Source organism: Protomyctophum parallelum, assembly GCF_964188405.1.
Source record: "Protomyctophum parallelum genome assembly, chromosome: 12".
Taxonomy (NCBI): Eukaryota; Metazoa; Chordata; class Actinopteri; order Myctophiformes; family Myctophidae; genus Protomyctophum; species Protomyctophum parallelum.
The window spans coordinates 16,725,767-17,014,124 of NC_139712.1; the positions used below are offsets into that span (position 1 = coordinate 16,725,767).

The 288,358-nt window shown below is 43.4% G+C and overlaps 3 protein-coding genes across 16 annotated transcripts in view; all 3 read left to right on the forward strand.

Annotated features, from left to right (window-relative positions):
- kcnh2b (potassium voltage-gated channel, subfamily H (eag-related), member 2b) overlaps positions 1 to 11,301 on the forward strand; it is a gene marked incomplete at both ends in the record, with an annotated part of 282,521 nt that extends 271,220 nt beyond the window's left edge. Inside the window, 9 exons of the mRNA XM_083777655.1 lie at positions 2,286 to 2,538; positions 4,031 to 4,224; positions 5,029 to 5,134; positions 5,836 to 5,984; positions 7,514 to 7,658; positions 7,976 to 8,180; positions 9,134 to 9,239; positions 10,227 to 10,319; positions 10,885 to 11,301. Of these exons, the coding sequence (XP_083633781.1) occupies positions 2,286 to 2,538; positions 4,031 to 4,224; positions 5,029 to 5,134; positions 5,836 to 5,984; positions 7,514 to 7,658; positions 7,976 to 8,180; positions 9,134 to 9,239; positions 10,227 to 10,319; positions 10,885 to 11,301 (1,668 nt within the window). The remainder of the gene's footprint in view (positions 1 to 2,285; positions 2,539 to 4,030; positions 4,225 to 5,028; positions 5,135 to 5,835; positions 5,985 to 7,513; positions 7,659 to 7,975; positions 8,181 to 9,133; positions 9,240 to 10,226; positions 10,320 to 10,884) is intronic.
- Positions 11,302 to 36,038: 24,737 nt separating this feature from the next.
- slc12a7b (solute carrier family 12 member 7b) lies at positions 36,039 to 137,078 on the forward strand. Of its 4 annotated transcripts, XM_083778555.1 has the most exons (27): positions 36,039 to 36,380; positions 36,411 to 36,512; positions 94,690 to 94,784; positions 95,895 to 96,026; positions 101,388 to 101,534; positions 109,420 to 109,474; positions 109,816 to 109,946; positions 110,348 to 110,589; positions 110,730 to 110,941; positions 113,175 to 113,342; positions 113,693 to 113,791; positions 114,533 to 114,590; positions 115,494 to 115,668; positions 116,697 to 116,815; positions 118,989 to 119,087; positions 120,692 to 120,811; positions 121,740 to 121,844; positions 122,379 to 122,547; positions 124,236 to 124,431; positions 125,564 to 125,733; positions 126,800 to 126,931; positions 127,516 to 127,623; positions 128,464 to 128,613; positions 131,046 to 131,227; positions 132,880 to 132,894; positions 134,147 to 134,280; positions 135,418 to 137,078. In XM_083778555.1, exons 1-27 carry the CDS (start codon positions 36,260 to 36,262, stop codon positions 135,507 to 135,509), a joined length of 3,528 nt encoding a protein of 1,175 aa, XP_083634681.1. In that variant the 5' UTR covers positions 36,039 to 36,259; the 3' UTR covers positions 135,510 to 137,078. The 4 variants fall into 4 exon arrangements, with proteins under 4 accessions (XP_083634681.1, XP_083634683.1, XP_083634682.1 ...); XM_083778557.1 differs by lacking the exon at positions 128,464 to 128,613 and having other exon boundaries at positions 135,418 to 137,077; XM_083778556.1 differs by lacking the exons at positions 36,039 to 36,380; positions 36,411 to 36,512 and adding an exon at positions 60,259 to 60,579 and having other exon boundaries at positions 135,418 to 137,077.
- A 16,789-nt stretch (positions 137,079 to 153,867) lies between these two features.
- Positions 153,868 to 263,248, forward strand: svila (supervillin a). 11 transcript variants are annotated; one of them, XM_083778291.1, is made up of 43 exons: positions 153,868 to 153,991; positions 158,391 to 158,456; positions 193,267 to 193,330; positions 194,825 to 194,913; positions 195,935 to 195,998; positions 201,969 to 202,114; positions 203,131 to 203,875; positions 207,696 to 208,619; positions 209,157 to 209,318; positions 210,255 to 210,289; positions 212,946 to 213,010; positions 213,402 to 213,538; positions 215,352 to 215,441; positions 216,196 to 216,517; positions 217,386 to 217,460; positions 220,252 to 221,017; positions 222,162 to 222,309; positions 227,296 to 227,425; positions 229,894 to 229,947; positions 230,800 to 230,874; positions 231,480 to 231,536; positions 232,084 to 232,255; positions 233,476 to 233,562; positions 237,955 to 238,041; positions 238,757 to 238,934; positions 239,495 to 239,667; positions 243,082 to 243,237; positions 245,082 to 245,218; positions 246,291 to 246,438; positions 247,068 to 247,213; positions 247,381 to 247,556; positions 248,398 to 248,551; positions 248,964 to 249,243; positions 250,687 to 250,841; positions 251,651 to 251,756; positions 254,803 to 255,010; positions 256,531 to 256,664; positions 257,577 to 257,732; positions 258,263 to 258,406; positions 259,344 to 259,465; positions 260,499 to 260,654; positions 261,434 to 261,457; positions 262,420 to 263,248. In XM_083778291.1, the coding sequence occupies exons 5-43, from the start codon at positions 195,991 to 195,993 to the stop codon at positions 262,504 to 262,506; spliced, it is 7,125 nt and encodes a 2,374-aa protein (XP_083634417.1). In that variant the 5' UTR covers positions 153,868 to 153,991; positions 158,391 to 158,456; positions 193,267 to 193,330; positions 194,825 to 194,913; positions 195,935 to 195,990; the 3' UTR covers positions 262,507 to 263,248. The 11 variants fall into 11 exon arrangements, with proteins under 11 accessions (XP_083634417.1, XP_083634408.1, XP_083634418.1 ...); XM_083778282.1 differs by lacking the exons at positions 153,868 to 153,991; positions 158,391 to 158,456 and adding an exon at positions 163,761 to 163,895; XM_083778292.1 differs by lacking the exons at positions 153,868 to 153,991; positions 158,391 to 158,456 and adding an exon at positions 170,470 to 170,595.
- The last annotated feature ends 25,110 nt before the right edge of the window (positions 263,249 to 288,358 follow it).

The following is a 288,358-nucleotide window of genomic DNA, read 5'->3' on the forward strand; positions in this document are numbered from 1 at the left end:
TCAAAGAAACAAGAGAAACGGTTGGATGGCACTTACACCCGCCTTCTAATGAGAGCGCAAAATCTATCTTAGAAGAGCCACCCATCGGCTAATATACGGCAACCTTCCCCATGTTTCTTCACTAGTCCAATTCAGAAGAACACAGTTTGCCGGCCACTGCTGCAGAGCTGACAATGAGGTTATATCTTCCCATGTTCTCTGGAGTCCTGCCTCAAAGCAGACCAGAGGTAGAAAACTGTCGTTCCCTGATGTCATCGCTAGGGACACATGCATCAGTAAGCAGGAACTGGGGATGGCAATGAAGGACCGGGAGGTCTGGCGTGGCATTGTGAAATCCATGATCTCGACCGCGGTCGAAAAATGATGATGATGATGTAGATCCTAATGCATAGATATATTAATTTTGGTAACCACAACACAAACAATTTAGGCAAAAAGAGTAGCTGATGACGTCGACTCATCCCTCTCAGCATAATCCAGTACATCGCGATACTACCACAGTTTATTTAAAATAGCAACACGTTTATTCAAATGATGATACCTGGTCACTTCAGGAGAGACTAACCACATAAAATAAAACTGGAGCACTCGACTGGACACTCCCCAGACTCGACTGGTCTGGGGAATGTCGCCCCCCTTAATTCCCCTTATTCATAGTCTGGATTTTCGGTGGTGAGGTGACCACCGCTCCGATGGTGAGCTGACCACCGGAGCTGAAATAATGTTGAGCGGTGGTGAGTAAAAACAGACAGAACGGCTCAGTGACGTCATGTTGTAGTTCGGTGGTCACCTCACCACCGAAAGTCCAGACTATGTATGAGCCTTTACAATTTCCCCCTGCCCCCTCCAGTGGAGCTGTTTAAACCCGGGCCTGGAGTCTGGGAGATAGCTGGGTTATTGAGTCTAATGATCATTATACCAATGTGAAAGAAAATATAAAAAAATAAGGGAACATGTTATCTTCGTGGACAATCAAAATATGTTGGAATTTGATCGATGTGGTGTCATTAAAATGTATGTTGACATACACACTGACATGTCTAGAAAATAGAAACATGACACTTCTTTGAAAAAGGTTGCAGATCCCTGATCTAAGTATAGTCAGAGAGAGAGAGAGAATTACGCAGGCGGGTGGAGCTTCTAGCAGCTATACATAGCTGAGGTGACCTGTGAGTGTTTTAGGTCACGTCTCTGGGCCAATGAGCTGTAGAACAATAGAAGAGCCCATTTTCACAGATCTCATTAAAATTGCAAACATCCATTAATTAGGAGCTGCGATCCTGCCGGCTCTGTTTCACTCAACACCTAGGTGACCCGTCGGATTTTGACTCACTTTGCAGTGACGTATCTAAACATCTCAGATGACCATTTAAACAAACAGAGGGACTTTTTGGTTTGCACATTTCATGTTAATATCTACTACGTGTCCCCCAATGTTTAGAAAGATGAGAAATCTCATATTTGAAATAAACTATAAACGATAGCCAGAATCTTAAAGTTAATTAACTGTGTTTTCTAACAATGTGCAATAAAACGCACCTATTACCATGATATATAACTGTTTATGTGATGTGTTTTCTAACAATGCACAATAAAATGCAACTATTACCATGATATATAACTGTTTATGTGATGTGTTTTCTAACAATGCGCGATAAAATGCACCTATTACCATGATATATAACTGCTTATCTAATGTGTTTTCTCCCTCCTTTTGTTAACTTCCGTCCACTATTTATCCTCTCTCTGTTCCCCTCCCTCCTTTCCTTTCTAATCCCCATCTCCCTCTTTCCTCTGTGCCATCATACTTTTCTTTCAACTCAAATATTTGCTTCTGGGGGGGTCCCCGGAACAACATCTTTTCAGATGTGGGTCGGCGGCCAATTACAATGTCTGAGAACCACTGACACAGAAACAGAGGTTTTTTCAGAAAACGGTCAGGATTTAGAAGGCATTTGTAGAATGGATCTCAGGTCTAAATGGGGCTTAACCCATTTTGGTGTTAGCATTATGTTATGATTTAGCTATTGAAAAATAGCAGATTTAGCTATGATTTAGCTATGATTTAGCTATTGAAAAATAGCAGATCTACAAGCTCATAGAGCGCCACCGAGTGGCGCGCTACGAGCTTGTAGGCCTGCTATTTTTGACAAATCGAAGAACGGCTGACATAGAAACATAGCTTTTTCAGAAAACTGTCAGGATTTAGAAGGCATTTATAGAAACGATCTCAGGTCTAAATGGGGCTTAAGTATGTCCTCTCTGCTTCTCCTCTCCTCTCCAAGGTGCTGAAAGGCTTCCCCGAGTGCCTCCAGGCTGACATCTGTCTCCATCTGAACCGCACGTTGCTGCAGAACTGCAAGGCTTTTAAAGGCTCCACCAAGGGCTGCCTCCGGGCTCTGGCCATGAAGTTCAAGACCACCCATGCACCCCCGGGGGATACGCTGGTCCATGCCGGAGACGTCCTCACCGCCATCTACTTCATCTCCAGAGGGTCCATAGAGATCCTGAGAGGGGATGTGGTGGTAGCCATCTTAGGTAAAAAAAAAAAGTTTTTCAGATGGTGGCTTGTTTTGGTGTTTATTTTTTTTAATGAGGAATGGAGTTGTTGGGGTTAACACATTTTGAATGGCACTGCAACCCAATTATTGTAGCCTGGCTAATAAGCCAGACTAAAATCACGCAGGCAATTTTTGTTTTGCCAACGGCTGATTCGGTATGGCTTATTAGCCAGGCTACAATTATTGAGCATCTTGGTGATCATTTCTGTTTAAAAGCTCACACGTCTGATATCGTATTGCTTGCAGGCAGCACAAGAAAAAACAAAAGGAATATTCCCGTAATATTTGTGAGGCAGGTTGTCTTCCATTAGAGACCCCATTACATCACATGTTAAACCAAAGACGTACAGTATCTCTTTTACAGAGGTCCTATGACGTATCTTTTGTGTAAGATCAACACATTTTTTTATCTAAGTTTGTGGTTTGTTTTGGTAGAGAATTCCTTTGACAGTAGAGTACTTCTCTAAGAGATTAAACCAACAGAAAAGCACCGTCTGAGACTGCAGGAAGAACTAATGGAGGACAAATGGTCCAAATGGACAACATTTAAGACTGAACAGAAAGAATAAGGGAATGAGGAACAACACTAAATGCCTAGGAATATGTGATGTAACATGCAACTTTTGACACGGAATGTCGACTTTGTTTTATTTTATTTTAATTTTTTCATGTTTGTTTGTACTGTATGTGTGTTGCTATTGTTTTGTTTTTTGTTAATTTTTTTTTTATAAATCTTTTGACCAAAAAAAACAACATCAGAAAAGCAGTTGGTTGAATGTTTTAATACTCTTAGTACTCAATAAGGACTGCATAAAAATGTGTAGATTGGTTGATAGAGCCCCCTACTGGTAAACATAGAGTCTTACTACTACTGCCTTGAATCGGCAACATGTTGCATTGTGTATTGAAAGAAACTAAACTAGCCTGACTTTGTCCAGACACATAGTGTGGATTCACTGACACATCCTTCCCGTTATGAGTCTGGACCTCGGCCAATGGGCAGAGTGTATAGTCTGGACCTCGGCCAATGGGCAGAGTGTATAGTCTGGACCTTGGCCAATGGGCAGAGTGTATGCGGAAGCTGGATAAATCCGAAAATGATCGGGCCAATAAATTGCTGTCCGTACAGTGAAAAGCACCCTCTTGATTGGTCCATGTGTACATGGTGACGTAACATACATGCTGCAGTACTTTAAACACAACAATGGCTGCCCTCGACGCAACAAGTTTAAGTTTCCACAGAAAAGATCAAAACAGCTCTACGTGCATAGACTCCGTTTTTCAAGCACTTGACTAGCACTATGGTGACGTCAGCTTTTTGTTGCGCTGATTGGCTAGACGAGTCTGTCTGTCAAGGCAACTACTTACACCCACTTGTCACTCTGGCTAAAACCAGGCTAGAAAGTAACATGCACTAAACCCTAACCTCGCTTTTGAGTCAAGCTGTTTTAACCTTCTCTAATTCACAGGGAAAAATGACATCTTCGGGGAGCCCATCAACCTGTACGCCCGACCGGGCAAGTCCAACGCTGATGTGAGAGCTCTGACCTACTGTGACCTCCATAAGATCCACAGAGAAGACGTTCTGGAAGTCCTGGACATGTACCCCGAGTTCTGTGAGAACTTCTGGGCCAACCTGGAAATCACATTCAACCTCCGTGACGTGAGTTTAAACTGTACTGTCGTTTTTCTTTCTTTTTTTGGAATAATTTAGACCTGGAGCACCAGCTGGATGTATTGAAATTAAAGATGGAGTGCCATGATTTTTGTACTTTTTCAGTTTTTTATGTGTCTTTGGACATTACTCTAAAGTCTAAACTAATAGACACCCAGGTGTGGTTATAATATTCAAATATGTCTTACCAGTGTATTTTTGGTTTCTTCCTGAAAGCTGAAAGCTTTTGAGTCAAAAGTCTCAATCGAAATACAACTCTTTAGTGACATCATAACCCTAACCCCTCCCCCATTATCATACAACAACAGCGATGGGCGAGGCTTAAGTTCAGGTGGGTGGTGCTAAGGTGTAAACTAGGTATGGGTGGGTAACTGGTGTGGCCAAACACTTTCTGTACACTTTTTTGGAATAAAATGTTTCAGGGGGGGGGGGGGGAATCACAGCACTCCATCTTTAACCGTTTTTGGGCGGGAACCCCTTTTGGTATTAGCATTATGTTATGCTTTAGCTATTGGAAAATAGCAGATCTACAAGCTCATAGCACGCCACTCGGTGGCGCGCTATGAGCTTGTAGGTCTGCTATTTTTGAAAAATCGAAGAACCACTGACATAGAAACATAGCTTTTTCAGAAAACTGTCAGGATGTAGAAGACATTTTTAGAATCTGATCTCAGGTCAAAATGGGTTAACTAACTAATGGGGTTTGTTGACACATATATAACCCTATATATATATATACGATTAATCTTGCTTATAAAAGACAGTTTAACATCTCACGTTTGATCCACTCAGACCAACATGATTCCAGGCTCTCCGGGCGACGACGACGACGACGACGGCGTGGGGTTCAACAAACTGCGGAGACGCAAGTTGTCGTTCAGGCGGCGTACAGAGAAAGGTGAGCCCTCAGCGGATCATTCGTTACGACGACAAACGCTCTGGAGTGTCTGGGTTTGTTGTAATTGAGTTTCACTGACCATGTAATGTATTGGTTTGATAATTAAACACGTCGATGCGAGTGATCCTAATTGTTAAGTATCGGCCATCTTTGACATATTTGCCATGTTCCATCGGGTGTAGGGTCAGTGGTGGAAAGTGGAAACTAATCACATTTACATAAGTACTGTACAATTTTGAGGTACTTTTACTTTACCGGAGCATTTCAAAATGTCAGTACTACTCCACTACATTTTAGATGCAAATGTTGTACTTTTACTCCACTACAATTATTTGGAAACATTAGTTTTGGGGAAAAAAACACTCCTTGGGCTAAAAACGACCATAGCCACTTGCCCAAATGTGCTGACATCACATTTGTGATGAAGGCTATGGCCGTTTTTAGCCAAAGGAGTGTTTTTCTGTGCAAAACTAATGCTTGGAATGGATTCAGCATCATGAAAACCCCCTAGTTTAGTTTGACACGTCACATGCTACATTTTCTTTTGCCTTCTATAGGTTGTTAATGGTATGGTCACATATTATGCCAATTATGAAAATTGCTCAACATAATGCAAGTTAGCATCCATCAGTTTCTACATGCTGGGGACCCATACTCAACATTTCTAACGTCAGTATAACGTTTCTCCCCCCCCCGTCCAGATAGTGCAGACGCAGGGGAGATTAAAAAGAACCAGAAGCACGTGCGGCGGAGACGGAGGGAGTCGGCCGCCAATCACAAACAGGCTCTGCTGAAGCCAGAGTGGGAGGAGCGTCGCAGCTCAGTCTCCTCCCACTCCAGTGGTGATGAGGTAGAGTTCTGCACACACACACACACACACACACACACACACACACTAACGCACTAATGCAATGTTTCCTAATGTGTCACCGACACTTTTTAACGAGTTTCCTTTGTTTTTGTATCATTTATTACTTTCCTACAGTTTTGTCCTACACTTTTTTCCCCCCGATATTTTCCAGAATCTTTTTAAAATCTTCAAAAAGACAACTGATCTACAACAGATCGCTATTAGGCAGATTGCTACCTCAGAAGATCACTTTCTCTCCCGTTTCTAAAAGAGCCTAGAAGGCTTTAGATGTGGCCGTGTTTGTTCTCAGCCTCCATCTGCAAAGGAATTCATCCCCAGGAGATGGAGACGCTAGCTGTGATGTTGTTACTAATTGGTGACAGAGTTTGATCTTCATGTTTTCATTTAATATTTATGTCCCTCAAACGCGTTTCCAAAGTTTTGATTTTAAATCAACACTCCGATATTTCCAGTAATTTCTCTCTGCCTTAACCCTCTAACACCCGCATTCATTTCTACTTGCAAAAAATAGATTTCAACCTTACTACTACTTTGTACTACTAGGACTGAGACTAAAAAATATGTTAAAAAAAATAAAGAAATTAAGTTTGATGAAAAATTTATAATAATTATATAATAATATAATAAATTAATATTTTACATTTGGGGGATATCTTTCACAATAATGAATAAAACATGTTCTAGACATTCTAATGATCACAAAAAAACATATATTACAATTATTTTACCTACTTTTATTAGGGTAAAGGTCAAAAGTCTTAGGTTAAAAAAGAGAGGCTGGACAGCAGACGGCTGGACTTTGAATTTCTCTAACTATAAACTTTCATGACAGCAGACAGCCTAAGTACAAATAAAATTTATGAAAAGCTACTACATTGAAGTCTGTTCACAGAAGTTGTTGTAGGCTATGTGGGGATTATCTGACGAGGTACCATTTGAGTGTGCAAAACCTTACATATACTAAATAATACTAAATTGTTTATAGGGTCAATATAAGTAAAATAATATAGCCTTTCTACAGGAGTATCTTTTTATATTTTTCCAAAAAGAATACAAACTGCCAATAGCATATTACAAAGTTATCCCCCTCACTGGTGACAATTCCGGGAGGAAAAACGGGCAAGCACCGGGGCGAGTCATCCGGTATTCATCCCAGCTATCCCCGCCCACATCTTAGACTCATTATAATAAGGTGAACTGAAGAGTGGGAGTAATTATACAGAGAATGGAGATGCTTGTGACATCATGAGTAGCAGCACATTTGTTGGCCTGTTCTCAGACCAATGTATAGGTACATAAAAACCCAGATATGATGAGAAAGCCTGATTGTTCAAAATTGGGTATTTGTGGGGATAGAAGACACGTAGGGGAGCCCAAAATACATAACAAAATAGGAAAAGTTGAAATTCATGGTGTTGTAGGTCCTTTACATTTTTGGTAAGTGATGTGAATGGTGCTTAATAGCTTATTTACTGTAATAATAAATAAAGACTACTGTCTTGGACAAGGGGAAGGAGTCTGTGGTGCTGTGCCCCATCCCTCCGTCTGCCACGGCCGAGACCGTTACAGATCAAACGTCGCCCCTGAACTTCAACGAGAACCCAGAGGGAGAGCCCCAGTCCCGGACAGGAAACACCTGCAACGCCCTCACAGGTATAAGACAATAGAATCTAACGCAATACTCGTAGACATTCATCGTTATCCAACAGGAAATATGTTTTTCACAGTAAAATAAACAATGGCCGTCCCACTGTGCACTTTCTCTCCCTCTCTCTCTCCCTCTCTCTCTCTCTCGCTCTCATTCTCTCTCTCTCCCTCTCTCCCTCTCTCTCTCTCCCTCTCTCTCTCTCTCTCGCTCTCGCTCTCTCTCTCTCTCTCTCTCTCTCTCTCTCTCTCTCTCTCTCTCTCTCTCTCTCTCTCTCTCTCTCCCTCTCTCTCTCTCTCTCTCTCTCTCTCTCTCTCTCTCTCAGGTGCGTTATCAGGCGTGTCCAATATCTTCAACTTCTGGGGTGAGAGGTCGAGCGGCGGTCGTCAGTACCAGGAGCTGCCTCGCTGCAGCCTCCCCCTCCCCTCCTCACCTCCCCCTCTCACACACACACCTCTCCACAACCTCAGCAGACAGCAGCGCAACCTGCTGGAGCACCGCCTGGACCTGCTGCAGAAGCAACTCAACAGGCAGGACACGCACACACACACACATGCAAACGCACACACGCATGCACACAAATGCACGCACGTACGCTCACACACACCTTTGTACACGGCACGCTCATCCTTTGGAATATACAGCTAAGCTAAGTATTAGTGATGCATGCGCAGGCCTACCCGTATCCCGCTGGTCCCAAGGGTTGGCCCGCGGGTCGGGCGGACAGTCAAGATTTCAGAGCAATTATGCCTCTCTCTCTCTGTATGAAAATTTGCCTATATAGATGTATTAGTTTATTTGAATGTTTTGAGGTCTCCTCCATCTGCTGTTAGTTGCCTAGTCCTGGCTATAGAAAGATGATGACACCAGACAGCTTAATGGTTGATAAGAGTGGATGACGTGGACCCTTTCTCTTATGACTGCAGCCTCTTTGTTCATGTAACGCTGAATTTTTTATTATTTTTTAGACTATTATTTGTAGACTAAACAAAGACACACACAGGTAGTACTGTGGGGGCGGGCGGGTTATGAAAAAAGCCTGACCCGCACATCACTGCCAAGTATTATGTGAAACCTAGCCTGACCCAAACAGAGACATTTCTCGTCTAGAGGGGCGGGTCGCGCCTCAGAAATGCGCGCACCCTGATTGGATCTCATCGATCTGTCCGTCACCCCCGGCCCCTCCTCTCCCCCCTAGTGCAGCGCTACGTCACATCATTTAGAGCGACGCCCACCCGGAAGGGTTGACTCCCACTTTTAGACTGGTTCAGCCCACGGCTTTTTCCAGGCTTTCATCTTTCGCGCAGACGAAATGAAAGCCTGGGTATCGAGGCTATGTGAAACCCAACATGCCGGAGTAGCAACATCCTTGCTGGTGTAACCTACCTTTATTTGCTATATCTATGGCACAAAATTCTTGATTCTTATAATTGACAGTCTGTAATTGATCTATCTAATTGAACTGCTGTTGTCTCTAAACTAGATTGGAGAGTCGTATGACGACAGACATCGGAGCCATCTTGCAGCTTCTACAGAGACAGATGTCTCTGGTCCCTCCTGCGTACAGCGCCGTGTCCTCTCCACCTCAGGTAGAAAGACACCCACACACGTACGCACGCACACACGCACACATACCTACGTACTTGCGCGCACGCAAGAGCGTCTCAAACCTTGCCTGTGTTTAAGCCATTTTGGGGGCGGGAACCTCTTTTGGTGTTTTAAGCATTATGTCATGCTTTAGCTATTGAAAAATAGCAGATCTACAAGCTCGAGCTTGTAGGTCTGCTATTTTTGAAAAATCGTGAAAATGTGGTGCAAATCTTTTAATATATATTCTTTCAGAGCGTGTAGAATCGTCCTCAGGTCTAATTGGGTTAACTCATTTACCGGCAACAACCCCATCTGCTGTCTGAATATAGCCAGTCATTTTTATATTGGAGACACCTTTGGCTTGAAAGACGTTTCACTCGGAAACCGAGAGTCAGGAAGTGATTTGTCGCTATGTAACGGGTCCCGCGAATGTTATTTAACTCACCCAAAACATACATTTTGTAACCCGGGGATCTGAAGAATCTGAGATATTATGATTCTAAAAACTGTGTTCCCATAGACAGAGATATTATGATTCTAAAAACTGTGTTCCCATAGACAGAGATATTATGATTCTAAAAACTGTGTTCCCATAGACAGAGATATTATGATTCTAAAAACTGTGTTCCCATAGACAGAGATATTATGATTCTAAAAACTGTGTTCCCATAGAGAGCATAAGATATTATGATTCTAAAAACGGTGTTCCCGTGCGTAGAGAACACAGTTGCGATCTCAGCGGGGAGGCGTTTGGACCAGGAGGTGTCAAAAGGCATCTCAACGCTAAAAAAAGATACTGTGTGTGTGTGTGTGTGTGTGTGTGTGTGTGTGTGTGTGTGTGTGTGTGTGTGTGTGTGTGTGTGTGTGTGTGTGTGTGTGTGTGTGTGTGTGTGTGTGTGTGTGTGCGCGCGAGAATTGGGAGATTACAGTTATAGATTCAATTTTAGCTTCAGTTCAATTGAAACTGAAGCTGTCTCTGTGTGCAGGCTTCGTCATCATTCCCAGGCCCAGGCCCTGGAGATAGAATGGTTCAGCCTATGACACCTCTAGAGACAGACAGCCTGGCCTCACTGTCACAGGTACTGTACTTACTGTATGTATAGTAGGAGGAGATAGAGGCTGTGAAGACAGACTCATCCCCATACCCACTAGGCTGGGTGCCTGGATCAAAACTTCAACATAATGAAAATGTATCAAATCTGCACATCAGTGTACTCAGTTTGCAAAATCCTCTTCAATGACAACTGGATTTTTAAAACCCATTTTTATCTATTTCCCAGATTTAGTTTTTGATCAAAGCGAACATGTTACCGGCTCATAACCGCTGGTTTGGGTTATTTTCAGGTGAATAAAAAAAGGCCATGCCTAATAGCCATTGCTAACGTCCGGTTCTCAGCCCAGGAGTTAATGGTCTTCAAAATAAGATATCCGGCAGTCAATGATTAAACGATTCTAGCTGATTGAATTAAAGGCCTTTTTATATTTTTCAAACCAACCTCGCCAACCTCAAGTGCATGGACTTGATTATTTATGCCAATTGCCAAATAGTTTTTGGTCACAACTATTCCTCCCAAAAGTGACTTTGAGCTATTTGCGTAGAGATTCAGAGATAACTGGGATCTCCCCTCTGGTCTTCACCCGCAGATCTTGGACCCCCAGGACTTTGAAGAGTTCTCTACCAAGTCCCTAGACTCTCTGGTGCCCCAGGACACATCGCTGATCAACCCCAGCCTGGGCCACCAAGCCCAGTTTGGAGTGGACCGTTTGGGGCAGCATCTGGAGCTGGAGCTGGGTTTGGGGTCTGGAGCTGGAGGTGGAGGTGGGGCTGGACTGCCTGGGGTTTCAGGGGCAGGGCAGGAATTAGGGGCCGGAGCCGTGATGGGGACCCAGACTGGGATTGGTTCAAGTATGGGGGCAGGGATAGACATTGGGTCGGAGATAAGTATGAGGGCATCGTCCCTTGAGGCTGACGCCCAGCGGCGGCTGTCCCTCCAGGAATCACAGACGCCTCTGGACTCACGGACGCCACAGAGACACAGCTCCCACCCTGGGGGGAGCTAAGGAGGAGGCGGAGGGAGGAGAGGGGGTGGATGGAGGGACGGGTACAGGGAGAGAAAAAGAGGGCTTACTTATTTTCTGACTAAAGTTGTCCCTCCCTCCCTCCCTCCTATTTGAGCACTTTGGAGATTGATGCAGGCCGAAAAGGAGGCTTTTCCTTCTCACCTCTCAACCCTTTCAGACCCTGTCCAGGGTCCAAAAGGAGGCTTTTCCTTCTCACCTCTCAACCCTTTCAGACCCTGTCCAGCTATCTTCACCTCTACGGTTCACCTCCGAGCCCTCAGAGTAGGACACACTGGTTGAGTGGTTGTTGGGCTTCAGGACCAAGTGTGGAGGCCTCGCCCTCCTCCTGCTGTCCCAGCAGGCCTCTGGAGCTTTGGGAACTCCACAACGGCACAACACACACACACACACACACACACACACACACACAGTAGAGAGGACCTCTGGTTCTTATGGAAAAGAATACAGTTTGACCTGGTCTGGACCAGTTAGTGGTCCTCTATGCATGACCACACACACACACACATGTGCATGCACACACATGCACACGAACGCACGCACACAGTAACTGCTCTCATGTAAACAAATCCCTTTACTGCTGTATCCAGTGTTCGATGACCGACAAAGATGATACAGCGATGACAAACAGCGTGACGACAAGTAGCCATTTACGTCTTGCACTGAAATCTTTACTACTACTACTACTACTACTACTATACTACTACTATTATTATTATTATTATTATTATTATATTCATCATGTTTGTGGCGCTTCTGATAAAACAAAGTGGTTGGTGAACTCTAGTGTTAGCTGGCCTAACGAGAAACCTGCTGTCCTGTCACGTCATTGGTTCACTTCTTTCCTCCTGATGTCCTGCCCCAATAGGCAGAGCCAAGGCCCCCAATAGCACACTGGATTGGCTGGTTTGCACCTCAGGGGTGGGGACTGGATGGTCTAAAAAGCCATGAATTACTTGATGAACATATCAGATGTCCTGTCGTAACCCTTGTACAGATTTGCTAGTTAGTGGAGAACGGAGTACAGTTGTCTTCAGAGTTTAGGCAGTTGTCTTAAACCGGTGAACTGGTGACCTTTCATGTTAACACTGGAACGTTGCAAAAAACTAAAGAAAACAGCCATCCACGTAATTGCTACTAGCCATGACATCCAGATATATCATGGATGCAGAATTGAATAGTCTATGACACGTATGAACCCTAGTGTCCCTGTGTGGTACTGGGTATGTCATTATAGGCTATTTTCACCGAAGAGATTTGGTGTAGAAGGACTAAAAAGGAGGGGACCGAGTATGGACCCCTGGGGGACCCCGGTCACTGAATTATATAGTGGTTAACGCGTAGGAGCATGAAACAACATCAGACGTTAGCAGGGATGACATATTGGCCTACTTTGCCTACATTTCCAATATGTGACTAAACCATGTGTACTACCAACAAAGAAACATTAAATTATTACAGTTGATTGAATTTTCTACCTCAGAAACTGGCCGGTACTTTGTAGAGCCCCAGAACGTTTTCTCACCTTGTATAATACAGTTATCCTTTATTGAATCGACCAGTTTGCCAGTTTACAATGAATGCGCCATTATTCTATGTGTACAGTACAATATGCAAACACTGGCAAGACGAGATCAGTGATTGAGTTTTAATCTTATATGTGTGATACAATTTCAAGTCCAAAGCTTTTTAATGTGTGTGTGTTTTGTCTTGTTTTTATTTTGGTCTTTTAGTCTGCAGAGCATGGCTTGATTTCCTTATGTCTGTGTACACTGTAGAGGATCTCTGGATTTACTTTTGAAGGAAATGTCTACGTATATTGCTTTGCCCCATCTGTCACAAATCTGTTATATTTTAATGATGGTCCTATATAAATAGTTTATATTATATTTGTATATATTATGCTGACCTTCGGACTATTACAGCAATAGTGAAACCCAGGAGTGAGAAATATGGGATAATGTAGCACCATTGTTTTTGGGAGTGTTTTGATTTAAAGTTTGTTTCATCCCATTTTGCGATATAATTTATTGTCCACTATACCTACACGAGGAAGACAATACATACTACAGTTAGATGGTCAACATGTCTCGGAGTAGGGGGACCACGTCCAACCACTGCAGATGTACTGCACTAGTTACATTTTGCATTAACAATAGGACTCTGCCTTACAGATTGGTTAAAATATCATATAAGTCTCAGATTCTTTATGGTACGATATTATTTATTTTCCCTTTCATGTTGTTTCGCCCCTTTTTTTCCTCCCAAATATGTTATGTCAATTCCCCATTTCCCTACAACTTCAGTCATGGGAGGTTGTAGACGAGTCTCCTTCGATACTCATGAGTCATGAAGTCGATTCCCTTTCACCACAGTGAGGGCATCAGTGGTGTGCACAGATAGAGACTAGAGGGTGCTAGAGCACCACCTGCCCCTCTAAATGTCTGTGCACGCCACTGGAGGGCATAGCGCGTATGGAGGAATAGTGAGTTATACTTGGTTGTGCACTAACAATAGCAGATCTACAAGCTCACAACGCGTCAAGCTGTGAATCGTTGTAAGCTCGTTAGAGCTGCTACTATTTTTGGTGCAACACTGGCGCACAAATACATCAGGCATAGACATCTGGACTGGCTGTAATACTGAGCAGGCTGGGCACATGCCTCAAGGGGAATGCTGCTGTAAATGTATTTTTATATGTTCTTATTCTAAACAAAGGTGGACATTTTCTTGAAAAAACAGGAGTGTTTGTGAGTCATGAGTCATTTTGTGACATTGATCAATTGCCAGAGGTGGCCTAAAAATAGTTTTGGGGGCTGGCATTGATTGAAAACTTTTATTTCAGACACAATGGCATATTACTGGCTTTGCCTGCATTGCAAAACTAGATTTTGACCTGAGCAATTTCAAGAAACTTTCTACTTTTGCAGAATAAAAGCCTATTATGATTTTAGTTAAATTTCCTTCAATGCAGAATAGTGAAGATTGTATTTTACTGCTTGCTGGTCTAAGCATTATTATTTATTCGGTTTCAGGAATTGTTTACCAATCACCAATCATATACCTAATATGGTGAAAGGCAAGCAAACAGCTCGTTTGGTAGAGTGACTGAGTGAAGGCATTATGTAAATGTTGATCTCCCCATGTTTTGTATTTATTTTCATTCATGTTAAGTTGTTGCAACCACTGTACATGTTTAACAAGGTTATTATATCTGCTTGGCGAGTGTAGCACTTTATTATTATTTATTAACATCCACAAACCCACTCTTGTTGTCTTTGCCTGTACAATAATTTTAACCTGTGGCTCTATGTACTTTGCAGAGCTAGTGTAATGTTTGCAAAGGTGCACTTTAGTATTGAACTAAACCAACGGAATACTGTAACGAAGAAACAAAAAGAAATGTAATTGTAGTTCAGGAACCAAACCACCAAAATGATGATATACCGGTACGCCTACACTGCAGTACATTGGGTATAACATAATGTGACATTGATTTTGAGCGATGACTAACCGCTCCAATGAGTGTGTGTGTGTGTGTGTGTGTGTGTGTGTGTGTGTGTGTGTGTGTGTGTGTGTGTGTGTGTGTGTGTGTGTGTGTGTGTGTGTGTGTGTGTGTGTACTTTTTTGGGTAACAGAGTAACCTAACGAGTTTTCAATTAGAGTAATCAGTTACCTACTGTAGTTACCTTTTCCAAAAACAATGGCATTACTAGTAACATTTAAGACTTATATTTCCCTGTTTTTTTCTGTTGCCACAAAGGAAAAATAATCCATTGGACACATCTGCGCTGTTTCCTGAATCTTGAATGAATGAGGTAATGAAGGTAATCTTGTAACTTAACGGGACAATGTTTAATGGCAGTCATCAAGTAACCTATGGAAGGTACTGCAAAGTAACATTGGTCTCCATGTATGTTTGAGTACGGACAGCTGCAATACCGCTGGGCACTGTTGAGCAGCATGGCCGTGTGTGTCTCTACAGTATGTATGTCCCTACTGTATGGACAGTATGTCTGTTTAGCCAACACACACACACATACTCTCTCTCTCTCTCTCTGCACCCCTCAGTTCATATGGTGTGAGTTTATTTTTAAACATCTTTAAGATGTCCCCGTCATGAAATGGATTGTCAAAAGTTTTACTTTCACTTCAAAAGTCCTGAACTTTATGCCATGCATAGTCCACCACGGCCACCGTTGAGAGGTGTGACAGTCCTAGCAGCAAGACCGTCCTTCTGTAGGCAATAAAAATACCTTCTTATAGTCTTACAAAAATGCTACTGTATTTACTATTTACTTCTCTTTGTCACAAAGTGCTGTGCAGAATAAACAGCAGAACAGAAAAGTTCACAGCATACAGTCATAGTAGACAGTCTCAGTCAGTAGTAAAATGTTAATAAAAAAAAATAAAAAAAAAGGATTCAACCATCAGGGGTATTTTGAAAGCTTGTGAACAGAAAGGAGTCTTGAGCCTGGATTTAACCATCCATGACAGGAACCTCTTTTGGTGTTTTAAGCATTAGGCTATGTTATACTTTAGCTTGTACAAGCTTGTAGATCTGCTATTTTTGAAGAATCTTGAAAATGTGGCACAGATCTTTGAATATATATTCTTTCACAGCGAACGTTTTTAACTCATAACTTTGCTTCTGGGGGGGTCCCTGAAACAACATATGTTCAGATGGTGGTCGGCGGCCAATTACATATTATTTTTGGGGTTCTTGACATGAAATAGTTTGAGCAGTGAGCACCACTGATTATAGAAACATAGGTTTTTCAGAAAACTGTCGTGATTTAGAAGAGTTTTGTAGAATCTGGTCTCAGTCCTAAATAGGTTAAAAGACTCAGTGGAGGGGGTAGATCTGACAGAGAAGGGAATGCCTGAGGGGCTACAGTCAGTGGAGAGAGGCATGGCTATATGGTCTCTCTTCATTGTACCAGTCAAGAGCTTGGAGGCAGGACAGAGAAGACTAATCCCAGTGTGAAGGGAGTTGCAATAGTAGTCTAAACACGATGATATGTTGTTTTTTCTCCACTTTGTGGAAACCTTTTCATTGATTTTGCAGTAAATGTAATATTGTGACAATCCATTTCATGAAGGGGACATGAAAACCAATGTCACGTTTTGTTCTATCCGGGTAGGGCAGGACTATCTCAAAAACCTTTGTGGGTCCGTTCTTGCACTATTGTGGTGGTTTTAAAATCAAACAGTTTTGCTCCATTGGGTAGTTTAAGTTGAACAAACAAAAAAAAGAATGTTGACTGAAATTTGTATTTAGACATTAGTTAAAATATCTGCTGGGATATCTGGGATTGAAGCCAGCGTCATTTTTCCTAGTGATTTGGACAACTTGTTACGTATTCCACTGTGTTCTATAGTGTGTTCTCCTATTCAGCTATCAACATCTAAGCTAAATGGTCACACTCAGGAAAGTCCATTTGCTTAGTTTAATGATTCATATGCCATACCACAAAAGGATTCCAGCCATCTGTCCACCATTGAAGGCTGAACATATTTTGGTGGTATGGCATTAAACTAAGCAAATAGAATCGGCTGAGTGCTATCCTTTATTTAAATTATTATGAATTAGTGACACCTGCACCCAGAGAACGCTACAGTATATAAGATACTGTTGTACAAAAGGCCATTTTAGCAAGGAAGAAATGCAGACTCGAAGATCTTTTTACTTTATTTAAGGTCCCTTTACCACATATAGGTACTGAATATATTATATATGATATCTGACTGAAACTATTATAATTTATTTGCCTCTGGTTAGGTCAGCATCACTTCTTTAAGTGTGACTAGTATTGTAGTTGGATCATGGTCATGGATATCTCAAGCTGATGCAATAGATGACTTAAATTGGTTTATTCTTTGCTTTGTATGTTGTTCACGTATTAGTTTTACTTGGTTTAAAAGCACACGTGTGAGCTTTCCATTTAAACTATGTCAGCATTTTGCTGACTGTGGTCATCAAACATCTTGCCCTGCCACACACTCACACGCTCACTTATGGCCTTGAAAGGATTCTTTATGGAACCTAAATACAGTTCTACAGCTGTATGTTAGCACGTCGCTAATCCTGTACAGTTCTGTACAAACTGTGCACATGGTCCTTTTAAATGGAACTAAATGGTTCTACTAAATATGTGATCTTTTAGGGGCCACGTGTGAAACGACTCAACGAGATATAGAGCCTAATTTAGCTCCATATTGGGACCTTTTGTTTTTGGTACTGTAGGTGTCATGATATTCAGCAGTCCATATATCTCTCACTTCAGTAACCGCTAACTGTCTAGAATAGAACATGTTTCAGGAGCTCGCCTATAGAACCATCCATAATTCTTAGCCACCTAACCAAACCCCTATCAGTCCCTTTCTGAGGCAAACAATTGGTGAAAATAGCCTAAACTGAGATGCGCTGTCGGTCCAAAGTGTCCAAAATCTTATTCAAGAAGACATATTGAGATTTCCAGTGTTGTACCAATGAAAAACCTTTTATTTATTTGTATTTATTTGTTTTTTTCCCTCGATGTACTGCTTTACCCTGAGTCAGTGATTGTCAGCTTTGGGTTCTCACCATCTCATGTTCAGTAGCACGTACTGTTCAATAGTCACCTAGTGGCCTGCACTGTATTGCCTGATTTCGTTGACGTGTGCCAGTGTTGCACACTGAAAATAGCAGATATAAAAGCTCACAACGTGTAGAATTACTAATAGCTATTTTAGCTATTGTCGACGTGCAAAAAATTCATCAAACCTAACTTTACATTCATAAACAAGCTCAACTCTAGAATGTGAACTGATCTTATTTGACCTAGAAAAGGATGGAAAAGAATTTAGGGATTATATCCAATTGCAAACTATATACAGTGATGTAATGCATAGGCCTACTGAATATAATAACTATATACAGTGATGTAATGCATAGGCCTACTGAATATAATAAATATATACAGTGATGTAATGCATAGGCCTACTGAATATAAGGTTTACTTTGAGACATAGTGATACGTCTGTTGAGGGGAAGCATTGCCTTGTGGTTGGTGGCTTGTTTTGTATTTCCCTTTCTTTGACATGCGTATGCACTATGCACGCACACAAATGCATGCGCACACACACGCGCGCACACACACACACACACACACACACACACACACACACACACACACACACACACACACACACACACATTTAGGCCTGACGTCGAAATTAAAAATTTAAAAAGTCTTCTGAAAGAATATATATTCAAAGATCTTTGTCACATTTTCACGATTTTCCAAAAATAGCAGACCTACAAGCTCGTAGCTTGTAGATCTGCTATTTTTCAATAGCTAAATTATAACAATGTTTAAAACACCAAAAGGGGTTCCCACCCAAAATGGGTTAACATCTTTATTTGCGTTCACGTTTAACAAGAAATTCTTGAACACAAACAAAACAATAGTAGATGCACAATTCCAAGTGCACAAACAATTGTTAAACTGTGCTTCAGGATACAGATCATGGCCCACAGGTATACAGGAAGCATCGCCTCCTCCATATGGTGACTGCCAATAATCACAGAACACACACACAAACACACCTTCACACCTTCAACCTGGCGTCCCTAATTTGGGCGTGCCATTTTCCAAAGTTGTCTAAATGAAAATCACGTCTCACTGTGACGCATTGTGAGCTTGTAGTTCGGCTATTTATTGTATGACGAAGGCTATATGGGGTTAAGTGGTTCAAGTGTCATTTTTGTGATGCTTTATGAACGTGTACAGTATCAACTATTTGTGCTACTGTATATCATATGATGATGAAGTGTATACGAGTTAAGTGGTTAACCACTGTTTTGTTACATTTTGTGACTCGTTGAGAGCTTGTAGATGTACAATCTTTTTGGGCTACAATGACGTGCCCAAAATATTGGTTAATGGCTGTTCCATTCTGCTGAGCTCTTTTCAGCTCTGATCAACTTTCTATGAAGCACGACAGACACGGTTGATGGTTCCCAAATATTTGCCGGTATTTGCAGCACTTGGGGGTCATTTTGGTACAGTATACACAACACTGGATCTGCCCTGTCACTCCTTGCCTGTACAGTACATACCAACTTCTACTTATAAAAGAATCAAAACCCTTGGCACTCATATAGCCAGCACTATGCAGGAACTGAAACCTTTCTTTGGCATGCTTTGAAATGCAGAATACTGTAGAGGAAAATAAACTAAATAAAATAAGTCTGCTTTACTTTCTTAAACTAATGGTGTTAATATATATTTTTTAATATAGGCCTATTGTTATTGCTATATAATAATATTGTTAATATAACAATAGACATGACGATGAGGATGATGATGAATACACCGTCATGCACATTTTTATTTGCATGCTGCACTGAAGACCAATCAGAAAGATTAAGGGTTTGGTGAAATATACTTTATTTTTATTTATGGATGTGAGCACCACAGTGATGATGTCATACAGAAACACACACACAGCACAAAAACATCAAGACAAATAAAACAAAAGCATAGACATAACAAAATTAAATACAAAAAAGAGAAAACATCACGCACGCATACACGCCCTCACGCACGCACACGCAGAAGAGAAGAACGTTGAAAGCACTAACAGCGATGGGTTAATGTGTGTGTTATAGTCCTGGACAGTCAGAACTGCTGTTAAAAAAAGGTTTTCTTTATAATGGGGAGCATTCAATTGAGCTTGCTTTGGAAGGTTGTTTTTGAGGCTGTAAGTGCCTGGGAGGGAGCACACCTAATTCTTGTGGTTCTTTCCCAGAGGGCCTATAGGTTCAACGTAGCTGTATAAGTGGAGTTTAGGACCACACATACTATGCCTATTTTAACATGTGTTGTGTTGAAAGGTGCAGTGTGCAGTGAGATGAGGTTTTCCTGAACTGTAAAAAAAATAACAACACGTTCATATTAAAGTGAGTATATTCTGTGACTGATGATTGATGAAGGGTAATGGAATCTGGAACTGTGCTATAGGGTCTAGCCAGGGGAGTTCTTACATATAGGTCTGATATTTTATTATCTAAATAATGCTAGAAGTGGGGTGATGCTAACGCTCCACGTCCTGATTGTGTGTTAACATTATAAATGCTTTGGACTTTATACAATTTAAATTTTCAGTTTTATCTAAATAAAACTCATTCAAATCAACAATTTTGTTTGACTTTACTCAGTGATGGAAAGTACAAGTAATTTACCCAAAAATTGTACTTGAGTACAATTTTGAGGAACCTTTAGTTTAGAAAATGTCCTTCTACTCCACTTCATCTCAGAGGTCAGGCAACCATTGTAGGCCTACTTTTCACTCCACTATAATTATTTGACAGCTTTAGTTACTGTGCAGATTTAGCTGAATCCAAAACATACATTAACTTAATAACTATGGTTTATTATTATGTTAAGCCCCCCAGCAGCACAAACAATGTAAACTCAGCCCACCGTTTACAGTTGCAACATAAAGTGGGGAATGGCGTTCAGCCACTTATACTTTAGCCTAACTTACAGGACTAAAACACTTCTTTATTGAAAACTATGGACTAATACATTGCACAAGAATTCCACATATTTGGGGAAAGAGCGTAAAGTTTATTCAGGATTTCCGGGCATAGCCTACATTATTAAAATAATGATGGTATTGTTATGTCTTAATATGCTCAAGTTCAGACTTAAACTCAATCAATCTGGAACAGCGTGGAACTGTAAGGTGTTTACCAGTCAGTGTAAGGAAAAAGGACCCCATAGGTTTTAAGTAGATTTTCTCATTGCACATCTCAAGGCCACCGCCAATAATTGAAGTTTGCCATTTTGGCCACTAGATGGGGATGGTAGTGATAGTGAAATAAACACATAATTTTCTAGTCTTAAGGTTTTTGAGGGCGCTAGCCTCTCCTATGCTCAGTTTTGTGTGTCTGTGATGATTTGATTGGCTGTGCAGGCAATGGTGTATGATGATAAGAGCGCCCCTCACTTCACACAAGTGTGATTTGTATTAAAATTATAAGATCCCAGGCTGTTTTGTACCACAGGCTGTTATTTAAGTTGGCCAATGTGTTCAATTAGTTTTAATTTCCTTTTAGATTTGATTGATTGATTGAACATGCACAGTCCAAGGAAGGTACAGGTCAATACAAAATCTGCTAAGAAGATAAAACCAGAAAAAGCACATAAGACTTATGTTTACATTCAGGGTCCTCCTAGCCCTGATACATGACTGCCATGATGATTATCATGACAGTCATGACGTAACTGCACCCTGTTTTTTGCACTCGCTACATTTACAAAGAATCCGTATATATAAACATTCGGATTACAAATATAAAGTACTCACTTTTTATCCCACGGGTGTTAGTTAGTTGCTGCTCCAGCGATTAGAATTGCTGCATCCCGCGTTGTTTAATAAAAAGCATTTTTATCCGAGCTCCCCGGCTACTTTATTCAAACGGGGTTCGTTTGGGAAATCCACAGTTGCACACCGGGAGCGCACTCGCCTATTAGTCTGTATTGGCAGGGCGGTCAGCGTAACTATATCGAACACACCGAGTGCCACCCTCCTCCCGACCGATAGGGGCGCGTAGTTGCAAGCCAATGGCAAAATAAATAAGATAAAAATGCTTTTTATTAAACAACGCGGGATGCAGAAATTCTAATCGCTGGAGCAGCAACTAACTAACACCTGTGGGACAAATTGTGAGTACTTTATATTTGTAATCCGAATGTTTATATATACGGATTCTTTGTAAATGTAGCGAGCGCAAAAAACAGGGTGCAGTTACGCCTTGACTCTCGTATGAATACGAGAGTCAAGAACCAGGGCTAGGGTCCTCCAAGCTATTTGTGGTGCATGAAAACAACATAACAGTTTCTTGTAGTTTTTCCACATAGTCTATCGTGATCACTCACTCGACTCACCCCATGGCCTATAGACAAATTCACAGAGGCTTGCCTGGGTGCGGCCATTACTGAGGTGAGGTGCACCATTAAGCGCAGCAGCACTGATTAGCTACACCTGGCCTACGGAGCACCTGCTCCATGGATTACACCTCAGTAATGGCCGCGCCCAGGGCACCCCTCTGTGAATTTGTCTATAGACCGATTCCGTACCGGTTTCATGGTCGCAGCCTACGTATTTCCTGTAGACGGACTCGACGTAGCTGCGGGGGTAAAACCCTCACCAGGCGCACATCTTCCACTACAGTGAACGGCAGAGTGACTGATGTTAGTTTGCCTCAAACTTTACTCCTTTACCTGCTTTTTTACTAACACTAACATTACAAAGATGCCCAGAACATCGAGATGAACCTGCGTAGTTTATGGCTGCTCCAACAGTAGTGGCAACATAACAAATAAAATAAAACGGAATGTCTAATATCCAGCGCGATGGCTGAGACCAGAGCCATTGAGTAATGGTTGAGACAAAGCAGTGAAGAATCCTGCAAGATACATAATTTCAGTCTTACCCAATACCCAATCTTTCTGTTTTATGAACACAAGGCTGCTGTATTTTATACCTCATACTAAGCATTTAAAGTATAGGTATAAAGTACAGCAGCCTTGTGTTAATAAAACAGAAATATTTGGTATTGGGTAAGACTGGCGTTATGTATCTTTCACTGCTTTGTCTCAACCATTGCTCAATGGCTCTGGTCTCAGCCATCGCGGTGGATATTAGACATTCCGTTTTATTTTATTTGTTATGTTGCCACTACTGTTGGAGCAGCCATAAACTACACAGGTTCATCTCGATGTTCTGGGCATCTTTGTAATGTTAGTGTTAGTAAAAAAGCAGGTAAAGGAGTAAAGTTTGAGGCAAACTAACATCAGTCACTCTGCCGTTCACTGTAGTGGAAGATGTGCGCCTGGTGAGGGTTTTACCCCCGCAGCTACGTCGAGTCCGCCTACAGGAAATACGTAGGCTGCGACCATGAAACCGGTACGGAATCGGTCTATACTATAGACCGATTCACAGAGGGGTGCCCTGGGCGCGGCCATTACTGAGGTGTAATCCATGGAGCAGGTGCTCCGTAGGCCAGGTGTAGCTAATCAGTGCTGCTGCACTCAATGGTACACCTCAGTAATGGCCGCACCCAGGAAACCCTCTGTGAATCGGTCTATAGGTGGATGCTTGGGCAGTCAGGGATCTCCACCTCTCTGTCTTCTGCTGTGCCAGTGCGAGGTAGGGTGTGGTTTGGAAACTGCAGCCAGTCCATTCCTTGTGTTGTCCATCCAGGTCTTTCTCTACCTACCTCTTCTCTGCTTTCTCTTCTGCTCTACTGCCCCCTGTAGGATGGTCTTTGACAGGGAGGTATCTCTGCATTTTTGTGGCATAGCAGGAGAACGAATTTAACCCCTTGTTTGAGCCAAATCTGGGTTGAACGTGATTAGTGGAGCTCCCTCTGGTGCTAATAATGGACCTCATTGACGTTAGTGAAGTAGTTTAACAGGTGGGTGTCTTAACCCTTTCTTGCACCAAACCCACCAGATTTATTTAAATAGAGCATAGCTATTGAAGTAAAGAACATTTTCCCATACAATTTTGAAAAAGAGCATAGCTTTTGAAGTAAAGAACATTTTCCCATACAATTTAGAATTTTGATCCAATGAGTTCATTAAAATGGGTATTATAAACCTTAGATATTATTATGTATAACCCTATATTTGGTGTAGTTATGTGCTATGACGTTCTTTAATCTGAGATCCGAGGTCTCAGAGGTCAATGATAATATATATATATACATATATATATATATATATATATATATATATATATATAATCTTTATTTCAGACAGTAGTCAATGTCACATCAACGTACAAAAAACAATCAGCAGGCTGCTGAGTCAGTGCTTTACACCTGTTGCACAGGTGCAAAGTTCCCACGTCTTCCCAGCATTGGACATGATTTTTCCACCAAGTTCCAGGAACTGTGTATGCGATAACCACTAGGCTACATACCGTATAAAAGAAACCTCACCAAGTGGACCATCCACAGTCTTTCTGTCCTCCTCACCATGATGGTAAGAGAAATTGCACTGACCTAAGGGAGAGGGATATGTATGATTGACTAGACATTTGATTTTTTTTTCTTTTTTTTTCTTTATGCAGACTTTTATTAACTTACTTATATACTTTTTATATATTGTTTTTATTGGGGACGAATTTCATATCCACGGTACATACAAACTTGGAGGCCTACTCTAGGCCTATAAAGTATGCATGTTAATTAACCCCTTGAAGTCTAGCGTTCCTATTCTGGGTTGAAGATTCAGCAAAAATAGCCGATCTACAACTTTGTTGCCATGCGTTGTGTGCATGTAGAATTATTTTTCAGCAAAGACAGTAGAGCACATGACTTAGGTCAACTTAGTATAGGGTTTAAGCGATTAGTTTATTTCAATGTTAAGAACTATTTTAGTCTATGCAACTGGTCCTGTTAGCTTTATTGTATGTATGTATGTATGTATGCCTCTTGCATTGTTATGGCATAATTGTTAGAAATAAGTTCTAAAATATTGTCAGTAGACCAGCAAAAAATACATTATGTTTTTCGTTTCTTTTTTAATCCTAGCCATTATATCAAGTGGCGTTGGTCCTGTGTCTCCTGGCTCCGGTGGTTGTGAGTTTCCGGGCTAAAGACTGTCAGGAAATCCAGACAGTATCTAATGCAGGCAGTGGTGTCTACACTATCTATCCCGTTGATGTCTATACTGCTGTAGACGTATACTGTGACATGGACACTGACGGCGGGGGATGGACGGTAAGAATATTTCAATGTCCTGCAGGATGGTTGTACAGTATATTTCACTCTCATGCCATCTTACGTTGTGCAGAAAATGTTTACTGAATGCATTGAAAGTGTGTGAAATGTCATATCCATGGGTGGCACCAATACAACTACGTTTTTAAGTATAGCATAACATATATAGATTATAGAATAAATAAATAAATACAAATATAGACTCAATATTAATATTAAGTCTATGTTATTGGATAAGCAGAGCTGCATATTACTTCATACTATCATATCTATATTCTCTTTTGCTTTGTCACACTCTCTGTTTTACTGCTAAGGTTTTCCAAAGACGGATGGATGGCACAGTGTCATTTTACAGAACCTGGGACGATTACAAGAAAGGTTTTGGCAATGCTGATGGAGAATACTGGCTAGGTGAGAAGCTACACTATGTTGAATAATCATCTTCTATCCATACCTATATAACAGGTGCAGAGATGTAATATAAATGGTTGATAGACACACAACCCTCTAACAAGGAATTTGTGACAGCAATTCTTGTAACATTGCAACACATGTCCTTGTAATGTCTTACTACTGTAGGGCTGGAGAACCTCTACCACCTGACTTCCATTAGAACCGAGTTGAGAGTGGACATGGAGGACTTTAGTGCGATTCATGGGAACGAAGCATTTGCCCACTATGCCTCGTTTGAAGTCGACTCGGAGGCCTATGGATACATGCTGCACGTTGATCGTTTCCAAAATGGAGGAGCAGGTATGTTTGACAAGTAAGATAAGTGAGATCATCATTGTAAGTGTAACTGCATTCATCACACAGTTCAATGAAGTGTTCATTTGACAATATTACAAGTACAACCTGACTGTTAAATTAACAGTCAGAATTTCAATGTGGAGGATCACCCAGTAGTAGCTCAAATCTGTTGTATGAGCAGTATATTAAAATAGTTGCTATTGCATTTTTGGTGACAATGGGCTATGATGAGTGTGTGGTGGTGGTGATGATGATGATGTAGTTATTGTTATGCTGCCCTTATACCCTGCCCTTATAACTCTTTCCACAGGTGACTCACTAACCTATCACAATGGACAGCAATTCTCCACCCCAGACCGAGACCAGGATAGCACGTATGGCCATAATTGTGCTGAAGATCTTCTGGGAGGTTTCTGGTACAACGATTGTCATCATTCAAATCCTAATGGGATTTATCTGTTGGCTGATGACAGGCGTGGGTTTGGTATTGGATGGAGTGCATGGAGACAGTCAAGTCTGAGGTCTATTGCTATGAAGATCAGACCACAACGACGCAGGGAAGACGAGGAGGAAAATGCATAGATGTCTAGTTTCATTCAGGGGTGGAAAAATAAGTACTCAATTATTTTGCTTAAGTTAAAAGTATCAATACTGCAATGTAGAAAATACTCTGTAACAAGTAAAAGTACGGAATTAAAATTAGTAAAAGTACAAAAGTCTCCTTTCTTCTCTTTTCTCTTTCTCTCTCTTTTTATCAAAAGTACAAAAGTGTTGGCATAAACTAAAGTACCAAAAATAAAAGTACTCATTATGCATAACGTCCCATTTTCAGGTTTTCAAATGTATACAAATAGATCAGTCCTACTACTTCTAGCAATTATTAAATGATGACAATTATTACACAATGACTCCTGCACCATGTCTAAACTCCTGCCTCCTCCTACAGTTCTGACTCTGTCTGTTTTTAGCTTAAGCTTACATTTATTTTATATTTGCAACAAATATGTTGGCAATCCAGGTTATAGATTTTTTAATTGTAAAATATAATTATATCATGAGTCAAACAAGATTATATGATGCCCTTCTCTACAATGATCTTAAATAAAGGAACATTAATTTGATCAGACTAAAACTTTTCTGTGTATAAGTACCACGCATTGATCTTTCGAGTTACAAAGTTCAGGATCAAATGGAGCAACTTGACATGTCAAAAACGTAAGGTCGTAGGCTATAGATGCACGTCATTGGTTGTCAGATTACATTTTCATTGGTTCTAACTTTTGCTGGTAGGCCTAGCGTGTGATCGCTTTCTTACTTCTTGCTAAGAGGATCTTGATTAAATATTTATCATGTATATTAGAAACTCTTCAGGGATATTTCCCAGCAATAAAAAGGAACAAGTCTGCGGTATCTTAAAACACAGAATGGTCTCCAAGGTGGAGTGGATATCCTGACAGTAATGTAAATACGTTTTAAATAAGAGCAGTGACCTCTAATCCTCACATCAGTGCAGTTCTGTTACAGGAACAAATTTTCTTTATTAATTAGGCTACTTTATGTGCTGCTGCAGTAGCTATAACCTATAATTATACAATGGGGTTTAATTTAATGTAACACTAGACAGCATTCAGCCACTAGGTGTCACACTATACTTGACTATTCGACGTTCTTAATGACAAATATTCTGTAGGCTATTTCAAAAGGATAGAACACAAAGCTATAATAGGGCTTGCGCACTCGAGCTATAGTATAGCTGCCATACAGTAATATTTTTCAAACCCACGCCCACAGTCAAGACACGTCCCTTTCACGTTGACTGATCGATTGAATTATTTCATTGATAGATTTTTGCCTTGAATTAATGAACCATTTTCAGTTTTCAAACATAGGCTACTTTATTTGCGGACAGGTGAATTCCAAGGATAAATGGAAATTACTGTGTAAAGCCAGAAGCCAGAAATCAAACAATGTGATTTTTGTAACACAGAATCTTTTTTTTTACAGGTTATCAAAGTTCTCTTCATCAGTGCTGACCATGAACAGCTGTTGGACAATTGCGGCACGCCTTAAAAACTCGAAGGCCAGCCAATCACTTCCTCATCACCTATAACTTGTAGGCAGAGCTTAGGCTACGATGGCAGCAATCCTTTTGCACTGACTCTTTGGTTTGCCCAAGGTAAGTTTGCGGTTTGTTTCCAGCCGCCAACGAGTGCATTATGAAAGTGTGTCAAAATATTCCCTTCCTTCCCATTCATTGAAGGCTACTGTGAACCTGTATTAAAATGTGACTAATTTATGGAAGTGTCACATATGTTTTAACAATCTGATAAGTCTATACCATATCCTGTGGAGACCAATCGCAATTATCATGTCCATGGGATGATGAATCAAGAAAAATGTGTGGGTGGGACGGGGGGGTTATATTCATTCCATCATCTCAAGTACATTTAGTTAAATACTATAAGTACAGTTTTGAGGTATTTGTACTTTACTTCTTTCCAATATACAATACCTTTACTTCTACTCCACTACAAATATTGTACTTTTACTCTACTACATATATTTGACAGCTTTAGTTACTATAGTTAAATTGTAGATTTGGATTTTTATTACAAAACATACATTAGCTACCCACTTCAGCCCTATACATTTTGACCATCTGAACATTGCCGATCTACAAGCTCACAATGTGACGCAAGTACATTTTGATACCAATACTTTTGTACTTTATGTATGTAAGTAAATGAATTCCGGACTTTTACTTGCAACAGTATTTCTATATTGCATTTGCAGTATTGTATTATTTTACTTAAGTAAAAATTGTGAGTACTTTTTCCACTGCTCAAATGGGTAGTCTAGAGTAGATGGTCTCATCAGTATAGGCCTACAGGCTCGTTCCTGCAGCATCGCAGGTGTGCTACACTGCTACATTAATGACGTTAAACATCACCATATATGGAGCTGGCCTGTTCTGACATCACAATGATGTTCTGATATCTGCATAGACTCCATATTTGGGCATGCCTGACAAAGAACTCCATATATGGGCATAAAAGGGACACAGACATTTCCAACTTGCATCATTTCAAGTAGGCCATGCAGTGCCCAACAGGCACAATTCTAGTTGCGACCGCAGGTATAGGTAGAATAGACTTTTAATCTATAATGACATTATGAGCAAAATGAGTTGAACGTGGTTAATGAAATAAGTAAAATTTAAAATTCACACACACACACACACACACACACACACACACACACACACACACACACACACACACACACACACACACACACACACACACACACACACACACACACACACACACACACACACACACACACACATTTTGATGTGAGAGGATTCAAGCTGAAATGTTGGTGTTGTTGACAAATAATGGCCAGTGGCCAGGAAGGTAATTTTTATTCCCCTCACTTATCGGGACCCCGCATATAGCCCACCACCCAAACGCCTGCATGTGGACATGGAATGGGTCAGCTGCAGCCTATTACAACATAGAGGAGCCGTGGGGACCCAACCAGTAACTGTGTGTGCGTGCGTGCGTGCGCGGTTGCTGGCATGTCAACCATCCCATTCCTCTTTGTCCACTTCTCAAAATAACCCACAACGCCCCCCCCCCCCCCCCCCCAACAGCAGCTGAGACAAAGCTAGTGGGAGCCAGTGGAGTGGGATCATAAATGTTAGAAACTAGGAGGAGGGATGTAGAGACATTGAAAGTGAAAGTCATTATGAGTTTTTAATGCTTCATGCGTTTTCATACATAAAAAGAACTTCAGATATTTTTTTCATTTAATTGCATCACTTCATGACAGATTTTGAACTTTGTGAGAATTGTCAAATCTACAATTTTCACTTTTTTTTTGTAATGTGGGCTTACCTAAGTAATTGATTAACAATGTTTGTGTCCCGGTGTCGGGGAGGCACAAGATTTGACTCTTAAGGCCTCTACATAGTCCGTTTTGTTCCTTGCGTGGGGGAGTCAAACGGACACAAAAAACGCAAGGTTATTTTAGACCTTGAGCTGAAAGGTTTGTGACCTCTGGTGTGTGTATAGGCTACTGTAGGTTTATTTGAGTTAATCAGTGATAATGCATCTAAAGAAAATGAACACACCAGTCAGTGTCAATGCAGTTTTACAGTCAGTAAAATACTCCCCATTTTTAGTCTCTCCCCATTGGTGATCACTATTATTCACTAATCCATAAAGGGGGCCACTCACTGAAATTACAGGAGCCAGTGATGCGTATGTGGGTTGTATTTGGGTCAGCGCTATTGCATGAAAAGCTGTTTTTATCCCACCAGAGGTCCCCCACTGTTGTGTCATTGCCCTTGTCCTTGTTACAGAACCCTTCTAGGTCTATTGCTTCACAATGGGCTGCAGAGTACAGTATAGTAGAGCTGTACATCTATAGGTAAAGAGCACCAAACAGCAAGAATAGATGGTATGCGCGTGACATCATCACCAAACCCGGAAGTTATGCAGGAATGCCTACTGTGTGGAAAAAAACTACTTTCTGGCCTTGACAGCCCATACATCCAAACAGAAAAGTATATCTGATTGCATTAAACGACGTTAAACAATGTTAAACTCACTTTGCATGTTGCTTTGTCACTCTATTTGCTACTCGATGTGCCATTCACTTTATGCATGCGTAGATTTCACATGACACTCTTATGGACAATGCACAACAAGCACAATAACATATAAATATGTTTTATTTTATTATTCTAAATCTAACTCAAGTCCACACCACAACTATAATGATAACAGAATGTAGAATGGAGGCTCACATAATTATCAGTATAGTCATTGTGCTTGTTGTGGGCGGCCCAAATATATTTGAGTGACCAGAAATGTATTATAAAACTAGAAAAAGTGCCCTTCTGGGCACAGGTCTCCACCAGGTTATCCACAGATCCGTGCAGTTAGAGGTAAAAACACTTTTCGGGCAGTTATAGCGCCACCTTGAGGCTGAGTTGAAATTGTTCATGTGGCATTTTGTCCTCGGCCTAGTGGGAATGTGGGTGCACAATTTCACGGAAATCACGCGATGTGTTCATGATTTGCAGCATTTTGTTTGAAACTGAGCACTCCTGTGAACTTTGGAAGCCAATCTTAACCAATCAGGATGGAGTCTGATAAATGTGAAAGACCCGTTTCGTTGAATGGCTCTAGAGAGACTGTGTACCAATTTGCGTGATGTTTGGACAAAATCTGTAGGTGTACTGTGCAAAAACTTGTTTTGCACAAAGCGGCCTCCTGGTGGCGCTATAACAGGCCGTTCTGGAAAGTTTGGGGCAGAGGTTCATCGTTGGCATCCAGGGAGTGTGTGTGCAAAATATGGCATCGACCGGGTTAACGGTGGCCGTTTTGCACAAAGCGGCCTCCTGGTGGCGCTATAACAGGCCGTTCTGGAAAGTTTGGGGCAGAGGTTCATCGTTGGCATCCAGGGAGTGTGTGTGCAAAATATGGCATCGACCGGGTTAACGGTGGCCGAGATTAGCTGTTCACGGACACACGGACGGACACACAAACGGACACACAAACGGACGGACGGAGTGCAAAACATACTCTCCCCACATGCCTTCGGCCTGGTGGAGACAAAAACAATGACCAGTGTTCTTTCAATGGCCAAGCTCCCAAACAATTGTATCTATGGCGCCATGAATACAATTGTTTGGGAGCTTTAAACCAGTGTGCGGAATCTGCGGATGTATCTTATGTACTGTATAACTTAAGGCATCTTTCGTGTGATGTTCTATGCCTGCCACTCCACTGTTAATCCAACAAAGTCTGGAATTATTTGGAAAATCGTACCGCACTAATAATAATGTGTGCGTGCGTGCGTGCATGCGTGCGTGCGAGCGAGCGAACGAGTGAGTGAGCACTGCGCATGTACTGTATGTTGGAGGAATTCTACTTTTCACTAACTGTGTCCAAAGTTTCCAGATGGTCACAAATTGTGCACAGCTTCGGAGACCACAGGCACTTTGTTTTCATAGATTGTGCATGATCAAACACATGGAGATATTTTGGGGGACAGTAGCTCAGGTGAGGTGAACAGCTGGGATGGAATGGAACTATCACAGAAGGTGAAGAGAGGCGATCAGACTGACTTGTTTTTGTCTGCTGTTCAGGGCAAATGGGATGCTGTCCCTGTCCGTACTCTGTAATGAGATCCTCTGGGCGTCAGTATTCATAGGGGGCTTGTGTGTGTGTGTGTGTGTGTGTGTGTGTGTGTGTGTGTGTGTGTGTGTGTGTGTGTGTGTGTGTGTGTGTGTGTGTGTGTGTGTGTGTCTTGTGGGGGGGGGGGGGGGGGGGGGTCAGGTGCATCACAGCCGGTTGAGGGTTTGAACCTCATTTCTCTGTCTTGGTCTAACTTGCCACAGGAAGTTATGTAATGTCAGTGTGGAAGGTCACTAGTGAAGGGTGGCTGTAGATGAGTGGGTAAAGAGGCTGTCTGGGAATCAGAATGTTGCCAGTTGGACACTCAGCTTACACCCAGTCATGTGTCAAAGTGTCCCTAAGCAAGACACTTAACCACTGACAGCTCCCGGCTTGCGCTCATCTGAGACATCTGAGCAGCCATCTGCTGAGTGAAGCTGTAAAAGTTAGTAATTTCCCATCACCTGGGGGACAAGAAAATACTCTTAATTGTGACCGTATAGGTCTCATCAAACCCTGGATTGCCATAAATGGAGAAGACTGGATCATCACAGGCCGCGCTTAGTACCTTTATGCCATTTGAAGCCCATTATATATGGTCTATTTCGAGAACTTACTGTGCTAATTTATTTTGAATAATGTTGCTATTCACATCTTTTATAAAGGTATAGTGATGCCTTAAAAATCCCTCTGGGGTTATTTTTTTGAGAGAGGGATACAGAGAGATGAAAGACAGATCTAACAAGCCATTTGCTGAGCTGTAATGGGGGGGTAGGTTAGTTCAGAGTTATACAAACAGCATTCAAACCTTCTCCACGTTTCCAAATGCACCCCACCCCTGCCCTCCCATTGCCCTCTTGTCTTTGGAACCCCGCCCTTTCGCCCCCACAATGCCACCAGTAGGGAATAAACCAAACATGCCGTGGCCCGTGACTGCTTTTGGCTACTCACTGGGTGGGCTAAAGTGTGACATGACAGATGACAGACCCACCAGCCCAATTTGCAGTCATTGCACCGGCAAATAAGGCATACATGTCTACACCGCCTAATCACTAATATTCTAATCTAGATGGTACTGAACCCCAGTTAGCAGAAGTATATGTGAAAGTGGGGCCTCTCGGTGCTAATATCCTTTTAACAGCTATTTTTCTCTACCTGACAGTGAAAATAAAGAGCCAATGTGGGCTATGAAAGCTTAATGCATCAAAGCTTCTGATAAACCCCTCTGGGAAATGAAGAGGGAAGGTAGGCTGTTTGCTAAATTCTCTCCCAAAGGAAAATCTCCATGACAACAATACACTGAGCATTGAGAGCACGAGGACAGTTGATATCCTTTCCTAACCTATCCTTGCATTTCTTCTTTTTTCTTTTCTTTTTTTACAATATTTACACAATACATATGTTATCCTTTGGTAGATTAAACGACAACAACACATATTCAACCAACCAACTTTGGTACAGGACTAATACAGAGTACAACACAGTTTCCTATATTATTGTAACTAATAAGATATCATGAATACAGAAACATGGAAAATATATTTACATTTTAGCATATTCCTGCACATTATGTTTTGAAATCTATCCTCTACACATTATCAGGGATAATTTTATTCACTCATTTGATTAAAATGAATGACCGGTACAAAACGCATGCAGATTAACAAGAGTTTTACTGATTAAACAAATGGACAAAATGAGAGAGAGAGGAGGGGAAAAAAACATTTTGACATCTGTCTCTTCTCTGAAGCGACGTGTGAGCAGTAGGCTACTGTATTCTCTTCTCACGCAGGCAGCTGACAGTAAAGCACACATCTGTTCTCACTCAGCTCCTAGTGTGAATATAGTCAGCAGAAGATGAGTAACAAACATGCAAATGATGGATTACAAGTCACTAACTGTCTGTTATTTCAGACCAACACCCTGCCTGAGCGGCTTGTCCATCCACCCCATTTGTGTAATCGGTCTTAATCCATTTTGGGCGGAAACCCCTTTTGGTGTTTTAAGCATTCTGTTCTATACTTTAGCTATTGAAAAATAGCAGATATACAAGCTCATAGCGCGCCACCGAGTGGCACACTACGAGCTTGTATAGGTCTAAAATATTAGCTTCTGGGGGGGTCCCTGAACCACATATTGTGAAATGGGGGTCCGTGGCCCAATAGAGATCATTCTGGAGGTCCTTGACTTGAAAAAGGTTGAGCACCACTGCCATTGAAACATGGGTTTTTCAGAAATAAATTAGGATTTAGAAGACTTTTTTTAACGACCTCAGTCCAAAATGGGTTGATAAACCACTTTCAACCTGGCATCCATATTTTGTGCACACACACACACACACACACACACACACACACACACACACACACACACACACACACACACACACACACACACATACGTACATGCACGTCCATTTTTGTGTGTGTTCCATTTTAGTTGGCTAAATGTGTACATGTATACCCTACACACAAGTACATTACATGAAAAAGCTATAACAAATAATAACCAAGACGCCTGGGGGCGAGAGCGTGCATGCATCCGCCTGGCGCTTTGGAATGGGGGATCAGATCAACATATTCGCCTGGGTGACAGCAGACTGCTGGGCGAGCTCTGGCGCTTTGGCATGGGGGTCAGATCAACATATGGAATGAATTCTGTACTGGCCATATATGGAGCGTGTCTTGAGTGTACAGGGTTTGATGAGGTCAGATCAAAATATGTCAGCTCCATATATGGAGATCTAAGAGCGTCAGCGGGGGCAGTGTCTTGAGTGTACAGGGTTTGATGAGGGCCCAGGTAGGGCCGGGCCTTAATTTTCGGGCCTGATGAGAACTTCGCCGGCTGCCGGGCGCAGCTGCACTAATAACTTTCGGGCAGGCCCGTCTAGAGTTTAAATGGACAAGTAGCCTTGCCGAGCCATGAGGCCCTCTAACCACAAGGCCACTGAGCTGGTTATAAATAGGTATCAGTCAAAAGGGAGACATCGAAGAGGAAGGATGGATGGGGAAGGATTAACAAACACACTGACGGGAAATGCAAGATTTATAGTAAATGCGACATGCCGTCGCCAACAAGACAGTTATGGCAAATGCTTGGTAAATGTCCAAGTGTCTTCACCAAAATTTGCAGAACTAAAAGCTCACAGTGAGCTGTAACACGTTGTGAGCTTGTATATCATCAATTTTGTTGATGTTCCCCCAGAATAGAAAGTGGGTTGAAGTGGTTAAACGCCAAGTATAAAAGTTACTTTCACTAAATGGAAACAGATATTCTCTCCAGTTTTCCTTGTGACATACTGTATCTTTGGGGGAATGATTTACATTATGTGCATACCGTTAATATGCCAAAAGTATTATGAAGTATTCCTGTAAACATGATAAACTGAATTACCCATTCTGAGCTGTTTACAAGACATCTATTTTCAGTAGGAGCTCACAGAGAGTCAGAGGCTGTAATGGAAAATTAACGATTAAATGAAATTATGTTGATAGGATGTAAAAAGTGGGTATTAACTGGGTGTTATTTGTCCCAGCAAACCTAATGGGAGTGGTGAGTGTGTGTGTGTGTGTGGTGTGCGCGCGTGCGTGTGTGTGTGTGTGTGTGTGTGTGTGTGTGTGTGTGTGTGTGTGTGTGTGTGTGTGTGTGTGTGTGTGTGTGTGTGTGTGTGTGAGTGACCGTGTCTGTCTGTCTGTCTGTCTCTCTATCTATCTAAACTAGAGGGATAGTATTAGGCTTTCAATTCGACTTTACTCATGATGCAATGTTGACTCATTTGCACACCACATATAAAGTTTAAACAAATAATAGAACTCGCTCATTTCATATTTGGGTTTTCATGGCCCTGATTTATTTGTTTTTGACACTGATTGACACCGCTCCTCGACCCTCTCGTCCAATTAGCGGAGACCATGAGACGGGCACGCCTTCAGTGTAATCAATCCTCGGATCAACGTGTGTGTGTGTCTCACACAGTGTGTAGGTAGTGGTGCAGTTAGTGTAGTCACTGTAGTGTGTGCATGACGCATGTGGTGTGTCAGTGAGTGTATGTGCGTCCACATACGTTGTCAAGCGTGCGCCCCCCCTCCTCTAGCAACCACTCTACTACACTACAGGCGGTTTGAATCACAGCGCTAAACGGAAAGTTTTTCACCCTAGAAAAGAGTCGCACTGAGCGGCATTAGAGACACGGGGAGACACGGCGGGGGAGGAGGAGAACATGAGCGAAAGATTCGTGGTCGTGCCGGTCGGGGAAGGGGAGGAGAAGGCACTGGGAGCTGGGCAGCAGGGGCAACACGTCGAGGCGGTTATCCACGATGACCCCGCACCGGACACCGTCAGTGGGGGAGAGCCAGAAGCGGGGACCGGAGAAGGGGGAGAGCCAGAAGCGGGGACCGGAGAAGGGGTCGCAGGAGCCGCCGCCGACGGCGTGGTTCCAATCCTGAAATACGAGAGAGAACCCAACAAATACGGTAGGAGGATGCACGCCTCGCAATTGCCTCCAGTCAATGTCTGTTATGAGCATGAATGAACCACGGATTATGATTGATGCAATTCAACGGCTGTCATGTAATGTTATGTAATGAGGAGACAGTCAGGAGAGGAGTTTTCTTTGTGGCACTTTGTGTTCAAGTTTGGCGCCGCAGCTGAGCTCTTTACTTTTCACTTGTTGAAAGCATCTCGACGTAAAGCTGTCAAGGGAATTAAGGCACTGTCAACTTTCCACCTCGGCTGTAAGTGTTGTTTAAATAGATGGACGTGGACGGTGGACCATGTGACGTTTAAAACTATTCAGTATGTTGTTAAATACACCCATTCAGTGCAAAATTGCATTAGCATCACTTGCGTCTTACTTGGCTGGCTGGCACTACCACGTGGGTGGGTGTAGTCTATGTATGTTTCTTATCATGATTCGTTAGATCAGTCGTTAAAACAAAATCCAGGCGCTTCGGCTACTATAGCAACAGGTTGAAGGGCAGCTTGTGCTGGTTAGTGCATGGGACATTGAGCAGGCACGCAGGCACGCCAAATTACAGTTTACTAATGACCTTATGTATAAGCAATCTGTTCCAACAGCTGTCTAATTGTTTTTGCCAGATCACGAGAGACTGATAGAGGGACTCGGGAGAACAGAACTGCAGAATAGGGTGTTTTGGGGGTCGGTTTCTGCTGTGCTGGGTCACTCCCTATGTACTCCCCTGAACATGGGCTGTTTGTTGTGTTGTTATTTTGCCTCTAGAGACAGATCACATGCCTGGTGGATTGGTCATGTTATGAATTGATTCACACTGCAGAATGTGACTCTGTATGTCAGCTTATTTCAGCCACATCCACATTTTGTCCCATCAATCGATTAACTAATTTCCTTCTGTATTTGTAATACTTTTTCTGTATTTGGTATAGAAAAAGTAACCAACCCTAACCGACTAAAACTTTCCTGTGACAGAAGAAACAAAAGAAAAAAAGTGTGGTTTGAAGGTAACAAGACAACTCACCCTTTTTGCACCTCCAAGTGAGTTGTCCGGACATCTCACCCCGAAAGTCCGGACAACTCACCAGACATCTCACCCCGGTGAGATGTCTTCACTTTCGGGGGTGAGCTGTCTTCACTTTCGGGCACTTTCGGGGTGAGTTGTCTGACTGAATATGTATACCCTTTGAGCTCTTTACTTTACTGAATATCCCATGTATCCTTAATATAATCTAGATTCATTCTTCATTCAACCTTATCTTCCTGAATTACGGCATAGATCCACTGTTCTTGATTTCTGGGTTGTCAATAGCTTTGCTATTCAGATGTTTTCAGTCAATAAGTAGGCATATTAGAACTGTGTTCGTTGGGAGTGCAGTCTAATTAGCAACTTTGTACAGCTGTGAGACTCTGCCTTTGAAACGCAAACATTATCCCCAAACGATCCCCCCACGTCCCCCTCAATGCTGCATAGAGAGAGTGAGAGAGACGCTCAACTCCTTACTTACAACAGTGTTTCACTGGATTTTACTGTTAAATAAATAAATAATTTGCGCCTGACTGCGCACGTCTGTAGGAACCGATAGTTGGATCCGAAATTGAATTACTGTAATGGGTGCCACGGAAAGTACAGACAACTCACCCGCAATGTCAGAAAGTGAAGACAACTCACCGGGGTGAGTTGTCTGGACTTTCGGGGTGAGCTGTCCGTCCTTTCCCTTTACCAACTCGCCCAACTTGCCCGGTGGAAAGTACAGACAACTCACCCGCCATGTCAGAAAGTGAAGACAACTGGGGTGAGTTGTCCAGTATTCGTTTTGAACACTGTTACAGTCCTTGGAAAACCAACCCCTATATTGATTGGTGATGCTGATATCAGCCAGAAGTGTTGCTGCTATTGTGTTTTGTAGGGGTCATGGTACAACACAACACTAAGGATGGAAAAAGTCTTGGGTTACATTTCCAGCTTTGCTAGTATTGGAAAACCTTGTGGAAGCGATAAACTTTTCTTCACCAACTTGTAGCTACACAGTACACAGATGGTAAGGATGGTAGTATACTGCATGTTGTAGATGTATCATCTGTATGCTTATTTCAGGACAAGCTCTAGTTATATTCTGCTATCTTTATTCTTCACAAGATCTATTTGTGTGGAGAAGGCAGAACATAATGTTCTATTAGCAGAGGTTATTTGCTATCCTTTCATCCTGGAGGATAACGGTCCTGCTTCGGCTAGGGAGGGGTAGCTATTGTTTTTGTGTTGCATGTCTCTTTATTAACAATGTCATGGGAAAATTACTGTATGGTGGAATTTAGGAAAGGTGGGCAAAGGTAGCTCTGGTCCATAGCCCTAATGCCCTTTGCTGCCCATCACAGGTTTACACAGGTGTAAAGAAGTGGTTGATATGTTTTTTTCTTGTTGCAAGCTCCAGCATTCATAGTTTTTTAGGAAGGGGGGTAATGAGGGCCCAGGCAGGGGGGGGGGGTTCCTCTCCCTAAACAGGGAGAGGAAGAGCTAGAGGGTCTATTGATGAACACACTGTCATCCATAACTAACTTCTGAACTATTCATCACAGGATGATGAAGACTGATTGCATTTGAAGTTGAACGCCATTGAGGTCTACTGAGGATGTGGTACAACTATGTACAGTACACCTATAAGCTGCCCTTTAGACTAGTGGCATACAGTATGTTGGCTAATATCAATGACTTCACAATTTGAATAGGATAAACCTGCATTAATTTACTCCTGTATGTCCATCTGAAAATCACTCTGTGTAAAGTTTAGGTTATTTGGACAGGCAGAGAGACCGACGTGCGTGCGTGCTTGCGTACCTGCTGCAGGTGTCATCAATATTCAATATGTCCGTATTGTACACAGACAAATGTGTCTGTGGCAAGACTAATGATGACCATTATCTGAATGTCAGTCTACAGGTTTTCCTCTGAATAATATGTATGACACTCATTCACTACGACACTGTAGGACAGTGTTTCTCTAACTTTTTACTTTCAAGGACCCCCATAACTCTTGAGTGTGTACAACGGGTCCATTTGGTTCCATTTGTACACACTGTACTGTGCACACTTGCACACACTCAGACTTAAGGTACAGGAAAAACGCGCCCGATGTGTAGGGACCTTTACAATACGTTTTAACACCCGGCGAGCATCGGCCAACACATCGCCCAAAAAGATGAATTATTTGTATCTTTTCGGGAGACGTTGCCCCGCCCCACTTTTCGACCATCGTCCGTTTGCCTGCTATCACCAGTAGTCGGTCCCATAGACAAATAATGCACTTCTGGAAAATTCGCCTAGCTGTAGCCCGCTGTTAAAACGTACTGTTAGAGACCTATTTAGGTAATTTAAGGCTACAGCTCTGTCTGTGTTTCTGTAACACAGACAGATATAATATTATTGTCCGCTCATTTGTATGTCCATGTCAATAATAGAAAATTTACAAAAATGACCACCACAAACTTGCCAGCATCGCGATGACCCCTGCGTCTGCTGCTTACATGCTGAGCCGTAACTCATGACAATGGATAGCACTTGCGTGCTGCGTTAAAGGGACACTTCACCCTTTTTGCAAAAAAATATATGTTAATGACTTTAAGAAGATTTCTAAAAGTCATTAACTTGAGCACTTTCCTGGAGGTCTTTATGTGTGTAATATGTGGTTTTTAGATATTTTTGATTTTAGCAGTGAGCCCAGTGTCTCTGATGTCATGGACACTGGGCTCTCTTACTTCCTGGACTACATGTTGTCTCAGTAAGACAGCCCTCCCCCTATCCACAAGGAGGAGCAGTGCACCAAAGCATTATGGGAATTGTAGTCCAGGAAGGAATATCTTAAACCACTATTACACACAAAGACCCCCAGGAAAGTGTTTTAAATCTTCTAAACGTCATTAACATATATATCTTTTGCAGTGAAGTGTCCCTTTAAGTGCACTTGTTTCAGCATGATATGGGATATAGTGTGTGAACCATTTAATCCCCTGACTAGGCCTAGGTTATTTGTTACAGAATTCCACAGAGGGTGTTTTTCCTTGCCATGGTTACAGACAATTAGGCCAGGTGAAGGCTATGCCTACTATGGCGGCAGAGGATACATCTTCACTGTCGGGCAGACAACTCATACACAATCCATCATCAATAATTATGTTTCCAAGATAAAAGCCACTCACACCTACTGTATGTCGCAGATGGGTATTGTTTTGAACTTGATGACATAAAAAAATATATGGCTTACATGCAAATGATTACTGTGCAATTAAGTGAGCCAATCACAGCTACATGATTTGGCATAGAATTTCGCTTTATCTCTGACTGTCTAAACTCTAAACAGCTGAACCTTGTATCGCATAAGTGCATTACTTGTACAATGGTCACCACTGGAGCTCAATGCTTGCTCCACAACTACACGTTATCATCACGCATCGATAAATGTCACCTGCTACCTAAAATACTAGGCTGCATGAATTTTGTCTGTGTTGTTTAGTCTGCTGTGTCCTTTTTCCACTAATGCAAGTCCTGTATTTCACTGTAGTTTGTCAGTGTTCTGCTGAGTTAAATGTTGTTTGTGTGGCTGCAGAACATGCCAAAGGCAAATTCCTTGAACGTATCCCATACTTGGTAATAAAATCTCATTCTAGTGACTATTAAAGTCATGAGTCACAAAACGGCTTCTTGCACCCAGTGGAAAACAAGTAACATTGGCCATATCTTGAAGAAATAGCATACTGCTACAGTATGTTTCAGGGGTAACCAACCAGGGGTTCGCGAGCTACCAGTAGCTCGCATGAGCCATTCAAGACAAGTAGATCTCGGAGTGAGCGGGTGTCAGACTGACAGGCTGACAGCTCGCAGTGATGGCCCCAGACATGTGTTGGGCCATCAACTGCAGAGTTCGTTTGTTTGACTATTATGCACAACTTGTGCATATAATAGTTATGCATATCAGAACAGAACAGTATAAAAACAGCCTCTCACTCACTACTATACCTACACACAGGCAAGCATGCAGTGACTACTCTACTCTGACTATGGAAGATCTGGCGGAAAGAAATAATAATCCTCAATAATCATTTCCACCAGGAATTGGGAGCATGCATCCTTTCCGACTTAGCCATGTTTTGGCTCAGCGCAAAGGAACCATTTACGGACAGGGAGGGACATGGACTGTAATTTAAAGCATTGGAATTTAAAGCATTGATACAAACGTATTCAAAGATTTGTCAAAATGTGTCATACTTTTCACTTCAGTTTGACGAGTCCACTGACATGTCACGGACACCGCCCAGCTAATTGTGTTTTTCCCAGATTTTTCACACCAAAGAGGACTTTCTCGCCCTTATTCTGTTGGAAAAAAAGGACCCAGGGTGAGGATGTGTACACTGCATTCAAGGATTGCGTGCATTGAGGCCAAGATTCCTCTTCATCAAATCCTATCAATGACAACAGACAACAGTGATGCTTGGCATTCAATCTGGATTTGTGTTTGCATTAATTAACTTCGGATGAAATGGAGATTTCTGAACTAGTAATATAACTGACTAACCACTGGAGGACAGAGCTAGAAAGCAGGACTTTTTTTGTTCACTTGTGAGCAGAGAGAAGTATCCCCTGATTGTGTCTTGTGCACTCAAATGCCGACTTTGGCTCCAGTTTACTTATGTGAAATGGCCTTTTTACAAATGAAAATAATAAAATCGTAGTTTAGAACTCGTATGACTGAGTGACTCACTTCTTAATGACAGCCTCAGACTGGCAATCACTAACTATGAACCAGATTTCAAAACACTTGCAGATAATGTGCAGCCACAGCAGTCTCATTAAAGGTGGGCTGACACTGAGAGTATTGTATCAGTCACCATAACTGTTCAAATATATGGTCATGTACTGTATTTATTTGTCATCTGTAAATGTGAATATTCATCGAACTGAGAAACTAAATATTGTGCTATATAAGCAATTAATTTCATGTCCTTTACGTTTTGTTTTATTAAAAAAACCTCAACAAATAAGATAATAATAATAATATGTATATTTCGGCATTAATTATATAACCATCAGTTATTTATTCTTAAACTATAGGCTCTGGATGTGTGCACATGCATTGAGCCTGTCAGAAATCGCAAAAAACAAGTTTATTTTATTTTAACACACTTTAGTGCTAGATCATGGCTTACAATTGGTAATAAAATGGGCTCTTGGGCTTGAAAAGGTTGGTTACCACTGCTTGAACCTTTATCTAAGTAAAGCTTTTTTTTAGGGAGACCTACTGAATATACAGTAGTAGTGGGCCTAGTGGCACCATAAACACAATGGATGTTTTAGAGTGCCTTTGTTGTCCAAACTAAGCTATTTATCGTGGATCCTAATTGCTTAAGTTCCTTCCTCTTTGGCAAACATAATATTCCAATCAACGCATGAGTGATGGCAAGAATCATATTTAATCAATTTAGTGACGGCAGCTATTGGATGTGACAGTAAGATTAAACCCTAGGAGCGTTATGTTGACCTAGGCAGATTATGTTAACATTAGCAGACGATGATTCAGTTCAGTTCATCATCTTAATTTGATAATCATTTAATGCAGACAGAGGTGGATTTCCATTGCAGAGGTACAATCTATTTTCTTGTACAACCAGCAAGCATCTCATAACCAGATGAGATGCTCAGTTTTTCCTCCATGCATACAATTAATTATGCCTGTTTGATCTGATTAGTCAAATAATAGATGGAATAAATAAATGACAAAATAGTAGCGTGAGGAGAAACTTGTGTCCAGTTAATGACATTGCATTCAAAAAATGTAATAAATCAGACCTGTCTGAACTGAGTGGTGGAACAGCAATGTGGGTCCCTATCTATGTATCTCTCCATGTCCGCTGGAGTACGGATATACTACACAGTGACCTAAGGTGTCACTGTTGAGTCGCCTAACACACAGTCACGCGTAGGAAATACTCGGCTTCCCATCATGCACCTGTGCACAGTGTGAAGCTCAACAGCGCATCATGCACCTGTGCACAGTGTGAAGCTCAACAGCGCCACTTTGTCACCTGTTGGTACCCCAAACAGACAGAGGGAGGGACAGACAGTACACAGGGGACACACATTGCTGTTCTGTGGAGTGGTTGGCTGCACCACTCAAAAACACTTGGCAGCTATCTGTTCTCCTTTTTTCCACTAGACTGGTAGATTTCTGTCTGTGAGCCACTAGCCTCGGAAACCCAGACGTTTTTATTTCCAGGGAGGAAAAAAAAGTCTGGGTCCGAGTCCACTTCAATTTGGCATAGAGTAGCGCAAACGTCGAACACTCTCTGCTGATTTCTGATCGTCTGCACCTTTGTTAAATTGACACACACGCACACCCGTACACACACGCACTCCTCTCTCTCTCTGTCGTTCTAATTAATTAGTATCATGTCCAGCAGCTGCGCATGCCATAGAAAGCATAGGTGAGTTCCAGGCTAGTGAGCCACCTGCTTTGTGCTTACAGTGGAGGCTAATGTATGGCTCATTAGCCATTTTTCCACTGTCAACAAGTGAAGCATAGTAGTACTAGGCCCAAGAGCAATGCAGCGTTATGAGACGCATAAAGGCTGTTGGTTTATTTCAAAGTAAACTACACAGACGGTTAACGTTTCTTGGTATTTCTGAAGAGTCACAGAAATGTTTTATTGAAAGTGAGTAACGTTGCGCGCAATACGCGGGAAGCAGTGGTCGGCTCTTGGGGATTCTGTAGAAGTGTACCAGGGTATTGATTGAACCAATTTGGTTTTCTAATAATAATGGTCTGCTCACATTCAAGCAGGGCTGGATAGGGACAAAGAAAATCGACCTTGCCATTTTGCGTTTACACAATTCTTGTGTTCCCCCTTAAATATGCATACTTACTTATTGTATTTCTCCAAACCACAAAATGGAGTAATTAGTGTTATGGGAGAGTGCTCTTGACTGACTTCTGATTGCACAAGCTCTATACTCAATTGTGACTGAAAAAGCTCTGCAATAACTTAAGCCAGGGCAAAGCCAGGAAAGGAAAGAAGCGCAACACCTACTGTACTGTACTGTACGTAGAAGCACTATGGCGCGACATATATGATCTTAGCTAACAACACAGTAGAGCTCAAGACACTGATGGCAGATCAGCGATTCAGGAGTCTCGAGTTGATGTTGACTAGATTGCACTCTCGCATCACATCGCAAGTCAAAGTATAATTTCCAATTATTTAATGCAATTTAGTACAATATAAGTTAATGGCGACACCAAAGGCATTCTTAAATTAAAAGTGATTGTGTTAAATGATCACATGCAAGAATGTTTTTTTTCTTCTATTTTGCTATTCTCCTTATTACTTTGTCTCATGAAACCAGATTAAAATAACCTTAATGATATATGCCCTTACACAAGAAACCTTGAAATAATATCTTTAATTTTGAAAAGTAAACAGTGTTACATGGTTTGTGTAGTCATTAATAGTCAGATATTTGCCTGTGATTTCCATATCGATGGACAACAACTATCTCCTCCACAAACAAGCCAGAAGGCAACCAGTAAAAGAGGAGAATGATAATTGATTGAGTTAAATCATCACAGTACCGGCATCTTTTATTCAGGAACAAAGTAGGGATAGTTATTTGCATCATGTATTAGTATACTTACTATGCCCTCAAAGAGAGAGGGAGATGGAGACGGAGCCACAGTATTTCAAAATACAGCTCAGCTTATCTGTCATGATCGGTCTGGTCTCTACTGTACATATCAAGTTTAGGTTTTGAGTGGTTTGTTTGGTTGCAGACTGCCAGCATCGCATGCCAGTATGAGTTGTAGGACCAGAGCCAAAGGGCTCTATTTTCGTCATACCCTTATCCCTAAACGTCTTGTGAATATGCTAATAAAGTATCAAAAAGCAAAGTACATTTTCTTAACAGATTTACGGTAATCTGAACCAATAGGGCACTGAGGAAATTATGAGCATACAACTCCTGTCCTGTCCTGTCCTGTTCTGTCGTCCATAAGCTGAGATCATGATTCAGGTTCATACAGTATAATCTGTTTTCCAGTGTGACTTCAATCAGTCCCTGGAGTCCATGCCTGTCCGTCCTCAGGTCTATTCAGGGTTAACCTTGTTTCTGGACATGTTTCTGGCGTGTGTGGCTGTTTTGTTATCTCATCTGTTTATTATTGTCTTATTATAAGCCTCCAAATGTCCCCATGGATACAGTCATCCTAAGTGGTCAGTTCAGTTCCTGACCAGTACAGACTGGTCAGGTGTTCTATTTCCGTGTCTGCTGCTGTACATCGTCAGAAGAATATGTATTTTTAGAACAAGGCTTGAACTTGGTGTTACAGTTAAAAGTAGTCATTAGGTTAAGGTTAGGCATGTACTGGTCAGGGAAAGAATGTCTGTCTATAAAATAAAATCCTCACAACTGGAAGAACTTAACCATTTGCCGATACACACTATAATATTCATGGTAAAGTCCTAACAGTTAGTTGACTGGGGTTGACTTGACACTGTAATTGGTGCGAACGCCCCCTGACACAAAAACACATTGCGGGCGGCAGTGGCTCCGGGGTAGAGTGGCCGGCAGAGTGGCAACTGCGAGGTTTCCAGTTCGATCCTGCGCTTTCCCAGAGTTAGTGTCGAAGAGTCCTTGAGCAAGACTCTGAACCCCTAATTGCTCCCAATGTGCAGGTTGGTGCCTTGCATGGTTTCCTCCGCCATCGGTGTATGAATGTGTGTGTGACTGCAATGCACAAACTATGTAAAGAGCTTTGGATCATGAAAGTGCTATATAAATGCACCATTTATCCCAAAATGTCTTTGTTGAAAATAACTTGTTTACTGTACATGCAAGCTTGTAGATCTGCTATTTTCGTTCCCAGCTTGCTAGGTTTCACGTGGTTAAGGGTGTGTTTGTGTGTGTGTGTGTGTGTGTGCATGCATCATCAATGTCCTCTGGCATCAGATATTGCCCTCAGTATTATTTTGGAGTACAGCAGTCCGTCCAGTCCCGCTGGGGTTGAGTTGAGCCTGAGGGCTTTTCCACCTTTTTGGGGTAATGCACACTGGCATTTCTGGGCGGGAACCCCTTTAGCATTACGTTATGCTTTAGCTATTGAAAAATAGCAGATCTACAAGATCTACGAGCTTGTAGGTCTGCTATTTTTGAAAAATCAAAGAACGACTGACATAGAAAGTTAGAAACATAGCTTTTTCAGAAAACTGTCAGGATGTAGAAGACATTTTTAGAATCTGATCAAAATGGGTTAAAAATGGGTTAAAAATGTACTTACTGTATTGTATATCAGAATGTTTCTCTCAGTATTTTCTAAGTACAGTAACGGGAGTATAATTTTGGTGCTAGGACCCAGTTCCATTTTTATTCTCTGCTGGTCAGTTGCACTTAATATAAAAAGAAACAAAATAATAATAATAATAAATATATAATTTCTATTCCTAGATTATGATACTTATGTGAGAAATGAGGCTGTGTCAAGGTCTTAAACATTTCTGCTATATATTGGGATGGCATTGGATATGGTGGGGTGAGGTGGTGGTGGGGCGTTGGCTAGTGTTTCTGTTAAATATCTTTGAAGGGGAAACAATGGATTTTCCCTAAAGACTCCTAAACATTAGATTTAATATAGGACTTGGTGACTGCAGGGCTCCTGGGGGCATGATGGGAGCATGGGGGTTTCCAGTGCTTGGTCAGCAACACGTGTAGGATAACTAAAGCACTTTAGTGTGAGTCATGTTTGCCTTATTTCCTCTGTTATTGCCATGAAACTACTGTAGTCCTCTCACAGACCGATTTAAGCCAGACAATGAGCCTGGTGCCATTTCCCCATTTTGATATTTCATCAATCATCAGCCACATTTATAGCCCTGGGTCAATAAGTATGCACACTGTACAATACCATATAGTCAGAATGCTAGGACAGCCTCCACTGTCTCTTAGACTGTATGATCATTTGTAACCGGCATGCTAAGGCCCATATTACCCCTAAATTAGCAGCTACTGTATAAAGACGACCTACGCAACATGGGATAGCTTTTATGTGAGGGAAACACACAAGTAGTTAAAGAGTTCTCCTCCAGTGCTTTCGGTGGGTGTCCAGTGTCAAAAATGTGCAGGGGGACGTAACGAAGAGTGAGGATCATGTTCTGTCTGTCTCTGAGAACCAGGAGCCTATGGATGACCTTCCTAACCCGCACCCATGCCACATGGTGGTCGTTTACACTGAGAGAATCTCTCACAACTTGTCATCAGCTGTCAGCCCAAATTAGGAACAACTGTTGGCCTAACACGTGGTGATGTGTGCGACGTACCGTTTAAGTCATTACATACTGTACCTTTGAAGTTTGAACAGCCACTGCACCAACCGCTGAGTTGCTTGTCATGAAATTTTAAAACGGTGTAATCGTTTCTTGTAGTGTAACATAGTATTCATAACAACAGCCCGCTCAGCGCACGGCTTGTTCCTCTGGAAAATTCGCCATTGTGAACAATGGGACTCAATTTCCCAGAACCCTTTGCACGCCGGCGCGACGGACCTTTTTGCGATGACGTCATCAAAACGCGTCTCATACCGTATCCCATTCTGTCCGGTGGATAGCCCGTATGACTTAAAACTGATTAAAAACGTGGATTAAACAATGAAAACATATGTGTAACTCAGACAACTCGCGAATCACAGGGAAAGTGTTCTACAATGAATTAACTCGGGCAACTCGTTAATAGCTGTCAAAGTGTTTTAATAAAGCTGGAGAGACATGGAGACTCCTGTTACTGAACACTAACCCTAACCCTATAGCAATGAGTTCTATCACAATATAGAGCTTTTTAACCAAAGAAAATCACTTACCCTAGTAACTAGGCCACCTCCAGGAAATGATAGTTAACTTGCGTGTCCCGCCACCTCCAGGAAATGATAGTTAACTTGTGTCCCCCGCCACCTCCAGGAAATTATAGTTAACTTGTGTCCCCCGCCACCTCCAGGAAATGATAGTTAACTTGCGTGTCAAGCACATGAATAAACCCTAATGTCTGTATTCGTGAGGGACCAATCAGGTACAGTAGCTGAACTATAAGCTTGTAGATGGGCTGTCTTCAGTGAAGATATTTGGTGTAGAGTGAAAACAGGAGATGAATAACTATAGACCCGTATGGAACTCCAGTCAGCTACCGTACTTGTAAGTATATTCAGGGTTTTAACTGGAGGAGGATAAAATGCTGTGGTGAATACCAGGCAGAATTGGTAGGTTAAGTTTTCATCTAGCTAGTATACAAGTACATTCTAGCTTTAGCTTATACATCTCCTTTGCTGAAAAGTGGATTTGACCCAACTGTTAAAGTATCATAATGTTTCTTCCTTCGAAATTGTAATATAAGCTTCTGTGGTTAAAAAGCAACCGGATTGGGTGTACTGTACAGCCAGCTTTGGAGCTTGAAACTGAATAGTTTGCCAGTCGACTCCAAACAGAGATGCCGAAAAAAGAAACGCCGACCAAAGTCACAGAAGTTCCCTCTGGGAAAACGGGATCTGCTCAAAAAGAGATGAAAGTGTCACCTGAAACTGTTGTGTCAAACGCAGTGTTTAGCACTTGGCTGGCAGCCAAGTCTCCAGTCACCTGAGAAGGTCGGGATGAGAGTATCCATGTGTGCAGTGCAGTCATCATCACTGGCTGCACATCATGGCATGGAAGTTGACTGGCCTGGAAGTGACATTTCCAAAAACAAGCGAACAAGCACGCACATCCACTCTATAAAAGTGCCACATTGGATCATGCTCCAGCAAATCATGGCTAATAACGTAGAAGCTTGTTGTTGCAGCATATTATGACACTTGCATTGCTGCACTTGCAAGGATTATGGATTAATTTTAATTTCTCTGACAATCCTCACTTGTATCATGCACTACTACTTTCGAAACCACTGAGTTTATTTTCAGCAGTGCGATGGGTTTTTTTATCACCTTTTTAACACCTTGTTTATATGGGCCAATAAACTGAATTAAAGAAATGTCATGGAAATGTTTGGCAGACGAAGCGCGGTGTTGAGTTACCGTGTCATAGGTGGACGGCAGGAAACTCTGACAGGATGGGGATTTAATATGGAGTTGTTTTTCCCAATTTAATTTGAGTCTGTCTGCCAATGAAAAATGCCCTTTTTGCCTGGCACTTTAGTCATTCTTTTTCCTTGTGTCTACTGTCTATTATCATTACTGTTTAAAAAAAAATCTATTCAGTTGGTGTTGTTTTGGGCGGGAAACACTTTTGTTGTTAGCATTATGTTATGCTTTAGCTATTGAAAAATAGCAGATCTACAAGCTCATAGCGCGCCACCGAGTGGCGCGCTACGAGCTTGTAGGTCTGCTATTTTTTTTAAATCAAAGAACGACTGACATAGAAACATAGCTTCTTCAGAAAACTGTCAGGATGTAGAAGACATTTTTAGAATCTGGGTCAAAATGGGTTAAGTATTGACATTTATATTTATATTATATGAATACACTTAATATAATCTATAGAAGAAACTATAAAGGCTTAATGCCCATACAAGTGCATACATATACAGTAACATCCAAGGTGTATGATTAACTAGTGAATTTACTATGTTTTACCAGAGGAGGGCAGCAGAGTGCCTTGACTTCATTATCTTTGAGTATAGTGAAACTGACTAAAGCTGTAGCTACTACAGGGTGTCTATGAGCATGACGTCATCAGGCCAAAGAAGGATAAGCTGTGTGAATCTGATCACTGTCGCTTTTTCCCTTTCCAAAAATGCATGCCTACGTTTTGCGTAGAGCTTCCTTCCTTGCTATTAACCCATTTTGACCTGAGATCAGATTCTAAAAATGTCTTCTACATCCTGACAGTTTTCTGAAAAAGATATGTTTCTATGTCAGTCGTTCTTCGATTTTTCAAAAATAGCAGACTTACAAGCTCGCAGATCTACAAGCTATGAGCTTGTAGATCTGCTATTTTTCAATAGCTAAAGCATAACATAATGCTAACACCAAAAGGGGTTCCTGCCAAAATGAGTTAATAACCACTTTACCTCTATGACATGGTTTCATATTCATTCCAGACAGTGAAGCTCAAATCCCCTTCTTCCCCAGTGTCAAATTTGTACATTTCAACTTTCTGTTTTATTAGATTGTGCAGTTAAGTGTGAAAGAAATGAATTATTATGAGTACATCTATATACCGGTACTTAAAATGATGTACTACTCACTTCTCAGTATTCTGCGCCTCATGACCCCCTCCTTGATCAGGGAACAGACACATGCCCTGTTTATTACTTCTGTTGTTGTTACCACCATGCTTCATGGACATTCACTTCACACAACATTGCTATATGGATTTCTCTTATGTAGGCCTACCGGAACATTGTATAGGCCACCAGGATTCCCCTCGATTGGTTTGGTTGTGTTTTGATTCTATTGATTAGTTTGGAGACAGTGCTGCTACACATTGCTCATTACCAGGCATGCACAGAAGCATGGTCCAGACAGACAGACAGAGGTTGTGCTATATATATATATATATATATATATAAACTTTATTACAGGCTCATGGCCCACAGGGTAAAAACATACAATACATAGAAAAAGGTAAAATAATAAAATAAAATAAAAATAAGTTATCCAGCCCCTCAGGGAACAAATCAAAAGAGGCACTCGTGCCAGCGTCCTCTGATGGTGGATGTGAACCTGACAGAGCTACAGAGAGGGTCTGTCATCAGCCGTATTAATCCATTCAAGGAGCGGTCCAGTCTACACATGAATTTGTAGGTAAGGTTCCTCAAGAGGGCCATGAAGGTGGTGAGTCCTAGTGTACAGAATAGTGCACTAGCTCTAGTGCTCCTGGGTTTCTTGAGTAGAATGCGCAGACAGTCATTGTAGGCTACTTGCAGCTTGCGCAAGCTCTCCTTTTTAAAGTTCACCCACAATGGGGCAGTATAGAGGGGGGTGCAGTACGCTCTAAACAGGTTAACCTTAACATCAGTTGTACAGTGGTGAAATTTGCGAACCAGCATGTTTGCTTGCACATAAAGCATTCTCCTCTGTCTATACATATCTTCATCATCATCTAGTGTATCTGTGATGATGTGACCAAGATATTTAGCACTTTTAGCTACATTTACAGTCAGACCAGACAGGTAAAAATGTGGGAACCTGAGCTCCGAGTCATCCTTCGTTCTACATATCAGGACCATGCTCTTCTTAGCATTATACTTAATATTAAAGTCCAGCCCTATAGATGTGCTATACAGACAACATCTGGTTTCAAAATATGTGCGACCATTTTCAATGCATGGATGACAAGCAAGAAGCTCCATGAATGTAGACCAACAGCAGTTGGAGGGAGAATTATATTTTGGATTTGAACAGCAAGGAGTAAATGTAAAAGTTGTAGCCCAACGGCTTCATCTTGCACAAGTGCATTAATTAACTATACGTCATGCATTTTGTGTGCATGGATGGGCGTGTAATGATTTCTCCACAAGATCAGAGCATCAGTTTACAGTAATATAACACATTTTCTCCACAATAACGAGCAATCAAAGGTACTGCGCACAAAGATACACTTTGGAATGATCCATAAGACTGATTGGCCCAGCTGGTGGGCAATAAATCAAAATATAGGCAGCTCAGTGCTCACGGGTCATATAATGTAACCGTGACAATCAATAACTCATTGGATTATTGTTCATGTTTGTTTACTTTTTTCATGAAGTGGTGACTGAGTGCCGTACATGTGTCTGTGGTTGGAGTGAGGTCTGGGCCACTACCTCCTCTTTGAGCTCTTCAGTTCAAGTGATAATTTCTTTGGCCTATAACTCTTGAACCAAATGTCGTACAATCAAAAAACGTTCACCGTCCTGAATTACTTGCATGTATGTAACTCCTTATGTGTGCCAGACTAGATCTTCTGCCATTTTTGTGTTTATTTCAAAACACCTTTTGCTACTACTCAGATTTGTCATAATGACAAATCTGAGTAGTAGCAAAAGGTGTTTTGAAATAAACACAAAATTATAATTGAATGGAATATTATTCCATTCAATTTCAATTGGGTATGACTGACTTCCGAAATGTGTGCTCCATCGAGAAACGCCCGTTTCTAGTTGCTGATTTGTGGTACGACAGGACAACTTGACCTTGTTTTCATTAGGTTTCAGTAACAACAGTACAGTATAACATGCAACTCGTCTCATATGGTGTGCGTGCGCGCGATAGCAGAGACAAACAGCACTTGCATTGATTGATTTGCATTGATAATAGTAATCAATTGCAGTGTTTGTTTGTTTTACTGTCCAGGATGTCCGGAGAGATTTATATTATCTGGCTTTTGTGACGTAAAACATACATACAAATAACGGCAATTACACTCCGGTCCAGGGTGCTAATAAAAATGCATTTCAGGAAGTATTTGTAAGACGGAACCGGGCCTGATTCCATGCTCTCAGCATTCTGAACTCACTGTCCCCGCCCTGCCCTGTCCTTGGTGTATCTGTATATTATATTCTTCTGGATATCTGATCTCCTCGCCTCTCTGTGCTGTAGGATGAGATCGATCAAATGCTCCCTATTCTGGGATCGTTCTGAGATGTGATTCAATACATAGTGGCAGTGCCGGGAAATCTGAGCGCATGGAAACTGTGTAGGCGGAAGTCTTGTACGTTTCGTTTCTGGAAATGGAAGAAAGGATTTGTAACACAATCTAGTTATTATTATTATTATTATTATTATTTGTTTATTGGTTTTTTCACAGAAGCATTAAATACTGGATTTGAAAAACAAAAAGTGGTGGCATTAAAAGCTTCTCTTAACACAATCGGCGCCGGGATTTCTTTCTAAATAGAAGCTCGGGGTGCCGGGAAGATATGGCCGCTTTTACTCTGTAGGCCCCCCCCTTCCGTTCCGGACAAAAACCGGGAGACATATCTTTGCTTGCTTACCTCGCTATCATTAGGATAAAGTCACTGAATAATCCCTCGCTTCATATTTTGAACGAGAGGCATGTTGAAGTCAGAAATGAAGAGCTTAGTATATCCATCTGGTCAAAACCAGAGTGCTCCTTAGATTGGGAGATACGAGCCTTTCTTTGTGAGCGGAAAACAAGGAAGTGAACGACAACGCACATGTGTGAAGAGCAAGGAATATGGTGCAGAAGGAGAGGCCAACAAAAAAAAATCTGAATATTTTTCTCGTAAATGCTCTGGTGTAATGTAGAAGAACAAGTTTAATGTAGATGAATAAATACATTGCATTTTCACACCAAAGAAAACAAAACAAACAAACCTTAAATACTGGATCAATAAGAGTTGAAAAATAAAAGGCAGACAAAAACATACACAAAACAACAGTACAAGACAGTACAACTATTACCAGTACATGATACATCCATAATCCACGTTACATCACAGCAGTCCAACCACAGTAGACTTTCCAAACAAAAGCCCAGCAGATCTCACATATCCTCAAGCAGAGACGGATTCAATTTCTGAATGTATTGAAAGAAATCCTCCCAAACATATCAGAAGAACTATTTAACCCATTTAGGCCTGAGATCAGATTCTAAAAATGTCTTCTACAGCCTGACAGTTTTCTGAAAAAGCTGTTTCTATGTCAGTCGTTCTTCGATTTTTCAAAAATAGCAGACCTACAAGCTCGGTGGCGCGCTATGAGCTTGTAGATCTGCTATTTTTCAATAGCTAAAGCATATCATAATGCTAACACCAAAAGGGGTTCCCGCCCAAAATGGGTTTTAATGAGAGTCTAACTCTTCTCCAGTTTTACACAGTACAAGGTGTCCCGACTCCCTAATCCAGTGAGTGTGAGAAGGAAGTGGGTGATTTCCAGTTGATCAAGCTAACATCCTAGCTAACAGAGTGACAAAAGCCAAAACATCCCTCTCTGGTTTAGAGAGTGACGGTACAGAGGGGAAAACACCAAACGTGGCTCCGTTTGGTGTGGGCTCCACTCTTTGCCCGACTATCGCTGATAAGGATTTAAAGATGTCTGTCCAATATTTGTGTAGAGAAGGGCAGAGCCAGAACGTGTGGATGAGGTCTGCAGGAGCTTGCCGACATCTATCACACTCAGGAGACGCATCATTATACATTTTGGACAACCTGGCTGTAGTTATTATTTTTTATAACAAATAACGATTATTTAAATCTTTCAAAAAATATTCAAAGATAGTGGAAAAATTGCTGATCTACAAGCTCTCATCTTATCACATTGCAATGCGTTGCGAGGTTGTAGATCAGCTCTTTTCCCAGGCCTCTACTCACTCAACTACAGCCGCCCGACCGCCTACAACGGCAATACACATGTGGAAGGGGGTTTATTTTAGTCCAGCAGGTAGTAATTGTCCTGACTTGATTTAAAAAAAAAAATGATTTACTGCACCGTGCAACAAACGCCCACTTCTGAGGATGAACTGTAGGGCCCTTTAAGGCCTAATAATGTCTAGTGAAACATTTTGGGTACTTTGACGACATGACAGACATTTTAATTTTAAGAGTCTTTGTCCTCGAATCAAACAAAGCCATGGTTGTATATGTACCTTTTTTTTGTTTTTTTTACTGAAAAAATAAATAATAGTAATTGTCTCAAAAGAGGCCCAGTCAGTGAATACCCAATAATATGACAGGATTCCCCAGTGAGCTGGATTTGTCTGTCTGGGCCTTGCTGGTAATATCTTGGCTACTGGCCAGACAGTCTGGACTCAGAGGAGACTTTTGTGTGTAGGCTGATTGATGTCTGGAACATTCACATTGCTTTCCTGTATGCCTCCAACTGATCATACAGCGAGAGAGACCAGCTGTATGCCGCTGTGCCTGAATACTGGGCCGCCTAATGCAATTACCAGTTACATGACTCCCTCCCTGAACAGGGAACAGATAAGTGCCCTTGCACTGTTTGTCTCCACCAGGCCGAAGGCATGGGGAGAGAGTATGTTTTGCACTCCGTCCGTGTGTGTGTCCGTCCGTCCGTCTGTGTACAGCTAATCTCCGACACTGTTAACTCGGTCAATGCCAAATTTTGCACACACACTCCCTGGATGCCAACGATGAACCTCTGCCTCAAATTTTCCAGAACGGCCTGTTATAGCGGCACCGACTTTTGAAAAACACATTTTTAGATATTACTACTCCAGATTCTGTCCAAAAATCACGCAAATCATTACACACTATCTATAGTCATGTGTTCAAGACGGATCTGTCCGATATTTCAGATTCCATCCTAATTGGCTAACATTGGCTTTCAAAATTTGCAGGATTGGCCCGTTTTGAACAAAAAGCCTCAACTCATGAACGCAGTGTGCAATTTACGTGAAATCTTTCCCAGACTTTGCTACTAGGCTGAGGAATATATCCCACCGTTTTCACATTGGCCTGTTATAGCGCCACCAGCAGGTGGATTTTTGCAAAACACATTTCTGTAACAAAATGCCTCAAATCATCCAATTGCCATCCAAGGCATAAGAAGAAATGGCACCCTTTTCACATTGGCCTATTATAGCGCCACCAGGAGGCCACAACCTGACAGGTTGAGACCTGTGACCCGAGGGGCACTTTTTAGTGTGGTTGCCCTAACAGGCCAACCAGACTATTGTTATTGTAAATGAGCGATACTTTGCCGCACTACTCCTCCCACAGTTTTTGCCGCACACACTCGAGCCATATGTCAAATGACCGGCTTCATCGGGAATCGTGTGCTTGTATTTTGCTAAGAGATCCGTTGTATAGTTTAATTGATATTAATTAATTAGTTCTCCATAGACTTACAAGTAAGACGCGCAAACGCGTGAAGCGAACGCAGCTCGTGTGTGTGTGGTTGTGTGTGTGTGTGTGTGTGTGTGTGTGTGTGCTACAGCTGCGCCCTGTGTGTGTGTGTGTGTGTGTGTGCTACAGCTGCGCCCTCTGGTGGCGGGCGGGTGGTGTAACAGCGTGACACACACACACACACAGACATTCAGCCCTTGCTGTCATAGTAAGTGGCTCACTGCGTTCGCAATAATGGGGAGATCGAAGACTAAATGTAAGTATTTTATTTCCATTGGAGACCATAAGCGCCATATTTACAAGACTTGGGAGGGAGGTTAATAATAATTATGAAAATGAATTGAAAAGGAATTACATCAGTCGGCCTCATGGTGGCGCTATAACAGCCCACTTTACGTTTTTCCCTATAACTCTTGAACCGTAAGTCGTAAAATCAAATTTTCTTTTTCCATGGATTCCTTGGGTCATGATGCATTTCCACATATAGGCCACGCCCATTTTCGTCAGGAAAGAAATTCCTGCTAATTTGAATTTTCTCCAAAACACACTTTTGGCTCCTCCTCCTACAGATTTTGTCCAAATCTCACAACAAATTTATTGGAAATTGGAATACAGTCAAGTAAAGTACAAATAACTCTAAAATGTTTTACTTAAGTACAGTATTTGAGTAAATGTACTTAGTTACTTTCCACCACTGGGCTAACGGCAGGAGGATGAGTTAACAAAACGTCAACAAAGAGAGAAGTATATGACCAAGCTGTCCGTCTGATGACAAAAAAGATTACAAAAGAAAGGAGAGAGAAGTATGACTAAGACACAGAAGTGGTCAATGTGTTGTCCAGATCATATCTCACAGCAGGGCTGCAGGGCTGAATCATTCAGGCCGAGTGTCTAAACTCTAAAGAATGCCTAAAATAGGATAAATGGGATGCATGCACGATACCAACCTTTTAGCCAATATCCGATAAATGATCAGCGTGAGATATCTGAATTAATATCAGTTCTATACCGGTGGTAACAGTAACACATACAGTATTTGTAAGTCGTTATCGTCCGATACCGATGCTGCACGATTCTTGCTCAATTGTGAATCTTTAATTTCCTCCACGAGAATTGAGATCATGATTCTCACACGATTCAAACATTTTCCATGAAAATATTAATTAAAAAAACAAACAAAAATAGAAGAGTAACTCAAATGAATTGGACAGTTCTAGCGCTGCACCATTCTTCACGATTCTTCACAAAATGAGATTGAATAGGTGTCCCGGATCTAGATCTGACCTTTTTTTTATTCATTGTGCAGCACTATACCGATATGCCGAACTGTCGTACATCCATACAATCTCATCACTACACTCGTAACAGTGATTTGTCAGAGAAAGTCAAAGACCCTGTGTGTTCCTTGTCTGTGCTGTTTGTTTGAGTTGTCGCAGTAGTGCCGTCCTGTTGCAGCATCACATGTTATAGTAAAGTCATATTTTTAAACTTTCAAAGCACATTCCTGGAACTACTAGCATTGTGTGCCAGACAGACTGGCTTATTGGCAGACGAGCTTGCTCTTCTCAGGAAATTAACTTGTGCGTAGAGTAAGTTAGAGTGCTCAAGACTCAAGACAGAGAATACTACTGTAAGTCTGTGAACCTCTCTCTCTCTTCCCCCCTCTGTATGTATTACCTTATGTTCTGCTAAATGCCTAAATTGTAAATTGTGCTCATCTTTCTCACCCCTTCTCTTTATCTTTTGTTTTCATACATTGTCTCACACTCATCATCCAAATTGGCCTTCGCCAGGGCTGCGCATTGTCACCTATCCTGTTAGTGATTTTCATGGACAGGATCTCGAGGCGAGGTCGTGGCGGAGAGGGTATTCGGCTCGCTGAGCTAAGGGTTGCATCACTGCTTTTTCCAGATGATGTGGTCCTGATGGCACCATCGGTCCAAGACCTTCAGCTCTCACTGGATTGGTTCGCAGCCGAGTGTACGGGGGCTGGGATGAGGATCGGCGTCTCCAAATCTGAGGCCATGGTTCTCAGCAGGAAACCGGTGAATTGTGCAGTCCGGGTAGGGAATGAGGCACTACCCCAGGTGAAGGAGTTCAAGTATCTCTTGTTCACGAGTGAGGGGAGGATGGAGAAGGAGATCAGCCGGAGAATCGGAGCGGCAGGGGCGGTATTGCAGTCGCTGTATCGCACTGTTGTGAGGCAAAGCTCTCTGTCTACCGAGCAATCTTCGCTCCTACGCTCACCTATGGTCATGAAGTGTGGGTCATGACCGAAAGAATAAGGTTGTGAATACAAGCGGCCGAAATGAGTTTTCTTCGACGGGTGGCTGGCATCTCCCTTAGAGATAGGGTGAGAAGTTCAGACACACGAGAGAGACTCGGAGTAGAACCGCTGCTCCTTCACCTGGAAAGGAGCCAGAAATTTGGTATAGTCTTTTTTTTTTTTTGGCCTAAAATATTGTCTATATACATTCATGAATCCACTTGCGACTTGCTGGCCATACCTTTAACATCTAATATAAGGCAAAAATGTCAATTTCCTTGTGATTTAAATAGCAACATGTCAAACTAGGGTTTTTTCGTGATTCATTCCAAGCATTAGTTTTGCGCAAAAAATGTGATGAGATCAGCACAAATGTGATGAGGTCAGCACAAATGTGATGAGGTCAGCACATTTTGGGAACATTTGGGCAAGTGGCTCATTTCGTTGGCTCGTCAGAGGTAAATAAACATGTGAAAAAGAACATTCAGTGCTGGCATTCCTTCTTTTAATTGAGTATCTTTGAGCCTTGCACCTTTCACCCTTCTAAATTAGAGTGTTCTCTGCTTCGGTAGCCTTTGTTTCTCTAGGGTCACAAGAAACCCCTATAAAACAAAATCTCAATACTGACAGCCGGTCAGCAAGTGGATTCATGAATGTATACATATAGACAATATTTTAGGCCAATAAAAAAGACTATACCAAATTTCCCATTTTAATGTATGTAGATTATGTCATATAAATGGGGAACTACAGGGGAGAGTAAGAGTTATAGGAACTTGTTCTGGGTGGAGCAAGCCCCAGATGTTATGAGGTCACATGTGACTCAGGCTCCTTATGTGTTCTGCTTATCTCCTTCCTTCCTGTGTGTGTGTGTGTGTGTGTGTGTGTGTGTGTGCCTGTGTGTGTGTGTGTGGGTGTGTGTGTGTGTGTGTGTGTGTGCGTCTGTTTCCACTGGAATCTGCCTCGGGTGGTCACTGGTGGCTATTTGGACCCAGACATGTTCCTAGTGGGGCGTACCCCCCCTCCCCCCACAGTAAGCCTACCTCATCCTGCAGCCAGCCCAGTATCCACATTGTCATTATGGTCATGCGTTATTTATGAGCATATTATGAGCAAACCCTGAGCCTTCTCATAAAGCTGTCTGTCTGTCTGTCTGTCTGTCTGTCTGTCTGTCTGTCTGTCTGTCTGTCCGTCTGTCCTGCTAAACACAGGTCTCTCTGCTGCTGAGGATCAAGGCTCTTTGCTGCCCAGCTTGGAGATATGTTTGCGTGCGTGTTTTCAATGTGTGTTGTTCAGACTACACTACGTTGAAGGAAGTGTGGGTGTGTGTGTGTGTGTGTGTGTGAGAAACCCCACGTCCACAGTGGCGCTGATGTGCAGACTTCCTCCTCTTGTTCAACAGACACTGATGGCTCTTTGTTCGATAGAGAGAGAGAGAGAGAGAGAGAGAGAGAGAGAGAGAGTGTCTATTTGAAATGTCCATAGAGGATGTTAATATGTATCTAATGTGTGTACTGTGTAGGTCCTGCCCTCTTTGGGCGGGGCGGTCCCGTGCTTCCTTATTTGGAAGAGGGATCACATGGCTCTGTTCTGTGGTAACCCAGCGATACAGGAGAAAACGGAGAGCTGGAACCCAACAGCAGCTCTACACGGGACAGCAAAAGTACAACACAGAGAGAGAAAGCAAGGGGGGGGAGAGAGAGAGAGCTGCAGAAGAGAGAGACTTTGACTGACACTGTGTGTGTGTGTGAGAGAGAGAGAGGGGGAGCGCGCGCGCAGAAAGATAAGTGTGAGTGGGGCGAGTAACGGGACTGCTGAAGTGAGGATAGGCGTGTGCGGTTGAGAAAATGCCCACCAACTTTACAGTAGTCCCGGTGAACGATGGCAGAAAAGGGGCGATCACGGAGGAGGAGGAGGAGGATGATGACAACAACGCACTGAGAGAGGAAGATGAGGACGCGGCGCCCCGCAAGCGTGAGTCCGTTTTCTTCCTTTGTAATCCCCTCGGGGGGTTCAAGAGTTCTCCTCTTCCACCGTGACCGACCACTAAGGAGATGAGTCAGCCTGATCCCTGTCGGCTCCCTGGCCGGTTGAAAGTTTTCACAACTTGCGCGCGTGTATTATGTACTGAAAAAGAAAGTAGAGTAGTTAATCATGGGAGTGTAAACAAGAAGCAACACTTGACCGATTTACGGGCTGTGTCGCTCCTCACGCGTTGATGAGTCACCTCTCTTGGTGACTTGATGTCTCGTCTGTCATGAATGAGAGACTGACCTGACGATCAGCAGTCGTAGAACATTCTAAAGTTTTTCTAACGCGGCAGCTGATGTTTTTTTTTTTCACAATGCAGCGATTCCAATTCGTGCCTGTGTTTGGCAGAGTTTGGATCTTCTTGTTTAGTGTGCGGGGTCACCGGGGTGTGCGCGTGGGAGGCAATTTGCGTGCAAGACACGGTTGGTTTTGAGTGAGTCTGCGAGAGAAGACAGGTTTCCCCTTACGTTTGGCTCCAGGCAGTTTTAAACTCTGTTCCAGTGTAACCTCTTTTCTCTAAATCTCTTTCCTCTATCTGCTGTATTTCCCTTTATTCTATTGCTGAACCGCCACAACTGTCTCAGCTCCTCCTTCCTTCCTGTCGTATTTGAGTCTCATCTTTTATTTTTTTTGCCTTGTTATGATCTTCTATTCTCTAATGTCTGACCCATTTGGGTCCATTTATGGGCAGTTAACTGTCAGGAGTTTAGTGTGTGTGTGTGTGTGTGTGTTGTAACTTCATTGGGCAGCCCAGTCTGTCCCATTCCTTCATTGGCATCTCTGCAGTGATCATCACTGGCTTTGCAGCTCAAGGTAATGGGGTCAATGGGGCCCAGCAATGAACTTGACAACACGTCCTCGACAAGTAGCAATGCCCTGTACTGGTTGTTATAGTGACCGTCCCTTAGTTTACCACTGCTTGATTTCCATAACAGACAAAATGTTCTGTCAATTTGCCCCCCATCACACGCTCCACACACCGACACCTGCAGTGCTCAGTTCTGACTTTGTGTATGTCTCTTTTGGATGAGAGGTTCCAGGTAGAGGACCGCACGGGTCCATAAAATTGGACCCGGTCCGAAATGGGACCGGTGATATCTGAACCGCTACGAATCCGAAAAACCAATTCTAGAGAGAGAGCGCTCTCGCTCATGTCGAGGTGCATGACGAGACCCAGCCCTCGTTGACTCTGTTCAACAGACAATATGGACTTTAGAATGTAATAATTACAACGCGCACATGTCTATTTTTGAAAGCTATTTTTAAGTTGAAGGGTTTAATATATAAAGTTTCGGGTAACTGCATTTCAGACGATCCGACCGAGATCCGCGGCAATTTGGAATGGATCCGACCCTGCCCGAGGGACACGTCAATATTTTTGGCCCGAACCGGCTCGGCTCTCGGTTCGGCTCTCGAGTTTTCGGTTCCTAATGGACCCGTGCTGCCCTCTAGTTCCAGGAAGCTAAATACCTCATATCGACCTGTGAAACGCTTCTGTATACAGCATGAGACAATAGTGACTTTACTGAACTGATCCACTGCAACCACTTGTCCACTTGTCTTGTCATACAAAATACAATACAGTAGGCTATTTCAAGGCTCAAATGTTTTCACTAAGCAATACATTGTCGTATGATGAATGAATAGCAAAAATAAACGATGTACAAGCACACCAAATGTTTGGTTTTGTTAAGATGCCCTGAGAGTGTACTTTTAACAAACTTCTCTCTCTAACACTCCCACGTCGGTCTTGCCAGAGTATCGTTGGTGTTCGCCAGGCTGTGAGCGAATCGCCTCCGTCCCCGCTGCTTAATTTCTGCTGCGGAGCTGCAATTATGGCCACATGCTGCGTAGAGTTTTACAGACTGCCGTGGAGAGAATGGCTTCCTGTTATGATGCTTATGTGAGAGGTCCTACTGTGTGTGTGTGTGTGTGTGTGTGTGTGTGTGTGTGTGTGTGTGTGTGTGTGTGTGTGTGTGTGTGTGTGTGCGCATGTAGAGGCAAGGGTTTCTTTTGTTTGCCCCATTTCAGTTTCAACTAGTATGCACTGGCGAGAGCTAGAGACTGGACTAAGGGGAGGCCCTCACTCCCTCACTCTGTATGACCAAAAAACAAAGGGTGAGTGTGTGCTGATGTGTTCTTACTTCTTAGCATGTCGAAACACCCAACACATTCCCTTATTAATAATTCCATGCGTACTACCTGTACAAGTCTGTTAGTTTGTATGACATTATTAGAGAGCTGGCGTGTCCTGGGCAGCGTTGACGTGTATTGTTGAGCAGAGAAGAGGAGGAGGAGGAGGGAGTCGGATATCAGCCGATGTTATTGATTGGCATGCTGGCCGGCTTCCCGTTGGCCAAGTGGAGGGAGGTGAGGGCGAGACCCCGCCTCCTGGCAGTCTGTCTGTCAGTCGTCATTCTGTCTGAAAGTGCTCTGGCAGGACTCAACAGTTAGAATCACACTGGCCTGTCCCAAATCAATCTCTCTCTCTCTCTCAAACAGAGAGAGAGACTGATTTACAGACATACAGAATGTTAGTTTCCTAATACCCTCTGGTGAGTTACATCACTAAGTGTGTGTGTAGAGCAGATGTAAGACCAGTTGGACCACCTAATGTCCTCCCTCAGGACCAGCTCTCTGATTCAGATCTCCGTCTCTGGCATTCTTTAAGTTTTTCTTACTTACTGTGTTGCTCCGCTCAGTCACACGCGCGCCATTGTGTCAGAGCTCTCCTTGTGTCTCTGTATAGTTTGTTCTGAAATGAAGATTCAAGCTTAGCCTTCACTGATTGGGGGAAAAATCATCTGCTTTAGAAAAAACGAATTAAAATATCGCCAAATGTAACCAATTCAGTCTGTCTGGCTAGTATAGTATAGTATAGTATAGTATAGTATAGTATAGTAGTATAGTGTTATGCCTGGTGTGGTCTGCCCTAGACTTGCCCTTGCCTTCCAAGTTCTAAACACAGTGATTTTCAGAGGTCTGTATATAGAATGGATGTTGACGGAACAGTAAAACTGTTTGTGGCGGGCTTGGACCCTTTTTCGTGCTTTTTGGAACTGCCCAGAAGTTAATTAAAAAGGGGTTATTCTGAGCATAGCTAGGTAGAGAATAATTTAGTTTCCACATCATTTGGAATAAACATTGGCCGTCTGTTCAGTAATCAAGCCCTAACCTTGTATAAGCCTATACTTTAGTCTTTGGGAGGGTGGGGAGATTTATTTAGATTGGAAGGTCAGTGTAGGTGTGTAGATATAGGCAGAATCAAACCAAGGATGCACTGGTGCACCGGCCCACAGTTTTTCACCTTTTCATTAGTTATGACTAATCAATAGCAATCAGTTATCAATTTGCTGCGATTCAATTTTTTGTGATATTTTCCAGCTTATCAGCAATCATAGGAATAGAGGGTATGCGTGTGACATCATCATCAAACCCGGAAGTTATGCAGGAACGCATACTGAGTGCCAAAAAAACAGAAAAGTCCTATCTGATCGCATTAAACAACATTAAACAATGTTAAACTCACTTTGCCTGTCTCTTTGCCACTCGATTTGCCACTCGATGTACCATTCACTTTAAGCATGCGCATACCCTCTATACCATGACTGACTCAGGCCATGGTAGTAGCCTGAGGACCATACCTTTCAAATAGCCGATCTACAAGCTCACAACGTGTTGATGCACAGTAGATCGGCTATTTTGAGCATTTTTACAATGTTTTTCAAAATGGTAAAAAAGGCAAAGACGTTTAAATGGTAAATGGTGCATTTATTAATATATAGCGCCTTTATCCAAGGCGCTTTACATAGATTGTGCATTACATTCAACCATTCATACACCGATTGCGGCGGAAGCCATGCAAGGTACCAACCAGCATATCGGGAGCAATTTGGGGTTCAGTGTCTTGCCCAAGGACACTTTGACATGTAGACAGGAGGAGCTGGGATTCGAACCGCCGACTCATGGATCATTGGACGACCTGCTCTACCTCCTGAGCCACAGCCGCCCCGTTTAGGAATAGGGGGTAAGGCACTGGCGAAGACAGGGCCCTAAATGCCTAAGAGCAGGTCAGGTGGTGGCGGGGCAGAGGGCCTCTTTGTGTCTGTCTTTCTGCCCTGGCATGTGGCATGTGTTTCCTGTTTTCTTCCCCAGACAGGTCTGCTTTTGTTTAAAAAATGTTTTTCTTTTTCTTTTTTTTTCTTCTTCTTTTTTGGCCTTTGTGTCGTTCCTTTTCTCTGTCCATTCCCCTCTCTTCTGTTTTTCTTCTTCTCCCTCCTGTCTATTCATCTACTGTATGTTGTTAGTTTGTGTTGCGTTTCCTCACTTTTTATCGTCACGTTCTGCTTCAGGTTTATCATACGGCCCATTGCCCAGAACAGGATTGTACCGTAGATTTCACAACTGCATCATCGCAACGTGTTTTAGACGCTAGGCTCTTTGCTAGGCCTTAAACCATTTGGGGCGAATACAGGAGGCCCTGAGAAGTGAAGCTGGGAGGCTTTTGTTTAAGGTTATTTAGATTAGATAGCCTCAGCATGAGTCTGCATCACGATCCAGCTGTGTTGCTCAACACTCCGTGTCTGTGTTTGTCTTGTACTGAGGGCAGCCAGCTCGCCCTGTCAAACAGTATGTCCATGTTGTTGTTCCATATCTGGAGTGAGGCCCATTGGTGTTAGTAGATCGAGGGAGACAACATAACTGTGGACAATGTAGGCCGATCACAATTATTTTAGCTAGTTGCAAATGTTTTGCATAGTCGTTTCCATTCATCAATCATCCATGTTGTTGGTTTTTAACCAATTTCATCCTGGTGCCCCCTTGTCAGGCATTTAAGACAAAGGAAAAAAATGTTTTCGTATAGATTGACAACTCACACGTAGTAGTATGAAATCATTAACTATGTGGCCTGTTTTGGCCATTTTACATCTTTTATTTTGACTAGACCTGTACATGCCCGTCGCAGTCGGCCACCAGCCTACTTGGGAACGATGCAACTTGGGAACCTAATGATATACGTTGTCATAGCACCCGTTTTAACTGTCAGCCGGTGTCCCACATGGAGAAGACTGTGTGTGAAGACTGCAAACTGACTGTGAAAAGTGTACTTGGCAATCAATTCGGCCCACTGGCAGAGCCTGATTGGTTGAGCCTCAATTGGCTGAGGCAGAGGCTGGAAAATGCACAGGTGAAAGGAGTTGGCCTCATTAGGCCCACTGGCAGAGCCTGGCCCAGGTGAAAGGAGTTGGCCTCGTTAGGCCCACTGGCAGAGCCTGACCAGAGCCTTTTGTGGTGGTTCTGGAGAACCGTGGGTCCGACCGACTCGATACTGGGCACCGCACTCCCTGTGGAGGTGTGGAACGCGTGTGTCGAATGTGAGGTCGGTGGGTCAAACGGTTCTCGAGTTACGTGCATTACAACCGCGCACACAGACAGAGATGTGGTGCATTTATAGTAGGATTGTTGTATTGTATTGTATTGACAATTGATAGGACACTGACATCCAATAGTTAGCTGGCTGCATGCTCTAAACGTGTGTGTGTGTGTGTGTGTGTGTGTGTGTGTGTGTGTGTGTGTGTGTGTGTGTGTGTGTGTGTGTGTGTGTGTGTGTGTGTGTGTGTGTGTGTGTGTGTGTGTGTCCTGACCTGCAGTACGTGTATTGGATTGGGATTCAGCTGTAAGCGCTACCCGAACAATTACGTACACAATGGCCTAGCATGCATCCTCTGTCCACTCTATCACACAAACTACTGACACACGTGCTGTACGTGGCCGTGCACGTGGCCGTGCACACTATTGCACAGATGCATTTGACAAATTCCATTGCAGGGTCAGTCTGAGTGCAACGCTATATTCGCGTCACTAGCTGCCCCTTGACTGAGAGTAGTGGGCTGTTTACAGGTTGGGGCTTGAATTGGCGGGGGGGTGCAAGAGGAAGGCTACAAGAGACTTTGTTATGATTAAGGGAGTTGAGAGAGGAAGAGGTTATGATTTATTTCCCCTAAGGACATACACCGGTGCGCGTGCCAAGCTGATAAAACCGGCAGCCGGACAAATGACACATCCCTCATGCAAAGGGCAGCGGGAACATGTGGCGGCCGGATGGACGTTCAAAGGAATTTCACACAAGAGTCTGAACCATGTTTTTTTTTAACTGGGGACCCCCCACCCTGACAAGCACTTGGAATTGTAGGAGTTGAGGCATTACATTTAGTTTGACTGGGTTCCACAGATAAATATTGTGAAAATAGCAGATCTACTATTTGACAATTTGAGTTTCATAGTATAGTCTGTTCCCGACCCACAGGTTGAGAACCACTGCAGTATTATGAAGAGACAGTCGATCATGTTGCTTTTACAACAAACATCTGGACAGCATTGATGACAACAGAACGTTACATAACAATCCGTGTGTCATTACATCACTCAAGACTGGCAGCTTCAATCTGTGATGTTGATGACACACAGTCTATCAGTTAGTTAGGCCATCAATCAGGCTGTCACAATCATCAGCTGAACAAGTTATTTTGCATCTCTATAGAAGTGCTTTAACTCCTAATTTAGTAGTACAAATCTCCTCCCCTGCAGCTGTGATTCTGGTCTATTTTCGTAACTTACTCTGTCTTTATTACCACTGCAGTTTGGATGCGAGTGAGGCTCTGAGGGGTCACATGTGTTTCCTGAATCCTCTAGGTTAGATACACACGCAGAAGGGCACCAATAGTCTTGTGGTTAAACCATTTTGACCTGAGATCAGATTCTAAAAATGTCTTCTACATCCTGACAGTTTTCTGAAAAAGCTATGTTTCTGTGTCAGTCGTCCTTCGATTTTTCAAAAATAGCAGACCTACAAGCTCGTAGCTATGAGCTTGTAGATCTGCTATTTTTCAATAGCTAAAGCATAACTTAATGCTAACACCAAAAGGGGTTCCCGCCCAAAATGGGTTTTAAGTCATGTATGCCACATAGCTTTATACCGTATATTTCCAAATAGTAGCCCTTACTCAAATAGCCGCCCTACTACCTAATAACAGCCCGGGTTCTGACACCATAAATGCCCCCTGGGCCGTTATTTGCAAACTTAAGACAGCCTCATTTATATTTTGTTGAATGACGGTGTGCCGAAAAGCTACACTCCCAAGTGTCGCGTCTCCAGCACGTTGTGAGCTTGCAGCGTGCCACTCACCGTGAATCCAAGCAGAGGTCCTCACAAGCATAGAATATTGCTAGATTTGCTAAACCAAAGTCCTCTGCGCATCCCAAAAATAAGTTGTGATTTAACTCACGCCATACTCAGCCAATTCACAACTTATTGTTGTAATTCAAAGTGGTGTATATTCCGTGAAGTGTCTAGTGTCTATCAAGTGTCTTTCATTAGGTGTATAAATCATATCATGTATGCCTTTATTGAAAGATATGGAGAGAGGGGCAGACGTATAATGTCCAAGCGCCCCCCGGTGCGTGGAACAGGAAGAGTTAATGTGCTATCCAGAGAGAGAGGATATAGGCCATTAGATGCAGCTGTTATTTTATCAATCAGCCTAATTGATAACATTTTCTTCATCCTTTGACCATTTTTACAAGCCAAGCAAGTTGGACCTTCCATGAGATATAAAGCTGTCATTTTGCTTCTTAAGCTCATTCTGACAAAAGTGTGTGTTTTTGGGAAACTACCGTAACTATTGTCGCATGCACACACACACACACACACACACACACACACACACACACACACACACACACACACACACACACACACACACACACACACACACACACACACACACACAGCTGCTTAATTGTGGTACAGCTTGTTTGCACACACCCCTTTTATCCACAAGGTATTCATCTGTGGCTTAGTAGTGGATAAAAGACATTTAGCATGTGTGGTTAGGAAAACATGAAGTCATGTTTGTTATTTCCTCGCTAATTGTTTAGCCGCTCCATCGTTTGATTGGCTTGTGGTGTGGGAAATTAACTTTCCCTCCCTTATTCTCTGTCTATCCACTGAGAGGTTGTTGCATCAACTACTGCGGCTTGTGTACAGTACTCCCTGTGTACGCTGGGAATGTACTCTGTTTGGAAGTCAAGTCTTTGTGTGTGTGTGTGTGTGTGTGTGTGTGTGTGTGTGTGTGTGTTGTGTTGTCTTGTGTTGTGTTGTGTCTCACAGTTTAAACTGCTTGGCTATAAATACTACATCTATGGGTGTAATAATGGATTTACCTCTCTAGTCATGGATTTCTGTGATTAATACAACGGTCATTGCAAATGTTAGGCTTTAGATATTATTGCGTTTGATTACAAGGGTATTCGCCAAAATGGTTCGTTTAGAGTTATTTGTGACTGATGTGGGTTATTGAGAAACCACAAGTGATTATTTGTTGCAATAAACATACTAGTCCATACTCTCATTTCCACCCACCGTCCATCCAGGCTATGGCACTGTGAATACAGATCCCATAGTAACAGCATTGCCATCAGTCCGGGCTATGGGCCCACAACTGCAAATACAAATCCCACAGTGAAAACGTCAGTAAACAGCCTACATTTTTTGGAGGAAATTAAAAAAATATATATATAAAAAAAAATGGTAAATGGTGCATTTATATAGCGCCTTTATCCAAGGCGCTTTACATAGATTGTGCATTACATTCACCCATTCGCACACACATTCATACACCGATTGCGGCGGAAATCCATGCTAGGTACCAACCAGCACATCAGGAGCAATTTGGGGTTCAGTGTCTTGCCCAAGGACACTTCGACATAGACATAGTAGACCGGAGGAGCCGGGGGTTCGAACCACCGACCCATGGATCAGCGCCCCACTAACTATCTCACTTCCTGCTATATTAGTAGCTTTAAGATAGCCCTGTGTATATAGCACCAGAAGAATATGAGCCAAAGAACCATGTTTAGTGCTAGCAACTTTTGTTGTTGTTGTGGCCAACTCTATCCACCTGGCACTTAAGACACTTAAAAGGAGGCCTTTTTATGACACCCAGCCTTCAAATGTGATTAGTTAGGTGATCTTTTCTTTAGTGTTCTTTTTGTCAAACACAATTATAGGATGCATTACCCTGAATTAGTCAGACAAAAGTAACTTGCTGCACCATCGTCTTCATTAAACCTAATTGATGACATTAGGCTGTGCCTGTTTTTGGAACCATATTAAAGGAATAGGTCTGATTTAAAGTTGGTTGCGTGCCATCGTCGTTCACCAAAAATACGCAATCTATATAATACAAATATAAGTTGTGTCGCAGTGCAGCGCACGCACACATCATGGGGTGCAACCAAGTGGCATTGGGTTTGCACTGTGTACCCTGAGTTGAGTGATGTGTGTGTCTGGTTTGAGGTTTTCATACAGATACACAAAACAAATGTGGGTATGATGTATTTCTATCTATCTGTGTGTGTGTGTGTGTGTGTGTGTGTGTGTGTGTGTGTGTGTGTGTGTGTGTGTGTGTGTGTGTGTGTGTGTGTGTGTGTGTGTGTGTGTGTGTGTGTGTGTGTGTGTGTGGGGGGGGGGGGGGGGGGGTGAAGTCTCCTATGAGTCAAAATGTACCTTGTGGGGACATTCTTCTGGTCCCCATCTCATTTTTAAATTACGTGGCAAGGATTGCACTTGGCGAGATCTGTTAGGTGTGCATGCGTGGAAGTCATTAATTATTTACTGTGATACGTGGGTGGGAGGACAGTTTATTTGTTTATTTGGAATGAGTAGCAGCTACTCTTCCTGGGGTCCACACATAAAATACAATACAATTACATCATATGAAATACATTTTCCAAGACTGTAAGAAAAACAGTTAAAAAAATTAAATACAACTAAATATAAAACAAGTGATTAATAAATATAACATCGCAACCATGAATACAATTTCAGTTTGAGTAGCCTATACCGTTTTTTTTTTTTAAGATTTTAAACGGTGTTCAATGACCATCATCAAAAGCAAGTGACATATAGATATTTCTTTAACTTATTTAAAAAATCTGATTTACTTGTTGCCTGTCTGATTTGTGATGGAAGACTATGCAGCTCTTTCATTGCTCTATATATTACTGTGTGTTGCATTGCATTCGTTTTTGAGATGGGAAACGTAAAAAGACTGATGTCTGATATTGTAGGTGTGTTCATCAGAGCTGAACTTCAGCCTGCAATATAGGACAGCCGGAACTTTAGATGCAATAATACCTCTGACAAAAGACAGCAGGGAAATATGAAGTCTGTCCTCCATCAGTGGCCATCCCAAAGTGGCATGCATTCTGTTGGTGTTTGTTCTTTTTGTACAGCACAGAGCAATACGTGCAGCTCTATTTTTGACCAATTGTAATTTCACTAAATCCTTTTTTGCAGCACTAGACCATACCATTGGACAATAATCCAAATGAGTGAGGGCCAGTGAGGGCCAGGGCACAATTTGGGGAATGCATTGTTGTGGTATATATTTGGAACATCTCTTTTTTTTATATATATATATTTTTTTTATCCCACGATTTTGTAACCCATTTTTGTGTCAATCATCTAATGTGATCCTGGGCTCTACACACCCTCCACCAACCTAGTCCCCATATATGGGGACAAGGGGAGAGCAACGGACTTGAACTCATGCTTCCTTCATGCCTGAGTGTCCAAGTTGCTGGAACATCTCTTAATAACAGACAGACTTCTTCCCATTGCTGCAACATTCTTATCAACCTGCTTTGACCATGTTCATTTACTATCTAAAATGATGCCTAGCAATTTGGTCTCCCCTACCTGTTGGATTGGCATCCCTTTGACTAATAGATTCAACAGAGGTTTATTTTTCATCGCAAACTTTGAAATACAATATTTTTTGTACACCATCTGGATATGGTTGGACTTGTGTGTGTGTCCTGAGCCCTGAGTTCACCATCAACTCACAGCCCATACGTATGTATGACCTACATGAGTCATACCACTGACTAGGGCATACTGTAGATTTAATATCGCAGGGGATAATAATGAGCAAGACACTGAACCCTTAATTGCTCCCGATGTGCAGGTTGATGCCTTGCATGGTTTCCTCCGCCATTGATGTGTGAATGTGTAATGCACATTGGATAAATATGCTCTATAAATGCATTTAGCATGCGTGTGTCACAGAAGATGATGTGATGCCTTTGTCTGTGTGGAAATTAGAAGAGTTGCTTACAACTGAGCAACAATCGCCTAGCAACATAATGGCTTTATTTTGATGTTTTCCCACGACTTAACAATGGAATCTTCTATTATTTAATGTGTTATTCTAACTCTTGTATGACTGCGAAATTATTACTTTAAGTACTGAATGGCATTACTACATTTGTTTTCCCAATTCTGGCTCACGTAATGAGAACAAGGAGTTGATAAACCCCCGAGTTCACCCACGCATGTCTGTTGAATTCAATACGGGGCCACTTTGTGACATGCCAGGGACCGCCAAGGCCCGGGGCCCTGAAGTTAAACCATAGTCCACACGATGATATATACCACTACAGCTCTGTGTGTCCTTTATTAATATCTCTGAGGATTTGCTCTAGTTGTAAACTATGTAATTTAGATTCTGCCTCCCCCATCTCTCTCTCTCTCTTTCTCTCTCTCCCTACTGTAACGCTCTCCCCTTCACTCAGTCAGTCAGTCACTTGGACTTGTACTGTCTCTCTTTCTCTCTCATGCTCTTGTCACACTCCCAACACACTGTTGACACACACACACGCACCCGCACACACACGTACATAGTCTACACACACTTCCTCCGGTTCCTCACACATTTCCATAGACACCACGCTACACTAACCGCCCAACCACCCTTTACTGTGTGTTGCATAACGGACAACAGTGTTTACCTGAAGGGTTTAAAGGCTTTAGGACGTCACACACACACACACACACACACACACACACACACACACAATGCACTATTAAACATCAAACATGGATCCTTCTTATAATGACATGACCCAATCCATACCCTCTCATAACAAGTAAGACGCGCAAACGCGGGAAGCGAACGCAGCTCGTGTGTGTGTGGTTGTGTGTGTGTGTGTGTGTGTGGTTGTGTGTGTGTGTGTGTGTGTGTGTGTGTGTGTGTGCTACAGCTGCGCCCTGTGTGTGTGTGTGTGTGTGTGTGTGTGTGTGCTACAGCTGCGCCCTCTGGTGGCGGGCGGGTGGTGTCACAGCGGGACAGACACACACACACACACACACACACACATACACAGACATGAGCAGCAGGGTCTCATAGTAAGTGGCTCACTGCGTTCGCAATAACCTTCTCTCATAACTTAAAAAAAATAATATATATATATATATATATATATATATATATATATATATATATAATCCTTCAGGATTTTGCCAAACATTGATAGTGGTACAGCAGCCAATATAAGTCAAATATGTAATAAAATAGGTAATTAACAAACAGAAACCTAAAACTATCCAGATACACATCTCAGTCGTTGTGATTTGTTAATGAGTTATATGTTGTAAAATATGTGTTTATTAATACAATATATATATCCTGCCAGCTTCTCCTCCTAGAACTGCATAGACATTTTGGTTCCCAAGCATTCATAACGGTCAAGGATCCCAAACAATGGCTCGTATTGTGCTGCTTGTCGAACGTTTCACTATCAAGCATGGATATGATAACAGGTGCATCATCCGCCCCTGAATGACAGAGCACTATTGTGTGAATGACGTCGAAGCACGTACGTAGCACCTGCACAGACATTCCCCCAGCTACGTTGTGAGGCCTTTAGCCTTCCACTGGGTTTTATAAAAAGGCCAGGATTAGCCTAATCTGGTTAAGTGATTACCTCCCATTTCACATGCTCTTTAGACGCTCCGATTAATGGGCGGCCGGCCATGACAGAGGATGTTACAAGCGCTGCTGGATGGATGGCGAGCTATTACACTGGCTCAAGCCTTCCCTGGGGGGGCTAATGGCTGTCCTCCATGGGCATGTGTATAGTCTGCACTCTGCACCTTTGCAGCTGGACTTCACCTTCATACTAAGCATTAAAGTATGAGGTATAAAGTACAGCAGCCCTTGTGTTCCTAAAACAGAAAGATTGGGTAAGACTGACGTTATGTATCTTTCAGGACTTTTCACTGCTTTGTCTCAACCATTACTCAATGGCTCTGGTCTCAGCCCCAGCGGTAGATATTTTGACATTCCGTTTTTTTTTTCTTTTTATGTTGCCACTACTGTTGGAGCAGCCATAAACTACACAGGTTCATCCCGATGTTCTGGGCATCTTTGTAATGTTAGTGTTAGTAAAAAGCAGGTAAAAGAGTAACGTTTGAGGCAGACTAACATCAGTCACTTTTCCATTCACTGTAGTAGAAGCTTGGTGCGGGGAAACCGCAGATGTGTCGTCTCCGCCTACAGGAAATACGTAGGCTGCGACCATGAGACCCGTTACGGAATCGGTCCATAGTTGTTACGAGGTAGATTTCCACTCACTTCAAGTATGGCAACTTTGGCGTTGGTATTGATGAACTGGGATGAAATATTCATAACCTGGTACTAGCGTACCATTTAAGGGCTGCACAGTTACAGTTTGACTGCCCAGCGTCGGTTGGAACCAGTAAATTGCTGTGACCAGCTATTTGTGGCTTCAGAGCCCCTTTCAAGGTTGTGATGATCATGATCAGTATCTATTATCTTTAACCACAAGGTGTCAGTGTCTGTGTCAGTAGTGAAATCCATATAAGGGCACACAGACACAGGAAGTCAGATCAGATAGAGTTCATGTCAAGAACAAACATTTGTATACCTGTTTGATTGAATAAAGAAGCCTTGGAGTCAAAGTACTTGGTCATCATTGAATCAACAAACAGAACAAAGGTGACACAGTGATTTTGTTGTGCAGATAGCATAGCATCTAACCGAAACATTTGCGGGAGGATCGCTATAGCGGCGGGGCTGCGATGGGGCGTTTTTTAGAATTGAAATCGGTGATTTAGATTCAGAGATATCGGCTTAAGATTTTGGCTCCCATCCGCTATAATGGAGGGGGGAACACCTTTGCTTACGGACCAACCACTTACGGTTTCGAAAGTGGTGCAATAGACACTCAGAGACTGTAGTGTATCGCTCACCAAAGGTTAAAAGATGGAACCTCCGTTCTGGGAAGATTTCCGTCTGGGCAGTAAAAGTGTAGGTCGATTAAAATAAAAGTCTTCTAAATCCTAATAGTTTTCTGAAAAACCCATGTTTCTATGTCAGTTTTGTTCAACCTTTTTCATGTCAAGGACCCCAAGAATGATCTCTATTGGCCCACGGACCCCCATCTGAAAATATGTAGTTCCAGGGACCCCCCAGAAGCCAATATTTTAGTAAAAAATGTTCGCTCTGAAATATATATTCAAAGATTTGCGGCACATTTTCACGACTTTTCAAAAATATCAGACCTACAAGCTCGTATCTTGTAGATCTGCTATTTTTCAATAGCTAAAGTATAACATAATGCTTAGAACACCCAAAATGGGTTCATTGAGTGAACGCTATTCCAATAACAAAGGCTGCAATAAAAACAATCTGTAACCTTCAGTAGATCCAGCATCATCTTCCTCCTGGACAGGTGGCAAGGAAGCTCCGCTGGATATGATGCAGTGCTTATCAGCACTGCAGTTCTCATTAATGGCGTAGAAGCTGTTGCTATTTCCCCCCCCTGGCCTGCTGGCTGCAGAAGAATTACCACGCATTGATTACAATGATTACAATTTAGATTTTGTGAGGTTAGGGTCAGGGTTAAGGTTAGATTTAGGCAGTCTTTTTCTTGCGGAAGCCTCACAAGGCACCACAACTGCCAGTCAATGTGACTGCTCTCACTGATTGGGCGGGCAAGACAACCATAGAGTTATATTTAATCTAGAGAGCGGACAGACCCCACTGTTCATTTCAATGGAAGTTGCTCAGTGGCGTTTGAAGGACCTGGAAAGAACGCTCTACTTCCAAAATGCGGAAGTGCTAACAAGCGCTCCGTGTTAAACACTCAGCTGCACAGGGTTTACTAGTGCTACATGCACGGGCAAAAAGAAAAAGAAAAAAACGCCTGCCCGCAGTTCCAGCTTTGACAAGTAGGGCTCGGCGGCTTCAACGTTGGCCAGCCGCCCTGGCTGCTTTGGGAGAACCAGTGCAATTAGATGCACAACTCCAACGTTGTGCATCCATACCGTGGCTCTGTGATCGATGTACCGTTCAGTCCACATATGGGACCCTGGAGGTGAAAGATCACTCACTGATACAGCATTCCCGAAGGCCCCCCTGAAAATAATGAGCAATTTGTCGACCCTAAAATACTGACGTGTATGCCCTGCGAAGGCCTGGCTGCATACAGTTGTGCAGCTAGAATGGAACACACGTGAGGGAACGTACAGAGTGAATGAACTAGCGTTTGTTTGCTTCTTTTTTTCTCTTTATCTTTTTATTTATTTTTCTCTTCCTTTTGCCTACTGTTCCTGTTATTTCCATGCCTTACGCATGTACAGTAACAGTACAATATGTAGGTATCTCTATCTACAACATACAGTACTGTATCTCTCCCAATCTTCTCTCCCCTTACAGCTGTGTCCCTCCACTTTATAACTGCTTTCTTTGCTCCTCCCCTTTCTGTGTGTGTGTGTGTGTGTGTGTGTGTGTGTGTGTGTGCGTGCGTGTGCGTGCACGTGTACGCTGTATGAGTGTGTTTACACCCAGTACTCATCCGGGATCAGAAGCTCAGAAAGTGCAGTGTGGGAGGGGTTACAGTGTGTCTGTGTGTGTGTGTGTGTGTGTGCACGCCACGGGAGGGCTGAGGGTGCTTTGTGATGCGTGGCTGATGATGCTGCTGACACTGTCCTCACTGTGACACACACGCACGTACATGTACACACCCACACACACACCACGCACCGTCACAGAAATAGCTGATCCTCAAACACACACACACACTCAGTGTGGACAGCATCCCTGCTGACTTGCATCCCTGCTGACTAGCAGTGGCGCTTCCATTTGGAGACCCTTCCTTCTTGTATTGTACTGGCAGCCACCCCCTCCCTGCCGACAGCTGAGGTCTCACAGGACTACTACTGCCCAGCGTCCCCCACCCCTTGGAACCCCCCCTCTCTGCCCTGCTCCCAGGCATGGAGGGCGCTCAGGGCGGCGTGGTGGAGCAACTGGGGGAAACCTCGACTGGACCAAGGGGTAAGTTTGGGCTACTCGTTAGGGCTGAAGTCAACGGTACGACCCCGTCACTTCGCCGTAAAATAAGGGATTGTCAACTGGAAAAACTGTTCACTCTCTACAGTTCACTCCCAATCAGAGCTGGAAACCTTGCAGATTTTTCTTTCTTTTTTTTTTTGCTGAGTGATGCCGTTGTATGACGACATACACATGATGAGGCTTTAGTGAAACTGTAGGAGAACTGCTGGAAGCAGGGATTTGACATAGTCCAATATTTCTCTTTCTGACCTCAAACTATCAGAGGGATTTTTGGTATTCTACTGTAGGTGACCTGAATGGGTTAGCCATCTGTTTAATTTGGCTTTCACTGTGGAGGTGAAATTGTACTCGCGTAAAGTGAACCCTGTCTACTGTCTAGTGTTCTGTAAGCCTGTGTGTCAGTGTTTATTGTGTATTTATCAAATCAAGTTTAATAGCTGCTCAACCAACCAGAACAGTTCAAATCAATTAGTTTGAATCCATTTTTGAATCAATTTGATGAATGGACTGATGAAAATACATCTTCTACTGCAACATAAATATCTATAGCTCCTAAATTGTTTTATTTTCTTCTTACTGTATGTTCTGTTGGCCTAGAGATTCTACGGTTTGATGGGAGTGATTTTTGATTGATTGACTCTACACCCCTCTCTCTCTCTCTCTCTCCCACTCTCTCTCTCTCTCTTTCTCTCTCTCTCTCTCGTATGGTGAACCGTAGGTTAACTTTCTAAGCACAAGCCAGCTTACAGAGTTGTCAGAGTGTAGAGATTAGTGGTTATAAATAGGACGGCCTGGCCATTTATTTTCCTTAGTGAGGAGATGCTTGTCCTAGACATTAGCACACCCACACTGGACCAGGTGATTAATTAGTACCAGGTAGAGCAGGGTCAGTCACTCCGATTTCATAATTGAGTCTCAGACAGACAATAGGAAATCTGAGTAAGAGGATGTGCACTAATATTGATGTGAGACTGGACATTGAATGGGATTTTGTTAGTTGCAATATTGCAATATTGTGGTGCTTCAAAGCCTCGTTCGATGGCACGAAATCGAACATGAATTAATTTTTCAGTTTTTTTTTAATTTTTTTATCAAAATAACCGATCTACAACTACGAACCCCCCCCCCCCCTCTGCCCTGCATGGTGGAGCAACTGGGGCAAACCTCTCGACCAAGGGGTAAGTTTGGGCTACTTGTTACTCGTCACAACAATGCAGTGTTGTGAGCTTGTAGATTGGATGTTTTCAAAGTTTTTTGGAAAATGTATGATGAAACATAATACAAAAATATGATATCATCACAATATATCAACATTGAGGCATTCGGTCAAAAATATGATATTTATTTTGTCCATATTGCTCAGTCCTACCTTGTGGTGGAGACATACAGTAAGAGGAAATGTCTGGTGAGATTAATATCAGTTAAATGGGGGCCTGTTGGGCATTGGACTAATTTACGGAACGAGTTCTTCAGTTCGGAATAAATTCCCCACCTGTTTTACCCTTTGTTAGTCCGAATCGCCCCATTACTAACCCATTCAATTTACAATTTACAATTTAGGCATTTAGCAGACGCTCTTAATCCAGAGCGACTTACATTTAGGCAAGAACAAAAGCATGGGAATACATCACATAAAAGCATTTATCATGAAACATGCGTAAGATAAGAAGGTAACAGTGGAATATCTATATGATGAAACTATACATACACTATACATAATAAACTATACATATTCACTACTATGCTATACATATGTACTATGGCGTGCTATGACTATATACAATACAATTATAGTGCTGTCTACATAACATGCTATAAGTCTGTGTCAAATGCTATCTAAGCCAACAGAAATGCTATGTAAGGGGTTAGGGTAAGTGCTATGGGCCATGATGGAGTCTGAAAAGGTGGGTTTTCAGGCTACGGCGGAAGACATTAACCGCACGCAAAGCCATGTAGTTAGAATTATGGGCAGTCCTCGGAGTTCCCGCTGTGTTCCTTTTGTGCCCATATATATATTTGTGTCCATATCGGTTGGATCAGTCAGTGGTTCCGGACAACCGGGTCACCGCACTCTCTTGGGTCGGGTCCTCTGCGATGCGCCCATCGAGTTTGAAGTTGATCCACTTGATCGGTCGGATGGTTCTCGAGATACGTCTTCATATTGATCGTATCAAACAATGTGTGGCTTCCCTTAGTGGCTTAGTGGAAGGTCTTGCTCATGGTCAGTTGATCAAATCCATACAAGCATTTGGCGACTATGTTGATCTGCTTCATATCTGGTCGCTTAACACAATCTGTACATCCGACGTCTGGAAACGTCATAGGGACTCGAACTGAGCAGTACATCCGATGTGTGAGGACGTCCTAGCGCATCCTCAATGATACCGGGCGAGATAAGAATATTCAGATTTTTTTTGATTTTTTTTGTCAGTTCGCCTTTCGGCTACCGTATGCTACGCTCTGGGCTCATATTAGCTTACCGTTGACTTTGCTGTTAGCGCGGCGGAAAGAATGACTCGTCTCTCCTAATCCAGGGCGCTCTCCGTGGTTATGAACAGCGCTCAGACAACTCTGGCACCCCAGAGCTCCTATTTTGAAGAACTTCCGGCACCGATTGTGTTGACAAAGTAACCTTTTTAGCGGCCAGCCGGTCACCTAGTGTGCTATAGAACAGAGAGTCCCCCACCTGCAGAAGTTTAAAACGCACGCTCGCAGTTTTCAACATCATCACATACATCTGCATTCATACATCAGCAATTTCACATCTTATCCCACTCTCTCCTTCCCTCCCATTAGTTGCCACTAATTTGATCAACAAATATACTAGCATGGTAACTAACTTGGGTATTTAAATGTTTTATTAATATTGTCAGACTAGAAGCACAAAAAAAAGGAGAAAAATAATGATGTTACCATGGGTGGAAGGTGCCCATCGCTATTTGATGACATTGCGTAGAGTGGCCCTAATGGGAAAAAGAGGTGGCTAAAATGGGCCTGAATAATGCGTTTTATATTAACTGTATACAATAAGTGAAGACATTGAGGGCGGGATAATAGATCATAGACAGAGAATTGATGAAGAGTCTGTGGCCAAGTTGGAGGCAGGTGGAGTGCTGCTCAGCCCGTAATGAGCTGACGCACACAGTGACGTTGCCTCTTTGATTCTGGTCATGAGATTCTATTTGTTTTTAATTTGCTGCCCCTCATAAAACAATCATCATATTACATAAAACTTGTTTTTATCGGGTTAGTTTCAGACGTGGCATGCAGAATATCTCCTTGGTTACTGTATTGGGTTTTTTTTGTACGATATTTTTTGGTGCTTTTTCTGCCTTTTATTGATGGGTTGAAAGTAAATCTGACAGGAAATGGGGGAGAAAACACGCGGCAAAGGCCGTTGGGATCAGGAGTCGAACGCGCGGCGTGCCGCCAGGCTGGCTCAACAGCCTACGAGCCCAGACGGTTGAGCTAACCGTCCAGGCCTTGGTTACTGTGTTGTAAACAGTGAACCAGCCACTTTGTTCAGAAGCTTCGATGCACCATACTGCCTCCCTTCACTTAGTTTGTAGAGTTATCTACTTGAACCCTAGCATCCCTATTCTGGGGGGAACATCAACATCGGCCGAAAATAGCTCATCTTCAAGCTCACGTTCTGACACGCTGTGAGCTTGTTGTAGATCAGATATTTTCAGCAAAGAGATTTGGTGTAGAGGGTAAAAACAAAGTCCCAAGTAAAGAGCCAACTCGGGTCAAGTTTACTAAGTACATATGTTTTGATGGGTGGATTTCACAGTACATTAGGTGAAGGCAGTGATTGATCTAACAAGCTGCTTTCAGCTGACTGATGGTGATGGCAACATTGCCTGAGGAAATTTGCTGCCAGGAAACATTTGCCTTTGTACACTGTGTTCACATGCATGTTGCATGGCCGGCCACTTGTCTACTGAATGATGTAGGTTGAACCAATGCCCCCAAATCGAATGCACTTTGACTGCTATAAAACAGTGACTTAGCAGTGATATAAATAGGTTTTCGGGATGCAGGGATGGTCTTTTAGATGAGTCCCAGGGACAGTTTATGAGTCCCACTTCAACGACGTTAGGAGTCATATTTTGCCCTTTTCTTTTTCTTTTCTTTTTTTTTTCTTTTTACAAATTGCAGCATTGAACTCATTTAATTTTATATGGTTATAATGTGGTTACATTCATGTAGAGAACAGAAGAAGAAATGATTATTATAACTAAAGTTAGCAAAATATACTAGAATAAAAAACAGTACAGTAGTGCAGAGGTCGTTGTTTTATTGCGTTTTGGGATGCAAAATGCACCCTATTTTAATCTCTGATTTAAGGCCGATTCATACTCCTATTTTAGAGCCGAATAAAAGTCGGTTTGGCGCTGTAGAGCCTACAATGTGACGTCATTTGAGGTTCGGGGGGCGGGTACCGTCCTAAATTCGGCTCTTCGGTGCTACAGAAATTTTCTGACGAGCCGAAATCATTTCGGCACTACAGCGCCAAAACAGCTGTAAAAGTATGAATCGGCCCTTAGACAGAATTTCTGAACCTGTCATTAACGTGTTGATCAAATACTGTTGCTATTTTCTAATTGGCAAAAAACTAAATGTATACTTTGTCGATTGACCAATTTTGTTGTACGACAAAAACAACATAATTTTGTTGACTTACTTGTTACTTGGCTATGTACAGAGTACCGGTATAGTTAATCTTTTTCTCTTTGTCAGCGTAGAGGTACTTTAGGTTTGATTATTGTGAGATATTGAAATATCATAATATAATGTGTTTTGGTTGGACGTTTTTTTGGTTTTCTAGTTGAATTTGGAACTGTTCCTCCGGGTTCAGTCTCTCCAGACTTTAGTAGTTTGGTGACTCGGTGTCTTAAGTAGGGATGTCCTGATACACTTTTTTTTTTTGTTATCAAATGTTTTTTATTTCAAGACAAAAATCACAATAATACACGTTAACAACATGAATGACTTAAAGAAAACAAAACACATATAAAACAACACATAACAGCAAAAGCAAGGAACACAAAAACAAACAATCCCACCCACCCCTCCCCCCCGAGACCAAAGATGCCACAAAATGTCATTACTCCTACTACTGTGCAATGGAGACAAAAAATAAATAAATAATGATAATAATAATAATAATAATGTTTAAACCATGCCCTTAACCAAATCTGCAATACCAGACCAAATCTCAATGTTTTCCTCTTTTGCACCATGCAATCTTGCTGTAGACATTTCTAGATAAATGATGTCTAGAAAGGTCAAAGCCCATTGGCGAAATGACAATGTATGAGGCGGTTTCCAGTGCGAAGCAACCATCTTCTTTGCGGCCGTTACGCCAGCAAAGAAGACACAAATACGGGTGTTATTTAATGGCAACTGGGATACATCATTTAACTAGAAAAAGTGACCTTCTGGGCACAGGTCTCCACCAGGATAGGAATGTAGGACATTGCAGCTTGCCTTCATCTGGTGGTTGGATAAAAGGGCAACAAAAGTAAATCAGGATGGAGTCTGAGAAATCTGAAAGACCGGTTTCGTTTAATGGCTCTAGAGAGACTGTGTACCAATTTGCGTGATGTTTGGACAAAATCTGTAGGTGTACTGTGCAAAAACTTGTTTTGCACAAAGCGGCCTCCTGGTGGCGCTATAACAGGCCGTTCTGGAAAGTTTGGGGCAGAGGTTCATCGTTGGCATCCAGGGAGTGTGTGTGCAAAATTTGGCATCGACCGGGTTAACGGTGGCCGAGATTAGCTGCTCACGGACACACACACACACACACGGACGGACGGACGGATGGAGTGCAAAACATACTCTCCCCCCATGCCTTCGGCCTGGTGGAGACAATAAGAATAGAGATGGGGAGGGTGTGATGTTAACTTGTAGAATAGTCGAAAGGTTAGTAGCAACCAAATTCCAAAATGTGAGGACACTCGGACACTCCCACACCATATGAAAGAATGTACCTATGGCGTTTGACGTGCAGAAAGTGCAGTTGTGATTATTTAAAATCCGCATAGCACACAATCTACGGGGGGTTAAGTATGTCCTATGAACAAAATTTAGATGAATTTGTTGATGATCAGGATTCCTAGAAGACAGGACAACAGTCACAACATTAGACCACACTGTATCCCAGCTCCAATCTGGATCTAGATTTGGTATGTCATTCCTCCATACAGTATCGACAAGCAAGGTCCCATAACTAGATTCTATTTCTAATAAATAATCATACAATACGGAAACAAAACCTCTTGACCTAACATCACAGATAAGTCTATGCAAAGGGTGCATTGCAAGGGGGGTCTGCCATGGCGTCCTGATACACTTTTATAGTTTCCGATCTGATCCCAATTTCTGTGTTTGCCGATACCGGTACCAGAGAATAATATTTAAAATAATACAAAAAGAAAAGATATCTTATTTTGAAGTCCACCGACCGGGAATAGTGTTTATAGCTATCTAACTATATCTTGTGTTGTGTTTATAGCAGACTCCTCACTCAAATGTGCACTTGCAGTTTGGGCAACTCCAAAGCAAACTCCACATGCCCCAACATTTTATTTACCTGCTATAGTGTCAACCCCTTACCCCTGTGTCGGATCGCTGGTTAAACTGGCATATTTGCCGCTACCAATATGACCAAATAGGGGCCGAAGTCTAAAATCAGACGTTCAGGTGAGTGTAGTGTACATGGGACAACTGTTACATTGTGCATTGTTTTAACTTTTCAAGTACCTGTAGTAGGGAGTGAGTGCTCTTCCCTTGTAAAACCAATGAGGCTAAGCTCTAGTAATAGCTCCGTGTGTGGGTTGACATGTACAGTATTATCTGTTGCGACATTAGCCAACTTCAGACGTTCTGAGATGGGGCAGTTTACAGCCTCACCCCAGGAAAAACCCCCTGCATTTACACTGGCAGCCAAATCCATCCTGAATCAGATTTCTGTATAATAATGGATGAAAGCAGTGCCCCTCCCCTGTAGCACGCCACTGGCTTTATTCCACCATGTTTAACCCATTTTGACCTGAGATCAGATTCTAAAAATGCCTGTTTGAAAATGACAGTTTTCTGAAAAAGCTGTTTCTATGTCAGTCGTTCTTCGATTTTTCAAAAATAGCAGACCTACAAGCTCGTAGCGCGCCACTCGGTGGCGCGCTATGAGCTTGTAGATCTGCTATTTTTCAATAGCTAAAGCATAACATAATGCTAACACCAAAAGGGGTTCCCGCCCAAAATAGGTTAAGTCTCACAATGTTTCCAACAGAAGACATCTGCACCACGTCAGACGTCTTCTCTTTGTGTACACCTACTGTGTGCATTTTTATGAACCTTCCACAGCAGTCGAGCAGTTGCTATAGTTGCATTTAAGTGGAGCCTGAGGTTTGCGCTGAAGCAGTGAGGCGAGTCGTATTCCTGCTGACGTAACGTAAGAGTCTTAGCCTTTTGTGGGGACGGTTATCACTTCTCCCTATTTGTTCTACTCAGACTCCCATCTGGGACCAGGTGTGAATGTTGACATCATGTGGTCCTCGTGACTGTGCATTTGCTTCCTCAGCATTTCTCAACTGACGAGAACATCTGCTGTGCATTTGCACTGAGGAATGGTTGAAGAAGACACCAATTGAGGGAGTTCAAGTTGGCTTTTTAATAAGAAAAATGTTTAACAAAAGGTGACCGGATAGTTTGAGCTCAAAGGCCTGCCGTGCCCCCATGGATCTTGGATGTAATATATGGCCAGCCTGTAACGCCAGAGATGAGATGAGATTCAATTTATTGTCAATGTACAGTACAAGTACAGTACAGTACAGCACAGCGAAAAGGATTTTCGCATCTCACCAAAGTGCAAACATGTCAGTAAGGATACATTAATAAGTACAGTAGTAAATGCAGATATGATCAGTCACCCATGACATCTAATCTATGACATCTCTATGATCATGTGTGACTAATTAGGGCAATTAGGGGTGGTGGGGGGGGGTTGTGCTTAGAGGTATACTTTTGTATCATGCTGGCAGTGTAAACAAGACATTTAATGAAAGTGCTGATCAGTCAAGAGTTTTGTGATATTGGCTCCAGACAAACGGACGGTAACAAAATCAGACGCACACAGATGGACAGACCCTATTTGGCTATTGTTAAAGGACAACTTTAGTTTTTTTCAACCAAGGTTCATGTTTTAGGTTGTTATTAGAGAAAGTAAAAGATGAGTGTTCATTTTTCTTCATTTGCTGCTTTCTTTCGTTTTAGGGATTTTAGCGGTTTTTGACAGGGGGGCGGGGGCATTCGAGCATGGGGCTAAATATGTATTTCTTTACAAAATATTATGGTGATTTTTTTTTTTATTATTTACTATAGTCTTACTAGACCCCAGGAAATTACATCTGGCCACAGAAATTCACAGGATCTACTGAATGTGAAGGTAGCCTATTGGGGGGAAGCAACACTGTGTTATAGGCTCAATATGTCAGTTTGACACATTCAGTAGATCTCGTGATCTTTGGTGGCCAGATGTAACAATAAATCGCTATAAAATCTTGTACAAAAATACATATTTAGCCCCATGCTCGAATGCCCCCGCCCCCCTGTCAAAAACAGCTAAAATCCCTAAAACGAAAGAAAGCAGCAAATGAAGAAAAGTTTACACACATCTTTTAGTTTCTCTAATAACAACCTGAAACATGAACCTTGGTTGAAAAAAACTAAAGTTGTCCTTTAAATGTGACGTGTGGATCATAGTACCAGCCAGGCAGGCACCATGAAGAGTTCATCCATTCCTGCCAGTGTGCCTTGGCATACCGTTTGGAAACCACTGTTCTAGTGGATGCTATCGTTGCGTCCTCAGTTACACTTTATGAACCTTGAAAAAAGGTCAGGCGTTATTTATGCCTCTAGGAGTAATGTGCACGTTTACTGTAGGCTAACATCTGTCTTATCCCTGAATGGGGACTGTGTCTCCCGGGACTGTTCCATATTGTGTTGTGTCAAACATTATAAACACACATGCACAACTGCTTTTGAAGTGTAATACTTCACGGGTGTGATTTATTTGTATATAGACACTCGACGAAGCTGGATGCACCACGGTGGATTCGAATTGTACATGTTTTTACAGCTTCACCCAGCTGCTGGCTGCTCAGGTGGCTATTTATGAGCACACAGGGGGAGGGAGCTGTCAGGGCTTACCCGTACGTGTGGTACGGTTGCATGCATGGCAATTCACATGTCGAGTTGCATTATGTAAAATAGGATATGTCAATAATCCTATACTGTATGGAAAGTTTGCTCCTGCATGTAGCATTCTGTATCTGACAGCGATTTGGCACAGCCAGGCACCTCGTACACACAAAGGGTTAAATAAATGAACTCTCAGAGTTATTGACACTAAATCAACACTTCAGATTAGTCTAGGAAAGTTCAACTGAAGTTCACTGAATTTCTATTGGACACATTTAACCATATTTGGTTGTGTGTCTTAAAGGAGAACGTGAACAGTCATATTGGTTCATAAGAAGTGCATTTGTGTCGTTCACTTTTATTTCGTTCAGAATGTGCAAACACAACTACTAGGTCTCATCATCTGCAGTCACGCACTGAACGTGCAGTATATATTATATATATATATTATATAATATATATACTGCACGTATAATTTATATAGTGCTGCACAATGAATCGAAAAAAGATCTAAATCTACATTCAGACACCTATGCATTCTCATTTTGTGAAGAATCGTGCACTAGCGTTAGTTGGTTGTCCAATTATTATTATTTTTCTGCCTGTATTTGATAGTATACAGTAAGCTGACACGCAATGGGGGTATAGAGCTGGGGAGTGACACGCAGCAAAGGTCGTCAGGATCGGGAGTCGAACCCGCGACACGCTGTCAGGCGTGATTAGCAGCCTAGGTGCCCGGACCATTTTCTTTTTTTAAATATATAAATATTTTCATGGAAAAAATGAGAATCGTGATCTCAATTATTGTGGAGGAAAATCGAGATTCACTTTGAGCAAGAATCGTGCAGCACTAGTACAGTATAGTCTTAGTTCTTTGTTGCACACTATTACACTAAACGGTATTACAGCTTGCACTTCACTTCACTTGCACTTTTCTTTTCCTGTTTTTGTCTTTTCTTGCACTATAGATGTTTGTTTATGTCCTGTAAGACTGAGAGTGCTCTGAGCAAAATAAATTTCATTGTATGTATACTCTGTATCTATACAAATGACAAATAAACTTGAACCTGAACCTGAACCTATTAACAGTATTTTATGACAATTTGTTTGTTTTTGAGTGGTGCAACCACTCCTATAGACGGTTATCTCTGTCCCTGCCTGCCTGGCTGTGTCCAAGCATGAAATAGCAAGAAATAGTTGGTTTTCACAACCAATTGTCACTGTTGCGCAGCCTAATACACACACATATTAACTGTATTATGATGATTTGGGGTGGTACAGTACAGTACACAACAGTACAGTAGAGAGACCCCCTGGGGACCCCCACACGGTAACTCTGTAATTTCTCAACCATTTCGAGCATGGGGTGTCTCGCCGGAACCGGGCAGACTCCCTGGGCGCGTTCCTGGGGTTCTGGAACTACCCACCGGGCACCCCCACACGGAGTTGCACCACTCACTTCATACGGGTGTGATTTTTAACTCTGATTAACAGGTCACTTTTTGGCAACACCTAGCACATGGATATGTGTTGTCTGATCCATCCTTCTTGCCACACACACACACACGGCAGAGAGAGTGAGAGTCAAAAAGCAGCACCTGGCCTGAATTAGAAGCAGGACTCCCAGCTTTAGCCTGCCGCCATGGGTCTAAAAGAGGATTTAACCACGTTGGATTTATCCAGAGTCATTTAAGATAATGATCACCGTACAGTACAGTCGTTTCCCCGCCTAGCTAATGCATGTGGGCCAAAGTGAGAAACCGTCTGAGAATAATCATCATCAATCATATAGGAACATATGGCCCATGAAATGCGGCGTTCTGCATATAAGCTGTAGCACTCTGCACTGTACTTTAAAGAGCTGCGACCCATACAAGGGCATAGCGACTTTCCCTGTGATTACCACAGGGCTTAAGCAAGCCAGGCTTCAAGCAAGCCTCTTACTCCCTCTCTGCAGCTGGATCAAGCAGTGAAAGTTACCCATGAAATCCTCCCGAACAGGCCAGAGATCACACTCTGTTGCTCCACTGATAAATGAAGAGGGCCGACCTGAACACCTGCTGGATGGGGATGAAAGAATGGGTTCACTAACTTCACTTACACGTCGTTATCACGGGGCGGCGGTTTCTCAGGGGTAGAGCGGCTGTTCTAAAACGGGTAGTCCCAATACTTCATTCTGATTGGCTGGTTACCGCCATGTGACCGGTGTAAATTTCACCGATAACCCACTCCTTCAATCACTTTGTATCAAACTGCAGCCTTGTAGCTGAACTGGGGAAGGGGAGCGCTTGATTGCCTTACAAACACATGCCGTGCGGGCATCTAAGCACCGCCCGGCTCATATGACTGTGAATGTGTGGCTCCAGGCAGCCCCGTAAATACATCAAGCGCTATTCTCCCGTCACATAGGCTACTTGCGGAGCAAAACAAGGAAGTGTTTTGGCTCTGGGTCGCTCGCTCTGGTGGCACAAAGCGTAGATACTTTTGTGAATTTAATAGTTTTAATATTGCTATATGTTTGTAACCGTTTTAGAAAAGCAATAAGCCACTCGAGGCCCCAGCTTACTGGGTATTTTACACTGGCTGGGAGGTAGAAGACCCTCCGCTGCGCGTCGGGTCTGCCTACGCTCCCAGGCAGTGTAAAATACCCGGTAACCTGAGACCTCTCGTGGCTTATTGCTTAAGTAGAGCAGCCAGATGTTTGATCTGGAGTTGGTGTCGAAGCTCCCGATGTGCAGGTTGGTTCCTTGCATGGTTTCCTCCCTCCCGCCATCGGTGTATGAATGTGTGTGTGAATTGGGTGAATGTATGCACAATCTATGTAAAGCGCTTTTGATAAATGCACCATTTTTACCATTAGACCCAGCAACGCTCAAGGAAATGATGTTGACGCTTTACAAATCTGTTTACATTCTCCGTGTATGAAACAAGTGTTATGATTGGTCGGAAAATACATGTTTGATTGATTGAAGTATTTTTTAACAGTTTGCAGAATTACAGTACATTTCTAGCACAACTCGATACAAAAAACTTTTAACTGTGAAAGCATTACACTTGTTTACAATAGGGTCCACCATTTACAATTCATCAGAACATTTAGAGAAGTACAAATATACACTTCTATATAAGCAAAAACAGGAAATCATCATTAAAGGAGGTAAAATTGGGCAAAGAAAATCATATTTTACGGAGGCCAGTTTCAAATTGCAGTCGTCCGTAGGTGCCCTTTGAGAGCGGTTTTGAAGGAGTCAAGGGATTAACATGTCTTAATGACTGTTGGTAGGGCGTTCCACATTTTGGTGGCATAGGAGCGAAATCAATTTAGTCCCTTGTTTGTGCCGAACCTGGGTTGCACATGGTTTGTTGAACTCTCTCTGGTGTTGTGGGTGTGGACTTCGTTGACATTAAGGAAGTATCTAGACTATCTAGATACGTGGGTATCTTGGTGGTGTAGCGAATCTTGTGTACCAGACCCATTGCAAGATGCTGTACTCTGTCGTCAACCCTAAGCCATTCCAGCCTGTCAAAATGGGCAGGGGTGAGGTGGGTTCGGGGAGTGAGGCCAAGTAGTAGCCTGACCAGTTTGTTTTGGGAAGTCTGGAGCCTTGTTTTAACCCATTTTGGGCGGGAACCCCTTTTGGTGTTAGCATTATGTTATGCTTTAGCTATTTTGTAGGTCTGCTATTTTTGAAAAATCGAAGAGCGACTGACATAGAAACATAGCTTTTTCAGAAAACTGTCAGGATGTAGAAGACATTTTTAGAATGGGTTAAGGGCCTTTGACATCTATGCACACTCTGCCTTAGGTTGTGACCAGGCTTTTCTCTTGGCAGGTGAGTAAGGCTGGGACCGGCGCTACATTAGACTGTAGTGATAGTATCCTAAAAGAAGAAAAATTAAGAATAGTGAGCTTGAGTCATTGGATCAGAATCCGATCCCCAGGAAAGTGAGGCAGCAACTCATTAGTTTCTTCTTGCTGAGTGACCAACTGGGGTGGTCCTTCTCTCCCATAAAAAGTTTTTTTGTTCAGTGAAACAAGGGGTTTCTGTTCCTTTGCTCAGTCAGCAGATGCCTGGAGAGGTCAGGACTGGCTGTCTGGCTCAGACAGTTGGACGCATTAGTACGTACACTAGGCAAGCTGAGGATTGAACCAGCAACCTTAACATTTATAGACTATCTCCACCCACTCAGCTGTGGCTGCGCAACACACACACACACACACACACACACACACACACACACACACACACACACACACACACACAGTCACACACACACAAACACACACACACACACACACACACACAGTCTCACACACAGTCACACACACACACACACACACACACACACACTCACACTCACACTCACACACAATTGAACCACCAGTGGGTAATTGTGTTTACCTTGACTGAGAGACCGGGCTGGTAGGCAGCGCGTGGATCTGACAGCACCACTTTGCTCTCGGCTCTCCTGCTGCCCATTCAAAACATTTGCTTAACGCGAGGCTGTGCAGAATGCCGGACCCGTGCAAAGGCCTCACCGCGGTTCTCAGTTGGGCTCTAGAATGTTCCCTCCAAAGAGCGCGAGGATGCGGTGAGCCGTGTGGCGCGGCAGTGTGAGAGTTGTTGTGGCCTGTCGAGAACATGCAGAGGGTCGTCTGACGTTCCATTGTGGGTTGAGGGTCAGGGGATAATTTGTTTACCTTCCTGTATGTCCTTTTAAGACCCCCTAAAATAATAATATTTGAACAGGCGAACCCCCCCCCCCCCCCCCCCACCCTGATATGACAAGCATGTGGAATTGTAGGAGTTGAGGCATTACATTTAGATCTTACTCGGTTCCCCCTGGGGTTTCCGACCCACAGGTTGAGAGCTTAGAGAAGTATAAAAGAGTTAAAGAGGTCAAGACGGGTCTTTGGGGTAGTGATTCATTGCCTTTTGACTGATGGGGTAGAAGATGAATGTGTTCTGTTAAAATCCGTAACCCTATTGGGCATATTGATTCTTGAAGGACATATATAATATACGAATTTTGAACCAATCTTCATATCACAATAATATACCATAATATACCTAATAATATACCCTTTTTTATCCCCAATTTAGTCATTATGTCAATAGAGAATATGTGCATGCTTAAAGTGAATGGCACATCGAGTGGCAAAGCAACATGCAAATGTGAGTTTAACATTGTTTAAAGTTGTTTAATGCAATCAACTTTTCTGTTTGGATGCATGGGCTGTCAAGGCCAGAAAGTAGTATTTTGCCACTCGGTAGGCATTCCTGCATAACTTCCGGGTTTGATGATGATGTCACGCGCATACCCTCTATTGATTCCACCCCAACACAACATGTTGTGTGTTGTTTCCGGCTTCCTGCTGACAGGTGCTGCCACAGCCCATGTAGGAATACGTGCAATAACAGTTATAGTACTGACACCTCCCCTCCCCTGTACACGGGCCAATTACAGTATGTTTGTTGAGGGGCACTATAGCCCCTCCTATATACAGGTTTAATGTTTGTTTTTAGTTAAACATTAAAAACGCTGCATTAAATGCAATTAACAATAATGAGAGTCTGTAACATAGCAACATGAGTTAGACTTTAATATATTATACTTCACACGGGTGTGATTTATTTGTATATACGTAGACACTCGACTCGACAAAGCTGGATGCGCCACGGTGGATTCGACCCCACAACCTCTGCGGTGGCGAGCAGGCACTATACCAATGTGCCACCCGGGCTCCTTAGAGTTTGATGTCATCTGTCACTGTCCCTTTGTGTCAAGAGGACAGAACTTCCAGAGGGCGTGTTTTCTGGTCCCAGAGGGAGGGGAAATTGCTATAACAGCATTGTACATGTTTTTACAGCTTCACCCAGCTGCTGGCTGCTCAGGTGGCTATTTATGAGCACACAGGGGGAGGGAGCTGTTAGGGCTTACCCGTACGTGTCTTGCTCAGGGACACTTGGACATGTAGTTGCGTGAGCAGATGGTCGAACCGGTTACACCTTCCCACTCATCTATGGCCGAGTGGGTCAAATATCTGCTCTGTCAAATAAACATTGATAAAGCTAGTGGATTGTGGTGTCATAGATAGCCTGATTCTTATGTCCTTATGGGAGCCTGCCATGTTAAAAAAAAACGCTTATGACGCTTGTTAAGTTATACATTCATGATTATGGTAAATTAGTAATTGGACTAAATATTGAATTGACAACAAATACTTTATTCGTTTATACTTTATGTTGTCCCGTGAAATCGCTGTATTATCTGCTGCCAGTGGGAACAACTGGATGTATTTGCTTGAATTAACTTTAAAATAAATTGTTGTAGTTGCATTGATGTTAATGCCCCTTATTGTGGTCATGCTGTAGTGTATAGTATCGGTTCGTTAGCCAGGCGGGAGAAGCCAGGAAATTAGAGACTAGAATAGCTACATGGGAATTATCTTATGATCTTGGCAGGACTCAGGAGTTGCTGTGGCCTTGGCTTTGCCGTGCTCTGTCATAGTTATTTTATCTTTACTGACATTCACTGCAAAAAACGTTTAAAAAGTTTATATTAAGTTTGTAGTGAGTGAGTGAGTGAATGAATGACGAGTGAAGGCCTTTGATGCTCTTCCAATCCTGTAACAAGTGTGCTGTCCTTCAGATAGCTCATCAATAACTCATAGTTGCTAACTTTAGAAAGGCTGTTCAGCATCATAGAGCCAGCTGAACACAACACCTCGTAATTGTCTAAATGTCACATGACATGTGCAAGGCTGAGTTTACGTCTTGCAAACAAGCACATTGTTCTGTTGTATCTAAGCAGTGGTTCTCAAACATGTTCATGCCAAGGACCGCACAATTGAGATGTATTTGGCCGCTAGACACCCATTTGAAAAGGTTTTGTGCTAGAAACCCCCCATAACCCCCCATTGAGGGCGGCTGTGGCTCAGAAGATAGAGCAGGGTCGTCCAATGATCCCTGGGTTGGCGGTTTGAATCCCGGCTCCTCCTGTCCACATGTCGAAGTGTCTTTGGGCAAGACACTGAACCCTACATTGCCTCCAATGAGTTGGTCGGTGTGAGCTCGCCACCATTGGTGTGTGAATGTGGGAAGTGAGGACGCTGGCGTTGACTGTTTGCCGCTTCACCTCCCAATGTATGAATGAATGAACCATTGTAAAGCGCTTTGAGCACTTGGAAAGGCGCCATACAAATGCAATTCATTATAAGAGACTAGACAAAAAGTATAATGGGGCTTGCGTGTGTAAACTGTAAACACATTTAGCAGGGAACACCTGGAACCCTCAAGGACACCAGGGGTCCCCAGACCACACTTGGGGAACCCTGTTCTAGAATGTGTTGCAAGTGTCATTACATTCAGTTCTGTATTGACCACATGATTAGCCCCACCTGTGCCCGCTATGTGTCTGTCTGCCTGCGTGTGGCTAATCTCGCAAACCGCTGGAGCAGCTGGCGCCAAACTGTGATCTTGCATGCCGCCATTAGATGAAAACCATTAGATGAAGGCCATTAGATGGGTGTTTTTCCAATCCATCAACATCATTATCCCCGCCCAGTCGCCCACCCAGTGCAACACATCATCCCTGCTAATGTCACATTCTGCCTAATACCAGATACTTTGTCCTTATGGCAAAGGAGGATGGATAGCATTAGATACAGTACTTTAGATACTGCAGTGCAAAAGTGATGCAGACAAGGCAGACAACTTCTTTCTATTGTTGGAATAATCTTACTCTTCTGAAAGGCTTGCCTCTATACAACCAGAAGATATCTCCAGGGGTTACCTATTCATTTTACATCGGGCAAATATTGGCTGTAATAAATGAAAACATTTCAACATTCACCTGAATGCTTTGCTTTCTGTTCATAATTTGAATGAGGTCTAGGCCTGCTAAAAGCTTTATCTGATTGATAGTGACGTTTTAGACTAGAGCATGCTTTGCAATTTGCTTGATCAAGCTCAAAATACAGACCAGTAGTGAGATGCACAGGTCCAGCAATAGTGAAACCACACACACACACACACACACACACACACACACACACACACACACACACACACACACACACACACACACACACACACACACACACACACACACAGCACACAATATTTTTTCACAAACTGGTGCCACAACTTTTCAAGAGAGCCATCAAGGTCTTAGACAAGAAAACAAACTCATACCAATATTGTAGCATTTTGGAAAAGTATCACTTTTTAATCTTGGATGATTTGAGGACTTTAAAAAAAGTCACTGATCTGTCAATAAGTGTCTACAATACATGGACTGGAGTGATTCTGTCCACAGAAGGGAGACACTGGACGTGGCACTAGGTCACACACCAAAGGGGACTGTGACGTCCATATTTGTGGCGCTTTCACTACAGATGGAACTTCTTCATATTTTCATGAATTCATATGTATTGGTTGAAATGTTCATTTATGTGCATGCATGGTCCTGTAAATAAACAGTAGTTAGCCTAATTGTGCAACTAATAAGCTATTAATCCATTTTAATATTGTTTTGTGTCTTTACTTTTGTGTTTTATTTTAACTGGTTAAGCTCCTATACATTTCCACTAAAGAAAATCATCCCCTTTCTGTTTCTCCAGGCGATGGCAAAACGAAGGAAAGCAGCCCGTTTATCAACAACACCGATAATGACACGGCACTACACTACGATGGCAAGAACATGGCCCTCTTCGAGGTAACACTCTTTAATCCATTCAGACCTGAGATCAGATTCATACGAGGTTTCCGCCGGACACACACTGGTCTGATGAACCCATTCTGACCTGAGATCAGATTCTAAAAATGTCAGTCGTTCTTCGATTTTTTTCAAAAATAGCAGACCTACAAGCTCGTATCGCGCCACTCGGTGGCGCGATATGAGCTTGTAGATCTGCTATTTTTCAATAGCTAAAGCACGACATGATGCCAACACCAAAATGGGTGCCCGGTCAGAATGGGTTAATGACATGAGTGACATACAGCAAAGGTTGTCGGGATCTGGAGTCGAACCCCGGCGACACACTGTCAGGCTGGATTAGTAGCCAAGATGCCCGGACCGCTAGGCCGACCCGGGCCCTGTGTGTGCCATCTTTATTGTGGTGCAGCTCTCAAGTGACGGCACTTTTTGTGGCCAGTCTTTTTATAACGGAGTATTGATTTGATCAAAGAATATATGCCCAGAAGTTTGTTAAAGTACATTCAAATGAACCGTCTCCCCGTACTTGTCGGTGCCATTTGGCTGCCCTTGTCCCTCGGTGGTCACTGGCGTCCAGCATAGCATCCAAGAATAAAGTCACTTCTTCGGGCACTGTGGTTCTATTTGTGCCAGTCGGCACAAATTTGATCCAGCCATGCTATTCTAACATCCTTTGATTCATGAATATCCAGCGAATTAAGATTTTTGTGGAATCCAATGTTGGAAGTTGAGTTTGTTTTTCATTCCCTCCATTGGCAAATGTAAAGTTGGCGGCCAAGCATAAAGATAATTATATACTTTCTTAAAAATAATACTTTATTAACCCATTCTGGACGAGAACCCCTTTTGGTGTTTTAAACATTATGTTATAGTTTAGCTATTGAAAAATAGCAGATCTACAAGCTCATAGCGCACCACCGAGTGGCCCGCTACGAGCTTGTAGGTCTGCTATTTGTTAAAAGTTGTGAAAATATTTATTTCAGAAAACTGGAGGATTTAGAAGATTTATTTATTTATTTCAAGGTCAGGCCAAAATTGATTAAATATAAGTGGTGACCCTTTCTGAACTGTTTGGACACTGCTAAAAGGTATTTATTTCCAACTTCACAGGAGGAGATGGACAGCAACCCTATGGTTTCATCTCTCCTCAATAAACTGGCCAACTACACCAATCTAACCCAGGGGGCTCAGGAACATGAAGAGGCCGATGACGATGAGGGACACAAAAAGAAAACCGTCAAGGTACAATTTTAGAGGCATTGTTGTTTTGTACAATGAACATACTGTATAAAAGTTTTCTCTTCTGTTCTGTACCTTTAAAATTTAGGGTAAGTGATATTCTTTGGTTAAAATAACATTTGTTGTTGAAATGGTAAAGCTCTAGAGTATATTGGATAGTAATCATTGCTATAGTTTGATTGATTGATGAATTTATTAACAGATTGGAGAATGACAGTACATTTCAAGCACAACTCAATACAAAACTGTTAACTGTGGACGACACCATAAAGTATTACACTTGTTTACAATAGGGTCCACCATGTTCAATTCAGAACGTATCATTCTACATTGCTACAGTTTATACTGTTCCAGTTCTAATCTTTGTCATCAACTTTGAGTTCTCTCTCCTGATTGAATGGAATCCTGACAACACTCTACTAAGCAATGATTACTATCAGAATATTTTAACTAAAGAAAATACACTTGCTGCACCTTTGATTCTGTCTAGTGTTTGTTCTCTGCATGTCTCTGTTATTCTGTCTGGGCCCTCAGCTCTTCTCTCCCAAGTTGTCCAAATTAATGCCTTATTTTGTGTAGATTTTAGGACACCAGCTAAATACAGTACATTTTTACCTTTTACCCATGGGACCCATTCCTGGGCTCTACACACCCTCCGCCAACCTAGTCCCATATATGGGGGACATGGGGAGAGCAACGGACTTGAACTCATGCTTCCTTCATGCCTGAGTGTCCAAGTTGCTCCTCACCTGGGGGGAGTTTCCCTGGTTGGACGTATAGCGCGTGGAAGGAACAAGTTATTCCAACCAGTTCCTTTCCCCTCCATCAGGCTCATGGGACCTTTCAACCCGCTGAACTTACTTTACATAACAGGATCACTGACCATGGAAACTCTGTTTGTTTTATCAATCTTTTTGAGGGTATGTAAATAGGATCGATTTGAGTTTCCCCTTCTTTCGACCACGGCTCATACACTTTTCATGCTTGTGGGACACCGCCACCCTTGTGGGATAATGTGACGAATAGTTAAAGAATCATCAGACCACGGCAACCACTAGAATAAAAATCACACATTCTGTGGATGTGTTCCTGACCGGTTGTCACCCAGTTCGACAGGAGTCTGTGTATAACCACAGTCATCTATCTAGCCACTAGACTAAGCTCTGGAATTGTTACTTCAGTTAAATAACCCTTTCATTACATTAACTCCAACAAGCAACTTCTTTGTGAGCAGAATTAAACTACTGAATCAACTAGTCTAGTCCATTTGGCAGAACCAAGATCAAAAGGCCCCTTGACTGGGTTTTGGAACAAGAGAATCGTTCATAAAACCATCCTAGATGTCGAGTACATGTATCTGTAAATGTTATTAAAGATCGTAAAGACCTGTTGGATCCTTTTGATGGAATCGGGTCGGCACCGGGAGTGCCTGTTGCTGCAATAAAACAACACAAGGATTCAGTCTAACCCATTTTAACGGATCAACACAAGCATGTTGTACTGTTGTGCGCTTGTCTGTCCCTCTCATAAAGTTGGAAGAAAAATAAAAGAATACCCACAGTACTGCCAAGCAACATACAGATGCCAATGTATTCTGTAACCACACAACGCTGGTTCAAGGCCAGTCACTTTCCCTGTCCTGTTCCTCGCACAAAGACACGCCATCGGGACCTCCCCATTGGCTTGGAGAAACATCTTTGTCCAAAAACTAAAAACGGACTAAACGGACACCACTGTCGTCTTGCTCTTTGGCTGTGGAACCAGTCCTGTGCATTTTGCATTGGGAGATGGCGAATAAGGTAGCTATTTATCAAGCTTAAAAGACAGTTGTTGTGGAATCTAAGCAGCCGATTTTTCTATTCTGATGCTCCGTGTCATTTTTCATAAACATTGACTTTTGTCTTTTTGGATTGCTGTTGTGGGACTGCAGTTTAATAGAAGGAATGTATGTTTTTTGCGCCGCAGGCTCTGGTTTAATGTTGTCGGAGAACGTATAGATTGGTACATTCATTGCGCCTTTTGATTATGGAATTGTTAATTTTGCATATGATTTACAATCTTTTGGTTCTCAGTGGTTTGGCATCCTCTATGGTTCTCAACAGTAGTTGAAAGTAAGTACATAATGCTCAAGCATTGTACAATATTGGCGTATTTTAACTATTATACTTATACTTATATATATATTATATTATATTATATATATTATACTTATACTTATACTACTATCTCAGATGCAAATATTATACTTTTTTTACTCCACTACAATTATTTGACAGCTTTACTAGTTACTTTGCAGAGTTGGATTAATACAAAACATGCATTAATGCAATGCATTATGTATTATAATATTATATGTTAAAACAGGATCGGTGCCTGACATTAACGACCGTCTTTTAGTCTAAGTATAGTTACCTTTGAACAGCCACTGCAACGACAGCTGAGATGCTTTAAAGATGTAGGGAAACGGAAATGGTGGGCATTTAACTTTTAAAGGTGCAGTGAAATGAAAAAGAAGGTTTTCACACTTTTAGACCATATCCGTGGTCATTATATGGGCATACCTAACAATGGATGCCAAAAAAATGTGAAAATTCTCATTTCTGTGTGTTTTTATATCAAAGGTCCATAAAAACGATTGCATTATTTATTTATTAAAACGAAAACGTGCTGCGTGATGAAGTGTAGAGATACACATCGATAAAAGCCAATAACAATGAAGCTCACCCGTTTAATTTCCCATATTTGCGCGTCCGTCCATCACAGCTGCTACTGATTACAGAATACTCAGTTTTTATTTCCATTCCAGATAACATCCAGACAGTGTATTACTCGCTTTCAACTTTATCATCACGCTAGAATATGTAACTGAAAACATTATATGGAAGAAATAAGCCACATAACAGTAAACTGGTTGTGCTGGCCGACCATATGATTTATAAACAAACAACACCATGCTGTTGCGCCTAGCATAGCTACCGTCCCTAGCTACCGTCCCATCGCCTGAAGGGATGCGACGCTCTGATTGGTTCAGAAACTTCAGACCGGTGTTTCATGTTGAAACACCATTTTCATGTTGTTCACCATTTCCGTTTCACTGCGCCTTTAAGTTTCAGACGGTTTCAGCTTGAAACACCGCTCTGAAGTTTCTGAACAGTTTCCGGCGGTGGAATTCTCTGTGGGGTTTTCAAGGAGAATGGCACAGCATCGTGTGCTAGCCTAACGGCATACGGTCGTTGCACCGCGCCCAAGCCGGTGCTTAACTTTGGGTACATTTCTGTCAGGGTCCCCATGTCTATGCCATCCACACGGATGGTCAAGCCCAGGGCTAGAATAGCTGGCAGCCCGAGCAAAGGCGTGCCACGGTTATTATTGACCACGTAGACTTTTTCTATAGACTGCTTGGCCCTGACTCGCAGCTGCAGCCTGGCCAACCCCAAGACATCCAGTGGAACCCTCCCCGAACCCCAAGACATCCAGTGGAACCCTCCCCGAACCCCAAGACATCCAGTGGAACCCTCCCCAGTGGAACCCTCCCTGGACCCTATAGTGGTTTCTCTGCTTTCTGGAGAACCGGCAGCTGCGAGCTTGCAAAGAGGCTATTGAACACAGCCTGCGACACCACAGTAACATCCGCTCCAGTGTCGAGCTTGAAATTAACCCATTTTGACCTGAGATCAGATTCTAAAAATGTCTTCTAAATGCTGAAAGTTTTCTGAAAAAGCTATATGTTTCTATGTCAGTGGTTCTTCGATTTTTCAAAAATGGCAGACCTACATTGGCAGGACATTCCTGTTTAGGAGGATAATTTCCTCCACATTTATAGCACTGTGAGCTTTTTGGATTTTTTTTGTTTTTGAAAGCTGTGTGGCTTGAAGTCATTGTTTTTCATGTTTCTGAAATGTGACTTTCCTCTTTGCTGTCTGCCTTTAAAGCCCCTGTTCACAGAGCTCACATCCAACATTTTAGAAGCACTAGATTCACTCCTCCGTGTGCTTTGCTGCTTTTTAATCTCTATTGTCTGCCTCGCCATATTTTAATGGCTTTTTCCAGATCAAGAGTGCTCTCCATTTGCGTGCGTTCAGACAGACGTATATCAGCCAGCCCTACTACAATCCTGTCTCCAATTCGCTCGTCATGCAAAGCTCCATAATTGCAGTGTTCTGCTAGTGCATATAAGGCAGTAGTAGTAGTAGTAGTAAAAGTATCCACAGCTTCGTTAGGCTCTTGTCGGCGCATGTTAAAGCGCGCCCGTTCATACACACCGTTCTTCTTCACAATAAAGAAGCTCTGGAATCCGTCTCTTACTTTGTTGTATAATGTGTTGGTCCGCGTCAGATAACTTCAAGCCAAGTAGTACATCATCGGCTTCGTCTCCCATACAATATATCAGCGTGCTGACTTGATTGTCGTCGGAGCTTGCCGATAAATTGCTTGCCTCACGGAGCCTCTCGAACCGTCGGATTCGAGAGGATTCAATAAAGATTAGCTCGGCAGCAGATTTGATCCAGGCAGAAACGCGTATGAAACCATACGTCTCAAATCTGCCGAGGCAATTATACAAAACTATGGGTATTTCGCCTTCCAAAAACCTGGGACTACACTTATTATGCACAGAGCTCTGAGTTGTGTTCAGTCGTGTGCCTGCAGCCGAGCCGGAGGCACCACTGAGCGATTGAACTCCAAGAACTTGTCTTTTTACCCCTGCTTTGCCTGGATAATCAATGACATCACTGTAGCAGATTGATGCACATCACGTGTTGGGCACACCCAGCCCAGAAACTAGGTGTGACTGCTGAACCCATTTTGGGGCGGGAACCCCTTTTGGTGTTAGTATTGTTATGCTTTAGCTATTGAAAAATAGCAGATCTACAAGCTCGAGCTTGTAGGTCTGCAATTTTTGAAAAATCGAAGAACGACTGACATAGAAACAACAGAAGTGGTCTCAAATGGTCCGTTCTGCAGCGACTCTGTTCTGCCAGTGCTTACACTGCTAACAGCTGTGAAAACATTGGTCAATTGGAGGGAATGGAGTTGTCGCCACGGTCTGTACACCACTCTGCATTTGTCTCTGGGGATCCCAATGAGGGAGAGGTGATGCGTCTGAATATCTGCTTAATTCTGACAGCTGGAATGAATGGTAGTGGTTTCATCACATCTTTTTGTTTAATACTCTCTCACACATTATACTCCATAGGTTTGTCTTCTCTGCTGCCTCCCTCCCCCCTCCCTCCCTCCCTCCCTCCCTCCCCTTTCCTCTCTCTTTGGGTCTATTCAGGGGCAGGGCAATGCTATGCAACATTCTTTAATGAACAGCTTTAATGAACATTTCCTCCATGTCTCCTCCTTCCCCCTCTCCACCTCCAGAGCCCTCAGATGGGGACCTTCATGGGCGTGTACCTGCCCTGCCTCCAGAACATCCTGGGGGTCATCCTCTTCCTGCGTCTCACCTGGATCGTTGGCACAGCGGGCATCTTGGAGTCTCTGGCCATCGTGGGCATGACCTGCTCCTGTGTGAGTACAGTACACTCCCCTCCTCGCATGTCGGAACGTTAATTCAACAAGTTGTTTTCAGGGAGAAAACTGTCAACATGTCCATAGCCATACTGTATATCACAGAACTATCCATAAAGTACAAAATGAGGTAAAAACACAAGAGTTACGATTGGCGAGGCAAAGAGCAGAATTACTGAAAAATAAGACCCTTTATTTGTAGTGCAGAAGTGTAACAAAACAAGAAGCAGAAGAACTGAAATGCTACATCATTCAACAATCTCACACACACACACACACACACACACACACACACACACACACACACTGAGGGGAGAGCTGGGTCTACACAGGGACTCATCACAGGAAATGGTGCACCAAAATGAGCCGGGAAACTAGAGGTTTAGTTTGGGTAACAAGATGACTAGGGTGTTGTGACCGGTCTACGGTTGTGACGAGGCTAGCACAAGACCGGTGAGCAGGGAGAGTCTGGCCGGGGGAGGTGTACAAGAACACAAGACAGGTGACATGCTGTGAGCTTGTAGATTGGCGTATCGTTTTGAGAATTCTCATTCTCAAATACAGTAGTGACACTACTGTAGGTTGAAAGTGGTCGGTAGAGTATGTGATATTGCTGCGTCTCTCTAGCTCTACACATTTAGTGCCGGAAGTGCATCAAAATAGAAGCTCCGGGGTGCCAGAGTTGTCTGATCGCTTTTACTCTGAAAGCCATGAACCGGAAACACTTTCCTAAAAAAGTTGACTTTACTAAGTGACCTCACATCCCCGATCATCTTAATTTATTTTTTTACGCTCCAAAAAGCGTTCATATTTTGCGGGAGAGACGGATGAGGAGCAGAAATGAAGCGCCAGCATATCGATCCATTCATCACCACGGAGAGCGCCTTGGATTAGGAGATACGAGTCATTCTTTCCGCCGCGCTAACATGGGAGTCAATGACAAGCTAATAGTTGCACAGAGCGTTAGCGTACGGAAAGCGAAAAGAGAAATGCCCAAAAAAAATATAGGAAAATTTCTGAATATTCTTATCTCCCCCCGTGTCACTAGGACGTCGCTAGGACGTCCACAGACGTCGTAGGCACACATTTTTCGGCATCCTTATGACGGCCTCACACGTCGTATGAACTGAAACGGTTAATAAACAGAAAGTGTATTTTCAGCTCGGGATACCAATTTGATCCAATCAGGGGAGGGAGAACTCATACAGGATCCAGGATAAACTAGTGAAATTGAAAGTGATGACATGTTCATGTAGTTTCTGTTTATTTAAAGTTGTGAGCTCAGAGAACAATGGCAGTATCACAAGTTCTAAGGTTTCCCCACACACCTAGAGAATGTACTGCATGGGCCAGAAGACACGAGAGCTGGAAAAGGACACACTGCGTGTGAAAACAACAGATGCATCTCAAATCACTAGGCACAGTCAATACCATGAAGCTGTTGATGGCCTCATGGTGTCAAGTGTATCAGTGTGTGCTTACAAGATCAGCAAATGCATTTCTTGTGCTAAGTATTCATGTGATCAGAAGACTCTGACAATGACTCTCACTTTGATATATTTTAAAATATTTCAAAGTGAAAGGTATTGTTTTTTTGGACACATTTTTTTTTTTTTTTTTTTTAGTTAATGCCAAACGTATGAACATAATTGATCTCACATCAAGAGATTTAGAGCACGCGTAAGATGATTACACTAAGAGTGTATGCGTTTGAGTACCTTGTGTAATAAGTGCATTTGATGCCGTGTGGATGTATGTAAATCCATACAGTATTTAATATACCGTATGTTGTTCTGGGTGTGTTTCAGGCTTGAGTGTTTTTAGCTTCAAACATGGTAGGTTGTGGTGATGGATGGCATCAAGGGTCAGATAGTGAGAGTATGCAGTGGGTTGAGACAGTAGCCACTGATCCCTCCTATATTTAGCGATGAAGGCTTTTCTGACTCCCAGCTCCTAATGGTACATGGCAGCTTGATGCCTAATCCCTTCCTCTGAAGTGTAAGTGTGTGTGTGTGTGTGTGTGTGTGTGTGTGTGTGTGTGTGTGTGTGTGTGTGTGTGTGTGTGTGTGTGTGTGTGTGTGTGTGTGTGTGTGTGTGTGTGTGTGTGTGTGTGTGTGTGTGTGTGTGTGTGTGTGTGTGTGTGTGTGTGTGTGTGTGTGTGTGTGTGTGTGTGTGTGTGTGTGTGTGTGCGTGCGTGCGTGCGTGCGTGCGTGCGTGAACACGTGTGCGTGTGCGTGAACACGTCCGCGACGGACAGATTCCCGGAAACGCTCTCCTCCGGAGCTTCTTTTCCATCCACCAGCTGTCTAAAAACTCGGAAATTACGTAAAAGACAGCTTCTTCTGTCCGCGGCTGTCCGCGTGCCCAGACGGTGTGTGTGTACGCACATGTGTGTGTGTGTGTGTCTCTCTCACCCCCCCCCTATATTTACCAATCCCACAGCAGACAATGCCTTCCTTAAGCTTAATAATAAGGGGCTGTGCAATCTCGGTTGAATCCCATCTTATTCATTTAGGTTTAATGTTTGTCTTGTTCTTATTAATAATATTAATATGCATGGTGAAAGAATGAAGTCCCCCTCCTTCTACACCAATGTGACGTGTACGTATAGGCTGGACAGGAACCGTTACTGATAGTGTCTCAAGTGGAAGGAAGCACCGCCCTAAGGGAAGTTGCCATTTGTATTCCCAGGCCATGAAAGCCGTGATTGGTCCATTATTGGTTGGTCAGGGGAAGTACGTACATGCAACGGAGATCCCGCCCTGTAGGCACTTTGGGATATGGTTATTTTCCAGGCTTTTCTCTGCATGAGATGAGATAAGGCTGAGAACCACAATATGTGATGGCAGTCAATAGCAGTACCAGCAGCGTGTCCAGATACCAGTGAGAACCACGATATGTGATGGCAGTCGATAGCAGTACTAGCAACGTGTCCAGATACCAGTGAGAACCACGATATGTGATGGCAGTCGATAGCAGTACCAGCAACGTGTCCAGATACCGGTGATGGACAAAACAGAGGACAGAGGATGGTTGCAGAGTGACGGAAAGCCACATGTAATCCTCTTCTTTGAAAAGTTAGTCGTCAACTAAGACTTCAGAATAGCTCAATATTGTAATAAATATTGTAGCTAAACATGATATAAAGTTAACAAACCGTTTCCGTACATATAAATGCTTACATGTGCGTAATGAGGATCGGTTCCCTTATTCTGCCAGACACTGAAATTGCACATAATTGCGGCTACATTACAGTACATCAGCAGCGCGGGATCTGGAATTTATTTGCACAATTAAACGACACCCCTGTTGCTCCATAATGACTTGGTAGTTACTGTGAGAACTTAAGAGAGCAGCTTTCCCCAGCGGCTTTATGGGGATGTCCACATCAGCCAGTCAAAGTCACTCAATGGGGTCATGTGGTGCAGAGCACATTGTCAGATGTTGTTAAAACTAAAAGTGCCATGAATTGTGTTTGATTCAGATTGAGTTCAGTTCAGGTCAGGTCAGTTCCACTCGCTGCAGCTCAGCTTTCACCAGACTGAGGAAAGCGTGTGAGTTGCTGGCAAGGTTTTAAGAAATGCAAATAAACATGGCCCTCTTTTCCAAATATTTGCAGAATGGTTTGAGATTGAACCACTTGAACTCTAGCGTCCCTTATTCAAACAATCTGCGAAAATAGCAGATCTGCATCTCACATTGTTTTGCAATGCATTGTGAGAATGTACGTACGGTAGATAATTGAGATTCACATTTGAGTAAGAATCGTGCAGCACTAGACAGGACACTAGAAGATGTATTTACACACACAGTCACACACACACACACACACACACACAGTCACACACACACACACGCGCACACACACACGGAACCAGTGCACAATGCTAAGGCGTTGCACTGTACCTGTAAGAAAATGTATTATGACTATAAGTTTGTGGATGTGAGGATGTCATCCGATACTGATTTAAATATCAGTATCTAAGTATTGATGATCTGACAGTCTGACCCTCAAGGTACTTCCCCACAAAACAGACGTGTTCAATCTACGTCCAAACATCCAAAACGTCCAAACATTGTCACAGAATGCAACAGACTAGCATTTAGTTCAGCACAAACCGAACTGGTCGATGAAACATTGTTTTGCGTGCAAATTGCCAGGTTTGCTTATTCTAAGCGACTTTGTGGGCTTCTTTTCCTGTAAAGTTGCTTGTGAATATTCATAGTTGCACAGAGGTTTTTGTCTGGGCCTATTTCTGAAGTGTAGCTGCTTGGGCTTGTTTTCAAGATTCTTTTGGAAAATAGCTGATGTAATAGAAGTAAAAGCTGATGTAATAGGGCTGAAGTGGTCAAACCGGTCGCTTCTTTTGAGCTTGTTTTCATGACCTGGTCGCTTCTTTCACTCAAGCCTCTGGAATTGAGAGTTGAGATTAAGAATAATGGTATCCAGTACTACACCTGCAGTCAGCCCTAAACCATGACGAGCAGACTAGAGATCCACTCTACGGTTGAGTATTTACCCACTCATCACTAGGTCACGGATATCGACAGCTCCCGATGTCGGGCAGACCGACCAAACATGCTTCATGGCTCTTCATCAACGGGTTCCGACCAGTCGGCAGGCGATATCGACGGCGGCTTGTCGATATCTCAAGCTGTGTGTCATCTAATCCATTTTGGGCGGGAACCCCTGTTGGTGTTAGCAATTTGTTATGCTTTAGCTATTGAAAAATAGCATATCTACAAGCTCATAGCGAGCTTGTAGATCTGCTATTTTTGAAAACTGTCACGATGTAGAAGACATTTTTAGAATCTGATCTCAGGTCAGAATGGGCTAACATTCTTGGCCAACCGAGACATCACTCCTCCCAGGAGTCTCCTCTGTCTCATTTAGAACTAGTGGCTCGACCAATCCAGTATCCGCTCCAGCTTATGGTTTCACTGAATGCTTATGGTTTCACTGAATGCTTATGGTTTCACTGAATGCTTATGGTTTCACTGAATGCTTATGGTTTCATTGAATGCCGGAGGACCATTTCCAGCTAATTGGCTTTACTCCAGCCTGACAGTGGGCCGGAAGCAAAGGACACAGGGTTTATTTATGTCATGGACACCCAAGGAGATGTCTCTCTCTCTCTGTGTCTTCATTTAATGGTCACCCAAGGAGATGTCTCTCTCTCTGTCTCTCTGTCACCCAAGGAGATGTCTCTCTCTCTCTCTGTCTCTTCATTTAATGCTTTAAATTACCTTACTGATTTGAAATGGGCGTTTTGGGCATATTTTTCTGAATGTTTACACTTTGAGTGTCGGTGGTTTAACGTGGGTAACCATACAAGACGACATCTCCCTCTATAGAGAGGTCAGATGCATCTAAAGCCCGACACACACCGTCTGCGACCGCCGCGCGTACCGCCGCGGCACAGTATTGCCGCGCGCCATAGCCGCACGGCAACACCAACAGGACGCGGCGCGCTACCACGCGGCTGCGGAGTTTTGTTGACTATTCCATATTCCACGCCCACGGATAGCCGGGTGGAGGCCGCGCGGCAACGCCTGGAAAATAGAACAGCGGTGCATCGGCGCGGCAGGCGAGGCGTGACCGTGCGCCAGCGAGCGTCGGACGCAGCCGGTGTGCGATAGGTTCATTGAATATGTGTCCGCCGCGCGGCGACGAGCGGGGGACGCAGCCGGTGTGTGGTGGGCTTGAGACGACATCTCCCTCTATAGAGAGGTCAGATGCATCTTGGGAACGATCTGACCGATCGACTTCGAACTCGGTGTGTGCATCGCCAAGGAACCGAGGAGTCGGTCAGATTAGTGGTTTTCAAAAAAGGTGCTGACGTCATGGTCGCCGCCATCATTATTGCCGGATTTGTAGATTTGCTACTTTGGTGCCCGCCGCCCGGTGACGTGATGTGCAACCAGACTTGAGCTGATTATGGTCTTTTTTGCATAAATGTATGGCCAAAAAGACCAAATCTACAAACTAACGTGTGATGATGTGAAGCGTTGTAATCTCTTTTATTTATTTTTTAAAGATATTTATGGGGCTTTTTGCCTTTTTATTGAGAGATCACAGTAGGTTGACAGGAAACGGGGAGACAGATGGGGGCAACTACTACTTTGAAAGTGGTGACAGACCGGGCAGCTGACGTAGCTGTCTGGGCACGTAGGCTGATGGCGTGTTGCGGGTTTGACTCCTGATTCCGACTACCAATTAGCTGCGTGACACCCATTTCCTATCAACCTACTTTAACCCATTTTGACCTGAGATCAGATTCTAAAAATGCCTTCTACATCCTGACAGTTTTCTATGTCAGTGGGTCTTCGATTTAAAAAAAATTGCAGACCTACAAGCTCGTAGCGCGCCACTCGGTGGCGCGCTATGAGCTTGTAGATCTGCTATTTTTCAATAGCTAAGGCATGACATGATGCTAACACCAAAAGGGGTTCCTGCCCAAAATGGGTGACTGGCCTGACGGCATCTATGACGTATACTGTGATAATGAGTACTGCAATAGGTTCTCTGACCGAATGGGCATCACACTTCATACAAATAAACATCACAAGACTTATCATAATGTAGGACAACAGTGAACAGATTACAAGTTAGCAGAAATGTTGTCAACTGCCTTGCGGTTTCCTGGAAATGAAACGAAAATCTCTAGTCTCTCTAGGTATTAGAATGCAGCCCTTGTATAACTAATTGTGTTAAAACATCCAGTCTGAGAACTTAACACTCACTTTGTGCAACACTCTGCTACCCAACAAGTTACAATTATTCAATGTTCTAAAATGTTATGATGCTTGTTCATGTATATGGTGAAACGTGTACATTTCCCCAACCCATTTACGTCAGTGACTCATTTATTAAACGGGCAACATTGCGTAAGATGTTTACTATTTATAATTTAACCCATTTTGGGCGGGAACAACTTTTGGTGTTTTAACTAAGCATTATGCTATACTTTAGCTATTGAAAAATAGCAGATCTACAAGCCCATAGCATGCCACCGAGTGCCGCGCTACGAGCTTGTAGGTCTGCTATTTTTTTTTATTTAAAAATACGGCACAAATCTTTGAATATATGTTCTTTCAGAGCGATGATTTATTTCGACGTCAAGCTTAAATGGGTAAAAGCAAAGCCCAAATCATCTGACATCATTGGCAATTGTAGGAAATAATGTATGTATGTATTTATTCATTTAACCATCCCAATATTGCTCTGGCTTTTCTCTGCCATTTGCTCCTGACAAGCAAACAGGGTTATGTAACAGTGCCAGATGCAGATAGTGGTGGAACCTGATGGAACGACGTGTGATTTCCCCTGGATGGAAAACTGGTATCCATTACCAAGCTCAAAGATTTACACAGCATAAGCCTTGATGGAGTCATTTCACAGGATTAATCTCTTACTGGTTCTAATGGCCATAGAGGAAACGTGAACATTCATGCAAAATTGTGTCTGGAAATGTGGAAAATAGTTGAGAAATGTTATGGAAATCTTTTTATTTTTAACCCAATTTGGGGCGGGAACCCCTTTTTGGTGTTTTAAACATTATGTTATAATTTAGCTATTGAAAAATAGCAGATCTACAAGCTCATAGCGCTACGAGTCTGCTAAACTTTAATCATAAAGAAATGTGTCGCAAATCTTTGAATATATATTCTTTCAAAGTGAATGTTTTTAACTCTGGTCTAAATGGGTTAACTGGAAAGAAATTATAGAAATCTCATCTCATCTCATTTTATATCAACACATAAAAAACAATGAAATGTGTGGAAACCCTATGATTTCTTTGAGCTGCTGGCCTAGTTCAGTCCGATGTTTCCATGAAGGAACCTTTTCTAAATCATATGAATTGTTCTGTCATTTATTCTACAGACCATGCTGACGGCCATATCAATGAGTGCAATCGCTACTAATGGCGTGGTACCAGGTAGGAAGGCTTTACATAATACACGTATATTGTTTTCAACAGCTGTTGCTATTTTGAAATGAGATCAAACTGTGAACTTTGTCTTTCTTTCTTTACTTTTACACTGTTTGAAATATTCATGAATAGATCAGACTTATTTGACATTTCTGGACTACTGCAGCTCCAACATGGAGAACGTTTCATAGCTAAGACTCAGCTAAACCATCTGCCATCAATAATACCTTGTACAATGTTTCTGTAGCTGTTGTTTAGCTCACAAAACACCATAAATTAGTATATATATTTTTTTATTATCTATGAAATAATGTTGTTGTACATTATTTGTGCTCTCTGATCCCCAGCTGGAGGCTCCTACTACATGATCTCCAGATCTCTAGGACCAGAGTTTGGTGGAGCTGTGGGCCTCTGTTTCTACCTGGGAACAACCTTTGCTGGCTCCATGTACATATTGGGTACTATTGAAATTTTACTGGTGAGTGATCACAACTTTACACAATGTTGTTGTCCAAATCGAATGTGAAATACCAGTACTCAAAGAGTGCAACCTTATAATGATATAGCTCTAGTTTTTTACTTCTTGCGCTCCAGTACGATATACATCAAGTAGACAATTTGACACCTGATTGTTCCATACCTGGAACTCACACAGCAATGTTATTGTTATTTTTTAAATTAAAATCTTAATTTAAAATATTCGATTATTATTTTATTGTTTACATTCGAATATTCATTCGAATATGGAATATTCGTTGGCAGCACTAATATCAAAAGAAGGTCTTATGGTGGTATTAATAAAACAATTGTTGGGTCTAAATAAGGCAAGTGAAGTGCTTCCTAAATATGTACTGTTTGTTTTCCCCATCAAACCTTCAGACCTACATCGTGCCTAAGGCAGCCATCTTTAAGTCTGAGACGAAGGAGGGCGAAGCGGAGGCCTTGCTGAATAACATGCGTGTGTACGGCACCTGTTGCCTGACGCTCATGTCCCTGGTGGTATTTGTTGGCGTGAAGTACGTCAACAAACTGGCCTTGGTCTTCCTCGCATGTGTCATCTTGTCCATCTTTGCCATCTACGCCGGCGTCATCAAGACCGCCATCGAGCCCCCAGACTTCCCGTGAGTCCTGAAATGCCAACAACAGTGTAATGTATTCACATCATGGTAAAGTGCCTTAACCACTAGGCAATCAGCACCACTATTATAAACTCCTTAATGTCTTACCTTTCTCTCTCTTTTTTCCCCCCTTCCCAAATCAGTGTGTGTCTGTTGGGGAACCGTACGTTGCAGAGCCAAAACTTCGACAAGTGTCTAAAGACCGAGATCATCGACAACCTGACCGTCACCACCAAGCTGTGGAGTCTGTTCTGCTCGGGGCCAGAGCTCAACGCCACCTGTGACGAGTATTTCCGCGTCAACGAAGTGACCGCGCTGCAGGGGATCCCCGGGCTGAAAAGTGGAGTCATCAAAGGTCAGCAGCAACATGATTTCTGTTTTTGACGTTTCAGTTGGGGAGCCGCTGCGGGCAGCGTGATAAACTCCAGCTGGGGGTGCAAGGGTTGCCCCGGATACCTTGAATGACACGAGTCTCAAATGGTGTAAACATGTGTAACCTAGAAGGGGTTTTGCTGAGTGGGTAAAATAGGCCGCCTGGGAATCAGACATTTTCCGGTTGACCCTCTGCTCACTATCGTATGATCCCTGAGGAAGAAATGTAACGCCTAACAGCCGTTAGGGGTTTTCAGTTCACTGTTTGGCATCAATTAGTTTCAGTTAGTTGAGTGCATAATAGTTTTAGTTTCAGGGGAGTTCTTTATTTATGACACCAGGTCGCATCTATTATGCCCCAAAGTTATTAGTGCAGCCGCGCCCCGGCAGCTGGCGAAAACTAGAGTTCTCAACAGGCCCGAAAATTAAGGCCCTACCTAGGCCCTCATCAAACCCTGTACACTCAAGACACGCTCCATATATGGCCAGTACAGAATTCGCCCTTTAGGGTGAGGTCGCTTCTCGCCCTTAGGCGTCTTAGTGATTTAGTTTTTAATCTTATGGACGGTATTATGAAAGCTGTGATTTATAGAAGCTAAAAAGGTAGGATGAAATAATTATCAGATCATAAAACATAAAACGAAGATGGTTGTACAGTATATGCAATTCTGTATAGTGTTATTTTTGCTAGCTTCGTACTCATTTTAGTCTTTATTTCGTTTTAGTTTTTTAGTTTATTTTTAATTAAATATTTTGCTGTATTTTTGCATGGTGGGTCGTGGTTGGAACTAAGGTTTGTTCCCAGACCTGTGAACAGCCTTTGTGAGTGCATTAAGGTATCTGATATGGCTTACATAAGCAGCCAGAGTGAACCCTCGTTTACTTGGTAATTTAATCATTGTAGTTGAAAAACATTGTAACCAAATCTTTTGTTTGCTTTTTGACCCAGAACAGCGTGTGGTGTGATGAAAACACCCTTCAGGGCTGTTTTATTTCTTTCATTCTTGTTATAGAGTAACAAGCATAAATTCTGAGCGAATATGTGTATGCTTTTTCTTTCTTCTCACACATTTAAAGTTGCGGTCCATAACTTTTTTTAGTGAATAAAACCTTATTTTGACCAATATACCTGTATCGTAGACTAGAGTATGTTAATTAAGCAATATTACACGAGAGGGTGTGGTTTAACGTGATTATTGCCACGACAGTGATGCAGTCAGGAACGAGACGTAGCATCTGTCACTACGACTACATCTGTCGTAGTGACAGATGTCGTCACTACGACCACAAATGTCCCAAGAAACTAGCTAGCCTAGCCACCGAGTTTGCTAGAGCTCTGGGAGAACAGAGCAGCTGAATTATTTGTTTTGATTAGGTGGTGAATGGTGCTGGTTTAATCCATGGCTAGAAGGCTGTTTCAACCAATCAGATTTCTTCCTCGAAACGACCTGTGGTATAATACAGTATAACTAACACAACTGCGGTGGTTCACTTCTTGGAGGTGTTTAACCCATTGATGCCTGAGGCCGAATCTGGGAATGCCTTCTAGGGCCTGACCTAAGGTTTCTGAAAACCTTCAAATTCTTTTAAATAGTTCAAGGTGACAGAGAGAGCGTGCCGGCATCAAGGGTAGAACAACGTATACGTTGCACCAGGCGTCAATGGGTTAAAGGCACGAGGGATTAAACAACAGACAGAAGTAAAAACAGCATTCTGCCCCTCCATCCTTCTCATCCTCATGATCTTCCAGGTTACGTCTTCCCCTCTCATTTGCTTTTTAGTTGCTCCCTGAAGACGTTGGCAGTCCCTGGTCATCAGACTGGTGGAAAACAAACACCAGCTGTGTTCTCTCTGCCTCCCTGGCCTGTCTCTCTAAAGCTTGATTCATAACCCGTGGCACGACAGCGTTGCTCATGGAAAATAACCCATTTTCAAGCCAACAACAAAAAACTGCTCTCAAAAAATTTGCACAGCTCTTTCTTTCATCTACAACTACAAGGCAGTCACGGATAATGACTTAGAATCTAATTTAGACTCCCTTTACGCAGAAATTCTGATGCGATTGTTTTTTATTGGCCAATTAGTTTTGAAAGCATCGGAAGGAGTAGATGGCATGTGATCGAACCATCTATCCGTTTTGTCTTTTCGTCTGAAAGAATTGACTCTATAAAAGGGTCTTTATTCTAAATCGATTTTCTCTGTCAATCTTTCTGTAGACAACATGTGGAGTGACTATGGCCCACTGAGCATGCTGGTAGAAAACAAGCACACGGCGTCTGTCCCAGTAGCGGACAACTCTAAAGACGTCTACCTGCCCTACGTGGCAAACGATATCACCACCTTCTTCACCCTCCTGGTCGGTATCTACTTTCCCTCCGTCACAGGTAAGACATCCCTCGGCTTCAGCCGCAGCTTTCAGTCACAGTGATGCATAATTATGGTACCAGACGCAGAAATGCCTCAACCCATTTTGGGCGGGGACCCATTTTGGTGTTAGCATTAGGTTATGCTTTAGCTATTGAAAAATAGCAGATCTACAAGCTGCTACGAGCTTGTAGGTCTGCTATTTTTTTTAAACTGTCAGGATTTAAGACATGTTTAGAATCTGATCTCAGGTCAAAATGCGTTAAAGAACCACCATTCTTCTGTGCGTTAGAATTTGATCTCAGGTCAGAATGCCTTAAATACCCCTCTGTACCGTGGCTGCCACCCTGTCCTGATTCTCCCTCTCTAGGTATCATGGCCGGTTCCAACCGGTCAGGGGACCTGAGAGACGCCCAGAAGTCCATCCCCACCGGAACCATCCTGGCTATCGCCACCACCTCCTTTATCTGTATCCTTATTAACCGGAAGAAACACCTGTTAACAATGCAATGGTACTAACAATAAGTCACTAGAGTGCATTATCCTTACAATATTTACAGAGGCTGAAAAGAGGCCTAGATCATCCCAGTTCTGCAGTGCTAACACGTGTGATTCAAAACACTCACTGTGGAATTTCAGTAGCTAGATCCACTTTTAGCGGGAATGTACACATCTCTGGGGAACCCCGGTCAATGGTGTAGACCTGACGAGGACAAGGACAGGGCCCAAGGATAGACCTCTGGGGAACCCCAGTCAATGAAGTGGTTCAAAATGATTTTAAACCGGTATGCCAACTGGGAAAAAACGGAAAAAAGTCCTGTCTAACACTCTAACTCACTGCTCTCTCAAATATGATTGTAAATCAGTATGCCAACTGGAAGAAAGGAAAAGTCCTGTCTAACTTGAGTCGTGACATCATTTAATCTTGTCGTTTGCTTTAGTGCATCTGAGGGCGCAACTCCTTCAGTCACCCTTTTCTTGTCAGGGGAGGTCCCTTAGCCTTTGACCTTTCCGGGCCTCACTACAAGGCAGTAGGCTCGTAACCCTGATGGGGGAGGCGTACGGGTGATGCACCTTGCCCAAGGGTGACCAGGAACTATGCAGGCCTGGGGGCGTTCATCTCCCTGAGGCTTATACGAGCCCGCATACCCGTTTAACTGACTAACTCACTGCTCTACTATGGTTGTTTTCCTGAGCGGTGTTTTCACAGATGTCACCTCTGTTGTGCTGTTTGGTGCCTGCATTGAGGGTGTTGTGCTCCGAGACAAGTAAGAGACGTTGGACATAAATAACATAACCAATAATATAAATGATTACTTGACTACAAATACAGGCTGATATAAGTAGAATACCTCGACGAATGAATGCAGCCCCTTTAGTGGCTAGTCAATGGACAATGCTATCTAAGCGTTATATGTGGTTTGGTTTGTGGTTTGGTTTGTAGAAATACAGTAACTGTTTGTGCTTTCATGTTGGAATGCCAGGACCAATTTTTTTGTTTGGGTAACAAATTGGCATATTTTTAATTCATCGTTTTAACATACAAGAAAGATCTGGTGGATTGAAGAGATGTTTTTCTTTGTTCATTCATAGCGAATGTATTCTCTCGATTCGACACCAGATGGCGGGAAAGCATCATTATGCTGATTTTGGCTAAAATAGACGGATCTTCCTAAGTCACTTCCGGTTGAACGATTAACAACATCCTGTAGTAGTTTGACCCTAGTCAATAGTTTGGCTGGTCCGGATTGCTAAGCTAATGCTATATTTTTCATAACTAAGTCAAATTAACCTCAAATCAACCCCAAAAGATCGCAAAATATCACATTTTTTACACCGACGCACATAGAGACGGCGCGCGTGCACGATAGCGCACGATCACGCGGATTTCGGCCGTTTTTTGGTAAATTACATCCAACATTAGTGATATTAGCGAAAAAATATTAATTTTTGCTCTTTTGACCCCGCGATAACTGATATTGATTGTCATTCCGTTTTTTCCGTTAACGGGAGGTTTAGATTTTTCGATTAATTCCGTTTTTTCCGTGAATTGTAGGCCAAGGGTTAATACATGAAAGTAAGTCATTGGGCATACAGTACAGTGTAATTGGTGTGTTTATTACAGTAAGTCATTGGGCATACAGTGTAATTGGTGTGTTTTCGTGTTCCAGGTTCGGTGACTCTGTGAATGGAAACCTTGTGATTGGCACACTGTCCTGGCCCTCGCCGTGGGTTATTGTGATTGGCTCCTTTTTCTCCTGCTGTGGCGCGGGGCTTCAGAGTTTGACCGGAGCCCCACGTCTACTGCAGGCCATCGCACGAGATGGCATAGTGCCGTTCCTACAGGTCAGACACACGCACGCACGCACACACACACACGCAAACACACACATGTTATGTTATTATCCTAGTTTAATAATAACGAGGAAAATTAAGGGTGAGGTAGTTCAGTTTTTCTGTCAAAACCTCCCGGCCGTCGTTTTCGTTCGGTTTCCGACGTCCCTCTGTTCACTCAATGACTTGTTATGGCTCTCCTCTGTAGACTGTATGCACTGTTAGCTTAGCCCCAGTCAGCACACAACATTAGCCTCTGTTGACTGACACTTGCCACTCACTCCGTCCGTTCCTCTTGCAGACTTGCGGTAGCGTTCCACTTCTCACTCGGAGTCAGAAGACTTTCAGACACTTTCCTAATGCCTACTTTATTCTGACACCATGTTATGTTGTTATCCTAGCCGCTTCAGGACTTCCCTGTATTCACACCTCAAAACAACCTGTTCATGCTACACTAACACTGCCCGTACTGCTGTTTACTTCTGACCCCTGTTTCAAGTCACTGTACTGTACTAGTCTCAATATGCTTGTCCAGAAAGAGTTGGGGGCTATGGGGGAGTGGGTGGGAGAGGATGAGCAAGCTAACTGTATCTGTACATGACTGTATTGTCTATTGGGCACTGTCTATTTGTGTAACTGCACTGTACTGTATGTAATGTTTTTCCCTGTGTACGGGACCCCCTCTAAAATGAGATGCTGCATCTCAAGGGGCTATCCTTTCAATACAATTCTGGAAAAAAAACGTAATAACGAGGCAGAGGGTGAGGTAGTTCAGTTTACTTCAGTAGCCAGCACAATAATGACGTGACATGATACACTCTGGTGTTCTGTATATCGAGCGTTCTCATTGGCTCTTCAGTGTTAACCCTTTACACAACAACACACACACACACACACACACACACACACACACACACACACACACACACACACACACACACACACACACACACACAGTCACACGCACACACATATTGTTCTGCTTCTAAATCTGTATATGTGCTTGCTTTGGTGCGTGTGTGTGTGTGCATGTGCGTTAGGTGTTTGGCCATGGTAAAGCGAACGGAGAGCCCACCTGGGCGCTGCTGTTGACCGGAGGAATCTGTGAGATTGGCATCCTCATCGCCTCCCTGGACGCGGTGGCTCCCATCCTCTCCATGTCAGTAACTCGTCCATGACGTCTAGGCTTTCCACCAGCGGAACCTAAACTAGCAGCTAGTTTTTATACCGCATCTTTAACCCATTTTGGACTGAGGTCGATAAAAAAAAAGGCTTCTAAATCCTAACATTTTTCTGAAAAACCTATGTTTCTATGTCAGTGGTGCTCAACCTTTTTCATGTCATGGACCCCCAGAATTATCTCTATTCGGCCACGGACCCCCATCTCAAAATATGTAGTTCCAGGGACCCCCCAGAAGCCAATATTTTAGTTAAAAATGTTCGCTCTGAAATATATATTCAAAAATTTGCGCCACATTTTCACAACTTTTCAAAAATAGCAGACCTACAAGCTCGTAGTGCGCCACTCGTGGCGCGCTATGAGCTTGTAGATCCGTAAGTTCCGTAAGATTTGTATCTCCCACATGAGAACCAAAGTGTTTTATTTACTTTACTGAGATAAGACTGAACACCCTTCTTGATCAGGGGAGATATTGTACTTTCAGCTTCAGTCTTACCTGAACACGGGATCCAAAAGTCTCAATAGAAGAGCAGGGAGATGACTTCCAACACTGCAGTTGTTAATAAAATGTTTTCACACAAGGAATGGCAGTCTCAAATGTACATAACATAAACCTTATTGTCTTGTCTCTGCACAGGAAATGTATCTTTTAAATAGCTTGCCTTGGCAGACTAGACGCAATATGCACATAAAACAAAAGACATGACACCACAACAAAGCCCCAAAATAAATATTTGTGTCCAAATTGCACAGCGACAGACAAGACAATAGACACATAACATAAGAGTCCAGAGGACAACACATCAAAGCACCCATTACATATTACAGTCCAGATTTACCAAAGACATTTCCTGTTAAGAAGTTGTAAATATTTAGTTCCAAGGGGTTAATGTTGTTAGAGAGGGATTCCATCCATGGAAGAAACCCAATCATCCCATTATATTCTCATTGTTGTCGTTGTCATGGGAGCAGTTTCAGGAATATTGCCCAAAGGTTCCTTAGAAACGACAAACTACAAACAACGGAAGTCTATTCACTCATGAACTGACATTCCATCTGCTTTGGGCTCTCTCTGTACTCTCACACCCTGGCCCATTGTGTAACACTATCGTTGGGTTTTAACTAGTATTCTTATATCATTGGTTCCCAAACTTTTTCAGGTCAAGGACCCCTAAATCGGCATTTATTAGCCCACGGACCCCCATTTGAAAAGATAGGCACAGTTGGTAGTGCTGTCGCCTCACAGCTAGAAGGTCCTGGGTTCGATTTCCGCTGGGGACGCTGTAGGCACTGGCGGCGTGTTCCCTCCTCCGCGTCATCAGTGCCCATACCCGAGGCGGGGGTTGCCGATAGGGCCTTTCTGTGTGGAGTTTGCATGTTCTCCCCGTGTCCCCTAGGGTAGATACCCTCACAAAAACATGCCGTAATCCTGGACTGGTCTCTAAAACTACCTCCTCCTGGCCAGCCGGGGCGCCTGATGGAGGGGAAAGGAACTGGTCGGAATAACGTGTCCCTTCCACGCGCTACGTCGGGCCGGGGAAATTCCCCTCTGTCAGGTGAAAAGAAGCAGCTTGGACTCCTCATGCATAGAAGGAGGCATGAGGTCCGCTGCCCCCCCAGGTTGGCATAGGAAGTGTAGCGCCCAGGATTACATTAGATAATTGGCACTGGGTGAAAAGAAAAACTGGGTTACAAAATCGTGGGATAAAAAAAAGTAAAAAAAAAAAAAAAAAGATATGGCAGGGCACCCTTTTGACGTCTCTAGCAGTGATTCTCAACCCGTTTAATTAATTAAACCCCCAGTTTGAAATACATATTGGTCTACAGACCCCCATTTAATGGGGTTTTGGTGTTAGCATCACGTCATGCTTTCGCTATTGAAAAATTGCAGATCTACAAGCTCATAGCGCGCCACCGAGTGGCGCACTACAAACTTGTAGGTCTGCTATTTTTGAAACTTCGCTTGGATTTAGTTACTTGATATCGGGTTTTAGTTCGAGAAAATGGGTAGGCTTTTTTTGCCTGTTACTGTGTATATACAGTATATGTGATGTCACTGCGGTGCTGATGCTGATATCTAAGATATGAGCAGTGCATTGGTTTGCGTAATGCCCAGTCTCTCATCGGCTGTTCTGTTGTTCTGTCTGTCCAGGTTCTTCCTGATGTGTTACCTGTTTGTCAACCTGGCCTGTGCCGTCCAGACCCTGCTCCGCACGCCCAACTGGAGACCCCGCTTCCGTTACTACCACTGGTGGGTGACATACAAACTAAAGGCTCATACTGTACATAGTCTGGTCTGGGCTGTTCTAGATGGTCTGTTTTTGTGAAACACGGTCATACGATCAAGTATAAAATGGGGATTAATACTTTAAATATGATGCCAGCTGTAATACTGTATTTGTTTGTGAGGGGAAAAACATATTGCATAATGGCTAAAAAGTCAAATATTGGCTCTGCTTTAGGTCAGACTAGGGTCACTCTGTGTATTTGCTATTATGAAATCTACCATAGTATTAAGTTTGGAATATGAACAATATGAAATTGAACTACATATGGATGAATGGATAGACCAACACCTTAAAGTCTAGTTTTAAAATTAATGGATTATTTGTTTGTAGAAATTAATCGAAGATTTGTTTGATGGCACGGAATTCGAACATGAAAAAATAATTAGATTTTTCGGTTTATCTTTTCATTCTGAATCTACAAGCCACAATGCACCATGTGTTCCTGGGATTGTTACAATACTGTACCATAAAGAAAAGCAATATCGTAGGAATTATAAAAATATGCATTCTCTATTACAGTACTCTATGCATGTTTAATGCATGAAAACTCAACAGTAATAGTACGAATTATCTTGGGCACTTTACATACAGTATGTTAGTTCAAACATTAGACTAATAGACTGCTTCTACCTCTCTCTCTACTGTATACAGGGGGAAAGAGATTTACATGCATTTCAAACAAAGTACATTTCAAATGCAGAAGTCCACACAGTAATAAACTTTTTTTTTTTTTATGCAGTGGCCCACTTCAAAGGAGTTGTTACACGCATTAAATGATGTTTCTAAAGAGAACGATAAAGCATTGAGGCTGTCACACAATGCACTGTAGTGTACGTACTGTGTAGGCTTGCGTACGTAGACAAATACTCGGAGCACACTAAAACCTCTTGCACTCGCTACTATAAAGAACTTGGCTGGTCGACAAAAGCAAATCGATTGATACAGTTGGTTTCCTATTCCTGTCCCTGTAAAACAAGGACTACACAAGGGGTTTGCTGTTTACACGTAACAATGCTGCCCCTCTGAGCATTACCTGGCATAGAAGCACGGTGCAGGATTGCGGTGCCGATAGGGCGCCAACGGTCAGTGGCCACACTATGGCATCATGTGTTACCGTACATTACATGTCAGACGACAAGCCTCCTCATACTCATAACCGCAAGCACGTAGCAGCGCGGTCTCAACCTTAGCGCATGTTTGCCAACCTTAACCCGGTCGTTTTGCTCTACTGCCTACTGAGACACGGTAGGCAGAGATCATGCAAACCTGTAGCGAGAGACACACACACACACACACACTCTCACACACACACACACACTCACACTTTTTGTCGGGATTAGATACGCAATGAAGGTAAAGGACAATGCATTCCATTATCTGTGGCTTTAACTGTTTCCACCACCTGTACAGTAAACTCCTCAGTGTTGGCTCTGGATCTCCGTCTCCGTCCCTGGAGCTGTTGGGAAACACCTTAGCAGCGTGGTGTTGAAATCTGAAAGCTTTTGTTTGTGATGATAAAGGTGTGTGTGTGTGTGTGTGTGTGTGTGTGTGTGGTGTGTTCTTACAGGGCTCTGTCTTTCCTGGGAATGAGCTTGTGTCTGGCTCTCATGTTCATCTGCTCGTGGTACTATGCCATTGTGGCCATGGTCATCGCAGGCTGCATCTATAAGTACATCGAATACAGAGGGTGAGGACAAGAACTTTTTTTTATTTATTTTTTATCAAAAATTCACCCTGGAACTTTAGTAATAAAGTAATAGTTATTTTGTCCTTTCTGTTCTCATGCACTGTATATTGTGCAGTGCATGAAAACAGGCTCATGTTTTATTTAAGTAAAAGGATCAATACTGCAATGTAGACTCCAAAATGTACTCAAGTAAAGTACAAAAGTATCGGCATCAAAATGTATTTAAAGAACTAAAAGTAGGGCCATCTAATAATAATAATAATAATAATAATCTTTATTGTCCCGAAGATTTGTCTTCACAATCTGTTCAACACCCACATCAAAAACAACGCAGAGCACATAACACCAAGACAATACAAAAAAAACATGAGGGCCCCACTGGGTACAGAACCATCCTATCGGCAGGGCAGTTTGTTTAATACCGCGATGTCTGAGGGGACAAAGCTCCTACTAAAACGAACCTTTTTCCATGGCAAATGGAACACATGATCTTTTCTTAGAATTGGACGGGATGATTTAGATCAAGAGTTATTAACGCTTTAAGTGTTTTGGCTAACCGGGGGGGGGGGCAACATTTTCGATGACGTCCCACTGTTACGCAACATCAAGTATTGCGCAACAGGCGCTCCTAGTCTGTGGAGCAATGCGATCAGCTTTGATATCAATAATCTTCGTCTTTTGGATAAAAACTTCGTCCTTGGCAATTGAGGTGTTAATGTATGTTTTCTAATCAAAATGTAAATTTCCAAAGTAACTGTAGTAATTGTAGTGGAGTAAAAGCAAAACTTTTGGCTCTGAGATGTAGTGGAGTAGAAGTGAAAGTATTGGAAATTGGAGTACAAAGTACAAATACCTAAAAATTATACTTAAGTACAGTAAATGCACTTGGTTACTTTCCACCACTGACATTGTGTTATTTTGTCATTAGGGCAGAGAAGGAGTGGGGAGATGGGATCAACGGTCTGTCTCTCAACGCTGCACGCTATGCTCTGATTCGCCTTGAGGACTCGCCGCCACACACCAAGAACTGGAGGTAAGAATAGATCTTAACCACATCATAAGCCCTACCATCCTTGTTCTGGGAATGTCTTCATAGGCACATATTTGGCAAAAAATAGCTGATCTACAAATTCACAACAATTTGAGCTTGCAGATAGGCTGTTTTCCAGAAATGGATTTGGTGTAGAGGGGGAAAAAATAGAGTCCTGTTGGTCTGGACCCTGGTCAACAAAGTAAAGATATGGTTTACGGGTTAATGCTTAGTTTTAATGAGGGTGTACGCTTGCGCACATGTGCCCTAATAATGTTCATACAATAACCTGAATGTGTGTGTCGAGTTCCATTGCATCAGACATTTTAATAAAAAACAAATTATACAAAGAAAATAATAGTCCACAGACCATTAAAACAAAAGGTGTGGAATAAAAGTATTGGTTTATTCAAGTACATTTTTTACCAGGAATATCTCATTAAGTCCTGGCCAAGGACAAGTGTCCAGTTGTCCTTGTCTGCGCCATGTCGAGAGAAGAGTCATATACAAACCTCTCCTCTCCACTCATGTGTCCAGGCCTCAGCTGTTGGTGCTAGTTAACGTGGACTCGGATCAGGTTGTGAAACACCCTCGCCTGCTCTCCCTGTGCACGCAGTTGAAGGCAGGGAAAGGCCTGACTATTGTTGGGCACGTCCTGGAAGGAACTTATCTCACCAAGGAAGCCGAGGCCAAGAAGGCTGAGCAGGTACAGAGACGATGTACACTTGACAAATACATGCATGCATTCATGCAGGCACACATACAAGCTGATGTCACCAGTCCTATTCTGGCCGTCCTTACAGGTTTGTTTTGTTATACAACATAATGTGCCCTAATGAACAAGAATAGTGTTAAATGATGTATTGTACCTACGTGAGCATACTACTATACATTTCCTGTATGTCATGACCTAAATCAGGGGTCCCCAAACTATGGCCCGCCTGCCTCAAGCAAAAAAAAAAAAAGTTATTATTATTTATTTATTTTAACAGCCAAAATATAGGATTTTATTTTTATTTTTCATTAGCACTGGATGAGAGCAAATAATTTGATTAATAAATTAAGATTAATTTGTATTATTGCTCTTGTATTGCTATTGGAGACACTGGGCAGGCACTGGGCAGGCACTGGGGAGACACTGGGGAGGCACTCAGGGAGGCACTGGGGAGACACTAGGGAGGCACTGGGGAGGCACTCAGGGGGACACTGGGAGGCACTGGGGAGGCACTCGGGGGGGGGGGGGGGGGGGGACACTGGGAGGCACTGGGGAGGCACTGCGGGAGACACTGGGGAGGCACTGCGGGAGACACTGGGGAGGCACTCAGGGGGACACTGGGGAGGCACTGGGGAGACTCGGGGGAGGCACTCGGGGGGGGCACTGGGGAAACACTGGGGAGGCACTGGGAGACATTGGGGAGGCACTCAGGGGGACACTGGGGAGGCACTTTGCAGACACTGGGCACAGTGGGCAGACACTGCAGGGCAGACACTGGGGTGGCACTTGGGGAGGCACTGGGGAGGTACTGGACATTTCATATCACACACACGCAATTTATTTCAAGCATGGCGCAGCGCCATGCCAACAACATGCATGCTGCATGTACAGTACATGCACTATGCAGCCCTGTAGTGCTGCATGTACAGTACGTGCACTGGTTATTAATATTTAATATGTGTGGCTTTCTGGAAAAAAATTAATGTTTACGTTTAGGCACCCCTGCGATCGTCACACTTTTTTCTGTTACAAACTGACCCCGGCCCCCATCAGAGAAGGGAAAAGTTATGTGGCCCTCACAGGGAAAAGTTTGGGGACCCCTGACCTAAATGGTATCACACACACTGCAAATTAAGCGTTGTGCTGCCACCTGCTGGCATAGTCGAATATATGCAGGGCATTAAGCCGGGTGATTTTGGCCATGTCCTCAAAAGCAATTTCATTCAGTGGATTTACTTGAATCCCACAAACAATCCCATAAGCAACAGAGCTGGTATTCGGGATTACAGAGCAACTCACAGACATTGCCTCAATCCATTACTGTGAATCTTTATTTCTATTTTTATGAATCGTTATTTTGTGTACTTATACAGATATTTATGAATGCTGAATGTCTATTTTTTGTGATTGCAGTATTTTTTGAATTGAATACACAGAACCACAATCATGGAAACACGCCCTTTTGTGTTCTCCTTTTAACAGCACCATTGTATAATCGTACCACTGTATTAATTGTACTATTTGCGAACTGTTAAAGTATTCAATCAATCAATCAATCAGTGTTGTATATCAGGGACTGAGAAAGTAAATTAGCATTCTCGCTAACTCCATGAATACATGCTGTCGTCCCTCTCAATTAAACAAATAAAGAAGTATCTGCTTTTCCGCCATCCCTCCAGAACATCAAGACGACCATGACGGCAGAGCGTACCAAGGGCTTCTCCCAAGTCGTGGTGTCGTCCAACCTGCGAGACGGCTTCTCCCACCTCATCCAGACCGCCGGGCTGGGAGGCATGAAGCACAACACCGTTCTGATGGCCTGGCCCGGCACCTGGAAGCAGTCCAACGACCCGGCGTCCTGGAAGAACTTCATTGGTACGTGAAAACCACATGAATAATAATACCGGGATGACATGAGATGGTCACGTTGCTGTGATCCACTGTGAGCCTGTAGATCGCCTATTTCCGTGGAATGTTCACCTGCTATTTCTGTGGGAATGTTTTGCCTATTATGTCATTCCCAGAATAGGAAGGCTATAGGGGTCATGTGGTTAACCCATTTTGACCTGGGAACGATTCTAAAAATGTCCTGACAGTTTTCTGAAAAAGCTATGTTTCTATGTCAGTCGTTCTTTGATTTTTCAAAAATGGCAGACCTAGAAGCTCGTAGCGCGCCACTCGGTGGCGCGCTATGAGCTTGTAGATCTGCTATTTTTCAATAGCTAAAGCATAACATGATGCTAACACCAAAAGGGATTCCCGCCCAGAATGGGCTAAATAGGATGGGGTGAGATAAGCTTTAGATTGGATGGGATGGAGATGAGACAAATATAATGAATTGGAACATTTAACTACTATACAATGACCAGTGACGTAACTAGGTTTTCAATGTAATGAGTCCCAGGATGCAGGGATGGTCTTTTAGACGAGTCTCACTTCAACGACGTTAGGAGTCATATTTTGCAATTTTTACAAATTGCAGCATTTAACTCCCATTTCGTTTTATATGGTTATAATGTGGTTACAGAACAGAAGAAGAAATTATTATTATAAATAATAAAGCTATCAAAATATACTAGAATAAAAAACAGTACAGTAGTACAGTAGTGCATCCCGTGGATGCAGAGGTCGTTGTTTTATTGCGTCCCTTAACTATAAACTGCGTTTTGGGATGCAAAATGAACCCTAAATGGTAAATGGTAAATGGTGCATTTATATAGCGCCTTTATCCAAGGCGCTTTACAGAGATTGTGCATTACATTCACCCATTCACACACACATTCATACACCGATGGCAGCGGAAACCATGCAAGGCACCAACTAGCACATCGGGAGCAATTAGGGGTTCAGTGTCTTGCTCAAGGACACTTCGACAGTAACTCTGGGGGAGCCCGGGTTCGAACTGGCAACCTTACGGTTACCATCCAGGCACTCTAACCCTGAGCCACCGCCGCCCCTATCTGCAATGACCTACATGAAGCTCATATGTTTCTGTTTCTCCTTTCAGAGACGGTGCGTGAATCCACGGCGGCCCACCAGGCCCTGATGGTGGCCAAGAACGTGGACAGTTTCCCCACCAACCAGGAGCGCCTGGGGGAGGGCACCATCGACGTGTGGTGGGTGGTCCATGACGGAGGCATGCTGATGCTGCTGCCCTTCCTGCTCCGACAGCACAAGGTCAGTAGGCGTGGCAGTGCCAGTGTATGTGTGTTTCTGTATTTGGAGACCCACAGGAACGCACCCAGGGTTGCCGGCCTGATTCCGGCGAGCCGCCCGCGTCCGAAACGGTTGAGAAATGACAGTACACAGTGTGTGTGTTTCTGTAGTCTTGCATCTACTTTAACCTACAATCTACAATCTACAAGCTCATAGCGCGGCACCGAGTGCCGCGCTACGAGCTTGTAGGTCTGCTATTTTTTTTGTGAATTGTGAAAATGTGTCGCAAATCTTTGAATATTTGTATTCTTTCAGAGCGAACATTTTTAACTCAAATCTTTGCTTCTGGAGGGGGTCCCTGGAACAACATATTTTCAGATGGGGGTCGGCGGCCAATTACATATGATCTTGGAGGTCCTTTCAGAAAGACATTTGTAGAATCATTCCCAGGTCAAAATCGGTTAACCACTTCAACCCCATATACTTTGTTGACCGATCACTAGGGTTCAGGTGGTTAAAGATTAAAATAAAATAAAACAGGTTACAAAATCATTAACAAAGAGGAAAAGAGAAGGATGGGGGATAAAGGAAAATGGATGTAAAGTTGTGAGGTTGTAGATCTGATATTTTTGACAAATGTTCACCTGTTTTCATGGCCAGAATAGGGTTCAGATCACTGTGCCTAGTACCTGTTACTGCTTTCTTTAATCTACTGTAGCCTCAAGTTGTACTGTATACACCTGCATATGACGCTAATGTTCCTAAAAAGGACATGCACAGACCTGCATATAATGCTAATGTTCTAAACATCATGCTGCTACTATACACACTATATGTACTGTACTGTATATCTTTGATTATTTGCCCTGTGTCCTTTTTCTTTCTATCTTCTCTCTTATGAAAACTACAAATGAAAACTACAAAGTACAAATGACTTTACACCAGTAAATGTGTGACGTGACAATGTTGCTTCTGATTCTCCCTCCCTCTTCCTCTGTCTCTTTACCTGCTAAAACCTGACCATTCATTCACTCTTTTCTCCTTTCAAACCAACAAACCAACCTCTTGTCTTCCTTTCCTTGTCCAGGTGTGGAGGAAGTGCAAGATGCGCATCTTCACTGTGGCCCAGATGGACGACAACTCCATCCAAATGAAGAAGGACCTCCAGATGTTCCTTTACCACCTCCGACTGGACGCAGAGGTGGAGGTGGTGGAGATGGTATGACTCCACCATGTGAAGTGTAGCTATTGGCCAGCCCCAGATCTGACTGTGCTGTACCGCAATGAGGCTGAGATCAGTCAGAAACACTGGATCAGATATTGGAAAATATCAAAGACATTTTCTAAACATTTAGTAGGAACTCTCGGGTGATTTGGATGTAAAAAAAAAAAAAAAAGAATGTTGAGAGTGCAGAGCAAGTTGTAGTCCAAACAACGCCCCGTTCACTTGCATTGGGCTCAATTTCCCAGAAGGCCTAGCAGCCGGTTTCGTCATCATAACGTGACGGCCTCGTCATCAGGTCCCGGATAAATCCGCTGTTTCTTTTTAATTATTTTAAAACGGCGAATTAAACTCACTAAACAAATGTCGGGTATAGTGTTTTATGCGCGGTGGAACACCGGATTAAACAATTAGCGGCCCTCAAAACTGTTAATATTAAAGGATAAAGGAGATGAGTCAAATAAAAAGCTTAAAAAAAGACTATAAATTTGTTCTCTTTTGCTTCGGTTTTTTTAAGCACCTGTTTTAGCAGTGTTCCTGTATATTTATTAATTGAGACATTTGTCTTGCCTCTTTCATAGCACGACAGTGACATCTCAGCCTTTACCTACGAGAAGACTCTTGTGATGGAGCAAAGGTCACAGATGCTCAAACAGATGATGCTGTCTCGGACGGAGCGCGAGAGAGAGGTAACACACACCAGAATGACTATTATCTGGGTATTCTCCGAGTATATATTGGTATTGTCTGGGAATATACTGCAGTGGTGTAAAGTACACAAGTACAATTTTGACGTATTTGGACTATACTGGAGTATTTCCAATTGTCAGTACTTTTACTTCTACTCCACTACATCTCGGGGGCAAATATAGTACTTTTACTCCAATACAATTATTTTGAATATAGCCATGGCTGAAGTGGTTTATGTAAAGTTTTCAAAGGATTTTTATACATTTGAAACATGTGTGAAATGGGATATTATATTGTGCATGATGAGTACTTGTAGTACTTACAGTATGTATCTTTTGAAGTCAATAGCTGTAACAGAGTATTTACTTACTAAAAACAATTAATTGTTCCACCACTGTTATACTGCATCGGTATTATCTGGGTATATGCAATACTGTATGCACGGTATTCTCTGGGTTATATATATATATATATATATATATATTGTGTGTGTGTGTGTGTGTGTGTGTGTGTGTGTGTGTGTGTGTGTGTGTGTGTGTGTGTGTGTGTGTGTGTGTGTGTGTGTGTGTGTGTGTGTGTGTGTGTGTGTGTGTGTGTGTGTGTGTGTGTGTGTGTGTGTACAGTAAATAGTTAAACGGGCGTATTCTCTGGGTATATTACTTGGACTTCTAAGTTAAACGGGGGTATTCTACTGTATGGGGATTCTCAGTATATATGGGTATTGTTTGGGCACCCTACTTTGTGACAACCGGCCACTTTTCCTGTTCATCTGCCAACGCTGCTCTGGCTGGGCCGTGCCCTCTGCCCTCCCTCGGTGCTCTGGCCCTCCCTCGGTGCAGATTCAGAGTATCACTGACAATTCACGTAGCTCGATCCGGAGGAAGAACCAAGCTGGCGCACAGGCCGGCGCCGCCGACGGCGCCGAGGCCTTGAGCCCCAGCCGACAACCCTCCCCGATGGAGGAGGCACAGGAACCCGAGGAGGATGAGGTAGCGAGAGTGTTCTGTTCTGTTCAGTCCCTCCTCCACCTCCACCTCCCATCACGTAGATGGAATGAATGCACATCACGGTAGAATGAATGCACTTCACCAAGTAGTGTCTCTTGTCTGGCTGTGGTTACACTTAACTGTTTAAACCTAGTCATGCTCACAGTTGAGATCTGCAAAGTAGACATGCAAGTAGGTGATCAGCCTCGCACGGAATTTACAACCATTGTATGCATAAGCAACCCACAAAAGTTGCATTTGGAGAGGGGGGAGTCGCACAGATATGAAATAGATGCGAGTACACAGAGCCAACAGTCAATCCAAGGGAGGTTACACAGGGTTTTGATCTTTGTGACCTCAAGCATGGCAGTGAAAGTGTAACCATAGCCATTTAGTAACGATGCTCATCAAGGTTCAGTTTACTTTTTTCAAGATCATGATGTCTGAAATGTTTTGTAGCCTTTATTTACACTTAAGATGATGCTGAGAGGAAGAAATTGCATAAAGTTGGCATGTCCGCATGTTAAAACAGTTGACAATAAAATCCAAATGTCTTACCATCAGTCCTAAACATGGACCATAACATGTATTACTGGGCGGTGATTCAGGAGTTATATGAATGATTAACTTTGATTTAAGTGATCCTTCAGCAGTACCTCTATTCTGAGATGTTTGGTATAAATTAAAACTGACCATCAGTCTTTACATGAAATCAGGATTAAGTACTAGTTTCAACAAAGAAGTTTGAAGTTTTGTAAATGTGGACGGTACTTCTTGATCCCGATAGATACTCTTGGTGAAAACCAACAGTATCATAGTTGGGGTTCTGACGGTTCTAGACGAGCGTAGTTAGGCCAAGATCAGTGTTGATTAGAGAACACAAGAAGCTCTGTCTTTTACATCTGACATCAATACGATCAAAAAGACTAAACTGATCCGAAAGCAGCATGACGCGTCTTACTGCAGAGTCATCATCAGCCTGTCACAACCTGGGATTGCATGCCCCACCCCCTCCAGCACTGCACCAGCTCATTGCACACAGCTGGGACACAGACAAGTGAGGACGGTATCGTTGACTGAAAAGGGGTTAACTGTAACATACTGAGAATTGTAGGAACACTGTAACAGCACGTTACAGGTGCATTCAGTAGGTTGAGACACAGAGACAGTTGAGAAGAATTAATTTGCACCTGCAATTGTCCCTGATAACTTGTACCCCAATTTAAGACTTGGCGATACCGACCACTCTGCTTTGTTCCTTCTGTTCTGGCCCACCCAAATCATCATCATCATCATCACTTTAATCCCATAGAGCCCTTCACCCCATCTCCATAGTCGCTGACGATCAGAGTTACCCTTGATTTATATGTTTTACAGTAGTATGTTTTATTAGTCCCGTGGGAAATCCTGTTGCAGCTTCAGCCAGCTGATGGCTGCTCAGATGAGAGCTGTTAAGGGTAAAGTGTCTTGCTCAGGGAGCAATTGACCGATTGACCTTTATAGTTGCAAACAAAAATGAGACACACACATTGATTGATGGATTGAATAGTTTATTAGACAGAATGTATAACAACAGAGTACAGTCAAACACTATTTGCAGTACCTGGGCTCCATCTCATAAAGCGTCATGATTTCATGATCCATGATATGCCCTCATCGTCATCGTTCTTTGAACCATCATTGATTGACGTACTGCCTTCCATTATCCTTCCACTTTAGATCATTCCCAACCCATTCCCCCAGTACCAACTGAACCTCGTGTTTGACCCTCCAGTGAGTTAGGGCTTTTCCGATTACCCAACTGGAGAACATTTTGTTTTGTTTATCACTTTGTGGCACCATGTTTGTTGTCTTTTTGTTGTTTGCTTGAACCGGGTTTGTATCACTCTTGTCACTCCAAATAGCATGATCTCACCCCCACGTGTTGTAGAAAAGAACTCCCCTTCACTCACTGACTTCCAATCTCTTTGACAGCCTTTTTTTTCCCTTTCTGCAGCCTGACCTTTATTTCTGATGCTTGTTACGCGACCCAATCTTGAACTCTAGCGTTCGCATATTCTGGGGGCGAACATTCATCAAACATCTGTGACCAGGTCATCAGAGAAGCTCTGAGCTTCTAGATCTGCCATTTTCAGCAACACAAAGTCTTTTTTTTCCTCCATCACTGTACCTCCCACCTCCATGTCTCCTGTGCTCACCCCTGTTCTTCCATCTCTTCATCCCTTGTTTGACGACCTTCCCACTAATTGCCTCCTGTCTTTCTATTGCCAATATCTTTGGTGAAATGTCACTCTCTCCTCCATCTCGTTGCCCTTCTCTTCTCTGTCTCTCACCTTCTCTACCTGTCCTCTCTCCCTCTTTCTCTCTCTCATTCTCATTCTCTATGATCCCTCCTTTCTCCTCTGGCCTTCTCATTCTCGCCTCTCTCGCCCCAGGCCCAGCTCATCCATGACAGGAACACGGCGTCTCACGCCACGCTCAACGAAAAGGCCAACGAGGAGGCCACCCCCGACCGGGTCCACATGACCTGGACCAAGGAGAAGCTCTTCATTGAGCGCCAGCGCCACCGCGAGGCCAACGCCAGCGTGGCCGTACGTGACCTCTTCAACATGAAACCGTGAGTTGACACTTGTGATCCGCTGCTATACAGCAATTTATTGAAGTGAATAGTCCATCTAAATAATATAATATGTAGGAATGTAATAACTTAATTTTACCATGCAACTCTGGCGCAGGGTTGCATGTGCCTTGTCGGAGACATTTGCACCATTTATTTATTTATTTTTATTTGGTGTTTTACATGGTGGCATGGAACAAAAAATAAAAGGAACTAACTTGCAAAATGTATCCAAGGTGTAGATGTAGTGGTTTCTTGGTGACCAGAATTATCTTAAATCACAACATGCGCTCTAGAATGGTGCAAATTTCTGAGAACGGCACAGCATGTGTAGTGAGTGACAGTGTGTTGATGTGTTGTGTGTGCACTACATTCACATGTATGTGTGTACACTTTATACATTATATAAATATTATATGGCCTTTTGCCAGTGCATGGCTGTGCCACGATGAAGTCACGCACACTAGTGTGCGCTGTTTGGACTAATGCCTGATTTATATGTAGTTGTGCGCCATGTCGCTCACCGAAAATGGCAAAATCTGCAAGCGTTGTGGGCTTGAAGATCGGCTGTTTCCGCTCAGTATATGTAAATGACCCCTAACAGCGTCTCATGCCATCTCTCTGTCCATACAGTGTGTCGGTATGTGGTGATGATCACTGGTTTGTCTCTCATGTCGGAAAACCTTAACTCCAAACGCACGTGTGTGTTTTAGAGTTCTGTTTCTCCCGCAATGGGCTCTAAACTCTAAACTATTCACAGGTGTTACCGATGATACTAATTAAGGCTCTGTTCCATTAAAGAATCAGGGTGCTGCTGTTGTGCATGTTGGCTCACTGGAAACACTCTGCTAAACCAGTGGGTCTCAATAAAGTGTCCTTGAGTGGGTTACAAATGGGCCCCGTACGGGTCTGTAACTCTGAGAGTGTACAAATTCAACCAATTTCCACTCTCAGAGTTATGGGGGTCCTTGATATTAAAACGTTTGAAAACAACTGTACACTAAATAGAACAGAGCCTTAATTAGTATCATTGGTAACACCTGTGAAGGAAGTAGGGAAGCGACCCAGAAGTGGGACGAGTTATTCTGTGTGTACTTTTTTAACCGGAATCGCGCTGGCAGGCCAATGAGCTCCTTGTAGAACGTTCAATTATATCTCGGCGATCGTTTTCCATTTTGAATTTGAGTTTTATGTATAGCCTTCAGGTTACTACGCTAATTCTATTACATAAAATTGCGGTCTGTCATTTAATTTCTGTACTCCACTGGCATATCCAATCAACAGTGGAGTCAGGCGAACGCGGTGAAATGGGTGAAAACATATTAATACGTAGCCTACATTGTACAGGGTACCATTTGCGAAACACTGAGATTAAATACTGTAATATACAGAGCAATTTGACACATCTATGGATAATTATATCTCTCTCTGCTGGCAAGTAAATGGAAGCCATTTTAATGTGAAACCTCACCATGCACAAATATAGTTCCACGTCACAATGGCCGCTCTTTCCGTGGTCACCTTTTGGCCATATTATGACGAGCTGTTTGGGGTTCAGTTGGTGGCATGGCGGTATGGCGGAGAGCTGGAAACGCTGTCCTAGAAGCATCTAAGCTTATTTCTGTTGTTCTGTCCTGTCTTCCTCCTTCTAGAGAATGGGAGAGTCTGTAAGTCACATTTAACTTTGCTCCTAGGCCTGTATGTATGTAATACTATGTATGTATGTCGTCGTTTGTGGTGGGAGAATGAGAATGCGCTTCTGTTTGCATGCATGTTTGTGCGTATGCACACGCCTCCTGTACCCGCCTTCATACGTATGCCATAGAAGCCTGCATTGGTTTAATTTGCTTGTTACCATGTTGTTACCAATATTTATGTAGCATGTAAGGACCAGAGTAATCTAGTAAGAGAGTAATGACGCTCCCGTTGACTCTCACTGTAACAATGGAATGCAGAAGTGCTCATTCTATCTCAATGGGATAGTTCCAGCCATAGGAGCAATGGAACTATCGCCCATAGGCACCCGCTTTGCGGCGAGATCAAAGCGTGTCTCTTACTAGATTACTCTGGAAAGGACCAAACTTGTGCTTTCCATACTTGGCCATTCTACCTTTCAAACAATACATTGTAAACGGAAAAATAATTTGAGTTGTTTTCAGTTTTGTTTTTAGTTTTTTCAGAAGAATGGAAAGCAGAAGTTTTGTTAATGTACCTCATTCTCTTCGCCCGTTGTAATTTTGTGCTTGTGGCTGTTTACATCATGTGTTATTTTGTTGCCTTGTTCCACATATATATTTTTTTACTTTGTGGGGTGATTGAGGGCTAACATTTTGTGGTGATGAAGGAGGTCAATAATATTGTACTGGACTTTGGGCAGATTGACAAATTATAGGTGTCAAACCACAGTACTAAAACAAATTAACCCCCGCCTGACCATCACGTACATTGTATAATGAAAAAGCATCCTTGGTGTTGTTACCTGTGGATCTATTTCGCCTCAAAATATTGCCTGTATATCATTACCTGGTTGTTAGTCTTTGTTTGAAATGCATATGTTTGATGATGCTCTACAGTATATATATACAATGATCTACCAATGCCGTTTTATCTTGTATTTTAGAAATAAAATAAAATACTGCAGTAATGTTGGTATCTTAGGGAAGATGTATTATAAGTGATGTATCAATATTCCTTATAATCCCCATTTACAAGTCTCTCGTAGACTGGGACAGAGTCATGTAAAGATAAAGAGAACATTCAATTTTACATACAAATTGAAATTTCCCTTTTTGCACTCTGGCCAAGATGTAAAATGAAACTAAGGCTAAAGCTAGGCTTGGGTTTAGGTTTAGCTGTTGGTGTTTAACCTAAATGTGGTATTTGGGCGGGGTTGTCTCTGAACACCACCTGTCCCACTAGGAACCAGACAAACGTTCGCCGGATGCACACGGCAGTGAAGCTGAATGAAGTAGTCGTCAACAAGTCCCAGGGAGCCCACCTGGTCCTACTCAACATGCCTGGACCGCCGAGGAACAGAGGAGGAGATGAGAACTGTATCCTTGACTTATATATATACTAGAGCGGTGCCCAGGGGGCCAGTGCCCGTGGGAGCCTGGGCAGGGGCAGAGGACTTTTGTGGCGGTTCTGGACAACCATGAGTCTGACCGACTCGACACCGGGCACTGCACTTATATTGTGATGTCAGAAGTGATGTACATCTTTGTGCAGGTATTGTTCAGCATCCTTCAGACAATGCAGCAGTGATGGTAATGATAAATAATGACGACGGCAGCTTTATTCAACCGTAAAAAAGACACCCGTATCTGAGTGCGTGCCATAGACTGTAAAAAGTGTGCGTGCCCGTTTGTCTATTCTGGTACAGTCTCTGTGTGTGTTTGTCCTTTCCTGGTACAGTCTCTCTGTGTGTTTGTCCTTTCCTGGTACGGTCTCTGTGTGTGTTTGTCTATTCTGGTACAGTCTCTGTGTGTGTTTGTCCTTTCCTGGTACGGTCTCTGTGTGTGTTTGTCTATTCTGGTACAGTCTCTGTGTGTGTTTGTCTATTCTGGTACAGTCTCTGTGTGTGTTTGTCCTTTCCTGGTACGGTCTCTCTGTGTGTTTGTCCTTTCCTGGTACAGTCTCTCTGTGTGTTTGTCCTTTCCTGGTACGGTCTCTCTGTGTGTTTGTCCTTTCCTGGTACAGTCTCTGTGTGTGTTTGTCCTTTCCTGGTACAGTCTCTGTGTGTGTTTGTCTATTCTGGTACAGTCTCTGTGTGTGTTTGTCCTTTCCTGGTACGGTCTCTCTGTGTGTTTGTCCTTTCCTGGTACAGTCTCTCTGTGTGTTTGTCCTTTCCTGGTACAGTCTCTGTGTGTGTTTGTCCTTTCCTGGTACAGTCTCTCTGTGTGTTTGTCCTTTCCTGGTACAGTCTCTCTGTGTGTTTGTCCTTTCCTGGTACAGTCTCTCTGTGTGTTTGTCCTTTCCTGGTACAGTCTCTCTGTGTGTTTGTCCTTTCCTGGTACAGTCTCTCTGTGTGTTTGTCCTTTCCTGGTACAGTCTCTCTGTGTGTTTGTCCTTTCCTGGTACAGTCTCTCTGTGTGTTTGTCCTTTCCTGGTACAGTCTCTCTGTGTGTTTGTCCTTTCCTGGTACAGTCTCTCTGTGTGTTTGTCCTTTCCTTGACTTCTTCTCTTCTCAGACATGGAGTTCCTGGAGGTTCTTCTGGAGGGCCTCAACCGGGTCCTCCTGGTCCGCGGTGGTGGCCGTGAGGTCATTACCATCTACTCTTAGGAAAGGAAAAACAAACACACACACTGGTGCCCCACCCTGCACACACTGGGGCCATCGCCATGGATCCCAGTTACCGGGCATTTTCGGGGAAGAAGCCTAATTGTTGTTGTTTTGAGAGGGAGCATTTGTTGGAAGACATGTGATTGGACAGGAGGCATTTATTATGACCTCGAAAGGGAGGAAAACGGCCGTGCGTTTTAAACACCAACTCTGCGCCCAAAGTGAGCAAGAGAGAGAGCACGCCGTGTGTCCACGCCAGGCTTCCGTACCCCTGCCAACTGGAAGAGAGAGCATAGAGACACTTTATACTTTTCATTTACTGTTCAAAATGTTGTATTATATATATTTTCGTATTCTTTCCCTCTTCTTGTGTTGGTCTCGTCGTCGACGTATTGATTCTTGTGTAACATTAAGCAAAGAAGTTGAAAGTGTGCTGTTTGTTTGTAGTCTTTCCTGTTTGTCTTCCTGTCTGATTTGGGATGCAAAGTAGTACGTCCGAACTGAGGGGGAAAAAACCATTGCATACACATATAGTCACTCAGATGGCAACAACAAATCATTTTATTTTTTTTGTTTTTTTTACAATGGTTATGCTCCAGATAACTTTTGAAGAAGAGTTTCAGAATTTTGCCATATACGTTTGAAACAATTTACAAGCACATAATATCAGCGCTTCTCTGTGAACCATATACAGTCTGATTTAGGAGTTGAATGAAGCAACTACGTTTATATGGCTGTAGATTGTTGAGGGTTTCTTTGGAACTTGTTATTACAGCATAATGTTGCTAATGTTGTCACTTCTTGGTCATTGTTTGAGTGCAGGTCGCTAGAAGAGTGGCTCTGTCCATGTTTGTGAACATCACATTTTGTTGAGTTATTTACATTGATCGGTGATGGAATGTCCAATGTTGGATTTTGAATGTGCAATAGATACTGTCCCCTTCACATACAGTTAGGGTAGAGAGGGTACGCTGGAACAGCTTAGAGCCCAAGCCCGAGGTATCGCTCTCGCTGATACATGGGGCTATAATTTGACCTTTTTTCTTTTTTACGACAACGGTGTTGCATTTATGCAGCCGACGTCCCCCAATTTTAACCACTTTTTAACCTGGCATCCATATTTTGGGCAGGTTAAAAATTTCAAAAGTTTCAAAGCATTTCAAAAGTAACAGATGTACAAGCTTGCGATGCCCCGCAACGTGCTGCGAGCTTGTAGATCTGCTGTTTTTTTTATATAGGGCTTATGTGGTTAAATAAAGTTCGGTTTGTGTTTAATCAAAAGGTTCTTTGTGTTTTGTTTTTATTTGTTGCTCGTACGTTGCTGTGAGCAATTTTGTTTTGTTAATCAGTTTTTCAAATTGATCTGCCACCGGTCAGGCTCTAGTTACTAGAGAGTAGAGACCTTTCATTGGTTGGATCATTGTTTGTCACATTAGGAGAAGCTGCCATAGAGATTAGGATATACAGTAACCCTTGTGTACGTACAGTATGTTACACCAAACGCAGCAATATCTTTATGGCTTCTGACATGGCAATAATAATTGGGCTAGAATACTTTGGGGCTTTTTTATTAAAATTAATGAGCAGTTTGACAACTGGAGGGGGGGTAATGGAGACTAAAGATTGGCTCATTGTTTCCTCCTAAATCCTCCTAAATTCCTACTAAATCCATAAATTAAAGCGCTTTGGGTACTTAGAAAAGCTCTATATAAACCTGAGCTATTATTATTAACCCTTTAGGGTATCATTCATCATGCATGAATGGGCTCTGGTCGCCATGCTGCTGCTGACATCATTACCAGAGGGCTGATTGACAGAGACGGTCATAAGAAGGAAAATTAACTCAAGACAGTAATTGGTTCTATTCATAATTTCTTTCACTCTCACACATGCCCCCACACACATCCTTAATTGTTATTGTTAATTGTTATGAATACGTGTAGGAGAATGTGCCAAAAAGAAACTGCGTCGTTGGTGTTAGCCCAGAGTGTGTGCGTGACGGCACAAAGTTACTCACGTCGCCATAGCTCTGCCCTGTCACAATTGCCGCTGTGTACAGCGGCAGTTTGCATTTGCAGAATGTGGCATTCGTGTTTCCTGTCCGGTTAATTTTCCCAGGGCTTAATAGTTTGGTTTGGCTCAATGGCTAAAAAAGCTAGGAGAAACTGAACCAGAACAGGAAATGGGATCGGCGCCATCTGCAAACCCTGGACTACAATTATGCACAGAGCCTATTCTCAAAACTCTAAAAATTGTTAAATAATTAGAGCTCAAATTCATAATGCAAATGCGCCCCCACGGCAACAAAATGTCTTATTTTTTTCATTCTGAAGGTTGCCTATTAAATGGCTGAAGGCGAACAGGCCATAAACTAGCATTTGTGTTCAAGCAATATTTAGTATGTATTTAAATTGGTATATTGTTTATTCGGATCCCCATTAGCTTTTGCCTTGACAAAAGCTAGTTCATAACATGTCAGCGAGTAACCAACCTATGGTACATACAGTATGTATACTATAATATAACTAGAATCTACCAAACAAATGGACAAGTAGTGATGGCTAATTGACCATAGCGTTGCATCTTGCTGAATATATCAATTCGGACCTAAAAGATTGTAAGACTTATTATCGGCACGCAATAATCGTTGTGCGACGAAGTATGAATGAGACTTGAAAAGAGGCGTCGTCTTGACTGGGCGGAGGAAGTCATTCCACAGCTTGGGAGCCAAGAGGGAGAAGACTAGGACGTATGACGTTTAGTGTAGTTGTGACCAGGGGGTTTTTAAAGGAAGAGAGGCTGTGTTACCATCTTCCTTGTGTAGTACTTCCACAGTTTATGTTCAACCTTTTTCCCTAGCTGTGCAGTATTTTGTCCCTGTTTTCTTGTGTTTTCACGGCCTACAGTCTACTGTGGGGTCGATATGTTTCACGGCCTACAGTCTACTGTGGGGTCGATATGTTTCACGGCCTACAGTTTACTGTGTGGTCGCTATGTTTCAAACATTAACATTGTCATTGTTCCTTTGGCTACTAAAAAGATCTCCGTTACTTTTTAGTAGCCTGGGAGTCTTGTGATTTGAATGAAGGGCAAGATGGAATGATGTGCGAGTGTAAAATTATAGTCAAAATATTTTCCAAATCGGTTTTGTTTATTTAGTTTTTTCTAAACAATCCGAACCACAGCATATTTTAAGACTGAAATCCCAGACCAATACAAATGAAATGGAACAGATTATTGGTTATCTGACTCATTTTATTTATCACTGAAATTGTTCTGGTTTTGTTTTGTATCTTAGCCACTAAAGATTAAATATTTGAGTCCATGTAACAAGAAACTAGTTTTAAGATATTTTTTTTTTTAAGTTTAAAGGTGTAAAGTTAAATAAACTTTCCTGAAAATGTAAGTTTGGTTACTGAGTAGAGAAGTCAGTCACATTATTAAAATACATAAACGGCATGAGACCTTCACTAAATGGCAATTGAAATATTTCTATATACTGTAGGATGCGCTTATGTAATTCAACATGGTGGGAGAATGTTATCTACCTCAAGGTGTGACTGGGGCTTGGTTGAAGAATATTTGTACAATCCTATCCTTTCTCTGTATGTTCAGAACCAATGTTTTATATGGAACAACCAATGTAAAAAGCCTGTGAGAGAAACCGCAGAACTACATACACGACTGCACGTGGGTTTGTGTGTGTGTGTGTGTTCCTGACTAAGATGTGTGCATGAGTTACAGCAGGGGTACCCAACTGGCGGACCGCGGTCCGCGACCGGACCGCGGACCACCTCTTTGCGGACCACCCGCATAACATCAGATGGTACATTTCTCATGTGAAATTGCTGCAAAGGCCCCCAAAATGTCCCCCAAGGGCCCCCAAAATTCTGGCGCGCGCTATGCGCGCGCGCAGTGTGGCCTGCCAGGGTGTATAACTCCCGGCCTGATTTGGAGTTCCACTCCGGGCCTGCACTCTGCACCCCATTATTGGTTGGGTGGAAGGCGATCTGATTTGTATAAGCTTGGCTTGACCATACTAAACGGGCATAGAGCCCCGCTCTCCGATGGACGCCGCGCATGGGACCGGACCTCGGTCTTATTCAAAAAAATATTTGTGGACCTTCATCATTTCTAGTTGAGGACCCCTGAGTTACAGCATGGGCACATACTGTAGTAGCGTCACTTCCTGGTTTTTAGACAGCTGGTGGATGGAAAAAGAAGCTTGCAACTTTTCTTTTCCCGAGCTAGCTTCATTTTCCATCCACCAGCTGTTTAAAAACCTGGAAGAGACGCCTGGAGGACACGTTTTGCGCGGCTTAGGTGTGCTCGTGCCCTTAGTGGAGAAGGTGTGTTTGTGGGTGGGTCCCCCTGAGCAGACTTGAGCCGACAGCCGCGGACAGAAGAAGCTGTGTTTTACGTCATTTCCAAGTTTTTAGACAGCTGGTCGATGGAAACACAGCTTCTTCTGTCCGCGGCTGTCCGCTAAAGTGTGCCCATGCAGGGTGCGTGTGCATTTCTGTAACAGGCGTCAGACTAGGATGGTGTCACATGTAGAGGAGGGTAGCCCTGTAAGTTGTATTTGTGCCTCTGAGTAATAAAAGTGCTGAAATGAACCATGATGCCTTTGCCTCCTGATTAGGCCTTATTGCATTTTCACCCGATGGCAGTTATTTGGGCCTCATCACAATAGTTTTGTGGCTAAACAAATAAATGTGTCAATAGCAGCAGCAATGATAAATATATGCCGTGGGGAAGATTTCTTTTTCTTTCGGCTGGTAAATCTAGTAGGTTGCATAATCTGATGTCTAAATCAGGGATTCTGATACAAGCTGCAGTTCTTGCTTCATCCACATGATGTCAGCAGAAGACCTAATGTTTTCTTCCATCCAGACTCCAGAGTAGTAACAAATTGATGGAACACTCTCTCTCTCTCAAAAATCGAATGTCCCCTAGGGGCTCCGTACCCTCTCTCTCCCTCTCTCTCTCTCTCTCTCTCTCTCTCTCTCTCTCTCTCTCTCTCTCTCTCTCTCTCTCTCTCTCTCTCTCTCTCATGTTTCTCGGCACCACTGATTCTGTGCATTGGTATACTGTTGGAAGTCTATGGTGGTGATGGCCAGTTGTGAGTACTAGTCCTTACCCGTTCTGAATATATGAACAGCAAATGATGTTCAGTGTGGGTAATGTGTTGTAATAGATCACATTACTGATAGGGGGGAACGGGGAATTGTTTACAGATGGTCTTGGGAAGTTAGGTTGGGCACAAAAGTAGGCTAATTAGTAGGCTACTGTAGTTTCTTTTGCAAGAAAATGCTGCAGTACAATCATAAGTATACCATTGATAGCTTGGTATTGTGGCTGCTTTGGAGAGGTTATCCTTTAAGATGAATAATCAGTTGGATAAATATGATTAGAAGTGGAACGTGTTCCTCAGTCATGTTGCAGGTCCTTTGGTGTGATCCATGGTCAGGCAATGCCCTTTTGCTTGTTTATTGTATTAATATACATAGTCCTTACCCGTTGTATGGACTATTGCCCCCCATAAATATATTTAATTGCTCTTCATTTTAACTTGTATAATATATTTGTGTCTTTTTTGTGTGAATAGAAACAGCACTATAACATGAAAATATTTGTATAAATGCATGGTAGGGAAATGTTTTCATGGCAAGGACTGTAAAATGTACACTTATTAGCCCACAGACCCCCATTTGAAAAGTATGAAAGACCCCAGTTTGACATGCAGCACAGAAAGTATGGGCTGTCGCACAGGTATTCCCAAATGTACAGTGTGGGTAATGTGATGTAATATATCATATTATTGATATATGTATTTTGAGGAAGAATTGCTTTAATATAGACTTGTTCACTGGAAATGGAAAAACAGTACATCATAGTCATACATAGAACTGAAAGTCTCAAACAGTCATTGTCATGTTAGTAGTGTAGTAGCCTGATCTAAGCAGAGACATTTCTGGTCTAGAGGGGCGGGTCGCGCCTCAGAAATGCGCGCACCCTGATTGGATCTCATCGATCTGTCCGTCACCCCCGGCCCCTCCTCTCCCCCCTATTGCAGCGCTACGTCACATCATTTAGAGCGACGCCCACCCGGAAGGGTTGACTCCCACTTTTAGACTGGTTCAGCCCACGGCTTTTTCCAGGCTTTCATCTTTCGCGCAGACGAAATGAAAGCCTGGGTATCGAGGCTAGTAGTGTAGTAATTGCATTTATGGGGAGATGAGTTGTTCAGTACCGCGCCCTGGGTTGGATTATAATTTCATATAAATGGGTGATGTAAAAACAATATCTGTACAGTAAATACGACAGTTGCGTCGGTAAAAAGTAGCCTAGCTGGATTGTGGGAGCGTGCAGATTTATTTTGGCATGGAGAGATGTGTGCTAATAGTGTGGCTCGGTCGGAGATAGACCACGGACAAATAAACGGGTTTTTATTCACTAATAAATTCATTATTAATCTTATTGGAAAAATGGCTTCGTTAAGACCTCCATATTATTATGGTCAATGCCTGTGTGAAAAGTGGGAGCGATTGGTGCAGGCAATGAGGAGATAAGTGTTTGTTTCTGACAGACAGACAGACAGACAGACAGACATTCGCTCGTTTATAGTATGATTAGGTGACTGACAAATTTCATGCAGTGTTTGAGGTAAAGAGGCTGTAACCTTAGTGAGATATTACATTGCTGGTGAGTCATGTTTGAGTCTTAGGAGGACTGGTTGAGTAAGTTGAGATCCTGGGAAAGAGCCGCCTGACTGAGGCAGCAGGTGGTCTTTGCCAATAAGGACTTATAAAGTACTGTTCTCAAAGGAAGGTTTTGGATCACGTAGTTTCCTGGGTGTATTTGGGTGAGTTTAGTGTCAACAACATACCTGCCCCTTGTTCCACCCTGGTGTTTTTCAGCTCCACTTACAGGTGAGCATAGTGACGGGACATAATCACCAGCCAATGCACTAGTCACTATAGTGGAAGGGTTAGCATAAATGTTCCATCAATCTTAATAATCACTATGATTTGGCAGGAATCACAACCTGTCAATTAAACTTGGAGAAAATGGGGAGAAATGTGAGGAGGTGGAAATTGTCCTGAGCTTACACATTGCAGGCCTGTGAAAGTACTTTAATGGGATGTCCCAAAACACTTCTCCATATAGTCCACAGTTTAAGTATGAAGGGGTGTATCCGTTGGGTGCGTGTTTCCAGATACAGGCCCACTATTATCACTCTGAGGCTGAGAAATGGTGAGATCCAAAATGTCTGCGGTAGGAACTCACTCTCTGCCAAGCACCTGTTCACCAGGTCTCTAAAGCATAGACAACACCAAAGGGTCGGGTGGGGAACTTGGGACAAAACAGTTTTAAGGTAAACCACACCAATGCAACTCATTGAGTTGCAATGAGTTGCATTCCAACTACCTTAAAACTTATTTGGGCTTTAGAGACATTTTTGTCTCCACCAGGCCGAAGGCATGTGGGGAGAGTATGTTTTGCACTCCGTCCGTCCGTGTGTCCGTCCGTGTGTGTGTCTCTTTTTTAATCAATAAAAGTACGTCGAAAGACTATCTTGGCACCAAGCGCCATTGGAAAAAAGACGTAAAAGACATTCTTTATCTTTCTCATCAGCATTGCTGCTCAATACCTGCTCAATACTGCAAGGTATTGAGCAGCAAGTAAGCTATACTTTGAAATGTGTTCAAATCTGGTTTATTAAAATAATATCCTCAGCAATAGAGAAACACTTTACTGTAGGCCATACTCGGATTTGTCGCATAGTCCATGTGACTTTGTTTAAGGAGTTTCTTCTTTGAAAGTCAGAAAGAATTCATACTGTATACCCCTAGGAATGAAGCAAATACTGTACAGCTGTGGTTTCAGACGCCATCATTCATACGTAGCTCCATAAATTCTTGCATATTGCTCAATTTTTGCAAGCTTGGATATGGAGCAACAATCATTGAAACACACATTTTATGTGAATAACCGCTTGAAGTGTTATGCTGAGCTACTGCTGCAGTGATACAGTTAGGTGCATAATACTTAATAACAGGGCCTCTTTTTTCTACATGATGTCAGTATTTATGGTCTACTTATCATTCTCTTGGACATTTCAATAGCTATATGTAATGCGTTCACAATGCTCCCTGTGCCCCTAATTACCCACAGTAATACATGAGAGGGTATTGTAAGCGTGCGTGAATGTGTGTGTGTGTGTGTGTGTGTGTCAGTAGGCTAAGGCTTCCCCAAAGAGATGCTTAACTGATTTTCAGCAAAATAACTTAACAACAGATGGCTGGATTTTCATGGAACTGATGATCAGTAAGCTGCCTCAAAGAGATTAACTTTTTTGCTTTGAAAAGATCAAAGGGTCAGGGAGGGTCACAATCAAGGTAAAAACTTGAACGGATTACCGGATTTCTTGAAACTTGATTTGTATTAGGCACTGTATCTGGACTTTATTGATACACCCTAATGGACTGTCAGTTTTGGCCTCTGTCCAATGGTTAAAGGGTGGTTAAAAACACTCCTGCCCTTGTTTCATATCGTTGTCAGGCAGATTATCTTTTGTATCTGCCCTTGTTTCATATCGTTGTCGGGCAGAAACCTTGTATCTCCATATTTCAGACACCATTTGAGTAGCGACATCTACAAGCATGAGTAGCGAAAATCTGCAAGCTCACAACCCGTCTAATCACTACCAGTTGTGAGCTTTTGTAGATCAGATTTGTTCTAGTTCTCAAAAAATATTGAAAGTTAAAGTGGTAACGTGTGTGAATTTTATAAATGAAAAGTGTTAACAACAGCTTGTGACTAAATAAGCAATGGTTTTGGACATATACAAGGTTTTCGCCGGACTGTGACGATACAGAGAAGGAATGTATAATCTTATTTTAAAATAAATCATCTGTTGTATCTGCCCTTGATTCACATAATAGTCTGGCTGCTTGGTTCTCTGCCAGCAGAGCAGAGAAAATGATTTACATCGACTGCTTCATCATATAATTGACCATTGACTGCGTTAACATTTTGACCCCTTCCTCATGTTGATCATATGACCTGTTCCTGTCTGCTGCACTCAGCTCACATGAAACCCCAAAGCTCAAAGTGCATGTGTTTTTAATTGGCTTCAGTTAAAGGTAAGGTAAGAAATATTGTGTTCAAATCTGCGTCAAATATAGCTTCATTTATCCGGTTGGTAATCATTGCTATTGAGTGGGGAGTCTCCCCATCTCGCCAGCTCTTAAACAGAATACAGAAAAACACATTTTCAGGTTGGGATACCAATTTTATCCAATCAGGAGAGAGAACTTAGGATACAGGATAAACAAGTGACATTGGAAGTGTTGATACAAAAAAATTAGCAGACAAGATTGGAACTGGGACACTATCAAATTAAAGTTGGGCACTCTCTTCTGAAATTGGCAACCGCCCCAGAAAAATAAAATACATGAAACAGGAAGACCCCTTTTACTGAACAAAACACTATAACAATGATTACATATTAGATATTAGAATACACTTTCCACTTGCGACAAGAAGAAAATGTACCAGGTGCTCGATGGAGATGCAAAAAATAATACTGTAAAGTAGGGCTGGTGCTTCAAAGATCAGTGAATGGGAATATCAGGAATACTAAAGACAAGCCGAGCACTCAAAACGTTAAAAATGAGGAGAGGGTGGATAAAAATAGATACTTTATTTATAAAAGTTAAAAGAAGCCAACATGTTTCGAGTCTTCATCAGGGCAACTTTCCAACTTCCCACGCCCATTGTTGGATATAATTCCCTACAGACAATATTTTTTATTCAAACGTCATCTCTGAAATAAACATTTGCACACATTGCCTCCCTTCTTACCATATATTCAGCTACCAGCTGAAGTTGATCAGTGGAAAGAATCGGCTCATTGGTGCAATCATGAGTCAGCTGTTTCCCAGGATTGACCACATTAGGCTTTCTTTGAGTCGCCATTAAGTTGCCATGGCGCCTCTGACCTCCTAGTTGTGGCTCCACTCTCTTCTCAGCCAGGGAATACTGGTCAGCCAAGAGTCTATCTCCCCAGACAAAGGAAAGCACTTGGCTAAGAGTTAACTCTTCCTTAACTTCCTAAAGTTAAGAAAGTTCTTGTCGAGAAGCGATGCAGTCATACCACGTGGCAAACATATTAGACTTCAGGTGTCGGGTTCAGCAATATTCCAGAGTCTACCGTGACTAGGCAAAGGCTTTCGAAAGCACTGCCAACTACACCTGTTAAGCAGCACACAGTACTGTAGGCTAAAACACAAGCAGATGCCTTTCCCAAGATACATCGTGTTTTGGCTATCATAAACTAGAAACACTCTTTATACTAAATAGTTCAGACATCACCAATACTTTATATCTGCTAAAGACTCGGTTTATTATGCCCTGTTCATTTGTTTATCTGAGCCAGGCAAGGAATCTTATCCTCTCGCAAAGCGCCAAATGCCCAGACATTAGTGACAATTGGGGGCATTTGAACGGTTGCCACGAGTGGCGTCAAGGAGAGGGGAGGAGAGGAAGGAGGGATTGAGGGATAAAGAGGAGGGAGGACTTCATAATCCCACAGAACCAGGCTCTGACAGGAGCGAGGACCACCCCAGGACTGGCATCCCCGTGCAGGGATAATGTATAGAGTTGACATGATATGACAGATAAGTCAGACACGCACATACTGTAACACATGATCCATCCAAGCAGCTGGAGGAGGCATGAGCTCAGAGGCTTCGTGGTACAAGGAGTGGAGTGAAATAATGGCATACCGTAACCGTCTTTGTGTTGCAGAAGGACATTATTCTGCATAACCACTGGAGAACATACAGTATATGGGATTTATGGATTTATAGATATTGTTGGAGGACTGTTGATCCAACAAACCTCACACAGACACATGGCGCAGCACTCCCTTCGGTCACAGACAGACAGCTTTCCTCTCCTTTAGCCTGGCACCTCAGCAATTCGGGCTGTGGACCCCACATTGAAAACCTGTGCAATATATAATTTTCACTGGCCGGTGTCCAAACAGTTCATATAGTCATTTGTTATTTCACAGTAATCCAATGCAGCTGTGAGTGCCTCATATTCTTTGGCCTTATCATGGGTCTCTGTAATCTTACAAAAATAAAACATACGTTTCCTTGAATCTGTATAACTTAAGTATTTATAAAAGTTCAACACCTGTTTTGTATTTACATATCCACAGAAACATGGCAGTCTAATTGAGGTCGCTTGGCAATTTTCTCATTTCCTCGCTCAGTTTTAATCATAATTATGTTCTAATCTAGAGGACCAAGACTAATATATCTACTGTAGGCATCTGTTTTACAGGGTGTCTGTAATCTTGGTGTCTCTATTTTGGGCATGTTATTATACTGTAGGCGAGTATTTTTAAGTAATTTTTTCTGATTCATATGTTATCACTGCATTACACGTTATCATCAACCGTTCAAGAGTTGGAATACATAGGCCTACTGACGTTGATTTCAGCGATGGCGCTCGGCTGTGTTCACTTGGAGCGTGTGCAGGGTTAAAAAAACCAACAAAACAATCTGTGGCTTTCTGTACGCAACTGGAACGGCGCTGAGTCGGCTCTGGTGGCCGTCTCAGCGCTTGGCACCCCGACTCGCTCGGCGGTGCCTCCGTCAGGGTCACGGTCACAACAAGCAAGCGTAACGTGTCAGTAGTTTCACTCCCGTGTTTCCTAATAATTATGTCTGATTATCACATATTCCAAGCTTCTGATCACGGACATATTGATTATAGGCTGATAACATTCGAAGCGGGCCGGGTGCACCGCACAAAAAGCCAAATATTAAGTTCACGCTGCCAGTAGGCCAAGGAAGACAGTCAAACAAAGGGTTTGAACACAGCCTCATGGTGGTGCTATACCGGTCCATTTGGGTGTTTTGACATAAAACTCTGTAGGTACAATCAACTCCATATAGGCTACATCATTTCAAAGTAAAACCTTTCAGTTGACTAAAATATGACTATTAAAGCTAAATCAAACTTTGCTGTTAAAATTAACACTGCTTAAGAATGCTGGAGCTAGCTCCCCTCATGCCAGGCCAGGCCGGGTTCTGTCCTGACTCCGAGGCAACCAAAGGCATGCACTTGTAATGATCAAGGTTTTATAATAAAGGGGAGAAATTTATGGAGGCAGTCTGGGTCTTAATTGTACCAGGCTCCCGTCCGTCCTGCAATAGGTCAGCCACGCAGCTTGCTCCAGAGCTTCTACACCGTGTTCAAACATGACCTTTCCATCCCAGTGACAAGACCGAGATCCATCAACTTGATGTGAGCTGTACAACTCCACCCACAGTCGCTTGATCCTCATGAAAGGAAGGCTGAACTAATCAAGTCATTATAAACAGCAAGACCAGCTATGCTTCCTCACAAACATTAGATCCGCCATGCAGGAAGCACAAAATCCTTCAGTTTGGTAAAAGAATACTCTTTCGTGTATATTTTATTCCTTTTCCTTTTTTTACAGTTTTATTCAAGATTTCAGGGTAAGACAATGAAATAACATAAGTACATAACACAATGTGACACACCAATATATAACATAGGCCTACCAGAAGAAAATAACTCTTTTGTGTATTTTGAAACAAAATGTATTATCAGTTATCATTGTCAGTTCAGCAGGATAAGAAGAAAAACCAAGGGGCCATATCTTAAAGGTATATTCAGTGATTTCACTCAAAAAACCTTAGGTTTCGTTTTTGGCTGTGGGACCCAGCCTTTCGTCCAATCAGGATAGAGAGTCAAAAACGAAACCTACGGTTTTTTGACCCCCAGGGGTTAACTGGGGACAGGGAGGAACTCCTTATATGGCCAGCACACTCTATAGTAGGGAGGATTATCACAACAAAACAAAAAAATAAGTGATATTTGAATTAAGTGAAATCACTGAATATACCTTTAAAGAAATTGATGGAACTTTACCGTTGTATATTAAAGCCCTGCTGGATTGGAACGATTGGAACCCTGTAACATATAAGACACGCTCCAGTCACTAGCCAATCTGAGAATCCCATCGTCAAATATTCGGGAAAACAGCGCCTCCCCTGTTGTTCCTCGAAATTTGACGTGAGGCAACAGTCTGTCTTGAGAGACTAGTCACTGGCTCACTCTAAAGGTCCCAAATGTAAACACAGAGGTGGGGAAAACAGCCTTTTTGTTTTAGTGCCCCAACCATGTGGAATGTAACCTGACGCTGCCAGATCCAAGAAGCTTGGAATGACCTACAGCTTAAATTAAAGATCTGTTCTCCCATAATTTACAGTCAATTTAAATCTTTGATTGCAGACTTACCCCCAAGTGTCTGTTTTTAAACCTAGCCTACTGTACGTGCTAAACGTCACGCGATGAGATGTTGCTGTTCTGTTCTGTTTTTGTTTATTGCTTGTTTATTGCTTGTTGTATTATGTGTTGTATTATGTGTATCTGCAAATAAGGGTGACTTCATTATCTTTCGAGAATAAATAAAGGTTTGAAATTAAATTAATCTTTAAAATACGTAGGTCAATTAGCCGATCGATATCGCCATGTTTAAAAGTTTTTTCAAAATTCAAAAAAATGGCAAATACGTTTATGGACAAGGGTAATTGCGACCACAGGTCGCATTTACTATGAAAACTTGCATTTCCCGTCAGTCTGTCAGTCGTCCGTCACCCCACGACTCCATGGTCACGCATCGTGACATCACGTCTCCATATGATCATGCATAATGTCAGGCTGACATCATCAAACCCTCTACACTCAAGACATGCTATATATGGCCCTGATGTCATCAATATTAAGCCCATATAGGGGAATGTCAATATACGGGCATATTGTGACAGTCTCATGATAACCTGTGTGGTTGCCGCACGCGAGTCACACGAACCAAGTTGGTACAAAACATGGATCTCCATATGTGGAGCTGACTATCATCGTATTAGATCTGCATATACAGTATGAGCCGGCCAGTAACTCTACTGTACATCTGACCTCACTGACAGCTGATTAATAGTTTAATTAATAGATTAACTCCTTCTCAACTGTGCCATATTAATAAAGCTCTGTTGTAAGAAGACACTAAGCTATGAGATACCTAAGACAGAAGACGAGTGTTGTGCCAGCGCGACCTCGCTCTTAGGCGTAAATACAGAGGTTTAGTCTGACAGACATAACTAGAACAGCAAAGTCTGAATCAGAGAGAACTGCTGCTGTTGCATCCTACTGTATAATCACTGCCTTTAAATTGTATGGAATTATACTCATTAAGGTACCATGTAGACCATGAATGACATCTCATTTTGCTATCTTGGTCATCTGCTGTACTTAAAACATACTGTAACATACACTATGGGTTGGATGGATACTGTGTTATTTGGCATTTGTATTGTTTATCGTTTTGACAGCTCTCTACGACTGACACTTCAGTGTGTATCTGGTCATTTGGTCCATCATTGGGCAGCTGAGTCCATCATTGTGCATGGAAATAAACCTGTTTCCCTGCTGAGACCATCATCTGTGCTTGGCGCAAGTGTGGTACAGTAGATGTGTTAGATCAGTCTCGCCATCTATAACAAAAAGACACAATCAATCAGGACATTACATACATTTCATGCAATCTAAGCTAATCGAGCTGTGAGAATCATTCACTTAAAGTTTCTCTTATTTAAGTGATTTGGAATCATTTTGAGGTGTGGGGAAATATCTGTTTATTGCCACCGACAATCATGTCTAAAACGACTTTGACGTTACAGCATGCTGTTTTAAAGAAAGGAAAGACAAAGGTGTACGTTCAGCTCTGATGAGATATGAAGAGAATTTTCCACTCCAATGTATTGTAAACAACAACAACAGAGTCCAGTCTGCTCCCAATAATTGTAAGAGAACAACAGAATAAAGGAGTTGTTGTTAGTCATAGTCCAACGCTAGTTTGATCTCATTATGGAGGCTTATAATAACAGAACGGCAACAAGGGGTTGAGCTGTGCAGTTATACACATGACAACCCCATGCCAAGAATGCCCACTCATTTGGCTAACGGCAATATAAATGCCCAAACATTCCAAGCTAGTCAAGAATCCTCATAAACATAATTATAGCAAACAACATTGTATCGAGCTGAGATTGATTGCATGCTTTTCATTTCAGGCATATAAGTATATTGATTTATCACGTTACAGAAATGTCATATTTAGTGGTGCACTCTCTTTTTCAACCCTGGAGCTGAGATGCTGTGAAGCTAGACATGTCATGCAGGGTTATATTATTCTGATATTAATTTGCTGTGATATATTTTCTGACATGTGGACCTGACGGAAGCCTCCTGTCAGGAATTGTTTGCTCTGACATGGAAGCAGCCTGAATCCCTTCAGGCCCTCTCAAGGTCATTGTCAGAGGTACAGTATGTATGTGTCACTATAGCCTGGCATACCTGACATTGTCAGACTAATGCTCATTCATGACATTCACTCTGGCAGATTCGTCAGGTTAATAGGCTAATGTGTCAGTTTGGGATCAAGACACTAGTGAGTAGTGAACCTGAATAAAGTTAGAAGCATAACATTCAAACTGTCACAACAGACTCATTGTATTGTCACAATTATTCAGGCAACTCTGCGTTTATGCAAAGACAGACAGAATAATTATGTAGCATCTGATGCTACAGTAGATGACTTGGTGAGGACATAAGGATCAGTGTGTTTACATGTTAAGACATTTTACTGGCAGTACTATAAGGCAGCGGCTGTTCGAGATTTGCATCTTGTATGACAACAATAATGAAAGGATAAATCCCATTTGTCCCCTGCTTTAACATGACTACACGCTTCAGCTACAATTCAAAATGTTTTTCAGATGGCGTTCCTCTCGAGAACATTGCTTGTTTTGAAAGACTTTGAGGACCACATAGTCGACTGTTGCTGTCCCACTTGTGTCCTGCTGTTAGATGCTGAATCCATGTGTGCAACGTCACCCTATCACCGCACAACCTCAAAGACTTGCTTGAAGCACATATGTTTCTTGTGTATCAAATGCCAAATGGAATAGCACTCAAACTGCTCCTGGAGTGCGCAGATAAACCATAGTGTAGCTTGGCAAGCATACTGTAGTCTCTCTTTTGGAGTGCAAAACAGGCCGTTTTGTATCTCAAACTGAGGGCTAGATGTAAAACAACAATGTGGATCTCATGACAGGCGATGTTGGGAGTCAAAAAAGCCAACACTCAATTTAGAAATCAGAGGCTTCATCGTTCTCCAAGAAATCATTAGAGGTTATATATGGTTGATAGCGATGTGTCAGACAGACACATCGCTAAACACATGCATGTGTAGGCCTACTGTATACACACACACGCACGCACGCACGCACGCACGCACGCACGCACGCACGCACACACATTCATAAAGTATAGCTCTGGTCTAGTCTGAAATCCGATATGGGAGATGGTAAAATAAACTCACAGTAACCTTATGGCTCAATATGATATATTATCTTGCATAAAGGTCGACAAAACTTGCCACAATGCTGAGCACCATATATGGAGTTTCATACTGTATTGCCGAGATATATAATATGCCCATAACAACCACTGGTGAAAAGAAAGCCAACCTTAGAGTTGATTCACAAAGGAAGACAAAGGAGAAATGTATAATGAGATTGTCTGAGCTCAGCTGATATATCTAGATAAGTAACTGATAGGATCTGAGGCATTCCGTTTTTAGCCTGAGGCACCGTGTTGGGGGTTCTGGTGACAAGGGATATCCGACCAAGAAAAGGATCAGCAAAATAACAACAGAAGGTGACTTTGATCATAACATGTGTGCAGTCTTTTCTGTATGTCTCATTTACAAGTAGTTCGCTGTCATATTTGGGTTTACTGGTATTCATAGGATGCACTGTTTTACATAATCACCATCAATCATCTTTTCATCATTGTCAAAGCAGTATTTTTTTGCACGAATAACACAACATTTACAACCACAATATTCCATACCCGTATGTATAATTTCACCAAAAGTGGACACACTGAAGTGCTGTACTTTCTTATCCTTCCTTGCCCAACATACTGTATCTCTTTTAGTCACGCCTCCCCAGTCTCAAGAGTCTGTCCATATGGCCGGTGTCTTATAGCTCAGGTTCATGTTAACTCATCAACCATTCCATTCTGACTGCGGCCCCCTGCTACAATGGGGATCATTTGTTGGCCTGGCCACTAGCCTGTTGCCCCTAGCAACATGCCTTAAAACAGTGGCTCTCAAAGAGAGATCCAGGGACTCCTGGTGTCCTTGGGAGGGGGGCAGGTTCCAGGGAATCCCCAGAAAAATGTGTTCAACCACTTGAAACCCTATATTATATGGGGTCGGCTATTTTTTGAATAGCCAAAAGGCCTATATATACTTTGGCTATTCAAAAAATACCGTCTAGAGTTTGAAATTGAATGGACAGGTATCAGTCAAAAGGTGGACATTGAAGAGGAAGAGCAGGTGGGGTAGGACCAACATGGAATGTCACTCACGACCTAGAGTCGCAATAAAGAGCTTGTGACGAAATTATAACTACGTACATTGAATCCATCGGAACACAGGTTTGATTTTGATTGATTGAATACTTTATTAACAGTGTGCAGAAAAAGCACAGGGAAGTACAGTTCTTTGTTTTCCTGAAAAGTAATGGTTTGGACTTATCTGACAGGAAAGTGTGTCCTGTATTCAAATGTAGACACATCCTCTCATTCAAACAAACATTTACCAATAAACAGGATGGGGGGGGGGGGGGTCCAAACACAGACAGCATGGTTGCATGACGTGGTTCCACTTTAATATAGCCTGAGACCAACTAGGACTAGGTGGTCCAATAATCAGCATTTTTACAAACCAGAAATATATTGGTATTGGGGAGGAAAGGAAGACAGGCATGTAAGGCAAGTCTGTTTATTGTCTGTGTAACTGAGCCCTATCTGTAACCAAGAGGATGACTCCACACTGTTAAGCTATTAGTGTAGGCTTAAAATGAATTGTCCATTGGATTGGACTAAGAGTGACCCCCATCAGTCAGTCATTTAAGGAAAAAACAACGTGTGCGCGCGCGCGTGTGTGCATTGCGTGTAGGGCGGCTACTGTACTATGTGTGCTTTCTTGCGCGCGTGTACGTGTAAGTATACAGGTGGTGTCAGGTGATGTTAGCAAGGAAGAGATTAGGTTTTGGGTTTTAGAAGAAGTCTGACTGCTCCTTTAAGAGCTCAAGCCTCACTCCCATCCGATGTGAGCTCTGTTGCACAGCCCAACTGGAGAGAAGTTTGAGAAGCAGGCGGAGGGGAGCCTTTTAATAAACAGTCAGACTCGTGTGTGTTTAGGTCGTGTGTGTCCCGGTGGAACAGGATTTGGGCGTTGCATTGTTTTGCGCTTGTCGTTGCAGACGCATGGGTTCCATTTCTTTCAAAGGAACAAAACATTGGTAAGTTTAATACCACGTTTATTTGTCACGCTGTATTTGTTAATAATTATTTATCCTACCGCGTGAGTTGAAACAAGCTGGTTTGGCTAAAAAACAAGTTGGCGAATGAGAGTAGGCTAAATATGTCAATAGAAGAAACTTTCATACAAACACGTTCACATAACTATAGATAAGTATAACTTTTAAATAGTCTTCTCGTTTGAACTCAAGTTTGAGTTTCATTACGCATTAAAGCCACCTTCACTGTTAAATATCCTACCGAATTTCAGGTATTAAAAGTCATGTCCCGCGTTTTGTTGCTGAATAATTAGCAAATTAAATGTGTAGGCTAATCTTTATTGTATGACAGTACCGGTATGCAACCTTTTAGAGTAGACCTTTGACGTTTGTTACTGTGTAGCCCACTGCATGGTTGAAGAAGGGCGTGCACGAATGCAGGACAGATGGACCCCATGTATACCTGCAGCCCAGGTGTAGGCTAAGGTGTTTTAAAAGGTCCATGAGTCACCTGCGTTCATCCCTGCATGCAGAAAGTAAAGGGTAAATCGACGATGCTGTCGGTGTCTGCGTTGGAACTCGTTGCTGTGAAACAGAACACCCTAGCTGCGGTACCTGGCAGTCCAGGACAGATTAAGAGTCTACTTTATTATCTCCGAATAAAGGCTTCGGCGGCCCCGGTGTGTATCAAGTTACCTTTTTACATGTTATCCAATACCCTGTCTAGCAGCAGCACTGCTGTGGGGAGGTAGGCTATATCTACTGTAGCTGCTGCTGTAACAGCACTAGCCATGGTTCACATGACGCTCGTACATGACAGTCATGTTTCAGGGCTACAACAGCACTGACTTTCCCAGCCTGTGGGCGCTGTGGAATTCATTCAAGTGGTCTCCCTTTGATGTTTTATTGTCACTCTTCAGTACTATGTAGGTGGCTCTGTTGCCCACTGAGAGTGGTGGAGTGTGTGGTTATTGGTTAACAACATATTTCATTGTTCTATAGTGTACATTTACTGTAATACTGTTTCTGCTGCAGGGCAAATAGGATGCAGCATAAAGTTAAAGACTGCTGACTGGAAATATGGCATCTCGTCCTTTTTTCTCATAATGTATCATACATCAAACACTGGAAGGACACATGCAGGGCACAACTGCGGCTTAACAACTGAAGACCTTTTTTATATATATATATATATATATATATATATATATATATAGCAAAATTACTATTTTAAGGCTATTTTCAGTTTTTTGCATGTCAAATATGGCTGCCAGGTTGAAAGGTTAGACAAACCAAATGTAAAGGTAGGGAGCAGTTCACTGCTTGAGCGTTGTTCCATTTCCTCTTATTTGGCAGGTAGAGACCTATGAATCACCTGCCAAAACAAATACCTTCAAAGCAATTAGGGAAGGCTACTTCTGTTCTTTTTGCCCTGCAGTTTTTTCACTGTTGGAACTTGGAAGTACGGGTGGAGGCTAATCGGTGCCCATTTCCTCCCCCAAGTTTTCAGATGTGCTGTCAGTGAACGCTGAGGGATGTCAGAAGTGCCATGTAGATTCTTTGCTCGGGGGTAATGGACAGAGGGGCAGGAGATTAATTATGGCTGTATTACCTGTCTTGGCTGTTCCCCCAGAAAAGGATGACTCGATCCTCACTGGAACATTTCCCTAATGGGGACTCAAGATTGTGTTTCTCTTGGTTTTCTATGTTACAGCATTCATAAAATGATCTGCCATTGGTATTACCGGTGATGTTTTAGCGACCTGCAGGCATTAACTGAGTCTGAGTCTATATTTTTTGAGGGGCGCTAGCCCCTCCTATATACAGGTTTAATGTTTGTTTTTCCTTAAACAAATATTAAAAACGCCATTTGAAATGGACATAGTTTTTTTGTTTTTGTTTTATCTGATAATTACATCATAAGAGATATATACACATTGGTAGCGATGTTGGAAGATGATAACGGTGCCCCTCACTTCACACGGGAGTGATACAGTATTTTCTTTTTTTACAAACGTGTGCCTCACTCGGGTGATGTCAGCATGTTCAATTCCATTGTGCAGATAACCTTTTCCTCTCCAAACCACAAGCAAAACATCACCTCTTTTTATCTCGAGCCTCGGAGCCTGACTGATGACTGGTTTGAACTCGTGACGGCACACGCTGTTGTTTTCAAAGCTCGAGCGCGTTTCCTTTTCCGAGTCGAGGTATCGAGTTATCAGTGGGACCACGAGATTGACGTTGCTGCCGGCTGGGGGGCCCTCGAAAATGAAGAAAAACATACCCCCGGCCCCGGGCTATTCCTCTTTGTGACTAACACTGATCCCCAGGTCACTGTTTGAGTACAACATTCATCTGAGGCAACTGGCAGCCCCCCAGTCAATATAAAAAATGTCCTGAGATAGTTGGATTATTATTATTAGAGAATGATCCCAGTACTGACTCTGTCTGATGCATTGATCAGTATGTTTTGTATAAACACAGTGTAAGCTTAGCAGTTAGCACACGGTTGTGTGCCAGTGTCGATAGGGCTTCCAGGAGTGCATGTGTCAGTGTGAGTATAGCATGCATGCATTCACATTCAGTCATACTTATGACGTACATGAGTGTAGAAAGTTGGCATGGGGTATTCTGTGCCGCCCCTCGCTGAAGTAACATGCTCGCCTCTGAGGCTCCGACTTGTTTTCCAAGAAGTGTCCAAAGCTCTATTTCAGAGTGAGAAACTTAACTAGAGGAGGTCAGTTACATAAGCCTTGTGTTACAGCCCTCAGTTACATCATTGTTTTGGGGGGCCTGGGTTTTGGCGATGGGTCTGTTGGGGCCGCTGACTCCCCCATACCTCCCCCACCCCCTTGTCGGAGGGGAGGCTGAGTGCTATTGGAAGCAGATGCTGGATACTTCTCAACCCGCTGGGAGACATCATGACTCAGTGTTTGTGATGAAGACGGGGACTCCACCTGTAACGGAGAAGAATAGAGTTACTGCACGTGTGCTTTCTGTGGCTTGTATCTGTTAATTCTGTCCTGATTGAGTGACATGGATGTTTGGTTTTGTTTGGGTGGGCTTTGTTGCCATGGTGTCCAAAGGATAACATGTAAAAGAAGACTTGATTTATTGGTCTATAATTCCCACAAACGGCCCCACCTCTTTTGTTCTCCAAGAGTAAAACGGCCTCCAAAATGGTCATAATATTCAAGGAAAACACATTGATTCAAGGGGACTTTACACCATTGTGTATAGGTATAATTCAATATAATATAATATTTTACTGGTTTTTACAAATTTGTAGCCTGCATTACTAAAGAAACTAGTTTCTAATCTAGTCAAGCCAATGTTTTATGACATTGATATTGTAGTTCGATGACTTAAATAGCAGAATATGGTGCATCTGTGATCTGTTCCGGAAACCTTGAATAAATACGACAGAGGAAACTTGAAGGTGCAGGCGCCACTTGGCTGACACTTTGGCAAACGGCAAGCTTTTTAATGGCTGGACCTTTTAGTGTTTGAGATATTTGTCAGGCCTTGAAACGGGCCAATCTTGGTCAAACCAGGACCTTGGATGGTCACTCACCGTAAGCTATGGAAATGTCTTGTTTAGGTAGACACAAGGACAGCAGTCTATTCTGTCTAGAAATATCAGGACTACAAGGCTGTTGGGATCAGAGATCTTACTGTACATGGCTGTAGCTACTTGTTTGTTTTGTAGAATGCAGTACTGGAGGATGGACTGAGGATGGTTCTCTATAGGGTTAACATTGGCCAAAGTAGGTCACAGAGACAATGCTACAGTATTTTCTGTTAATTGACCCCAATGTGGTTGGCAACTGGAATGAGAGTTCTGGTATTTGGGTAGTGCCCGTAGCCAAATGAATGTGTTTGGCTTTATGTGGTGAATGGTGATGGCCAGCTATCGGCGCCGCTCACCAATGTCTAGGTTTAATGTACTCGGATAAAGTTTCATACTTTGTTTATTATCTAGACAAAATAATCAGCTGTGTTTGCAGACCATGGAGTGAGGCCGTCGGCCAGGAGAGAGCTGTTTATGTTGTGTACATTCTAAAGATCAAATAACATGCAAACACATAAATACATATCTGAACACTTGAGGAAAGCGTTGCAGTAAAATTCCAAAAATGAACCGATCTGCTGTGAAATATTAAGGCTTGGAACATGTAAAGAATCACTCTACATGAGCATTAAATTGCATTAGGACTTTACTTTCACCAGGCTATCTTAACAAGTAGGCTACTTTACACGTACAGTATCTTTCCTCAAATGGTCTGTATGAGGGAAGGAAGGGCAAGTCTGATACTGTTGATGTAGTTTGGATTTGCTTAGACATTTGCATTTCATATTTACTCTAGTCAATGAGAATGTTGACATTCTTTCTGTTTTGCAGGCCCTGTTTTCATGCTCAGATCAGATGACAGAGGAAGAAGTTTGAACACATCTGTATGGCTGACTTGTAAGTACATCTTCGTCTATAGCAATGACACACACACACACACACACACACACACACACACACACACACACACACACACACACACACACACACACACACTCTCTCTTGGGGACTTCCTGGGGTCACCACCTGCTGCCAAGAAGATATGCATCCTGGATCACTATGAAGTGGAATGCACCATTTACCACAGTAGGAAGTGGTTATTAACAGCCCCTTCTTTTACACACACACACACACACACATACACGCACGCACGGCGCACGCGCACAATTGGTGCCTTCCTGGGGTCAGCCACGCTTGTCTTGACCTCCAGGAGGCGCCTCTCTGTGTATTTGCTGTTTTGTGTCCACCAGTCAGACGTGGTAACCATTTGTCAGTGACATCATTATGTATGTCAGGTCTGTGATATGGTGGTGAATCAACAACAGACCTCTGCTACGTTATGTCGACAGCCTCAAACTTTACCCTCCTCGCCATGGCAACATGGTTCCACGCATGATGATAGGAGGACTGTCTTTACTCACTGTTTGCTCAGAAGGGCCCATCCCTCCTGCTCCACATGCCTTTTCAATTATTGTGAAGCCCTTTGGGCCTATCATTCTCCTCTTTGGCCAAACTATGCGCACCCCAAGCACCAAAGCTAGTACTAGCTTTTGCCAAGCCCCCCTTTTTATCCACCATTCGCCTCTGGATTAGGGACTTGTTATTATGGAGTGTAAGTAATTCATGGATATGTGTCTATAATGCTGCAGGAACTTAGTAGGAAAGTCTTACTGGATCCAGCCTCCTATTGCTTTGTTAGATATCCTTCAACAGGACATCCGGTGTGGTGTAGAAGCCATAGGACACTGAGGTCATCTAGCAATGGACCACATGAATCAATTACGCACAACTCTAGGTTGTACTGTACTGTTTCAATATTGAAAACGGTAGACAATATACTCCTCTCCTGTGCCTGCACGCACGCCATGATGCAAATCAACTTAACCAGTTCAAATTAATGATGTCATATCCAATCCCACTATACATAATGGGGTGTGGCAATATGCATATCATCACATTATGCATGTGTTTGTCAAGATTTGGGTAGTAGGCTAAATCTGTGTCCAAATGTGTGAGTAACGTTAACTTAATTACAATAACCTAATAATGTGCTGGCAGTGGGGGACACATTTTCCTTTGTTTGTTTTGTCTTCCTAGAGATGTTGATATGATGATTGGAGCAGCTGTTGTGTTGACACAACAGGCAGTTTGTTGGAAAGTGCACACACACACACACACACACACACACACACACACACACACACACACACACACACACACACACACACACACACACACACACACACACAAATAACTTTGTGTGCATTAATTTCCCAGTACACTGAGAATATGTTCACTATCTTTGCTCTAAATACAGGTGTGCCCTGACATTTTGGATTGCCAATTGGTGTGCCCTGGGCACACAAAGTATAGAGGGTATTTGCACATGCATAAAGTTAATGGCAAAGTGAGATTGATTGTTTGAGTTGCAGAGTTACAGTACATTCAGTTTAACTGAATGTCGTTTAGCTAACGCAATCAGATGAAACTTCTGTTTGGATGTATGTCTCAGTAGGCGTTCCAAACTTCCCACATAACTTACACACTCTATAAAAACGTCCCTAACTAAGCCCTAATGTTGACTGTAACCCATACTGCTACATGTCTAACATTAACCAAACTCCTAATTCAAACCCTAAACCTCAACACTCAGTTGACCCAGACTCAGTTGAAATATGAGGACCAGCGAAATGTCCTCACTTCTGACCTCTGTCCTGGGGACTGATACATTGTGGTGAGACTAGGGTAGAGAAGGTCGGAGATATAGTTGCTGCGAGAGTGAGGTCTAGCCAACACCAACTCGGGATTCCTGGATCGCTGCCCTCCACAAATTCCTATCCAACATCAGGTTCTTGAGCTCTGCAGTGTCGTCTGCACATCTACATAAGTGGTATACGCTTCTTTCCCCTCCTGGCTTTGCCCTGGGTTGGCTCCCATAGGGTCAATTTACTTGCCTCAAGTTCTGGGCGCCTGACGCAGTGCCTTGCCAGCCTCATCCTTCTCTCTCTGACTATAATCTCTGATATAATGAGTTGCAAGGCCCAGTCATTTTAAAATCAGTTTCCCACGTGTAACTAGTGCAATGGGGCAAGATTGAAAAGAATAGGGTTAATGTGCTCTTGTAAGAACCCCCACAGTTGTGGTATTTTGAGCAATTCGGAGGCTAATTTCTGGGACAATCTGGCCCCAAGAAATGTGAACTATAAAAACAAGATGATCGGTGAAAAAGCATGCATGATTTGCTATTGGCAAACACTTCTGATTTGACCCATGGCTGATCTGGTAATATTGCTCAAATATTTAGAAAAGTTCAGGTCTTCGTTTGTGAAACCCACTTTTGGTCCCTTCCTAGGAGTGCATGCCTTTCATCCGACGGAGCATTGGTCCGAACGACAACCTACCTCCTCCCTCACCCTAACCCTAACCACCCCCGGGGCAGACACCTAAACCTAACCGCAACCCTCTCCCGACCCGCAGCGCACCTCGGAGCATTGCTCCTTCGGAGCAATGCTCTGTCGGATGATAGTATGCCTCCCCCTTCCTAGTCTCCTGTTGCCAGACTGTTACCTGTCGCAATTTTCAAATGATTCTGTCATACATTCTGCAGACTGGAAGCTGAAGCTCTGATCATGCGCAAAGCGGAAGTGAAGCCTCCTCCCCACTTCTGTTTCATCTTTACAGTCGCAAAAAATTATCCTTCTATAAATCCAAATCATCTAATCATAATAACTTGCTCCTTAAAATAAAATGTAAATATATATTTTCGTGAACGGAAATGCCAGTTTCCATTACTCGGTGTAGTTCAATGAGACTAGTCCCACCCTGAATAAAACTCATTCAAATGATGGCATGATGGATACTGTTGGAGCTTTCAACAGTGCTGAGCAGGCAGACAGAGTTAAAGCTTCTACAATGCTCATCCAGACCAACAGGTCTTTGAGCTAAGTGAGAACTGTTGACACGTACCACACACAGTCCACTGCAGTGCCGAGTCCTCACAGACATGCACAGCATACACATATAGACCCAATGACAGAATCCACCCACATGCATGATTTATGACATTTACCCATCAGTTTAAGAGGACTGAGGTGTGTACTTTTACAACCCTACACATGTGTGTTGCGGTGAGAGATACATGTCACATGTGTAATAGTTGGCTCCTGATAAAGGTTCTGCTACGTGTAGCACATGTTAGATTAAAGTCAGAAATTGTTTACTCACTCCTACAGCAGACCTGAGACCAGCAGCATTACTCACTCCTACAGCAGACCTGAGACCAGCAGCATTACTCACTCCTACAGCAGACCAGCAGCATTTGCAAATGATCTGGTTTTGTTTTAATCTACTTGGCGTTACAGGCAAGTGAGGCTTAATTGGCATAATGACGTTTGAGACTGTATTAACCCGGTGTCCCTGTTTTGTGAATTTTAGGCGAATTAAATGTCTGGGTACCTCTGACACAGGGTCTAGGTCAAGTGGATGTTCAAAGACATTAGCGAAAGAGCAATTAACAGTATATTGAGTTGCTGTAATGACAGTGTGTGTGGGGATGACTGATTCATCTTTTGTGCATCAATTAGATCGATGCACACCATGCTTAGTGCTTACACGGGAGGATGCTGTAGTGTAGTTCACCGATAAAATTGTCATCTATTATTTGATTTCCAAGTCCTGTTTGACGTTGGCCTGAGTGACTAACGTACTGGATTCAACTGTGTGAGGTCATCGTGTGTGGTTGAGAAAGGGCTTATTCGTTTGGGTTTTGCATGGCGTTGCCCCCCCGCTCTCCTAATGTCTAGTCTGTTAGCAATTATTAGAAGTAGGTGATGAGTTCAAACGGAGTCATGATCCTGAAGAGCGGAATGTTGATACGACATCCACTCAGACGTAGCACGTAACACCCCACGCACCTGGTCCTGCTCGTCATTGTCCTTGGTACGATGCCAATGCCATATAGTTGTCGTGTGTGTGTGTGTGTGTGTGTGTGTGTGTGTGTGTGTGTGGCGAACGTTCCCATGTGGATCCAGAGATCCACGTGATCACATTTTTATTTAAAGCCATATTTTGGACAAAACTGTCTCTTTATCAATAACCTATGACCATTGATTGCCGTTTGTGTTATCATGTTAGCAGCCTTACCCATTTCTGAGTTGATTAGCTTTGACCCGTTAAACTGTTATTAGGACTACTGGACGGATCAGATTGTCTGAGACCATAAAGTGCACTCCATGCACGTGTTCATACACGATAATCACATTAGTGTTCAGAATGGAGCACTGAGAGTAAACAGCATGAGCTGTTTAATATATTAATTGACTCATTTCAGGCCTGGCTGAGTAGTGTAACAAAGGGATTATTTCATGAGGAAGAAATTGTTTGAAATTCTAATATACCTTCTCCATTTGAGGCATGTCAAATGAAATGTTATTTAATGAAGTCTAATAAACATAATGGTTGGTGTTGGTGTGTTGTCTGGTGTGGCAGAATCTCAAGTCTGATGCGCGCACACAACTCACACAAAGCAACTGGGTGTTCTTAATCTTTTGACCTGGAAGAAAAAAATAACTGTCAGGGGGAGTGATTGAACACTCCCAGTTTATCTCTCAGAGGACGAACTTAAATCTTGTTTGTGTTTGTCAGTTAGGGCTCGTCGATTCTCATCCGTGTGGGAAAGTTGTCTCTCTCTCTCCCTTGCTGTTTTACTGTCCCTCTGTTTGGCTCATGGTGTCATTTGGAAGTGGATCAGAGGGATTCCTCTCCTATCTGAGACAGTTTGATCCCTCTCCATCCTTCGCCTTTTAACTGGAGCTCGTTAGGACTAAACGGTCGTTTCTATTTACCGCCATCATCATTTTGCCCTAGATACGTTTTGTTACCACGCTCAGACCGTACCCCAGGTGCGCTTCCTCTTCTGTGGTGACTGGTGACAGCATCGCTGGCGAGGACCCTGATTTGTCCCGAGCGCAGACGCCAGACTGAGACAGCCTCGGTGTCCCCGTCGAGTGCTGGCTGGCTGAGCGGGCCGATGCTGGTGTCACCGCCAAACCCGCCCTGTGGGTTTGTGGGCTGAGGTTTACTGGTGAACCGCCAGTTGCATCCAGTCTCGTCATCACGTGACTCATGTGTCTTCAGTCCTCCTACCCTTTTGAAATCTCACACTCATTCTGTCTCTTTCTCTCTCTCATGCTCATTCTGTGTATGTCCTTTACTTTCTCCTCTCCTGTCTTTTACCATCTGTCCTTTTGACATGGCTGAAAATACTGCTTCATGAAGGAAATAATAACCCACAATCAGAGATGCGTTCTCCCAATAAAAATCAAAGCCCCGTGACAGGTACAGTACATTTCGGTTCACCTTTTTGTTTTGTCACGTTTTGTCTTCTCGAACCAATTAAATGTATTAGTCTGTTGGCGTTTGGCTGATTTGTGCTCTTGTTGTGATCGCACCGTGCACTCTACATCTCATGGACATCTGCTCATTAACGCACTCTGAAGGCTCATTTTTTTTGCCGTGGGGCCACGGTGGGAAGTGGGGTCTGGTTTGTGTAAGAGCCATTTAGTCTCTGTTGACTAGACATGTAGGTCATAGGAGGGGGGGGGGGGGGGGGGGAGAAAGTGGAGTGGAGTGGAGTGGCCGATTGAACGAGATGGATTGAGGGGAGCAAAAGGGAGGGACGTCGTTGATAGGGGAGGAGGGATGGAGGGGAGTTTAGAGGCTGAAACTTTCAGCACTGGGATTTCTGCACACTGTTCATTTAATCCATTTTGAACTGAGATCGGATTCTAAAAAAATGTCTTCGCGATTTTTCAAAAATAGCAGACCTACAAGCTCGTAGCGCGCCACTCGGTGGCGTGCTATGTGCTTGTAGATCTGCTATTTTTCAATAGCTAAAGGGGTTCCGCCGGGTTAACCACCGAAACCCTTTTTTATTTTGCTGACTGAGGTCCCCCAGGTGTCTATGCTTGGCTCCCTACTATTTTTGTACAACCTCACAGTGCGAAACATTGTCAGCTTGTAGGTCTGTCTGCTATACAGTATTTTTTCTTTATAGAATGTTTGCCTAATATGACATGCCCGGAATAGTGAGGACGTTAGGGGTTCATATGGTTAACTCTCAGAGTAATGAGTATCTGTAAAATTTATTCCAACCTTCCACTCATCTTTTTCCATTTGTTTGATTTCTGTCTCTACTTTACACACACACACACACACACGGTTTTCCACTGTCACTACTAACCCTCTTGTTTTCTCTCCTGTCTGAATCGGCTGTCTCATCGTCTCACTCGTCTATATTTGTCCAATGTGAACACCATCTGTGTTGTGCTGTAGGAAAGGCTGTGCGTGTGGGCCTGACGTGCAGCTAATCAAGTGTTGAGCGAGAGAGGAGCAGTGTTTTGGGGTTCAGCCATAGACTGTAAAAAATATGGACAAAGCGTTCGCCGGGTCTAACATGGACGTAAAATGAAGCCTGTTATTCCTGCACTGTAAGTCGCCATCTTTCTAGATCCCTTTGGTACCAGCTGGCCATTGGCTGGCTCCGTTTTGGACCAGCTGGCCATTGGCTGCCCAGACAACGAGGCGGGACTTCCCCCCTTCTTCTCCGTTGGTTTTTATTTTGACTCGAGTGGGAGGGGAATCCCGATCATAGACTGTAACGGTAGCCACGCCCCTCAGAACATACGCGATGGTTCTTTTTCTTTATGGTCATTTTTTTAATTAATGGGACCATAATTTTCCAAAAAGAATATTATGACATTATAAATGAGACTTTAAACTAGTGACTGGAAGAAGAAAGTATTCATGACCATGTTTATTAAGGTAATACAGTCTAGGTGAAGTTGGGCCAAAATACATGGGCCTCTATGGAGCTATGGGGCTTTTTGGGTCCAGTCCAGCGCCACAACAGGCCATTATATGAACTACCGATTTCAAATGAGGCTTCACGAAATATCTGGCTGACTGCCCCCCTGGGTTCAGCAAACGCTTAACTATCGGCTTGTGAGTGTCTTTTGGTTGGTTGAGGCAACTTTGTTTATGCACTAAAAGTGTGTGAAGGAGATGGCAGGTTTGATTTTAAGAAGCCTGGTCACTGTCACCAGTCTAAAAGGCATCTTTTACTGAATCCTCTTCTCTTTTTCCCCTCTTTCCTTTGACATACAGTAGGGGTAGGCTACTATGTGACCTGAAAGAGCCTCACAAATATTGTATGATAGAAAATAGTTTACAGATGATGCTAAATGACCATTCAACGCAGTGACTGTCTTTCTTTCCAGGCCAGCCTATTTTACTGTTATTTCGCAACCATTTATTTTCTCCAAACAGTTTTTTTTAGACATATTAACAGGGTTTTATAGTGTCTCACTTTAATTGGGCACTGCCAGCTCACGCCCCAGCGCTCTGTGTGAATGAATGGTGGCCCAGGCCGTTGGCTGGTGTTCAGTAAACTGATGGAAAGGAGTGTCAGGCCTGAGCGAGCTCAGTCTCTGGTCTCTTCTATAGTCTCAGGAGAAGACAATGGGACCCTCAATGTTTGACTGTGTGGGAGTGACGACTACTGTACATAGAGCTGGCCCACCAACTAAATGGAGTGTTTTGTATCAAATATTGTAAATGAGTAGATGGGGAGCTTGCCTACGGTACGTGGCTGACCTTTGTCTAAGTACAGTAAAAGCATGTACTGTAGGGAGAAATGGGAGGTGGGTTTTAGAAATACATCTGCATCCCAGCCGGGACATTGTTGTGGTCTATTTGTAGCTGTTTATGGAAAAACGGGAGGAGAGCTGCGTTGCTCTCAGTTCTGCTGACAGTACAGTGTGTGTGTGTGTCTGGGACATGTTAACGTTCAGTCCTAGACTAACGAGGGCTAAATTGAAATCACATTCGCTGCCATGTACGTCTCTCTGTTGGCTGTTAAAGCACTGATGCTTCTCTGCCACTAATTAGCCTCTACGCGGTGGGTGAGTTGAACACTTATTTGCCTTCAAAGCCTCAGTGTTAACCTGTAGAAAGCACAAAGCAAAGACCCCCCGTCTCGCCTCCACAGGATCCACTGACAAATCACAAAAGTTGGAACGGTGCCCTACTTTCATTACTCAACCTGCTGAGAAAGCATGAATCAATTTACAGCACGGCAATAAACCAATCAATGGGGGTGTTGTTTTGGAGGAGTAAGTAGAACCAGAAGAACAAGAGCTGAGGAGAATGCGATTCTGGTTGTTGACACTAGAGGGTGCTGTTTGTTTTGAAACTAACTGTAGAGAAGCAAAAATGTGTGTTGCTCATTGGAGTCATTCTTCCTTGCCTCCCTCTCTCTGATTTCAGGGGCATTTAGAATTTTCAGGGGCGTATATCTTTTTACAAATTAAGAACCAGTGTATTAATGCAGCCCATGTAATGCCACCAACCACCAAAATTATTATTAAAACATTTGTTTAATGTCTCTAAGCATAGAAAAGCTAAGGAACAATAAAAAGGCTAAAAAGTGAAGGTGGAGAGGGCAGCCAAACGGTGCTGTACCGAATCTAATGGGACTCAGTCGGGACATGCAATGTTTGTGTTCAGCACATTCACCGATGGAGCCACCAAGATGCCCCATTTCACTTTCATCCTGACCTACAGACTGGCATCCGCCCAGTGTCTCCTGTGTTTGCCCAGTCTGTCCTTTGTTCATTGGCCAGCCCTGGTGCCTATCGTAGGGTCTTCTTTGTGCACGTTCGAGTCCCTTCCTTCCTCTCCGGCTGGCTAATGTTCTCCTTCACTGCGGTTTGGACGGTCTAAACGTGTAATCATCAGAATGATGAATGAGTGTTCTGGTCCAACTGATTGTTTCAGTCCGTGTTTTCCTGTCATGTCTTGGACCTCGCTCGGCGTTCGTTCACACGGGTCAAAACGGACATTCCAAACACAATTTCTTCATTTGCGACTTCAAGAAATATTTCCCTTTGGAATCTCAATGACCACATAGCAGGATTTGAGGATTCCACCCCAGCAAGCTAGCAGTTCATTCTCTAGGGCTGCACAATATTGGAGAGAAAAAAGAATGCCGTGGAGATTTCTGTGCTGTGCACCTTCATGATATTGGCGGCTGCCTTTTTAGTTTTTGTAACAAAATGTGACATTTTGTGAACTTAATATACTGTGTGCCAATTTTATTAATCTATATTTTTTTATTAATTTTTTGAAAATGTTCCCAAAATAGTGCCACAGATTCAGTATTGTTACAAATACAAACCTAAACATAAATCACATTTTCCCATAGGTTAACTTAAGTAGGGATATCAAAAGCAGAGGCCTGCTAAAATATTTAAATCTTGTTATCAATATTTTGTGTGAAATTATCGATTTATGGTAGTAACACAAAAAAGGATATTATGTGCAGCAAGCAGCGGTCATTATTAGAAGATCAATATGGGAACCCATCAACAAAAAAGGAAAAACAGCACCCTCTTTTTCTTTCCTGAGAGACTATTGGAAGATTAACCTAGTCCAGTGATTCCCAAACTTTTTCGTGTCAAGGACCCCCAAATGGACACTTATTAGCCCGTGGACCCCCCCCATTTGAAGAGATATGCCGGGGACCCCCATAAGAGAATTTCTATGGCTCTAGCAGTGATTCTTAACCCGTTTAATTTCAAGGACCCCCAGTTTAACAAGCATTGCCATTAGGCTACGGACCCTCTTTTAATGCCATTTCTACCTGTGGGACTCTAATTGATAATGTAAAATCAATGTTAATTAACTCTGAGAGCGTCCACATGACATGCCATAAGGGTAGATTTGGTTCCAAACTATCATGTAGCTGCAGGGTACCCCCTGGAACTCGCTCAAGGACCCCTGGGGGTCCCTGGACCCCACTTTGGGAACCAGTAACCTAGACGGTTCAGTACCTTTCTATGCTCATGACAGGCACAAAGGCTCATCGTACAGACGTACAGTTGAAGTGCTTGAAAAGTGCCCTGGTCTCCATCTAATCAGAGATGAGGTGTGTGTGGCTGATAGCTTTCATCCACATGCATGTCCAGCGAGTTAAGCTAAAAGCTCCTGCTGCGTCTGAGGGTTGTCCTGCCCTAGATCAGTAGCACAGCTCCACCTCATACAGTAGAGCTGCATCATCCACTAGATATATCCATAACGTATAGCCCCAGCCTCTCCATATACAGCTCACATTACCCACACCCCGTATGGCTTTCAACCTACAGACTAGGCCACGCTTTATGGTTTGTTGTTGTTATGACTTCTTTAAATAGTGTCCTCATGATATTTACTGTTCCTTATAGGTAGACCTTGACCCGACTGTTGTTGTCATGAACCCCAACAGGGTTCAGTGGGAAGCAGGACTTCTCTATTTGGCCTGCACGTCATTTTAACTGAATTGGTCCATGAAGTTAAGAGACTCCCAAAAATAACTCTGTTTCTATGGGTAGATTGTGTGCGTGCGTGCGTGCATGCGTGCATGCGCGCACGCTTAGTTTAGACAGTTTTTGGTTGGACCAGACATTGGTCCTACAACCTATCTCAAACCCTCACCCTAAACCTAACCTCCCATGGGGCAGAAAACCTAACCTTAACCCATGTCTAACCAATGACTAGTCTAAACTAAGTATGCACCCCTGTGTGTGTATGTGTGGCATATTTTAAAGGACGACTCTCACTAATGCTCATTTTGTCTACTCCCTGTGTCTCAGAAGAGGGCTGTGTGTGGACTGGACAGTTCAGAAACCTGCCTACCAGTGACTGTCACCACACTCAAATGGATATAACTCACGTTCTCGTCTAGAGGGATTGTTTGTCTGACAGCTGATTTGATCCCAGTGAGTAGCCAGAGTCTATTTCGGGGAGATTGAGTGCTATCAAAGCCCTGGTGTTCACGGCCGTAAATGGCATTCACTCAGCGGCTCTCCAGTTAGCCACTAGTGCTCCGTTTTGACTACCTTTCCATACATTGCCAGGTCCACTTAAGGGGCCTCAGGTATTGGCTCCCCAGGACCTCGGTATAGGAATACCCAGCATGCCATGCTGGCAATCAAACGCTGCCCCGGCCCTCTGCTCTGGAACATTCAGTGGACATTCCCATTCTAGAACTTTAATTAGGTCAATTAATCATTCTAGCAGCTGTTTTGCGTGGTTAAAAAAAACCCTGTCATTTTAGACAACGTAAAAAGGTGTCTGGAGTATTTTTGAAAAGTACATCTTGGCTCTGCCCCGTCTCATCAGGGGTGGACTGGCCACAGGACGTACCAGGCATATTCCTGGTGGGCCACGACCTTAGGGGGCCGCTCAAGTTATGATATAACAAAAAAAAGTGTGTCAGTGTGTGACAAATAAACCCTCTTCTATCTTGAATCCTTTTGCCAGCTTCATTTTTGTGAGAGCAACAAAGTCTTGTGTAGTTGTCTGTTGGTTTGTATCATTTATGTTGTTCTGTAAAAGTGGTGGTATTAGGGCTTGTTTGTTTGTGTGTGTGCCTCGACGGAGCGGGCGGTAGAGTTTCTGCTATCTGCGCGCTGGTTGTGGTGGGCCGGTCTGGGCCAAATTCGTGCGAAAATGACCGGGCCGAATTCTTGTCCCAGTCCAGCCCTGCCTCTCATTAGCTTTGTCCTCTTGTTGCTCTTCCTTATGAGTCTACATATCATGGTTCAATCATGATACTTGATTCCCCTGTGATCTCATGTGCCCATCCACTCCCATCACTCTGTATTCAATTGATCTAGCCTGGTGCTAGTAGAGTCTAGAGTGGGAAAGCACCGTTCTAAATTTATCAGTGACCCTCTCCCCTCCCCCCCCCCCCCCCCCCTCCCCGTTCATGCCTGCTACAGATACAACACATGCTCTCCTGGGGGGGGTGGCCATGCCTCAGGGCCAGCCACACACACTGTAGAACGTCCCATTAGTCCCTTCAGACCCCAGAGCTCTGACCTTCCCCTGGACTGTGGAACTATAGCAGACCCCATAAAGACACGTTCCCCCCAAAGACTTGTACTGTGTACCTTCAAACACAATGGCTTTCAGTCCCGCCTGAGAAGAGGACCTTGAAGTAAGTAGGTTTTCTTTGATCACTGGCCAAAGTTTTTATTATTGCAGAGAGATTTCCTGACTGTTGTAATATTTCACCTTCGTGGGGAAGGTTTATGTTTTTAATGTTGATATTCTGATGAAATTATGCGTCACATCTTGGACAAAAACTTTTTTTGGAAACTATGCTATAAAAATTGTTAAATGATCTTTGTGTAGATGTAGAAGACAATACGGAAGTCTCATCGCATTGTGTTTCTTTTCTACTGGAAGTTAACTTTGCTCTTAAGAGTGTCCCTGAGAAGGGAGGGAGTTTGACTTATGAGATGTTGATATATAACTGTCTGTCGGGTTCATTTTAAGGTCTCCACTTTAGATCCTACACTACCTATTTTGACAACTAGTTGCCCGGCAACAAATTATATCCGTCCGTATGGGACTTAACGTGCCGTTTCATGTTCTGATATCCTGGGTTCAACAACACCACAGTGGAATTGTTGCTTTGTGTAATAATGGCTGATATTGCGTGATGGTTCCAGTCCCTTGTAACATGAATCGATACAAATCCGTTTCATATTTCCATAATTTACTTTATCTAACTCTCTCTGAGTCTGTAGTATTGATGAGTGCAGGAATGGGGTGAGGTGGGGATTAGGATTTTAGAATTCTTCTGTGTGTGATTCATTCACTGAACTACAGCTGTTCAATGTGCAGCACCTGCTCTCCCTCTGTCAGGATCCTCAGACATAAATAGAGTGGTGCCTAACAGGGCCACACACACACACACACACACACACACACACGCAAACGAAAACTACAGTATATGTAGTATACACTGTAGTTTTGTTTTTGTTCATATTACCGTATACATTTGTTTTTGTAAACTGTTCTCGTGTGTGTGTGTGTGTGTGTGTGTGTGTGTGTGCTAATGCTAGCTGCTGTGTTTATTTTCACAGCTTCTCAACTAAACATATTACTTAATTGGCAGATGATCTAATTTAGTAGAGCCGTGTCAGACACTGTGAAACATTGACTGTTATGTTATGTTGTGTTATGTTATGTAGGTCTCACTGAGTCACTGCTGTGTCACGTTTCCTTTCTCAGCTGTTTGTCACTGTGTCAGCCAGACTTGGAGATTTAGGGCCCCATCTTGTGCCATCCCTTACTCCTTATCCCTCGATTTTTCAAAAATAGCAGACCTACAAGCTCGTAGCGCGCCACTCGGTGGCACGCTACGAGCTTGTAGATCTGCTATTTTTCAATAGCTAACACCAAAAGGGGTTCAACTAGCCAATCTACGTCAACACGTTGTGAGCTTGTAATCAACTACTTTTTAAAATGTTTTAAAATAGTAAAAAATGGCGAATTAGTTTAAGGATAAGGGGTAAGTGGTGGCGCAAGATATAGCTGTTGGCTCATATACTGTACATGTATGTATATAGCATGTTTTTCAATGGATTGCGTTGATTAGTGGGCAGACAGCCAGCCAGCCAGAGGAAGTACACTGTGTTTATATTTGTGGGTTTAGAAAAGGTATGATCTGTCCAGCAGATGTCTGACATGAGGCTTGGCGATCTTGTCGAGAGTGCATACAATTTGTCCATGTTTGGAAATTGATTTCATTATCTCATGCTAATGTATTTTTCACCATATATTACGCTGTCAACAGAATACACTTTTTGACGCTTATTGACTTGTATGAATATTCTTTGGTCTTGATCTAGCAGCATGCATACCAAATACATGTATTGACTTGACCACTGGGAGCTTGTTAGTATTTGGTAGCAATGCTAATGGAAACAATTGCAGTCAGCTCAGATATTTGCTGGCTGACTCCTGTTCATCAGTTGACCAGTTTCCAGTTTCATTGTGAACGCGTTCATTAGCCAAGTGTGGACAGAGACACCGTTACTACACATGTCTCATCCCGTTGCTAAAAGTCTTACTGTACTCTCTGGACGTACAGTATGTGTTATCACCGAGGGTTGGTAAATGGTGCATTTATATAGCGCCTTTATCCAAGGCGCTTTACATAGATTGTGCATTACATTCACCCATTCACACACCGATTGCGGCGGAAGCCATGCCGCCCAACAGGGTTGTGTGACTGACGGGTTAAAGTGGTGCAGAGTATGTCCCAAGGCCATGTTATTTTGTTTGCACTTCTGCTAGGTGACGGTCAGTCACCGTAGATCTGCAAGTGCAAGCCTCCAGACAGTGAGTGAACGCCAGAGACTCAGACTAGCATATTGTAGAAGCACTCACCATTTGTGAGTTCTGCGACTGGAAGTTTCCTATCTAATATTCATTTAAAAAAAAAAAAATTGTGGCTTTCGCCTTTATTTTGTTTTTTATAGAGGGACAGACAGTAGGTTGACAGGAAATGGGGAGAGAGATGGGGGGGGGGTGACGTGCAGTAAAGGTCGTCGAGATCGGGAGTCGAACCCGCGGCACACTGCCAGACTGGATCACCAGCCAAGGTGCCTGGACCGCTGAACCACGGCCCAGGCCCTATCTAATGAATTCCAATCTTTTTATTACAACTGTTGTGTGTATGTATCGGAGTCCTCCCTGCTCTCAACACTTCAGAAAGGCCTGTCAATGCATGTCACTTTTAGAGATTTCCTGGACATGCAGTATAATATCCACACCTTGTCTGTCTACTCTAATGTAACGTCTTGGGCCAATTATTTGGCCTCTTATCCTTTTGTATCTGCACAAGAGTGCTACAGTGTTAAACACAGTAATGAGTTTACAGTGGGTTCCCTCCTTGCCAGATTTCAAATGCTTTAGGGTTTTTTTTGCAGAAAATGAGGTCTGTGGTTCACACACTATAAGCCCAAGAGAGTTTCACGTGTTGTTCTGGAGGTAGCTGTAAAAGAGATGTGTTGAGTTTAAACATCCTCCTTGTCTGTTGCTCCTCAATGAGAGATGGTAGAACAGGGGAAAACATGCCCCAGCTGTCTGTAGGTCCACATTCATCGACATTGCACTTTATATCTTCATGGAGGAAGAGACTGAAGACTTCTTCCCCAATGCCTTCCAGGGGCTTTTCTGCCCTGAGGGTCTTACAAATGGATTTATGTCTCATTTATTTTAACTCCCACTTTTAAATCTAATTAGTGGCACTCGGCCGGTCTACCCCTGAGCCACTGCCGCCCATGTATGGTAGTTCTTTTTCTTATTTTACTGCCCATTTTCGATTTTATCCACATTATAGCTACTCTGCTCATGTGTTTATAGGTGTGCTTGTAAATGTTTTGCTACCGTGCCGTTTTGTGGATTCATCTAATAAGCTTGTTGTGGTTTATGGCCATGTGTCCAGTGTCCACCATAGCACATGGCACCGTAGCAAGGCAATGTTCTGAAACATTCATCCAAAAGCCCACATTTTAACACTCAGCGCCTCATCACACTGTTGGTGTTTCTAGCATAGCATAACCATGCAGCACTCCCATTGAAAACAAGACTTAACAGGTTCTTGGAAACATATGGAAACAGAAGCAGAACTTGGTTCTGGAACTTCACAGGTTCCTGGTAGTTCTGGGATCTGGAAAGTTCTAGTTCTGGTTCTTGTTCCACCCCATAGTGGAAAAGAGGCCTTAGAGTCCTGCTGCACGTGAGGCTTAACACCCTTGAACTACCGTTGACGGTTTTGACGTAGTGAATTAATTAATCCAAACCTCCCGTTGATGGGATTGACGTAATTGTTTTATTCCCTATAATCGGGGGCTTTATTTAAAATTATGTAGCAACTTTTAGCATGTTTGTCAACGGCGAATGTCCTCTACCTAAAACCGGCTGAAATCCTCACGCACGCACATGCGCAGTCTTTGTGCATACCTGTAGCTGCGTAAAATGCGATATTCGGGGCTTGATTAGAGCTTATTTTGACTTGGATATGAAAATAAACGATGATCGCATAGCATCGGGGACAGATGACTGTGTAACACAGTGCAGAAAGATAGCGGATGCTGATAACGACGACACCTGATTCGCTCTATTCGGTCAAAATCGGCATAATGGTGAAGTTACCGTTACCGCCACCATCAGGACTCTGTGTCTAATACTATATGATTGCCCTGTGAAAATGAGATATAGTGTGGATATCACAGATTTCTCTATTGGCATTAAAATGATGAATACAAATATGAAGAGCTGGCAGAAGGCACTGAAAAGCTGCTATCGGGGTGGCAGTCAAAGGTTAAAATGCAATGGAGACAAAATAATTAACAGTTCAATTTATCATATGTTTTGAGTAATGACTCAAATATTTGAGACACGAACACGCTCATTGCAAATTAAAACCTGACCAAGTTAACTTTGATTGCAATCTATTACCCCATATCCCTTGAGCTTGGTCGCGTGTCTGCTAGTACTTATCCCCCCGCTAACGGCAATCATCAGCTCTGATCAAACTGAGCTGCAGCTCTGAAAGAAAAAGAACAGGCATCTGCGATAAGCTTCGACGCTGATTGGGATTCGGGCCTTCCCTTAAAGAAATGTCTTAAATCTTGGATTCTGTGCAGCATGATTCTTCAGATGCTTTGTATTTGCATTTCAGAAGTTGGTCTGGTTGGGAGAAAAGAGTATGGTTGAGAGCGTGCCGTGAATCTGTGGCCACTTTATGGGTGCTGACGGAGTATATAAGTACAGGGTGCATACTGTGCTGACAGAGTACAGACCATAGATGGACAGTCGGCCTTCCTTTGCCTTTTCATTGTACAGTGGCAGATGGCTTCTCCATCAACTTCCAACTTTGGCCATTTTGGAAAAGCACCATTTCTGTAGTCGACAAATGCAAATTCACTAATGCAATTTCTGGACTATGAGTTGGCCATAGGCATCTCTGTCTAGTGAAAATCCGTTTTATTAGAATATATGATTGATTGTTTATTTATTTCCGTGTCCTGCACACAATGTGCCCAACCCTCATGGGTTTATAAGACACCATTTCACAATTCCATTTACAGCATGTTCACATTACATAATTCACACATTTACAACATGTTTACATTACATAATTAATTATACTAGTCCTTACCCGTTCCGATATATTTCAACTTCTATAATATATTTGTGTGTGTGTGTGTGTGTGTGTATCTGTAACTGCGGGCGAAACAACTGAAGTTACGCGGAAAACTGTGTCCCAGTATTAATCAGTGACGGTCCCAAAATGCAATTCACTTGGAGTTTTGCCGCCCTGTGGCTGCGGGGGGTACTGCACCCGGGTGCGTTTTTAATTCACTAATAAATTAATTAATAATCATTAATGTGTCAAATCGAAAAAAGGGCTCCGTCACGCCCTCCATATTCATATGGTCAATGCCTGTGTGAAAAGTGGGAACGATTGGTGCAGGCAGTGAGGAGATAATGAGGAGATAAAATGCGGTCGGACACACACACACTCACAGTCACACACACTCAGACATTCGCTCTATTATAGTATAGATTACAACTCAGATTTATACAGAGTACTCTGTCTTCTTTCCCAAGCTTGACAAATAACATCTGCCACAACAAAAGTCCCTTTGGCAAAACATATCTCCATTTTTACATAGTCATTTAAATCTAGGAAATCCCCACAGATATAAGACATCTTATTAACCAAACCATTTTATACATATACAATGGTTTGGAACGTCCAATTATTATTTTATTTCCCAAAAAAGTAATTCATAGCCTAGAGAGATGAACATCGAGGTGGGAGCCATAAATTACCATTGCTATATTTGTCTACTTGTAACTTATGTAACTATTATAGTTATGCCTGTTCAAAAGTCATTATTATGAATGGCTCTAAGCCCTGTAATAAATGTTTGTTATTGGTAATATTTCAGAAACATCCACTGTGAAGTCGTGGTTCACTGATTCTTCCCAGTCCGTTTCTGTGGAAATAGGTGTTTGCTGCCAGGCTCCCATAGTGATGTTACAGATGGATTTGAGTACGCTAATGGGCCAATGGCAGCCTCTTCTCCTCTGGCCAACTTAACCCCTTTTGCGCGAGAACCCCCTTTAGCTATTGAAACCCCCTTTAGCCCCCTTTAGCTATTTTTGAAAAATCGAACAACGACTGACATAGAAACATAGCTTTTTCAGAAAACTGTCATTTTCAAACAGACATTTTTAGAATCTGATCTCAGGTCAAAATGGGTTAACGTTCTTTCGATTGACCCCACTCCCCAACACATTTCTGGAGAGAAATGAAATGAGTACAAGCTTTCCAGCAGCGTCTCTCTCCATTCCACTTTTGTGTTCCCATTCTCTAAACGAAGCTGGATGACAGGTTCCTGGGAAGATGTTCCCAGATGGAAACGGCACCAGGAATTCACTGGCAAACGGAATCGGTGGACATTTCTGCTGGTGCTCTAGTCTAGATCCATCCTCACCAGATGTGCTCTCGCTTCAAATTCTTTCTCTTTCTGTAATCTGTTTAGCTCTGTGTCTCTCTCTAGCGCGCTGTCTTTGTCTTTCTTTCGTCTCTGTCTGACTCTCAGTCATCAGACACTCACTCACTCACTCACTCACTCTCTCTCACACACACACACACACACACACACACACACACACACACACACACACACACACACACACACACACACACACACACACACACACCAAGTCTACTCTACGCTGTTATGTGAGCAAACATATGAGGTGTGAGGGCGGCGAGTGTGAGAATTCTCTTGAGTGTGGACATTTTCCCCAGGGCACTGTTCAGACTGGCTGTGCATGTGCGGTATACAGTAGATCAAATGCCCTAGTTGAAGATCACATCATTATTGGGTGCTTCCAACTGCAAACTGTTACGTTTTATGTTGATAACATAGGATTATTCTTTGGTACAGTACGAGGTGATGCTTTATATCAACTAACTGTTTATTTACATACTAAAAGAGTGACTTTGAGAGCTGTTTCAGCGTACAATGTAATAAGTCAATGAGGAGCATATTTTGAATCATCAATTTCTAATCACTGGAGCAATTCTTTTTTATTTCTTGTCCATTTGGAATTACATCATGGCAATGGCAAGGTAACTATAGTCTATACCCAAACCTCTACCAAAGTGGTCTTGCACTTTAGTAAGAGTCAACAGTGATAAAATCTCATCCAACCACAACCTGAATACTGATTTGATTTGATTGTTTATTTATTTCCGTGTCCTGCACACAATGTGCCCAACCCTCCTGGGTTTATAAGACACTATTTCACAATTGCATTGACAGCATGTTTACATTACATAATTCACGCATTTACAGCATGTTTACATTACATAATTCATTATATTACAACTCAGATTTATAGAGAGTACTGTCTTCTTTCCCAAGCTTGACAAATAAAATCTGCCACAACAAAAGTCCCTTTGGCAAAACATATCTCCATTTTTACATAGTCATTTAAATCTAGGAAATACCCTAACCCTAACTCAAGATAATTACCTCCAGTAACCTTATCGGCGATGTTTGTAATGTTTACCTCTAGATATATGGTGTTGTAATTTTGTGAGTGGTGCAACCACTCCTATAGACGGCTATGTGTGTCCCTCCCATGGTCTGTCCAAGCACAAAAATAGCGTTATAGCGTCTGTTCACCACCAAGTGTCAATGTTGCACAGCCTAAGACACAGACACACACAGGCCAGGGAGGAGGGCTTGTACAGTACAGTACAGCGTACAACACCACTCACTTCAGATGGGTCTGATTTATAATATATATATAGAACCCAATATGATCACCAACATTAGGTTATAAAATGTATTTTGAGGGTATGCCTTCCTACAGTATGAAGGCACAATCTCTGCCGGGCTCCTTGAAGCATTCCACTCTTCATAGGACACTGTTATCTGCTTTATTTTAGGAGACCCACAGCCCACAGCTGATGGCCCACAGCTGATGCAAGTCTTATCTTGGCCCTATCCATCTTCAGAAGGGATAGTGTGTGCCGTTTCAAAGACTTACGTCCCTTATGAAAGGAACTATATGTATGAAGCTCTGGAACCAGGAATGTTCTTTCAAAGTTCGAAGTTTATCCGACCTTCAAAGTGCATAAAGAGAACAGCATTTAAGACCTTCGCTGACGCTGTTTAGTCCAGGGTATTGCCTCAGTAAATCTAGACTTACAGTAACACTCACACAATCCTAACATAATGTGTTTTTGTGTTCTCATCTGAATGATATTTGTTTGAAGTGAAATTTTGGAATTTCACAACAATACAGTAGCCTTAGGCTATATAGTACTCTCATCAAAACCCCAGACCATATTTCACCAAGTCCTACTGATGTGTTTGGATGAAAATGTATTGTTTTTTAATGGAATTGCAAATCTGTTTGCTTTATACCAAACTCCCATTATGCTAGTAAAATACATCAAAACAATAATATCACAAATGGAGTTTTAGTCTTGGTTCGCCACCGCCCTCTTTAAATGCCCCTTTTTTGTGCGTGAGCAGCATGAATATCTGTACCTCTCGTTCCCCTCTCCCACCCTCCTCCCAGCTGAATTTATGGCCGTGCCGAGCAGGCCTGAGTTCTGTTATGTGTCTGCAGAGACTGCATGGCCAGGCCAGCTCGCTGGACCACTGTGCTGCTCTCTCGCCAGAAAAGACAGATATCTTTCCTGTGGGATGCTGTAAATCTGGACTTTATTTTAGTTGAGTACTAAGAAGGAGCCCAGGCCTTCTCTTCTCTTCTCGTTGTTTCTTCTCATTTCTGCCACTATAGCAGACCTACTGGGTAGCCCCCTTGAGCTTGAGTTCATTTTCGGTGCAATGGCGACTATCTGGTAATAGTTATGTTTAAAATGAACCCATTGATGACTGCACATGTGAAATTGTAGAGCCATAACAAGCTAGACTTTGAACTTCAACATCTGTGTTGATAAATGATTTGGTGTAGAGGTTTGTTATTGGGTCTGTTTGTTATTAATATGGTTCCTCAGATATTCAGACCAATATATCGGTCTCTGGACAATATATCTGCAAATATTTAAAAAACAATTACGACACAATTATGCAGCCGATGTGTCCTGGTTTTTGAACACTTTTCCCCTATTTTTGTCACAAATGGCAGATCTACAAGCCCACGAACTTGATTCATTGTGAGCAGATATATATTTTTTGCCAGACTTAAAGGAGAATTCCATGCTAGAAGGCTTTCTTACCTTTAGTTGAAGTTGTTACGTCCCCACCAAAGAGGTCCAGGTGTTATTTTGTGCAAAAGCTCCTTATTGGCTATTTCCCTTACCACAAGCCCTAAATGAATTGCATTAACTTGAATGGGAATTGAATGGGGCTATGGGGTGTTGTTCTAATTTTCTTATTTCCATCGCTCAAAATTATATATATTTTGTATATATCCTCTCTTCATAATGTAAATAATATCCCAAGCGGCACAGTTTACTACTTATTTTGATGGAAATAAGCGAATTAGCACCCCATAGCCCCATTCAAACCCCATTCAATTCAATGCAATTCATTGAGCGCTTTTTTTTCAACAGATATCATTTCTATGAGGTGTCTAGAATAACATACTAAAAGTCCTAAGAAATCCTAGATGCGGAAATATGTTTAATTCTCATCAATTCAAGATGTGTGCTAATACCTCGAGGCCAGTCCAAAAGCAGCATTGCCATCAACCATTAGCAGTAGGATGGTTGGAGGAAGATTTGACGGATTTATGCATTTGTCATACATATGAATGGTGTTATTCTATGAAGTCACAATATTTCGATGAAATGGTTCATGAAAGTCTGATCAGTGTGTTTGATATCATTAACAAACAACAATGTAAATATTATACATTTTGGGGAAAAGTAATTTTCGTGATATGCAAATGTAGGCATATTCAATATATTAAGCTAATTTGCATATTCAAATTAAGTTTCAGAGAAACTTGTAATACAAAGAAGTTTAGTTTTCATGTTAAGATTCATTGTGGAAAGTTTCATTGTGATAGGACAAAAGAAAAAAAAAGCCCATTAGGGTGTTTAGTTTTCTCGAGGTATTAGCACACATCTTGAATTGATGAGAATTAAACATATTTCCGCATCTAGGATTTCTTAGGACTTTTAGTATGTTGTTCTAGACACCTCATAGAGATGATCTATGGTGAAAAAAATTCTCTTTTAATTAGTCTGTCTGGAAATGCTACTTTGCCTGGACTAATAGCCAATAAGGAGCTTTTGCACAAAAAAACACCTGGACCTTTTTGGTGGGGACGTAACAACTACAAAGAAAGGTAATTGAACTTAAACATCTGTGGTGTGATTGGAGAGCTTTGTTATTTTTAAGTTTTGTGTGTATTGGCATGCTTGTTTCTAGAACCTTTTAATTGTGTTCTTGTGAAGTAATGCCTCTTAATGCAACAACAACAACACGCTTGCATCAGCATACATTTTAATGAGCTCCTCTTGTGAACTCGGGATGGATTGTCAAATAAATACCACTAATTATTCCCCCTCTTATGTCTGTAAACATCTGTGTATTTGTTTTGCCATGCTTCTGTTCCGTGCACATTTGTTTCTGCCTACGGTATCTTGTGGGTTTTTTTTTTCAAGGCCCATTACTGTTTTCAATAAACCCCCTAGTTACAATGCAACCCTCGAAGATTAGAGCGCAGCTGCAGCGGCCTGCACGGTCTTGCCCATCCTTGGCAAGCGAAGAGTCGTCATCGTTAATGACGGGGTAGAAGGGCTGGTTTGTAGCGCTGATCTCATCCTTGTAGCTGCAGGTGAGTCATACATTACAAACAAACCTCAGCTGCAGGCTGACTGCCAAACGGCCTAGACAGCTGACGGTGATAAGCACAGTGATAGTGTGACGATAGCAACAGTATTGTTGTTTGAATTGAGGAGGCAGACTACTGTGATCCTATTTCATGTCATAAAGGTCGATGACTCGATTGTTCAGGCTCTGTGATATTTGATAGGCTAGTGTTGTGCATGGACAACCAGGTGATTAACACTGTGTCTGATCTGATGAATCCTGAGCAGACGAGTCTCAGGCATGTCATCGTCAGACTGGATCGACCGATATTCACTCTGATCGGTAATCGGCATTTACCCTATCTGGAGAAACTGATCTTTTACACTATTTAAGTGGTATAAATGTCAATCCGATATAGAGTATAATATCATTTTGCATCTTTGTGACGGGCCTAAACGTTCTCCCCTTCCTCCTTCCACACACACAGGGACAGTTTTGACGTTGATTTTGGAAATATCAAAATGTGCAACATTTCAAAAGATCAGTATCGGTATTGGCCGATCATGAGAAAAACAATCGGTATCGGTCCCAAAATACCTTATCGGAGCATCCCTACTACTTGTTGTGGATCCTGCATTGTGCCTAAACGGGCACAATGCAGTCCGATAGTTGCTGTATCAGGCTCTCTTGTACTACTGCTATTATTGGAGTACTGTAGTTATACTGTATCAGGCTCTCTTGTACTACTGCTATTATTGGAGTACTGCCTGTCCTGGTTATTCAGGCAAACACCTTGTGCTCTGTCTACAGATTGAGTGACAGCCCGGGGCGCATGGCACTGTTAATATGGTTGTATTCAAATCAGAATTACTCTATTTTATTTGTAGACGATAAAGAAACGTATGAATACGTTAATCTTTGTGGAAACATTCTTTATGCTCAAATCTGATCATATATATTTATATGTGAAAATATTATTTTGTGAATGGTAGGTCGAATGTGTGGAAAATGGGCGTTACTTATTGCTGTGGCTTTGTTGTGGCTTGTTGTGACAAGTATGTGGCGATTATTCAATCATATCCAACTTTGAATCACGATGACAGTTTGGTTCAAATGAACATGCGTAGTTGCGTACCTACATCATGATTTGATTAGATTTTATGTGACGCAAAGTTGCAAACGGCTTCCCTTTTTAATAAATGAATAGTCCTATCTCCGTACACAAGCCTAATTTAATACAACATTTGAGCAAAGTCTTCACTCTGACAGGTTAGGCCACTCGTTTCAGAAAAAAAAAAAGCATCAAATTGATGTTTGAGTCCATGTAATAAAATTATCTGTTTTGATGGTAGCACTGTCCATTTTCAGGCTTTTGCTGCACAATGTAACAGTACCAGCTCCACAAACTCGGTGACAGACAAAGTTGCATCAACACCATAAATTAATTATCCCCAACCCCAATAGAGCTACATCAGTCATTTAGCTTTAGCCAAGTGAGGGCAACTTTGTAGTGCATCACGTATCCACTATCAAGTGCGTGTCAGTGTGTATCTTCATGTCACTAGCCTTGTATCCTGTTAGTTTGTCACCACTAGTGTGAACATAGCATGAGGGTGGCGCTCGCAGTGCTTACACAAAGCAGGTGGGTCACCTCCTTAGAGTATATATGAATAGAGACGGCACCCAGAGGAAACCCTTTGGCGAAATGGACATAGTGGCCGAATTTGGTATTGCAGCGTGGGCCCAAACACATGAACGCGCTGGTCCGTTGACTATCATTGTGCACGTTCACGACGGCAGCACGTTCGTGCGCGTTCAACGGCAGTGCGTTCATGTGTTTGGGGCAAATCCATCCCAGAATGCACTCTGTTCCTACCCGGAAGGAGGAGTGAAATCGCCTCATCCGCTTTTGAGCAACTTAATGCAAGTGGATGGAAGGAGAACTCAGATGCCATCTCTATTCATAGATACTCTAAGGTCACCTCCCCTAAGCCTCCATTGTTTCCAATGCACACTGAATGGCAAGGGGAGAGAGAGGACCACAGAAAGATGATGACGGGACATTTCTTGATTTATTTTTACCTTCATTTATTTTACCCAACTCATCCAACAGGCCAGATTGAACCCTGCCAGCAGTTTGACACCCGCCCTGATCTAGGGCCTCTAGCTTCCAGTGATTATTTAATATCACCTAGTCTTGTTCAACTACTAATAGTTGTCAGTATAGTGTACTATTAACACAAATACTACTATACTTATAATACACATTTATTAATTCTATTACTATTGTATTGGTTCCAATACTAATATCACTGCTTCTGCCTTTTACTTTTATTGCATCTAACTCAGTGGTTTTCAACCCTTTTCATATCATAGCATTGTTTGAGTCAGGGACCACCATCTGATGAGATTTAACCTCTCAGACCCAAAACTAAAGACTATTTAGTTATCGTTGGATAAGATTTCTTCCACAATTCCATGCCATATTGATGTGGAGAGATAACAGGCAAACAATTCTTCTACGTTCTAATTGTGTAGACCTCTTGTAAATTAAATAACGCAGTTGTTTAACAATAATGTTGAGAGCTTTAAATGAAACCAAATGGACCCTATGGGTCCATTTGGTTTCATTTTACACTCTCAAGAGTTAAAGATCCATAAGGGTCCATTTGGTTACACCAACACTCCATCATTTAGCATGGGGACCACCTGGAACCCCCTCAAGGACCACCGGTGGTCCCCTGGACCACTGGTTGAGAACCACTGATCTAACTGATTACTTTTCTTTCTCGCCAAGGAGTGGAAGTAAATCAGGTGCCCTCTGTTCTTCCCAGAGGGACCCATCAGCACCACATTTCTCTGGTGACAGAGCCCAGTCCTCAGCTCAGTGGTGCTGCTGTGGAGACATGGTCATGAATGTTAAGTGCCTGACAGAGAACAACACTTAAGGCACTGCAGAGGAATGATGATGTTGTGTTCATAGCAGTGACAAAGAAACTGGTGTACAAATCATTTTCAATGAATGTCAGACAACATGAAGTAACAAAGTAATGTTTTTCTGTGCTCCAATGAGGCAGCGAAGCATCAATCATGTTTTTGTTTCACCATCTCTACTCTCCTTTCTCTCTCCCCAGTCCCCAGAATATTTGTGCTCCGTTCTATAAATGGAACTAAAATGCATTCTTGCTGTCAAACCAGGTCCCTGTTATTTTTAACCCTATACCCTTTTCATTGTTACACACTTTGACTTTAGCAACACTGGGGTGCATACTTAGTTTAGACTAGTCGTTGGTTAGACATGGGTTAAGGACCGGTTAGGTTTAGGTGTGCTGCCCCGTGGGAGGTTAGGTTTAGGGTGAGGGTTTGGGGGTGCATACTTAGTTTAGACTAGTCATTGATGGTTAGACATGGGTTAAGGACCGGTTAGGTTTAGGTGTGCTGCCCCGTGGGAGGTTAGGTTTAGGGTGAGGGTTTGGGGGTGCATACTTAGTTTAGACTAGTCATTGATGGTTAGACATGGGTTAAGGTTAGGTTTAGGTGTGCTGCCCCGTGGGAGGTTAGGTTTAGGGTGAGGGTTTGAGATAGGTTGTAGTTGTAGGACTAATGACCGGTCTAACCAATGACTAGTCTAAACCAAAAACTGTCTAAACTAAGTACTGCACCCGCAACACTTAAAACTGCAACTTTATGGCAAATGCTTTATTTTGTAGATCATACTATTTTGTAGAGCATACTGTACGTTGCGAGTAGCGGCCACACCATCCCTCAACAGGCACTATAACACACTATTATACAATTCTGGGATCTCAGCCTGCAATTTACATCTCTTGTTATCCCATTTTAGGATGGGAAGTGGGAACCCTTTTTGGTGTTTTAAGCATTCTGTTCTACTTTAGCTATTGAAAATTAGCAGATCTACAAGCTCATAGCGTGCCAACGAGTGGCGCGCTACGAGCTTGTATGTCTGCTATTTTTGAAAAGTCGTGAAAGTGTGGTGCAAATCTTTGAATATATATTTCAGAGCGAACATTTTTAACTAAAATATTGGCTTCTGGGGGGGGGGGGGGGGGGGGTCCCTGGAACTACATATTTTGAGATGGGGGTCCGTGGCCCAATAGAGATCATTCTGGGGGTCCTTGACATGAAAAAGGTTGAGCACCACTGACACAGGAACATGGGTTTTTCTCAAAAATGTTAGGATTTAGAAGACTTTTTTTAATCGACCTCAGTCCAAAATGGGTTAACGTGAGTAACTTGCTTAGGTACAATGTTAGTGTTAGTTGACTGAAGATACCTATACAGTATTAAGCATGCTACTCTTAACCAACCACACACAAGATATCTCAAAACCCAATGGGTTGATTACGTAAAACATTCACACATTCGCACATTCATGCCTAACTTAATTTTTTTGTGGACCTCACAACCTTTTTTTTATGACACCCTTGGGCCAAAAAATGTCCAATTGCAAAACTATATTTTATAATCTAAAAATCTCTGCAAAAAAGATTAGTTCCGACTCTAAATGAGGTGAGCCAGTCAGTGAGCCATGCGGCTGTGTGAAACAATCTTGTGGGTATGCTTTCAATCTGGATTCCATTTCACAACTATGAATTGCACACCAGAGCCATTTGTTTTTAGTGTATTGTTTTACTTGGGAAGAAGAAATCCCAGGCTCGGACGGACCTCCCCAGGCAGGGTGAAGGCTGCACATAGCAGCGTGGTAGAGCGCTGTGTGTGGAGGTATAGCTCCCCTCGCCTCCAGCGTGAATTGGCACGTTAGCAGTGTGTGCGCACAGTGGGAGCTTGCATTGCGAGACCAGATGATGAGCTCACCTCTGAGAGGCAGACAAATAATATGCCACCTCTTTGACTATGAACACACCCCATGCAGTCAGACTGCACCAGAAAGTACTGAATACTGGAATGCTATTCTATATCTTCAGTAATAAAGTGAGGAACAAAAGACTCACTCATTTTGGGGGCTTCCATGTTACTTAAGAGCCACATAATGCATGCATGTGGTTTGAATTTCTTAATTCTGAGGTGCAAATGGTTTTCGATACAGTCACGCGTGCAACCTAATCTAATTTCCAAGGAGAACTGGTTCATGTTGAAGCCTGTGTGTTTGTTGGTGACAGGTTAGTCTGTAATGTCGCTGCCAAGATAAGACCTGCAACTGAAAGACATCTTGGGGTCCGTGCCAACCCCAATACCCTATCAGTAGAATGATAAGCATGTCTTGACCTTTCGTGTGTGTGTGTGTGTGTGTGTGTGTGTGTGTGTGTGTGTGTGCGCGTGCGTGTGCGTGAGTGGGATTAGAGTTTACACAATGGCATCCAATTACAGCATAATCATTTCAGGGTGCAGCTTTTTTATGAAGGTGCAATTTGTCTTCTGACTCTCAGGGAATATTATTGACACGCACAGACTTTTTGATGAGTGTGTTAAAGAGAATGGAGAATTCTGAGATGGCGATAAATCAGTCTATTTCTGTCCCCTGGTAGACTTCTTTTTTTGACCGTTCTGTGGATGGCTAAAGCATTTGGCCCAACACCATTACTCACACAAGCCCCCACAGCACACGAGCACAGCTGACTTCACATTCTCTCTCTGGTTCCCTCATTCTCACTTGCTTGCATTCCTTTCTCTCTCTCTCTCTCTCTCTCTCTCTCTCTCTCTCTCTCTCTCTCCTCATAGCTTCTTCCCGCCCTCTACTTTGTTTTCTTTCACTATCGTCTTCTTGCGCAGGCTCTCTCTCTCTCTCTCTCTCTCTCTCTCTCTCTCTCTCTCTCTCTCACTTTTTCCTACACACCTTGTCCCTTCTTCTCCCCTCTGTCCCTCCCTCCCTCCTCCTCTTCTCTCCTCGCACGCCGTTCCTCTATTTTGTCACCACTGAGAGATGAGTGGAATTTCTCATCCATCTGAGAGGGTCATTTTGGACTTCATGCTCCGCTCTCTTCTCTCTCTGTATTCACTCCGTTCACCGCCCCTCTCTTCATCGATGCTGCGTTCGCTGCCTCTTTGACGCTCTGCACCGGCTTCTTTTTGGCTTCACAAACTCTTTGTCCGCCTGCCAAGGGACAGCGGCACACTCCCGGGACTTCCTGACCATCTCTCTCTCTCTCTCCCCCTCCATCTCCCTCAATTCCCCTCGCCACCCCGCGGGGTGTCATTCTGCAGGATGCAGGAACTCTTCTTAAGGCTCCCATCTGTCAGCGTATAGCAAGGAGGATGGGGCCTAATTTCCTTGCCTCTGCTAATGAGCTTAGCCTGCGTTGAGTGGCTTTTTAGCCTTTCCAAGCAGTCTGGAGGTGGTGGTGGGCAGCAGTTAGCCTTTTAGCGTGCGGGCTAGCGAGAGGGGCCAGGGCGAAGGGGGAGCGTCTCTTCACAGCTCTACTCCACCTGCAGGGATCAGCGCTATACTTTTACTGCCACTGCCTCTCGGACGTGGATCGGCTGCCTCTCTCTCTCTCTCTCTCTCGTTCTCGTTCTCGTTCTCCTTCCACCCCTCCCTCCCTCTCCATCCACTCCTTGCTCCAGCTCTACCTGATTCCCCTCCTCTCCCTCCCTCCCTCCTTCTCTCTCTATCTCGCTCTCTCTGTCCTGGGGCACTGACTCACTGCGTGTATATCTGCATCATCACCCTCCAGTCAGGCGCCTGCTCTGTGGTCCTTAAACCCCTCTCTCTCCATCTCTCTCACTCCCTTCATTTCAGCTTCATTCTCTCTCTCCCTTTCTTCCTGCGTGTGTGTGTGTGTGTGTGTGTGTGTTCTGTACACGTTTTGCCAAAATGTATCGCAACCCATGGATTTCGAATTACCTGAGCCATGTCAAGTTTTGCAGCCAAGGTAAGGGAGCCTGCAATCTGGGAGGGGGGGCGGATGGAGGAGGGGGGGGGTGGGGGGTTTTGGAGATTAAGCTTCTGCTGGGACAGGGTATAGCGGAGCAGAGCTGTGTGAGCGACTACAGCAGGCTGAGACTGGTGCTGTCTGTCTGTGTGGTGGTGGGGAGTTGGCATGCTGTGCAAACTGCAGTGTCTCTCTCTCTCTCTCACTCTGCTCACTGCCCTCGTTTCCAGCCAGCTGTCCTTGCGCTGCAGGCTGCAGCTGTAGCCTCCAAGGACACGCCGACCAGGCACCAGAGATAAGCAACTCTTAACGCTGCAGGAGGTGGCAGGTTGGAGAGAGCTATTCCTGGACCGCACGGCTACTTTGTCTGGACTTATTTATGGAACTGTTATCTGGTTATGTGTGGACTGTAAATCTATGGCCATATTTAGGCTTTATATCTGCCCATTTTGTGCGTACTCACTGCGTGTGTGTGTGTGTGTGTGTGAGAGAGAAAGCAGGAGAATGTGCTTGTGCATAGTGCGAGTGTTCTGCCTTGCCATAGGGCTTTGTGTCCTGGTGTGCAAGCATTTCACATCATTCTCTTTAGTGTCAGTATTATTTCCAAAGTGTGGATGGATGGTTGCGTGATCTAGTTTTCCATATTGGCGTAACAGGTGTCCTACTGCCTGGTGCGACGGTAAGGACGTCCTAGGAAGCTTATTTGTGTGTGCGTGCGTGTTGTCATGCCTTATTTACCACACATGACTGTCAAAGCGTCCCCTTACCTGTATCTGCTCCTTTGCTTTCTGCCCCGCCCCTCACCCCCGGACTTGAGACTTGGTAACTGAGATGAGCCATTTGTGTCATTGTTGTCACACATTGTCATTAGCCACTTAAACCTCACATAATATGGTTGAGCGGAGTCCCTCAGGGCTCTGTCTATACTGTTATTGACTTATTGTCTGGTTCTGTTTTCTGTTATTGACTATTGGCTATTTTCGGCAGGTTGTCCATCTGCTATTATCTGGGAAAGCTTTCCCCACTATAGAGGGTATGTGAATGCATAAAGTGAATGGCAAATCGAGTAGCAAAGTGAGTTTAACGTAATTTAATGTTGTTTAATACAATCAGATAGGACTTTTCTGTTTGGATGTATGGGCTGTGAACTAAGGCCAGAAAAAAGAAACGAACCACCCGGGGTGGTTATAGTTTTTGGGGAGCCGACGACACACAGTATGGCATCCCCCTAGTATCCCGTTTTCCATTCGACGGCCTGTCTTCACCTTGATCTGTCCTCCATCGTGTGACGGTGTCACTTGCAGACAACTTGGAAGAACAGCTCTACAACCTAACGATGTGTTGCACCGCTGACGAGAACTGATCTACAAGCTAACACAACGTTAGCAGTTGAGTCAGTTGACGCCACTTTACCACAAAGTTCTTGGGACTACTTCACCATTTCCCCAGCCCAATACCCCCCCCCCCCCCCCCCCCTATCCCTCATGGGGTAGGGCAGGGTGGGTGGGCTTTAAGCTGACCCAGCCACACCCCCCGGCACACACACATGCACTCCGCAAGTGTGATGTAATGTCCTCATGGTTTAGGAGTGACACATTTCCTTTTGGCTTTGCTGTAATCCCAATCGTGGAAGTTAATCCCACACCTCTATTTAGACATATGCTCACGAGTCACCCCGGGTGCCTATTTGGTACGGTGTTATTGTGCGTGTGTGTGTGTGTGTGTGTGTGTGTGTGTGTGTGTGTGTTTATAATTAGGCTTGACATCAATGGCACTATGCATCTTCGTCCTGGCTAAAAACATGTAGGTTTCAGTGACACAGATCGCTGTTAGTTCATAAGAGAAGGGAGAACTGTCGATTCCCAAAGACCACTATCTTCTCGTTTTGAAATGAAAGTAAAGGGAGTATTTTCCGGGGAGGGGAAATTACTTTTCCTGCTTCACCAAGCAGATGGCTGCTCGGCTGGATCGGAGCATCCTCTGCCCCCACCCCTTTTTGCTGTAAAAAAACTTTTAGTGTTGTTGCTGATTTGTAATGTGTTGTTGTTGTGTGTATTACATGATGATGATGAATTGAGTACATTATGGAAACGAGCCCCCCGTGGGGATTTTTTCAACTGTTCTGCTGTACCGTTTTCATACTAATAAAGTAATCAATCAACCAATCAATCAAAAGTGTCTTGCTCAAACGTCCTGTTCTCTATCCACTCGGCTAACGGGTCTCTTAAAAAATGATCTGTCCGTGTTATGGTGTTTCAAGAAATGTGATAATGTCACAATAATTAAAGACTGCACTCACTTCAGAGGATGAGTGAAGCTCCACTGAGTCATGAAACCATCGTATTCCCATGCGTTAACAGTGTCAAGCTGTTTTTACAGCATCGTCAACATACACATTACACACACACAGTGCTGAAGAATGGCTCTGCACCATTCCCCCCCCCCCCTGGGGCTGTACAGTGCTAGACCGTACGTAGTGTCTGTTGGATTATATCTGGCATCAAAGGGCTGAGCGACATCTGTGATCATTGTGGAGGTTTTTTACGCGCACGTCTGGAATGACGAATGTGTTGAGGAGGCACCGACCACGGCTTCTCAAAGGTCACTCCTCTTGACGGGCTCGTATATGTGTGCTCACATGCCTGTATCCACGGGCTATATATGAGGTGCTGGAGGAACGAACACACAGCTCTGGGTTAAATCAGGCTGTATGACAGATAGATATAGGCCGGTCATATTAGAGCCCAATCATTATGAGAGTTTTGGATTTGGCACTTTTTTTAATTAGAAAACAACAAAACAACAAAAAAATAATCCTGCAGGAATCATGCACATACAGTACAGTACTACAGTACATCTGCCAATCCAGGACGCTATATTCTTTTAGGTGCTCTTGTATCAATATTGTAGATTGTACATTGCAGTCTGTATCCTATCCGGTATCTTTTACATTGGAAGCCACTCGTCAGAATCTGAATTTATTGTCACGTCACAGGTTTACAGAAAAAGTGGTTGAAATGAAATTAGTTTTCGTTCCCATTGTATCGTTATTTCCAGATAAATACAAAATAAAGGGAAGAAGGGGGGGGGGTTAAAATGTTTGTATTTTCTCAGTATTTCACAGCTGACAGCTTGAGGTTCTTCCTTGCCAACAAGTATCTCTAATCTTCGATAATTCTATAATATCCAAATTGTCCTCTTAAATTGCGCGTGTCTATTTAGCCTTTTTGTATCCATGCATTGTATGCGCCAGCTACGTATCTGTTACAGCAGTGTGATCTTTTCGTCCATAATTGTCACGGGAATATAATATGTATGGAATGAGCCGGTGTTAATTCCACCCAGCTGAAACAATACGCCTCTATCCAAAACAGATCCCAGCACACAACAACCTTCTCTATTACCGTAGTCCCACTTCTTCTCAAATTATTGTTTTCCCTTAAGTCGGAGGGATTTGAGCATCAATGCAAACACCCCTAATACGGACTAACGGAGCTTGGAAATGGAGGTACATTTTTCTTCGAGGTTCTTCTGAAGGAGGGGTGTGTCAGGCGCCCCTGATTTGAACTTGGAGAGGTGGTCTCTCTCTCTCTGCGGATGGAAGTTAAACCACATGTTTGTCCCAGAATTGCCTGCTGTGGCCAATCCGAGGTCCGCGGGGGCAGCCAAAACCACCCGCTTGAGGTTTTGGAGTCAATAACTCAGCCAGGCACCGATGTTCCTTAAGGGGATATTCCAGATAAGTGACATTCTCTGAAAGGATGTTTATGATGCCTAATAGCCACACATTTGAGGTAATGGGGTTGTATGTCGTCTAGGGCAGGTGTTTACCACCACACAGTCATTGTTTACTGGTTCTTGACCATTTTCCACTAATGCACACCAGACCGTGAAAGAATAGAATGGCCAGATTATATTAAATATAATTTATATTCATGCTGTCTACTGTATTCACGGTGAATGTTGGGTCCCTCCTCTGTGACAGTGACCACTGGCATCATCTAAGCTGCTCGGCAACGCAACCTTGACAGACTTTATAGGAGACGGTCTCTGGCTGTGAGATGGTCAGTGGTGGAAAGTAACTAAGTACATTTACTTGAGTACTGTACTTAAGCACACTTTTGAGGTATTTGTACTTTACTTGAGTATTTCCAATATCAAATGCTTCTAAATTACTTCTACTCCACTATACATCTCAGAGGCAAATATTGCACTTTTACTTCACTACATTTATTTGAAAACTTTAGTTACTAGTTACTTTGATTATTATTACAAAACATACATTACACTTCATACATAAACACTTCAGCCCTATATACATTTCGGCCATTTGAAAATAGCCGATCTACAAGCTCACAATGTGTCGCGATGTGACTCATTGTGAGCTTGTAGATCTGCTCTTTTCAAAATATTTGTATACATTTGAAAACTTTAAATGGCACATTCTGCACAATGAGTACTTTCTACTTTTGGTATATTTTGATACCAATACTTCAGAAGTTTTTACTCTACAATTTTTTTTTTCCGGACTTTTACTTGTAAAAGAGTATTTCTACATTGAGCATTGATACTTTTACTTAAGTAATAAATGTGAGTACTTTTTCCACCACAGGAGACACGGCCTCTTGCCCTCTTCTGTCCGCTGCGTTTTGCATGTGTGTGTGTGTGTGTGTGTGTGTGTGTGTGTGTGTGTGTGTGTGTGTGGCCACACACACGTGTGCATGTTGGCTGCTCCTGTGAGTCAGCTCAGCTGGTTGTGAACTTTCACCTGGTGTCTGTATGTAAACAAACATGCTGGGACGTTCCTCTCATTACAGCAATTTTGCCGTCACTTATTGTTGCACCTGATTCATGCAGACAGTGTAGCCGCAATTATATATTATATTTTTATATATATATATATTCTCGTGACAAAATCTCCTTGATTAATGTTAGTTTGTGCCAATTTCTCTGGAGAAAGTGTCCGTTTGACCTCTTAATGTGCTCTCATCGCTTGGTTTTTAATTTGTTCATTTAAAAACTCTAAATGAACTTGCAGCGTGCGTGAGATTGCCTGTCTCCTCTTGTTGTACCCTTTTTACATGACGTCTGTGACCTCTCCTGTAAACGAACGCTGACCTCTTTCTGTTCTCTCCACAGGACTCGGGAGTGAGCCCCCCATTAAACTCAGCAACCCCAGACTACTACAGAAAAGAGCTCTAAGGTAAGACATTTAGAAAAAGGCCTTCTTCTTCTTCTTTTCGTGTCTTTGAAGCATGTGGTTAGATGACAGTTTCCCACTTCTTTACAGTCTTTTGCATTATTGTTGAACTCTGTGAGATCTTTTAAGCTGCAGGGTTTGGGTAGTAGAGGGCAGACAAGGCAGTGCTGCATCGTATGGTCCTCTTCTCCACATTCACAGATGGTTGGGGACGGTTTTGTAGCCCCATCTGGCCATAGCAGCTTTTGATCGCAAAAGGGCTGAATTGGTCTAAATGCCACTAGACAAGACATACGGAAATACAAGTCTTCTGCCTGAGAGCAACGATAAGTCTAGTAACTAGAGTATGAGGTTTCCACCCGACAGCGACACGGTATGATCCTAGTTTTCTTTACCCTAACTTCGTGCACCAATACAGCATACACACACACTGACTGCAGTCTCTCTGCTCATCCATAAATAGCTCCTCAATCGCCTCCCCAGAGTGTATTTGCATGGCTGTGCGTGCAGCGTGAGGGCGAGCTCATCCAGCCATCCAGGGTTTCAGACGACAAAGCCACAGTGGATCATGATCAGACTGTGGGGCCGGCGTCCGTCCAAGCCCAGTGAGAAAGTGAAAGATAAGGTCACGTACGGACCGGTGCTGCTTGCTTGCTATACCTATACTGCAGCATTAGTGGGATTGTTCAGCGTCACGTTGTTGGCTCGGTGTCAAATACTCCACCCCGCCACCTATAATTATAGCCAGGCTATATATAACGTTTTCCTCCCACGGCAGCAAGAACTGCACTGACACCCCGACACTGAACGACCCTGGCTGGTGGTGGTGGTGGTGTTGTGAACAAAACTCTGTGCTTAGATGTTGGACGACTCTGACTGTAAGATGTTTATCAGCTAAAGTAGACGCTGTTATAATATTAAGATCATCAGATAGGGCTTACACATGCCAGATTTTAAGGCCACAAAGTAATGCCCACCCCCACCACCACGATGACCATTACTTTAATTGACCATTTCATTGAGTTTTATAAATGTATCATAATAACTCTGGTTGTGGTTTTGTATTCCAATCTGGAGTGTGTGTGTGTGTGTGTGTGTGTGTGTGTGTGTGTGTGTGTGTCCTGCAAAACCCGAGACTCAATGCAGTTTAGAGTAATACTTTCAATTGGTTTCTAAAGTGAACACTGTGTGCTTATTTGAATGAGTGATATCTTGTTTTAACGGCTTTCTCCAAAACTAACTGGTCCATTTAGTGGATTCTTGAACATCCATCAAGCTGAAGCTGCTTCCAGAAACATTTATTTCTCTCAAATGTTTTTTTTAATGACTTTAATGACAATTCTTCAGATTGCAGGAATTAAAAAAAGAGTCAAAAGTCAATGAGCCCTTACCAATAATTGCTTTATATTTTCATTCTATAAGTGAATCCTGCTTCCCAGAAGCTCAGCACTGTTTCAGTAAGAGCTATTTATTTTCTCCTCTTCCTGCCCTCCTCAGCTTTAAAGAGTTCTCATTTGAAGAGAAAGACGATCCAGCCAAAAACACCAAGGATATAGATGTCACTGTCCTGACCAACCTCCCCAAAGGTGAGTCAGGGCTTTTTGGTTCTGCTTGCTCACACATGACCCATGCTGTGTGTGTGTGTGTGTGTGTGTGTCTGTATGTTGTCATGAGCATGAGTGGTGTGCGCATGCGTGAAATTGGAACGATACAGAGAAGAAATTGGACGATACAAATTGGTACGATACAGAGAACCAATAGACGGGAGTTGCACCACTCAGTTCACACTGGTGTGATTTTTAATGGTGCCCCATTTGTAAGGAACGTGCATTAGTGGGCTGAGGAGCTGAGTATGTGGGTTGCTATGCACCCATGATGATAAATTCTACTCATTACTGAACACAAATACTGTGGATACAGCATGCATGGGCAGATCTGGAGACTCGTGACTTGACTTGTTAGCCTGAAGTTGTCGCAGAACTCTGTGAAACGATTATACAGCTCGGTGTAGTTCAGAGTACAGTATAGATTAGAAATTAGAATCAGTGGTTCCCAAACTTTTTCATGCCAAGGACCCCCAAATTGACACTAATCAGCCTGCAGACCCCCATTTGAAAAGATATGCCAGGGAAGATTTTTATGGCTCTAGCTTTTATGGCTCAACCCGTTTAATTTCAAGGACCCCTCAGTATGACCTGCATTAGTCTACGAACCCCCATTTAATGATTTTTTTTAATCTCTGGGACCCCCAATTTATATTGTAAAATCAATGCTAATTTAACTATGAGAGTGTACAAATGGAATGGGTCCATTTGGTTCCATTTGTACGCTCTCAGAGTTACAGACCCATAAGGGTCCATTTGGTTCCAAATCATCATTTAGCATGGGTCCCCTCTGGAAGTCCCTCAAGTACCCCTGGGGGTCCCCGGACCCCACTTTGGGAACCACTGGATTAGATTACATTAGATATTGGGACAGAAAATGTACAGTACTTGGCTTATTCGGGATACAATAGTATAATGTACTACATCTTGACTCGGGATACAACAAATACTATTTATCTTTCTGGTTGTTATAGCAGCACATGTTTTATTTATTCTTTTCCAGTCTCAGAATTACGGAAGCGGTTTGAAGGCATAACTACAAGCTCAAGCGATTGGGAGATGAACAGGTAAGAGGATGAGGATAAATGTCGTACAATGCAGGGTTTTACGCATGGCTGTCAGTGTGATCTGTCTGCATCACAACTATGCACAACAGTAGGCAAATGTGTTGACAGAAATCTCTGCATTTTCCTGTTATTTGGAATTCCATTAAGTAGCATTCGAAGGTGGACGTGATTGATGATTAACCCATTTTGACCTGAGATCAGATTCTAAAAATGTCTTGACAGTTTTCTGAAAAAGCTATGTTTCTATGTCAGTCGTTCTTCGATTTTTCAAAAATAGCAGACCTACAGCTTGTAGATCTGCTATTTTTCAATAGCTAAAGCATAACATAATGCTAACTACCCAGGGGGCAAACCACCCTTTTTTTAGGAAACCTGCATTTGCCATGACCTCAAAGGTTGTCCACCAGAAATAATATCTATATCTATCGTAGGATCACAACCTATATGTAGAGCCATATGAAATCCGTTTTATTATTTTCCCAATTCCGTTTTATTTTTTCCCAAATTCCGTTTTTTCCGTTTTAATATTTCTGAATTCGTTTTTTTGCTTTTTATGCAATTTCTTTACCGGGAAAAAATAAATTAGTGATCGACCGATATGGTTTTTGGCCGATATTTCCATTACCGATTAGTGGAGATTCAAAAAGCCCGATATAACCAATATTAATTTAAGTAAAACCTTTTTTTTTTACAGTAACATACATTCTAACACAATAATTCCTTTAAATGCATTGGAGAACATTTATTGCTTATAAAAAGTTAGTGCAAGAAGCACCAACATCATTTTCAGTAACAACCCCCTATCAAATGCAGCTTTAATTTAATTAAAGTGCAAACATGTACTGTAGCAGAATATGGAACATAGTGCTGTATGAGGTGCAGGCACAGGCTTAAAACATTTTCTTTTTAATCATGGAAAAATAATCAGTTTATTTATCCAAATTGGTGATCTACAAGCCCACAGCACATTGCAGCATGACATGTTGAGAGCTTGTAGATCTGCTGCCCAAACTCCCCAAAGCCATGTGACCTTGTTGTTTTTACTCCACCACTTAAATTTGCCACATCATTTTATAGCAATACAAGACAATAGCCTTGTATGTCTCAAAACACTGGCCTACAGTTAAATTATTGTCAACTAAATAAATATGAATTAGAAATTAAGACAAATACTGACAATGCTACTGATTGGTTCATTCTTCATTGGCTTGCAGTTAGTTGCACACAGCCAAAATGCAATAATAATAATAGGCTGGTCAGGATGGGGGGAAAAGTTGTCCTTTTAGAAAACATTCAGTTGACTCGCATGCATGCACGCACCCACGCACGCGCGCACACACACACACACACACACACACACACACACACACACACACACACACACACACACACACAGTTAAGTTTGCAGCGTTAGCATAGGAGCTAGCGTTGGCTAATGTAGCCTTGTAGTTCTACCACTTACACCTTCTGTCCCTCTCAGTGTGGATTTTATTTTTGTTAATGCAAGATGAAAACAGCAATGCTTATGGTTACAAGGTTAGTATTGCTCCTAGACCTGGTCCTCTACTCCTCTCTCTCTGACTTTACATGCAGTCTTTACTCCGTGTGTGTGGAACTGGGAGGGAGCCGAGGAGCAGGCAGAGAGCGAGCGCTGTGCTGTCTACTCCTCCTCCGTGTTACAGAGACACGCAGCTAAGCTATACACCTCCTTACAACCGTACTCTACCGGATTTTCAATGAGAGTAGAGTGGTTGTTGTACTTTTTTGCGCATTTATGACAAAATATAATAATCGGCCGTCTTCACTTGATTTCTGAACAAACCTGACCACTGAATCATGTTCCATTTTCTCCCGAAAACTGAATTTCAGCCCAGATTAGGGCCAATTCCGCAATATTCCGCGTTTTATTCCAATTCTGTTTTTATTGGTCATTTCCGCGATTCCGTCCGCGATTCCGTTAACACGGATTCCATATGGCTCTACCTATATGGACAACCCGGTCAATTTTTTGCTGGAAATCTCCAATATGGCCGCCCCAATATTAGCCCCTATTAGTTATAATGGGGGGGTGAATAGGGCAACATTTTAAACTGAGGGATATTTCCACGAAACTTGATCAATGCGGCTAATATTATGGCCGCCACAATATGGCCGCCATAATATTAGCACCCAGAAAATAGGTTTGGCTCTAACTTCTGAACGAGATGAGCTAGAAATCCAAACTTGGTGTCTATTTCATGGTTTCTGACCATGATAGACTCAATGGAATACCTATTTTTATTATTGGGTGTGTCTGGACCCTTATTGTGCATATTTACAAGATGGTGGCTACCCGGAATAGTGCTTTACCATGATTTCTACCATGATTGTTGACTGTTTTGGCAAACACAAGCAATATTAATCCATTGGCTAAGATTCATTGCACAGAAGGGACATATATTCTTGAGCTTGCATATTGTCAAAATGGCTGCAAACGTGAAAAAGAAAAGAGAGATTACTTTTCCTGTCAGAACCTATTACCCAGGGGACAAACTACCCCTTTTTTGGATACCTGCATTTGCCATAACATCAAATGTTGTCCACCAGAAATAATATCTATGACCCAATAGAATCACAACCTATATGGACACACCGGTATTTCTTTTTGCTGGAAATCCAATATGGCCGCCACAATATTAGCCCCCATTAGCCTATACAGTATATAATGGGGGTGAATAGGGCATGTTTTTTAACTGAGGGATATTTCCACGAAACTTCACAGGTTGATGATCAATGATAATTATGAATACAGATTTATTTTGTATGGCAAATTTCCATGACATCCAATATGGCCACCACAATACTAGCATCCAGAAAATAGGTTTGGCTTTAAATTCTTAACTTAACTTAAAGGTGATATAGCCTATATTTCAAATAAGTATTTAAATATTTTAGTCATCATTTCCCTCTATTAGACACTATTATTGTGCTGGGGTGTTTCTTTGCAGAAAGACATCCCTCTGGTTTTTTGGTTTCGTTCTACTGTTTATGTTGACATTTCCTCTGTTTATGTTGACATTCATGCCTGGCAGGGACGTGCATCGCCAAGTTGAACATCCCTTCCTTCACTGTATGGATGGTCTTTCAGTGATGGGAATGCAGTCCCCTGTCCATCTACAGAGCCAGCTTGGCCTATGTCAATGAACAAGGCAATATCATGTAGCTGTATCAAAGGCTACCAGAAAATCTTCATGTGCCAGGGACTGGAGACAAGATGCAGCAGGAGCTTCACTCCATTCCTGACTGGGAATGGCTCAGATACATCACCATTCTCTTGGACCCTATAGATATAGGGACAACATTCTCAGCTACATGGCTGATGAGCCGGTTGAGGATGATTCTCACTAAGATCTTTTCTGCGATGTTCAGGAGGGCTATACCGCGATGGTTATCGCAGGATGTCCCCTTTCCTCTTGTTAACATGCACTATGGATACGTCCTTGAAGTCTTGAGGGAGATCACCCATCTTCCAGATTACCTGGTACAGGGATGTTAGCTTTTCTACTAGTGCCATGACTCCATTCTTGTAGATGTCTGCGGGCAACCCATCACCTCCTGGTGCCTTTCCAGAAGTGGTCTGTTGGAGTGCTTCTCTCTGCACTGGTGGGGGGGTCAGCCAGTTCAGCTGGGGTATCGTGGCAATTGCCTCTTCGGAAATTGAGGAATCTCTGTTTAAGTGTTCACTGAAGTGCTCTGCCCAGCATGCTAGTCAGTACAAGCAGCACCAACAAGCCAAGCTTTTGCTTGGCTGCTTCTTCTGGCTGCAAGCCTTATCATCAAGATGTTGTTTGTGGGCTTCATGGAGTCTGTTGATGAGGATGTTGATCTCGTGCAGTGCTTCCGTAATGTTTTCTTCTAGCGCAGTTTTACATGCAGCCTGTTTGCATCCATCATTACTCCTCTACTTCTCATACATTCTTTACACCTGACCTTAGGCAGGGCAGCACAACAAAGGTGAATATAAAGACCGTATAGGCAAACTCTTCACTCCCACCCACAGAATTTTGCACACACACTCCCTGGATGCCAATGATGAACCTCTGCCCCAAACTTTCCAGAACGGCCTGTTATAACGCCACCAGGAGGCCGCTTTGTGCAAAACAAGTTTTTGCATGCCAAATTTTGCACACACACTCCCTGGATGCCAACGATGAACCTCTGCCCCAAATTTTCCAGAACGGCCTGTTATAGCGCCACCAGGAGGCCGCTTTGTGCAAAACAAGTTTTTGCACAATACACCTACAGATTTTGTCCAAACATCGCGCAAATTGGTACACAGTCTCTCTAGAGCCATTCAACGAAACGGGTATTTCAGATTTCTCAGACTCCATCCTGATTGGTTAAGATTGGCTTCCAAAGTTCACAGGAGTGCTCAGTTTCAAACAAAATGCTGCAAATCATGAACACATCGCGTGATTTCCGTGAAATTGTGCACGCACATTCCCACTAGGCAGAGGAAGAAATGCCACATGAACAATTTCAACTCAGCCTCAAGGTGGCGCTATAACTGGCCGAAAAGTGTTTTACCTCTAATTTACTTTTGTTGCCCTTTTATCCAACCAACAGATGAAGGCAAGCTGCAATGTCCTACAATGTCCTAGACCTGTGCCCAGAAGGGCACTTTTTCTAGTTCGCATTGATTCTTTGTTAATTTTGATTGCCCTAAAGCTGAAGTTGTTGGAAAGTTGATTTCATGTGAAATCATTCCTACAACTCTACATAGGATCTGACAGGAAATCACGTTTGCAGCCATATGGACAATATGCAAGCTCAAGGATATATGTCCCTTCTGGGCCATACATCTTAGCCAATGGATTAATATTGCTTGTGTTTGCCAAAACAGTCAACAATCATGGTAGAAATCATGGTAAAGCACAATTTCGGGTAGCCACCATCTTGTAAATATGCACAATAAGGGTCCAGACACACCCAATAATAAAAAATAGGTATTTCATTGAGTCTCTCATGGTCAGAAACCATGAAATCTACACCAAGTTTGCATTTCTAGCTCATCTGGTTCAGAAGTTAGAGCCAAACCTATTCTGAGTGCTAATATCATGGCGGCCATATTGTGGCGGCCATATTGGATTTCATGGAAACTTGCAATACAATTTTTTTTCGTATTTATATCATTGATCAACCCCTGAAGTTTCGTGGAAATATCCCTCAGTTTAAAATGTTGCCCTATTCACCCCCCATTATAACTAATAGGGGCTAATATTGGGGTGGCCATATTGGATTTCCAGCAAAAAATTTACCGGGTTGTCCATATAGGTTGTGATCCTACGGGGTCATAGATATTATTTCTGGTGGACAACCTTTGAGGTCATGGCAAATGCAGGTCAACCCCCTTTGCCTCCTGGGTAAACGCCAAAAGAGGTTCCCGGCCATTTAGACCCAAGGCCCGATCTTCTAAATCCGAATGAATATGCTATGTAAAACTGAACATTAACATCAACATTATATGCTGGTGAATTTCCAAGGGGATTTACTTAAAATCTCTTTCAGAGATTAAAATAGGGTGCATTTTGAATCCCAAAATGCAGTTTATAGTTAAGGGACGCAATAAAACAATGACCTCTGCATCCACGGAATGCACTACTGTACTGTTTTTTTATTCTAGTTTACTTTGCTATCTTTAGTTATAATAATAAATTCTTCTGTTTTCTACATGAATATAGCCACATTATAACCATATGTCCCTGTGACTCATCTAAAAGACCCCCCCCCCCCCTGCATCCATGGACTCATTACACAATGAAAACCTATTTACATCACTGCTCTTTGGGGCATGCCAAAACGTACTCTAAGCAATGTTGCACTTGACAACACAGCCTCTAAAGGAGGCGCAGCTGTTTTTGTTCATTACCACGTTGATGACATGGTCTGAGATTAATTGTTTGTTTGTTTTATTCCTCTGTCCTCGTGCAGAAAGGAGCGTATTGCCCGGAGGTTGGAGGGGATAGAATGCGAGGTACACCCATCTGTGTTGCCCAGCCTGGTGGCCAACCGGCTGCTGGAGGAAGACACACCGCGATATACCCGCGCCTCCGACCCCTGTGAGCCGTGTGGCGGAGGTGAGAATACCAGAGCACTCACTGTTTTATATAACCGCGCCTCCGACCCCTGTGAGCCGTGTGGCGGAGGTGAGAATACCAGAGCACTCACTGTTTTATATATCCGCGCCTCCGACCCCTGTGGGCCCTGTGGTGGAGGTGAGAATACCAGTGCACTCACTGTGTTGGACTTCTTTTATGCCTCCACTCCACTAAGCTCTGTGGTGTGATATCTGTTATTCTGTTTAGTCCATTAATTCCTATGGGATCCTCTGTGATCTTCAATGTGTTATTTTTTTAATGTTCTTTTTTTTCTCCCATGTATGGCAAGTACATTTCGAGGATTTCCGTATGCAATGTGTGCCAGCAAACGGTGCTGACACATGCTATTTCATTCAGTTCAGTTTCTTGACTATGGTTAATAAAAACGGGATTAATTTATAGAGCACTTTTCAGGGTACGCCGTTGCACTATACATTAATGAAAAATGATTGCTTTGATTCAAATTTGATTGCATGAAATACACTAGAGGGAATATAAACAATAAACGGAATAGGAACATACCACAGAACTTAGTGGGAACAAGTCGTTAGTCAGTATTACCATACAGAGGTACAGTAGATTATCGGAAATGTTTAGGATTCAATGACATAGTTGTATGGTTGGTAGTTACTCAGTTATACAGTATATGCAACAAACACATGGCCCCTATTTTCTTTTATTTACTTTTTTGCTTTAATAACGTACGTTGTTTTATTTGTGCCAGGATAAGTACTAAGTGTTAAGTACTGTCACCTCATAAACACATGAAAAACTGAAAGATCTTTAAGTTTGCAATATTTTTATAATCACAATGTTGTGGGTTCAAATCTGGCTCACGACGACCATTGTTTTAAATAAATCTCATAACATTTAAAATGTATCTATCTCTCTCTCTCTCTCTCTCTCTCTCTCTCTCTCTCTCTCTCTCTCTCTCTCTCTCTCTCTCTCTCTCCACCCCCCCCCCCCCTGTGTGTGTCTTTCTCTTTGTCATTTAGTTACCCTTCAACACTATGGCACAGAGGACATGGAGATCCCAGAGGTGCATCTGAACCCGACAGAGCGTCAGTCCCGGGCCCACTACCGACCCGAACCTCAGTTCTCTGTGCACACTGAGCCCGTCTACAGCTCAGCCCCGGCCCCTGATGCGCCAGAACCGGAGTCAAAGGCCGCCCGTATCGCCCGCTACAAGGCGGAGAGGCGCCGTCAGCTAGCTGACCGCTACGGCATCTCCCTAGACCACGAGGCCGACAGGGACTATATCTCGCACCATACCCGCAGTCGCAATAAGGCGGCCGATGCCTCGGAGAGGCACGGCAGGGCCGAGCCGATGGGAGAGGAGGGGAGAGACATCACCCTGACCTCCTGCACCACCACCACCACCGCACCCGTCCCTAGCCCCCGGCCGGGCCGCACGGCACCTCAATACAGCCTCCCTGACCCTGTGCACGAGACGTCCCGGTCCAGGGTGGACTCTGTCACCGAGCAGGAACGGCTGATGAACCTGGAGAACCAGCGCCGGGCTCAGCAACAGGAGAAGGCGGTCCCGTCTGACCCACCGTCATACATGGACGTGGTGCCGTCGTTGTCATCGTCTGCCAGGGTGCCCTCCAAGGACCACGGAGTGCCGTCCAGCTCACCCAAGCTGAGTAGGCAGCCGTCAGTGCCCTCACCCAAACACGGAGTTTCTCCCGGCGACCTGTTCATTGAACAGCAGGCCCACAACATCCTCAGCAGACAAGGGTGAGTGCTCTCGGACAGCACTGATTTATATCTGTGCCTTCTTTCTTTCTGTCCCTTTCTTTATCAGTCGAGAAGAGATTGTTTCATCTCTTCCCTCAGAACCTCCTCGCACACATAGTATATCTGATTTCATGAGAGACTAAAAAAAGTCTTTAATTGATGTTGTAGATTTACACCAGGACAAACAACCTGATCATTGTACTAGGATGATCTTTCAGAGCAGGATGCATGCTGCAATCTTATCCAACTCAAAATGGCATGTTTTGTCATGCCCTGAACACACCGGACCTTTCGAGAGTTGAGTCATTTTAATTGTGAATTACGTAAACGCTTTATATATCTCACATTTCTCACAACATTTTGTACAGCCAAGAAGACAAGCTAAGACAAGAGTTTACTGTAACTCATAGAACTTAAGTTATGTTCTCACTTGGGTATGGCCATCCCACCCATACCCAACCCAGCCCAGCTGAGACCATGCAGGGCAGGCTACAGTTCCACACCCTGCTGGTGCTAAATGTTGACACAGATCAGATGGACATACTTGCTCTGACTCCATCACCCACCAGGCGGCCAGTCCTTCTGTCTATCCATTGCCCCTGCTTTCCCGGCTACAAATGCAGCATATTGCCTCGTTCAAATTTGGCAACTTCCCCACATCGCCTGACTCAACTAATTTACCAGAATAGGCGACTTAACATTTTGGCTTAGAAACGAAGTACATGTACATCACCACTCTACTCTGATGTGGAGTGACAAGCCCATCTAAGCCCATGAACATACGTAGGGTCTAGGTAATTCAGTGATGATGAATAAACAATGATTTTTGTGTTTTATGTTAAGCTTACATTTCATATTGCACATGATATGCACTTAAAATAATGAATGAATTATGATTACGTAATGAGCCCAACCCACACTATGCATCACATAACCACAGTAATGTGGTTATTGTTCTCGACCCCCTCTCTCTCTCTCTCTCTCTCTCTCTCTCTCGCGCGCTCTCTCGCTCTCTCTCTCTCTCTCTCGCTCTGTGTCTCTCAGGTTTCATAACTTGTCTTGGTATGCATGTGTGTTGGAGGGAGGGTGTTTTATTACAGCAGGGCATCTCAGTGTGACTCCGCGGTTCAAACTGTGACCACAAACCCCAGCTGGACCTGATCAAAACCAACTAGGCCTCCTCTCTACCTCCATCCGTCTGTCCATCTCTCTTCACCTTCATTCATCCTCCTCTTCCTCCCTCCATATCTCACCTACCCACCCTGTGTCCTTTTTCCTTCTCTCGCTCTCTCTCTCCGCTGGAAGAGATGAATGCCTCTCGCTCTGACACACGCTCCCTTTGTGTGGGACATGTTCTGTGTTTAGGTCACTCTTGGGCTGAGAGGAATACAGCTGTGTTCTTTGTTGAATGTCTGAGGACGAGCGTGACTCACCTGCCTCCTGGTTCTGCTGGAGGCAGAGGTCTTTCTAGTGAGCATCTGCTCTGACTGATAAGGCCTGGCCTACAGACAGCATTGTCTTCATGGTGCCCCGCTGCTGTTGCACGGATGCGTAGTTGCCTGTCGTGACTCACCAGTGCCCATCTCTCCATATGCTGCTATCTGCAGGTACAGAACGGTAGTCTTGTGCATTCTCGTACAGAGCGATGGCGGGGATCATCGTTTTCGTAAAACCATCACCATTTCTTCCCATGGAACATTCCATGGGAGATTTATTGCTCTTGTTTCATTGCGTTTGACATCTCTCCACGTACCGCAATAACGACAAAAATGGCCCGTCGGAGAGTTCAACGTCCATTTTGGGAGTAGTCAACCATTCGCTAAGTCCATTATCATACCGGTCGAGCTCAATGTGAAAGTATGTGCTTGTCTGCTTGTACTCCACACGAAGGCAAGTGTCCGTTGACGTTAGCCACCCACACACTAATACACAATAACTCCTATGCTGTCTCCTGCAACGTTTTCATTGGTGCAGTGCTGGAGTGAAACTGAGCAGTGATTGGTTTCTCCAGACTGATGCTGAAGGCGACACCCAGTCGCTTATCAACTGGCCATCCAGGTACCACCCATCTGTCAGCGGTGTGTGTGTGTGTCCGTGTGTGTCCCTCTCTACATCACCCACCATTCTCCCATGATCCAACTGGAACCCCCCCGTAACACATCATGGACCCTTCTGAGCAGAGGTTCTTAAACGTATGGGATGGGCCTGAGAATGGCTTATGTGAAGCCGAGTTCATTTAAGGCGCGATTCATACTCCTGTTTTAGAGCCGAATAAAAGTCTGTTCGGCTCTGTAGAGCCTACAATGTGATGTCATTTGTCATTTGGCTCGGTCTCTTAGTACAGTGGCTTTCAAACTGTGGGTCATGGACGGTACTGGTGTAAAAAAAATCAATTCAGCAATGCATCGTGATTTGGACGTGCACGATTCTGCATCGATGCAGCAACGTAACATAATCAATAATCAAAGCTTAAATGTAATTTTATATATATATATATAATATGATTATAATTCTGTATATAATATTATATCATTCTAAATATATGTTGTTCAGTATATCTGACTGCTTCTATGATAAATGTGCCATGTTGTTCAGTAATATAAAATTGTGATTAGCTGGTGAATGGTATTGAATTGAATGTTAAGGGCAGTGCCAATGCACACACCTATAGGTCACGTCTTCAGTACGCATACTGTACGTAGCTGCACTACAGCTACAGTATTACATCCCTAATGCTGGCGTCCTATTAATTACTTAATGGGTTTGAGTCCCAGGGCTACGATTGCATGCGGGCCCTTTGTCTAATACAAATTTCTTCCTTGGGAGACAAATAATAAAGAACCTTGAACCTTGGACATGCGTCAAAGACGCTCCTCGCTCTGCATCTCCCGTCTCTCTCTACTGGACAGTCTAATAAAAGCATAAATTCCCTGAAAGTAACATAAAAAAAAATACAAGATGCTATATAAAGGGTCGTTTGTCAGTGCTAATGGATGGGCTCTGTTCCTGAGGATGTCCTACAGGACAGAGTGCTATTATCATTATTAATTATGACATTGAGGAAAACCACACACATTGTGTTTTATGTCCTAGTTTAAGAAGCTCTGCTTTAGTTTGGCATATCAAGACTCACCTGTGTTCACCTGACATCTCATCTGATGACATCATCATCATCATCAATCACCCTAAGCGCTGGTTCCCACGGAGCAAGTTGACCACCCCCCCCCCCCCCCCCCCCCCCCCGTTGCTGTGTTGCCATTTAATACTGATCTTAATTTGTCTTCTCTCTCTGTACACTGACTATGTTTAAGAAATACTAAACAAAAGCACTCCCACAGGAGACGGGTGGTAATGTTGTCACAGTGTATATTATTTACCCCCCCCAGGCTATTCAGATTTTGTATCGGGTTACTGTGCTTAAACTAACTGTTCTCTGTCTCTCTCTCGGTCCCTCGCTTTGCTGATTTGCCCAGAAGTAGGAAGGGTAGATGGTTTAAAAATGGGTGTGGAAGGAAGGGCGCTGGAATAAATCCCGTAGTCATCTCTTTAGATCCGAAAAAAGATTGTGTGTCGTGCTGCGCCAGCTTGGCTTGTCTCCAACGGGCCAGCGAGAGAAGAATAGCCTTACGTAACGGCTCTACAAATGAAAGAGATGTGGAAGTTGGCCTGCAGCAACAGATACTACAGCTACTGTAGGAACTTATCGTGTGTGTGTGTGTGGGTGGGTCTCTTAGTGTGTGTGGGTCTCTTAGTGTGTGTGTGTGTGTGTGTGTGTGGGGGTATGTTTTTTTTTGGTAACCATCTCTTTCTTTCCCTGAAGAATCCGAGTTAGGGAGAGACTTGCCAGGGAGGATGGCTACCAGAGGAGCCCTGAGTTTGAACCTGCCATGGAACCCCCTGTGTACCGCAGACAACACCACCAGTCCCACCCCCAGACATCTACCACACGCTACCACTCGGACCCACCGAGCCCTCGGTCAGCTTACTCCCACCCCCAGCCTCACTTGTCTGGGCAGTCTGATGTGCAGGAGGGAGTTGGTGGCCACCCTGGCTATCTGTCCATGGCCACTGGACAGGGCCCCAAGGCCCTGCAGCTGCAGCAGCTGCAGCAGCAGCCCCAGCAGCCCCAGCAGCCCCAGACCCAGGAAGAAGCTGAAGATGACGAGGTAAAGACAGCAGGCCTTCTAAAGAGCAGGAAAGCAGTGCTGCCCTCGGAGATCCGCCGCAGAGAGAGAAGCACAGAGGACCCGCGTAGAGGCAGGGGGGATGACGACAACGGAGCGCCCATGAGGGCCCGAAGCCTCGGCCAGGGCAGGGAGACCGAAGCAGCAGAGGACGACTTCACGAGAGGAAGCAGATCCAGAACCAGGTGGGAGGATGAAGCCGATTCTTCACCCAGAACCGCAGAACACACCTCCCGCCTGCAGGCGGCCGAGAGCCGGGCCAGAGAGAGGGAGAATGCCATCTACGTCCAGCGAGGCCTCGCCGCCACCCATGTCCAGCCCAGAGAGACTCACGAGCTCTCTGCTGCCGCCGACAAGGTGCCAAGTGGCTCCACAACGGACATGGTAGTCCTACGCAGACAGAGACCCGCGCAGCATCAGGACCACAAAGAGGCCAGTGATGATGGCTTCAGTAACGGGGAGAGCCACCTGGACGCCAGGATCTCCGTGGCGCGGCTCAGGCATTCCTACATCGAGAGCGCCACCACCACCACCCCACCGGCCGCCCGCAAGCCTGAGCTGTAGGTGGTGTACACAGTAACAATGTCTGCTGTCTGGCTTCTACAGAGCACGCATCGCCTTCTTGTCGCCTACCATGGCCTGGCTAATGATTGACTAACGATGATTGACTAAATCCTCTGCGATTAACATGAACTTAATGATTCTGCTGCACGATCTCTGTTCATCACTTAAGACGGCACGTTCCAGTGGTTGTTTGTGGTCTTTGTCTCATGGTTAACCATAAGGTTGTTTGTGTGTGTGTGTGTGTGCGTGCCCATGTGTATTTGTGGCATTATGACTACTATAATAATCCGCTCTCTAACGGCCAACAATCAGCATGACCCCGGCTGCTTACCGATTTTAAAAACCAGGGGTGTGGTTCCGTTGCAGTGGATCTGGGAATGTTCAATATTAATACAAATAAACTAACCATGCCTCTATTTTTTAAAGATCTATGCTCTCTCGCCATTTCACCATACTGTCGTGTCTTTTCTCTTTCCCTTTGGCTTGTCTTGTCCGTTCACCTTGGTCTCTCTCCTGGGTGGTGGTCCCCAAAGGGATGTTGAGGTGGACAGGGTGGGCTCAGAAGCCCCCTGGAGAGGGGAGAGGGAGAGGGGCCGCAGGCCCATGCAGTATATCTCTCCCGGGGAGAGTAGAAAGACCTCAGAGAGGTTTAGGACGCAGCCCATCACCTCTGCTGAGCGCCAGGAGACCGATAGGTATTTTTTGCTGAACATGCATGGCTGTGTTTTTTGTATCAGAGAACGAGAAACACTTATGCTAATGTGATCACTTCCATGCATGTCAGTGAAAATCATACAGAAGCTAAAATCCTGTTGAGGTTTATGATTAACTGATCTAATCAATAAGCTAATCGGCATCATGCTATTCCACAGTACGTTCTGCAATCTGAGGTAGACGATAGTATTATCGGATACAATCCAGCATGTCAAGACACACACACACACACACGCACTCGCACTCACACACTCACTCAACAAACTCTCTCGCTCTCTACGTCTCCCTCACAGTGAGAAAGTTAGTCACACACTTATGTAATGTACTGGTTTCCAGCCCATAGACTCCGCCCACTCGACTGAGCGCACAAGAGCTGGAGGCTCAGAGTCTGACCATCAAGCTAGTAAAGATTACTACAGACACAAACTCTTTCTCTGCGGTTTAGTTTTAAAAATTTTTTATCCTTTGGTCTAACTAACAGGGAAGGCAACTTAAAGCCCAAAGGTCTCTGTATTTGGGCCATTGACCACATCACACGTGACCACAGTGGGGTTTGAATGAATGAATGAATGAATCAGCTGTTGTTGGAGTGTACAGAATCTGCGGTCTTCTTCGGTAATGCAGTCTAAATCTCCAGATTAGGCCGCTAGATTTCCTGCTCGTAACTTCCCCTCCTAACAAGACTCTGTCACATCAGCAACATACACATTTTCTGCTTATGAGAGAACTGCTGCTTTCACGCTCAATATCACCTCTGGCTCTAGTACCTACTAGCCCTTTGTACTGTCTTTAACTGCTGATCTACAATTCTCCATACCTTATCCAGTGATAAGGTAAGGTTTGCATGGATGTTATTAGTGTGTTAACACTTTGTTTATTGATTGTCTTTTGTTCTCCATCTCCTCCTAATCTTGAAGGTCCTGTGCCAGGTCTGACCTTGCCAACACTGAAGGTAAGCAGGACAAAGAAATTCAATTTATGAATACAGCTACAGTATAGAGTATAGACTGATAATACACAATGATTGTAATTCTGATTGTAATTCACCTCTGGAGGTGAACATTCTGTGAAAATAGCCAATCTACATAACAAGCAATCTACAATAAAGCCATTGTACAAGCTTGTAGATAGGCTAGATCGGCTATTGATGGTGATTTCTGGCATAGAGATTTGGTGTAGAGGAGAAAAGGGGAGGAAATAATCGATGATAAATCATTTAATATAATAGACTATTGATCAATCCCATTATCCATCCCATTATCAAACATAGTGAAAATGATGGGGGCACGGTGGCACAGTTGGTAGTGCTGTCGCCTCACAGCTAGAAGGTTCGATTCCCGCTCGGGACGCTGTGGGTGCTGGTGGCGTGTTTCCTCCTCCGCGTCATCAGTGCCGTTACCCGAGGCGGGGTTGGCGAAAGGGCCTTTCTGTGTGGAGTTTGCATGTTCTCCCCGTGTCCCCTAGGGTAGGTACAAAAACATGCAGTAATTCTGGTCTCTAAACTGCCTCCCCCTGGCCAGCCGGAGCGCCTGATGGAGGGGAAAGGAACTGGTTGGAATAACGTGTTCCCTCCACACGCTACGCCCAACCAGGGAAACTCCCCCCTGTCAGGTGTAAAGGAGCAACTTGGACACTTGGAAGGAAGCATGAGTTCAAGTCCGTTGCTCTCCCCATTAGGAGCAATCAAAATCTTGCTATGACTGTCAATTTGAGTTAGGCTTTTTATGTCATATTTGCCAATGAAAACAGCATGATTTCATCGAGATTCAGTAAAATTGGAGTTGAGCTAAAAGTAAATTAACATTTATCCTTTTTCCAGTCGTTTCACATCAAAGTTCGAAGAATCGGTGCAATGAGGGTGGAGACGGCAGGACTCAACTCTTTTACACTTAAACCCTCTAGAGTAGACTTGGTAAACTGAACCTGAGTTGGCTCTGTAGTCTGTACTTGGACTGCTTTATCATATACCAAATCTCTTTGCCAAACTTAGCGTTGTGAGCCACAAGCTAACAATGCTGTCATGAGCTTGTATGTATCTTTTCTATTTTTGGCTAATGCTAGTGCAACATTTTGAAGAGAGGTTTTATGGACTCATTACTGGTGCTCACAGTAGCATAACAGCACGGCAGATCTGCTGAACGCAGAGCCGGTCTCATCTGCTTCTCATAAACACACACTGACCCCGGATGCTCTATCGTCGCTGTCGACTGGAAACCATGTGTTCGGCGTATGCCATTACCTTTTGAAAATTGAAGAAAAACCTGTGTATTTATTATTAAGTCACAGGCTCTTATTAATACTTTTCATTCTTTAGATATGTATAAAACCCACAGACAAACCTAACCACATCTCAATTGTTCACTATTATTATTTTTGATGCTGCTACAATGTTGTGGGGAGTCAGAAAAAATGTTTTTATACTCTTATGTACTTGTCTACAATACACATCACTTAACACCTCGATCCTGGTGTCCTTATTGTGGGCATTTTTCCAAATGTTAGCATTTTCAGTAAAATAGGGCATTGATGAATGCAAAAGAGAGAAAATATTATGAAGATATGGGGTTCTGCCTGACAGTGATGAGACTGTATTGAATCAGGATCTCAGCTCTAGAGCATCGTTGAAAGGACAGAGAGCACGCTTGTGTGTGTGTGTGTGTGTGTGTGTGTGTGTGTGTGTGTGTGTGTGTGTGTGTGTGTGTGGTCAGTCACCTGTCTAGGTCCACAGGGGTCCCAGTGACTCCAGCCACAAGTGTTGAAATGTTTAGCTTGAGGCTATATTTCCAGGTGTCACTACTGGAGGGGATGATGAACGTAAATGAGATGATAGTCACTGCAAGAATTGTAAAGAAATTGTATAGAAATATGGTTGTTTACGGTTTTGTGTGTTTTTCCCCCATAAGTCAAAGAGTGTCCTTATGGATTCATCTGGGCTTTAGGGCAGTGGGTCCCAACCTTTTTAGCTTTGAGCCTCCCTTCTTACATCTGACAATTGAGATACCCCACAAGTGTGCTCACACACTATATATTTCTTTCTACGATGAATTGTGAAAATAATGAATCTACAAGCTCGGCAAGTGTAATGGATATTTATGTTTCGTTTTTTGAATATTCGAAAGATTCTTTCAATATGTTGTGTTTGCAACTGACAAGGCCTCGTGCCTCCCCCTGTGGTCTTTGGCAAACCCCGAGGGTGTCCCGGGATGACAGGTTGGGACGGTGGTATCTCTGGTGTCTCCAAGTCCTTAAGTATCTCTGGTGTCTCCAAGTCCTTAACTCTGTGGTGGTATCTCTCCGTAGCTTTATGTATATGTTCTGGTGTCTCCAAGTCCTTAACTCTGTGGTGGTATCTCTCCGTAGCTTTATGTATATGTTCTGGTGTCTCCAAGTCCTTAACTCTGTGGTGGTATCTCTCCGTAGCTTTATGTATATGTTCTGGTGTCTCCAAGTCCTTAACTCTGTGGTGGTATCTCTCCGTAGCTTTATGTATATGTTCTGGTGTCTCCAAGTCCTTAACTCTGTGGTGGTATCTCTGGTGTCTCCAAGTCCTTAACTCTGTGGTGGTATCTCTCCAAGTCCTTAACTCTGTGGTATCTCTCTCTCCTTAGCTGATGAGGAGAAGTTGGATGAACGAGCCAAGCTAAGTGTGGCAGCCAAGCGGTCGCTCTTCAGGGTAAGGTTCAACACCAGACAACAGGTCTAACCTTTGAACTTTCATTCAGTTTCTCTCTCTCTCTCTGTCTCTCCCCCACACACACACGCGTGCATGATCACTGTAAAAAACACGTTCCTCCACTTTGACTCTATGCTTCATGCTAGACGTTAGTGTAAGCCCACAGCAATTTTCCACTTCAAGACACATCAAAGTATGATTTCCCTATTGACCGATCGTCTAGGGTCTACTCTAAATAATATGTAGGCCTAATACTCAACATTACTTTATATCATGAAAAAATCATCATCATTTTTCGACCGCGGTCGAGATCATGGATTTCACAATGCCACGCCAGCAAATTGATTTGACGTTGTTGATGATTTTCCATCTCCACCGCCCCCATCTCCAGGAGTTGGAGAAGAGCTTAGATGGCGGAGTCCCACAGCCGCGATCCAAGAACGTGGCGGTGGAGAGGAGATTGAGACGGGGCCTGGACCGTTCCAAAACCCAGCCCGTCACCACCCAGGAGGTGGTCATCGCTGCCACGTAAGCCTCTGCAACGTTCTCTACTCTCGCCACACCTTCACACTCATTCCAACTCCCCATTTGCAGTTTAAAACGGCAGATTCACTCCCAATGTTCTGCCGTGATCTGAAGTCTCATCTCTTTTCTTCAGACTCTCCAACTTAGCCCTTATAGCACTTGACCTAGTCTTGACGACCATGCAGACCCCAGCAAGGGTAAAATTGCTATTTAGACAGATGCTATAGGTTCATTGTTTATCTGGTTATCCTACATAGTTTCAATGTAAAGATTATTATTTTGAATGTTAGTTTAGACAGATTCTAGGCACAACACTGTGCATTTGATGTGTTTAACTTGCTTATTGTAAGTCACTCTGGATAAGAGTTTCTGCTAAATGCCTAATGTCCTAAATTGTAAACGTGTGAATTGACGTCAATAGTCATATTATTGTTGTAAAAAAACGTTTCTACACTATACTATACACCTGTTTTATATTGTGTTGAAACGTTGGTCAAATTAATGTAAAGAAAAGTTATTGCATGGCTGTGAGCTGTGTGACCTCTTTCCCTTGCAAAAGTTGTATATCTCCTGTGGTCAGCACCTCCTCACTACGGCTTTGCGCTCCTGTTTCCGTTCGGTCATAATTTATTATTATGTGACCACATATTAAATCGTAATTCAAACCCGGGTTTGAATCTATAGTGGCGCGGACGGCATCTGTGTCACGTGAGTGAGACTCTCTCTTTTGTCTTTAAAAAGAGTTGACCACACACGATAAATATTTATGAACTATTGCGGTTGGAAGGTTATGTTGAGCACACCTCAAGTCCTGTAAATATTTAAAATGTCTGTCATCAAGCTCGTCTTCGGTTTCCACACTTTGTCTGCCTGAAATCTAATCCCATCGCTTTTTTTCCCCAGTTCTGGATCTGAATGAAATTAACATTATTTTGGATTTTGGAACTGTTTAAAATCTTTTGTCGTAAGACTCATAGGACCCAAGCCCTCGGGGCTTTGTTATCCTTTTATCATTATTGTATGATTGTTGTACAGTAACCTCTGTACTTTTTGCAAACTGTAAAAGTATTCAATCAATCTAAGCACATTTTGACAGTTAAACACAGCTGAAAGTAATAAGTAATACATGTTTCATTTACTGTAGGAGCAGTGTTTCTGTATGGCAGTGTGGACAGCTCCTGTACATTTACGCTTAAATGAAACAGAACTGCAAATTGACGTTATTTCCTCCTTCAGCTGCATTTATCGTTCAAAGCGTCGACTGTGAATGTCTATTGACGTTCATTGATGTGAACGACACTGGTATTCAATAAATATTTTATTAGATTTTTTTTCCAGAAGTTGAACATCTGAATGGTTTCAGGCGTTCGTTTAGTCCCTGAACTACACTGGGTGATTTTTTTTAATGAATTGGTCCTTCAACCATGAAGTGTGAAACAAATTGGTTCAATTTCACCTAATGATCTAGTGTTATTAATAAAAACACTACATCATCACATTAAATTTAACCTGGATTCATACTTTGTCGTACGACAGAGTTTATGCCGAAAATAGCAGATCTGCCAGTTAACAGCGGTCACACCGTTGTGAGCGTATGCAGTACATTGGCTATATTTTATGTGCATACTCCATCGTACAGTAAAGTATAAGTCCGGCTATAGAAACCACTTGTGCCTCCATGGTACATACAGTAACTGAATGCCATTGCAAGACGGTATATTTTTTTAATTGTCTTTCTCGCCTGTGCTGTGTCCTCTCTCTGTCATCGTTTGTGTGTGCGTGACTTTGTCTTCGTGCCCGACTACATTCCCTGTAGTGAGCCCGTGTCACAAACGGTGACTGTGCACACTGCCGTGGCACGCGTGCCTAGTCCAACGCTAGTCAGCAGTACTCTGCCCCCATACAGGTACATACATGGCACATACATGTGCATGGGTTTGAAGGGTCCAGACCTCCCACACCACGGACCTTTTAGTGGTGACTAACATGATGACATTCACTCTGGAATGCGTCGTCGTCGTCGTTGTTGTTGTTGTTGTTGTGTCTGAATGTATATGTTCTCACATCTACGCCACTTGATGCATAGCCTTTGTGTGTTTGATGGCATTACTGAGGCTTTAATTGTCCTGCTCAAAGTACTGGGTATTATGAGGTCTCGGTGGAGTTGGAAACGGCTGTTTGGCGCCCTCGTGTGAGACTGGAGGAGACTACATGACTGACACTGAATCCCTTTACCGTTGCATTAATTAATGCAAAAGACACATTCTGATCCTTTTGGGGATCTTTGTCAGCGATGTTGTCTTGTTCTACTAATGGTGTTTGTGGAGCATAATGTATATTATGAATGATCTTCCATAATGAATGCCTTGTAATAGGGTTGTGTGTGCGACTGTGTGTGCATGTGTGTTAGACCATCTACTACTATTGCAACGTACTTATGCCACACTGTTTGCATTGGGCATGTCTCACCTTGCATGTCATCGGTATTGTTTAATAGCATCTTCCCGATGATCACGTGTTCTCTCCGATTTGCAACACATTAATCAATGAGTGCCCATACTGTTTGCCTGCATGGCTCCTGCTGGCCTGCATGTGCTCATGTGTTGTCCGTGTTTACTCTTTACCAGAAGTCTCGTGTCTCGTGTCATTCCTCCTCCCAGCCTGCAGGCGTCCTCCAAGCAGAGCTCTGCAGCCCGGGAGGCGCGGCAGCTCCAGGACGTCCAGGAGGTCCAGCGCTTCAGGCGAGAGGAAGAGGAGGAGGAGGAGGAGGAGGGGGGAAAGAGAAACAACCGGGGGGAGCAGAGCCAGCCGGTGTCGGATGAACCCGACCTCTGCGCCCTCAGCCTGGCGGAGAAGATGGCGCTGTTCAACCGCCTGGCGCAGCCCCCCATCAGAGTCACCCGGACCAGAGGGGACCTCCGCCAGCGCAGGGCCAACCCCCGCTATCAGACCCAGCCAATCACACTGGGCGATATGGAGCAGGTAGGAGGAGGAGGAACTAGATCAATTGTGTTACTTACACAAGTAACGGACAAAATAAATTGAATGTTTTCAACTCCTGTTTACTTGGAACTCTGCACACTAGCGGTATGTCACGCTGATGCTATACCATGTACAAATACAATACATCTCATTATGTCATCGATGATCAGTTTTTTCCTTTACATTATTTTATTTCTTTATGGAGAAATCACTTAAGGGAATACTATTTAAAGGACCATACCATCGTTTAGTTTTTTTTTCTTTCATTTTTTTTTCTTACGTTTTTTTAGGTACTGTATTAAAATCAACTTGCACAGATTTTAGGCTAGCTTGAGATTCAACACTTCTGTCTATATTTTAACCCTATTTTATTTGGGCGGGAACCCCTTTTGGTGTTAGCATTATGTTATGCTTTAGCTATTGAAAAATAGCAGATCTACAAGCTCATAGCGCGCCACCGAGTGGCGCGCTACGAGCTTGTAGGTCTGCTATTTTTGAAAAATCGAAGAACCACTGACATAGAAACATAGCTTTTTCAGAAAGCTGTCAGGATGTAGAAGACATTTATAGAATCTGATCAAAATGGGTTAAAGTGGCCCAGGCCGTAGCGTAACGGTCTGGGCACCGGACTGGTGATCCAGTCGCGGTGTGCCGCGGGTTCGACTCCCGAACCCGACACGGCCTTTACCGCATGTCATCCCCCCATCTCTCTCCCGTTTCCTGTCAGCCTACTATCTGTCCCTTAAAAAATCAATAAAAGGCGTAAGCCGCAAAAAAAATATCTTAAAAAAAAAAAAAAATGGGTTAAAGTGAACAGGTCTGAACCAAAGGCTCAGTGTGTGTGTGTATGTGATTGTCTCTGCTCCAGGAGGCCTCAGACTTTGAGGACCTCAGTGATGAGGAGGAGCTGTCTGAGTCTGACAGCCCAATAGAACACCTGCAAGTAAGCTTTCAGCCCAGTGGGGCCAACGGTGTGGCCGGCCGGGCCGGCAGGCGCAAAGTCACTGCTGAACCACAGAGGCCTATACAGTTACAGTACAACCGAACCGATGAGGCCGTTTTAAAAACCACTTAAACCCAGTAGACTTAGTTAATTGCACATAAGTTTGCTCCGTACTGGGACCGCTTTGTTCAGTCTCTAAATCATATCTCTTCGCCAAAAATAGCCCATCTACAAGCTCACAACGTGTTTGACACGCTGTGAGCTTGTAGATCTGCTATTTTTGGCTTATGGATGCTGGGTCTCAAGTGGTTAAGTGAGAAAACAAAACCCACCTTAGCATGGCTTCTTCAACCCTGGTATTCAGGGCACCTTTGTACTGCTGATTTTCTATACTACTGGGAAATTAATAACTGTATCTGGTAATAATAATAATAATAATCTGGTGTCCTCCTTGGATCCAATAAGGTACCTGAATTCCCAGGGGGTTGGTAATGAACCTCAATATAGATAAGATATACTGTAGATCAGGGTGGGAAACTTTGACGATGGAGAGGGCCAATATATTTCCACACTCACTCCAGAGGGCCACAATGCCCTCTGGAGTGAGGGACTGTAGTAGCAGAAATAGCAGATCTACTAGTAGATCAGCTATTTTTGCTATATTTGAATTGAAATCCTGAATCATTTTTTGCTTTTTTTTTTATTGGAATCCTGAAAAATAACCTTTTTTATTAAATGCATTTAGTTATAGTTATGTTAACTTTATGAACTGATAACATAATTACATTGGACACAAAAAGACAATAACATTTTAATACTAGTCCTTAAGTAGTAAATAAAGTGGGTTTGGAATTGTAACAGTTGAAATCAATACTACACATCAGTATTCTGATATTAACCTGAGGACCGCATTAACCCATTCTGACCGGGCACCCATTTTGGTGTCAGCGTCATGTTATGCTTTAGCTATTTAAAAATAGCAGATCTACAAGCTCATATCGCGCCACCGAGTGGCGCGATACGAGCTTGTAGGTCTGCTATTTTTGAAAAATCGAAGAGCGACTGACATTTTTAGAATCTGATCTCAGGTCAGAATGGGTTCGTCAGACCAGCGTGTGTCCAGTGGAAACCTCGTATGAATCTGATCTCAGGTCAGAATGGGTTAAGTGAAGGTGCGGGCCGTCAGTTCTTTTTAGTGTGTCCCAGTATTCATCTACCAAGACATACAGTATTAATCATCCCCCCAGACTGGGAGTGTTGAAAACCAGCAGCTATAAGGGACTCTTGAGGGCCACAGCTGCAGGACTCCCATCCAGTCTGTTACATACTGGCCAATGTGGAGTCTTTGTGAATGCAGAGTGTACATACATCGTTGCATGGCCCACGCTTTTAAACGTGTGATTCAGTGACACGTGTGGCTTACCGTACGTACTGTAAGCCCGTCCTTCATCAGCCTGCTGTGTCATGGTGGGGACGAGTGATGCGTGGTGAATCGTGGATGCATTGTGGATACCACCGCTGTCCGTGTTTCAGCCTGCTGGGCATGACCATGAATGAAACCTCTGTGCTGAAGCAGGAGAGAACAAGAGGAGTGTAATTCATCATTCGCCCACAAATGGGGTGTTTGTGTTCTATTTGGTATTCCCACAGTCTGGGTGAGTCAGTGGGAAAGGAGAAGGTCAGGAGACGGACAGGACAAGATTATATTTGCTTCCGTTTCGCCATATAGGCGAAACGCCATGTAGGCAACAAGAAGATACCATTTGATCAACACCTGAAATGTATTATTATTATAGATGTATTACTGTCAATGTCCTTCCACTGAAATTTCCCCGACAGTGTGGGGAGGGAGTTGGCCGTGAACACGGCAGATGCCGATGCCTTGACCTTGCTGGTATGCAGCCATTCTGTGAACCGTAGAAGGTCAACGTTTATTGCAGTTTGGGTTCCTTTGTGCCCAGTTAAATTCCAACGTCTTCTCTGTCGAGAATTCTGTCACAGACACTATCCACAACTACTGCGTCGCCCGAGGTGACAGTTGATTGGGCAGTGGCACGAGCTAATCATACCCTCACCCACGGCAAATTACTGCTGGGTAATAAATAATTAATTAAGTTATTTTTATTATTCCTAATCGGTTCCAAAACGTTGTGCCCAGAATGCAAGAACCAAAGTCTGTTTTGATTTAGAACAGAACTGCTAGTGAAATGGTTATGAACTTGCACCCTATCGGAGTCTGCATTGGATGCATTGTGGCCTGTTGGAGTTGTGTTTGTGTGTGTGTGTGTGGAGAGAGGGGGGGGTGGGTGTGTGCTGGCATGGCTTTTGTCACGTGGGCTACGATTGACCCGAGTGAACAGGCAGCCTTTTGATGCACAGGAAGTGCAGCGAGTCAGTCAGGCAGCGATTACTCAGCGTGATTCTGTGCCATTGTCTGTCTGCCTTGCCTGGCCCTTTTCTGTGTTCGACAGGATGGCCTGCTGATTAGGCTGCTTCCACACCTCCCCAAACTGACCCAGTTCTCTCTCTCTCTGTCTCTCTCTCTGTGTGTCTCTCTCTCTCTCTCTCTGTCTCTCTGTCTCTCTCTCTCTCTCTCTCTGTGTCAGTCGTTCTTTCTAACACTGTTATTCTTATTTTGTTCTTATTCACTCTCCCCTCTCTCTCTCTCTCTCTCTCTCTCTCTCTCTCTCTCTCTCTCTCTCTCTCTCTCTCTCTCTCTCTCTCTCTCTCTCTCTCTCTCTCTCTCTCTCTCTCTCTCTCTCTCTCTCTCTCTCTGCTACACACTACACAGCTTCACAACGGAGCAGGTGCCAGACTTGGCCACCACCTCCCTTCCTCGTCCTCTTCCTCTGCCCTGAGACAAGGAGGAGGTACCGTCTCCACAGCCCACGCCGGGGACATCCACCTTGCCCAGCTCGAGCCCTCCTCTTTCCCCCCTCACAGCAGCAGGCCTCTACCCCCTCAGACCACAGACGGCCACCAGGGGGGCCACAGCAGCAGGCCTCTACCCCCTCAGACCACAGACGGCCACCAGGGGGGCCACAGCAGCAGGCCTCTACCCCCTCAGACCACAGACGGCCACCAGGGGGGCCACAGCAGCAGGCCTCTACCCCCTCAGACCACAGACGGCCACCAGGGGGGCCACAGCAGCAGGCCTCTACCCCCTCAGACCACAGACGGCCCTGCAGGGTGGAGCTCCGTGGAGCACCAGGGGGGCCACGTCATCAACCGAGCCCTACCTCAGGGAGGAGAGGAGGAAGTGGACCTGGCAGGGGGCAAGAGGAGGCTGCCCTCCCCTGAGAGTGCGGTGAAGCAGGCCCCTCTCCCTCACCCCCAGGCGGGACGAGCGAGGGGAGGAGGAGGAGGGGAGGAGGAGGAGGTGGGGGAGGAGCAGCAACAGCAACAGCTCAGGGGGAGGGCGGACGGGGCCGTGTATGGCTCAGAGAACCAGCCTCTCGTGGACAGACAGGAGCCGAGAGGCCATCGGAGGGAGAGGTATAATTCCTCGCAGGAACTCCATTACCCAGACATCCACAGGAGCAGGGCGGTCACTGAAGGTAAGTCTATATCGGACAGGTGGGAGAGTTGGAGGGATTGAGTTCAGTGACGTCTGCTGTTATTTGTGTTCTAAGTTCTACCAGCTAACTTTATTCATCTCTCTAATCTAATCGCTTTATCTATCATAATTTGAACAAACTGAACTAGCTGAATATATTTACTCTCAATATTATGCTACCTTCACCTGAATCTTCAGGGGGGAAAGAATGCGATGTCAAAATTGTGTGTATTTGATTAGTAGAGAAAATAGCACTGTAACCTTAGATAGCCTGTATTTATTTTTAGAGTAAACTAAAGTATCACTCTCGCTGTCAAGTGAAAATGACAGACAATAGCTGCTGTACTATATTTCTTTTGAAACCACATTTCCTCTTCTGTGAGAATGTTTACACGGACGTCAGGTTGCGGTCTGTGGGCAGACGTGACTAGAGTCCCATCCTAGGTTTGTCTGTGTGCATCGTCACCCTTTTTGGCTTATCATTAAGCATGACACAGTCAGATGAAATATGTCACACGCCAGGGAGAGGGCTAATTCTATCCTCCACACGTTGGCGAGCGGGGAGGGACAAAGAGCAAGAGAGGTTGAGAACAGTTTTAACCACCGCTGCTGTCTCACAGGGCTGTGAATTGCATGATTTGCATCCCTACTTTGACTGTTGAAGTTGTTGAGAGCTTCTTGATGAGAAAAGGCTTCTCATGCTGTTCTGTATGCTGCTGAGGTTGTGTTTCTGAGCTGTGTGTGTGTGTGTGTGTGTGTGTGTGTGTGTGTGTGTGTGTGGGAGCTTGCTGCTTCAACCTGCTGCTAGTCTAGGTGTATTGATATACTGTTATTCTCCTCATTATATTTCTCACTGTTTCCGTCTTTGATTATCTTTCTTTCCACTTTTCTGTCTCGATGCCATTAAGGCACTAAATGATACCATGTCTCGCTAGATTTGTTGTTTTTCCATTGTATTTGCCACTGTTGTCCTGCACTTTTTTGCCATGAGAAAATAATTGTGTAAGTGTTGTTGCTGTTGTTGTAACTGTTTGTTTTTTTACTGTTGAGACCGAAGACAAATTTCCACACGTGGACAATAAATGAAACTAACTAACTAACATATTTGTCTCTCTCTCTCTTTCTCTGTGTATTGCCCTCCACAGAGCTGCAGGAGTCCTCTAGGGCAGCGTCTGGTTCTCCCAGCAGAAGCGTGTCTCATCCTGCAGCGTTGGACACATACATTGACGGCATCGGCCAGGGAGAAGAAACGACCGACGCAATGACAGCCAGACAGATGTCCATCAAAGACAGGTGAGCCTCTTCTTGGGTGTCAGCAAGGCGTCAATCAGCTCCATGTTCGTTTGTTTGTTTTTGAGAGAGAGAGAGAGAGGATTATTTTAAGTTGTGTATTTATAAGAAAAAGTCCTTCTGCACACCTACAATGGACAGGTGCGTCGCATAACTGGAACTGAGAAGTAGAGAAAAAAAGAATCCCGCACACTGTCTTCACTTGAGTTTAGATTTATCGAGCAACGTTTCGGTTGTCAGACCTTCATCAGGCAAGTTGTGTATTTAAAAATATGGTTTTACTTTTTCAGTTACCATTATTATTTGTGTGTGTCCCCCCCCCCCCCCGCCCATCCTGTGCCTTCTCTCCGTCCTTCTATCGCTGTGTGATCTCACAGAGCATATCCTGGGCCTCTATACCAAAGATGACCAAACTTATTAGGTTAAAATCTAGTTAAGCAGTGTGTGTTTTTTGTACCAAAAGTGGGTCACTGTGAACCTGAAAGCCCAATCACTGCTTTTCCTGATGGGGGACTATGGATTGTCCTGCAATCATTTCCCTTGTTATTACAGCTGTTTATATTAATTAAGGTTCTCGGTTCATTCTGCAGTAGACCAAAAAACACACACCACAACCTCCACCTCAACTCTTCTCGTGAGAAGTAGGTTAGCAGGAGAATGAGAAGATTTATCACAATGATAACAAACCGTTCAGTTTTAGTCTCGGTAACTGTGGTCAGTGACGGCAGGACAGAGCATTTTATAGTAGAGAACTGGAATGGATGGAACAGACTTTTCCGTTCAAACATGAAATGCTGCTTGTGCTTCTACAGTAGGAAGGAAAGAAGCGTTACATTTGTGACATTTGTGTCCAATTGTTGTTCCCTTGGTAATTATTTAGGTCTTTTCACCTTTTTTTCATTGTCATGCTTGACAATCGTGTTTGGATTCTATTATAGTTCTATAGTCCCAGTTTCCTGCACCCAGCTGGGAGCAGAGAATCTAGGTTAGTTTGTCAATTTGCCTTATCTGCTGCAATGCTATCCTAATCCCAGAATACTTCAAATACAAATTGTGGTACGAAGGCGGTACATTGTTAAAAACAGGGCTTTAAAAAGCTTATTCCTACAGTACAGCATGTGTTCCATGATCTCTGTTGTGTTTGCTAGTATACTAATCGATAAATCCTTAACTGGGTGTGTTGGATTTAGCTGCTTGTGCACCAAGCATTGATTGCATAAGTACAGTTATGTCATCTCAACAATGTTACCAAGTACAGTCTGCTGGCTGAGCTATTAAGCCATTTTGGGCAGGAACCCCTTTTGTTGTTTTAAACATTGTTATAATTTAGCTATTGAAAAATAGCAGATCTACAAGCTCATAGCGCGCCACCGAGTGGCGCGCTACGAGCTTGTAGGTCTGCTATTTTAGAAAAATCGTGAAAATGTATGTAATACAATATATTCAAAAGATTTGTGCCACATTTTCACTTTCACTCTGAAAGAATATATTATATTCTTTATATTATATTCTTTCAGAGTGTGAACGTTTTTAACTAAAATCTTTGCTTCTGGGGGGGTCTCTGGAACAACATATTTTCCGATGGGGGTCGGCGGCCAAATACATATATTTTTGGGGGTCCTTGACATGAAGCTGTTTGAGCACCACTGATATAGAAATATAGGTATTTCAGTAAACTTTCAGGATTTAGAAGACATTGTTTTTAATTTCGAACGTCAGGCCTAAATGGGTTAAGCTACACTCTGGCTGCAAATTGATTGATGTAATGGATTTGTGTGTGCTACTACAGAGACAGGCACGCACACACGCAGCGCACGCTGACACTGTTTTTTTTTTCCTTTTTTTTGCTGCCCAATACACATTGCATGCATGATGCAGACCTAAATGTCTACGTCTGTGTAACATGCTGCTCTCACATCTCTCACATTCTTTCATGGCGTTTTCATGTGTTAATGGATCTCTCTGTGTGTGTGCGCAACAATCCCCCTCTCACAGCGCCGTCTCAGATATACAGCTGGCTATGTGTCCAGTCAATGTCCTTTTTATCCTGTCTTTTGGTACAAAACCGGTCGGAACAGCATGTCCCCTCACTGGGACACAGAGCGGCGGTTTGTAAGACGGGGAGAGAGAAACCCATCCAAACATGCGTCCCCCTCCCCTGGTTCTCTCTGTTCAAGCTGGTCTGCTTCCCACTATTAAGAATTAGTGCTCAATGAGTGAACCTCTGTTCTTTAATTATGCAACATGTTTTAGTATGACTGTCTGTGATCTCATTGTGCATATTCAGCATACTGTGTGCAATTACATTTTGCCAGTGTAAGTGCGTTAATCATACCCAGTATAGTGCTTTAATCACATTATCTCAGTGTAGTGCTTAGAGCTTGAGTTATTAAACTTTTGAAGCTTGATGCCAAAAGTTAAATCCGTTATCTATCTCCCTGGGACCCAAATGGACAAAGATAGTCTACTGTGCGTACTTTATGTTCTATAAACGCATATAACTGGATATTGAAATGTCCATAAAAGGATGGATTCATAATTCTAGTAGTGGACTCAAGATTCTAAACTATAAGGCTCAGTACCAACCAGTAGCTTTACTGTTAAAGCCTTATATTCTTAAATGTACTGTCTGTCTGTCTGTCTGTCTGTCTGTCTGTCTGTCTGTCTGTCTGTCTGTCTGTCTGTCTGTCTGTCTCTCTGTCTGTCTGTCTGTCTGTCTGTCTGTCTGTCTGTCTGTCTGTCTGTCTGTCTGTCGATATAGTTAATGTGGTTAACCACTGTGTAGGAAACAACCTCCTCTTCAGGACAGTGTAATGAGGGGACCTGAATGAACTGAGGGCATACTCCCAGCTCCAGTTACACTGACTGACATCTCTCTAAGTGATGTCTGGTGTGAATGAACGTGCTCATGTGTCACTAGTGTTTAGCTATATTCCAGACGTTCGCAGTATTTGTAAAGTGTGGCTGCTAAATGACACGCTTTGCTGGCTCTGTTTAGCGTCCTGTTGCTTCACTGCAGAGACCCTGTGGACACGCTCGTTGGAAGCCAAACTTTGGAAGACCCTGTTCTGTGTTCACCTCAGTGTTGTGACAGAGTGAAGTAGGGAGGCTAATGGGGAAAAGAGATTCTTGTTACAGTAAAATGCAAGCCTTAGTTGCGAAAGAGATCCCCTAGCTGTGTAAAGAGATGGCTATAGTATAGACTCTGTATGTATTCTGGTAATGTACTGTGACTTTCTCTCATTCAATTACCTGATGTACTCCTGTCCTCATCGAGGCCAAAATGTCCTCACAGTCTTACAGAAACATGAGTGCATCCCTCAAAGTGATGACATTTTTTTGGCCTTCACTTCTAAGTAACTGTGTTAGGGTTAGGGAAAATTCAATTTAGTACTAGAAGCATGCAAAGGCTAGCCAATGTTTTCTCTCTCATAAATTACCTTGTTTTGTTAAAAAACTCATTCCTCATCAGGGGACTGCGCCTGTCTCTCCATCTCTTTACTAAACAGAAAGTACGTGTTCAGGTCACGATGCCAATTTCATCCGTTCAAGATAACTCCTACAGGATAAACAAGTGAAATAGGAAGTGATGAAACGGGGAAACAAATGAGCAGACAAATGGAATTGGATCGCTATAAAAATTGAAGCTGATAATGGGTTCTCTCTCCTGATTAGATTAGATTCACTGTAGATGGTCTTTATTGCCACTTAGTAGATGCACTGGTTAGGTATACAGTATAGTACATGATGTGAAAGACTTGCCTCGGAAGCTCCACTACAAGGACGGAGTCTTGTCTATTCGATGGATGAGTAGACGAGCACAAGCCGTTGTTTCATCTTATAACGGATGTGGGAGCGTAGCCCTATCCCTGGGACATAATAATAACATAATAAATCACTGAAAACATAACGGTGAAAATAACAGTGAAAGTGCATTAGTGTCCAGGCGGTGGCGTAACCGTCTGGGCACCTGACTGGTAATCCAGTCGCAGTGTGCCGCGGGTTCGACTCCCGAGCCCGACACGGCCTTTACTGCATGTCTTCCCCCATCTCTCTCCCGTTTCCTGTCAGCCTACTGTCTGTCCCCCTCAAAAAACCAATAAAAGGCGTAAGCCGCAAATAAATTATCTTAAAAAAAGGAAAAAAAAGAAAGTGCATTAGTGCAACGTGCCAAGGGTTATTGCACAGTCACTCTTTCTTTCCTATTATTTACTGTAAGTGTCTGATGGCCTGTGGGAAAAAAACTCTTCCTTTGCCTGCCGGTGTGTGCTTTGAGGCTCTTGTATCCCTTCAACCTTTTGCACCGTAGATGGGTGAACAGGCTTTTGTAGTGGTGGGTGGAGTCTTTAGTGATCTACAGTGATTTGTAGAGGCAGCGTGGATGTAGAGGTCCTCTAGGGCCTAGAGGCAGCTCACACCGATGATGATCTCTGCCGTGCGAATGACTCTTTTCAACGCCATACGGTCTCTGTCCGTACTCCTTATTCCCAGAACTGTCAAATTCATCCTAATTGGAGGAAATTGGTGACCCACCTGGAAATGTATTTTCTGTTAAAGAGCTGGGGTGACGAGGAGACCCCTGGCTGTTACGGAACACTCTATAGAGCAACTATCAGAAATATAGTTTTCCCTTTTTAATGAAATACTTTGTTTTCAACAAAAACTATCCCTTACACCACCTTTTAACCCATTTTGGGGTGGGAACTCCTTTTGGTGTTAGCATTATGTTATGCTTTAGCTATTGAAAAATAGCAAATCTACGAACTTGTAGGTCTGCTATTTTTGAAAAATTGAAAAAAACGACTGACATAGAAACATAGCTTTTTCAGAAAACTGTCAGGATGTAGAAGACATTCTTAGAATCTGATCCCAGGTCAAAATGGGTTAATATGCGGGTGCTGCCGTCTGTCTGTGAGATTTCTCCAGTCTCCATCTTCACGTATTCTTCCCAACATCTCTGTTTTCCATCATCCTCCTCCCGCTGTCTAGACTGGCACTGCTGAAGAAGAGCGGTGAGGATGACTGGAGGAACAGGATCAACAAGAAGGAAGGAGTGAAGTTGGCGGTGGCCGAGCGCCACGCTCAGCTCTGGGAGGTGGAGCAGGGCTTCAACAAGAAGGTAACCGCCTGATCCACACCTTCAGCCTTTGACTGGGAACGTACAGTACAGTATAACAGCAGTGGTTCTCAATGTTTTCAGGCTTTTCAGGCCTCATAATAATGTGATTTGAAACGGGAACCTCCTGCCCGGGTCAAGCATGTGGAATCGTAGGCAGGAGTTGAGGCATAACATTTCGTTTGGCTCGGGTCCACAGATAAATATTGTGAAAATATAGGCGAAAATTGCCTCGTTCATAAGTAATGTTTGACAATTGGGCCAATATTTGACCAGTCTTTGTTACAGTTTGTTTTCTTTTTTCCCTTTCCTTTTAGAGTTATTTAATAGGTCTCCTTAACTCCTTAACTGTCACTTTAGAAATGTGCAGATCCCCTGTAGTTATATATTACTGTATGTTGTTTTGTTTACTGTTGAGTGAGAACACAATCTTGAAATTCATTTGGGGACCCCCCTGGGTCCTGTCCCACAGTTTGAGAACCTTCGCTGTACAGCAAGGACTGGCTTTCTGTAGGGTATCTGCCTTTTGAGGTCAAGCTGTACACTGTAGGAACATCTGATGAAATAATTGGATATATTTAATGATCTAGTTCTCTTTTTGTAGGTAGATTCAAACCAAATTGTTTGGCTACAGTTGTGGATCTCTAAACAGAGAGGTTGTGTTGTCTGTTGTCCTCTGATCTGTCTTTCTGTTTCTCTCCTCTGATCTGCACCTTTTGCAGCACCTGTTTCATGTGCTTGCAGTTGTATTACATAAGTCATGTGCATGTTCTTGAACAGCAGAAATGTAGTATCTGGTAATGGTTTCAGCATTCAGTAGCTTTTTGTCGCTGTCGAGCAGAAGCGTTGATTCTCTATATCTCATATTTTTATTGTGTTTTTGCATAAATTAATTCCTTCTTTTTATATGTATGGTAGTGTTGTGGAAAAGTAGCTAAAATAGTCAATTTGCAAGCTCTGTTCGAGGGTTTTATGAATATTTAACTCATGAAAAGTGTTAATGCCCAACAGCAATGATTTGATAATCCTTCATAGTGCACCATTCAATAGTATACAGTCCACAGTACTCTTTAACTCCTTCAGTGCCACCTGGTGGTCACCAGTTTAGGCTCTGAGTGCCAATTCTACCATTATAAAAAAAAAGAGGGCGTTTTAAATTTCTTATTTAATTTAATTTTTTTAAATTACGTCTTTACGGGCATGGCACTCAGTGCAAAGACGTATCGGATACGGGATTACGTCCCTGGCACTTATCCTGTTTTAATGTGGGTTCTGAGTTACGTACTTACTTTGCTTTTGTTTAGTTTTTCGCTAACCAACTGTATGACGGCTAACTCTTCACCCACCTTAAGCTCTATATTTTGAGTCAGAGCAGACTATAATTTTAACCTTACATCTCATTAGACTGCATGTTTTCTGTAAACCTCTCCATCATTTTTGTTTGCCTTTTTTTCCTTTCAAAATAAACCTCATTTCCATCCCTGCATGTGGAGTGTGGTTCTGTTTCTGAAAGGGCGGGTTGGACTGTGACTACATGACACACCTCTCCGTTTAGAATTATTCGCAACACCGCCTACTGTATCTTTCCATCCATCGACTGTTTTACTTGGCATTTTCACTATCCGAGTTTGTTCAGCTTAGCTTAGAGTCGCAGTGTTTTCCAACCATTTTTCCAACTTCTGTTTTTACTTTGTGTAATTAATTTTGGGCTCCGAAACATGTTTTTCCGATGGGTTTTTTATTGTTGTCAACTCCCCTTTGTGGAATATCAGACACATTGGGCTTGGAGCAGTCCTTTCCTGGCCATGATTAAAAAGACAAAAGTGCAGGGGGAATAGTTCACAATACTTTAATCAAATAGCATGAGAAAAGTCTCCTTAATCAAGTTCAAGGCTTCGCTTAGGGTTCAAAATTAGATTAGGAAGTTGTTGTTCTACTTTCTCATCCTCCCATTCAGCGGAGCCAGTGAACCCAATCACTTCCATTTCCTGCGATGCATCAAAGGAAAAGGACAGTCTAATGAGACTGTAACAGAATGCTGAGAGGTTACAGTAAATACAGTCATCTGTTGTTTTGCCCTAGTAGTGTAATGGGCATTCAGACGAAAGGAAACTCACAGTGAGATGAGTGAGATGTTTCTCTAGCAAGGACCACACCAGCGATCAATATGCGTTTAGTAGATTTTATTGTAAGAAACGTAGATGAATGCAATAGCAAACGGGAGGGAGAGAGGCTAGTATAGGAGAACAGAACGGGAGGGAGAGAGGCTAGTATAAGAGAACAGAAGTGATTTGTTTGAGGTGTGGTCCTGCTGCTCCTGAAATTCTACACTAATTAGCTGCAAATAGAGATGATGAATGATGATGATTGTGAGTTTTGGGGGCGATCAGATCCACGGTGCTGTTTGTTTGGACCGGGCTCTTCAGAACATTATGTACCTTTTCTCCCCCCACCTGGTCACGGTTCTGTAGGACGATGAAGTGCCCATGATGATCGATGAGTATGATGTGTCCGATCAGCATTGGGTAAGAACTTAAGAAGACCGGATTAATAAGGCCAGAACCCAGACACACACACACACACACACACACACACACACACACACACACACACACACACAACACAGAGGAAGGGTATTTATCAAGTGGCTCAAAGTCATCAATCCACAATCAATAGTTTTCTGTAGAGCATACAGTACAGCCCTTGATAAATACAACCCTCAGTGTAACACGGTGTTGTGATACCCACCGGCAGTGGTTTGTGTGTACGGTATGTGTGCTTGTCTGTAGATAAGGTATTGCAACTAAGACGTGCTATGGTGTTTGTGTGTGTCCCCCGGCTTACAATCATGGTGATGGTGGCGTTGCACTGACATTTGTTGTGAGCTTTTAAGTGCTCTTGTGTGTGTGTGTGTGTGTGTGTGTGTGTGGGGGGGGGGGGGGTTCTATATCCATGTGTGTGCGTGCGTTTGAAATAAATGGTCTTAAACCAGAGTTTCAGTGGTGATGAGATTTAACTCTCCTACTATGGCCAAGGCCATCTCCGTCTCTGTTCAGATTTTCTCTTAACGGCATGACTTTAATAAATATAAAGAATGTGGGTGTTGTTGTATGAGACTGGATGCACTGACGGCAACGTTCCCTTCTTTCATTAACAAACCTCAAGGCCTGAGCCCTTCTTCCCTACCTGCTGTGGATCAGTGGAATCTAATTCCAACAGTCTGGCACACTTGTGCTTTCTTTCCTGTTCTGTTTCCATTCCAGCCACTTCTACTGTTTATTCCGTCCCCATTTGTGTGTGGGTGTGTGTTTTGCGTGTGTGTGTGTGTGTGTGTGTCTGTGTGTGTTATTCCACGTTCTTTGGCCATGCATCAATAGGAGCCAGTCTTTGCCTGTACTTTTTCTCCTGAGCCCCCTGTTCATATTTCTCTCCCTGATGAGCCCTTGAGCCAGGTAGGCAGTTGGATCAGGTGTTGCTGCCTTGTGTAGTCTGCTGTCTGCCTGCTCGCTTTCTTTCTCGGACCCCTAATAGTTCACAGCTGACATCCATAGATCATCACCTTATTATTAACATGCTCTGTTTATTTATTTTAAGAAACTAAATGGAGAGTATAGGCGTGTCTGTAGAATTTGAAATAATTGGCACACTCCAAGGACAATAGATTTGACCTTCCTGATACAAAAATAGTGACAAGAATCCACGTAGCGGCTCCTTTTGCATATTTTGGTCAAAATATTATGAAATGCCAAAGATGTTTTTAAAATATAGGGTGTTCTTGTATATTTTACCACCCATACTATACTTCCTCACCACTGTCACCAGCCTACTCACTGCTTTCCTCACTCATTCAAAGCTCTGACAAATGCCTATGAAAGGTCTACGTAGCATGACAGCCAACAATCTATATGGCTGCTCTCTCATCTCTCTTCCTTTATCACTCTCTATCCTGATCCCTCTCTCCTCCATCCCTCCTCCCATCCCGTGTCGCTCCCTCTGGTTGTATCCTGATCCCTCTCTCTTCCATCCCTCGTCCCGTGTCCTCCCTCTGGTTGTGAAGGCCGACGTCTCCCCCAGTCAACCGCAGGTGGATGAGAGGCATCCGTGGAGGCGGAAGGTGACCGACCACACCTGTCCAAAACGCAGCACTGTGTTTAACTTAACAAGATTTAAGTTAAACTATGTTAACACCCGCCCTTCTTGCAGTCCAATTAATACAATGAATCTAAAGTCCCTAGACTGCTCAGCGATTTGTGTTTGCGTTTGCACACTGTGTTACTAAATGACGTTATTGTCACTCTTGTCAGAACTCGTCTGCTTGTGTCATACTTTGTCTGCTTTGTCTCACTTAAAAACTTAACGTGAAGCAATAAAACTTGTACAATTGGTGTGACTGATTGCTTTTCCATTTGACGTCTGGCTCTGGTGTTGTGAATGACATCACCGTCCGGCAGAGAACTCAAACCAGGCGTAACGCTCTGAATGTTGGGAAGGGAATGCTTTTGTGTTTGTGTCAGGAAAAGATGTGGTGTTTAATGCCCTTGTGCTGCTTGGCTACTGTGGAGCCCTGTGATCGTGGCCCTGCACTTTGTGAAGTGTTGTGCCGTCTCTTCCGGAGGGTTTTATTTCTAACGACAGCACCTTGTTCCTCTGCTCCTCCTCAGCAGAGGATACTAGCGGAGGACGTGGAGGAGAGCCAGCACATCGAGGCCCAGATGACCATCCAGGACCGGAAGCAGCTCATCGAGGCCCGAGAGGAGTCCTGGAAGTCCAGGGGCAAGGGAGCGGCCAACGACTCCACGCAGTTCACCGTGGCCGCGCGCATGGTCAAGAAAGGTCAGTGGTGGTCAGTCATTCTAGTCTTTTGATGACAAAAGGTATATCTGCTCCACTGTGTGTTAGCCTGTGCAACAGTGACACTTGGTGGTGAACAAATGCTATAACGCTATTTTCGTGCTCGGACACAGCCAGGGACCCAGGGACAGACCCAGGGACAGACACAGGGACACAGCCACACACACAGCTGTCTATAGGAGTGGTTGCAACACTCAATTTTTTTTTACAACAAAGCTTTTTCTTAGGTCTTTTAATTATTTGTATTGCTAGATCACAGTAGATTGACAGGAAATTGGGGGAGAAAGAAGGGGATGACACGCAGCAAAGGACAGCAGCATATCGTGCCTGCTATCCTAGCCGTCGGTGCCTTTTAATTAGTTTTGATTTGAATAAACGTTTTTCCCCAAGAAAGGGTCGTCTTGTTGCTGAATGCTTTTTGGTTGTTTATGCCCTGCATTTGTTATTTTTGTGGCATTTGTTTCTAACCCATTTAGACCTGGTGTAACCTGTATACGTTATTATACCTTTCATGCCGGAAGCTACCTATGTGTCTCATAGCAACATCATTTTTTATATATATTTCTTTAATAAACCCACTACCGCAGTACACTAGTGACCAGACCATGACGTTGGTCCATAGATCAGTCATATTACCCAGATACCCCCTTATCAACTGCCCCCCTCCAACCCCTCCAACAGGCAGCTCAAAGTGGTCACTGTGTGGTCTTTAATCAGACAGTGAATGCTTTCATGGCTGGCCTGTTATCCTATTAGCGAGGGTCCAGGAGAGAAGGCCCAGCTGGTGGTGGGTGTTTTGTGTTCACATGAAGTGAGAGAGGGTGTTTGGTTCGTGGGCTTAGCAAAGGAATTAGCAGCATGCATGGCTAATGGAAAACTGACACACTCGTTCAATTCTGGGCTGGCAGGATCCACTAAGGAGCTTGACGTTTTAAAAACATTTTAAAAAATCTTCATGCTCACCACACACCACATTGTGGCGACGCATGTGCGCGGCCAACGACCTCATGCAGCTCACTGTTGCTACCCGCGTGCGTGTGGTCAACAAATGTCAGGGGTCACCCCAATCTTTTAATGACATCCTAATTCATTAAACTTAATTCCGAGTGACTTTTGCAGGTATTGATCTTTTTGTCATCAATGAATGATTGTATGAAATGTTATACACGGCAGCACATCGTAGTTCTTTGTTTGTGTACCAGGGTTGGCCGCCCCCTCGGCCCTCCAGCCGTCTCCATCTCCATCCAAACCCAAGACCAACACGCCTGCCATCTCCAAGCCTCAGGAAGGTCAGTAGTATCTCTCTCTTCTTCTCTTTAACTTTCCCACACTGTCTATTTGTAGCTATTCATTTATTTTTACTTCCTCCCACTGTCCAACTACGTCACGTGATAATTGAATACAGGCGGACAGGTTAACTTGTCCCTCCCTTAAGCACTCTTTTTATTTTAACATGTTTTTTATTAAAGGAATGTCACGGACAGTTAGTCACCAGTAGAACTCTAATGTGCCATAAAAGGCAAATATTTCATGGAAATAGGCCAACAATTCAATTACGTATATATATAGGGTTTAAGTTGTTAACTATTATGACTTCAGTACTTCACTGTCACCATTGGCCACAGCAGATTTTACACACAGGTCCCTAATTCAATCGTCCAATTTCATTTATAATTGTGCACAGGTTTGGTGTGCCTCTGATGTACTCTGTGCTCTACTGAATGGGCCTCATTCACGAAAACCAATTTCTTTCAATTCTTGTTACTTTTGTTAGAAAAGAACCCACGGAAGGTCAACATAGTATTCATGAAGCCTGCACTGGACTATGAACCCTAGGTGGACCAGATTATGAACGCCAGTTGCTCCTAAAATACGCTACGCATGAGGCCTGATGATGTTGATTTGCAGTAGTGGACATCCTTTCAAGTTCAACACCATAAAAGGCAGAGAAAGCCAGAGACTGGAGGTCTCCGCCTTATTCATTAATTATGTGGGATGCCCGGGACGGAGATTCATCTAAAAAAACAGTAGCACCATAGCAACAGAGCACACCGCTCTACAGGCTGGAGGCGCCTATTTAACCCATTCTGACCTGAGATCAGATTCATACGAGGTTTCCACTGGACAAACACTGGTCTGATTTAACCCATTCTGACCTGAGATCAGATTCTAAAAATGTCAGTCGTTCTTCGATTAAAATAAATAAATAGGCCCAGGCCGTAGCGTAACGGTCTGGGCACCGGACTGGTAATCCAGTCGCAGTGTGCCGCGGGTTCGACTCCCGGACCCGACACGGCCTTTACTGCATGTCATCCCCCCATCTCTCTCCCGTTTCCTGTCAGCCTACTGTCTGTCCCTTCAAAAATCAATAAAAGGCGTAAGCCGCAAAAAATATCTTAAAAAAAAAAAAAAAAAAAAAAAAATAGCAGACCTACAAGCTCGTATCGCGCCACTCGGTGGCGCGATATGAGCTTGTAGATCTGCTATTTTTAAATGGCTAAAGCATAACATGATGCCAACACCAAAATGGGTGCCCGGTCAGAATGGGTTAAGCAATATTACACGAGAGGGTGTGGTTTAACGTGATTATTGCCACGACAGTGATGCTTGCGGAAGTCGAGTTCCGCAAGCATCACTGAAGTGTCTGGTATGTGAATGAAGCCAATGTCTAACAGTATATCTATGGTTCCTAAACATCATTTTGGCACTATGTAATGTGTTGTCTTTGCCCTTTTTTGTTTAAGATGTGGACGAGATCTCTCAAATTGAAGGTGTATTCTAATTTCATTTGGTGTTGTACCGTGTACATTTTACATCATCATTAAAGTAATGAAACATCATAATCACTAATAGTGATATTTCTATCTGGCTACTAATGTCTGATAGAATATTTAAGCTGTTGGTCTTGCCTATAAAAATGCATGAGCCAGCAAATTTACTATATTGAATGTATTAAAGTGAAAGTGATTAACTGTGACTGTGACATGCTTGTGACAGTTAATCAATCAAGTTAATCTTGATAATTGATCTCATTCATTTGAATGCAAGTGAAGAGTCTACCCAGTCGACCCATTCTCAATGCTTGTTCAGAAGTCATTGCTTGGTGAAGCACTCAGGTGGAACGAAATGCCTTCACGACGGACGACGTACGTCGCGACGTATATTTTTCCGTCGCAACGTATATTCGAGTACGTCCTGGCGTAAATATCAATTCGTCCCGGCAGAACGGACTCGTCGCGGCTATATCTACCCGTTTGCGACGTAATATGTTGGCTATTATTTTCCGTCGCGCCAGAACGGGACTCGTCGCAGCTATATCTACCCGTTGTGGCGTGAGCTGGACTCGTCGCGGCAGAACGTGACTCGTCGCGACTATATCTACCCGTTTGCGACGTGCGCCTCGCCGGTCCGGTCTCCAGGCGAGCCTGCGTCCTTCATATATATTTTTTTCTGCTCTCGTTGGACTTAACTTTAAAAGTCCAATGGAACACCTCTTTGTAACGGGTCGCTGTAGTATAGTGGTCTAATTCCTCGCCTCTCTATTCTTTTTTGCTGAGGACGCTGGTTCAATTCCCGCTCGCGGCAAACCAAAATTATTATATTTTAGACAGACAGACAGACAGACAGACTGCCTGTCTGCCTGCCTGTCTGCCTGCCTAATGTATTGTAAATAATGTATTCATTCCATACGGCTATTTTTTTTTTATATAAAAACTTTTGTCTTTCGCGCGATTCGAACCAGCGTCGTCAGCACCAAAACATTGAGAGGCGAGTGATTAAACCGCTGGACTACAGCGGCCATACGTTACAAAGAAGTGTTTCATTGGACTTATAAAGACAATAGCACCCAGCTGCAGTCTCGCAAGGGGAGGGACCGGAAGTGCTTTTATTTCCGGCTTCCACGTGCACAAGCGCACATACACGCACGCGAAATATAATGCAATAATAATCAGCTCATACATTATAAAGACATTATTGCATTATGAAGTTTTATTACAGTATGAGTCGCCTATGTGGAGGTTCTTAATGTAACACATTATTACATTATAGAAAAATCTATTAAGTTATGTGCTCGTCTTTTAATTACATTATGAGCTGATTATTACATTATGAGGTCAGATGTAGAGTTGCTGGCCGCCTCAGCTCCATATATGGAGATCTAGGTGATGATCCAGTCTTTTCAATGTATGGCTATCCAGGGTTTGATGAGGTCAGTGTCGGGATCTTATATCATATGGAAACGGCCATATATGGCGGTGTGACGTGTCATGAGGCGTGACCATATATGGAGGCATGACACGAGGCGTGACATGACACACTTACTGACTGACTGACGGGAAATGCAGGTTTTCATAGTAAATTAAATGCATATGGTCGTGTGTCTGTGATCTATGGTCTGGACATGGTGTGTGTGGGACAGGGGTACGGGGTTATAGCAACTTATTACATTACTTAAATGCCTTGATATCATTATGTTATAATCGACCATATAGGCCTAGCCTATTATTGCATATCATTTTATTATTGTTAGATTTGCATTTCTTCAAATATGCACACTTATACCACCAACTAATAAGCTTTCAATTAAAATATTACCTACAACAAACTACTTCAAACTTTTCCAAACCGACCACGTAATTATGTTTAAGCACAGATGGTACTATATACACCCGGCATTTAAGCGCGCACCAGCAAGTGCGTGTCGTGCACGCGCATTATATTTCGCGTGCGTGTATGTGCGCTTGTGCACGTGGAAGCCGGAAATAAAAGCACTTCCGGTCCCTCCCCTTGCGAGACTGCAGCTGGGTGCTATTGTCTTTATAAGTCCAATGAAACACTTCTTTGTAACGTATGGCCGCTGTAGTCCAGCGGTTTAATCACTCGCCTCTCAATGTTTTGGTGCTGACGACGCTGGTTCGAATCGCGCGAAAGACAAAAGTTTTTATATTAAAAAAAAATAGCCGTATGGAATGAATACATTATTTACAATACATTAGGCAGGCAGACAGGCAGGCAGACAGGCAGTCTGTCTGTCTGTCTGTCTGTCTAAAATATAATAATTTTGGTTTGCCGCGAGCGGGAATTGAACCAGCGTCCTCAGCAAAAAAGAATAGAGAGGCGAGGAATTAGACCACTATACTACAGCGACCCGTTACAAAGAGGTGTTCCATTGGACTTTTAAAGTTAAGTCCAACGAGAGCAGAAAAAAAAATATATGAAGGACGCAGGCTCGCCTGGAGACCGGACCGGCGAGGCGCACGTCGCAAACGGGTAGATATAGTCGCGACGAGTCACGTTCTGCCGCGACGAGTCCAGCTCACGCCACAACGGGTAGATATAGCTGCGACGAGTCCCGTTCTGGCGCGACGGAAAATAATAGCCAACATATTACGTCGCAAACGGGTAGATATAGCCGCGACGAGTCCGTTCTGCCGGGACGAATTGATATTTACGCCAGGACGTACTCGAATATACGTTGCGACGGAAAAATATACGTCGCGACGTACGTCGTCCGTCGTGAAGGCATTTCGCTGTCTCTCGAAGCACTAGTGTCAAACATGACTTCTAAACAATCAAATATCATACCTGTGTGAGGTCTGAGTGAAAAAACGTGTTGCACCTGTGGGTTTAACGTGTGTGTGTGTGTGTGTGTGTGTGTGTGTGCGTGTGCGTGCGTGCAGAGATCAAAGCCATACCAGACTTAAACCTGGAAACGGACAGAAAACTGGACAAACTGGAATCCTTCCTGGGCAAGCTCAACAATCCAGGTCAGTAACGTCTGTGTAGTGTAAATTGATGTCATGTGGTAGAGCTCCTCGCTGGAAAGGTGACCCTTGGTTCAAATTTCCACATCACCATTAAATGGTGATGTGGAAATTTTGTCAGGCGGTGGGAAGGATGTGATGGTGAGTGTCCGACATTTGTGATCATGTGGACTTGGTGAGCAGAATGTTCTTGGTTCAAGTCCAGGCTGTGCCAATGTGTAGAATGTGACCACCATTAAACTTTGTTCCATCTGCAGTCTGAACAGTCTCAACCTTGAGATTGGGAGGTCTGATTCAATCGCAGAGTCATACCAAAGACTATAATAATCTAAGAATGGCTCCTTGCTTGGCACTCAGCTTCAAGGGTTTCATTGGGTGCAAGTCCCTGGGACATACTAGGATCATGTCCAGGGGATGTACTTGTACATCAAGTTGCCTCAAGCTACAAAAACAGGAGATGGGCTCTTGACCTGAAGGCCCTATGGCTCGGTTGGTTCCCAAGGCTACTTACTTACACCTCTGGTGTAAGACAACTAATGACTTGTCACTGAGATTAGGATCATGTCGACACACACACACACACACACACACACACACACACACACACACACACACACACACACAGCAATGGTTGTGCAGAATTATGTATTTACTGAGGGGCACTAGTGGTGGTCATACAGTCATTCCACTGTTTTAACCGTATATTTTCTATCTCCAGTTCCAGGACTGCCTGAGGCCACCATCACAGTGACTGAGAAGAAGGTGAAGGAGGTGATGATCCTGGAAGACGAGTCCTTCTCCAAGTTCTACCGCCACGTGGACGAGCTCCCCACCCCCACCAGCAAGGTGCAGATAGACGATGACTTTGACGCTATCTTCGGTCCTCAGATGCCAAAGTGAGTACTCGGGACTAAAAGCTGAAGATGTGCTCGCATGCTTTGGCTATACCCATTAAGATCTGGAACGCATCTGTGTCACCTTAGCTTTTGACCACTTTAACGATTATTTCAAACGTTAGCTGTTGAAAGAGAGCAGATCCACAAGCTCATGTGTGTGCCGTGCTACGAGCTTGTAGATATGCTATTTTTTTTAAATCGTGCAAACGTGTGTAAATCTTTTAGTCTAATATATTCTTTCATAGCAAACGTTTTTACATCATATCTTTGGGGTCCTTGACATGAAATAGTTTGAGAACCACTGATCTAGAAACGTAGGTTTTTCAGAAAACTGTCATGATTTAGAAAACATTTGTAGAATCTGGTCTCAATGGGTTAACAAATAAATACAATGTTTGACCTGTTTTAACATTCGGTTTTTCAAGTTTATGAGTTTCTCTGCTCCTTTCAACGTTGGGAGGTATTCCAAGCGTACGGTATAAGTCAATGACCTTAAAACCTGCTCTCTGTCAATGATGACCTTCTTCACCCGACTCTTTGACCTCTGACCCCGTTCACAGGCTCACCTCGGAGATGGTGCAGCACAGGCGAGCGGTGCGACCTTCCCGCAACGTCCAGGCGTCCAGGAACCCTCTGAAGAAGCTCGCTGCCAGGGAGGACATCAGACACGAGTACGTCGAACAGAGACTCAACGTCGGCCTGCTGGAGAGCAAGAGGATGAAGGCTGAGAAGAGTGAGTGAGGATGGATGGGTTCTTGGGTGGAGTTGGCCTGCCCCGGCCTGTGTGATTTAGTGAGGATGGATGGGTTCTTGGGTGGAGTTGGCCTGCCCCGGCCTGTGTGATTTAGTGAGGATGGATGGGTTCTTGGGTGGAGTTGGCCTGACCCGGCCTGTGTGATTTAGTGAGGATGGATGGGTTCTTGGGTGGAGTTGGCCTGACCCGGCCTGTGTGATTTAGTGAGGATGGATGGGTTCTTGGGTGGAGTTGGCCTGCCCCGGCCTGTGTGATTTAGTGAGGATGGATGGGTTCTTGGGTGGAGTTGGCCTGACCCGGCCTGTGTGATTTCTGGTCTAGAACGGCGGGTGCCGGCAAAAACAGCTGGTGAATCGTATTTGTTCACCGATCTGAGCGCCGCCGCCCCCCTCCTCCCCTTCCCTCCCCTCGCCGGTAGAAAACAGCGGAGAACACTGATGTCACCAAATTTGGTGCGATGCCCCACTTCACTGTTATTGGTTAGCGAAATACAAGTTGACTCCTACTTCCTATGGCAGATCTTCCAATGGGTTTCCCCAGGCTTTTCTTTTTGACAAAAATAGGGTGGAGTCAGCCTGGTACCGAGGCTAGGGTGGAGTCAGCCTGGTACCGAGGCTAGGGTGGAGTCAGCCTGGTACCGAGGCTAGGGTGGAGTCAGCCTGGTACCGAGGCTAGGGTGGAGTCAGCCTGGTACCGAGGCTAGGGTGGAGTCAGCCTGGTACCGAGGCTAGGGTGGAGTCAGCCTGGTACCGAGGCTAGGGTGGAGTCAGCCTGGTACCGAGGCTAGGGTGGAGTCAGCCTGGTACCGAGGCTAGGGTGGAGTCAGCCGGTACCGAGGCTAGGGTGGAGTCAGCCTGGTACCGAGGCTAGGGTGGAGTCAGCCGGTACCGAGGCTAGGGTGGAGTCAGCCTGGTACCGAGGCTAGGGTGGAGTCAGCCTGGTACCGAGGCTAGGGTGGAGTCAGCCTGGTACCGAGGCTAGGGTGGAATCAGCCTGATACCGAGGCTAGGGTGGAGTCAGCCGAGTGGCTGTATTCTGGAGTAGATTAATTATTTACAGGTTAGATTCTCCAGTGGACTGGGCCGAGTGGCTGTATTCTGGAGTAGACAAATTCTTTACTGGATAAATTGGGGGGATGGATTCTTGACTGTATGGATTATGGTGTGGAATGAATTGGCTGTGTTCTCGATTGGACGGATTCTTTATTGGATGGTAAATAAATGGTGCATTTATATAGCGCCTTTATCCAAGCCGTTTTACAGAGATTGTGCATTACATTCACCCATTCACACACACATTCAACACACCGATGCCGGCGGAAACCATGCAAGGCACCAACCTGCACATCGGGAGCAATTTGTCTTGCTCAAGGACAACAGAACAACACTAACTCTGGGGGAGCCCGGGTTCAAACTTGCGGTTGCCATCCGGATGTAATGACACCAAGATCAAGTCTAGAACATGTTTATGAATGAACTCACACAGTTCATTTATGTATACATAGTAGCAATACTCAAGTTTACGTAAACATTTTTATTTGTTTTTTATAATAATAATTTTTGACAGACGACACTGATCTCATCATGGTAGGGTAAAATGAAAAGCAGGCAGTCTTTTCAAACTGCTTGAAATCACTGCCAGAGTTTGCAAAAAGCAATCTTGTGTAATTAGAGACGTTTTTGATTGTTTACAGCTATTGTATGTCAATTACATCACCCGCCACAGCAGAACCTGGAAATATACGTTCTATGAATACCTCACATACTATTAATCAATTAATTGAATCTGGCCAAATTATACAATAATTCTTTATAATTCTGTTTTCCTACTTCATTCATTCAATTCATTGCCAGTCAAAAGGGAACAGCATTTACACATTTTCAATAAACTGTAACAGATGTAATGTTTGCATTTGGCTTTTAGTCTGTCATTTTCTGTTTTTTGCTGCTCTCTGATGATCACTCTGTGGTTTGGTGTGAGAGGTTACTCAGCATTTGGAAACGTTGTTTAACCCATTCTGGGCGGGAACCCCTTTTGGTGTTAGCATTATGTTATGCTTTAGCTATTGAAAAATAGCAGATCTACAAGCTTGAGCTTGTAGGTCTGCTATTTTTGAAAAATCGAATAACGACTGACATAGAAACAGCTTTTTCAGAAAACTGTCAGGATGTAGAATCTGATCTCAGGTCAAAACGTCTGCTATAGAGATTTGACACGGCACAAATAAGATGATTGAGAGCCTTTGTGTAATAATTTCCTTGATCAGGTTCAGAATCATGCCTCATTAAATACAGTAACTGTGTGTATAGCTCAAACGTGTGGCCAAGGGGCCTATTGGAAAGGAGAGGGGAAAAAAAATGAATTACCGGTAATTGAAATATATTGAAATATTTCAATTCATTTTATCCTGACATGTCATTCTTAATAAAAACATAAAAAGATGATAATGGTAGATATATATATAAGCTCACAATGTGTCTCTTTTTTGGCCATTTCGCAATAGCCAGAGGCAATGGTTATTTGCAAATACCAAATAACTTATTTGGTATGGAAAAGTTTGAGAACCCCTAGTATAGCAGAATAAATGTTGAAGTTAAAGATTTTAGGTGAAGTCTCTCTTTTTTCTTTTTTTGTGGCTTTCGCCTTTATTTTATTTACCAGACTGGATTACCAGCCATGGTGCCTGGACCATTGAGCCATGGACCAGGCCTCAACATTAATTCTCATACTGTACATTGCACATTATTTTAAATGTGTTCTCTAGTCTGTACTATTAAAACCCAATGGGACATTACATATAAATGCAGCTAAACTGCCCTACATTTGGGACCACTGTCAGTTTCCTGCCATTATGCAGTGCAATACTCAAAACCTTGCCCTTGGTTTTCTACCATTGTGAGCTGACCATGGTCTGTGGGCTTGTTTTGAGAGTGACATCATCACTAGAGTCACTAATGTCAAAGGCGTGTTGCTCACAATTTCCTCTAACATCTCCGGTGTGAGCAATAAAAAACACACTGCCAGTGATTCTCGCTGGCAAAATGAAGGCCGAGCTTTCTGGCCTGAGAGATTGCTGTGCTGGCTGTGAATTACCACACTTTTGTGCAAAGTTTTATCTGTTGGCTGACTGTTACCTTCCATTATAAATGATGCATACAGATTTATTTATATCGGGTAGAGGTGATAGAATGTGGAATGTGGCCCAATGTGTCTTTTGGGTACTAAAATACATTCCAGTTCAATTCTGTATGTGGCTGAGAAAGTGTGTGTGTGTGTGTGTGTGTGTGTGTGTGTGTGTGTGTGTGTGTGTGTGTGTGTGTGTGTGTGTGTGTGTGTGATTATATCCGTGCATGACCCACTCTCTCTCTCTCTCTCTCTCTCCCTGTGCTGCAGTGAACAAGAACTCTGGGTTCTCCGAGGTGGCTCTGGCGGGCCTGGCCAGTAAGGAGAACTTCAGCAGTGTCAACCTGCGCAGCGTCAACATCTCCGAGCAGATGTCCAACAACAGCGCCGTGCCCTACAAGAAGCTCATGCTCCTGCAGGTCAAAGGTCAGTCGACGGGACACCCCGTCCCCTGAATTAACAGACCCAAACACAAACACACGGGGATCCATACTGGGTATTGCCTATACAGCGAGTGAGTGAGTTTTTTAAGTGGTGCAACCACTTCCTTAACTGACTGTGTGTGGCTGGGTGGGTGGCTGGGTGGGTGCGTCAGAGTACGAAAACAGCATGGTTGTTTTTCACCACCTGTGCGCAACCTAACACACACAGACACACACACACACACACGTATTTACTGTTTTTGGTGATTTTGGGTGTGCCAGTACAGTACAGTACAGTACAGTACAGTACAGTACAGTACAGTACAGTACAGTACAGTACAGTACAGTACAGTAGAGGGACCCCCACACAGTAACTGTCATTTATCAACCGTTTCGGACGCGGGGTCGCTCGCCATAATCGGGCCGGCACCCTGGGTGCGTTCCTGTGGGTCTGGAACCCCCCCCCCCCCGGGGACCCCCACACGGAGTTGCACCACTTACTTCACACAGGTGTGTTTTTGTATTATTTGAGCCACGGACCACCGCTTGATGGGATTTAGCCTCGCAGACCCAAAACTAAAGAACTGAAGATAAGATTTTGTCCACAATTCCATGCCGTATAGATAGGATAGATCACAGGCAGACTTTGGTCAAAAATAACAATTCTTCTACATTCTCTAATTGTGTAGACCTCTTGTAAATTAAGTAATGCAGAGGTTTAACAATAATTTCACTCTTGAGAGCATATGATGGGGTCCATTTGGTTTCATTTTACACTCAATAGTTAGAGATCTCTAAGGGTCCATTTGGTTACCAACTCCATCATTTAGCTAGGGACCACCCGGAACTCCTCAAGGACCACTGGTTGAAGAACCACTGCTTCAGGATAAAAGATACTGTAAAATAGGATTATTCCTTCTGTTGCTGTGGGCATAAATCAGTCAATGATGACAAGTGTGATCCCTTTTAGGAGGTGACAACAGTTGGAATTACATTATACTCCTAAATTAGGAGTAGACTGTAATTCCAACTGTTGTCACCTCTTCTATCTTTGCCAACAGGCTGTCTTTTCAGGCATGGATAATGAACAGTGTTTAAAGAAGCAGTGGTGTACGATCGCACGTCTTACCGATTGTTGTTGCAACAACACACACACACTCAGAGGACTGAGTGCTAATTATCTGTTAGCATACTGATAATAAATGGCTGTCACACACTGCTGAGAAATATCTCCTGCACTGCCCTAGGAAAGGGAAATTGAGGGCAGTCCCCTGGAAGAGACATACTAGAAAAGGCTCTTGTTGTTTGCTGTATGGATCAGTAGATTTCTGTAGTCTAACCAAAGCAGATCAGATTATCTGTTCACTTAATGCTGATGTTTTGGATCAGCTTAATGTCCCTCGGATGTTTACAAGGATTATCCTTGTCTGGCAAACCCAAGCTAGTCTAGCAAATCATACTGGGCCTGTTGCTTATAGGGGTCATCAAGCTACTTGTCGCAAACCTGGTAATTGGCATTTTTACAAAGCTGTGGAGGATGCTGCTTCAAGGGTGTGCTCTCCAGAGGATGTCTAAAATGGGAGATCAGAGAAACGGTCTATTTTTGTGTGTCTCTCACTCTGTGGGCGACAGCTGCAGTCCGATATATCATGCCCACCACCACTCCTGGATCCTGGCTGATCCAGCCTGCTATCTATAATCCCAAACGAAATCCACTAAATCGGGGCGGCTACCACTTTGTTGTGGGGGTTTAAATATTGTAGTAAACAGTTCCTCCTGACTTGTGATGGTGATCCATCAAGTGCTAAGTCTGTCTCTCTGTGGTTGTTTGTGTCTGTGGATCACCAGGCCGACGGCATGTCCAGACCAGGCTAGTGGAGCCCAGAGCGTCGTCCCTGAACAGCGGAGATTGTTTTCTGCTGTTAACCCCGCATCACTGCTTCGTCTGGACGGGGGAGTTCTCCAACGTCATTGAGAAGAACAAGGTCAGTCTGACTATAGAAGTATAGGCGAACAAACATTCTGTGAAAATGGCAGATCTACAATGGATCTACACATGTTACAACGGCGTTGCAACATGTGTAGATCTGACTATAGGGCTGGACTGGGTCAAAAATGCGGTCCTGACATTTGGGCTGAGACCGGCCTACCTTCCACAACCCCCACGCAGATAGCAGATACTCTACCGCCATGCTCCATCGAGGCACACACAAACAAGCCCTAATAACACCTTTACATACAGACATCCCACCATGTTCTGATCATTACTGTCTTTGTATTTGGTCCAACACACATGGTGAATAGAAGGGCCCTAACGTTGTGAAGGGCCCTAACGTTGCTTCACAGCCTTGTTGTGACCATGTGTGTGTTCAATACCGAGCCACTCTGACACGGCTTTAAAGGCTCTGTTGTTGTTAAGGGTGGGCTTCACGTGCAGGAAGTGTGTGTGTGTGTGTGTGTGTGGGTGGGCTTCGTGTGTGTGTGTGTGTGTGTGTGTGTGTGTGTGTGTGTGTGTGTGTCTGTCTCTCTCTCTCGTGGAGGGAAGTGAACAGCTGCAGGAAGCTCTACGCGGTCACAGTGACCAAGGCTATTGTTCAGAGTTTGCCAGGCTGGCCCGATGGCCCCCAGATGACTGAGAGGGTCATTGACCTCTATCTGAGCGTAAGCCTCTTTTCCACTGCACCATTAAAGGGTTCTGAGAACGCTAAATAACTGTTGTATTTCCAACCCCAGCATGCCTATTCTGGGGCTAACATTCAGCAAAGATATTTAGTGCAGAGCGAAAACAAGAGACGGCCTAGTATGGAGAGCCGTCGGGAACCCGGTCAACTTTATGTATAGGGTTTAAGTGTTTTAACGATCCGGTGTTCAATTATTGGTTTTAGGCCCTGTGGTGGGAAATCACTCCAAAGGCTTTTCTGAATATTTACTACTGCTAGACGATCAATCAATTACTCAACTAAGTAATTACGTTGAAGTTACTTCTAATGGAATCAGAGAAAGCTATAGGAGGACTATCTGATGAATATATACTAAAGTTAGTCTTATCTTCTGTAGGCTAAAGAGCTGGCCAACTTCATCCAGACCAAAAGGGACCTGGGCTGCCGGGCCAACTACGTACAAGTCATCGAAGAGGGAATCAACACACACAGTCAGGTCTCCAAGGAGTTCTGGAAGATTCTTGGAGGACAGGGCAGCTACCAGTGTAAGGATTTCAGCCTGTAACAGACATACAGTATAGACATAACATGCTGTTTTACTATAATTTACTAGACGCCTCTACCTTTGGAGCGATGGTTATCAAACGTTTTCATGTGAAGGACCCCCAAATTAATGTTTGGCAAGGGCATACAGTATGTGGGTGACCACCAGTGACCACTGATGCCCATCTGAAAATATTTTGTGCCAGCGACAAGATTTGTATCATAAGAAAAAAGGAAATAAGATATTTTTAAAATGGACCTACAACATGTTGCATTGTGACATGTTGAGCTGATTTTGATTTTGATGCTATATTAACCAATTTTAGAAATTGTCTTCTTTAGGAGAAAACCTTCGCACACCTAGAAATTAGGCGTATGCACAAGTGCGTAGGCCAGTGGACATCAATGAAAGCAATAAGGTACACCCGCACACTGTATTTGCACGGTACATGAGTATGTTCTTATTTAATGAAGAAACGTTTCGGTCCCTCCGGAACTTCCTCAGGCATGCCTGAGGAATTAAATAAGAACATACTCGTGTACCGAGCAAATACACAGTGTGCGGGTGTACCTTACAGAAATTGTCTTCTTGCAATCAATCAATAAACCCTTGTTCTTTGCACCTTTGTAGCAGCAGGAACACCAGACGAAGATGAACTGTACGAGGTAGCCATCATGGAGACAAACTGTATATACCGTCTGATAGATGACAAGCTGGTCCCTGATGATGACTTCTGGGCCAAGGTCCCACGCTGCTCCCTGCTCAGCTCCAAAGAGGTACTGAAAAGCCCAGGTTGGACCCAAATTGTCTCAACACTAATTTCGTACTGTATCAGTGGTTCAGAGACGTGGGTTGACCCAGAGCCTAATCAACATGAGTTAGACTTTAATATATTAGCGCCCCTCACTTTGACACGTTCACTGTTGTTCGTTTTCCTATGCAGGTTTTGGTGTTTGACTTTGGCAGTGAGATGTATATATGGCATGGGAAGGAAGTGACGTTGGCTCAGAGGAAGGTGGCTTTCCAGCTGGCCAAACACCTGTGGAACGGGACGTTTGACTACACCAACTGTGACATCAACCCCCTGGACCCTGGAGAATGCAACTCGCTCATACCCAAGTAGGAAAGACACAAACTACAACAGATCTTGCATTACATTACACACACTGGACCCTGGAGAATACAACTCGCTCATACCCAAGTATGAAAGACACAAACTACAACAGATCTTGCATTACATTACACACATGCACGCACACTACTGAAGGTCATTCATGCCATGCAAAACACACACACACACACACACACACACACACACACACACACACACACACACACACACACACACACACACACACCCTCACACACACACACACACACACACACACACACACACAGATAAGCATAATGTATTAAGTAACTCCAAGCACAGTATATAATCAAGTGCATTAATTGATTCATACAGTTAACCCAAACACACGCCAGGTCCTCATATGTCATATTACTTAGAGAAATGCATACGGTAAGTTTGCATCACGGACAATCCCCATCAATTACTCCAAGGCTGTGCATTCCCATGTTACATTCTTCCCTCCCACAGTGTCAGTGGTCAACTACTACTGTACACGGCAGTAAACAGCTGCTGTGTAAACCCCTCGGCATGTACAGCATCACAAGCTATAAATGGGCAGGCTTCATCTCACCACTGAGGCAAACTGTCTCTCTCTTAGCTCCATAGAAAACGTGTTCCCGGTCCGTAGCTCCTAGTTGGCTACAGAATAAAACCCAATACAATAATGTATATTTAACAGTAACCAGATGCACTGCTTTATGCACACCAAAGAAGCGTCCACTACTATATCTGTGTGCCTGGTGCTTCAATCAAATGCCCCTTTGGTTGAATTGTTGAATGAATTTGTATAGTTGCGTAACCATTCTCTCATTTGCTCTGTACCTGTAGGAAAGGCCAGGGCCGTCCCGACTGGGCCGTGTTCGGCAGGCTAACCCAACACAATGAGACCACCCTGTTCAAGGAGAAGTTCCTGGACTGGAGTGACTCCAGGAAGACACCCAGTCCCACTAAGAACGGCAACGACCACGTGAATGAACAAAAGGTATAGTTCTGACTTTTCTCCTAGTATAGGAGATGATGTGGGGGCAGAACCCTTTTAGTTCTTAGTTTGACATAAGTTAGACGATCTATGAAGAAGTTGGCTGAACGATTTTGGCCTTTTCTTTTGTGACCTTGACCCAATTACTGAATTTAACCAGGTAATCATTGACAAACAGAATGAAAAGGGTATCTGTTCCCTGGGGAGAAATAATGTAATAATATAATATGTGTAGACGTCCTCTTGACTGGGACACACAGGAAGCAACAGAATTAGAGATGCACAAAAAAACCTTCTCTCTCTCCCAACTATTTGACATTTCATTCCCTCTCCCTCCTATGTCTTGATATATGGTCAATATATCCTTGGGCAAAAATTCCCCCCCACGTTTTTAAATCCTTGGCCCTGTCATTAGGAGCAGTCGTGTTCGGAGCAGCCGCGGGCGTACAACGCCTCCCTGATGCTGCCCGTCCGCCAGGCGCCGGTTCGCACCGTGCTGGACGGGGTCAACGTGGGGCGGGGCTACGGCCTGGTGGAGGGCGAGGAGAGGCGGAACTACGAGATCAGCACGCTGGCCGTGGAGGTGTGGCACATCCTGGAGTTCGACTACAGCCGCCTGCCGCGCCAGAGCATCGGCCAGTTCCACGAGGGAGACACCTACGTGGTGAAGTGGAAGTACATGGTCAGCACCGCAGGTCAGTGAGACAGCTGCCATGTAAAAGTACTCCATTGTTTTACTCAACCCATTTAGGACTGAGGATGTCTTCTAAATCCTAAAACCTAAAACCCCCATCTGAAAATATGTTTTTCCAGGGACCCCCCGCCCAGAAGCAAAGATTTGAGTTGAAACATACGCCCTGAAAGAATATATATTCAAAGATTTGCGCCACACTTTCACGATTTTTCTAAAATAGCAGATCTACAAGCTCGTAGTATGGCACTCGGTGCCGCGCTATGAGCTTGTAGATCGGCTATTTTTCAATAGCTAAAGTATAACATAATGTTTAAAACACCAAAAGGGGTTCCCGTCCTGAATGGGTTTAAGTAAACGTATCAATACTGCTTTATCAAGACATGGTAAAGTGTAGTAGGTCAGTGTACGTCTACCATAGCCTGACACAGTTTGAGGGAGATACTGTACCTCCCACATGGTGAAGTAGAGTTACGTTATGTTTAGTGAAATGTCTCCCATTGCCTGTACCTACCTGACCTATCTTAGCCCCATCTGTGACCTCTGACCCCTCTGCTGTAGCTCTGGGACTTGGTCACATAGCCCAAAGCCATTAAAAAAATATATATATAGAAGGTCCTGGGTTTGATTCCCGCTCGGGGCACTGTGGGTGCTGGCGGAGTGTTTCCTCCTCCGCGTCATCAGTGCCCATACCCGAAAGCGGGGTTGACGAAAGGGCCTTTCTGTGTGAAGTTTGCATGTTCTCCCCGTGTCCCCTAGGGTAGGTACCCTCACAAAGACATGCAGTAATCCTGGTCTCTAAACTGCCTCCCCCTGGCCAGCCGGGGCACCTGATGGAGGGGAAAGGAACTGGTTGGAATAACGTGTTCCTTCCACGCGCTACGTCCAACCAGGGAAACTCCCCCCTGTCAGGTGTAAAGGAGCAACTTGGACACTCAAGCATGAAGGAAGCATGAGTTAAGTCCGTTGCTCTCCCCAGGTTGGCGGAGGGTGTGTAGAGCCCAGGATCACATTAGATGATTGACACAAGGGTGAAAAATGGGTTACAAAATCGTGGGATAAAAAATATATAAAAAAAAGTACTCCGGAGAGGACAATCGCTGGGAAATAACCTTTTAAAGAATATTTCTTTGACAGGCCGTTCTAGAAGGTCTATGACCGAAGGCTTGCTTTAGTATTTATTTTATATATAAAATATAAGAAAATCAGATAACACAGACGTGTACCAGATGCTCTGTCTTCGTTTTGGTCTTTGCAGGCACCCATCCTCCTATACTGTGATCTAGTCCCCATATAAGAGCTTGGCTAGCGATTATAGTAATGTCAATCACCTCTCCTTTTTTATCTACACTATCTCTCTTGTTACCACACACTGCACTCTCATTCTGTCTTTTTGCTCATTGCTCTTTGATGTTTGCTAATGACCTGTCTTCTGCTGCTCTCTCAGTGGGGAAGAGACATAATCCAGAGCAGATGAGGACAGCGGGAGCCGGCAAGGAAAAGTGCTGCTATTTCTTCTGGCAAGGACGTAACTCTACCGTCAGTGAGAAGGGGACGTCGGCTCTGATGACAGTGGAGCTGGACGAGGAGAGGGGAGCGCAGGTACGGCTGCACAGACAGGGTTTCAGACCGAAGGAAGTTCACCCATTTTGACCTGAGATCAGATTCTAAAAATGTCTTCTAAATCCAGTTTTCTGAAAAAGCTATGTTTCTATGTCAGTCGTTCTTCGATTTTTCAAAAATAGCAGACCTACAAGCTGTTATGTTACTGAATGTTGCCACTAGATGTCAGTCTTACATGCACAATCTCAGGTACTCACTCATTTCAACTCCAATGAAGTAATCATTCAAGGCTTAAATACTTTACAAACTTACTTTACTGTGAAACACTGTCACAAATGTTATATTCAATTGGTTGTTTTACATTTTATATTGGTATAATATTATTACTAGAGCGGTGCCTGGGGGGCAGTTACACTGTACATAGTGTAACTGCAATTAATGGGAAGCTTGGACAAAATAATTTCACACTCCTTTGTGGTTAGAGTGTCCGCCCTGAGACTGGGAGGTCTGGGTTCAATCCCCGGCCGGGTCATACCAAAGACTCTAAAAATGGGACCCATGCAGTGCCTCCCTGCTTGACACTCGGCTTCAAGGGTTGGATTGGGGGTAAGTCCCTGCGACATACTAGCGTCATGTCCAGGGGGTGTACTTGTACATCAAGCTGCCTCACGCTACAGAAACAGGAGATAGGCTCCTGCCCCTATGGGCCCCATGGGTCGGCAAGGCTACTTACTTACTTGTGACGTGGCAATAAACTGAAATGGAAGTCGTCTATAATTCTTTATCTGTTTGTTTGTGTGTGTGTGTCTCTCTCATGAACATGTGTGTGACCTCTCTACCTCCTTCAGGTGCAGGTCTTGCAGGGCAAGGAGCCACCGTGTTACCTTCAGTGCTTCAAAGGAGGGATGGTCATCCACTCGGGCAAGAGGGAGGAAGAGGAGGACAGCTCCCAGAGTAAGAGCACAACATCAATGCATTTATGAAGGCTGTGACTTGTCAATTCAGCAGTGGTGTGTCGCTATTAAAATGAGTGTGCAGCAGCAGGTAGTGGACCTGGAAGGGATGGTGTGTTCCTCGACGTGCATTGCATCCTCCTCACTGTCGGGTGAAAATAAACTGCATGTGTATAGGAGGAGACTTGTGGTTGTCATTAGAAAAGAAGTGGCTGGTGACTGCATGTTATAGAGAGTGTCGCAGTCCCGCGCCCTTTCATGACGACGCCAGGCCCAGGAAATAATTCCCAATGCATTTTTCCCCATAGACATTTGAAGAAGTATTTATTTAAAGACCTTTTAAACGTCGTACAAAGCCAACTGGAGTTGTGACAAATCATGACAATACACAATATTTTGGACCAAACAAATAATTACAAAGAAGAAAAACAAGAAAAATAAATCCGGACTATAAGCCGCTACTTTTATAGTTCAGTGTGGCTTGTATATGTACACATTAGTTATTTTCCCTGAATTCAGCTGGTGCGCTTTATAGTCCGGAAATTACGGTAATCATCCACCTCGCTACCTAGATGGTAGTAGGTAGGTGTACAGTATAGCTATAGTTGGTGTTAAACAGTACTGACTGACAACCTTTGGCCACCATTCAGTCCCTTCTATCACCTCTCTCCCTCATTGCTAACATCCACTCTCATCAGCCAAGAACGTTGCTGTGACTTTTGTCAGTCATTTCAAGTTTGACAACCAAATCAGTTCTGTGGGCAAACTCAGTTTCTTTCAACTTAGGCTCTTGGCTAGGATAAAGGCCTATCTCTCCACCTCTCAGAGGCTCTTAGCTAGGATAAAGGCCTATCTCTCCACCTCTCAGAGGCTCTTGGCTAGGATAAAGGCCTATCTCTCCACCTCTCAGAGGCTCTTGGCTAGAATAAAGGCCTATCTCTCCACCTCTCAGAGGCTCTTAGCTAGGATAAAGGCCTATCTCTCCACCTCTCAGAGGCTCTTAGCTAGAATAAAGGCCTATCTCTCCACCTCTCAGAGGCTCTTAGCTAGGATAAAGGCCTATCTCTCCACCTCTCAGAGGCTCTTAGCTAGAATAAAGGCCTATCTCTCCACCTCTCAGAGGCTCTTAGCTAGGATAAAGGCCTATCTCTCCACCTCTCAGAGGCTCTTGGCTAGGATAAAGGCCTATCTCTCCACCTCTCAGAGGCTCTTGGCTAGGATAAAGGCCTATCTCTCCACCTCTCAGAGGCTCTTGGCTAGGATAAAGGCCTATCTCTCCACCTCTCAGAGGCTCTTGGCTAGGATAAAGGCCTATCTCTCCACCTCTCAGAGGCTCTTGGCTAGGATAAAGGCCTATCTCTCCACCTCTCAGAGGCTCTTGGCTAGGATAAAGGCCTATCTCTCCACCTCTCAGAGGCTCTTGGCTAGGATAAAGGCCTATCTCTCCACCTCTCAGAGGCTCTTAGCTAGAATAAAGGCCTATCTCTCCACCTCTCAGAGGCTCTTAGCTAGGATAAAGGCCTATCTCTCCACCTCTCAGAGGCTCTTGGCTAGGATAAAGGCCTATCTCTCCACCTCTCAGAGGCTCTTGGCTAGGATAAAGGCCTATCTCTCCACCTCTCAGAGCCCCCCCCCCCCACCACCACACTGGCAAGAAAAAGCTCGACCACATCATCCCGGTCCTCCCAACACACCATTGGCTTCCCGTCTGTTTTAGAATAGATTTTATTATGTTTACTTTTAAAGCAATATGGTCTGCCTCCCCATAATCAGAATGTATACAGTCAGTCACACACCCCAGAGCCCTGAGGCCGACTGCCCAGAACTAGATACAAGACCAGAGGTGACCGAGCCTTTGTAGACTCTGGAACTCTCTTAAATAAAGATAATTGTTTTCACAACAATTTTTCACCCCGAGCCTTTATCTCTGCTTGACTGTGTAAACCCTAGTCTTTTTTATTCTCCAGTTATGTAATGTTTTACATGTGTTAGCCTCTTTCAATTCTTCATGTTTGAATCTTTTCTCTCATTCTTGTTAGTTTGTTTTGAAATTGACCTTGGTCGACGTAAATGTGCTTTATAAATGTTTGTGTTGAGGTTACAGTATGTAGAGTGCAGACATAGAAAACTATATGGCCCTTATATTCTGTCATACTGTATATTGTGGAAGGAAGGAACAAAGGCACAATCTAGCCTGCCAGTACTCGATGAGGTGACGCCCTCATTTTTGTCCTGCACACAATATGTTGCACTTCCTAACATGATTCAATTTCAAGCGCAATTGAACAGCGCGACAACAGCAGAATGTTATTTCCCCATCTAGGTGAAACACTTCATTTGATTTTGACCTGAGATCAGATTCTGTAAATGTCTTCTACATCCTGACAGTTTTCTGAAAAAGCTGTGTTTCTATGTCAGTCGTTCTTCGATTTTTCAAAAATAGTAGACCCACAAGCTCGTAGCGCACCACTCTGTGGCGCCCTATGAGCTTGTAGATCTGCTACTTTTCAATAGCCAAAGCATAACATAATGCTAACACCAAAAGGGGTTCCCGCCCAAAATGGGTTAATTTAACAATGAACTGTGTGTTTTGTATCCTGTTGATGCAACCAGTGCTCGTCCCACACAAGTACAGATGATCAAATCGCCTCATGCAATCAGCTAGTGATCTCCTTAATTGTGCCCCATCCCCCCCATAGCTCTCTACTGTACTATGAAATAAAGCAGGTGTGCCTTGAAATGTCAATTTAACCCATTAAGACCTGAGGATGATTCTACAAATTCCTTCTAAATCAGTAGTTCTCTCACTTTCAAGATATTTCAAAAATGTACAATCTCCAGGTATAATCAAGAAATATTGATTGAGAAATGTTTGAGGTTCTGTTTACCTCGTACTTCCAATATATAAAAAATAAATAATTACGATCGTCTGTAAAAAGTAATTCATGATTTGTTTGATCCATAAGTTTTATCATTTATCTGTCTGGTCGATTAATTCAGAGATGTATTCATATTCAATTCCGTCCCTCTTCCTCTTCCCCGTGCAGATGACTGGCGCCTGTACTGCGTGCGGGGGGAGGTGGCAGTAGAGGGCCACCTGCTGGAGGTGGCGTGCCACTGCAACAGCCTGCGGTCGCGGGTCTCCATGCTGCTGCTGAGCGTGAGCCAGGCGCTCATCTACGTCTGGCACGGCTGCAAGTCCCAGGCACACACGCGGGAGGTGGCGCGCAACGCAGCCAATAAGATCAAAGAACTGTGAGTATAGGACACGCACTGCAGCCAATAAGATCAAAGAGCAGTGAGTATAGGACACGCACTGCAGCCAATAAGATCAAAGAGCAGTGAGTAGGACACGCACTGCAGCCAATAAGATCAAAGAACTGTGAGTAGGACACGCACTGCAGCCAATAAGATCAAAGAACTGTGAGTAGGACACGCACTGCAGCCAATAAGATCAAAGAGCAGTGAGTATAGGACACGCACTGCAGCCAATAAGATCAAAGAACTGTGAGTATAGGACACGCACTGCAGCCAATAAGATCAAAGAACAGTGAGTATAGGACACGCACTGCAGCCAATAAGATCAAAGAACTGTGAGTAGGACACGCACTGCAGCCAATAAGATCAAAGAGCAGTGAGTATAGGACACGCACTGCAGCCAATAGGATCAAAGAGCTGTGAGTATAGGACACGCACTGCAGCCAATAGGATCAAAGAGCTGTGAGTATAGGACACGCACTGCAGCCAATAGGATCAAAGAACTGTGAGTATAGGACACGCACTGCAGCCAATAGGATCAAAGAGCTGTGAGTAGGACACGCACTGCAGCCAATAGGATCAAAGAGCTGTGAGTATAGGACACGCACTGCAGCCAATAAGATCAAAGAACTGTGAGTATAGGACACGCACTGCAGCCAATAGGATCAAAGAACAGTGAGTATAGGACACGCACTGCAGCCAATAAGATCAAAGAGCAGTGAGTAGGACACACGCCGTAGCCAATAAGATCAAAGAGCAGTGAGTAGGACACACGCCGTAGCCAATAAGATCAAAGAGCTGTGAGTATAGGACACGCACTGCAGCCAATAAGATCAAAGAGCTGTGAGTAGGACACACACGGCAGCCAATAAAATCAAAGAGCAGCGAGTATAGGACACGCACGGCAGCCAATAAGCTCAAAGAGCAGTGAGTAGGACACGGATATACTCTTGTGCCTCTTTTTTCAACATATCTGACGTGCACACTGTGTCGCGTGGGTTAGAAAACTGTCATCCAGCAGAGACTTCTAAAAGTATCTACTGGTGATGATGATAATACAACTTTATTTGTATTGCACTTTTTTAAACAAAGTTACAAAAGTGCTTGAACAATCAAAATGGTAATAAAACAACAATAATGCAATAATAGTAGAAAAACAACAGGACAATAACAAACCAGATATATCTTGTGTCTGAACTTACAAACGATGACAAGGAGATAAAAGGCCATCCTGTAGAAATGGGATTTTAAGAGGCACTTTTGGTGTTTTAAGCGTTACGTTAAACTTTAGCTATTGAAAAATAGCAGATCTGCAAGTTCAAACTTATTTTTTTAATTTCGACGTCAGGCCTGAATGGGTTAAAACTCGTTAATGATCTGGTTAACCTGAGTTCCTCTGGTAGGCTGTTCCAGAGTCTGGGGGCCTTTATTATGATGATGATGACGATGATGATGAAATGTCTTTTTATTAGCATTCATTATAATTCAGTGTGAGTGACACTGTTGTCTTTGTTCAGCTGTCCGCTAGAAACCGGCTTCCATAGTAGCAGCAAGGTGACCATCCGTGAGTTTGACGAAGGAGCAGAGTCCTCTGGCTTCTGGGAAGCCTTGGGGAGGAGAGACCGGAAGGCCTACGACTGCATGCTGCAAGGTGGGTGGAGCCACTGGGGATTTATAAAACTACATTTAGTCACTGATGAAAACCCATTTAGGCCTGACCTCGAAGTTAAAAAATAAATCTTCTAAATCCTCCAGTTTTCTGAAATAAATATTTTCACGATTTTTCAAAAATAGCAGACCTACAAGCTCGTAGCGCGCCACTCGGTGGCGCGCTATGAGCTTGTAGGTCTGCTGTTTTTCAATAGCTAAATTATAACATAATGTTTAAAACACCAAAAGGGGTCCCGCCCAAAATGGGTTAAATGAAAACTAAGCTATGATGACTATATGTCTATAACTAAGACTAAATATATTGACAATTTCATCAACAACAAAAAACTACACTAAAATGTTAGGAAGGGGCTATAGTGGACAAGAGATCCCGTATAAGTAAAATACACATGTCATGGTTGCATGCTGAAAATAGCCGATCTACAAGCTCACAACGAGTCGCACAGGTTACAAACTTCCAGGTAAGAGTAAGAAAAAGTACTGTGTATAATACAGACTAGAGCAATGGTAAACAAAGGTAAAAAATCACACCCGTGTGAACTGAGTGGTGCAACTCCTCTCTCTCTCTCTCTCTCTCTCTCTCTCTCTCTCTGTCATTAGCAGGCAACAGTGCAGCACTATCTCTCTCTCTGTTTCTGGCACAACAGCGCCCCTACTGGTACTAATAGTCATACTGGTGCTCACAGTCACATAGGTCACATGGGTCAAAATAGTCACATGGGTGGGTTAACGGCACATAGGCACATAGGCACGGACATTGCTGTTCCTTGGAGTGGTTGCACCACTCAAAAACAACAAATGAAGTGTCCATTACAGTGCGTCATTAAGTGTCTCCCTGTATCTGGTCATAAAAAAAAAAACATTTGAAAATCTGACCTTTTTGACCCTTTAGACCCCGGGAGGTTCAACTTCACGCCACGCCTCTTCCTGCTGAGCAGCAGCTCGGGGGAGTTTTCAGCCGTGGAGTTCTTCTACCCGGCCCGAGACCCACAGCTGGTCAACTCCCTGCCCTACCTCCAGGAGGACCTGTACACAGCCTCACAGCCAGGTACACACACACACACACACACACACACACACACACACACACACGTCCTTTGCCTGATGCAATGAACAACAAATGTGACGAGCCTGCCATCGCGCAAATTCCAGCTTTTCACCAGAGAAAAACTATATATATATTTATTTTCTTCCAAAATGAGTTAATAGCACAGGCAGACTCTTCACATACTAGAGCATGTCTGAAAATAGTGTCAGAGCTGAAATCGACATGTAAATATGAAACAAATGCTTAAACGTGTAGCTAGGTGTAATGTTAAGAGTCCACAGAAGTGAACCTTTCAAGCCTGTTTTATCAACTCGCTGTTGTCTGCAAGACATCACTCTATAAGCCATATCTCCAAAACTGGTGGGTCAAACTGAACAACCAATATGTCAATTTGAAGCTATGATTCCCTGCTTTCATATGACATGACAAAACAAAACTAGGCTGACCAGCCTAGTAGTGTATATATATATATATATATGCATCATCAGGTTGATCTTATCGTCTCCATTTCTCTCTCTCTCCGTGTCCAGCCCTGTTCCTGGTGGACAACCACCATGAGGTGTACCTGTGGCAGGGCTGGTGGCCTCAGGACAGCGAGAGCACGGGATCGGCACGCATCCGCTGGGACGCGGACAGGAAGTGTGCCATGGAGACCGTGCTGCAGTACTGCAGAGGTACAGTACGCAACTTGGCCCGCGGCAACCTGTGGGTCACACTAGACGGAATCTTGACTTTTAACATGGCAATGTGGTATGGCAATCTAAATGTAAAAGGAAGAAGCAAGCTGCAGCGAATAGTAAACCTAGCCTCAAAAATCATTGGGAAGAGACGGAAACAATTAGGCTGTAGGTATCTACAAGGAGGTACTTCGTAAAAAAGCTATCAAGATAGCAAACGACCCCTCTCATCCACTCTGCAGGGAGTTCCAACTACTTCCCTCTGGTAGACGGTACAAAGTACCAAAAGCTAACCGTTTTTTTTTTTAATTCCTTCATACCAAATGCCATTAAGGCACTAAATTATGTATTTGCCACTGTTGTCCTGCACTTTTTTGCCATGAGAAAATAATTGTTTAAGTGTTGTTGCTGTTGTTGTAACTATTTGTTTTTTACTGTTGAGACCGAAGACACATTTCCACACGTGGACAATAAATGAAACTAACTAACTAACTACTGCTCAAGAGACATGCTGTATGTGGCATGACAAAATGAAAATACAGTCACTGTAACACACATTTGATGCGTTACAATTACATGTTCGAGTCAAACACTGCAGTGAAATGTTAACGGTGGAATGTTGCAGCGAAATGTTGCTGTGAAACGATATAGTCTATTATTACAGTGAAACGTTAAAGTGAACAGCTTCGGTCTAAAGTTTGCAACGAATCACTGTAGTGACACATTTAAGTTATTTGACAATGTGTATAGCCGAATGCACCCAATCCCAGCCAGGCCATAAGACAAAAATAAATATGCACTTGTTTTCCTTTTATAATGTGTTTCTGTTGCACTTTGTCTTAGTCAGCTTCATTTTTTTCCCCATTTTTTTTTTTTTTTTTGTAAGGCACTTTGAATTGCCATTCAATTAATGTGCTATACAATCCTTCCACAGAGAAGAACGAGAAGAAGCCTCCCAAATCCTATCTCATCCATGCTGGTCTTGAACCTCTGACTTTCACCAACATGTTCCCCTGCTGGGAGCACAGGGAGGACATCGCCGAGATCACAGAAAGGGTAGGTTGTTGTCAGGCTCTTGTAGGTGGTCTGTAAACGGTCCATCGGTTTATTTGAAACCATACGAAGGAACCATCAGAAAATCGTGTCAAGTTGTCACATGGTAGTGATTTGGGTTTTATTCGAGATCGGAAATAATACTTAAATATGGGAAATATCTTCTCACCGGAAGAAAGCTGTGGTAAAAGCAGATGTTCTAGCATCGGCCAGGAAGGTGCTAGAATGCTACTTTGGCAGACTTACAGTGAGTCCAGCATCTTCCAGAACAGGATCCCATCAAGGAAGTCGGTCTCTCCACATTTGTCTGGTTTGGAAACCTGGTCAAGAGACACACACTGTACAAACTCTAGACTAGAGCCCATCCACATCTGCTTCCTGAGGATCATGTCCTGGCTGATTGCCCGACCGGATCCACACACTGTACCCTGCATTGCGACGCTCATTGCCCAATAAACACATGGCTCCAGCATGGGCTTTTCTATGCAGATTCTCTATAGCCACCTCTTGAACAGAAATGTCACCCAATAATCCTCCTGAGGAGTGCAACATCAAATGATCAGCAGTAAGTCCCTGGTAAAGAACAAATCACACCTGTGTGAACCGAGTGTTGCAACTCCCCTCTCTCCCCCCCCCTCCTCTCTCTCTCTCTCTCTGCTCCGTCAGATTAGCTTTATTATGGATATCAATGAACCTAGACAGTCAGTAGTTGGATTTGCGTCCAGCAGGTGGCAGCCATGTCACATACTTCTCACTTTCCAATTTCACACATGCGCACACCACTCGTGCTCATGACTGATACATGATACACACGGACATTCCTGATTGTAGGAGTGGTTGCACCACTCAAAAAGTGACATACATTGTTAATTATGTATTCATTATGACCATGGATATGCTCTAAAAGCGTGTACATAATTTTTTTCTTTTTAGATTTCAGCTGGTCTTTAATGTCTGAAGTATGCTACTGTATATAAATGGTGTGTGTGTGTGTGTGTGTGTGTGTGTGTGTGTGTGTGCGCGCGCGCTCTACCAGGAGGCAGAGGTGTGTAACCAGATCATTCTGGTAGAAGACGTCCTCGCCAGGCTGTGTAAGACCACCTACCCACTGGCAGACCTGCTGGCTCGGCCGCTGCCTGAGGGAGTGGACCCCCTCCGTCTGGAGGTCTATCTATCTGATGAGGACTTTCAGGTGAGACCCAGCATTTTGGTGACTGATACTGATGTAACCTACAGTAAGGCCCAAACCACACCAATTCTTTAAGGACATGTCACACCAATGCAGCTCCTTGCAACTGCCATTGGGGATAATGGTTGCACAGGCCCTTCCCATCTGGGGGCCCTAAGCTGGGGGGGTGGCATTTGGCTGTAGCTCAAAGTGAACATCACTCGGGTATCTAGTTTATATCTAGTCTGACCTGAAAAACTTCCAAAACTCATTCAAATATCTGTGAAGGTGGCCATTTTCAAGATATTTTGGCCGTTATCTCTGGAACGGAAAGTACAATCTGCTCAGTACAAACTTGTCGGATGCATGTTTGTGAGGTCATGTTCGCCTCTAGCAACTGCCGGGGCCCTAGGTAGGTAGTCGCGTAGTTTACATATACGGTGGGCTGGCACTGTGGTAGCTTGCAACTACTCGCAAACGTTTTGTTGCAAGGAGTTGCATGGCGAGTCATTGCTGTGGTTTGGGCTCCCTGGAATGCACCTGTGTACATGTGTCAAACAGTTTATGATATAATAATAACTGTGTTGTCCAGCTGTCATGATGGTACTGTACTCATGTGGACTGGACACCCTTTCCTCAAAATATCCCCTTTCTCTCTCTCTCTCTCTCTTCATTTCTGACTCCCTCTTGTCTTTGTCGGATCATGGGACACCACACACGTGACTTCATTATGTTTTCAGCCATCCTCTCTCCATTGCCTGTCTCTCTGATACTTAACCTGTTCCATTCACTCCACCCTCCAGGGTGTTGTAGGGGCTGATGGGAAGGTGAGTCCTCTGACGTGAGCATGGCCAGGCCCGACAACAAGCATCCGCACTAGTCATTCAACTTCATTACCCATAATTCTCTTCTCTTTTTTTTTTATCAAATCTTAACGTACTCGTTACGTTTCTGCCACAAAACACCTTTAAGCACTTTCAACCTGCTGTCTCTAGTTTGGGTATGTCATTATAGGCAAACATTTTCAAAAAATATTCACAAATGGCAAAGAATAGCCAATCTACAAGCTGGGGCTTGTAAATGGGGTATTTGTGCCAAGCAACACCATCATATGACAACGTGTAAGATAGGGCTTGAGTGGTTATGACATCTCACTTGTGAATGTTGTTTTTTCGGCATGTTGTTCACTCACAGCCAGGCTACAAAATAAGTTGTGTGGTTTCACTTTTGGTCCAAGCTGATGGGACGTTGTTGTTGGAAAGAATGAGGTGTGGTTTTCATCTGCATGAGTGTATTCTCGTAGACACTAGACATCATTGCATTTCTCATCTGGGAGATGAGAGACAAGTTTTGGGAAGCATTCCCCAAATTAGGTTTGTGAAATACGGTATTAAAAGACAGACTATACTCATCCATAACACCTGTGTTATTGTGTAATGTAATTAAAAAAAAAAAAACGTAATCAATTAATCTGATATTATCGTACGACGTATGTAGACCATAGAATGATGATGAAACTACACATTTATGGTAATCTGAAGCCAAATGGGCATCTTGAAATTGCTTAATATTTTTACCCAGCAGTCAAAAACCTAAATAATTTGTATATAGAATAATGTAACGCAGTCGCAGAGTCGCAGACAAGCATTCATATTTTGGTGAACCTTCTTCTTTACATAATGCATAACTAAACCGATTATTTAGTTGATCACATTCTTTATGGATTATCCTATGAATCGTGTCTTAGTGCAGCGGGTTCTGAACATCGTGTGTGTTTCTACTCCCACAGAAAGCTTTGGAGATGACAAGAGAGGACTATGAAAGTTTGGCCAGCTGGAAGCAGGGTAAGCTGAAGAAAGTCAAAGGATTGTTCTAAAAGGTCGAGACTGACCATGACGACATCACAGACCACTGATGTGCAGATATGTTCTGTCAGACTGGAGGAGCAGGACTCGCCGGGCCGGGCCAACCGCTTCTGGACTTACTCGGATCTCCCTCCTCTTTGTTCAACCTCTGCAAAGGTGAACAAGAGCCTTCGGGGTCTGCCTCTCTACTGAACAAATGCTGGGAGAAAAAAAAAAAAACTAATAATGGAGGGATGAGGAGGAGAGGAGAAGAGGAAGCGGTCACTAAGCGGAGGTGTGTGAACCTCTCGTGTTGGTTTTCCATCGTTATCCTTTTTTGTGTTGGGTTTTCTCTGCGTAGGACTCTACTGTAAATGGATGCTCTTATAAATATGTACATGTGTGGGAGGGTGTGTACTGTGAATGCGTGCGAGTGTGTTAATGTGGCACTTTTTTGAATCGACTGTAGTTATGTCATATTGTACATATGTGTATACTATACAGACCAACCATTGCCCCTTCTAGGAGTCCCTACAACCCGGTGTTTTCACCTGGATGGGCGTGGTTTTTGCAGGACGTCGTGGGCGTATACGCTTCGGCCAGCCCCGTCATGGCCGCCGCGGCCCCGTGCTCCGAGTTGCACGTTCATGAGTTTTAGTTACGTTAGTTTTGTAATACACCAGTCATGCTAACATTTCAGTCATGTCATAACATGTGCCCCATATCATGTGCCATGAAAATATTGGATGAAATAAAGAATGTTTTTTAATTCAAACAAAAGCATGTGTTTTTTTTTTTTACATCACTTGGCAAGAGTGCAGGCAGAAGTGGGCCGGCCCAAGCAAGGCATGAGCCGATTGGCTGCCGAGTCAGCGCCAACGCCGTGCTGCCGAGTCAGCGCCAGCGGCGGACACAGTATATACTCAAGTAAATAATTATTACAAATTATTTAAGTACATTTTCACACTGGCTGATCTGCACACTCGAGGCGCGTGTGTGTGTGTGTGTGTGTGCGCACGCACGCACACAATAACATTTCACAGTTTGAACACTACAGCTTCAATTTAATGACATACATGGCAACACAATAATAGCCTCTAGTCTGGCATGGCAGACTAATGTCATTCTATTTAATAAGTTCTTTATGCTTATGAGTGGCTGTCAAACTCATAATATTATAACGATAACCTGACAATTATTGTTTTAATATGTACCCTTTGTTTTATTCAGTGGAAGTAGTGTACAATTACATCAATTAAAGTACTTCCCCAAGCATCCTCTAGAGGTCATTATAGTACCAAATATTGTTTTTCCATCAGCCAGAGATGTGAATGCTGCAATGGGAGATGAAATGGACTGAGTCATAGTTGAGTCATGTTCAATTCCTGTACATATATGACAGGGATATTACACTCGACCCACCTTAAACTGTGCCAGCGTTTTATGACCACGATGTATGATGCAGGCTTTTGCAACAAAGCCGGGTTAGAACTTCCATCCAAGTTCCAACCCCATCATGCTGAGCTCAAATGTCATTATAGCATATATCTGCAACCTCACCCAATGCTTTAGTGCAAAGTGATGGGTGCTAACGTCCCCTCAGCCCTACTGCATATCCAGAAAATAGCTAAACTAAAAAGACCAGACCAGCTGAGAACATAAAACAACTTCACTAAACAACCACTACGGATGTATTGCGCAAGGCACTAAAACCCATTAAAAACCTCTCTCCAGCTGAGTTCCTCAGTGGCTGAGTAGAGGACTCTACTCAACCAGGAAAACACCCTGAATGTCGGAAAGAATAAAGAAACGAGTGTTTACGTCTGTAGAGGTCTTCACGCCTCTCTTGATAAACGGGACACCAGTGGTGACTTGTGGGGCTGAGGCTGCCTGCCACATGTACCTGTACCTCAGGGGGTGCACACTACAGAGGACCTGACCTGGAGTATGCTGCTACAGTACATGTACAGTACCTCAGGGGGTGCACATTACAGAGGACCTGACCTGGAGTATGCATGCATGCGCACAGAGACACTGGTGGCAAAGAAGGGCAGAAAACTCCTATAGGCTACGTTCACCTTGGCTTGGGTAGAAAAGGAAGTCTCCGAGAAAGTCCTGAAATCATTCTACTCTGCGACCCACTGGTGTTTTCGTCGACTAAAACCAAGACGAAAAATGTTCGTCGACTACCTTTTTCCACTGACTAAAAACTAAATGAAAACTAAGCTATGATGACTAAAACTAAGGCTAAATATATTGACAATTTCGTAAAAAAATAAAAACTAGACTCAAATATTAGGAAGGGACTAGTGGAAAGGAGAGATCCAGTACTGTATAAGTCATTCTACAATTAGTTGCATGCTGAAAATAGCCGAAGTTCACAACGTGTCGCAGCGTGACGCGTTGTGAGCTTGTAGATCGGCTATTTTCAAGTGTAAAATCAGTCATCACAATGGCATCAAGGCCCACCAAAACACATTTTAGTCGAATAAATCACCTGTAGATTTAGTCGACTAAAACTAGACTAACACTAAAACATTCCAGGTGACTAAAATGTGACTAAAACTAAGTGAAAAGAGACTATGACTAAAATTAAAATTTTCTGCCAAAAACCACTGCTGCGACCACCCAGAGCATCCTGACGGGAGCCATCACTGTCTGGTATGGGATGGGACTATTCCTATGGTATGGGGCAAGCCCCGATGAAAGTGGTAGAGGAAGCATAGGACAATAGGTGCTTGGTCGGGGGAAGAAAAGGCTTCTGAAGGACAAACGTCACCCCGGTAGAACACTGTCACTGTCACTGTTTGTGACTTAACTGGCAAGAATCTGAGCTGTGAGGCTTTTCTCCACTTTTCAAGGGATCACAATGGAAATATTAATAAGCCTTTGGGCCTTTGTTGTGTTTTATGATCCCTTTGATATTTCATTTCATGTGTATACTTGTATTTTCTCATGCATTGTTTTTCAATAAATACCTCAATCAATTGCTGTCAGATCAAGGACAAGGACAAAAAAAGCACTTTGACTATAGTGTACTGTGTAGCATTTTACAAATCCCCCATATTCTGCACATGCAAGTAAGGTATTATCTTACCTGTACTACTGCCAACTTAAATAAAATGATCTCCATGCTAACGTTATTTTACCTGGACTATTGACATATTTGTTTTTGTTATCTTTATTCTTATTTTCTTTTATTACATCCAGTATTTCCAATATTATCTTGTATTTCTGTTAGCACAATGTTGCAGAACATCACGGCAACATTTCACTGCTTGCACCTGTAATGAGTGAGTGAGCAACAAATGCAATTAACCCTCTTGAATCTTTTATATAGAGTTAATGAATGTCACTGTGAATATGAAACGCAACATTAGAAATGTCACTGTATGAATATGAAACGCAACATTAGAAAAGAACACCCATGGGTCAGCCGACAATCAACAAAGGTAAAATGCTTCTCTTAAGTTCTCATTCTACATCTAATATATGCAATCACATGGAGTAAGGTGCTGTCTGTGATTGTGCTATGCCGTTGCCATTAGCAGTACCTTCATAGATGGAGAAATCAATCTGTGCATCAACATCATTTGCACTGGATCCCCTTGAGATTTTTACATTTAGCAGAGTCCCACCAAGCAGTCTGCGTGACCTCCATATGCCAGGCAAATGTATGGATTCCGTTAAATGGATTTAAAAGGTCAATTACACCGTGTGGAGACACGCGCGCACGCACACGCACAGGTGAAATGAAATATACACTCCCATCTAACCTATCAGATCTCATGACCCCATTTTCCACCCCCCCCCCCCCCCCCCACACACACACACACACACTCTCACACTAACTACTGAGAGCTCTCAGATGTTCTCAGTATCACCCTGGACTGTGTGTTACTGTTGAGAGAGGAACCAGGGCAATTAGAAGGGAGTTACATGCAATCACAGAAGAACAATATACACCGCATGGTTTTGCTCCCCACACAAGGGGACATGATGTGTTCATCCAAGAGTCTGGGCGTTGTTTGAACGAGCATTAAGCCTGTTAAACTGACTGACTGAATGCTATGTTTGGTTGCCAGCCAGTGTTGTGCACGTAAAATAGCAGATGTCCAAGCTCAAAATGCCTTGTGAGGTTGTAAATATGCTATTTGCATGCATTGTAAACAAAGATCATTATATCAATACTGCGGCAGCATTACTTTTGAATCGGTCCGTTTGGGCAACTGGAAGGTTCCCAGTTCAATCCCAGGCTCTGCCAGAGTTGGTGTCGATGTGTCCTTTAGCAAGACTCTGAAGAATTAACCCCCTAATTGCTCCTGATCGATGTGCAGGTTGGCGCCTTGCATGGTTTCCTCCGCCATCGTTGTATGAATGTGTGCGTGAATGTAATGCACAATCTATGTGAAGCACCTTGGATAAAGGCACTATATAAATGCATAATTTACCATTTTACCCACTGGTAGCTTATCCAGAGGAACTGTACCTACAGTATGTAATGTAAGCTGTTGTTGTGAAAGCTGCTTTCACAAAAGGTTGTGTGATTTTCCCTGCATGCTGTGTGGTTGTTCCTCTGTTCTCTTCTCCTTCCTCCTCCTCCTCCTCGCTACCGTTGCACGCTACAGGCGGACGGATGGATGCTGTGGTTCTTCTGGTGCGGTATGAGGTTACAGAACCCTCTGGACTGGACTGGGCGGTGTAATGTTTGATGTGCAAGTACAACGTGAACCCGTCCGCCCACTTCACCACTTCTCCACACAACCCACTCGTTGCAAGATGCTCCAACCTTTCGCTCCCTCTCTCTCCTCTCGCTCAACCTCCATGCCTGTAATTCTTCTCTTTCTGCCACCCCCCCCCCTCTCTCTCTCCCTTCCTTCAACCCCCTCGTCTCTCTTTCTGGCACCCCTCTCTCTCTCTCTCTCTCTCTCTCTCTCTCTCTCTCTCTCTCTCTCTCTCTCTCTCTCTCTCTCTCTCTCCCTTCCTTCCTTCAACCTCCCCGTGTGTCTGCCACCTCTCTCTCTCTCTCTCTCTCTCTCTCTCTCTCTCTCTCCCTTCCTTCAAACCCCTCGCCTCTCCCTGTGTGTCTCAATCTCTGTGTTGCAGGCAGACACACAGATGAAGGTGTACAGTCGACGGTTGCCAGTTGCATAATACAGCGTACAGTTTGTGTGCCAGGTTTGACTGGGAGCCCAGAGCCATTTCTTTACATTTAAATCCTGTTATAGCCATCACAGACACAAATGCAAAATCACACAGTACAGTACACAATACACCTAGGGCGTTTCACAGAGTCACATTCTCAGGTAAAAAGTGATCAAAGCAAATGGCTTCTATTCAGGTACATGTGTCATTTTGTGTCGGCTCGGTTGTGAACAAAAAGGAAATTGGGTTGAGAAGCACAACAAAATTCAGCGTGATTTGTTCGTGAAATGCCACATAAACTGAAGGTGAAAAGTGGCTATAGAAGGTATCATCCTAATGCTAATAACCATCTGTCAGTGTTGATGTTTATAAGAGTGTTTATTCAACACACAGGCTTAGAACAGTGTCACCGTTGAGCTTTAGCACCAATAAATCCACAATTCCGTATTTGCATTTGGCCCAATGCCCACCTAACAGTGAGTGTACCTATTCTCCCCTCTCTCCTCCACGTAGAGAAGATGACAAGCACGAACAATGGGAGCCGTAATAAGGCTTAGCACATATTCTTCTGTGTGGATCCATTTTGTTCATGCGTTTCTATTTATGTGTGGATTATCGCTAGTGCTCGGCATCACAAAGGAACTGTGAGGGTTTTGGGCTATGTCTCTCCTTCCCTGGTTTCCTCTTCTCTTCTCTTCTCTTCTCTTCTCTTCTCTTCTCTTCTCTTCTCTCTCCTTCCCTGATTTCTCTTCTCTTCTCTTCTCTTCTCTTCTCTTCTCTTCTCCACTCACATCGCTCAGGTCTCTTCTTACCTCACGTTCCCTCTCTCCTCTGGTTGGAAAATGCCCTAAGCCCCAGGTTTCCTGTCCAGAAACTAAGAAAGCCACTTCAAAGGCCCCAGTCCTTGATGATTTATTGGAAATGAATTTGGGAAAGGGGACCTTTTCTCTCTCTCTCTCTCGCTCTCTCTTTTCTGCTGCCCTGAGTTCTTAGCGGTGAGCTGTGCTTATTAACCCAGATTTAGTCTGCTATCCTGGAGGAGCCCATAAAAGTGGTGTGGATTTATAATACGTGGATAGCTCCATGCGCGGCTCAGGCCCTGTTACTCTCTGTGTCTCTAGTCCAGCTCAGCCTTGGACCTTCGCTTTGGAGACATATGGGTCTATTCAGACGGGACACGATAAGGGACACACACACACACACACACACACACACACACACACACACACACACACACACACACACACAGCAGTCACCTTTATTTATGTACACAGTAAAATCTGTAGTGCTATATGCCTTACTTTATTGTGTGCAGTGTCGCGCACCGAAAATAGCTCACAACGTGCTGTGTTCAGTATGTGACACCACACCAGCAACAAACTATAAGTCACAGTTTAATTTCCTTACACTTTACGAGAGAAATTAAACAATTCAGATTTTACTGTGAAAAACGAAATACTGTATAATATGAATAATTAAAAACGAATGTTACACAATACATGATTACTAGAGAGCACTACAGCTCTACAGTCTACTGCTTCAGAATGGAACAGAGAAGGACGTGTGTGTGTGTGTGTGTGTGTGTGTGTGTGTGTGTGTGTGTGTGTGTGTGTGTGTGTGTGTGTGTGTGTGTGTGTGTGTGTGTGTGTGTGTGTGTGTGTGTGTGTGTGTGTGTGTGTGTGTGTGTGTGTGTGTGTGTGTGTGTGTGTGCGTGCGCATATATGTGTGACTGACTGTATAATGGTGTCAACTCCTCACCAAGTGAAACCTCAAATTTCTTGGCCTCTTCATCATTTTTATTAGATAAAATACGTTTGTGTAGATCTATCAATTCAATTGTATCCCTAACAGGTGACCAGCAGAAAGCATTATGATGCGTGATGAGTGTCATAATATGGGCACAATTATATAGCAGCTTTATTTTGTGACTATCTGCAGCCTCTTTATTTCACCTTTCCTTCCATTCCCCCAAATTAGTGCTTGGGCTACTTGATTTAAAATCCTTCTGGGGAGATAATTTGACACAGTTTGGCTTGTATGTTGTGTATGTGTAGTCGAGTTGCTCAGAGCCTCTGCCTGATGGCCTCAAAGGTCACATTCTCACCTAATACTTCGGTAGACTCATGCGTATGGGTGGAGATTTTGGGATTCTTGCATATTTAATTTGCTGCGGTTTGCCTTCACACTGTCATCCGTAGCAGCAATTGGAAACGCAGCAGGGGGGACCTTTATCAATGTGTTCCATTCATAAACCTAGCCTACAACACAGTGAAATCTATGGTGATAAAATTATACTCATAACGTGCATGTGTCGTGCCGTCTGGGACTGGACCCCCCCCCCCCCTCTCTCTCTCTCACTATACGCACGCAGCCACACACTGTTCTTTTGGGCATGCAGGCACAGCGCTGAGCGCACTGATATAACAGACACGTTTATTGAGATGAAAGTTCCAGTCCACACTAGTCCCCACACAGTGACAGCACTCCATGTTTATGGCACGCACAGACAGACAGAATATTCTGTAGGCTATAATACTATTACACTGCACTGCAGTATGTGTTTTCTTAAGCAATTGATTAATGTACTCGATCGTCCTCATTTCGATCAGGGCTTCAGTCTCCTCATTCGACCACGTCTAGTATCCACGGTAACGGGACATCTTTGCGCTGCGTAAAATATGCCTTCTCCGTCTCCAACTGTGTTCAGCTCTTCACCCGCCACATTGTTTGCTTCATTTTCTTTATTTACTGCGGATTGCATTCACACCTGCACCGAATCGTAATCTAGTGCGATTGGAATCGAAGCGAAACCCCCGTTTTTGCTCGGAGTATAATGCGGTTCTTTGATACGCATTAGGATTCGAATGAGCCTTCACACCTGCCAAACGAAGTGCACTTTCTGAAAATGCGCAGCAGAATTCGTTTTAATCGCAGCAAAGCTCTCTGGTATGAATGTGACCAAAATCTCCCCTGGTCCATAGGAATATCATCCTTTTGGTCTAGTGCAGGGGTGTCAAACTGGTGATCCGCGGGCCGCATTTTTTATTTTATTTTTAATAGTATGTATTTTTTAGTAGTAGTATTTAATGTACCTTCATCAGAGTGGAGAATATAAGTATAAATCAAGTTGAGCAAAGCCACTCTTCTCTGCCCCTCTCTCTAACAGACACAGTTAACGATCGCTTGTTAAGTGCCTGCCAGACAATCAGATGAAATGAAGGCAGGTGTAGAGTAGAGTGTAGACTAGTGAACTGAACATGTTCTCTTTATATCAAGTATTTCATACCAGCCCCTAATGAAACTACTTCTCCCCAAATCCAAATGGATTTCATTTTCTATCCTGAATGGCTGACAATAATAGTAATAGCATACAATGAGAACTGAGAAGATCTCCACAAAGGTTTACTCATCAAAACTGATTATAAAACTGTAACCATCAAGCATGCACTCAACATAATGGTTATGTGACCATGGCATGTGCATAATATAAAATCTTATAAGTTTTATCTGATATGGTCGCTTTGTGGCATCCCTACAAGTTACAACAATTGAGTATCTCTCTTCTATACTGGTGTGTGGCGTCTCTTGCGTGATATAATGAAGTGGAACGGTGCCAGTAGCCCGTGCACATTATAGGGACAAAGTCGTGTGTGTGTAGTGAAGGGGGAGGGGCCACATCGCGACTTGTTTCTGTTCAGAGAGAGAGAGAGAGAGAGAGAGAGCCCCCACAGATGTGTGGGCATGGGGAAATCATGGAATGGTTTGAACTAAGAAAATGTAAAAATAAGGCATTTTCCCACATTCCAGTTTTCTGACTTTTTATTTCACAACATATTCCCCAATTTCCACTGAGATTATGGGGTGAATGAATGTGGCCAGACCCATCTTCTCTTTCTGTCATAGTGACATTGTCCTGCATCAGATCATGTCCAAATCAGGTTCTCCAATCTCCAGTAGCCTCTTCAGTTTTTTGAAGATTTTTTGAGTGGTGCAACCACTCCCTTACGGAGCTATGTGGGTGGCTGGCTGGGTCTGAGCACTATGTGTGTGGCTTGCTGGCTGGCTGGGTCTGAGCACTGTGTGTGTGGCTGGCTTGCTGGCTGGGTCTGAGCATAGATAGATAGATAGATATTATAGCATCTGGTTGTGGCCCCCATCAAGTGACCTTTTGGCCAATGCGGCCCTCGCCCCAAGTTGAGTTTGACACCCCTGGTCTAGTGGTTAAGATGTTGGACATTCATGCGGGAGGCCTGAGTTCAAATCCCTGGTGTTACGCATACATGCAGTTCCAGTTCTTTTGTTGCTCAGACGAGAAACATGCCATGTCCGAGACAAACATCCAATCCAAATGTATTCCCAGTATAGTTTTGATCTCCTTTAGCTACTCTATTATCCCCTCTGCACTCCTCTTCCTCCCAGAATCAACTATCACTTTAGTATTCCTTCATTATTAAGCACAAGCTTGTTGAGAATATCCCGCTCTATAAGTCTGTCAAGGTCCAGCTTCAGTGCCTCTTGTATTTCACCGTCTGAGCGCCCCGCAGCACACTGTAACTGTTACATGTGCACTTGGTTAAATCCAGCCCGTTGGACTCCTGTCAAGAGGCTCCCCCTCTGCCACCTGGCATCATTAGATAGATGGTCTGATTCTCTAATCAACACAACCAAATGGATCCCCTCCCGTCTTCCAGACAGCATCTTCATCCATCCATCCACCCTTTCCCAAACCTCTCTCCACCCTGCAGGTTGCCCCGTGGTGCTGTGGGGTGCAGGCTAGATGTGTGTAGGGTGCTGGGGTTATGCACCGCTTACACAGGTGGGCGATGATGAAAGCAGATCCCCAAGCAACACGTCCGTTGCATGTGGGGAAGTGAAGATGAGAAGAATTCTATAGAATTACAATGTGGGTTGTTATTTATCAGGAAAACCTAAAGGAAACAAATGGTGCCCATCATGGGTTCTTTTCTGTTCCTCTAAAATATTTTGGGTCAAGGATGTTCTTTATAGAGTAGCCCACTGGAGCCTGGAGTTCAGGATTTGACGAGAGGGAGGAGGTTATTTGTGTCATTTAGAAAACATCTGCATGATCTTTGCTGTTTCCCCAAATGAGCCTGCCTGGCATCAAAGGCTTTCGGCGCATGTTAGCAGGGAATAGAGGCGAGTCAGGTGTACAATTTGAGATTCAAACACAAACACAAAGCTTCGTAACCAAGAGGAGAGAGTGACTCAGGCTGGGATCACTCCCTCCCTCCCTAGCAGCCAGCGCTCTCCAAACCCCAAAAGCCAGGGAAACAAAAACATCATCCTCCCCTCTCTAGTTGCTGTAACTCCAACCGCGGCCTATTTATTTAGAGAATGGAAAAGAAAAGAACGTAATTTAGGTTATAATGCCTCTCAAATTGCGGGTATAACACGACTGTGACTCAGAACTGGCTTCTATAAGAGATGCGGGTATAGAACTACCGGTAATAAGTATGGCATGCCACGCTTAGCACAGCGTTTACCACACCTGTTCTGTTCACCTTGTTTAGTTTTTATTTTTATCTCACTCCCTCCTCCTAAAACGGAAGAGAATGATTGGGTGCTGCTGCGATGCCAACAGCTGTGTGCTGTCTGAAGCGTAATTAGCGGCTAATAAAACAGCCTAATAAGGACCTTTGCCACTCCATAATGACATTAAGTGTACGTGGTGGGGGGGGGGGGGGGGGGGGGAAGGGAGGAGGGATCAACAAAGTCTGGCTGTGTGAATTCACTGATAACAGCCTGAGCTGTCCTTAAAGCTACAGGGTTATTTCACTTAACATGTTTGGGGTCATTTTAATGTCTATTCGGGCTTTTGTGTGCACCTCAGATGAAATTGTATCAGACAAGCCCCGCATTGCAACTTCAAATTGTAGCCTAAACATTATTAGACTCATTTATCAAATATCTAAATACTGCAACAAGCAAATGCCTCGTCGGGTCTACGCAAAAGCTTGAGTAGACGTTCAAATGACTCCCAACATGTTTGAAAGTGAAATATCCCCTTAAATTCTGTGTCCATTTTCTCCCTCGCCCTAGCTACACTGGGGTAGATTACAAAAGTAAATAGTAATAGCCTACTTCTTGCAATGAAAACCTAAATCAATGTAACATTACATCACTACTGAGGCAGAGAGATAACTATAGCCTAATAAGGGACTGGGAGCACCAAACTTTTAGCTTCAAGGGGCCAGAGTACTGACACGTGACGTCTTGTAGATCTGTTATTTTCACAAATCGTGTGTGTGTGTGTGTGTGTGTGTGTGTGTGTGTGTGTGTGTGTGTGTGGGGGGGGGGGGGGGGAGGGGGGGGCAGTTATTCCCTTCAACATTGGTTATTTGAAAGGAGTGTAGGCCTAAGTGGTATTTTTGATTAATCTCCCTCTTTTTTTTTTTAAGTTAAAGTTTTTTAAAGTGAATTTCTGATAGTAGCCTAATCATTGTTATGTGATTTGGAGGTGTCATTGCATGTTGTTCCCACCGGAGGGAGCCCTACAATTGTACACTATATATTCAGAAACCACTTCCTGTTCTGTAAACTTCACTGAGAACAAGCTGTGAACAACCAGAGCCATGGCTCGAGTGAACAACTAACTGGTATGAAATAATACACAGAATTTTTTTTTATTGTTGATTATTTCCATAGTACATAACGGTTTATGAGCCATTCTGTTGTTGGAGTCCAGACTGTGATCCTGAAGCAATGAGAATTCACTCAAGTTTAGTGTTGTTGTGAAACCACTAGGCCCCAAGCGTGTTGCTTATAATGTTAACCATGTCATAACATACTTTATTTGCTTGTTTGAGTCCAGATACTTTATTAAAACCAACCAGGGGTTGTGAGAATCTTGTCTTGGTGTTTTAATCGTACTTTATTGCAACACTGTAGCGTTGTTTATGATATGAATACGTTTGATGCTAACCAAGATGCTAACATAACCACTAAGCTAATTAGCTGCTTGCCTTGTTTATTGAGGCACCAGGCAGGAGCATGGCAAAACATTAAAGGGTAATTCTGCTTATTTTGTACACATGAACACCATTTGTTTGAGTGTCTTAAGAAACTAATGGTTTGTAGTTACAAGTACATGGAAGATTGGAATGTACATTATACAAAATAAAAAGGGGATTATATTAAAATGGTAATTTAAAATGTTGTGTATTATTTTTTACAGTTAAAAGCTGAGGCTAGGCCACAATAATGATAATGTATAAGTAACGTGGAATAGGCTATTGATCAAATTAGATGCACTATAATCATGGTAGGCCTACACATGACACACTGATTGGGCCCGATTCACTAAGCTGTTTACACCCATATTGTGGGGGTAAAGGAACTTTCCAAACTTCCCACGTTTAGTAGTCTGATTCAGTAATCTTTTTTTTGTCTGTGAATTTTGCGGAGGGCCTTGGATGGTGTCACATGGGAGGAGCACATCAGAACAGAACTACAGAGGCCTCCTGTGGGTCACGGACAAGGGAGAGAAGGATGAGGCACGGCCGGAGAACTGATGGTGAGTGAACTGACACAGGAGTCTATTTTGTTTTGCAGAGCCTGGATTTCGATGGGCGATGATGGGTTGCTTGTTTTACAGTGCCGGCTACTACTAGTAGGGTGGGGTTATATATTATATATTCTATAACCTCACAAAAACTATGCCTAAACCTAACTCTAACCTCACAAAAACTATGCCTAAACCTAACCCTAAACCTAACCTCACAAAACCAATGCCTAAACCTATAACCTCACAAAAACTATGCCTAACCCTAACCTGTAAAACAAGCGCCCCCTCAGCGACTTCCAGGCTCCACCAAAGACAGTGTCCTGAACTGACACTCTAGGATCCATTCCAAGCCAAGTTACTCAAGGCATAGCTAAGAGGGGAAAGGTGCACTAAATAAAATGATCAATGTCGATCAAAGTCGATCGATGTGGATCGACATTCATCTGAAATGTTTTACCACAGTTGATTTACACTTGGTTGCATGCTGAAAATAGCCGATCTACAAGCTCACAACGCCTCGCAGCGCGACGTGTTGTGAGATTGTAGTTCGGCTATTTTCATAGCACCACAACATAAAATGACTTGTCTTTTAGTTCTTCTGAATCTCTTCTCCATTAGTCCCTCCCTCCCTCCCTCCCTGACATTTTAGTTAATTGTCAGTACATTTTGTCATAGTTTTAGTCATCATAGCTTAGTTCATATTTAGTTTTTGTCAGTGAAAAAAAAGGGAGTCGCTGAACATTTTTCGTCATAGTTTTAGTCGACGAAATCAGCACTGCTGTAACCTATCAAGAATGAAAATTATGCTACCACTCACCGCAGGGTGACGTCACCGACGTCACAGGGTGACTGACACAGGGTGACTGATACAGGGTGACGTCTCAGGGTGACGTGGTGAGAGTGGTAGCATAATTTTCATTCTTTGTAGGCTACAGCAGTGCTGATTTCGTCGACTAAAACAAAAAATGTTCAGCGACTCCCTTTATTTTCACTGACAAAAAATAAATATGATGACTAAAACTATGATAAAATTTACTGACAATTAACTAAAATGTCAGGGAGGGACTAATGGAGAAGAGATGTTTGGTTGCACTCGGGTGTGCTATGAAAATAGCCCAACTACAATCTCACAACACGTCGCGCTGCGAGGCGTTGTGACTTGTGAGCTTGTAGATCGGCTATTTTCAGCATGCAACCAAGTGTAAATCAACTGTGGTAAAACATTTCCCTCTTAGCTATGCCTTGAGTAACTTGGCTTGGAATGGATCCTAGAGTGTCAGTTCAGGACACTGTCTTTGGTGGAGCCTGGAAGTCGCTGTGGGGGCGCTTGTTTTACAGGTTAGGGTTAGGCATAGGTTTTGTGAGGGTTTAGGGTTAGGTTTAGGCATAGTTTTTGTGAGGTTAGAGTTAGGTTTAGGCATAGTTTTAGTGAGGTTATAGAATATATAATAATTATATTGCGGTGACGTCACCCTGCGGTGACGTCACCGCAGGGTGGGATCAAATCAAGGAATAATGACTAAATTGTGGAGAAAATCACAAAAGGAACCTGTCTACAGTGACATCATTAGAAGGTTTGTTAATTTCAAACAAACAAGATTAACTTCGGGAAGGTTTATGAACTGTGAATAGCCCTGAGACGGAAATTGTGTCATTGTATTATGAGCATAATGAAGATAAGGTTGGAACTTGGAACTACTTTCTCTTTCTGACCTTATTAGTTTAAGGCTTCTAAGTGGAGACATGCTGAGAAAGTGGAAAAAGCTTGGAACATACAATATTCAATGCTTAAAGTTATACAGATTATTTATGAATAATATCTAAATTTAAAGATTAAAGTATTTTGTACCTGTATACCATAATTATAATCAAACCTTCCTAAACCTGATGTTTCTACCCACATTGTCCTCGATGAACTCTTGTTTGCTACTCCCTCATGTCCATATTCTGTACGTTTTGATGTTTGTATACCTGGTCAGCGCTTCCCTGTATTGTTCTGGTCCGGTGTTAGTCTTCCCCTGCATTGTCAGAACCTCTCTTTCTTCCAGGCTGATGGCCAGAATGATTTATCTTCCATTCCGTGGAGCCAGAGTAGATAAATAATATATTTAAAGCCTGTAAACTCCTACCATCCATAAAAATGATTAAAGTGCCTATTTTGGTTAACTCTGTGCCCTCCCGCGACTGGCTTTGATTTGCTTGTGCAAACCAGATGCAGGTGATGTTCCGCGCGGCCTTCCAGGGATGCCTTAAATCAAAACCAGAATGGGAATGGATTTAAGGAGCTTTGTGACTAACTTGATATCCCGTTCTGCTTTTTGGCAGTGTATACATACAGTACCTGTGGGGTCTGGACTATTTATTTATGGACTGTAGAGTACTGTACATACAACACAATAGATTGCAGAGGGGGCCTTCTGTCCTAACTCCATGTTACTGCACCCATCTGTGGCCCTGGTATGTCAGCCATATTGTGCCTGTATACCTACAATTTAGGCATTTAGCCAACGCTGTTAATCCAGAGCGATTTACAGTAAGCAAGAATACATCAAATACATAGTCATCTAGGATCATCAATCAAGAAGAAACTATCATCAAAGAAAGTCAATTATTTGTGCATTGAAACTATAAACACTATAGGATGCCAAGTCAATAATGGCATAGCATCTGTCTATACAATAGACATTATTTACATGTACTGTAAGGGTATATGTAGCCAATAAGATTAATCCGGATCCCCCACTATACCTTGTTCTCTCTGCACTCTACTCATGTGTGTTCTACCTTATTGTTTATTCACTACAGTTCATGCTTACTCCGATCTCGCACTTGTAAGTCGGTGAAGTCGCTCTGGATAAGCTTCTGCTAAACGCCTAAATTGTAAATTGAAGGACCATGTTGCCATGTCGCTCCCACTTGTCGAGGCACTGGTTGGAGCACCCTGTAAGTGGTTTTTCCACATTAGAATATTGGATTTAAAAGAAATGTGGTATGGCCTAGAGAAGAGCAGAGATTAATTTCTTCATATCAGAATAATGACTATACCGTTTGTGTCGGCCCGGTCTCGTCGTAGCGACCTGGTTGGTTTGTGTGTGCTTTTCATAATGATGCTATCCCGGCCGGTTCTGAATCCGGCTGTGTGAGAGCTGTGTTGCGTGTCGTCGTCTCCCTTATTTGCTCGCTCCTTCCCGCCTCTCCACTGTTGTGGCGTTCAGTGGAGCAGAAAGGGCTTAAAACTAATCTTTGTGAATATTCTAAACATGAGCGGCGCAGCCACAGAGTCTGAGAGGATGTGTAGTGTAATGACCTTCAGTGCACAAGATTTTTATTTATTTTTTACATATATAACGCTCGCAAGTAATGGATTCGTTCCACGAGTGGCTCGTATTATTGCACTATTGCTCAGTGACAATAGAGCACTGAGCAATGAGGATCATATAATGTTGAATTCCAATACCCAAAATCTCGGCCACTTGCTCACTCACACGTGTTACGGACGGTGAAATTGGTGACCTGCTGAAATAATGTGACAATCATATAGACGGGTATCACATAACGTCAGTGTCCGAACGTAAATCATTGTGGTTTGTTTTATTAGCAGAGTTTAATCTAGCACTATTTAGGCCTCATATTTAACCCATTCAATTTTTGCACCAACAAAAATGAAAGCCTGGTACCGTCCCGAGGCTAATCTCACCGTAACACCGCCTTGCTGGAGTGACCGAGTGTGAGTGAGTGAGTGTGAGTGACCGAGTGTGAGTGAGCAAGTGGACGAGATTTTTGGGTATTGGAATTTGGCCTTTAGTGAACTGTGGTGTCTGCTGCTTATACCTCACATTCTTAACGCAGACATCCTGTTTGACAGGAAGGTGTCACTCACAAATCATTCCTCCCGCATGGGGAAACCAGCCAGTTTCAACATACCTCTGCACACACAGCGACGTGCCTTTATTTCATCTTTCTGCGTGCCAATAAGAAATCACAACATCTTGCATGTTGTCTTAAAACATTTCCCACTAATTTACGGTACGGTATTTTGTTATTGCACACGTCCTCCGGTGTGTAATTAGGTGTTTAGCCTGGTAGTGATCTTAGGGTGATACATTATATAAACAGAACGGTGTCATGTTATGAGGAGAATAACACCGGGGGATATTATTTCCACAAATATTTCAATCGGCAGCGAAGCTATTTAATGAGAAATGACAGAGAAAGTTCCCACGGGCACGAGAAGCAACGTCGTTACCCTTAACTATAACGTAACCGTCACTGACTCCATCCATTTGTCAAATCCGTCGTGCATTTCTAGCGCTGTATATATAGACATTAGGCTGTATATATTGTACATCTGTAAGTAAAGGTTGTGTTAGACCAGAGGAATGGAATAACAATAACATGAATTCTTGTTTTCTCTGGCAGAAGGCAGTGCAGAGAGCTACTTTTCGTTTGGGGGTGTGGGGGTGGTGGGGGGGGGGTCAAGGAAAACAAGTGTGGTAGTCTTTTTGGCCAGGGTTAGCCGCGGTGTGGAGCTCTGAGCTCTGAGCGCTGCGTCCTCGTTGCCAGCACGTCCACATCCACATGTCACCTCTGTTTAGACACACCTTCATGGGCGACGCCACCTCCGTTCCAAGGGTCTGCCTGGCAAAGGGGCCCACAATGAGAGGGGGCGAACGGAACGCTCTGGGTTTGGGTTAAACCAGCTGCCTCACTGTGTGTGTGTGTGTGTGTGTGTGTGTGTGTGTGTGTGTGTGTGTGTGTGTGTGTGTGTGTGTGTGTGTGTGTGTGTGTGTGTGTGTGTGTGTGTGTGTGTGTGTGTGTGTGTGTGTGTGTGTGTGTGTGTGTGTGTGTGTGTGTGTGTGTTTCTTCATGCATGACTTACGGCCTGTGTGTGAATCTAATAGCATAATTACGTTGGCCATGGCATCTCTGGCATTCGTGTACCGTTACATGACTATGAATGAACGTATTGGTGGTCATGTCACTGCATAGCAACTAGGGGTGTTGTTGACTTCGCTGGCATCAGTGACCACATCCGACCCAGCATCTAACAATAGTTAGAGACCCGTTTTGGGGGTCACGGAACCATTTTTAAACACATACAAAAAAATAACAAAGAAATATATATAGTTAGTAGTTGCTGCGAGAGTGAGGGTCTAGCCAACACCAACTCGAAATTCCTGGATCGCTGCCCTCCACAAATTCCTATCCAACATCAGGTTATTGAGCTCTGCTGTGTTGTTAGCCAAGCTGTCGCGTCGCAGCACATCTACATATAGGTGGTACGCTTCTTTCCCCTCCTGGCTTTGCCCTGGGTTGGCTCCCATAGGGTCAATTCACTTAATGACCTCAAGTTCTGGGTGCCTGACGCAGTGCCCTGCCAGCCTCATCCTTCTCTCTCTGACTTTGTCCGTGACCCGTGGTAGGCCCCCATAGAGGTCCACATTTCTGATGCGGCCCGTCCATGTGACACCTAGTGCCATTCGTATAGCATTCTTGTGTAGACTCCATCCAGGGCTTTTTCCTGTTGTACTGTGAGGGTCCATGTCTCGGCCCCATACAGCAGTACTGACTCCACTGTGAGGGTCCATGTCTCGGCCCCATACAGCAGTACTGACTCCACTGTGAGGGTCCATGTCTCGGCCCCATACAGCAGTACTGACTCCACTGTGAGGGTCCATGTCTCGGCCCCATACAGCAGTACTGACTCCACTGTGAGGGTCCATGTCTCGGCCCCATACAGCAGTACTGACTCCACTGTGAGGGTCCATGTCTCGGCCCCATACAAACATATATATTTAAAAAATCAATATATTAGGAACTTTAACATTGTGAGCTTGTAGAGCTTCTATTTTTAATATTTTTGAAATGGGGCTTAATAGGGCATAGCAGTGGGTGTGGTTTTCTGGGTCCACTGAAAAATCGCCCATTCATTTTTCCCATAGAGATTTACAAAAATATCCTGGTGATTCATGACCATAAAACCTTTGATTCTGTGAAAATAAATAATTGAATATTAGCCTAATTATATGATATACTATCTATACATTTAATAAATAGCTTTTTGTTTAGTTTTTATAAAAAAATAATAATCACAGAATCAAAGGCTTTGATTGGCGTTCATTGGTGTTTTAACTAAGGATTATGTTATACTTTAGCTATTGATAAATAGCAGATCTACAAGCTCGTAGTGCGGCACAAATCTTTGAATATATATATTCTTTCAGAGCGAACGTTTTTTTTTTTTTTTTTCGACGTCAGGCCTAAATGGCTTAATGTAGGCTTACTTTAACCCAGAGTGGATTTAAGATGGCAGCCTATATGCAGTCGGGGGGGGGGGGGGGGGGGGGGGGCACCCAGGGTGCTCTGAGGTCGCGTCACGTGTGCAAAGAGAACAAGGTGTTCTCCCCTCCTGCCGCAGGGAGGTTTACACACAGAGAGAGAGAGAGAGAGAGAGAGAGAGAGAGAGAGAGAGAGAGAGAGAGAGAGAGAGAGAGTGTGTGTGTGTGTGTTGAGCAAAACCTCGGGCCAAACAAACTACGGACACAGCAGAATCCAAGTCCCTGCCCATCATTTGGCGCCTGGCAGCGAGGGCTAACTGAATTACCGTAGCAGCAAAAAGCTAATCTCACTTCCTCTGTGGGACACCAGAATGTCTAATAGTGTGTCTGTGTGTGCGTGAGTGTGCGCACACACACACACACACACACACACACACACACACACACACACAGGCCCAGCGTGCTTTTTGGAGAGCATGCCATCTTGACAGTGAGTGTATGTTTACGAGATGATCATGGGCTAAGGTCCAACTCTCCTGCAGCGACCATGATGTGAGCTGTAATAGAGGTGTGTGTGTGTGTGTGTGTGTGTGTGTGTGTGTGTGTGTGTGTGTGTGTGTGTGTGTGTGTGTGTGTGTGTGTGTGTGTGTGTGTGTGTGTGTGTGTGTGTGTGTGTGTGTGTGTGTGTGTGTGTGTGTGTGTGTGTGTGTGTGTGTGTGTGTGTGTGTGTGTGTGCGTGCGTGCGTGCGTGCGTGCGTGCGTGCGTCTGTAAGAACCTGCAATACATTCCTCCCCGTATGGGTCTGTATTCATTTTTCTGTGCGAGCGTCTCCCGCTGTGTGATGGACATAATGCTCCGCTCCTTGCCAGACATGCAGGTGAGGACGTTCCCACCTCACCTTGGAAGCCGCTTCTATTTCCCACACAGCCCGACCGTAGCCTGTGTTTCCCATGCAGTCGGCCCCGCTGTGATTAGAACCGGCTGTCTGGGGCGAGGGCCGGAGTCTCGCTTCTCCTCCAGTCCAGACCCCCGGAGGGAGCCGTAGCGTGAGTGTGTACCTCGCTGCCAGATTCTGCAGTCTTCGCTGTATAGTTTTATCATCCGTTCAGCATGTCTTGTGGTTACGATAAGGGAAAAGAGAGCACCGCTGAGGGAGATTTTTGTGTGTGTGTGTGTGTGTGTGTGTTTGTGCTCGTGCTTGTGTAAGCTTGTGTACCAGTGGCGAGCGTGTATATGTACATACATGCATGTGTTTGTGTGTGTGTGTATTTACCTTCATCTGAACCAAGGTCTTGGATGTTTGCGGCTACTGTAAATGTCAGCAGCTCCCTGACTGGTCATGAATCCACTACAGTAAACAGCCTCTGCATTCAAAGTCATTTGCATGCCAAGAGGCAAGATCTGGGATTTATTCGTCATCATAATTCATCTTTTCTTCTCAGTAAGCATGGCCATTTTTTTTCTTACAGCCTAAAAACAGTATACTTTAGGACCTCTTTTAAAATAAAATAAAATTTGTGTGTGCTTGTCGCGTGTCCCCCCCCACTGTAGTGCGTGCATTTGCACATCTTGTTACCGGGGGGTGGACCGGAGGGGTTTCCAAATCACCCAAATCACTGAATGCTCCTTTAATCTAAAAAGTAATCGATAGAATAATCGCTAAAAGGATAAAGCCCTAGATTATAGAGAAACAAAGAATCAAGATGATTCACTAACCTTCACTCCTAACGTTTGTAAACGAATGCCCTTGGCCGGCCTAGTTGATCATACAGCATCACACAAGTTGTATTGAGTTGTGCTTGAAATGTACTGTAATTCTGCAAACTGTTAATAAATATTTCAATCAATCAATCAAAAAACAAAAGCATCAAAAGGAGGAGATCTGCAAGCTCGAAACGTGGCGCAAAACATCACGTTTGGACATTGCAGATCTGCTACTTTTGCTATTTTTGAAATTTTGAAATTGAAATTTTGACAATTTTGGACATGTGAGGTTTCCACCCGACAGAGACGATAAGGGTATAAGGGTAGGGCGGCGATGAGACGTGCTTTTTCTTTTCTGACTAGTGACGAGCTGGGCAGTGCAGTGACCGTAGTCTTGACCGAAGGACTGAGGTCATTCCACAGCTTGGGGGCCAGCAGTGTGAGCTACTGTAGTGACAGCGCTTTAACAGGGGGGGCGATATACCGTAGTGATAGATTTGGCCTTTTAAGTTGGACGACTGAGTGTTTCTGGCATATTAAATCAGGCACAACACAGTCGGGTACATTAGCTGAATCAGAAGGACAGTATGGTGTCTGCTTGATGACAGGCCTGGTGGCCTCTAATGGGCATGCAAAGGAGTTCTGTTCACCCACTGTGTGCTTGGCATACTGAGTCACACTGTGTGTGTGTGTGTGTGTGTGTGTGTGTGTGTGTGTGTGTGTGTGTGCGTGTGATGCAGTTCTGTCTTTTCAGGCTCGGACAGAATGCAAACACACTCACTCAACAACACATAATTTCTATTTTCACCTCCACATTTCCCATCAGCGAGGTGTGATCGTCCTTCTTGCGATCTGAGTGAAATTCACTGCAGAAGTTTTCCCTGCATGCTGTTCTACTGGCGGTGCCGTCAAAGCACCAATCTGCTAGAGACGGAGGATAGAAATGGCCTCACGTCTGTCCGTCAGTGTCTCAAACAACAACCTCCTCAACGCTCGAAAGGTTGTTTATTTTGTTTAGAGTTTGTGCTGAAACTTTCTTATCTTCTATATTTATGTTTTCAAGCTTTCCTCTGCCTCGCTTTCCTCTTTCAAACAAGCACATTATGTATTTCAAACAGAGAGAGAGAGAGAGATTTAGAGCAAGACAAATTACCAGAGAGGAAGAGAAGAGAAGTAAACCCGATTCGATAAAAAAAAACATCCCCTTAATCTTACCTTGGAAGTGGCGATAGAGGAGGGAGCCTTTTTTCCTCAGAAAGAAAAACAGACAGATTATTTCCATTTGAAAGAACAAGCCAAATTACACAAACGTGTTTTCAGTCACTTAAAAAAAAAAAAAGCAGCAACAGATGGAGAGGCCACCCGCCGTTGTTGAGCAGATCGTCTGGATGAGAACTACCACCGTGCCCCCCTCTCTCCTCTCCCGTGTCTGCTAGCGTTTATCAGCACACACAGGTAGCCTGAGAATCCATTATGCAGACCATAGATCTTATTCAGCAGCACTGGGCCAGGTGGGCAAGCCTTTTATCCATTTATCAGATCTTCAGTGGAAGTAAAATAGAACACATGGGAGACTTGAACAAAGTACTGGACCTGGTGAGACGTAGGAGGGGCCCGGACAGGAGGCAACCCACAGAGCCTATACCCTCCACATACCAGAATAGTACCTCTCAGTCACGGCATAGTAGTTCCGGAGTGGTCCCAACAGATTGTGCGGCCCTGGTCTTTCCCTAGTGGGTCTGATCGAGGGTAGCTACTGGGACGTAAGTCGGGACTTGATCACCCCGGCTGGGTCACCCGAGTGAGGGGTATGATGTTCGAGAGACCCGAAACCCCGATGACCTTGGGATACATCACTGAGGATACGTCCCAGTTGCATCCAGGCGATGTTATTTTCGTTCAGTTTGTGATGATGGAAGGCTGGTGAGAAATGGAGTAAAGCTGAATTGTTAGACGAGTGTTGGTGAAGATTAGAGCCTACAGTATACTGTAACTGATGTCAGATTTGTGGGGTCCGATGACTCCAATAACACCGTCCTAGACCACCACATACCAACGTGTTGGCCGATATCATATCCTCTAGATTAGAATATAATAAAGGTTTCACTTTTTTTAGCCTGGCTTTTGAAATTACATCATATAGCAGCCAAATATATTTACTTTTAATGTTTGTTTAGAACACTTGACAGAAATCAAAAGCAGCCAATAAGTCTATGGACTATTAATGTTTGTTTAGGGCCCTGACGTGATGGGGTGGTGATTGCCGGCCGTCAGCGGGCCGCGGTTGGCCTAACGTTCGCTGTGTTATTTATTCCTCCCGTGGCCGCGCGGCGCACTTCCCCCGGCCTCGTCCCTTCCCGTTCGTCATGCCTGACGCACGTCCAACCAGACGTTTGTCACAGACTATAAAGTACCAAACAGGTGGTCTGGCATGTTTAGCCCATTGACTATATGACTCACAGTATACAGTATTTAAACATTACTGCCAACAATTTTCAAAAAGCATACTGTGGTTTTTCGATTTCTGAAGAAGCCACTCGACACATTTCATTAATTTCAGTATGGCATGAAAATCAACCCGCAGATGTCAAACTTGCTTGAGATTGGTAAAGGTGTAGTTGCACTATATTCACCTGAAAATAGAAGGGAGAAAAAAAAGATTGGCTTACGATTTGAAATTAAAATATCCTTGACCGCACAGTAATGTTTAGCCAACGTTGTCTCAATTATTATGCCTCAGTGCAGGCACGTACTGTATCATGAGTGAGTTTAGCGTTACAATGCTCTTGGATGTTCTTTTGTTCACCCATAAATCAAGACTTTTATCAGGCACATGCACACATACACATGCACACATACACGTGTGCATGTTAGTACCTCGGGGAGCTACGTCAGGAGTATGGAGTGTTATGAAAAGATGTCTCACTGCACCTCCTGGTTTTAATTATTCAGCACACACACACACACACACACACACACACACACACACACACACACACACACACACACACACACACACACACACACACACACACACACACACACACACACACACACCCCTGCTCCCTTGCCACTATACGTACCTTCTCTGGCTTGGGTGAAGAGCAGTAATCAAGGGCTGGCAGTATACAAGGGCCATTTACTCAGGTGAGGAGCAGAGAGATGGGGCCTCTTCAGGAGTGGCGGAGCATACCCCATTACCCAAGGGTGCCAGTCAATCATCTCCAATCAGGAACGCCTCGAGAGCTCTCTCAGAACTATACGTGTACTGTTACATCTCCGCTATTCTCTCCTTTTTGTTTCATATCTAACACTCCTTTGTGTTTTCTTCTTTTAAAAACATCAAGTGATGCGGATACTGCAGCTGGGAATAAATGGAAAAATAAAACATCATTGAGATGTAAAACACTTATTTCCTACAACAAGGCCCTCTTTTAATGAACGATGCATTTTCAAGCGATGGTGTGCCACTCGCTGCATGCTCGCTGGCTCTGCAGTGCTGCAGCGCGTCTCAAGCAGAGACAGCCACCCAGAGGGAGCAGAGGTTTGACAGCGTGATTAAAAGAGAAAAACCAGGGAGGGTTTTCTTACTGACGCAGCTGCCATGTGGTCGTGGCAGCAACACACGATGGAAGACACAAGCCAAGGGGAGAGAGCGGCGTGAGCCTAGTCTCCTTCACTGTAGTCACTGGGTTCTCTCCTCTCCTCTCTTCTGCTCTCTCTCTCCTCCTTTCACTGTGGCGTTCGCCGCCAGGGGAGGGAAAATAAGACGTGCATTGAAGTGGATCCCTCTGTGAATAAAACAAGCCTCTGAATCCAGTTTCTGTGAAGGAAGATGGAGTTAACCCACTTTGGGCGGGAACCCCTTTTGGTGTTTTAAACATTACGTTATAAAAAAAAATTACTTAGTTTTTATTTATTTTTTAAAATATTTTTTTTACACCAAATAATGAATAAATTAACACAAATCAAACATCCATGAAAACAAAAACACAAGAAAAAAAAAAACTAAAACTAAAAACATGTTATAATTTAGCTGTTGAAAAATAGCAGATCTACAAGCTCATAGCTACGAGCTTGTAGGTGTGCTATTTTTGAAAATTTGTGAAAATGTGCCTCAAATTTGGAATATATTTTTTCAGAACGAACTTTTTTAACTCAAATCTTTGCTTCTGGAGGGTCCCTGGAACAACATATTTTCAGATGGGGGGGTCTCGGAGGCCAATTAAAGATCATTTTTGGGGTGCTTGACATGAAATATTGAGTGATATAGGCCTAGAAACATAGGTTATTTCAGAAAACTGATTTAGAAGACAATGTTTTCAGGCCTAAATGGGTTAAAGAGTGTTGCCACGAAGAGGCACGTACAGGCAGATGAATCTGGAGCAGGAGAAGCCTTTAGGTTGGAAGAGATCAAAGATGCTATGGGAGAGAATATGGAGAGACCGTTGAATTGTTTTGAAGGTATTTTTCCATCTAGCTTGTCCAACCCCAGAGGTACATGGCCCGCCAGCTCTCTACATGAAACCACACACGCACACACACACACACACACACACACACACACACACACACACACACACACACACACACACACACACACACACACACACACACACACACACACGCACACACACCAGACAAAAGGGCTTTACCTTCTTGCCTCATTTGCATCGTTTTTCTTGGGCAGACATACTATATTTTTTTCTTCGTAGCAAGTCAAATTTCCTGAATGGCGCCAGACGAGGGTATTCTAATCTTGAAAGCCTTTTGGACATGAACTCCACACGCTTGGATTGTACAGAACCACTAAACGTTTGGACGCATGGAGCTGGAATTAAGTTTTTTTCCAAAGCTTCTCACCCTATCTCTAAAGCGAGATGCCAGCCAACTCATTTCGGCCACTTGTATCTGCGACCTTATTCTTTGGGTCATGACCCACACTCCATGACCATAGAGGTGAAAGTAGGAACGAAGATTGCTCGGTAGACCGAGAGCTTTGCCTTCTGGCTCAGCTCTCTTTTCGTCGGTACAGTGACTGCAATACCACCCCCGCCGCTCCGATTCTCCGACTTTCTTTCTTTCTTTTATTTGGCAATAGTAACCTGATAAGATGTGTTATAGAGGTTATTTTGCATAACAATTTACAATTTAGGCATTTAGCAGACGCTCTTGACCCAGAGCGACTTACATTAAGCAATAACAAAAAGCATGGCATACATCACATATAT

Bases quoted from the DNA above. Each gene is read 5' to 3' on its own strand.
- slc12a7b (XM_083778555.1), top strand. From the start codon at position 36,260: ATGAGCGAAAGATTCGTGGTCGTGCCGGTCGGGGAAGGGGAGGAGAAG. The intron at 121,845-122,378 runs GTAAGAATAGAT...TCATGTGTCCAG, and splicing joins CCACACACCAAGAACTGGAG to GCCTCAGCTGTTGGTGCTAG. The intron at 126,932-127,515 runs GTATGACTCCAC...CCTCTTTCATAG, and splicing joins AGGTGGAGGTGGTGGAGATG to CACGACAGTGACATCTCAGC.
- svila (XM_083778282.1), top strand. From the start codon at position 163,859: ATGCGTTCTCCCAATAAAAATCAAAGCCCCGTGACAG. The intron at 239,668-243,081 runs GTGAGTGAGGAT...CCTGTGCTGCAG, and splicing joins GAGGATGAAGGCTGAGAAGA to TGAACAAGAACTCTGGGTTC. The intron at 245,219-246,290 runs GTCAGTCTGACT...TATCTTCTGTAG, and splicing joins ACGTCATTGAGAAGAACAAG to GCTAAAGAGCTGGCCAACTT.